We start from the raw sequence: 227,886 nt of genomic DNA on the forward strand, positions 1-227,886 counted from the left end.
GCTGTAGACAACATGGTTTATTCCTTAGAACAGAGGATTTTTCTGGTGTTGGAATTCCACCGCCTAGAACACAGTGTTGTTGCAACAAGACGAAGTTTTCAACGGAGGTTTAATGTAACCAAGGGACCGAAAAGCGATATAATAAAGGATCTGTTTGAAAAATTTCAACGGACTGGGAACGTGACGGATGAACGTGCTGGAAAGGTAGGGCGACCGCGTACGGCAACCACAGAGGGCAACGCGCAGCTAGTGCAGCAGGTGATCCAACAGCGGCCTCGGGTTTCCGTTCGCCGTGTTGCAGCTGCGGTCCAAATGACGCCAACGTCCACGTATCGTCTCATGCGTCAGAGTTTACACCTCTATCCATACAAAATTCAAACGCGGCAACCCCTCAGCGCCGCTACCATTGCTGCACGAGAGACATTCGCTAACGATATAGTGCACAGGATTGATGACGGCGATATGCATGTGGGCAGCATTTGGTTTACTGACGAAGCTTATTTTTACCTGGACGGCTTCGTCAATAAACAGAACTGGCGCATATGGGGAACCGAAAAGCCCCATGTTGCAGTCCCATCGTCCCTGCATCCTCAAAAAGTACTGGTCTGGGCCGCCATTGCTTCCAAAGGAATCATTGGCCCATTTTTCAGATCCGAAACGATTACTGCATCACGCTATCTGGACATTCTTCGTGAATTTGTGGCGGTACAAACTGCCTTAGACGACACTACGAACACCTCGTGGTTTATGCAAGATGGTGCCCGGCCACATCGCACGGCCGACGTCTTTAATTTCCTGAATGAATATTTCGATGATCGTGTGATTGCTTTGGGCTATCCGAAACATACAGGAGGCGGCGTGAATTGGCCTCCCTATTCGCCAGACATGAACCCCTGTGCCGTCTTTCTGTGGGGACACGTGAAAGACCAGGTGTACCGCCAGAATCCAGAAACAATTGAACAGCTGAAGCAGTACATCTCATCTGCATGTGAAGCCATTCCGCCAGACACGTTGTCAAAGGTTTCGGGTGATTTCATTCAGAGACTACGCCATATTATTGCTACGCATGGTGGATATGTGGAAAATATCGTACTATAGAGTTTCCCAGACTGTAAATTCGAAAGTTTGTCTGCCTGAAAATGTACTGTTGTCCCAAGCATATTGCAACAAACGGTGTATTTCTATCGCTGCTCGTTTAGTTTTTATTGCCGTTTCAAATATACCGGTCATTTTTGAAACACCCTGTACATTCTACACACCAACGTGAACTATCATTTTGTTACCACTTCCCATAATGATTTTATATACTCTGATGGAGTGTTATATAGCCTTTCTGCCTTATTTTCTGTAAGTCCTCCAAAACTCTTTTAAATTGTGATTCTAATGCTGGATCCCCTATTTCTCCTAAATCGATTCCTGTTTCTTCTTCTATCACATCAGACAATTCTTCCTCTTCCCACGTATCCGCTCACTCATCTGCATTTAACAGTGGAGTTCCTATTGCACTCTTAATGTTACCACCCTTGCTTCTAATTTCACCGAAGGCTGTTTTCACTTTACTGTATGCTGAGTCAGTCCTTCCGACAATCGTTTCTTTTTCGATTTCTTCACATTTTTCGTGCTACCATTTCGTCTTAGCTTCCCTGCACTTCCTATTTATTTCCTTCCTCAGCGAAACAAAAACTTACAAAAGATTAAACAACAAACACTATAGTTTCTTCTCACTGTCATCTTCCATAAGACATTGTTTATAAAACATTCACTCCACCTCATACATGAAGACACTTTTGAATGGGGTTAGGCATACCCTTATCAAGTAGTCCTAAAACAGTGTCGGATACTTCCCCATTCCTTCACCCAACAGCCTCTATAATGCTCTGTAAGGTCTCTGGTGGGAGAGGGCGGTTGCACACCACTTCTTTCAGTGTGGACCATGCATTGTCATTGCAGCTGAGATCTGGAGAATATGGACCTCTTTCCGTGAGACTGAGTGTGTGTTCCACTAGAAACGTATTTACAAGATTGTAACAATGGCGCCGTGCATTGTCGTCCACGGGCGTGAATGTTCTCCCGATACTTCTTCGCACCAGGCATTGTCATATATTAGCACAAGGGGTGATCTGCAGCCGTACATGATTCCACCCCAAAATATGACTGCACTACTTTCATAATTGTGACGGTGTACGGTACAACTAAGGTATAAGCGTTGTACTCGTTGCGTCCACACATGAATATGAGTATTTTCAGTGTGGATACAGACACAGACCTCATCAGAAAAGAGCGTAATCTCCCACTGCTCCTAATCCAAAGGGCTTTGTGTCTGTGCGACACAAACTCACTCGGATCCCAATCTAGAAGAGGAGCCTTGAGACGTCTTCTGGGGCCCTATTCTGTATCGTTCATACCGATCGGTGTAGTAGGTTAGTCTCGGTAGTGACGTCATTTTCGGATCTTTATCGAAATATCCTATTCAGTAAGCTTCTGAGACTTCTTACCGAACGGTCCTCCCACTGATTTTACGACAATTGTACCGAGAGGTCTGGCCCTGTCAATCGGTGAACTGTGGTTTATGTACACCTATAATTTGTTATTTTAAACATATTTAGCGGTTTTAGCTTTGGATTTAGTGATTGTGTTACTAAAGAATCACCAGAGGACGCATCCGGTTGGAAAGTGAGTTCGTAATAGGCTATTTTCCTTTGTTAGAAATGTGGTTAGGTTAGGTTGTTACTGTGAATGATTACATAAAAAAAAATACGTTTTCGGTCAATATTCTCCCAAAATACGTCTTATTTTAAGGCAAATAAGAGTTTAAACATAATTAAATATCAAGACATCGGCTCTGCTTACGTATATTAGTTGAGTGTGAACTGACGTTACTACTGCCTTTGTGTACTTTTTCCCACAAATGGGTTAGTTAGTAATTATCGAAATGTCTTTACAACTTTCAAGTAACAATGGAAAGCAATTATGTGAAGCTTGATATTGGAAACCTTCCAAACTATCACGCATCTATGACTTACGCAGCACCGTTCGGCAACAAAGTCAGCCTACGCTCCTCTACACTATACTACAAAAATTGAGCACTGCGTGTCTGTTGTTAGGCGTGCCCAAGTGGTTAGTGCGCGGGAATGTGATTCCATAGGTCATGGGTTTGCGCATGGGTGGTCACAACTTTCTTTTTCTCTTCATATATGCAACACGTTCTGAGACATTGTTATTCGTGTAAGTTAACACCCGAATGTGCCGACGAATCAGAAGTAAGTTTAGTACAATTAGCGGACTCTCCCCCAGGAATAGCACATACTGCACCATCTCGGCGCTTGTATCTCCCTCTACTATTGTACCACATGCTACTTCACGTGTATCACGCAACATCAAGGCAAGCTTCTAGCAAGATAAAATACTAGCGGCCACAGCCAGAAATATCACAACGTGCCACGTCAGTGCTCTTGGAAGAGAGCTGTGGCGGTGACTTGGCTCTATTGTTGTTCCCGCGTAGTGATTTGGGAAGATGGAAAAAAAATCGAGATTCGAGCAGTGATTAAGTACTTCGTCAAAGAAAGGTATGAAAGCAAAGGACACTCATGCCGATTTCTAGAATACACTGGGAGACTGTGCTCATTCATATTCAACTTTTGCCAAGTGGAGAAATAAATTTGAATTTGGTCGGGAGAGGTTAGATGATGGTCTGCGCAGTGGTTGACCAAGATGTGTCACTACTCCAGAAATCACTGCAAAAGCGCACAAAAAGATCATGGAGGAGCGCCGATTGAAAGTACGCGAAATTGCTCACGCTTTCCATATGTCATCTGAAAGGGTATATCACATTTTAACTGTACAATTCAAAATGAAAAAAGTTATCTGCAAGATGGATGCCGTGACTCTTGACGCTGGATCAAAAACGCATGAGAATGGACATATCGGAACAATGTTTGGCCCCTTTTAAGAGAAATGAACAAGATTTTTTTGCGCCAGTTTGTGACCACAGATGAAACTTGGGTGCACTGCAATACCCCAGGGACAAAACAGTCAAAGCTGATTCTGCTCCACCAAAGAAAGCAAAGACAGATCCTTCGGCGGGAAAGGTCATGGAATCAGTGTTCTGGGATGCGAAGGGGATTCTGTTCGTATATTTTCTCCCCACTGGGCTTGTACACGTATTTTGTGTGTACAAGTAGGATAACTTCAAATTTCTGTATCTAGGAAACTGATAAAGATACGAAGAAAGTTTTCAAGTCTGTTCAAGAGCGGGAACTTAGGACTACATCGTAAAAATTCCAGCCATTTGTTGTGCATGGTTATCTCGAAATCCTCGGCTCATTTTTGGTACCCAAAAACCACGTTTTTCGTGTTTTCTCGAGAACTGCCCAAGAGCACCATAAGCCCCTACTGCATACCACAGACCACATATAATGCAAAAAGTACCACCAGATTTGCTCCATTTGCCTAAGCGGAAGGAAGTGTGTAATGTGCAAACTTTGACCCTGTACTATAGGATGATTGCAGTAAGACGATCCTTCTGTTGGGTGTACAAATAGTCCCTAGTCTACGGGCTATCGAAAACACTGTACCTTTTTATTGTCAACAGGACCTGAGGTTGATCCCCAGAAATATACCCTTTCTAAGCGCGCCTTTTTGTAATGTATCAGGTAGTGTAGCGCATATTGACACATGCGTACCAATGCTTATACAATCCTCAGCATGTTTAATCCACACTTCAAAATGGTTCAAATGGCTCTTAGCACTATGGGACTTAACATCTGAGGTCATCAGTCCCCTAGGACTTAGAACTACTTAAACCTAAGGACATCACACACATACATGCCCGAGGCAGGATTCGTACCTGCGACCGTAGCAGCAGCGCGGTTCCGGACTGAAGCGCCTAGAACCGCTCGGCCACAGCGGCCGGCAATACATACTTCGGTTCTAATAATATTTAGTATGAAGGCAACTCCGTCGGTTACATTTTAACGACTAAACTGCTGAACCAATTTCGATGAAATCTGTTACGGAGATAGCTTGAATCCTGTGGAATAAAATAGGCTAACGACCCTTAAAAGGGTGAAGTAAAGAATGGAACATTTTTTTATACATCAGTGAATATAAACCATGTTAAGAATTATTAAATTTGCTGCATAATGTACACGTTGTACAATAATAGAACCCACACCCTTCCGTACGCATTACTCCAGAACGACGCTGCGCGTGCCACGTCGTCATGCATTGGGTCAATTGGGGTGCAGCACACATCACAGCCTACGCTTACCCAAACAGGCAGACGTATGACGGCAGCTGACATTATTGCACATACAACAGCTTACTTACTCGACCTCACTCATCCTAACGAAACTGCTAATATGCGAGTACAGCTGTGGAAAACAGCTAGTTGTACAATACAGTGAGGTGACAAAGGTAATGGGATACCTCCTCATATCGTGTCGGACCTCCTTTTGCCCGGGGTAAATAGCTGCTCGACGCGGCATGCACTCAAGTCGTTGAAAGTACCCCGCACAAATGTTGAGCTAAGCTGCCTCTACAGCCCTCCATAACTGCGAGAGTGTTGCCAGTGCGGGACTTCGTTCACGAACTGACCTACACTCCTGGAAATGGAAAAACGAACGAACACATTGACACCGGTGTGTCAGACCCTCCGGACACTGCGAGAGGGCTGTACAAGCAATGATCACACTCACGGCACAGCGGACACACCAGGACCCACGGTGTTGGCCGTCGAATGGCGCTAGCTGCGCAGCATTTGTGCACCGCCGCCGTCAGTGTCAGCCAGTTTGCCGTGGCATACGGAGCTCCATCGCAGTCTTTAACACTGGTAGCATGCCGCGACAGCGTGGACGTGAACCGTATGTGCAGTTGACGGACTTTGAGCGAGGGCGTATAGTGGGCATGCGGGAGGCCGGGTGGACGTACCGCCGAATTGCTCAACACGTGGGGCGTGAGGTCTCCACAGTACATCGATGTTGTCGCCAGTGGTCGGCGGAAGGTGCACGTGCCCGTCGACCTGGGACCGGACCGCAGCGACGCACGGATGCACGCCAAGACCGTAGGATCCTACGCAGTGTCGTAGGGGTCGCACCGCCACTTCCCAGCAAATTAGGGACACTGTTGCTCCTGGGGTATCGGCGAGGACCATTCGCAACCGTCTCCATGAAGCTGGGCTACGGTCCCGCACACCGTTAGGCCGTCTTCCGCTCACGCCCCAACATCGTGCAGCCCGCCTCCAGTGGTGTCGCGACAGGCGTGAATGGAGGGACGAATGGAGACGTGTCGTCTTCAGCGATGAGAGTCGCTTCTGCCTTGGTGCCAATGATGGTCGTATGCGTGTTTGGCGCCGTGCAGGTGAGCGCCACAATCAGGACTGCATACGACCGAGGCACACAGGGCCAACACCCGGCATCATGGTGTGGGGAGCGACCTCCTACACCGGCCGTACACCACTGGTGATCGTCGAGGGGACACTGAATAGTGCACGGTACATCCAAACCGTCATCGAACCCATCGTTCTACCATTCCTAGACCGGCAAGGGAACTTGCTGTTCCAACAGGACAATGCACGTCCGCATGTATCCCGTGCCACCCAACGTGCTCTAGAAGGTGTAAGTCAACTACCCTGGCCAGCAAGATCTCCGGATCTGTCCCCCATTGAGCATGTTTGGGACTGGATGAAGCGTCGTCAGCACGGACGCTGGTCCAACTGAGGCGCCAGGTGGAAATGGCATGGCAAGCCGTTCCACAGGACTACATCCAGCATCTCTACGATCGTCTCCATGGGAGAATAGCAGCCTGCATTGCTGCGAAAGGTGGATATACACTGTACTAGTGCCGACATTGTGCATGCTCTGTTGCCTGTGTCTATGTGCCTGTGGTTCTGTCAGTGTGATCATGTGATGTATCTGACCCCAGGAATGTGTCAATAAAGTTTCCCCTTCCCGGGACAATGAATTCACGGTGTTCTTATTTCAATTTCCAGGAGTGTATTAATGGGATACGGAATCACCTATCCCCGCAATGTTAATATATGCCTACTATAGGGAACATTTTCTCACAAACTACTGGAGACAGAGAGGTAAAAATTTTACTGTATGTGCATTCATATGTTACAACAATACTGAAACAACAGTTTATTGTCAAAGTATTTTCTTACAGAGATATTGTACATTTATTTTTAAGTAAATTTTTTCCATCGCTTTTTACTAGACTATCACCCCTAAGTCTTTTGTAAATCAAGTAATTAAAAAATCGTTGTTTCAGTATGTAATAGGGACCTATGTCACTACGTCATAAAAATTTCAGACTTCTAGGTTGACCAGTACCTGAGATAATGTTCCTAGATGAAGTAAAAAGTAAACTTACGGGAAACGGAGAAAGAAGATTAAAACATTCCTGATCCGTAGCTAATACCCCCTTCACAGTCTTCATAATCATCTTCAAGTCTTCTTTTGGCACCCCTCTGCACCTGTCTTGCTTTTTTCACTAATGTCTTGATTATATTATCAGCATGCCTTAGTCTGTGCTGATCTAAAAAGAACATAGCACGTACCGTACGGGAACCAACACACATACCCAACTTTTGAAGGACCTGGCATTTAGTTATATTTCCAAGATTGAAGGTTGCCACAGCATCATACACACCAAAATGTAGTGTATTAATTCCGACAAACACTGTTTTTGGGAGACGATGCCATATCACACTATTCAAGCACTCGTTGGGGTTCTGCGTTTTTCCGTGAAGACATTTCATCAGAAGACTTCTGTCAGCCAGATCTCTGAAAATGGGCTTTATTTCTGCCATGATGGCTGATGGTAGACTGTGGTGGTGAATGTATTTCTCTCCTGTTGTTAGTCCCCTATTGTATTTACACCAGCTGTTTTCACCTTTGGGGCACAAACCATGTTGTGGATGCTCATCCGTGGATGCGGTGTGGAAATATAAAGCCCATATAGCTCTCCTCATTTCTTCAAGATTGCCTGTATTTTGCCTGATTGCAAGGCCATAGCAGTTCTGAATGTGGTCTATTATGGAATCAGTCAATCTTCCTCTGCCATCCAAGGTTTTCCCATCATCTATTTTTTTCCCTTTCATAACTGATTTTAACCTTCTCAGCCTGGCACCCATTCTCTTCTGCACATGTCCTATACATTCAAGTTTGCTTATATTTACACTGTTCCCATATGGTTTGCTTTCCAAAACTTCTTTGAATGCTTTAGAGTCACCATCTCCCAGATATTTGACATAGCGAACATTATACCACTGTGAAGAGCGATGAAAAATTTTCTTCACCCCAGCAACCTCCATGCCACCACTACTACCATAATAATTAGCAATACAGTCATCACTGTGTTCATTTTTCAGCCTGCCTGTGCACCTACAGTATTTAGACATTATTGCAACATCAATAACCTTGCCAGTATCAACACTAGTTGCTGTTACAACACCATTGTTGGAGGTGTGGCCCCTTTTCTGCCACGTGCCATCAAACGCCACTGTGAGGTCACGACTGCCGTCATTTTCTTCCACTGCTTCTTCCACAGCAACCTGCATTGACTTCTGTGCTACATCTTCAACTGCAGATCCTAGTACATAATTGTAAGCTTCAAACTTGGAAGGTGCACTTGGAAGATTTAGAACACCACATAGCATATCACCAGCTGCTTTGCCCTTACCAATTGCTCGCAATCCATAAACTAACCTAATATTTACACTATAAAGTTCAGTTTTCTTGTATCCATTATTTACAGTTACTGAAACCGAACTTGGAAACTTACAGCTGTATTTACAAACACTGAATATTAAATTAAACTGGGCAGCCAGGCCAACATGGGATTCTACTTTCAGAGAAACGTTTCCATGACATTTTTCGCAGCACAAACTGTTTTCAAGAGCTTCACACAATATATTCGTATCAATGAGTTCAAAAACTTCATTCCCTCTATCAAGTAAATTATATTTCTCTTCCAAATCTCTTAGTTTTTTATGAGAAGCACTGTTTTCATTTGGTGTAAGTTCGTTCGGCAAATCAGTAATAAGTGGATTCACATTTTCCAACAGTGATGATGATGAACTGCTTTGCTTTGCTAATGAATCATTATTTCTTTTCTTTTGCCAGTTCACACGCTTTTTAAATACTTTTGCTTTAGCTCTAGGCATTTTCACTGCGAAAAATGAAGCACTAAATACGAAATAACTCAACAACAACTACTTTCTTATATCACACTGTTTACAAAACAGTCCCGCCACAAAGTCAAAGAGTAACTTGAGGAAACCAGAGAGAAACATTTTCGGGCAACTAGTGTATAAATAGTCGCTGGAAACCGGGATATTTGAATTCATGTCACTTTAAAGGTACTGCCAAAAAGTTCATGGTCAGCCACGAGAGACGTGTATAACTAAAGCGCAATACCCGATCTCACAAATATATAAAAATAAAATAGTTATAATTGTAGTAGAGCTATGTATGATACGTCATTTTAAAGAGGAAACATGGCAGAATATAATACGCCAATAAAAAAAAATTCGATTTTTTAACCCAAAATCCGATTCCGTATCCCCTTAAGCACCGTAAATGTTCGACAGGATTCATGTCGAGCGATCTGATAGTCAAATCATTCGCTCGAAATGTCCAGAAGGTTCTTCAGACATATCGCAAGTCGCATTGTCACCCACGAAAATTGCATCGTTGTTAGAGAACAAGAAGTCCATAAATGGCTCCAAATGATCTCCAAGTAGCCGAACATAACCAAGATCCAGTCCATTCCACGTAAACACAGCCCACATCATTATGGAGCCAACACCAATTTGCACTGTAGCTTGCTGGCAACTTGGATCCATGGTTTTGTGGATCTGAGCCACCCTCAAACCCTACCATCAGCTCTTACCAACTGAAATCGGGACTCGTCTGACCAGGTCACAATTTTCCAGTCGTCTAGGGCGGGGGTCTCCAAACGTTTTAGTCTGCGGGCCACATTGATTCCTCCACAAAGTCATAAGGGCCAAGATCTACCTAGTGGGATTAAAGAACCCTCTAGCACTCTGTGATCACCGTAATGTAAGGCTAAAGGAAGGATGAAATCGCAAAAATCTAAGGTTATGGGAATAGCTAGCACTGAAACGAACTACGATTTTTATTTAATTACATAATTTTGATTGGTGGACGTATCTGACCGAATTTCTGGCATATTTTATTCTGGCGAATTTCACCGACAAAAAAGTATGTCACTGCACATTCTTCACGAAAGCGTAACAGAGGTAGAGTATGTCAACGCATTGTTATTTCAAGCAGCACAACAATAAGTTCAGTTACGTAGTCTTGTAGCGAGTAGCAGACTGCCAGAGCATATATTTGATAGTTCTGTTCCGTGATTGTGTCAAGTTTGCTAGTGTCTCACGAGTTTTTTAGTGTTTTATGCGCTCTGGTAGTAGGTGCGTGACAATTCAAAGTTTGAATTCGAAGAGACAAGGAAAATCTGGAAATCGAAATACGTAAATAAAGTGAAACCTTGCTTAAGAAGCATCTTCCATAATGATTGATTACTAAGGCTAGTCGCCGAAGTGGCGTCCATTTGAAAGACTTGCAGCAGACTCGTGTGTAGAATAAAATGTAAAGAATTTTTTTACTTAAAATGTTTTCGCCAAACTAGTCTGTTAACCGTTTTCTTTCTTTTTTTTTCTTCACTGTCGCACGGAGAATGGTCTGTCTGTTTATTGTGGATAGCCACAAGTTTAACCATGACCTTCCGCTTTGTAAAGATAGAGCTCCGACAATGCCGCGGTGTATTGGTCACGATAAGCCTCGAAACTCAATTGCTGGCAGTATAGGCACCACCTCAAATATTTGGCGGGCCGGATACCAGGGATGTCCGGCCAACTAATGCGGGCCAGTTTGCCGGCCCTCGCGGGCCGGTTTCGGTCCGCGGGCCCTAGTTTGGAGACCCCTGCTCTAGGGTCCGGCCAATATGATCACGAGGGCGCAGCAGACGATGTCGTTCTGTTACCAATGGCACTCGCGTCGGTTGTCTGCTGCCTAGCCCATCAATGCCAAATTTCGCCACACTGTCCTAGCAGATGCGTTTGTTGTACGTCCCGAATTGATTTCTGTGGTTATTTCACGCAGTTTTGCTTGTCTTTTAGCACTGACAGTTCTACGCTAACGCCGCTGCTTTCGACCGTTGTCCGCCGTGGAATGTAATGCCTAAACTTTGGTGTTCTCGGCACGCTCTTGACGCCGTGGATCTCGGAATAAGGAATTCCCTAACGATTTCCGGAATCGGATGTCCCGTGCATCTAGCTCCACTCTGCGTTGAAAGTCTTAATTCCCGTCGTGCGGCCATAATCATGTCGAAATCCTTTTCATACGAATCGCCCGAGTACAAATCACAGCTCCACCAGTGCACCGCCGTCTATATATGTGCATATCACCTCAGCCTAAAGTCCTTATCACATGAAGTGTGGCAACTATTCCCAGCTTTATATAATCAAAGGGAACGGAGTGATCCTCTCTCGAATTCGGTCAGTACCGGACATCAGTTTCCTAAAGCAGTGTTACTAAGTTCTCCAAAAAGGTCTAAGAAATCGCTTTTGAAAATTTCCAACTGTTGTTAACTACATAAACACAATGCTATTAGTAATTAAATATGGAACAATGTTATTTTTATTAAAATTTATGATTCAATAATTGTTAACTAAAGTTTCCATTTGTTATTAAGTATGGTGTTAAAATAAAATTAAAAAAAAGTTGCTACCTATGAGATTCGAACCAATGACTTTATATTACACCTTCTCGCTACGGGATCAGCTAACGGCAGCTATGTTCATAACTTCGAAATGTTTTAACAGCAGTTGGAAATCCTGAAATTTTCAAAAGTAAATACACTGTGTCATACTGCTTGATGAAATTAATGTCCGATACGCAGAGCCATAATTGTGGGCGAGCGGAGCAAACTGCGTAACTGAACAGGGCGGCAGGTTTTAGGGGGGCGGCAGTAATGTCGAAAACAGTATAAAGAACATGGCCATCAACCATGTTCCTAAAATTTAAATCTCCCGCTCCCCGGGGAATATTATTTGATGCACACGCAGAAATGTATTACGTAGTGTTGTTTACCCTCGATACTATTAGCAAAGGTAAGAAATAGTTTCAAAAAATGGTTCAAATGGCTCTGAGCACTATGCGACTTAACTTCTGCGGTCATGAGTCGCCTAGAACTTAGAACTAATTAAACCTAACTAACCTAAGGACATCACACACATCCATGCCCGAGGCAGGATTCGAACCTGCGACCCTAGCGGCCGCACGGTTCTAGACTGTAGCGCCTTTAACCGCTTGGCCACCACGGCCGGCGAAATAGTTTCATATACTGATACTAATTAGTTCTTTTTATGTCACTAGTGAACCCCACACTGCTTCGCAATGGCGTAATCTGTACGAGAATATATATACGTCCTAATCCCTTCGTCTCTTTGTCCATCTCCTCCTTGCTCTGCTCCATGTACGTCCCCCCTTCTCTCCCTTGTCCATCTTCTCTTCCCCCGTCTTGCTAAGCCCTTGACCTTCATTTCTTGTTACTGTCAACGAATCGTTGATTTGGGATCGAATTAGCTTAAAATAAATGTTTAAATTGGTTGAGTTCATTGGTAAACGGTGTATGACCGATCTATCCTGCTGTTGTATCTGTGAGTGAAATGGCTCTGAGCACTATGCGACTTAACTTCCGAGGTCATCAGTCGCCTAGAACCGCACGGCCACACCGGCCGGCGTACCTGTGAGTAGAGTAGCTTCAGTACAGTATTATGCATAGTTTTAATTTGCAGACCAGTAGGATTACAAAGTTGCGGATGATTCAAGATTCTTTAGCATTATTCTAATTGTAAGCCAATAAGCCATAAATATAACTTTCCTGTAAAAAACGACTGGGAGGATGATAAAACAGCGTTGTTGTGTATACAACTTTTGCTTAAAAGTATAGATACTGTAATGAGAAAGAATATCCACAGAACAAACATTTTTTCTAATGGTTTAAATTCCTTATAATCGTAGTTAACACTACCTGAAAAAAAAAAAAAAAAAAATATGGAGCAGCATATTTTCACACCACAGCATTTTCTTTCTTGCAGTCACTTTTAACTGAAAAGCAGAGCACTGTTGTTCCTTTCCATTACATTGTTGTTTACAAAGATATATATCCCATATGCATCTAAATATTTATTAGAATACTGCGTAAAAATGGTCAAAAGCTTTGAGATTTTTCGTAACAACGTTAAAAAACTTGTCTTTTTATAGAAGCATAGAAATACATGAGAGAGCGTTATTGTGTGTTTCATTTTTGATTGATAAACGGCTTACAATGTGATTATGGCGTTAATATTCTCTTAACAAAAGATATTCAAACAGATTTATTGCTGTTCGTAAACAAAACAATGTATTTTTGAAACTTTGGGGCGTGTTTTATAAATGGTTTCTTTGAACTTCTGTGAGTCAAACGATGTATTAACTTATCATCTCGGGCACATCGAATGTAGAGTATGCTGTGATCACCAGTGACGTCAGGTGGCACCTACTGTATATTAGAGCCTACCAGCTGTTGTCCACTGGCAGTCATATCACTTGAGTGCGTTGTCTAAAGCTAATGCAATTTTAATCATTGATGAGGCTGGAAGTCCGAGAACATTTTATTCAGTGTTACTGCTGCAGGACTCTCCATTCTTACATAACATACCTCGACAGGAAGCAGATGTGGTACAGTGTTAAATGTTTGGGGAAGCTGTGTGTCAAGAAGGTTATTGCATATACTGGTAGCCTCGCACTATTACGAGAAAGTTTACACAAGACCAGAAAAGTACTGGCTGCAAATGAAAAGTGCTCTTATGGTCTTGCATCTGCAACTGTCAAGGGCACTTGCAGCTTAGTACTGGGATTGTGTCGACAGAGCTACAGTTTCCCACGAAAACAAACTACAGAGATGCAGAAAGGAAATATCAGCCGCCTTTCGCATGAACACGGTGTGGGCCACAGATCCTCAGAACACACAATCATGAACTTGATCATGAAGATATAGACAGGGATGCAGTGTTAGCACTTAAGACAGGACTTCCGCACATTCGGTGGACGAAATATGGCCTGAAACATGCTACATTTCCACAAAAGCACAGTTACCAGCGCACAACATGATCAGGCCCATCCACAATGGCCTGCAAATGATGAACACATTGTGGCCCTTGCTGCTGAGAGGGGCAATGCAGCCATAATTATGGAATACACGGACTATGATACGAGGATCTGCGCGTTGCTGGACAGAGATACTTGCCAAAAAGTCCCATACGACCCAACATCAATGGAAATAAGACAGACATCTGCATTCCTCAAGCACTCTTTGATGGAAGACAGTGTGGTCAAGAGTCTTCTCCTGGAAGCACCTAGATCACCTGCTGTTTATGCCTTACCAAAGATCCTCAAGAATAGGACACCACTCCACCTCATCATTTCCACAATAGTTCACCAACATACAAGCTGGCAAAGTACTTGGCCAATCTCCTCGCTCTGCGAACATCATATTGAAAACTCTGCGGATTTTACCAGTCGAATTAACTGTCCGTGATGTAATGAGGGAGACATTAGGGTTAGCTTTGATGTGCAGGTGGTTTTACAAATATGCCTCTCAATGACTCTTTGGATCTAGTATTCCAATTCTTTATAAGAGACATGGTCGACCCGTCTAAAGCCTGTTAGCTGCAGCTGTTGCACACCTCTTTGTAGAAAATTTTTAAGATACTGACTTAGAAACAGTGCCACTGAAGTCCAGTTGCTTCTTTCGATATGTTGACAACACATTTGTCATTTGGCCTCACGCATGTGAGACACTTGACAAGTTCTTCAAACACCTCAATGGCATTAACAGTAATATCTAGTTCACCACGCAGTTATGAAAAGACAATGCACTGCACTTCCTCGATGTTCTCACTTCTTGTAAATGAAATGGATGCCTTGTCCACAGCCTACTCACGTCAATCTGTACTCGAACATTCTCAGCCACCAACACCCAGCACAGAAGCGCACTGTGTTACAAACATTGTTGCATCAGGCAAGAATATCAGATGCTTATAACCTGTCCCATGAAACCACCTATGCGAGATCTTCATGAACAATGGCTATAATGTTCATCAAATACATGAAGTGATTTCAAGCTAATAACACAAAAAGATCACCAATGAGGATCGGGAAAAGAAACTTGCTTTCCTGCCTTTCTGTGGCTATGTGTTGGGCAAGATACACCGGGCGCTGAAACGACATACGATCAAATCGATCTTCCGACTTCCAACAAAAACTAGTCAGTTACTGATACCAGTTAAAAATGCAGCAGATCTAAGAACACCGTGACCTACAAGTTACCTTGCAAGTGTGGCCAGTCTTATTTCAGAGAAACAATATGTACTGTAGAACAATGGAGGAAGGACTGAGAGAGATTTTATCAGCTGTGCTACCCCGACAAATATGCTTAGCCACCGTATAAAATTTGATGAAACTTCCATCACGGCTCTGGGATCCAGCGATCGCACGGTTGAAGTGGGCACGTCAAATGCCAGGTCAACATATTCCTACACCTGGCTATGCTGCAGGCACCAGTGACATCAGAGTCACTGTACAGTGTATATAAGGGGCATATCAGCAGCCCACTGGCAGCCATACCACTTTACAATGGCCAAGGACTGCTTGGCTGAAAGCTCATGTTATTTTAATCACTTGACGCAACTGGAAACCTATTAACTTTTTTTTCAACTTATCATCAAGTTTTTGTTAAACTTTGTTTACATTGTGCATGCACTTATAACAGCAGAGCGCAAGAGATGATTTGCAAGCAGACGACGAAATAGTTTGCTTTGGTTTGTCAACTCAAATGGCAAATTGTGTCTAATGTGATTCCTACAATGCCGTTACTGGATGCTGCATTTTGTTATTTTGATGTTAACTGAAAGAAAGTGATTAAGTGGAGTTCAGTATCAATCCCTGGCAAAAGAAGAATAATTTAGGTAGAGAGGAAACACTCTCCCCAAACAAACTCAAGTGTGATGAAAAAACACTTCTACCAAATGAAAGTGAAAATGGTATACTCATCGTTGTTGAGAAACATTTCACATTAGTGTTGATCCCTTTTCTTGGGGGAAAAAAATGGTAAAAACTTGGACATCACAATGAAAAGGATAAAACAAAATAAAGAACATGACTTTTCCAAATGAGAACATCAGTTTAAAGATGGTACCACAAGAGACCGTACTAGAGCATTGTTCTGAAAAGTTGGCAAACAATGAAAATATTGATGAGAGATTATCTAGTGTATTCAGAAAGTCAGGAAATATTATTTTGTGGACCATGTACTATATTATGGAGAATGAAATACTTGGCTGGACCTCAAAACCAGAAAAAAATATGAATCTCTGTGATACTGCTCCAACTGAATCGGTTGGAGCTGAAAGACATTAAGTCCAGGAGAAGCAAAAACTGTAGAGATGTATCCAAACCTAATAAATATTAATACGACTTATTATCTATAAAATAATTTCTTAGAATGTAATTTTTGTTAGTAAAAATAGAATCTGAATGTTTAATCCGCATTTATTTTTGTATTTCAAAAACAGATTAATGCTTTTCAGCCTTTCAGTTACTAGTAAATTCACGACCTGTATTGATTAACAAATTTAATATGTTATATTAATCACATGTGCTTAATGAACACATATTAATGGACAACATTAATGTTAATTATGAAAAGTACTGCTACTATGACTGACTTTAAATTCATGAAGAAACAAACACACAACTCATTAGAGATGGAAAGATTCACTCAGAGTACCTGTTGTTGACCACTTCAGCATGTTCTCATAAAATTCCATTGCGTCCTGAGGAACATATTTCACTAACTTTCCAATGTCCTATATCTTTCTTAAGTTTATGGAAACGTTGTCCCTGTGTACCTTTTCAAGTGGCATGGTAAGATAAGGCAGCGACCTTGACTTTCTCAGAAAGAATCTGTGTGTGTAACCGCAGAGTTGATCTATACAGACTCTTCAACCTCTCCTACCTTGTTGTTGCAGTACAACTGCTTCTTATCTCTTGGGAATCCTTCAGTTTCCCTTGATGTAACAGTTTTCTTAAAGTAGAATGGCCACCATTTATCAATATAAATGATTTCATCAAACTCTGCAACATGAACCTCCACATTTTTTCTGCTGTTTGCTATTAATTCAACATTTTTTTTAATATCAACTCTATCGCAGATTTTTATTTTCTTTTTGAATACCACAAAATCACATGGTAGGTATGAATGACCACGTTCAGGAAACGTGGGTAATTGACTCAAACCTACCAACTGTAGTCAGCTCTATACACATTCTCACCATTGTGTGATTCCAGTTTTGTCCAGTACATCTGTTTAAGAACAAACTGAGGTGCTTCATTGTGTCTGGAACGTAGTTTTTAATGTAGTGGTGTAGAAAAGTGTGCACCTCATTCGCACCTTTTCTTCCCTCACCCTCATGATAAAGATATACCACAGTGTTGTCATCTTTTGAAATGTGGATATCAAATACAGTTACCCATAGCTGCCGCATGCAAAAACTTCTTGCACAGGAATTTCTGGTACGGGCAAATTCTGCATATAGTCACAGGCAATGGCACCTATTTCTTCATTTTGAAGACACTGAGACTTGGCTTCTCTCAGGGACTCATAAAACATTCAACTCCTTTGAAGATGAATCTGCAAATCTGCCTTGGCTGCAAGTTTTGAAGCTTCACAGAGATGAGGACTTTTTAACTTCGCATTAAGCTCCTAACAAGAGAACTGTGGTCTGCCAAACTAATAATCATAATTTTCGTGAAAATACTGTCTGTAGAAGTTGTATTTCAGAGCTGTGCCTAGATACATGGTACAGTACACCTGGTACATTGTTTTCACACACAGTCACAAATCTATGTACTGAATATCCTTCCCAGCATAATGTGTGGACTTCAGAGGAGAAGACTGTATATGTTTATCTACTGTTTTCAGGATACTTTCAGGAATTTTATTTCATTTCTCATTCGTCCAAAGTTTATCTTGTGGCAGTCTCCCGTTCATTAATATTTGAGTTATAGAGAACACCCGCTTCATTCCAATGGAGTGGAAACTGTGAAATGATTATTGACACACTTGCACTCTAAATGAGCCATACATTACAAAATACCGAAAACTGAAACAACGCTTGTTTTCCATCACCGTCTAATTTCCAAGGTTTGCACCTCGACATCAAAAACTTCAATAAGGCCCATTAGGTACAAATCTTGAGTATCTTTGTTTGGGAGGTCATGAAATTTCGAAATGGTATCAATTTTCTCATTGTCAGTGAATCTCTTGAAACAGTCTCTCCAGAACCTACAATCAATACGATTGTTTAACAATTTGTCATTTATGATAGATGTTGGAAAAAAAAATACAGGACACACCAGCATATCTACTTCGGCATCAAAAAAATATAAAGTGGAAATAAAGCTTATTATCGTCAATATTGGTGGAAAAGTTTGTCCTGACCTGGAGTCCTTTCCTGTTTTCTTTTCTGCAATGTGTTTTCCACCATAGTTAATATAAGCCTTTGGTAATGGCTTGTTTTATTATGTTTTTCTAATGAATGGAATCATTTCTCTTTCATTTGGGCGACATAGCATAGTACTGAGTTTGGCACGATAATCAAACAACAACTGAATGAATATGAAACCAGGCGGGAAGATTTGCGTGGGAAACAGCACTTAACAGCATTGCCAACAAGCACAATGGCACGGAGGTGAAAAGTAATAAGCCTGTGACTTAATGCTTTTCTGCTCTGCACACCTAACCTGCAGAACGAGTTTAACATAGAAGCAGAAGGCTAGCTTAATGCTTTTCAGTGCCGAATGAAGCGTCTTCGAATGAAGCGTCTTGTCCAAGTAATTCACGATATTCAACAAAACAAAATATGTAAGTTTGGACTTCATGCCTTTCAGTTCTACCGATGCAATTCAACAAGTCAAGTTCAGAATAAGAAATGCAATAAGAATAACAAAAGCTTCTTTGATGAATCTGATTCAGACATAGAAAAAATACACTTCAGGCTGCTGCTTCTGATTGCTCAATACAAAGGTCATTTTCTGCTGTCAGACACATAAGTAATTAGTAAGGACATCACATAACAGGACTGTCTTAGTTATCTTGGTGTCTGTGCTATTAATTAGACTTGATAGTGAAACTGAACTATGATGAAATCATAAAGTTGTTTGTAAATGACAGGGCAAGAAAAAAAACTCTTGCTATTTAAATAATCAGTGTTTTTTACCCTGGTACCTTAAAAGCACAATAACAGTATTTGCATTTATATTCATTGTCCAACACTTTATTACATTTTTTTACTTGTAACTTCAAAAAAGCACGGTTTTAAATTTGCAGCTCAAAGTATTACGCAGACAAAAAACATGCCCACGTTAGGCAGACTAATAAATATCTGTATTTCAAGTCCATGGGGCTGAGGGTTGAGGAGGGAGGGGGCGGGGGTGGGAGGGCGGGGGAGGGAGGGGGGGGGGGGCAAGCAGAGATCTATTTGCCCAGGGCCATCAAGGGTCCAAAATACAGACCTGCCTGTAAGTATGAAGACAATCTAAGAGCAACGTCACTCCATAACGTCCACTTTCAATATATTAATGACAAAAAAATGATCATATGGCCATACTTACAAAATTGAAACAAAGGCTAATAAGATGAAATATTTCTTTTGACTTCCCTTTTATAAGAGATGTCTTAAATATCCACCATTTGCTCCATTACTGCATCTGTGAATATTAACACATAAAGGCACTAGTAGTTTCAGATTTTAAAACAGACCACTCAACAAGATTTTAGAAGTTATGCGACCCTACACAAACCTGCGAACATGTCTCTTGAATTAGGAACTAAACTTTCATTCTCACAACTACTGTGCAGTTAAGGTAATTTCACAGCCTATTACAATCTGTTTTCCAAAATGTAATTTCACAACCTATTACAATTTGTTTTCCAATTAATACTGTAATCTGGACTGAGGTCAATAGCCTGGAAACAATATGTATAAGGTGAAATATTACACTTTTTATTTTTATATTCTTTCTGAAAATAGGTAGCACAGTCATCACACAACTGCAAACTTAACACTAATTATAAAAAGTGTTATCACTGTTGACATCTTATCACAAGTACTAAATCAAATACGAAATATGGTGAAACTTAGTGTGGAATTAACAGCCAATATTCCTCTTATTATAATCAGGTACAGATAAGTAGGAACTGTTTTCCTACCTAGAAAAATTATCCAGTACAGAGTACAAAGACCTCAGTCATCACTGACTTAGCAGAGCAGTTAGGGCTCTCTGGCTAAGTACAAAATTGCAGGGAACACAACGAAAGTAATGGTCTACTTACTGTATAAATATTCAAAGGTGACGTATGGATAACCACTATCTTCTGGTACACATTTAGTAAAAAATAATCCTCAGACAAAAACACTTACACAAACTCCCTCACAGAAAAATACAACAGTGACATATATACAAAGTGTCTTTGCATGAACACGTAGGACAGTGTGTTGTCTTATCAGTTGCACATTTTAGTAAAAATACATCAAGCAGATGAAAGATGAAACTATCCATCGAGGAACCCAGAGGTTGCATAAACATGTAACTCAAACTGCAACTGATACAATTACGTCTATTGTTTATCTGGAGAGCTGCTGGCTGACAGAAAAATGAAAAAGTGATTAATCTGGAGTTATGAAAAAAATAAAACTGACTTCTTTCACAAGTACTGCTACCTATCTCACTTATGAGAGGTAGACTGCTTCCAAATAATTATTAAAAATACCAGTGCAATGAGTATAAAGTGGCAAAAAATAACCATTATTGCACCGTATCATCTCAAATTATCAGCTGTGCACAGATAAGACTGCAACTAATTCCCAAATATGACATTATATATACATATATATACACATATTTAAATGCATATTTATTACTAATAAAGACTACACAAATAGTTCAGCTTTACTAGCTGGAGTTTGTATTTACACATTATAGAAATAATATCTTTGGACAGTACTGACTCACTGCAACTGTGATAGCTGCAAACCTGCATTTGCAATTTTGTTCCATGTGTAGGATACTGAAGGAGGGGAAAGCGGGGGAGGGGGGGGGGGGGGGAGAGAGAGAGAGAGAGAGAGAGAGAGAGAGAGAGAGAGAGAGAGAGAGAGAGAGAGTACATTTCATAACATTACTTTCACAAGGCAACAGCAAGGGAGAAAGGGGAGGAAATAGATAGTTGCTAGAGGGAAGAGTAGTTATACAGAGATCCTTGTAAGTACACATACAGAATACTTTTGTACCGGTGAAATACAATCATTTCAAGCCTATTCAGCTCTCAACAAACAAGCAATTAAGTTTCCCACTGCAGATTCTCAGCAGAACTTCAGGCGAGAATGGTTTTCTGGCAACACGGTTTATCACCAAATGCCAATGCCATTATTAACCAGTAATAGCGAAAAAGTTTTTAATCAGTCAGGCAAATCTAAAGTTGAGCGCACAAGTGAAATAAATTTTGACTTGTGATAGAGGCAAATGCATACCCCAGTTCATTAAATGCAACATGATCCAATGGTACATTTTTGTCCATAAGAAGAACATTTTTAATTTCTAAGCGGAATGATTTGCTTTAATTAGAAAAAGCTTCTAGCAGAAAAACAGTTGTGAAAAAGCACTTCATTCATTGTGACCATGCCGATCATGAAAAGAGTAGTAACAAACTGCACTCAAAGCATCCATGTCATACCTTTTAATTTTGGCAATATCGAAACTGTAGCATTTCATTGATTAGATATGTTTTAAATTAGTGCTGCTTGGAATTTATCAATAGAAGAATTGAAGTTGCTCGTAACATTGCACATAAGCCAGCTAAAAATATTTTGTTGTATTGAGCTGGATAACAGAAAGTCACTGCTAATCACAAATTCGTAGGTATCACATTTCATTTAGGGTCTCACACGTTAGGTACACGAACACAGTCCTTCGGAAGTAGCCCTCTTTTCTGGGGCATTACTCTCAGCTTCCGACAACTTCACCTCCACTTGCAGCAGAAGCCGGATGTGCCGAGGAACTCAGTTCTTCTCCCAGTGCATCTAGATCTATGTGATCTGCTAAATCCGGCAATGCTAGGAATGTGGGGGGTGGAGCCGTGGGAATGCCACTTCCACTTCCGGCACGGTGCGGCACCTGCAAGCTCGCGAACCCGGGGAGCTCGACCCGCCCAGACGGGTGCGGTGGCGGGATCACGTCGAGGAAGTCCACTAGACCCAGCCGCTCGCGAACTATGTCATCCACCGCCTGCAGGGCAGCCCGCCGGCCGGCATCCTCTTCTGAGCCCGCCACATCGGGATGACCTTCTGCCGAACAGCAGAGGCCGTCCAGCAAGTCCTCGTCCAGAGGGTGTGTGGTGCCGTGGTGGAGCTGTACCGCGGGCATCGGGGGCACCTCCCTCGGTACGGGTGGCGGTTCTGGGGGCGCGGAAGACAACTGCGTGGGGGTGTGAGGTAGATCTTCCGGCATGCGGGACACGGACAGCTCCGGCGGCGGCTGCGGCAGTGTGTCATCACGTGGTGGGTGGGGCACTGGCACCTCCGTTACTGTGCAAGGCACTGACAACTCTGTTGGCATCTGGGGCAGTTCCCCTGGTGTGCCAGGTGGCTCCACCTGCACATTCTGCAGTTCTGTCATCATGTGAGGCGCCTCTGCCTGTGTGTTCAGCAGTTCTGAAGATGTGGCGGGGAGTTCCACTATGACATGAGGCAGTTCCGTTGGTGTGTGGGGTGCCTCTGCTGAAGCTGGCGATGAGTCCTCTTTAGGGTTTGCCACACCACTGTCTGGAGTCTGTGAACAAAAAAACCTCTGTGTCAGAACATGAAACATCAAAATTCAATAAAACTCACTCGCCCCCCCCCCCCCCCCCCCTCTCTCTATCCATCTAACTAACTAAAGCATCTTTTACAGGAGTGACTTCGTGTCTCAATCATTGGCCAGCATCCACATAACTCCAATAATGTTCAAGCAGAACTGGAATCAAAACCAATCAGCAACAAGGTTCATGAGAGATTACTCTTTGCAAATCAGTCTACTGCCTCTGGCATATTATTCCTACACCAAGTCTCACCTCTCACGAGTCACTTTTGTTTAAACATCGGTACCAAACTTTCACGTGTTGCGAATGCAGTCTGCTGTGCAGTTTGGTAGTTGAACACTGAAAATCAGGTTATGAGGGCCCATCCTTCTACAAGAAAGGAATGGAATTAAGAAACTAGCAGTAACACAATTTATTAATGGCCAAAGCAAAATATGTGGTGCATGTTCACAACAAAGATCACATGATGAATTCTCCATATCACTAAGAACTGGAAGAATTGGGAAATTGTCGCCCAAACATTTCAAAACATTTTCGCTTCAAATGAAATTACAAGTTTACTGTTAACAGACACAATTTATTTTATTTCCACTATGAGTTTCAGAGGTTCAAACCTGCATCATCAGGTGGATTTATTTGGATTATGTGACAGAGTCAGGTGGGATAATTGTACTTGTTCTTCTACCACTCCTAGCATAAATGTTGTTTCTTTCTTTTTTCTGGTATTGTTTTGTTAATAATACATAAACAGCAATTACCAGAAATCTGTAATTATTTTATTTAAGCTCTGATTCTTGAATCTATATTATTCATTGCGCAACTTCCCTGTTACTGTTGACTAGAATATAGTTAGTTTACCCGAACCATTTTATTTATAATAATATATGTGATTTGCCATATATCTACAAACCTGTTGAAGCTGAAATTATCAGTGAACAAGTAGCTGTTTGTTTCTAAATTAGTACAGCTCATTTTTAAAATTCCTCAGCCCCCACTTTTCAACAATTTTTTTTTCACTTCCTCCGAAAACTATGTTTCAAAATTTATTAGTATTTAAAAATTTATTTTTCTGGAAAGTTCCAACCTTAAATTGTGATTATTTGTAAAAGCCAGTACCAAAACTTTGTAAGCTAGTTTTTTTTCTGATTCCAAAATGCTTACTTTCACTAGAATAACTTACAAGTCTGTTAATTATTCAATTCAGAAAGTTTAAATTTCTCGAAACTTTTGATGGGTTTTGGGAATCACCGAGAGCATAAAAATCAACCTTATGTAACAGTGGCTAAAATTTTTGTCATTTTCTATTTATACAGCTCATACTTTAAACTCCTCCTTTGCCAATTGTATCAGTGTACACTTTAATTTTTCCTTACTTTCTGTGTCATTATTTCATACATAACAGCTCTGCATTTCAACATTTTGTGGGACACACAACCACAGTCAGTTCCTATTTTGCTACTAGAACATGAACATTGAGTTACAAGTCCGGTCATGTTCTGCCATCAAAATGAAAGCTACTTTGTGAATGGAGAACAGCTTTCATTATGCTAACATAATTTAGTCAATCAAAATGTATATTTACTTCGAGGCAGTCTCTGCTCAGATACTGAAACACAAGTTGTGTGTTATTAGCCAGTCAGTGCCAGACTGTGAACAATGTGAACCCACTGAATTGTGACCAAGATTGTATTAGTCTACCACTAGAGAACTTTGCCATATGCTGCCTATTAATGCAGTTTGCCCATCTGGTTCAAATGTTTACTTCTGCCAAAGCTGAACAGCAGAAAAGAAACATGGAATACAAACATACATGCAGTCTGAAAACCAATTGCTGCAGTGTGTGTACACAAACCCTTCGCCAGTTGGATGACAATTATCACTTAACAACTACAAATCTACCAAAGAATGAATACCACATGGGCAAACTTATACTTTTGGAAGGAAGGAAGGAAGGAAGATCAGAGCTTAATGTACAGTCAACAGCACGGTCACTGGGAGATGGATGACAGGCTCGGGTTATGAAAGAAAGGAGAAGGAAATAGGCCATTCTGTTTTCCAAGGAACCATGCTGGCCTTTGCCAGGGGCAATTTAAGGGAATCATGGAAAATCTAAATATGGACAGCCGGATGGGGATTTGAAGAGTCATCCTAACGAATATAAATCCAGTTTGCTAAGCACTACACTACCTGACTTGGTTCACATTGTTTTCACGACTTTGGGGTAATGTGGCACTGATTCAAATAGTCAAATGCTCCTTTTCTGTCATGTTTACATAGCATATAACATTACTTACAGTCTGGCCAGTGATGCAATGTTAGGAGTAGTCCCCTGGGGCTGCAGCCCTGCCTTTTCAGACAGCACATGTGACAGCGACTGCAAAAGGCAGATACAGAACGCCAACCCTACCACTGTCAGGGCTGGTGACAGCATGGCACCTTCCTGCCAGTTTTCCATTATCAATGAAGTAATACTTCAAACTGGAAACAATGCCACAAGTTGCCCCAACATCATACACACAATGCATGCATGTCATATTAAATCTCTTTTAGCCACGAATTTTCAAACACCTGAAAACTAATAATGGATACAAAAGACCTATATCAGCAACTGGTTGCTGACTAGCTGGCAATGCAGCCCTACACACTGGGGCAACTAATAATTGATAAACTGCTGTTGCTGTATGCAAGTGAGGAGGAGAAAGGTTATTATTTGTCACACTTGAGCATCTTTAGGTTATACTCAGCATCTCATGCACAGATTCAAGCTCAGAGGAAGATGTGGCTTCTTGTTACTATTACTATTATTATTATTATTATTCACATATGGGCCCAATAGGATCACTTGGGGTACACTACATCAATGTCACTTCAGATGGTTGGCCTTCCTTTGTGTCAAAATTTGTTTCATCCTTTCATAATGAAGTCTCTTTCCTTCACCAGACCACAGTGTTCCAGTCCATTTTCTAATTTCCTTCTCAGCAATTTTCCAATCAAACATCTTTTGTCTGAATATTTTTCTATCTGTAACATCTGCCCGAGTTATACTGGCTACTTAACTGCAGAGATCCATTTAATTGGCTCAGTTTTGCCTTACTTCTGTTTTCACAGAATTCTATTGTTTGTTTTGTCAACTTAGTGAGTGCCATTCTTTTAATGTGCTCATAAAATATATAAGTTTCTATATCAGTAATTCTGAGGCCTAATTTTCCCAATAATCTTTCTTTCTTTCAAATTTCTTCAATATATCTCTTTCTATTTAAAATTAAAGTTTCCACTCCATAAAGACATTCAGGTTTGTTTGAAGTGCTGTAACGCCTAAGTTTACTGAATCTAAAAAGTGATTTTTTATAATATTTTTAGTTAATCTGAATGCAGATGCCATTTTTATAGCAATCTTTGTTTGCAGCTTTTCCAGAATGTTTTCTTCTATGGTTTCCCTCAAGTATTTAAACTGAGAAACCCTTTTTATTTTTCCATATTGTGTGTTCCAAAATTTTGATGCTTGTTTGTTGAATGTCATATATTCCATTTTTTCAAATGATACTTGTAGTCCTACTTTTTCCGCTACTTCTTTGAATTTCAATTAGTTTTTGAGCTGTGGCATTTTCCCTAGTTAAAAGTGCCAGATCATTTGCGAAGGTGAGGCAAACTTCTCTAACATTACTTCTACCTAACTTGATGGATTGATCTAATTTGACTTGACTTTGGCTCTCACCATTCAGTAAGTACCATTGCCAAAACACAGTTAAACAGTAATGGGGAGAGCCCATCTCGCTGTCCAACACCAGTCTTTATATCAAACGGTTCAGAAATTTCTCCCACGAATTTAACTTTAGAGCTAGTGGCAGTTTGTGTTTTCTTAATCAGTATTAAGAGTGTTTTTTTTATCTAGCCCTTGTTCCTTTAAAATTTGGAAAAGAGATTCACAATCAACTGAGTTGTAGGCCTTTTTAAAACCCACAAATATATATACAGTATTGTTACTTGAAATCCTTTGGTGCCTAAGGAATAGTTTTAAATTAACAATTTGTTACAGATGGGATCTATTTGGTCTAAAGTCTGCTTGGTATTCACCAATTTTAGGTTCTAACCATTCTTGGCCTTGATCAAGTAAACATTGCGAGAGAATTTTGTATGTGACTGGGAGAATAGAGATTCCTCGGTAACTATTAACATTGATTCTATCCCCTTTTCTATGCAATGGATGAATTAGGGCAGTTTTCCAGTCATCAGGTATTTTCTAAGTGTGCTACATATGTCCTATTAGTTGAGTGATCTCTCTTACAGAGTTAGGGCCAGCTGATTTTAGTAGGTCTGCAATTATACCATCTTCTCCAGATGCTTTGTTGTTTTTAAGTCTCTTAATTTGTTTAATTATTTAGATTTCATCAGGTTCTTTAGAGTCAGGGTTGGTATGATTAGTTTGATGTGGTTGGAAAGTATTCGCTGGTTCTGGACAGTTTAATAGTTTTTCAAAATAAGTAGCAAGTACCCTACAATTTTTCTGGTTGTTAAGAGCCAAACTGCCATTTTCATTTTTGAAGCAAAGACTTTGACCGGTTAGCTTTGTTTTGAATGTTTTATGAAAGTTTATTGTATTGTTGTTTTGGAAGTCTTTTTCAGTTTCTAACAGTTGGGCATTTTTGTAGTTTCTTTTAGTCTGTCAAATTAATTTAAATGTTTCGTTTCTTATAGTTAGAAAGGTGTTGTACGTATTTTCATTTTTGTTGCTATTCCTATTTTTGAATGCCTTATGCCTAGACTTAACTGCTGTTTCACAATCTGCGTCCCATGAAGGGTGTTTTGATTTTTTTAAAAAGCATAATTAAATTTTGTGCTGTTTTGATGAACTTTTCTTTTAGGCCTTGCCAATTGTTGGATTGTTTTTTGTCAAGTTTTGTTTTGTTAGAACTGGGGTTATTTTAGCAGTGTCAAATTTTGGGACAAAAGTTTTTGTTTTGAAGTTTTACTTTTATTTGCGTTAAATAATGGTGAGAATCAATATTAGCCCCTTTCATAACTCGGACATTTAAAATTTCTTTGTAGTTAGGGTATGAAATTGCTCCATGATTGATTTGAAATTCTCCAATAAATGTATTGGGTGTCTGTGATTTTTTTTGTTTAGAAGGTGTTTTTTTTTATGTTGACATGATTTTAAGGTTAAATTTTTTTGCACATTTCAACAAGTCTTTGGCCATTCTGGTTGGTCCATTTACACACAAGAAATCTACCCAATGTTTTCTTACATTTTTTCCTCTTTTCCTCTTTACCTAATGGAGCATTAATATCACCCATTAAAATTTTAACATGGTTCAAGTGTGATTTTTGAGATGATGCTTTCTAATGTTTCCCAAGCTCATTAACTGTTTCAGGTTTTTTTACAGTTATCCTCAATGACCGGTATATGGGCATTAATTAAAGTGTATGCTTTATTTCTGCATTTAAGAGAAATTGTCATTAGTCTATTATTTGTGGGTTGTACCTCTGTTATTCAATTTAAAATATTTTTGGAGACTGCAAAAGCAACTCCCAGATTTGGTGTATTATTAAGTATTCTTTTATCAATCTTACTTTTAAAAAGATGATAATTACTGAAATCCATGGTGTTATTGCCCATCGTTCAGGTTTCTTGAAGTGCCAAAATTTGGATCTTCTGTTCTTTTAATGTATCTCCCAATTTATGAAGTTTACTTGACTGCAAAAGTGTTTGTAAGTGTTGCAAAAAATGTATTTTGGTTTTAAGCTGGCCAGAGAACTCGAACTTCCTGTGCTGAATCACATTATATTTGAACCTGCCGCCCCAGAATCCGAAAGACCAGTTGTGCCAGTAATACTGGCAGTGGATTGACCATCTGGGATAATATTGTGATAATCAACATGCTCCATGATGATTGTATCTGGAAGCAAGTGAGGCTGAGTAGACTCACTGAATGAACTTCGACTGTTAAAACTGGAAGGATTAGTTCCAGAATATACATTTCAGTCGCACCACAGGTGAACAGACACTACCACTTGCAACAAGATAGATACAAAGTGGATTTGGTTTTATTTTGCCTCGGTCTGGGACTGCTTATTCTATATTCACAGCTGTCCATCGTATATGATAGAATGTTCACTATCCACCATTTGTGACCTGGCCAATACCCTAGGCAAGGTCGGCTTCTTAGATTTTTAGTTACAAAGTCCTGTAGAATTATTATTATTTTTATTATTATTATTACACACAAATAACAAAATGAAGAAAATTCTGTAACAGAAAGATAATTCATAGCTTTTCATAGAATGACTAAACAATGCAACAGTGATCTGGCGAAGCTGATATCTTTCACCATAAAACATTGTTACTTTTATTCTGAAAACCCAAATATCGAGATTTATACACCTCAAAATATGGTGATGATCAAACAATGGAAATTCCTGCTAGGACTATAAACAATGTAAAAAATGGCAGATTGCTGCTTACCATGAAGCAGGCACGTCAAGTTTCTTCATGGTAAGTAGCACAATTAGAAAGACGTTTCTCAACTTTCCATACAAAGCTAATATTCACGACCTGCTCATTCATCTTCAAACTGAACCACCACAGAGCTCTGTTCGAGGACATGATGCAACTCGGATCGCTTGGCAACATGGATGATGAGTAGCTGGTAACTGGCTGACAATGCATTGCAAGCAATTAACTGGGGAGTCACTCGGCAATCACGCCATCTGTGGACCCTTCTTAACTAAACACAAAGGGATTCGCTGCTGATCTGTTGCCATCTCATGCCGGCAATGAGTTGTTTGGGTTGTGCAGAGGGTCTTAATATCTTTTGGCCTGATGTGAGATGTTTGCTCTCTTGTGGGAGAACACTAGTAGAAAAATAGCAAGTCCTCAATCAACCTCAGCAATATGTCACGCAAAAAAAGGAAATAATGAAAATAATGACATAAAAATAGCAATATAATATGAATGGACAGACAAAAAGAAATCTACTCACCAAGGGGATGACACACATGCAAAAGGATTTAACTTTTACAAGCTTTCAGAGCCAGTGGCTCCTTCTGGCACAACAGTTGAAAAGGAAGGAAGAAGGGCAAAGGAAAAGGACTGGAGAGGTTTAGGGAATGGGGTACATTTTTCATCACTCAGAACCCTGAGTCAGGGAAGACTTACTGGACCAGAAAAGAAGGAAACACTGATTGTTGGGGACTGCACTGAATGAGACTTGAAAACCTGAGAGCTTAAAGGTGAACAACAGCATAATATGCAAGACAGACATTACTACTAACACATCGTGCACAGTTATTAAGAGTGAAAAGCTAGAGTTGGGAGGGGGGATGGTGAAAAATAGACGAGTCAGAAAATGAAAGATGTAGAAACCTAAAAAGTAGTAAAGAAAGGAGTACTTACTTTGAACAAATGCTGGGACAGAAGGAATTAATATAAATTAAGGCCAGGTGGGTGGCGAGACCCAAGGACATGTTGTAGTGTTACTTCCCACCTGTGGAGTTCTGAGACACTGGTGCCTGGGGGAAGAATCCAGATGGCATGTGTGGTGAAACATGCACCAAGGTCATGACTGTCATGTAATACAACACACTCTGCAACAGGATACTGTGTGCTCCTGCGTATCCCTGTGCTATGCCCAGCTATCCTGACTGATAACTGGTGGTAGTCATGCCGATGTAAAAGGCCAAACAGTATTTACGTATCAGCTAGTATATGACGTATGCCGTTTGACAGGTGGCTCTCCCTTTGATAGTGTATGTGGTGGTGGTGGTTAGGAGGGTGCATAGGGCAAGTCTTGCAGTGGGGATGGTCACAGGGGTAAGATCAGAGGGTAGGTAGATGGGCACAGAAGGAGCATAGGGTCTGACAAGGATATTGCGGGGATTGGCAAGGTGACAAAACGCTATTCTAAGTGCAGTGGGCAAAATCTCAAACAGGATGGATCTCATTTCAGGGCATGATTTTAGGAAGTCATGGCCTTATCGAAGTAGCTGATTATACATCTAAGACCAGGATAACACTGGGTGACAAGTGGTGTGCTGTACCCCTAATCTGTTTGTATGTCTGCCCATCAAAGATAAAGTAATTGTTGTTAAGTATAAAATTGATTAAGGTGAGCAAGAAGGATGTCATAGGCTTGGAATCAGATGGGCGTTGACAGAGGAAATTTTCAGCAGCAGACAAAACATGTCCGTGGGTGATGTTGGCATAGAGGGAGATGGCATCAATGGTGACAAGCAAGGTGTGTGGTGGGAGTGGGATGGGCACAAATTTCAGACAATCTTGTGGATCTTAGGAAGAAGGTAAAAGGTGGGGGTGCATGGTTTGATTGGGGTTAGGAGTTATATGGACTGCGGTGTGTCCTTGTGAGGGGCATGAGGTTTTTAGGAGGGACTGCAGGTTAGTTTGAATAATACGTGGGATCTTGATGGCAGATGCTGTATGTAACGGTGTCAGACAGCTAGCGTAGACCTTCACCCATATACTCCTGTCAGTCAAGTACCACAGTGGTAGATCCTTTGTCTGTTGGGAGGATAATGATGGAATCATCACCTTCCTCTACAGAACTCCAGGCTCTACGTAGAGTCTGGAGTTCTTCAGAGGACAGGTTAGAGTCATGTTGTAGGGAGGGACCTAAGGAAAGGTTGTGAAGTAATGCTGGATGTGAGGAATTCTTGGGAAGCTTGTAAGGAATGTTTCTGAGATAGTGGTGGTGGATCAAGTTGGGATCATGGTCAGAACTGTTCACGGCAGGCTTCAATGTCAGGTTTGGTGCTGGAAAGTTTTTGGGATTGGGTTGCAAAGTGATATTTCCAGTTGACATTATATGTAAAGGAAAGTAAGTCCTACACCAAAGCAGCACGGTTAAATGCACGTTTAGGGCTGAAAGTGAGGCCCTTGGATAATGCAGATAATTCCAAGGGGAGAGTGCTTTGGATGAGATGTTAAGAACACTGTGTTGTTGTGACTGGTTCTTGTGATTATGAGTTATTACAGGACTGGGAGGCAGTGGTGAAGGCTAATGGATGTTAAGGAGATTGGTCAAGCTCGGTTTGTAGGAGTCGAGTTGTGATTGATTGTGTGGATGTTTGGGGAGCTGCAGAGGAACAGGAAAGGAAACACTATTGTTGTGGTAGTTTAGGAGCAGGTGGGATAGCTTTTTGAGGTGAAGTCTGGCATGCTGTTGTAGTCTGATGTTGGCTTGGTAGATAACTGCAGGATATTGTAGAAGAAGAGACGTCTGGTGAAGTGGAAACTGGCTATTGAGGCCACAGGTCACAGATTAGTCGGGTAAGTGGAACAGATTGCTGTATTTGAACTGTAAAAGAGGCTGGTGCATAGTAAGATTACATCCAGAATAAGGAACTTTTCAACATTAGACCTTTGGGAGTAACTCCAATGGACAAGCAAGTTTCAAAAAACAGAAAGTGAGACCTTAATTTTGATAGTGCAAAAGCATGCTTTTGAAAAGAATGGATGTGATATATGATGGGATTTATCATGGCAAGCGAGGACAGTTTGGCCTGTTAGAAATGGTGGTAGTGCCCAAAACGATAGGTAGACAGTGGAAAAAGATAGAAAAATGGAAGAAAAGCAGGGAAAAAATTTGGAAAAATCAGAAAAATCTGCATAGAAATCCTGAGAACAGGCAATGGTCAACAACAGGCAATGAGTGTGCCAGAGCTTCTCGTCACAAGAGTGATCTATTTGATCTGAAAAAATAATGGGGGGAATAGGCAAAGTCACAAAAGGAGACGAAATTTTAAAAATGGCCAGACAGAAAGAAAAGGTCACAGGAGATAACTGAAACTATCTTCTACTTTGCTTGGCAATTAAGGTAATGCAGGAGGCAGCAGTAAACAAAAATGTGAAAAAATGGCTCTGAGCACTATGGGACTCAACTGCTGAGGTCATTAGTCCCCTAGAACTTAGAACTAGTTAAACCTAACTAACCTAAGGACATCACAAACATCCATGCCCGAGGCAGGATTCGAACCTGCGACCGTAGCGGTCTTGCGGTTCCAGACTGCAGCGCCTTTAACCGCACGGCCACTTCGGCCGGCCAAAAATGTGAAAGAACTGCATATAAACGGTGTAAGTGGAGGGTAGGAAAGAAAGTAGCTGTCAAATTTGAAAATAAATTGGTGGAAGAAAAATGGTTCAAATGGCTCTGAGCACTATGGGACTTAACATCTATGGTCATCAGTCCCCTAGAACTTAGAACTACTTAAACCTAACTAACCTAAGGACATCACACAACACCCAGTCATCACGAGGCAGAGAAAATCCCTGACCCTGCCAGTGGTGGAAGAAGATCAAGAGAATGCCCAGCAGTAGTGAACTATAAGCAAATGTGCAAACAACACTGGAATTCTTATATGCAAGTTCACAAATAAGAATGCATGCATGAAAACCGGAACAAGAAATGATGTAGGGGCAAAGTGTTGATTAATCTGGTTTGTACAGATAATAAACAATCAGAATACTAGCACTAAAGGTAGACAGCAGACGATAGTTTGGACACAACAGATGGCAACAAAGACTGACAAGAGGGTTACGTAAGAAGGAATGATGGCCATATGGGCTCTTTTAACAACGAAAATAATTGATTATTGATAATATAATGTAAATACATAGATTAAAAAGAAATCTACTCACCAAGTGGCGGCAGGGGGACACCCCCACAAAAGGATTTAACTTTTACAAGCTTTCGGAGCCAGTGGCTCCTACTTCTGGCTGAAGAGTTGAAGGGGAAGGAAGAGGGGTGAAGGAAAAGGACTGGAGATGTTAGGGAACAGGGTACAGTTTAGAAAAGTCACCCAGAACCCCAGGTCAGGGGAGACTTGCCAGATGGGATGGAAAGGAAGACTTGATTGTTGGGGACCACATTGGACAAGATTTGAAAACCTGAGATATTAAAGATGGAAGACTTGGTAATATCCAAGACAGAAATTCCTACTTAAAACATCGTGCACGAGTTAACAAGAGTGAAAAGCTAAGTGCATTGTATGGAACAGAAGCATTTATTCACAGTAAATACTCCTTTCTTCACTAAATTTTAGTTTTCTACATCTTTCATTTTCTGATTTGTCTATTTTTCGACCCCCCCCCCCCCCTCCACTCACATGCCCGTTACACACAATGCTCTTAGTTTTTCTCTCTTATTAACCCATGCACGATGTTTTATTAGCAATCTCTGTCTTGCGTATTACCCTGCCGTCTATCTTTAAGCTCTCAGGTTTTCAAATCTCGCCCAGTGCATTCGCCAACAATCAATCTTTCCTTCTGATCCAGTCTGGTAAGTTTCCCCTGACCAGGGGGTTCTGGGTGATCTTTCTAAACTGTACCCCTTTCCCTAAACATCTCCAGTCCTTTTCCTTCACCCCTCTTCCTACCCCTTCAATTGTGTGTGTGTGTGTGTGTGTGTGTGTGTGTGTGTGTGTGTGTGTGTGCGCACGCGCTACTGCTTGGTAAGTAGATTTTTTTTAATCAATCGATTTACATTATTAATAATTGATTATTTTTCTTGTTATAAGAAATAACAAGATACAAATGAACAAAATCCATTACTGTCACATGAATGAGTGTTGTGAGAACAGGTTAACTTCCAGTATTAGCAGTCAATGCCATGGCCCCTCTACCTGTGCAGGTACAGTCTTTGCACATTCATGGTTTTAGAACTCTACAGCCGTGTGGGGTAGCCATGCAGTCTTGTCACGGTTCGCGCAGCTCCCCCCGTTGGAGGTCCGAGTCCTCCCTTGGGCATGGATGTGTGTGTTGTCCTTAGTGTAAGTTAGTTTAAAATAGATTAAGTAGTGTGTACGCCTAGGGACTGATAACCTCAGCAGTTTGGTCCCATAGTCCTTACCCCAAATTTAGAACTCTACACACAGAGCACTCAACTGATCATAGACGACATGGAGTCAAATGCAAATGCAGGCTAGTGACATGCACTCATAATAAGTAGTTGCTTTGGAGAAAGCCATTCGGACACTGATTCAGGATGTTTTTACAGTTCACTCTATCATGTCCTCACCTTCTGCTTCTTCCTACTAGTCACAACCTCCTGAAAGCTATATCTGGTACACTTATGTGTCCATTATAAATAAACTCCGTTAATTTGCCATTTTAAAAACCTCTACTGCATTACTGCACAATATTCTAGTATATTCCTGTATGAGAGCCACATGACTTAAATGGTTCACTTACATTTTGTAAGCTGTAATACTAACATGTGAGCTAATTAAAAAATACTTTCACAAACACTGGAGAAAATTAGCTTCACAAAAACAATAAATAAAGTTCATATCAACATGTCAAAAAATCCTTAGTTTGTTAATGAAACAGTACAATCAACACATCAGTTAAATACAGTCAGTTTGATAGTGTCATCAACCCAGAAACTCACAGTAAATGTTCAAAATGTCCTCCACACATGCATAGTTTCTTGACACGTCAAAAAGTTTTTCTGCATTCAGGTAGTCTGAAATATGACACAAATGTTGAAAGATGGAAACCCAAGGACTAAAATTTTGAAATGCCACCCCATGCAACAGTGGAGAAATGTGTCCATTACCATTGCGTGGCCGTACGAAATTAATACCCTGCCATGCTTGAACAGTACACTTTCAGTTAACTCACTACATGTCCATAACCGAAATGTAGAAGGCAGACTGATGAGAAATGTAAACAAGTCTCCATGACATCGCTTTGCCATATAGAATACAATGTGTCAAACCTATCAACGAAGGAGTGCAACACACTGCCATCAAGGATATAATGAGGCAAAGCCTCCATCGAATGAATACATCTAAGTTGTTGACTTGTATCTAGAAAGCCACAAAATATAAAACTTTCATCAAGAATTTGAAAATGATGGATTTTTGGTTGTACCGATGTTGTGTTCAGGTCCATTGCTCTTGGTAACCAGTGATATTGAAATATCTGCAGTCTTGTGCACCTCCATCGTACACTGATTCGAAAGCATTATATCTGAACTTAACACAAACAGTTTTTACTATATTTAACAGATATATTATAAATGCTTTGCAACACTGTATTTTATGTCAAAGCTGGTTGTTGGCAGAGGCTTACATAGGCCGAATGGGCACATTTTTGGGCAGCCGCTCTAAAGAATATTGCAACATAATTGGTTCTTATTTTAAAATATACAGAAATAAAGTAGGATGCATAGATGAACATCTGGATATCTTTCATTAGATTTCTAAAGATTCCCAGTTGAATATAATGTAAGAGCTTGACATTTTTAGTAATTTAATACCCACAGTAGTAGTTAAATGAACAAAGCAATTTCTGCAACAGAGTCTTTTGAAAGTATTTTCCGAACTGTGATTGTATTCTCCCTGTTTCTGCCACTTTATCAGGGGTTCCTTCAGCTTCTATGCTTGCACTTGGCTAATAATAGCTCGATTTAAAAATTTTTTCCCTACAGGCTGTTTATGTGTCTTTGCAGCCACCAGCCATAAGTTTGCTACTTGCAGATTGCAGCTGTGGGTGGGTGTCATCTATTCTGCTTCTAGTACTGATTTAGTTTCTCTACAGTACTCAAGTAATTTCTTACTAGTTTTCACTTTGAGAAGCCTGTTCCTCACAATAAATATTACACATGTGGATATTTTTATCTAATTTTTGTGATTTAATACTCCAAACACAAAGATACAGCTGTCCCCAAACCAGTGTTTGGCGTGAAGACCACGGTGCTTTATTAGGCACAGTCTGTTGGAGGAGGTATACATTGCCTTTGACCAACTTTTAACTGACTTACCCAGCCAGTTATAGTGGGACATAAATTTAATGTGGATTCTGAAACATGAAGCAAGTTATCGCTTTTCACATGAACAAAATCATTTCCAGAAGTAAAATAAGGGATAAGTGGCATACCTTACAACCAACTGGGGACCCAAAATTGAACCACTAGCTATGTAGTCGTGCATGTACCCACTGAGCCACACATCCTAGACAAATACTTAATAACATATGAGGGTGGTCTGAATAGTTCTTGGACTCACCCATAGATCACAGCACGAGGCATGTGATTTTTCCCCAGACATTGGAATTACTTTCAACAGGTTCCATGTGAAACTACGAGCAATTCTGTCCAGCAATTGGCTGTAGGCAGCTGTCTGAACTAGTCACAGTGAGTGAATTCTTGAAAATTTAGGAAATCTAATACTCTCCAGTGATAATTTTTTTTTTTTTACTTTTTTTTTTAAGAATGTTTGATGCCAACCAGAATTAATTTGAGATTCATAAATGTCCATGGTAACTTTTCTATTGCAATTTCCACCGTGAAGAATTAGGCTGCGTAATTTAAATGTGGCCATCAAAGTGTCCAAGTTGTTTCCTGTAGAAAGATGTCAGGAAAGTGTAATCACACCAGAAATAGTCAATACTGAATTGGAATACTGACATACGAAGGTACATGAAATTGGCATCGTTGGCCACTCTTTGCATACAAAAGCTTTGTGGAAGATGAGTGGTGTACCTGCTTACATCAGATCAGATATGAATTCACATGAGAATTTGCAAACTGTGTTTGCCACTTTGGCAAAAATAAAGGTAATTTTCTACATCAGTTTGTAAGAATCGATGAAACATGAATTTATCACCACTCATGAAAAACAAAGCAACAATGAAAACAGTGGGCAGAAGACAATTCTTCAGCTCCAAAGAAGGCCTATCAGTGGGAAATGTCAGACATAAGTGGTTTGTAATGTGAAAGGAATTTTGCCTATTGTCTTCAAAAAGCTAAAAAAATAACTGCATCACCTTTCAAGAAAATGCACCCTCCCTCAAAACTGTCTGGCCAATAAGAAAACAGAGGAATCTGTAATGTGAAGTTCTGGAACATCCTCCCTCAGATTTCCATACCTCATGAAAACTCCACAAGACAAAAATCTTCTGCTGGTCAGAACCTTTTGTCCTATTAAGAAGTGATTCGCATCTGCATAGGAGCATTTTGCAGTGCTTCCACAGGTGTACTACAGAGAAGAATGTCGCTGGAAGATTGCTGGTTGAAGCATGGTAATGTCACAGGGTATTATGTTGGAAAACAGAAGTTTATTGAAAATAAAAATTCTTATTTTCATTATTGGCCCAAGAGCTTTCCAGACCACATCGTACACTACCTCAGTTCAGTCATCGAAACAATAGTAATGTAATATCACTCACTCTGACAGCTTCAAGTGTGTTGGTCTGTGCTTGCAGCCCGAGTGCCTCTAGTGGACAGAGCCGCAGTTCGTGCGTGTCATCATCCGCCACTTCCTTATCACCACGCAATTCACCAGGGTCGTCAACAACCATGGTCTCTGACGGAGTGCCGGCCATACTGCAGTCCATCCCAACACTGCTGCTCCCACTGTCTGGGGAGGTGGTTGCAGCCTCCAACTTCAGATCTTCTATTCTTGGCTTCTTCTCTCTGGGCTCTCCGGGTACGGCATCTTCCACTTCTGTTGCTGATTGCAGGTTTTCAGAAGCTCTGCTGGGTACATTGGACTCTGGAGCAGGATTGGATGGAGGTGGCTCTTCGGGATGCGGCGGAGGACGCAGCTTCGAAGTATCCACACGGTATCGTCCACATTCCAGACCCATTGCGACACACAACACATCACCACAAACCTGGAGGACAAGAATGCAACATTTTATACTAACTATTAGAGAGAGAGAGAGAGAGAGAGAGAGAGAGAGAGATATGGTCACACAAAATCAGCTCTCAGTGGGGTATACTATGAAGCAACCTCTGAAACTATGTTCTGCCCCACAGTTTTTACCCATGAGTTTAAGAGTAGTTCTGTTATGAAAAATATATGTGCATCTCCCTCGATCTTCTCAATGGCTGGATAAATAATAACTGCATTGGACAGTGTAATACAGTGCAACTGGAAAATGACAAACATGAAAACAAATGTGTTACATTACATTTATTCGATTAGCCACAGCAAGGTAGCACGACATGTCTTATCGGCAACAAAGATGCTAATGTAAAGGGTGCAGTTCATATGAAATCTGTAGTACTCATATGAAATATGTAGTACTGCATGGTTCGTTGCTTGCTGAACATACCATTTTCTCGTCAATCATATGCCTGTGTTGTAGATATATTTTCTGGAAATATCTACCTGCCACAATAACAATCAAAGCAACAATAATGGGATTAGCCACCTATTTCTGGGATTGTGGATAGGTTACAGACAAGAAGAGATCTGAGACACCGGCCATTTTGATTGCCGCAAAACTCAGACAGAAGTGAGGGTTGTGATACTGCATTTGTCTTCAAAAAGTTTAAGTAAACTGTGTCTCAAATATCAAAGTTCATACGATAGTGCTCAAAAAGCAATGCAGAAGGTAAAATTTTGTGCACATCATGTTTACAAATGGAGGAATGGGAGGCGCTGGATAAAGAAAAGCATACGGTACATGGTTTTGGTCATTAGTTAACATCCACAATTTTACCTTAGGCCATATCCTACATAAGCGACAGAAGCAACCGACAGTGCATGACATATGGATATGTAACACTCCAGCTACAAGTGATATGCTTAGATATCCACTACAAGATGGTTACTAGGTCAACCAGCTGTTTCCATAGAACCATGCCCAAGAACTATAAAATATTTTGGTAAAAATTAGCTTTACTTAGGAAAAGAAGGCCAAAAGGAGTGCTGTGCATGAAATTTACAAAGAGAGGGATGCTCATGGATAATTTTGTAATCTGTATCATCAGCTACAAAGATCGCCCGACAGATTCTTCAAATGTACAAGGATGAAAATAGATACATTTGGTTACCTCATCAATGAATTAAAGACGAGTGTTTCTTATGTGACAACAAAGTTTCAGCAGCCGATAAGTGCAGAAGAATGACTGATTAAGATAAACATGAAAAAAATGAGTGCAATGAGCAATGAGGTGTCCACAGTAGCATCTTTGTTTACTAAGCTGAGTTGTCATGGTTCGTGAGTTCAGACACAGTTACTTCTTATAATTTCACTGACTCAATACATTTATATGTACTACATTTTATATATATTCTTTACACTGCATCTCAAAGTACGAGGTCTGTTCAATAAAGAATGATCATAATTTTTTTATGGTCATAATTTCTAGCGCTAAAATTTAATCTTATGATATTCTGTTATCTTAATGTGCAACAAACACGCCGTACTAGTTTCATTGTTGGGATTCCTGGTTCCCGCCTGTGAGAGGCAGGCAAGGTAGACATGTTCAGTATGCCTACCACTGCAATGGAGGCAACACACGAGGAACAATATGTGGCTTTGAAATTCTGCTTTTCTCTCAACACATCTTCATATGAGGCCTATACAATGTTACAGGAGGCCTATGGAGAGTTTGTTCTTCCCCACAGCACAGCTCGAAGGTGCTCTAAAATGTTTAAAGAGGGGAAACAATCAATTTCAAAGGAAGGTGGACCCGGTGCTCCAGTTACTGCTTTTACGGAAGAAAACATCAACACTGCTACGGTCATTGTAGAGGACTGACAAATCACCTTAAGATCACTTTCTGAAATACTGAACATTTCATTAGGTGCCATTCACACAATGGTGACAGAAAAATTACACATGACACATGTTTGTGCACGATGGATTCCAAGACTGTTGATTCCCGAACAAAAGGACATTTGCGTGCAGGTCTGCATGCACTTAAAGTTGATGTTAGAGGAAGATCTGGAGTTTCTTTCAAATGTAATCACTCCTGATGAAACTTGGGTACATCATTTTGATCCTGAGAGCAAACAGCAAAGCTCAGTGTGGAAATCTCCTTTATCACCAACCCCCAAAAAACAAAAGTGGTTGCTTCTGCTGGGAAAGTTATGGTCATCTCATTCTTTGATATCATGGAATGGTTTATCAGCATGTTCTGCACACACATCAGTAACTGGACAATACTACAGGGATGTCCTGGAAACATTGCAAGTCCATATTAGGCCCAAAGACCACATTTCCGTGAAATAGACTGGATGCTGCACCACGATAATGCACGGCCGCATATTGCCAATGTTGTTGCCGAATATCTTGCAAAACTCAATATGAAGTGCATCCCTCACCCTCCCTACAGTCTGGATTTAGCCCCATATGACTTTTTTTCTATTCCCTAACATGAAGGGGATGCATTATCAATCATCAAAAGCAGTGGTGAAGGCTGCGGAGGCAATTTTGAAGGACCTCTCAAAAAATGGTGTCCAGCATGTATTTGACGACTGGCAGAAATGCTGGGACAAGTACATCGCATTCATGGGAGACTACTTTGAGAAGGACCATCAAAAATATGATGATGAGTAAAAGGTACGTTGTAAAAAAAAAAAAATATCCTTTACCGAACAGCCTTTGCATGTTTTTAAGGTCTTGTTAAAGTATCTTAAGTGCGTACATACCTATCCCAATATATCACACATCTTAAATTCCTAATAAAGCACATTAAACAACCAAGAAATTTAACTGACTTTAGTTGTGGATGTAATTCATCAGCAATCAATGTTACTGCCAAGTATTTCAATTAATAAATAAAACAAACAATATTTTTTGGAAAAAATGAAAAAGGGTCAAATGTTCTATGAAAACATGTTTCCAAAACAAGTAAAATAGATTAGAGAAAAATTTGATTCGAGCATCATTCAGAGGCACACCAAATGATTCTCTAATCCACTTTATTTCTTATAGACAAATCATTTCACACAACATTTGACTGATTTCTTTTCTATTTCCTTTCTTTCCAAGTTCTATTCAGAAAGCATGATCTTTTTGACACCTCAGCTGTCTTCCTAGTGTCTGATGTCCTCTATATGTCCTAAATTTTGCACTTGATTTGAAGGAAGCATTTTTGACAATTAAATATCACATTAATGCACCTTCTTATGGGCAAAATAGCTAGGCCTTGAAGAGATGAACTTTTTGACACTTCCTTTAGACAGCTAGCAGCAGCTGCGCACAACCCCATTTGTCCATTTCCCACTCTTAGTTTGGCTATGAAAATTCAGACAAATCTATATTGTGTGATTTATAGGGAGTCTTGTTTTCTCTCCATTCATACATTTGACCAAAACGTTTTAAGTGTAAATCATATGACAAGATATGTCATCTTTGGTTGCTGCCATTTGCAAAAAATCTCATTTCGATATACTGAACCATTTATGAAATGTGACAATTTTTACAATCATATGATCCTTGATGCACAGGGATGGAACTGGACACGCCAAACTCGTCTGCTAGATATAAAATCCAAAATCTCTGGGACTAAGAGATATCATTCTGATCTCAACTTTAGTTAAATTTAATATGCAACAAAGTACGACCTAAAATCAAACTACACACAAAATCCATGAAATGTGTTTTTATTTCTACAAACACTTTAAAAATTTAATGCAGTCTTTTGCTTGCTTTTGTACTGCACAGAAACTATGACAAACAATGAAAAATTTCAGTCCTACGTCAAGCGAAGATATCAAGCTGTGTCCTACGTCAAGCGAAGATATCAAACTGTAAGATGTGGAAGAATCAAAATTTTCCCGAAAAATAGTTTTCTTAAAATCAGATATGGATTTTATAGCAGCCAGCGCATCCGCTTCAGCACTTTTCTGAGAATACTCAGACTGTCACTGTCGCGTGAGCTGCAGCAACAAGACTCAAACATATTTGAATTGAAACATCGTAAGTCATAGGGGACAACCACCAGTGGCACGGACATCACCAACCTAGGACACTTCTGTAGCTGTACCTGCAGTCATGTTTTGTCATCTGAAGCTGTCACATGCTGCCAGTTGCTTCAGTCACTCACCTAGGACACGGCTTTAGTGGATACGTGAGTAGTAAGCATGTAGGAATTTTGTCAAACAAAAATTCTCATGACTTTCATGCAAACACCGCACACTGTCAGAAAATTGGAGTATGGTCTGCTGTATCACACTGTTTGACAGTGTGCCCTGTGAAACTACGGTGGACAGTGTCGTTTAGCAAAATATTATTACACAGTTCATTTCACTTCTTGAGGCACATGTTGGTTGTAGCAGGAGAGTGCCACTTATCACATGTCTATTGAAACATCTCATATCTTATGCAAATTTTTGGGTGTTGACTCATTCCTGAAGGATCACGGCGCCCATGTTCTCCTCATTTACTTTCTCCAGATTACTTCCTGTGGGGCTACGTTAACAGTGCAGTGAACGAAGGAAAATTAGGGGAAAAACTCACTTTGTGGTTTACGATATGAATGGATGTATGTTTGTGTCCCACTATATGTTAATATATATTTTTTTCCATCATAGCATCGTCAACACAGTCTGGAAGTTTTGTTATGAATTTAAAGCAAGTATTTGGAAGGAGGTAGGTGTGAATACTTCCAACACTGTCATCAATCATTGACCTTATAACTCGACCACTTTATACATTAAAATTAAAGGAAAACATCTGGAAGTGTAATACAAGTATGTTCTGCAATAAATGATGTTAACATTTCTGTCTGATTAAAGATCGAAAAATGAAATAAACATTTGGGTGTTTATTTCTGAATTAAGTGATGAATTCTGAACAGTTGGTGAGGCTGATATCTTACAGGACAGCATTAATTTCTGCGATGGAAATGAGCAGTTATAAAATTCATCTTTTTGGATTTGCAGCATGCTGGATTAATAACAGGACAGCTACATGAATTAAACAGTTTGATGTACAAAACAGCCAAAGTTGCAAAATCCAGTTACAAGGTTGCCACAAGTTTCCCCAGGCAGTTTTAGCATTTTTCCCTGATAAATTTTGAGATATCAAGGGTAAGTAAAGACATAAATTGACAAAAAAATGTAAGGACTTCTGTATTTCTCCCCCATGTCAGCAAAAATCTTAAGTACTAACATCAACATATTTTTTAATGAACTGTTTTTATACGGAGGAAGCAAGCCAAATGGTATGTGTGTTTCATTAAGACCACTGTTGTTATATTATTTCAATAAACAAAACACATTTGGGGACAAAAATACGCATTTCCTTGGAGTCGCAAGAAAAATTTAAAATACCATCATTGATTTCAGAAATAAACTTAGTAAAAAGTAGGCCTCTTGAAAGAAGTGTATAAGGTTGGTTGGTTGGTTGGAGAAGGGACCAACTTACACGGTCATCAGTCCCTCCGACCTTGGATTAACTAACACCCATAAAATCCCACATTAGAAGAGGGAACTACAATGTGCATAAAATGATAAACTATTGACAGGGAAGGAAGGAAAAGGGCGGAAGAAGAGGTGAGGTGAGGGAAAGAAAGTGGCTAATGATAGGGGCGGGAAGGAAGAAGTACAGGAGACAAGAGAGACGCTCAAGACATAACAGACCCCATAAGGAAAGGAGTGGGAAGACAGAGGGCCGGGGTGAACCACCAAGCCCAGTTGAAGCCAATCCAGTTGGGGCGAAGGGGGGAGCAAGAGGGCCTGCCATCCCCTACACCAACCGATAAGGTGGAAGGTCCCCCCCTTAAATAAAGTGATAAAAACCCGCATCACGAATAAAACGGAAAACGAGATCCGCTGCTGAGGCATTGTCAGCCAACACCAGGGTTAGCGAGTTTGGAAAGCTAAAAGTCCGTCGCAGGGTGGCTAAGTTGTGGCAGTCCAATAAGATGTGAGCCACAGTCAACATCAATCCACAACAACAGAGAGGGGGGTCTTCACGATGGAGGAGATAACTGTGAGTCAGCCAAGCATGGCTGATGCAGAGCCGGCATAGGATGACAGAGGACTTACGAGACGCCCTTAAGGCCTGGCCAGACAGAATGCAGCCTGGCCGTCCGGCCTGTGGCCTTGAACCGCAGCCGGCAGGCCGCACTGTTGAATCGCTCGTTATTGTATGGCGGCGGTCACACAGAGTGCGGCTCTGACGCACCGGCAGCCGGCCTGCCGCTATGGCCACCGCCGGATTACAGAGGATTACAGATTCGCCGCAAGCCGGAGCGGCTGCTTGCCTCAGTTGGCGCACTAAACTGCTCTGTGGTCACACTGGAAGCAGCGGCGTGAGGCGGTTTTTGTCTTGCAGCTCGTAGTGCATGCATCATGCCCACAGAAAGACTTATAGAGGAAGTGAGACAATACAAATTTTTGTATAACACACGCGATCCTGATTTCCAATATCAACTATTGTGAACTCATAGTATGGATCAACGATCGCCAGGAGAACCAGCGAAAAGAATTGTTTGTAACAGAAGAACTGGGATCCACTATCCTTCGGGCATTTTAACCATCTTTTCCATCTATGCTTCCAAGGCAGTTCGGAAACCCCCAAAGTTCTAGAAATCCTTCTTCAGATTTCTTCCACACCTGTGTTGTAGGAGTAGGTAAATACTTGGGCTGTAGAACAGTCCATATTGCCTGGCACACTTGTTTCACAATTTCAGAGACTGTTGAACATCCTAACCGAACAGAAAAAGCTATGCTCTGGTGACTGTCGCCTGTAGTCAAGTATCTGGATAGAACGAATAGATATGTTAACGACCAAAGATATGTTTGTTTAAATTCAATGACAATGTTTTGTTTCGTTGTATTCATAACAATCTATAAAATAGAAAGTTCTCTCTAGCAGGACATACGGAACTAGATGTTACTATCATTTGCTGTATTCGTAAACACTGCAGATAAATTTATCACTCCACTCGTAACTACGTTGTGGGATACCACTTTCTTCCGCCAAACCTTTCATATGATACAGCAAAACTGAAATGGAATAAATTATATGACTTCTGTTTGAAGCACAAAGAGGCCACAAATGGTAAAACTTACCTCAAACAAATGGCTAGTCTGTGCCTTGTATAAACTGGCTTTCTCCAGTTCGTTGTGCACTTCTCGGTGCTAGCTTTTTATCAGGCGATGCAGTTCCTCCAAACATTCTCAAAAATGATCAAATGTGTGTGAAATCTATGGGACTTAACTGCTAATGTCATCAGTCCCTGAGCTTACACACTACTTAACCTAAATTATCCTAAGGACAAACACACACACCCATGGCAGAGGGGGGACTCGAACCTCCGCCGGGACCAGCCGCACAGTCCATGACTGCAGCACCTTAGACTAGAAACATTCTCGCGACATATGAAAATATTTGAAGAACCTATCTTCGTCAGACTCTAGATCAATACACAGACAATGGTATTCTCCTAAGCTTTCTCTCTTGCTATTAATGTCGTGCACCCAACATCTCCTCTTCTTGGTGCCATTTCGTATCGCTAGTGCTAGTGCGGGCTACTCATTCCCTGTGTGAAGCTTCCAAATAGTCCAACGCCAAGACAATGGCGCTACACATGCAAGTTTAATAATGGGGTTCGGCCCTTTACACAGTGTAACAGCTGACGCATCAAGAGTCGCTGCGGCCAGCCGTTGGCTGTGTGGCGTCCCTGGCCGCTGACGTGCCCGGCCTCCCGCTGCGCCGTCCGCCTTAGCGGCAGGCCGGATTCTGTCCGGCCAGGCCTTTAAGGAGGACCGCCACGGAGTTGTAGAATCCTTAATCGCCCTGAGCTTGCTCGGCGAAGAAAGAGTGTGCCATTCTGCATCCCAAAGGCCCAAAACCTGACGACGTAATGCCGAGCGAAGGTCTATTTCCGGAATGCCAATAGCAAGAGATGGCCTGGTAGTAGCTAATTTAGCCACTCGATCGGCAAGTTCATTGCCAGGAATCCCAACATGGCCTGGGGTCCAAATGAAAACCTCCAAGCATCCACACTGAGCAAGGAGAGAAAGGGAGTCCTGGATAGCGATGACCAATGGGTGGCGATGGAAGCACTGGCCGATAGCGTGCAAAATGCTCAATGAGTCACTACAGATAGTGAAGGATAGTCCTGAGCAGGAGCAGATATGATCCAGTGCATGCAAGGTGGCTACCAATTCTGCAGTAAAAACACTACAGCCATCTGGCAAGGAACGAAGTTCCGGGTGTCGCGCATCGGTGTAAGCAAATCCAGTGCGGCCAGCAACCATGGAGCCATCAGTACAGATAACTTCTGAACTCTGAGAAGAACTGAGCAGATAGGAGAACTGGTGGCGATGAGCCATCAGAGGGACAGAATCCTTTGAGTTGATACAGAGATCAAGACAGAGCTGTGGCCAAGAGATGCACCACAGAAGGGTATGTGCGTGAGTGGAGAAGAGAGGCGGTAAAGGGAATTGCTGGAGCTCAGAAATGAGCGACTGAATGCGGACAGCCACGGTAAGCCCACATCGTGACTGCCGCTGCAGCACGGTGATCTCCGTGTCTGGATAAAGGAGACCATAATTAGGGTGCTTTGGGGTGCAGCCAATGCGGAGCGCATAAGAGATCAACTGTTGTTGGCACAAAACTCGCTGTGGTGGAATCTGTGCCTCTGCAAGAAGGCTAAGTACGGGGCTTGTCCGGAATGCACCAGTCGCAAGTCAGACCCCACAGTTGTGGATGGGCTCTAGCATCTGCATCGTTGAAGGTAACGCAGAACCATAGATAGGACTACCACAGTCTAAACGAGACTGGACCAACGCTGGATACAATCGCAGGAGAATAGAGCGGTCTGCATACCACGTGATATTGCACAGACACCTAAGACCATTGAGATGGGATCAGCACGTCCTCTTCAGCTGGTGAAGATGAGGAAGCCATGTCAACTGGGCATCGAAGACCAGACCCAAGAGCCCATTAGCGCGCCGAGCAGATTGTCCCCTGCAGACGGCGTTCTGCAGCACCCATTACGGAGGAAACGAGGTAGATACAAAACTCGTCAGCATACAAAGAGGGGGACACTGTCAGCCCAACAGCTATCACCAGACCATTAATGGCTACGAGAAAGAGAGGGACACTCAGCACGGAACCCTGTAGAACCCCATATTCTTGCCGATGGGGAGTGCTGTAGGAGGAGCCAACTTGGACCCGAAAAGAGCGACAAGAAATGAAGTTACGGATTAAAACAGGCAGAGTGCCACTTAGGCCCCATTTGTGAAGGGTAGTGAGGGTGTGGTGGCACCAGGTGGTGTCATAGGCTTTATGCAGATCAAAGAAGACTGCAAGGAGGTGTTGCCAATGGGCAAAAGCTGACCGAATAGCAGACTCCAGGTGGACCAAGTTATCCACCGTAGAGTGGCCACAGCGAAAACCACTTCAAGTCGATGACAAAAGGTCGTGGGATTCGAGGATCCGAAACAGCTGCCGCCTCACCGTGCGTTCCGGGAGCTTGCAGAGGGTGTTAGTAAGACTAATTGGACGGTAGCTATCCAACTGAAGAGGCAGCTTCCCTGGCTTCAATACCGGAACAACAATGCTTTCCTGCCACTGGGTAGGAAAAACTCCCTCACTCCACAGACGGTTGAAGAGGGTCAGTAGTTGATGGTGGCCAGCCACCGATAAGTATTGGAGCACTTGGTTATGTATCCGATCTGGTACAGGAGCCGTGTCAGGACAAAGGGTGAGGGCACTGGCAAATTCCCACTCGCTGAATGGGGCATTGTATGGCTCCGAGCAGCAAGAAACAAAAGACAAAGGCAGTCGTTCTGAGCTCTCTTTCAGGAGAAGGAACGTGGGCGGATACTGAGGCGATGCCGAAGCTTGAGCAAAGTGTTGAGTGAAATTTTCTGCTACAAAGTCCAGATTGGTAAGGACAACACCATGCACAGAAATTCCTGCAACCCCGGTGGGAGGCTGGTGGTCAAAAATTCGCCTGAGTTTCACCCAGACTTGTGAAGAGGGGGTGTGTGGTCTTATAGTAGCTACATATCGTTCCCAGCAAATCCGTTTCTGAAATTTGAGTAGGTAGCGGGTGCGGGCGAGGAGTCATTTAAAGATCAGAAGAAGAGCAGTAGAAGGGTGCCGCTTGAAGTGTTGAAGAGCACGGCGGCGGTCTTTTATGACTGCAGCAACTTCCGGAGACCACCGAGGGACCAACTTCCGGTGGGGGGAACCTGAGGAAGAAGGGAAGGGATTGCTGAAACAGCTGCTGAAAGGATGGCAGCAGTCAAATTCTGAGTAGATTCCTCAACACTGTCATGTGGCAATACAGGGGAGATGGGAGCAGAGGAGAAGGTACCCCAATCAGCCTTAGATATAGCCCACCTGGGAGGATGACGGAGCGAGACACTCTGAAGGAAGGTCAAAACAATAGGGTAATGTTCGCTGCCACATAGTCATCGTGGACTCCCCACTGAATGGAGGGAAGAGGCCCGGACTGCAGATGGAGAGGTCAGCGGTAGAGAAAGTGTCATGCGACACACTAAAGTGTGTGGGAGTACCTGTGTTTAGTAAAGAGAGGTCAAGCCCTGCCAGAACAGCTTCAACTGTCCTGCCCAGGGCAGTAGTTGTATGACTACCCCAAAGAGGGTCGTGGGGATTAAAGTCCCCTAATAACAGGAAGGGAGAAGGGAGTTGTTGAAGAAGGATGGTTACGGGAAGGGATGTGGGCGGCCTGTCAGGTAGGAGGTAGAGATTACAGATTGTGATTGGAGTGGCCAGATGGACCCGACAGCAATGGCTTCCAGAGTGGGATGGAGGGGAACCTATTTACTAACAATGTCCTAGCGGACCAAGGTGTAAACACCACCAGAAGCCCTCAAGGGGCCAATTCGGTTCCTACAGAAAGCGTGGAACCCACGAAGGGCGGTGGGTGAGTAAGAATTGACAAAATGGCTCTCCTGGAATGCAATACAAGCGGCAGAGTGGACAGAAAGAAGGAGCTGCAACCCTGGAAGGTGACACAAATCAATTACAATTCCATTGGAGGATTTTCAAGCCGGAGTCCAAAGGGGAAGCGAAGGGAATGGACTCTGTCATGCTGCCGAGTCGCCATCCGTCACCGATAAGGATGGGGTAATATCCATATAGGTGGGGTCAGACTCTGTTGGTTCATTGACTGGAGGAGGGGAAGGCTGCACCTCAGGGGGACCAGAGGGGCCTTGCCCTTGTTCTTGCTTTTCTGCTTCTTCTCTTGGGAAGGAAGAGAAGGGCAGACTTCAGCGAGAGCGGGCAAGGAATTACACCAGGCAATCTTGCCGCCCACCAACCGTGGATCACGCAGCCGATGTGGAGCAGTAGGTCGCCTTTCAGGGGGGTGCCCGGAAGAGGAGACCCGGGAGGGAGCTCCAGTACCGGCGGCCGCCGAAGAAGGGGAACACTTCTCCGGCGGGGGAGGGGAAGCAGCACCCGAAGGGGTGAGTATGGGTACTGATGGGGAGCGGCAGGGGGAGTGGTAGAGGAGGGAGGAGGATGCTGAAGGCATGGGGCGAATGGGGTGGTGGTGGGAGGAGCATAGGGGCAATGGAGGGGGAATGGACGTAAGTGAAGCAAGAGTAGAGGTCATAGACACGGGATGGAGCCAGTCATACTTATAACGAGCCTCAGTGTAGGTGAGGCGATCTAAGGTTCTGTACTCTCGAATCCTTCTTTCTTTCACAAACACCGGGCATGCAGGCGAGCATGGAGAATGCTGTCCACGACAATTTACACATACTGGTGGGGGGAGCACAGGCACTCCCCTCATGGAGGGGGCGCCCACAGTCACCGCAGAGGGGATCAGTGGTGACATGTCCAAACTGTAAGCATTTAAAGCATCTCATCAGTGGTAGAATATAAGGTTTTACATCACACCGATACACCACTACCTTGACCTTCTCTGGGAGGACATCCCCATTGAAGGCCAAGATAAGGGTGCCTGTAGCGGTGCGATTGTTTGGAGGGCCTCGCTGCACACGGCGGATAAAACGAACCCACACCACTAGAGGTTAGCACGGAGCTCCTCATCAGTTTGGAGAAGAAGATCTCGGTGGAAAATAATGCCCTGTACCGAGTTCAAAGATAGGTGGGGCGTGACGGAGACTGGGACGTCACCGAGACGGTCACAGGCACGCAGGGCTTCAGATTGGGCAGCAGAAGATGTCTTTATGAGCAAAGTACCGGACCACATTTTACTCATCGATTTCACTTCGCCATACTTATCTTTAATTGTCTCCATGAAACACAAAGGCTTGGTCGTGGCAAAACTTCCACCATCCGTCCTGGTACAAACCAGGTACCGAGGGAAAGGTTTCAACCCAAACCGGCGAGCTTGACCCTCCTCCCAGGGGATGACCACGGAGGGGAATGTTGAAGGATCAGAAGAAGGAGTGTCATGTCTGCTGCCAGGATGGTGAAGCTTTTGTCGCTTCATGTGCAAGGTGTCCAACCTAGTACCACCCACTCCGATCAGGGGCTCACCCCTTAGGCGCCACCCGGCCACAGCAAGGTCCGTCTGGCATGGCGGCAATTGCCAGGAATTCTGGTGCCCCAAAGTGATGAGCATCAACTCCTGGGCGTACACGAGGCGTTAACAGCTCAGGTACTAGCAGTGTGATCCCTGTGGTTTCAGGGGCTCAGCCAAGTGGGTACTTAACAGCCCCACGGCACGGACTGGCTACCGTGCTGGTGACCTAGCAGGAGGGGGGGGCCAATGTGCAAAGGGAAAGGGGATGGGAGGGGGAGAGGAACCTGCACCATGGAAGCTAGGTAGGTAGTTCATTCCTAAATGGCTCACATTGAACGGAAAATTTTGGAAATGGAGGTCAAACCCAAAGGGGACCAAAAACGCCGAAAAGGAGATGGAAAGAGCAAACTTAACAATAGCACAGACCAAAACAAAGCCAGGAGGATAGCCAGGTCGACATAAAGAAGTCCACTAAGAGGGAAAAGAGGGGGCAGGGACAAAGGAGCAAGGGAGGGAGAGGAACAGGTTGGTAATGCAGCCTTGAAAGGAAAGGGACCTGCAATAGCTCGGGGCCCCGAGTGTGCCACACACATACCCACAAAAGGACTGTGGGCCCCCTGGGGGGAAAGTGTGTAAGACAGGGAAGAGTTGTGTAAACCAACACCATTCGTGATCACCAATAAAATGTTAGTTCTTCTATGTTTGTTATTGTTAGTTATTACCCACTGTATTGTGTCTATTATTTTACGGGTATTGTGTGAATTTTCTTTTGAGAAATATGTGAGTAAATATGATGTACAAACTGCCAAAGATGGCCACAATTTTCTTCTTCTTATCGTCCATACTTCCTAATACATAAATTATTTTTGAAGTGCCAAAATGTACTAGAATGAATAAAATGTTTATAAAACACCACACTATACAAGGTCCTTGCAGTGAGACAGTCGCAATTCTTAAAAACAATCACCCGTGGCCTCTGGCCTGCGGAGGAGCAGAGCAGAGCAGTCCTGGGTCTGTGGATAAACCACGAAAATCCGTCGCATTATGCTACACACAAACAGACCTGGACTGTCGCCAGATCGGTGACACTAGATCTGACGGCCAGGGCCTGCACATTATGGCTTCAGATCGGATCTGTTAATAGATACCACAAGAAAGCGCCTGCGGTTCTGGCCCATTGAGGAAGTCCAGTCATGCAGCCGGCTATTCATACGTCATGGACACCATGCAGATGAAACGAGATTGCAGTGATCAAATCATACAACAGGTAACTTGCGCAAATACTCTGAGAATCAAAACTAGTGAGGATGGGTGGCAATTCACCATAAAGATGAACACCGAGATACAGACAGGCATATGAAAAAGAAAATCACACTCTCACAACTAAATTTTCAGCCATAGCTTTTGCCAAAAATGAGAGCGAGTGAGCGAGCGAGCGCGCGCATGTGCTGCCAGATTTGTGAATGCACGCATAGCTGTCCGAGTCAGAGTGGGGGTACACTTAACTTGACTCATGTTTTGTTTGTGGCGCGTTTTTAAATCGTTTCGAAATTGTTGCAGTTCCCACGTTCGGATACTCATTTTTATCATCCGCTCTTTTTTTCTTTTAACTCGGCGACAAACATGTGTTTTGTGAAAATGCCAAAGCCTACAGTAACCGCCGACAAAAGGGTGCAGGAATTTGAAATTGATGGTTTATATGCTCCTGATAAGTTAACAGTGTTTTGTAAATTCTGCAATATCAGAGATTCTATAGTGGAACATGTGCAGACCGAAAAACATAAGGACAACAAGTTGAAACAGACCAGTTTGCCAATAAAGCGGCACACTAAAATTAGCAGCAGCAGCTCTGAAGCTGCAAAAAAGAAGAACAAGTGTGAATATCTGGCTCAAAGAACTGTGGAAACATTTTTGGAGGTCAACATTCCACTCCACAAATAGGAGAACGAAGACTTTCGGCAGTGCATCAATGAGTTCATTAACAGTGAGCAGTGGTGTTACCTTTTCATTTATATTGTGGCTGCAGCCTGCCTCAAAATTATTTTGGTAAATCTTCACTTTACATGTACTTTCGGTCAGTTAACAATTGTGATGTCTGTACCTCTCATCTTTGAGAAAATAAAGGGTGGATTGGGGCAAATAGAGCAGAAATTAGTATGTATTTTTTAAATATTTGCAAAACTTCAAAACAAAGCAACCTAGATATTTCAATTAAAATTTATATTAATGCTCAGACTTTCCCAATTTTCTCATCTTTGTCTTATGTTAGGGGAAAACCATTAAAAGTTAAAATAATAATAATGTTAAGTCTGCAACTGTAAGTTCTAATTACCATATCTGGGGGTATTAGTGTGTCCCACTATGTACTGTAGGGCTGTTAGGAACATACCTAACCTCATCACTACATAACATGAAATTTTCACAAAAATCTAATTAGTGAACCTCAAACAATGGTATTCAATTGTGCATAAGAGCTGATTGTTACAAATCCACAACTTCTTGGTACCTTTAACTTGCTTGGTTTACTGTTTATAGACCATTGTTCTAATAACCTGGTGTTCCAATTGCCCCAGTACCCCCCCGCCCTTTTGCTCTTGTGCAGTATTATATTATTTTAAAAGTTCAGATAACTAACAGACTATTCTTTTTAGGTACTGGTAACACCCCATGTGTTAAAACAATGAAAGAGACTCTGTGCCTTCAATACAACATCAAAGGAAAACTGAGGTAATAGAAAAACTAACAGGGAAAGATGTTGCTATATTAGCTGAAAATACCACTGATAGAAGAGGCCGTTGTGTTTTTGCTGTTTTGTTGAGAACTATTGAAGCTTGGAATGAGCAGAAACTTTTTGTGGCAAGTGTGAAAGTTCTAGATGTAGCAAACTCGACACAATGTGCTCGTGCTATTTTTGGGGCTCTTCAAACATATAATGTACAGTATGATAATCTTAAAACAGTGACAGTGCTAGGTATATGAACAAATGTGTAGACTCCTTGAAAGCAATAATAAGTGATAGTTTAATCCATATTCAATGCTGGGCATATAAAATTAATGTAATTGCTAACATTTATTCCAAGGAACTTAGTAAGTTAAATACTGCAATCAGTTATTAAAAGAATGCTTTTTTAAACTCCAGGAAGAGGAAACATTTATATTTGCAGTTTCTTCAAGAGAAAAACAGAAATCCAAAGGTTTTTCCTCTGCCAGTTTTAACACGATGGAAGTCTTGCAGGGTGTATACGTGGCCGAGGAAAAAATTTCCCGGATTTCCCGGTTAAAAATACACTTTCTCCCGGATGAAAACACACTTTATCCGTGTAATTAAGTGACAGTATATTTTCCCTCAGAACTGTAAAACTTATCAAACCTTTGAATGGATATGTATTTATACACGGGCTTAGAATTTCCCGGCACTTTAGAAAATGAAACTTAGGGAAGAAAACTCCTTTTGGAAAGATTTTTGATGTGCAGCAACATGTACGCTGCATATTTTCGTATTACGAAAGTATAAATTCGAATTCCACTAAACACTGCATGTTCCTTTCCGAATCATTGTAACCGAGATTGCGATGTGCTTTTGTAAGCCAGTCATAGCTCTTGTCATGTGATCCTGCCAGCCGATGACAGCAGATATTCAGACCACAGGACACGTGATGTAGTCAGCTAATACAAACATCACTGTTAAGTAGTGCGGATACACAAACAGGAAAAGTTAATGTTTTAAATTAATATACATAGCATTGCTACAAGAAAAGCCAAGGTTTCACATATAATATTGGTCTCTAAAGTTAATAAGCTTCAAGAGAAGCTAAGTTTCCACATATAATGTTGATATTTTTTGAGCGTGTTACGCTTTAAGATATATCATTGCACATATGTGCCAGTACAATTTTTAGCCGAGTCCAGTGATTTGTCGTCAAAGTTTTCTACAAATAAATTAACTATCGCAGAGGAGAGAGAGCTCCCCGTAGCACTACATCAATTTGCTCATAATAACGACACGAATGTCTGATCTTCTGGGCTCGTCATCAAACGCTCTGTGGTTTAAGAAATTCATCGCACATTCTCGCACATAATTCAACTTGCGTAAAAGGAAATTTACTTTGAAAGTAACGTTTTTCAAATCACCATTCGCAATATTTTCCTGCGACCTGTTAGAAATGGGTTCGTTTCAGTAGTCGTCAGAGAGGGCCAGATAACGCGCCATCGCGCTTTGGCAGCTGCTATGGCGCAGGAAGCCCGTATGTTCGTATGTGTAAAACAGTAATAGATCTTACATTATGTCATACAAGAAGAAATCAGAGGACACTCCAAGAGCATCGGAATTTAGTGAACCATACTAAAATGGCACATTTAAAGTGCATACTTAAAGAGCACATTCGTATGTCCAGATTCCCAATAAAGTAGGCCTCGACCTGATATTAAGCTTTTCAGTGTGGGTTTCAGGAGTAACAGTACTGTATTAACTCATTTTTGATTCTTTACTATGGCATAATGCCCTACACTCTAGAAGATGAAAACGTGCACTTGAAATGCAGCTAGCAGTCGAAATTAGCCAATAGTGTGGAACTAAACACTTTGTTTCAAACACATTGACTGCCTCAGTGTAAAAGATTAATAAAAACCAAATTTCTTTAGCAAACCGACAAAAATAACTTCATTGTTGTACAAGGTGATTAATACATGCCTGTCAGAAAAGTGGAAATAAAATCAAATCTGAAGCTAATAACGTATATTAGCCTTCCGTAAATATGTGAATGTATTTTCATTCACTTGATAGCTCCCGGCCACAGAAATCCATTTTGTTTTCATTTGACGTGAGAGCAGTAAACGAAGAGGAAACAGCAAATCCATTAAATGTAAACACGGGTCACGTGGAGACTACACACTTCCCCACTATAACTCAGACTGCTCTGCACATCAGCCTCGGATCTACGATATTTCCGAACCGGAGAAATACTAAAAATTTAAAAAATCAAATTTTCAAAAATATGTTCATTTCCTAGCGCACATCTTTCTGAAGAGTCTGATACATAAAATATATATGATTGAGGAAATGTAAGGCATGTTATTTGGTTTTAAGTGTGTCAGGGTGCAGTGCCACCCCTCTTCACACAGCATTCTTCTATCGCACGTCACTGTATTTCGCTCCGTGGAACTGAAACGTGTATATTTTGTACTGGATGCCATCAGACTATATTCAGGACAGTGGAAATTAAAATGTCCTGTGGGGTGCCTCTCCTGCTCCCAGTCGCCCGGTTTGACATCCTGCCCCACTTAAAAAAGTAAAAATAAACCTCATAATTAATACTGGATGGGATTATTTGTAATCGGGAGGACAAGAACTCTTTATTGCCTGTTAGCTAATACCTTGCTGTTTTGTGTGACATAAAATTAAATAAAGGACAAGACAAGAGACAAGCAATACAGTACATATATCTTCAATCCTTAACTCCTAGCACTGTTTTCTCTCTAATCTTGATACAGCTTTACGTGGCGTGCTTTCCTTTCTGTGACAGAATCTATTACCTCATCAAAGTTCGTCAATCGTTTTCCTAAATGAAAAATCAAAATATCGTCGTCTGCTGTTAATACAAATAGTACCCAATATTGGTGTGGTTTCTCGATCTGATTACGTCTATTTTGTCGCTGCCTGCTAGATAAAACAAAATAGGTGTTTCTAACACTGCAGAAATTGTAACACGCACCAAATAAACGAGACTGTTTTGGCACAAATGGTCATTTTTATAACACGACAGAATATAATTCGCAAAGACCAACATAAAATGCCTATTAGGTCTACTACAAGGAAAAAGCTTTCTGTTAGAAAAAAGTTTCACATTTCATCCATACGCTCCAGTTTCTCGAGCATGAGATCGAAAGGTAGTAGTACGAGATTTTTACATAAATTTGGAATCGTCATATTCTTCCCTAATTTATGTTATGTCCCCGTTTCTTCTCCTTCCTCGTTCTATCAACAATCTTTTCATGACTAATTCTGGAACTATTCCTGTCTTTGTCAAAAATTATTCGCCGGTTAACTTCACTAATCCTGCCAGATTCACGGCTTTAGTTATCCCTGATTATTCTCCGGTTAGGCGTTGTTATGTTCGTACAAACCATTTTCCGCACTACTTCCAGAATAGAACTTAAGGGGCTGCTAGACGGGGATTGTACAACTGGCCCTTACTAGTGTAAGCAATCTGGCCAAAAATTTTCTGACAAAATTTCATTTTCCTGGATACACCGACAAGATAATACATAATCTTTCTTTCCTGTTATTCCTGTTAATCGTTTATTTCCACTCTGGTAGTCTGAATCTACGGATTTCCCTAGTAATTATAACAAAGCTGATCATTCGCAAAGCCAAGCAACAATATAATCAGACAGCTATTGGCATTCACTCGTTCGGCTTTACTCTTCTCAGCTTGTATAGCCCGGTCCCCTTTTGCCTGCAGGAAAGTTTATTTCTAGATGCGACGAGAATTCCCCCGACAGACACTTCACATACACTATGCACGCATTCAAAAATCAACTTATGATTTTTTTTTCCCCTGGGACCAAACTGCTGATGTCATTGGTCCTTAGGCTTATACACTACTTAATCTACCTTACACTAACTTACGCTAAGGACAACACATACACCCATGCCCGAGGGAGGATTCGAACCTCCGATGGAGGGAGCCGCATGAACCGTGACAAGTCGCTTCAGACCGAACAGCTACCCCGTGCGGCTTATGATTCATTCAAAAATCAACTTACAGAGTGTGTTCAAAAACCAACAGGGATGTGCATCAAAATCATATTAGTAATCGATAAACCAACATGCGCTGGATGCTAGGAGCTTTGTGAAACAAGATTTTCTCCCCTCAAGAACATGAATTTGGCACTCCTCCCCCACCCTCATGGATCAGGGCCTGCTGCGCATGCGTGAATCTGGCAGCTTGGGCGCGGCAGTAAAATTTTTCCCAGTTGCATCTAGCTGCTTGCTGTGACTGCTTACACAGCCAACAGCCCTGTTTCTGTAACCAGAAAATACGCAACTCAACTGCACATGTGCATGAGCCTGCTCGTAACTAAAACAAATCTAATGTAAACAGCTGTGACGTCACACTCATCGGAGGCAATTTGTTGTTATGAAGCATTGCATAGTCTTCCTAAAGCCTTTGACACATTTTGCTGTTGGCAAATGCTTGTATGAGCACTGTGTTTTGTTGTTGTATATGGCACATTTCCATTGCAATTTGTGTTTTATTTTCATTTTTTTCTCATTAACATTTCTTTGTTGCAGTATTATTCTGCAGTAGCGGGATTCAGTAATATCCTTTGTTAAGAGTATCGATTCTTACCAGTCAAAATTACAAAAATTTAACTGAAAACTAAAACAATGAAAAATTCCCGGAATTCTAAAAAATTCCCAGGTTTTCCCCGGTTTTCTCCCGGATGAAAAAATTCCCGGGTTTTTCCCGGATCTCCCGGGTCGTATACACCCTGTCTTGGCTCTCCACAGCCATTTATATAGCAGAATATTTTGAGGTAATGATTGAATTCTTCTGCAGTGATGGCTTGCAAGAGCTGTCCAATGCAGGCATTGAGTATATTATTTCACTGTCAGACGATGTAACTACGATTCTTGCAGAGCCCATGTTTGTTAAAGAACATGCCAGAGATTTGATGAACACGACTGTCTTCTTAGAGACTTCAAAGCATCCAACCTCACATGAACTTTATTCCAAGTTGAAGCATCTTTAAGTATGCTTCAGTATTGTGGGGAAAGGAATATTTGGCAAGCAAACCAGTGAGATTTTAAAAATGATAAAGAGGGAAGTGCATCATGCACAAAATTAAGGAGGGATTGAAGTGAACTGGACCGCACTTCCAAATGAGAAAGTCGACTCTCATGGTCACAGATCCAAAACAGTCAGTTTTCAACAACTTGGATTCTTGTTTCGATCCAAGGACAATAATTCTCAATTGTATTAATTCCGAAATGGCCAGGATCTTGCAATCTGTACCTGGGATGACTGTTCTTAGTACTGCAGATACTCTGAAGGGGTATCAATCTCTCCACAATTTTGTTTAAAACTAAATGTCAATGCAGTCGGGACATGTTGACATAGTGAAATGCTGCAGGCAACTGCAGTCAACAATCTGGAATTCACAGCTGCAGCATTGCAAGCTGTTTGGTTCCCGTGTTCCAATGTTGACAGCAAGAGACTGTTTTCAAACTGTAACGAAGTATTGACAGATAGGCGGCACAATCTCTCTGAAGGCAACATTGAAATATAATGACAATGCTGTCATTCAAAAAACTGTCCACAGAGTGCAAATGTACTTCCTTAGTGCTACTGTAGATCTATTTTCGTTAGCTCGTTGCTTGATTCTTCTTTTTTTAAAAAAGAAAACTACGCATATTCTCACTTTTTCAAATGTTTACTAGTTTTTACTTCTGTAATGTAAGGATGAACTATGCTTCTTTTGTTCGAGGATGGATTTTTATTTTGTCTGTTTTTACCCAATTTGTCCAGATCATGGTAAAAACAGCTGAAAATGCAGTACATAAATGAGCCTTACTACAAGTTGTATATATGCGTAAGAGAGAGAGAGAGAGAGAGAGAGAGAGAGAGAGAGATTACGTTAAAAGAAAGTATTTTTTGTATTAATGACTGTGTTACCGATGGAAAATAGAATTTAAAACCCAAAATTTTTACTGAAACATATTATAAACATTGTTTCTGAGCAACATGTGAGTAAACATTTAAAAAAAATTAATAAAATTAAATTTTGTCCTAATTTTAGCCCAAGTTAAATACCTTTTGTAAATGTTTATAAATATTTTGTTACGTGGGAATACTTAAAAAATAGCCTTCAAGCTTTCTTGGTGATATTCATAGAGAAAAGTCTCTTGGGGGTGCAGCCAAGACATTTTATTTAATAACAATAGCACTGCAAGGGCAAAAATTTTTCTTTACATTAAATATTTTCTTCTAAGTTTTATTATTGCTATTCCGTAAGAAATTTCAATTAATTAACATAAATATTTAAGTCAGTGAGAAAATTGGTTGAGTGTCAAAAATAGATTGTGGACCTGAAATAAGGGGAGTTCTGTATAATTTTTAATCTGCTGGATACATCATTGATAAATAATTTTTTTTCGCAGTATTTAAAATATATGTATAACTACAAACCATTCTGGCCAAGCACAGCAACAGTATAGAAATGTTAAAAATTGAAATAATAGTTTGTTACAAATACTTTATTCATTATGCATTTCATGCTAGTAGCGCATCTACAGATCATTCATGAGTCGCGGAGATTGGCTTCTGCGGTCTCCACAGCTCAACAACAATATGGAAGAAACACAAAACATATAATCAATAAAATATCTGGAACATACTGTTATTTTCATTTTTACCTTTGATATTTGTTATTAAATAATTATTTGTGTCAAAATTTTTTGTTAAAATAATTTTTCTCTATGCTTGTCTCATGTTTGGCCCACCCGAGGAATAGCATTTTCAACACAGCATTGAAAAATTGTTAAATACAACAAAAATAGATAACTGATAATAGTAAAAGATTGCCAGAAAATAACACTGATAAATAACACCAAAAACTACAAAAAATAACACCAATTTTAGATATAAAATAACACCAATTTTTTCCTGTCCCTACTTATGAGCTATGAGTACTTGTCAAGGAGAAGATGTGAAGTTTGAAGATGAACAAGTGCTCATAGCTCTTAAAGCAAGCATTTTAGGGCCCACGTTTACTAGTCTTTTTTACTTTGAACAATCATTCCTGTCATCTTTCTGAATACTGACCATTCCTCCTAGGACATCCTGTATATTCTCACATCACTTATCATATTTTCTTTTCTTTTCACTCTTTAGATTTGATTTCTTCCAATTCTCTCTTTTCAACAATGATCTTAATGGTGCATCAGTGCAAAAATGCTACACTTAGCTGATGAAGTAGTGTTACCCACCGTCAACAGGTGGCAAAGCATAGTTCTATCTGCAAGCAAGTACTCGGGTTTCCAGCTTGAGGGACAACATAAAGAAATATTAGGTTATGTTAATTTGCCATCAGCAGCTTATATCAATGTTCTTTTTTTTTTTTTTTTAAGTAAATCAATGCAACTGACAATGAACCTTTTGACAACATTTATTGGAATAAATATATCTAAAATATATTGGAATATATTTATTGGAATAAACTTTGAAATACTGAAGTTACCAGGGAAAAAATGCAGGTAGTGAAGGAGACCAGACTGGAGTTCTAGGAGTCAAATGACATTAAAGAGGCAGTATCAGTAGTTGATATGGAACAGACAGGCTGCAGCCTATCCAAAACATTATTCAGTCTGTATGCAGATGAAGTAATAAAGGAACTAAACTGGAAATTTGGAAAACAAATTGAAGTTCAAGTAGAGGAAATAACATCAAGGTCTCCCAATGACATTGCAACAAAACAACATTCTGGGCAAAGTGAAGAGGGTGTAAAATGCAGGCAGGCCATAGCAATGAAAGTATTTGTAAAAAAGGGAATTCTGTTAACATTGAATATAAATTCAAGTAATTATTGTCTGGAGTGTAGCCTTATTATGAAAACAAAAGTTAAATTATGATAAAACAATGGAAACTCCAACTTAGAATATCAACAATATAAGGAAAAGGTAGATTACTATTCACCATAAATATGACATGTTGAGTTGTAGACAAGCATAACAAAGGTACATATAATCTTTCAGCCAAAACCTTCTTCAGAAACACACACACACACACACACAAAATTCATTTACATGCGCAAGCACATACACATGATCATCATCTCTGGTAGCTCGGACTGGAATGCCATTGCTTGCTTGTGTGAATGAAAAAGAAAGAAGAGAGAGAGAGAGAGAGAGAGAGAGAGAGTTTTTATTTTCTGAAGAAACCTTTGGCCGAAAGCTTATGTGTACCTATCTTTTAAATGTGCCTATCTGCGATTCAACGAATCATTGTTACAGTGTGTAACAATAACAATCTATCATTTCCTTACATTTCTGAATGATAATAATACAGTAAAAAAGGAAACAAAAGATTGTGAAATGTGGTGTTGCAGGATTTCTGTACACAAAATGAGTGGATCGAGTAACTAATGAAAAGCCACTGAATCAAACTGAGGAGAAAAGTGAATAGTTAATTTCTTTGGTAAGATGAGGGAGAGAGGGGGGGGGGGAGTGAAAAAAGGGGGTGGGAGGCTCATGGGTGAAATTGCAGAGGAAGTGAGGCACAAACAGGAAGCATATTCAAATTGATACGGCTTGGAGTAGAGATGATGGGTCTTGAAAGGGATAGATTAGTGACAGAGCTACATCAAACTAGGCTCCAGAGTGAAGATGGCGATACTAACAACAACAATAATAATAATTTTTCATGAGAGGCAAAACATAAGGAGCATCACTCAGCAAAATTTTAGCTGTCGTATCAACATCGGCCTTCTCAAAGCTGTAAGATTTGTGAAAGCCAGGTTACAATGAGAGTTACAAAACAGTGGCTTAATGTAAACGAACAGATAAAAAATCTACTCACCAAGCAGCAGCAGTGTTCCCCTGCCACCACTTGCTGAGTAGATTTTTAATCTATCCATTTATATTATATTATCAAAAACAGTGGTTTAGCTTTACAGGTAAGAACTTTTGATGTCAACAGCAGATGTATGATAAACTTTTGTACCACATACGAAGCACATGGAGCACGCTGGAGACGGTCTGGATGAAAAGTGGCTGAATTTTACAACTGGTCTTTTTCTCTAGCCACAGGCACACTGCAGAAGCTATCTCACCTCCACATGCTCGTCGTCTAGACTGGATCCCATTTTGTCATCACTCTCGTCCTTGGTCAGGGCAGACCCGAGAAGGGTCCGTGCCTCTCCAACCAGTGCTGCAAGCTCCTCCAGCAGTCGGTTGGCATGAACGGCTTCCAGTCGCAACCACAGCAGCTCCAGTAGAGAAAGTGATCCACAAACAGTGCGACCACACACCTCTGCGACCTCTACTGGTTCACAAGTTACCAGCATCTGTCACGGAAAATGGTAAGTAAAAATTAATTGTCATGATTTTGAGAACATTAATTGCGAATTAAAAATCCAATACCACAGAAAGCTTGATTTTTAAATTCTTTGTAATTCACTTCAGAAGATATTGCCTGAAATATAAATAAAAACACAACATATTCAGTGGCTAAATGTAAAGTTTTCTATCCCTGACTTGTTTCATGGGCTTTGCACCAACACCAGATGGCAGTTCCAATGTTTAGTTCATGTACACTGCTCTGGCAGACCAACAGAGTTGAAACATCTAGAATGCAGTATGATTTTGGTGGATAAGTAAGAAGAAATATTTTGGAACTGATGTATACCTGCAGCTTTGTGCTGCTTCCTTGTGCACTTTTGTTAAGAGCTCTGCATTTGAACATAACACGCACACTGTTTAGAAACTTTATTATAGATACTGGTGAGTCAAAGATCTGTAGATATTTTTTACATTTTTCCATACAAAAAATAACTGTTTGTTTATTTTTCAAATATATCATCGACATACACAATTTTCTTAAATAGGGAGAAACTGCAGGAAAGTTGCGTAAGAGGATGATGAGCAGAAAAGGTCAAATGGACTTATGGCTGGAAATGAGTTCCAACTGAAGATTGAGATGAAAGATCTATGACAGTGTAGGACCACCAGGAAAGTGGGAATGTTCTGTCTGATCTAGAGTTTTAGTGGAATGGCATCAACAAACTGTCAGCACTGGTTCAGTCTCAATGTGTGGGTGGGGATTACTGGCAACTACCTCATGGGACCACTTAATCTTCTACAGTGCCTCAGAGGCGAGGTGTGTCTGCATTTCCTCTGAGTGATGCTGCCTCCCCCCCCCCCACACACAGAACTCTTAGCCTGTCAAAGGATGGACCACCTGTGAAAGCAGCCATGTGATCTACCCACTAATTTACAGCACTGTGCTGCACATTTTTTTATGGATGTGGCAACCAACAAGCTATCAGCCTCACGAATAGTCACTGCCAAACTGTGGCCAAGAAACAGCTGGACCACCTAGATGCTGTGCATGCCATCCAACACGATATGCTTCACTTTAACCACTGCTCACAGACAGTGTCATATGTATTCTTCCCTCTTCCCTGCTTTCCCTCACCTCATACTTCACTAATCCCTGTCCTCCATTGCCTCTTCCTGTTACCAATCCAGTACTATATTTGCCTTTGATCCCATCAATGCACGTACATCATCCTTTCTCCTTCTCTACCCCCCTTCCCCCTCCTCCCTGGACAGTCTCACGATGCTCCACCTAGCAGCTCTATCTTGTCCCCACCACATCTCTACATGCTTCCACAGGCACCCCCACTACCCACCCCAGGAAAGATTGTTTTGTTTCTCACCTAACGTGCAGTCATAGTCGGGTCTTAGGGCCAGGAGACGAGTGATTTGTGTGTGTGTGTGTGTGTGAGAGAGAGAGAGAGAGAGAGAGAGAGAGAGAGAGAGAGAGAGAGAGAGAGATGCCCAATGAAGAACTTAGTCTGAAAGCTGAATATTTCTAGCATTCTTTTTCATTGTGCCCATCTGAGACTAAACACCTTGTCTATGTGGTGAGTAGCAATCTATCCTTTCCTGTTGTCATATACTAGTGTCATTCAGAAAGTACAGAATGTTCTTTTTCTACAGAAAGTTTTGATATAAATAAACGATAATTGTATTTTGCATACCATTTGATACCCAAGCTACTTTTCTAAGTAGTCACCATTCAAAGTTAGGCACTTGTACCATTTTACCAGGTCTTCTATGCCTCTAAATACTCAGTTTCTGCCAAGGTGTTGATCCAATGATTAATGTTTTTTTTTTTTTTTTTTTTTTTTTTTTTTTTTTTTTTTTTTTTTTTTTTTGTTTAAGTTTTTAATCACTTCTGCAGTGTTGTCGTCTCAAAAAATCTGTCAATTTGGGGAATCACCGTACATCTCAGTTACCTGCCTGTAACTTCAGATGGGTCGGACTTCATGCCCATTTAAAATGCAGTTAACGCTGCACACCTTACCTCACATTTAGTGCGATCATCGATTTTGTCACACATATTCAAGACACACAGCTACACAGTATTCAACAGCATTGGATCATTCCTACTGCCAAACTGAGGTGGATGGGTTCCAAGGTTGGTGGTCAGTCAGCAGTGATGGCCTAACTATGTGGTCAAGTCTCAAAACAAAACATTCTTTACTTTCTGAATGACCCTCGCGTATACTAAACCTGATATCCGAGTTTCATTGTATAAATCAAATTGGATCATAATTTAGTCTGTTTCAAAAAAATAATGTATGGTACTGTGTAGACAAGAAGAGCACCTACAAGGAATAAACTTAAGACCCTATTCTTGTGTATCAGGTAGCACATAAAATACCTGGGACAGGTGGCACTAAATATTTGTAACCCCTCCAGCAATGTTAAAAAACAGTGAACGTGTAAGACTCAAATGAGTATCCAGAATGAAATTTTCACTCTGCAGCGGAGTGTGCGCTGATATGAAACTTCCTGGCAGATTAAAACTGTGTGCCCGACCGAGACTCGAACTCGGGACCTTTGCCTTTTGCGGGCAAGTGCTCTACCATCTGAGCTACCAAAGCACGACTCACGCCCGGTCCTCACAGCTTCACTTCTGCCAGTATCTCGTCTCCTACCTTCCAAACTTTACAGAAGCTCTCCTGTTTGGAAGGTAGGAGACGAGATACTGGCAGAAGTGAAGCTGTGAGGACCGGGCGTGAGTCGTGCTTCGGTAGCTCAGATGGTAGAGCACTTGCCCGCGAAAGGCAAAGGTCCCGAGTTCGAGTCTCGGTCGGGCACACAGTTTTAATCTGCCAGGAAGTTTCATATCAGCGCACACTCCGCTGCAGAGTGAAAATCTCATTCTGGAAACATCCCCCAGGCTGTGGCTAAGCCATGTCTCAGCAATATCCTTTCTTTCAGGAGTGCTAGTTCTGCAAGGTTCGCAGGAGAGCTTCTGTCAAGTTTGGAAGGTAGGAGACGAGATACTGGCAGAAGTGAAGCTATGAGGACCCCGGGCGTGAGTCGTGCTTCGGTAGCTCAGATGGTAGAGCACTTGCCCGCGAAAGGCAAAGGTCCCGAGTTCGAGTCTCGGTCGGGCACACAGTTTTAATCTGCCAGGAAGTTTCGTATCAGCGCACACTCCGCTGCAGAGTGAAAATCTCATTCTGGAAACATCCCCCAGGCTGTGGCTAAGCCATGTCTCCGCAATATCCTTTCTTTCAGGAGTGCTAGTTCTGCAGGGTTCGCAGGAGAGCTTCTGTAAAGTTTGGAAGGTAGGAGACGAGATACTGGCAGAAGTGAAGCTGTGAGGACCCCGGGCGTGAGTCGTGCTTCGGTAGCTCAGATGGTAGAGCACTTGCCCGCGAAAGGCAAAGGTCCCGAGTTCGAGTCTCAGTCGGGCACACAGTTTTAATCTGCCAGGAAGTTTCGTATCAGCACACACTCCGCTGCAGAGTGAAAATCTCATTCTGGAAACATCCCCCAGGCTGTGGCTAAGCCATGTCTCCGCAATATCCTTTCTTTCAAGAGTGCTAGTTCTGCAGGGTTCGCAGGAGAGCTTCTGTAAAGTTTGGAAGGTAGGAGACGAGATACTGGCAGAAGTGAAGCTGTGAGGACCGGGCGTGAGTCGTGCTTCGGTAGCTCAGATGGTAGAGCACTTGCCCGCGAAAGGCAAAGGTCCTGAGTTCGAGTCTAGGTCGGGCACTCAGTTTTAATCTGCCAGGAAGTTTCAAATGAGTATGTTCCAAACTATTAATTCTTCTGGCTAATCCATCAAAAGCATCCTGCAACCAAAGCTTTAAGCACAAAATATTGAAGCTATTTTATACACTGCTGGTTTTCAAGAAGCAATACGACTGTACCAAACACTGGAACTGTCATCTGATGATAAATCAAAGCCTCCTAAATGAATCCTATACAAAAATTATTAATTTAGTGACTGGTTACACAATGTTTTCATTTGTATTTCAAATTGTCACAAAAAATAGTCTAACAGACAGGTGTGTGTTCACTTCTTTGGCTGGGTCCTTCTTAACCCAGAGTACGGGTGTCTTGCTCCTCATTTCCTACCTTTCCCAACCAATCTGGTCTTTCTCCCAGAAGAAGAAACATTCAAGTTCTGAAAGTTAAGATTAGTATCTTTAACTTTTAAGAGTATGTACAGAAGTACCCATAAATTTTGCCTGCTGAATGTTACGTACTAACTAGTAATACTGCTATTCAACAATTTTCTCAATGGAATTTCCTCTTTGATGCAAACATTATATCATCAGTGAATAATCACTGCAGAGTAACTTATATTTTTCTTACCAGTTCCTGAAAGAACAGTGTACTTCCGATCATGCAGTATGCAGTTATGTCAAATGCTTATCTAAAAAAACTTCTGTTACATTATAACTATCACAAAATAAAGTTCCTTATACTGGAAGAAAAGTCACATTTTGCACTGGCTGAATTCCTACATTCGACACACAACTGTTTGGTATATTTCATTGATTGTTTGCAATCTGTGAACGTGAATGACAATATACTATAAAAATATTTGCTGTTAAGCAGATTATGCCAGCTAACAAGTCGTATATGAGGAATCTATAGAAATCATACAGAGTAATACACACTGAAAAAAGTGACTATGTGACACTGATAAGGATGAATCTGACTAGAATGCTGTCAACAGCAATGCTATCACAAAACAACAATTTAAATTTACAATGTAACTTAGTCATTACCCAAGAAACATGCAAACACACCTTTACCAGATATCCATTACATTTTACAAGCATAACTTTAAAGTGAACAACTTAAGAGGCAATGGTACTGATTAATTTTGTCTTATTTTGGACACTGAACACTTGAGACTGTGGTTAAACAGTAGATGATTTGTGTGCATACTACAACCAATTGCTTCATGATGTTTCTAAAAAATTTTACTGCCCCATTAGCAAGCATTTGAACTACTAAAGGCTCATTGTCAAGACAATGGATACTTACAAGAAATTTATATTTTGCACAACATGCAGTCAGTCATTAGGATTGTAGTGTAGGTGAAACTTTTACCTCTACAGATACTATCATGTTCTGCACATAAAGTGCAGCAACATAATCCCAGAGGTTACACCTGTAACAGTATGTGGCTGATGTAATATTAAGGCAATTACAGGGAATGGGAAAATGTGGTTGGTTGGTTGGTTTGGGGGATTCAAGGGACCAGACAGCGACAGCCACCGGTCCCTTTTTCCAAATACTAAAAATACCCACAGAGAATAAAAAATGTTCAACAGAATAGGAGACAGACGACACAGAACAAAAGAAACATAGACAAGGACCAGACAAAATGAAATAAAATCACACAGAGTGTGACGGTGGTTGGCCGACCATAGGAACAAAAAAAGGAAAAGCCAACCACCGAGAACACATCAAAAACTGAGTTTAAAACCGTAGGCCAAAGGCCAGAATCAGCACAAAACAATAAATTAAAACATAAACACTCAGATTAAATGATAAAAACCCCCTGCCCGAATAAAACGCAAAACTAAGCCGGCCATAGCAGGGTCATCTGTTAAAAGGGCAGGGAACGTGTCAGGCAGTGCGAACGTCTGCCTGAGCACAGCTAAAAGCGGACACTCCAATAAAATGTGGACCACAGATAAAACGGAGCCGCAGCGATATAGAGGTGGGTCCTCACGGCGCAATAAGTGGCCGTGGGTCATCCGTGTGTGCCCAATGCGCAGCTGGCAGAGGAAAGCAGACTCCTGGCGGGAGTCCCGAATGGACGACCACCACACAGTCGTCGTCGCCTTGATAGGGCGAAGTTTGTTGGGCATGGGCAGGTTGCGCCATTCAGTGTCCCATAAATCGAAAAGTTTTCGGCGTAAGATTGCCCGCAAATCAGTCACCGGGAGGCCAATCTCCAGAGGTGGTTTACTGGTGGCCTCTTTCGCCAGGCGGTCAACGGGTATCCCAACGTGGCCTGGGGTCCACACAAAGACCACAGAGCGGCCGCAATGTGCAAGAGTATGCAGGGACTCCTGGATAGCCATCACCAGACGGGAACGAGGGAAACACTGGTCGAGAGATTGTAAACCGCTCAGGGAATCGCTACAGATAACGAAGGACTCACCTGAGCAGGACCGGATATACTCTAGGGCTCGAAAGATAGCAACCAGCTCAGCAGTGTAAATGCTGCAGCCAACCAGCAAGGAATGTTGTTCGGAATGGACCCCTAGAGTTAGCGCATAACCGACACGACCAGCAACCATCGAGCCGTCAGTGTAAACAATGCCAGAGCCCTAATACGTTGCGAGGATGGAAAGAAAGCGGCGGCGGAAGGCCTCCAGAGGGACTGAGTCCTTCGGGCCCTGTGCCAATTCCAGCTGAAGGCGAGGGCGAGGCACACACCACGGGGGTGTACGCAGAGGTGCTCGGAAAGGAGGCGGAAGAGGTAAAGCTCCAAGCCCGGAGAGAAGCTCTCTGACGCGGACCGCAATCGTCCATCCGGCCCTGGGCCGACGTTCTGGAAGATGGACGTGCGACTGTGGGAATAGTAGCCGATAGTTAGGATGCCCGGGCAAGCCGGAAACATGGGCAGCATAAGCGGCCAGCAAACGTTGCCGCCATAACCGCAGTGGAGGGACAGCTGCCTCCACTAGTATGCTGTCCACAGGGCTGGTACGGAAAGCACCAGTGGCAAGGCGTATCCCCCTGCGGAGGATTGGGTCCAGCACCTGCAACGCAGATGGGGATGCTGAGCCATAAGCCAGGCTCCCATAATCCAGACGGGACTGGATTAACGCCTGGTAGACCTGTAACAGGGTAGATCGGTCGGCGCCCCAGCTGGTGTGGCTCAAGCATCGCAGAGCATTAAGATGCCGCCAACACTTCTGTTTAAGCTGCCGAATATGAGGCAGCCAAGTCAACCGGGCATCAAAAACTACACCCAAAAACCTGTGGGTCTCCACCACAGCAAGAAGTCCGCCGTCAAGATCAAGCCGCGGCTCCGGGTGAACAGTGCGTCGCCGGCAGAAATGCGTAACGCAGGTCTTGGCTGCCGAAAACTGGAACCCATGAGCTACAGCCCAAGACTGCGCCTTACGGATAGCGCCCTGTAGCTGACATTCAGCAGCTGCAATGCCAATAGAGCTGCAGTAAAGGCAGAAGTTGTCAGCATACAAGGACGCTGAGACAAGACGTTCCCACCGCCGCAGCGAGCCCGTTAATGGCTATTAAAAACAGGCAGACACTTAAAACAACTCCCTATGGCACACCGTTCTCCTAAACTCAGGAGGAACTATGGGAGCCCGCGACTTGCACGCGGAAGGTACGATACGACAGAAAATTTCGGATAAAGATCGGCAGAGGGCCCCGAAGACCCCATCCATGAAGCGTAAAAAGGATGTGATGGCGCCATGTCGTATCGTATGCCTTCCGCATGTCGAAAAAGACAGTGACCAGGTGCTGACGGCGGGCAAAGGCAGTACGGATGGCCGACTCCAGGCTCACCAGATTGTCGGCGGCAGAGCGGCCTTTACGGAACCCACCCTGAGATGGAGCCAGAAGGCCCCGAGACTCCAGTACCCAATTCAACCGCCGGCTCACCATCCATTCAAGCAACTTGCAAAGAATGTTGGTGAGGCTAATGGGACCGTATCTGCCCACCTCCAAAGGGTTCCTGCCAGGTTTCAGAATGGGGATAACAATACTTTCCCGCCATTGCGACGGAAACTCACCCTCGACCCAAATACGGTTGTAAAGGTTGAGGAGCCATTGCTGGCTGTCCACTGAAAGGCGTTTCAGCATCTGACAGTGGATGCGATCTGGCCCGGGAGCGGTATCAGGGCAAGCGGCTAGGGCACTGCGAAATTCCCACTCACTGAATGGAACATTGTATGGTTCTGGATGGTGGGTGCGAAACGAAAGGCTCCGACGTTCCATCCGCTCTTTAATGGAGCGGAAGGACGGGGTAATTCGCAGAAGCGGAACTCAGAGCAAAATGCTCTGCCAAGCTGTTTGCAATGACGTCGGAGTCAGTACAAACTGCTCCATTCAGTGAGAGCGCTGGGACGCTGACAGGGGTTCGATAGCCGTAGAGGCGGCGAATCTTGGCCCAGACCTGCGATGGAGAGACATGGAGGCTGCACCCAGCACTCCTGCTTGCGTTGGCGGATAAGGCAGCGGGCCCGCGCACGCAGCCGTTTGAAGGCAACGAGGTGTTCAATGGAGGGATGTCGCTTGTGACGCTGTAGTGCCCGCCGGCGATCTTTAATCGCCTCAGCGATCTCAGACGACCACCAAGGCACAGTCCTCCTCCGAGGGGACCCAAAAGAACGGGGAATGGAAGATTCGGTGGCAGTAACGATGCCGGTGGTGACCGATTGAACCACCGCATCAATGTCGTCATTAGAGAGAGGTTCAATAGCGGCAATGGAGGAGAACAAGTCCCAGTCAGCCTTATTCATAGCCCATCTGCTGGGGCACCCAGAAGAGTGACGCCGTCTCAGTGACAGAAAGATCGGAAAGTGGTCACTGCCACACAGGTCGTCATGCACACTCCATTGGACAGACGGTAAGAGGCTAGGGCTGCTGATCGAAAGGTCAATGGCGGAGTATGTGCCATGCGCCATACTGAAGTGTGTGAGGGCACCATCATTTAAAATTGAAAGATCGAGCTGCACCAATAAACGCTCAATGGTGGCGCCTCGACCTGTTGCTACTGACCCACCCCACAGGGGGTTATGGGCGTTGAAGTCGCCCAGTAACAAGAAAGGTGGCGGTAACTGGGCTATCAGCGCAGCCAGGACATGCTGCGCAACATCACCATCTGGTGGAAGGTAAAGACTGCAGACCATAACAGCCTGTGGCGTCCACACCTGAACAGCGACAGCCTCTAAGGCTGTTTGTAGAGGGACAGACTCACTGTGAAGAGAGTTAAGGACATACATGCAGACGCCACCAGACACCCTTTCATAAGCTGCCCGGTTCTTATAATAACCCCGATAGCCACGGAGGGCGGGGGTTCGCATTGCTGGAAACCAAGTTTCCTGAATAGCAATGCAGAAGAAAGGGTGAAGGCTGATAAGGTGTCGGAGCTCAGCTAGATGGTGGAAGAAACCACTGCAGTTCCACTGGAGGATGGTATTGTCCATGTCTGAGAAAGGCGTGACGGGACTGGGAAGGCAGATTACGCCGCTGGGTCACCTGCTGCCTCCAATTGAGCACCTGTGCTAGTACTATCCATGGTGTCTGAGGGACTGGCGAGATTGTGGTCCTCAGCGGACACCAGAATCTCCACCTTGTCCTCAGACGCAGAGCTTGTAGGAAGTGGTGGGACGGGTGCCACCGCAATGTCGTTACTCTTGGCGACTTTCTTCTTTTTCTGCTTCTCTCGCGGTGCCTTCGGTGGTTCAGGCTTGGAGGGCTTCACAGGGTCAGTCTCGGGACGGACGACGACCGTGAGGCCCTACGACCAGGGACTGGTGGTTGTTTCAGCCACTTGCGGGTGTCCGCTATTCCGCTGGTCGGGACTTGCGAAGGGAGGTCCCCAAGGGACCCCTTCCTGGCGAGAGTAGCCGAAGAAGTCTTACTCTTCTCCGGCTGGGAAGGGGGAACTGATGTCACCGATGGTTGGGGGGGGGGGTGTTGCTCCTGAAGTAGATGGAGCAGGAGCAAGAGGGTGTGAAGTGCCAGCCACAATCAAGGGGGCCGGTGGATTTTGACCAATCATAGATCCAACCGGACGGGACGGCACAGGAGATGGGATAACCGTCGTAGCAGCAGCGGCGTAGGTTGATGTCATTGGCACAGGATGGAGCCTCTCATATTTCTGCCTCGCCTCTGAGTAGATCAGGCGGTCTAGGGTCTTATATTCCATTATCTTCCGTTCTTTCTGGAATATCCCACAGTCCGGCGAGCAGGGGGGATGTTGTTCTCCACAGTTAACACAGGTGGGAGGTGGAGCACATGGAGTATTGGGATGCGAAGGACGTCCACAATCTCGACATGTGATGCCGGAAGTACAGCGGGATGAAATGTGCCCGAACTTCCAGCATTTAAAACACCGCATCGGAGGAGGGATATATGGTTTCACATCACATCGGTAAACCATCACCTTAACCTTTTCGGGTAAGACATCACCCTCAGAGGCCAAGATGAAGGCACCAGTGGCTACCTGATTATCCCTTGGACCCCGATGGACACACCGGACGAAGTGAACACCTCGTCGTTCTAGATTGGCGCGTAGTTCATCGTCGGACTGCAGAAGAAGATCCCTATGGAATATAATACCCTGGACCATGTTTAAGCTTTTATGGGGAGTGATGGTGACGGAAACATCCCCCAACTTGTCACAAGTGAGCAACCTCCGTGACTGGGCAGAGGATGCTGTTTTGATGAGAACTGACGCAGAGCGCATTTTGGACAAGCCCTCCACCTCTCCAAACTTGTCCTCTAAATGCTCTACAAGAAACTGGGGCTTGGTTGACATAAATGATTCCCCATCAACTCACGTACACACGAGGTACCGGGGAGGGGGGGGGAGGGGGGGGGGAAGGTATTCTCCACTGCCTTCTTTAGCCATACATTCCTCCCAGTGAGTGGCCAGGGAGGGAAACGATCTCTGATCATATTTCTTGCCATTGAGGTTAGACCTCAATCACTTAGAGACTGCTGGTGGAGGCCCACCAGCGAGAGATGATGTACCATGCTTCATTGCGGGTCATCTGCCCTGATGCCACCCACTCCCCACGGGCACCACCCAGCCACAGCAAAGACCACCTGGCAGGATGGCCTTTGCTGGGAGTCCCGATGCCCCAGAGGGACAGGCATTTACTCCTCGGCATACGTGGGGAGGTAGCAGCTCAGGCATCAGCAGTGCGATCCGTAGTCAGGGGGCTACCACCAAGAGGGTACATGACGACCCCACCACAACGGACTGGCTACCGTGCTGGTTGTCGGGTGTCGAATATCCATGAATAAAGGGAGCAAAGATGGAAGTGCACAATGGAGGGAATGTAGGCTACCCGGAACACACTGCAGCCGATGTGGCCGGAAGCTCAGTGTAAGTCCAAATCCATGACAAAAAATAAGATGCCAGATCGTAGGGCAAGATGGCTATAGAATGCACCACGTAAGGCGTCCTTCCCCAAATGGTACGCACTAACGGAAAAATTTAGAAATGGACCGAAACAGTTGAGACTGCTTTTAGTTGCCTCTTACGACAGGCAGGAATACCGCGGGCCTATTCTTACCCCCGAACCCACAGGGGGGGAAAATGTGGTAGACATAATATTACATCACAACAGCTAAAATAATTTTCCATGGTGTCTGACCTATATTAATAACTACTGTGAATGTCTGTGCAGTTTGCAGATTTTTACTGTGACCATTAGATATCATTAGTAGCTGGCATTGGTGTAAGAATTCGTTATTACTGAAATGTTTGTCACTGTCACTTCGTAGATATCAACTGGTGTGCAATTAACACTATATCGCACTAAAAACACTAAATTTCACTTTGGTCTTGTGTTTTGTGTGTTTGTCGTGAACAGTAAATCATGTGTTTACTTATGTATTTGAACACAATAATTATTTCCCAAATTTTTCAATTTTGCATTTGCAATAAAATAATACTGGACTGAAGTTTCTCATCTGTGCATCTAGTTTCAACACTACCAATACCAAACTGATGACTTTAAAGCAAATGTAAAAAAGATAAAATAAAAAAAAAGTTTCCAACTACATATTTTTTGTGCATAACTTTCACACTAGATACCCACTGAACATATCTTAAGATACTCCATCAATACGAGAAATCACAAAAAATGGGTATAAAGGAGATCCTGCGAATTTTTGTACTTCAGAAAGGGAGAAAAAATCCTTAAAGACAAGCTAGATAGTAAATTGATAAATTTCTTCAAATGTATATGTTGTATATGATAACTATAGTAATCCACAAATATACACATTCCTTCGCACATTCCAACCAATATTTGTAAAAAATAAAATTAAAAACATTTGTAAAAATTAAAGTAAATATGATAATAATAAAAACAAAACAGAATATGCAGCATAACTGATAATTTAAGTACTCCGTGGCGTTAAGGGTAGAAGTAAGTAAAAATTTAATTTAAAAATAACATAACCCTGAAAAATGAAACATGTCTGACTATATCCATACTCTTTTGGGAAACCATACTGATGTAATATCTTTGCATCGTATTTTCATTTCATGTAAACACACAGTGCGAGTGATCTTTCTAATGTTTGTAAATTTCTGCGCAATGAAAGAGGCACAATACCTGTAAGTAGATACACAAAATCACTATTTTGCAACGTTTCTATGGATCCATATTTTCCGACTGCAGTAAAATCATAAAAAGACCACTGCAGGGCAAGAGACGCAGAACAAGACACACACAAAATACCAATGTAAATATATGCACTCATAAATGGGAATAATTTTCTGAAATGTGCCTTGCTATGCACGAAAACATTCTCATCTTCCATCCCCTCTTCATTTACTTCCTCTTATCTTCCTGTATATTGTCCTCAAATTTCATGTAATAAATAATCTGCTACGTAACACAACTACCACGTGGGTGACTGGCCACGGAATGCACAATGAGTACCGACCTCCCTCAGCTTCTCTTTCCGCCTCTGCGATCGGGCCTCTGGTGTGATGTACGCCCACGGCCCACGCCGTTTCTTCTTCCGCGGGCCCGGGGGAGCGCCGACACGTCTGACCACTGTCGGTACTGCACCGTTAGGAACTGCAGGCACAGGTGTGGCTGCGGGTGTGGGTGCGGGCGCAGGCGCAGGTGCAGGCGCCGATGCTGGTGTCGGCGCAGTGGCCGCAGCAGCAGTGGGTGCAGCTGCAGATACACCTAAAAATTTCAGAGGTGCAAAAGTCACTGGCTCCTAATTTGTGTACACATTTGGATCACACTGTTATGACCAACATCTTATTTCTTGAAATAAAAATTGGATTAGAAAACAGAAGGTTTTTTAAGTTAACAAACTCCATCAGTGGTAATCAAGTTTTTGATCCTCTTCTTTCCAACAGAGCGTACATTATTCAGTTATATTTCATGAAATGAACAGTAATTAATTCGAGTCCATCTTCTTATGTAACTGTTTATTACACCAAGAATGTGTGGCATACAAAATAAGACGAGGTATCAGCTGGACGGTACAATACCTATGCTGTACGAAAGACTCACGAATTATGTCGAAAAAACAGCAAGGCACAGTGAAATAAAGGGTTAATATTGAAGTGTTAATTTCTATGATTGCATGGCCATATAATTCATAAGACAAGGGCCAAATAGTGGCAGAGTGTAAGTGTACTGCTGCTTGATGCATTGAATGTATACACTTTTGAGCAATTTTCATCCTTAGATGACTATAACATGTCCCTGAATGTAAAACACACTTTTTTTTTTAGATACGTTCTTTGAGAAATTTTTCTTTTAATGTATTGTGACCAATCAAATTTACAAACTGTTTTACTGATACATGTTAATATCTGCCTAAAGAAGTTAACATTATCTATTCTAGACAGCCGGTGTTTTCTTAGATAGATTATACTATACTGATACGCAAGTAATTTTTTTGTCAAATGTCACGTGAAGTCTGTGAGCTGTCTATCTCCACTGCATTCATTAAGATAATTTCTCGAGTAATTGGGAACTCTGAATCATATTTCTCTCAGATGTACTGAACAAACTGCTGCTCACAATTCATGAAACCTTCCCTGATTTTTCTCTCCTGAAAGATTGGCACCAAGAACTGGGAATCTTTAATTTACTCTTCATCTGATGGCACCTACAAACATTCACTGCTGTGACATCAAATTTTCTTCCTTCTGCACAATTGTTTGTGGCCTCTGCTTCAAGAATAACTATTAAGTTAAAATTAGTGTTTTTCGCATTTGTGAACCAACTGTGAAATGCAAACTCATAGATCCACATGTCTCAACAGTCACAACTGTGATGAGCATCAATTATCAATAGCAAAAATTTACTGGTCTTGCAGCTTCCTAGCGCTGGATTGGCAGAAATCTGAACACTTCAGGCTAACCAACATTTCATCATTTGTTGCTGACCTTGGAACTCAACAGTGCTGTTGAACAATACCTGCTTTAGCATCACTGCTGCATGTTTCATTAACTGTGCCACATTTTGAGTGTTCTGTGTGACATCTCTATGTTAATTTGTCTCGTGTAAAATCCTACAAAAAAGCATTACTACTCAAGAGGGACCAAGCAGCACTCAGTCAAAAGCTCATGGCTTTAAAACCACCTGATGTGGCTGGAAGCCCAACAATAATTTACCCAGTACAAACCAGACATTATGCATCAGAAAAAACTTTATATTTTAACATCGAGAGCACAGAAATCTTACTTCCTCTACAATATACTTTACATAATGACAATGACAGGAGAAGCATATCAATTGTGATTCTTATATACAGATAGTAGGTCTCCTCTACACTGCTCACAAACATAGCACGATGGAGTGGAAATGATACTGGTGTAACATGTACCCTTGAACCCACACACTGTATAGTGACTTGCAGCATAGAGATGCTGAGATAGATATAAAAATCTGTTGTTTTATTTGCTGTAAAGATGAAGCTTCAAACTGTAGAACCAGGCTGAACACTGCACAATAGCTGGCAATTCAGTTGCCCCTCGCTTCCATTTGATGATTTAGCAAAGTTCATTGTACTATAGCAACAATTACTCCACAGTACTTCCTGTAGCTGAAACAGACAGACACAAAGCCTCAGGAAGTATGAAACGCCAGCAAACTTCAATGGCCAGGGAGTTAAGTTTTCTGCCATTGGTGCACCTCACATTGTAAAATACCTGTCGCTAAATAATACCGATGTTTCTACTAGAGCAATGTGTTGTTGAAGGCCCACCTATGTTTTGTCATAACCACTACGTCAGGGATGGCTTTACATCACAACTTTGCTGCACTACCAGCATGAGACACGATTATTAGTAGTGAGAAACTGCCTCTGTCCTAGATATGGAAAACAGGAATCTATGCCCCATTCAACAATGACTGCCAACTGCAGTTCAAAATTAATAACAGCAGATAGCAGATCCCCACACTTCCACCACAGGAAGGCAATCCATTAATGTTTCCCATTCCTTCTGTCATTGTAAACCAATGGGTGAAACACTGCGAGGTGGAATACCTTCCACCAACTATAATCCCACTTCTAATATAAATACTCCTTTTTTTTCCTTTCCCCTATTTATTCAATACATAAGACACATACTAGGCATAAATGAAGTGTCCAAATTGTTGTTACCACTGCAATTTTCAAAACTTTATTATTTAGTTTATTAAAGTATTCCCATTGTCACCAAGAGCGTTTGTCTGCTTCCCAGTTCTTTTTCTTTATCTAATAAGGTCTGCAAAAAGGAAAAAAAAACCTCATTCTTATTTAATAGTTCACAGAAATCAATTCTTAAGATGGGAAAGACACATTTAGATACAGGTACTGGAGACTGAAATGAACTAAGTGAACTTACAGAATGGTTTCGGCCTGTCAATCCAAAGCAGTTTGTACAGTTTGGAACTGGAGATTGAACAGAACTAAGTGAACTTATGGACAGATTTGGTCTTCCATTTAGATGCAGTTCGCACTGGTTCACTGTTTGGAGTTCAGAACTAACGATGCTCAGGTCCTGGGAGTGGAGTGTGCTAAGTATCATGCAAGGGCAAATTCGTACATGCACACTTCAGCTTTCAATAGGTAGGGGAAGTGATGAATACAAACTCTGTAGTTCACTAAAGATAGACTGCTATAAACAGTTCCTTTCCCAGATTAATTCACTTGAACTAGTTTGTTCATGAACTACACATTCCTATTGTTAATGTTGTATACAGATTAAGTTTCTATCTTATCTCTGTCTTGTGTTAATATAGCTCTCACCTTGTTCCACACGCAAGAACATTCTTCTTGATGGGATCTACGAAACACAAGCGAATGAATGGACCTCGACAACATGGTACACCAGTAGACAAATGAACTCCACTGCAACCAGGGCCAAAAACTGTCTTACAACCTTATCAGGTCCACAGTAGCACCTGAGGAACTACTCAGAGAGACCAACCTTCCGAACAGGGGTGAAGATCCAGATGACGTCACCAGGCTGGTAGACAACAGGGTGGTGGCTCGCGTCGTACCTTCGCCCATCGTTTTCTTGAGCCTGCAGGGTGCAGAGTCAAGCTAACTGCCGAGCTACCTCAGCTCTGGTTAACACCTGGCCGATGTAGTCATCATCCACGTCATCAGGATGTAACGGAAACACAGTGTCCTTCATCGTAGTTGCCTCACGCCCATGCACCAGGAAAAAGGGCATAAATTCTGTGGTGTCTTGTTTGGCAGTGTTGTAGGCAAATGTCACGAAAGGTAGCACCTCATCCCAGTTGCTCTGCTCAACACTGATGAACACTGATAGCATGTCGGCCCAGGACTTATTAAGGCGTTCAGTAATCCAGTCAGTTTGCGGATGGCAGGCAGTCGTCATGTGATGAGTAATGTTGCACCGACGGTTTATATCTGTCACAAGATTTGATTGAAAAACTTTCCCTCGATCTATAATTAACGACCTTGGGGCACTGTGTTTTAATACAATGTCTTCTACGATGAATTTGACTACCTCGGATGCTTCGGTTGTTTTCACGGCTTTTGTAATGGCATAGCATGTCAGAAAATCAGTGCAAACAATAATCCATCTATTACCACTAGCAGACATTGGAAATCGTCCGAGGAGATCAATCCTAACATGCTGGAAAGGTGTTTCGGCTGGTGGAACTGGTATGACTCGGCCAGGGGATTTCTGAGGAACTGCCTTTCTCCTGTGGCACCCTTGACAGTGCAACACATAGTGACGGACACTCCTAAACAAACCTGGGCAGAAAAATCTCTTGCAGATTCTATCATATGTCTTAATACATCCTAAATGTCCAGCCTCAGGTGTGTCATGGAATTTCTGTAGAACGTCTAAGCGCATATGTTTAGGAATCACTGGTAGCCACCTCTTTCCAAACGGATCAAAGTTTTTCTTGCAAAGCAATCCATTAACTACCTTAAATTGTCCTTTCACATCCTCTGACCAATTTAAGGCTCTCTGCTCAGCAGAGAGATACTGGAGTGCAGCAAGACAGTCACTATCTTCATCAAAGTCTTGATGGTCTTGCATATGGTTTCTTGAGAGACAGTTGGCATTTTGGTGTTTTCTTCCATTTTTGTACACTATGGTAATGTCATACTCTTCAAGACATAGTGCCCACCTGGCGAGTCATCCTGTTGGATCCTTAAGACCTGTCAACCAACAAAGTGAATGATGGTCTGTAACAACTGTGAATGGCCTTCTGCACATGGTCCAGATCACAGCAAGACATTCTCTTTCTGAAGTTGAGTAGTTTCTCTCGGCTTTTGTAAGTGTCCTAGAAGCATACGCTATAACCTTCTCCTTTCCATCTGAAATTTACACCAGAACAGCACCGATCGCATACCCGCTGGTATCTGTGTATAGTTCTGTAGGTGCTCTCTCATCATACTGACCAAGTACAGGGTCAGTCGTCAAGAGCTTTTCGCAGCACATCGAAAGAATCTTGTTGAGCACCACCCCAGATAAATTTAGCATCAGCCTTTAACAGTTATTGGAGTGGCCTGGCTTTGATACAAAAGTCTTTGATAAAATGACAGTAATACGAACATAATCCGAGGAAGCTTCTCACATCTCTAATATGTTTAGGAATAGCAAATTTCATTAGAGCTCTCACCTTTTCTGGGTCTGGCCACACACCTTTGTTTGACACAAGGTGTTCAAGTATTTTGATTTCTTTTGCTCCAAAGAGTCCGCCTTGTTGGAGACCCTTAAGAACAGCCCACAGTCTTTTTATATGTCCATCAAATGTCTCTGAGAACACTATAATGTAATCTAAATAACAAAGACATATCGTCCACTTCAGGTGACGTAGAAGATTATCCATCACCCGTTCAAAAGTTGCTGGTGCATTACACAAACCAAATGGCATTACCTTAAACTCATACAGGCCCTCAGGGGTGATGAATGCAGTTTTCCCACGATCAGCCTCATCTACTTTGATTTACCAGTATCCTGAGTACATGTCCATGGTTGAGAAAAACTTAGCCCCCTTCAGACCATCTAGTGTATTGTCAATTTGTGGAAGAGGATAAACGTCCTTTTTAATTATCTTATTAAGCTTCCTGTAATCCGCCAACTGCCATCCTTCTTCCTGACGAGGACCACTGGTGACGACCATGGGGTCTGTGAAGACTGAATGATGTCATTTTCCATCATTTTCTCTACCTCATCGCAAATTATTCGATGTTCCACACTATTTTAGACAGCTCCAAGACATCTTGAATGTAGTTTCTCCTGGACGCTATGCCGTGCACTTTAATTTATCTTCAGCCTTGCACTTCTGTAGTTGTGTGTCGCAGAAATACTTGTGCAGTTCCGCCTGGAACAGTTCCCAGCTTCTCATTGTTCTTATACCATTGATTGGCAGTGCCGTCCAAGTAGAAAAATATGTTAGCCAAACACACAGTGTCATCCCATTTGTTAAATTTGGCTATACGTTCATATACCTTCAGCCTCTTGTTTGGATCTTGGCAATCGTCACCAGAGAACCCGGAAGGATGTCTCGTGTGGTGGCACACAGTTGCTGTCATCATAACGTCGTCACCTTCTTCTGCCTCCGGTAGATTGCGATTTGTTGAATATGGCTCGGACTCGGGTTTCTCGCCACGTAAACGGTGTGTCTGTCGTGGCCTGATGGGAGCCACTGTGTCGTCGATAACGTACGCTATCACAAGTTCCAATACCCAATGTCTCCACCAGAATAATGTCACGTAGAAGAAGGTATAAGTAGCTGAATGACGAACACTAACTTCAATTAACGAAGGTTTATTCAGCACTTGCACATACAAGAGCACGGAGCGAACTGCCTCTGGCCAGACCACATACAGTATATATACAGCTACAGAACATTCCAGTATAATGATTCTTTACATTTGTGGATACTTCTAGAATGTACTCGAAGTGAATATAGAAATTAAAATTCTACAGTCCAGGTGAGTTTTGAACTCACGACCTGCTGTGCAACCGTTTAGTATCATAACCACTTGACCACGGTTCTACTCAGCTTCTTCTGCGAATGGGAAAGATACGACACATCTACCATTTTGGCAATTGCCTGTGCTTTCTTGTTTTTATCCTTATACTCTTTTCAACTGTGGAACCTCACGACACAGTGAGAAAAACTCTTTCTCACTGAACACTCATGGTACAAAACAAACAAAAATGACCACTATATTCTTAAACTGGCCGTCCATCAAAATCTCTCTGAAACATGGTCTCCATTTGACAAACACATCAAACAAACTTGTGCAGTGCCAAAAAATTCGACAAACTAGTCAAGTTTGACAAATTCTTTGATCATTTACTGAGGTCATTAGTCTGTTGGTTGAGAGAGAGAGAGAGAGAGAGAGAGAGAGAGAGAGAGAGAGACAGAGGGGGCGGGGGGGAAGCGGGCTTGAGCAGTGGGGAAGGAAAAACAAGAAAAGTGAAGACTGTGAAACAGCTGAAAAGTGCTTGTACACTCATAAAAGTTTGATATGTAACAGTAAGTATAGAAATGAATTCCCAATGACAAATTCCCAAATCAGGGTATATACATGTACAAGGAAAAAAAAAATTCCTGGATTTTTCGAGGATTTCCCGGTAAAAAAATACAATTTCTCCCAGGCGAAAATACGCTTTTTCCGTGTTAAGTGGCAGTATACTTTCCCTCAGAATCAGAAAACTTATCATACTTTGAATGGTCAGGTTTTTATACATCGGCCTAGAACGTCCCGTCCCTTTAGGAAACAAACTCCCAGGAGAGAAAAAAGCATTTTCAAAAGATATTTGATGCAACATTTACGCTACATATTTTCGTATTACGAACATATATAATCAAATTCCACCAAACACAGAACATTAGTTTTAAGCATTGACATCAAGATCGTGATGCGCTTTTATAAGCCAATCATAGCTCATGTCACATGATCTCATCAGCCGATGGTACCAGATATTCACCACGTTTATATGGGACACCCAGAACTGGACTTCGTAAACCGATCCCCCAATACCGCTTCTGGGTGGTCATTGTAAACACTTCAAAAGCAATTCTGGAAATCCACTTCTGGTTCCAGTTTTCCAATTCCGCAATCAATTTTCACTCCCATGTAAATGCAGTTGGTATTGTAATGTGCTTGGGCTGTCAGGTTACATCTTGTTTTTAAAAATTTCGATTAATATTGATGGAGTGGCTTTTTGTACAGTGAAGGATAAGTAGAAATATTAGACTGAAGCTGTTTATACCTCGTTTAATTGAAGAAAAACAGTGATTGTGCTGACTAAATCATAAATTATATCTGCTGTTTTCCCAGCACCATAGTTATCTGGGCTAGCAAATCCGCTTCAGATTTTAAGACATAAGCACAACAGTGAAAAATGGTTTCCGAAATTCGATTTTCGTCTTTCAAAAGGTGTGTCGCCTGTAAACGTAGTGATTCAGAGCATAGGACACATTATGTAGTGGCCTATAGCAACATCTCCATTAAGTAGTGCGAACACACAAATAAGAAAAGTTAATGGTATAAATTAAGGTAAATAGTGTAGCTACAAGGAAAGCTAAGCTTTCGCATATAATATTTGTCTTTTTTGCGTGTGTTACACTTTGATACATCACACAAACGTGCCAGTAAAATTTCAAGTAACAACGTAAATGTCTGGTCTTCTGGACTTTAAATTCTGCGGCTGCCCCTCAAAGTGTTAAGCTTTAAATGAGAATCAAACGCTCTATGATTCAAGAAATTTAAAGCACATTCACAAACATAACATAACTCATATTGCGTAAAACGAAATGTACTTTAAAAGTAATGCTTTTCAAACCACCAATTGCAATATTTTGCCGTGATCTATTGAAATTCATTTCAGCAATTATCAGAGAGCACCACAAAATGGACTTAATGTGCCTGCGTAGCTATCACGATGTAGGTAGTCTGTATGTTTGTACATATACAGCATTAAGAGACCTTACATTACGTCATAAATGAAACAAGACATCAGAGGATACTCCAAGAGCATCAGAATTTCGTAAACTGTAATAAAATGCATAATTCAACTTAGAGAGCACCCTCATACACCCAGATTCACAAAGATGTAGGTCCCTAGCTGATATTAAAACTTTTCAGTGTGATTTTTGAGATGCAAATTTTCTTGGAGTACCAGTACTGTATTATCTCAAGTTTAGTTCTTTATTATGGCATAATGCAACATGTCCCAAAAGATAGCAACATGCACTTGAAATTCCGCAAACATTTGACAATAGTCAATAGTGTTTCCAATAAACTGACTGCCTCTGTGGAAAAGCATAATTAAAGCTAATTTTTTATCAAATTGACAAAAATAACTTCAGTGTTCTGCAAGGCAATTAAAGCCCGACTGCCAAAAACCTAGAAATAAAATAAAATCAGAAAACTGAAACTAATACCATATTTTAACGTTCCATAATTATGTGAGCATATTTTATAATTCACTTTATAGCTCCCAGCCACAGAAATCCATTTTGTTTTAATTTGACTTGAGAGCTATAAACCAAGAGGAAACAGCAAAATCACTGAACGTAAACACGGTTAATGTGGAGACTACCCCTCGTCCCACTACAATTCAGACTGCTCTGTGCACGTGCGAATCTTGCAGGTTGGGTGCACCAGAAAAATGTTCCCGGGTAGCATCTGGCTGTTTGTAGCTACTGCTGGAACAGTTTGTATCTAGATACCTCAGACAGAGCTAATAGCCGCACTTCAAGTAGCCAGAAGTGGGAGAAGGCAATGCTCATATGCAACTCAACTGCGAAATGTGCATAAGCCCGTTGGCAACTGTTGAAACGAACCCAATGAAACCATTATGACGTCATGTCCATCGGAAGCAGTTTGTTGTTATGAAGTACTGCATAGTCTTCGTCCTAAAGCCTTTGACACATGTTGCTGTTGGCGGACGCTTGTGTGTGCACTGCTTTACCCCCCCCCCCCCCTCCAGCAAATGGCACATTTCCTTTGCAACTTAGGTTTTCTTTATTAATTTTTTTATGTTTTATTGCTGCAGCATTATACTGCAATAACGGACTAAAGTAAAATTCTTTGTTAGAGCATCAGTTCTTACTAGTCAAAACCACAAAAATTTAACTGTAACCTAAAACAACAAAAAATTCCCACAATACTAAAAAAAATTCCGTGTTTTTCCCAGTTTTCTCCCGGATAAAAAAATTCCCAGGTTTTTCCTGGATTTCCTGGTTGTCCCGGAGCATATACACCCTGCAAATAGAAAGCCTCTCTTATCAGCTACTGAAGTTTTACTACTGACCTGTCTTGTCTTGCGCTCCTCCTCCATCATCAGTGGGTGGAGCTGGCGAAGTGGCTTCGTCCACCGGGACAGACTTCGCATGCTCAGGAAATGCCTGCAGGTGTCGTGCCATGCGACTGTGGCCCAGATATATCTTCTGGCAGGCTGGGCACCGGAAGTGCGGAGAAATCTTGCGCTTTGGAACTGTCACTGTGGAATCATTAAAACACTATCAAACTGTCAGTAGTATTTCACCATGGCATTTGTCACCCTAGAAAAGGCAAAGCAAATTTACTGTGAACCATGAAGAACTCAAAGACAACAACTTTCTAATAACAAACACCAAACCCTGAATGTTTACTATACTCATATAAATGAGGTTAATGGGAAACATTCTGAGAATGTTCATAGTAACAACAGTGAAAAATAACGTTCTTCTTGAGGTTACTGCTTCCTCACATTACCCATCCTGATTAATGAAATTAAATATTGTAAGACTGTGGAACAACTACAAGTAGGGAGCTTTATACCAATGAGGACAGTAATGAAATTCACACAGTGAGCATTTAGGTGGTGTGAAGGAATTAAAGGAGCACACAATACCATAGCTAAAGATGACACACACTACTCCACAGCAAATGATAATTACGAAATGGATACCCAATTCATTTAATCAACTGCTGCTGTCAAAAGCTTTACAAGTACAAACGTTTTAATAAACATGGTAGTTAATAAAACTCCGCTCAAACAGGCCATGAAAGCCCAATGGTACCAACCAGCTGCCGTGTCATCCTCAGTCCACTGGCGTCACTGGATAGTGGTAGTTCATAAAGCATGGTGAACAACAAATATGCAAATTGGGCAATTAAACTAACCATCATGAGCATCACCCAATAGACAAGATTATTGACATAAATGGTTGTAGCTCCATCGTAAGTTACATTGAGAAGTATCTTTTTTATTTCTTGATGGTGACTAGTTTCGAACACCTGTGTCCATTTTCAAACCATCCCTCGTGTACGTGTGACAAATACAGGTGACAGACTATGTTCACAAACTGTCCCTGCAGTGATGATCAAAGCAGCGCTATGGCTGACTCAACAACAGTAAATTGAAATCAAGGAAGTTTACAAAAGTGCCCAGCTGCTATTACAAAAATCACATTGTGCACGCATACCAATGAATCGCCCCGTTCCTGTGCTCAAGTATCAGTCACTTTATTATTTCGATCGAAGTATAGATCGTTGGTTATGAACAACTGCAGTGTTCAAAAATTTGGGGCTGTAGTGCTGACGGGAGGTATCCCATGCCCATGGAGAGAAAGAGTTAATGACATGTTTGGACAGCTCATGCCATCTGATAACAACTGTCTAAGTCTCTAGTGAATGGTATGTGATACATCTGATCTGCCATTTATATAAGAGCTAGCCAGAAAGTAGTACTTGGTTGGCTTAACACAGTGGTAACATCCTTATCAGTTTTTTGTGCACTTTTACTATTAGCTTAGGCAGTCTGTCAAGTAAAATAAATACACCACACAGAAAATCAATGCAAGCAATAAAAACAAATCACAAGAATTACGTTAAAAGCCGCAAGTGTCATCTGCATTTGTCTGTGGCATCTGGCGCACATGAGACGGCAGAGTGACACGGTAATAGTGAGCACAATAAATGGCATAACCAAACTCATTCTCTGATTGGTTGTTGCTATGGTAGCTGTTGAAAGGGTCCTGTAGTCCCCTTTCATTATCATTTTATTTACTTTCCAGTGATACAAAACTCTCTGGCAGGCATGAGTGAATGAATGTGGTGTGTTTCATGTTGCTATATGGTGGTTTAGTCTGCTGCAGAGAATCAGCGGTAGTTGTGCAGAATGGCCAACCCCAGTAGTTTTCAGGTAGGCAAAGAGGTTTGCTCTCCTTGCAGGAAAGTTACAGGTGTTAGATTGGTGGCAGAAGCCATATCTCTGGGTTTTCCTGGCCGTGGAATCGCGTGTGTGAGACAGTCAGTCTGCTTCCAGTGCGCTGAGAGTCTGCAGCCGAGCTCTCTTCAAAGGACAGTGAGTTGGTTTAACTGCATGTTGTCTCGTAGCGAGAGGGGAGCTTTTAGCTTTTGGTCTCGCATCTCACCTTATAAAGATTGTTTAACCTTGTCGGAGTAAGGAATGCAAGGCTTCTGCAGACCTTCAGTTTAATTCCTAATGCAGACCTTGATTCTTAAGAAGAAGGTAACACAAAGGTGTTACATATGTAAGAAGTGCGCCCTCGGTTCAGTGTGAATGTTTGTCTGCCTGCAACTGCGTCTGTAAACGTTCTAATCTTTCCTGCACCTTAATAATTTTGCCTCTTTGTGAATTTTCTTTGTCTCATTTACCTTACGTCCATTGGAAGCCATTCACGTGGTTTAATATCAGAGTTTGTTGGCCCACTGCCATCACCCTTTGTTCATTTAAATGCACCTTCTGAAAAATGTTAATTGTTCACGGCTGCGCAGTTTAATGTGGTTAAAACTTGGCCACGGTATGTAGAAATTGTGTCTCCACAAACCACGTGGGCATACAAGTGTGTCATGAATTGTGTGCCGTTCACAAGAAATTTTACTTAGTTACCAGGCAACAGCAGTTGTGTAGATGCATTACATCAATGTTTTAAGGAATAAATAATTTTGCCACCAATCTTATCCTGTGTACTGATGTTATGTCTTTATTACCTACGCTATTTACCTTGTAGTTTCCTTGTTAGCCCATCCATAGCATTTCCACGCACACAGGCCCAATAAGTAGTGTTACCTTTTTATTTAAAACAAATTCTTTAGAATACATGTTGTTTTCAGGACTGCAAGCTGCTCTTATGCACAGTGTTCACGCATTATTAACTTTATTTTAATATTTGATTCACGTGAACAATGCCTGGACCAAGCTAGTAATTACATCCCATTCTTTATGAGTGATACTACGATGAATGTTCTTCTACGAGTTTTTTCTTCTTCTTAGGATTAAATTAATTAATTTTCCAATTCAGTTGAACCCTTAATTTGTCATGTGGCTAGAGTCGGTGACAACCCAATCTTTTACGTTGATTTCTATGTCAGATAGCATTTTCTTATGCAAAGTGAGGGTCACACAACTTACACATAACACCATTTTTTTTCCCCCGCAACTTATAAATAGTGACCATGACGCAAGCTAAGTTACACTGTACACTATTGTAAACAACTAGCTGTCAATGACTCTATTCTGATCCAGGTACATCTAACAAATTCAGTTGAGAGAGCACTGCTTTAGTCTGTCCACTCCTGTAATATGATTCTGTACTATGAGGAAATGATGCGGTTTCTCATTTAACCTCTTCAGCCCTTACATAGCACACATGTTACATCCAAATTTTAATTTTTTCTGAATCAGGCAACAAACAAATTTCACTGTGCCACCTTGTAGTATATACTTTACAACATATATGCTCTTACTGAATCAACTGTTTTCGTTTGTGTATGTTACCAGAACTCGTAAGTGACAGCACCTGCTTAAAGAAAGCTCTTTATCATATTTTCAGCATGTCTTCAAGAAATAAAAGTAATTTCTGTTTGTTTTTAGTAATTTTGGACTGGAATGTGATTAGAGTATGTTGTAATACACTAATACACCCTGCACTATCGAATAAGTAATTACTTATTTCATCACAACGATATTTTCTTTTCAGGAATGATCTATACTTTCACATTCCACTGATGCTCTTTTTCATAACTTTTAAGTGTTTCGTACTGAGTTTTTGTACTGCACTTTTTCAATTATTTTCTAACATAAATAGTATTCACTTTGAATATATTCTAAAATTTTGGCCAATGACATCAATTTTTTAAATTTAATGTATTAATGTTATTCTGTTGTAGAATAAAGCACTAACCACCGATCAAAATTTTTCATTCATAAAATCTACGCTCAGAACTGAGGAGGACAATCAGGCTACAGTGAGTACAAAACTGGGCCTTGATCTTCATCTTTCATCTACAACAAGATTTCCCATTAAGATACATTTGAAATTACTGGAGATCCATCACTTCACCAATGATACCAACAGACTGCACTCATATTTTACAGGAGAGTGAGGCAGTGAGATAACAGACTAATCTGTATGGTGGGTGGTGAGATTCATCACATGGCCTGGCCTACTACGCACAAGCTAACTGCAATGAAAGTGGATAAATTAAAATAGCCCTAAGGAGGTAAACTACGCTTATAGACATCTGGAGGAAAATCCCAAACGGTTGGTGAACTCCGATATTCCAACAGGTGAGAGGTCCTGTGATCCGAGGAAGTGGTGAGCACTGCTACGTTTCGACTGACCTGTAGGAGCACCTGCAGGCAGCGCTGGATCTGGTACCTCTGTGCCCCCTTTCGCCAGAGCCCCGGCACCTTCCCCCTCCTTTCCATCCTCGTGGTCACTCGTCTGGTAATCTGAGTAGCCACCATCTGAATCGTCAAGATCAGCATCTGCGAAGTCCAGCCTGTGCAGTCGCTTGTAGTCTTTCACCATGTGCCGCGGTGGACGAGATAGTCTTCCAGAGCGGGTGCGCGATAACAACTGCTTCTTGCGCTCGGACTGTGGGCAAAACGTATTAATCGTCGAGCAGGCGTGTCAATTTTCATAACACGAGCAGGTGCTTAGTGTACTTTTTACACATGTGAAAGATAGCTGTTTTCATGTTACCAAGGTAAACATGTACAAGTAAAATCTCAGTTTAATCTTAGTTTAATTACAAAATGATAAAATAAACTTCAAACAATGGAAAATCCACAATGCAAACAATGGAAAATCCAGAATGGAGTACGAGTTGCGCACACGCGCATTTGTTTGTTTGTTTGTGTGTGTGTGTGTGTGTGTGTGTGTGTGTGTGTGTGTGTGTAATTCTGATAAAGGCATGTTTGGTCAAAAGCTTTGTTTGACAGTCTTTTTGTTGTGCCTATCTGTAACTCAGCATCTCTGCTATATGGTAAGCACCAACTATCCTTTTCATAATATTGATAAAATAACCTTATATTATATAAGTTAAATCACTGTTTAGATAAACAATAATAAAATATACTTTCATGGTATCACTCTGCTGCTGTGTTCAAGTGTTACTGTGCAATAATGACCCCACTGGAAACATTAAACACTGCAGTTACATCAGATCCCCACCAAACACTTACTGGACTACTAATTATCTTGTAGGCAACTGCCTCATTAGGAAGCTGTGCTGCAAGCTCGGAATCTGGGCCATTTTCTTGCGTGGATCGTACATTTTTGCTCACATGGCTATATAACAACATAGCTTATCACTGTGTTAGCTGAAGCAACAATGAAGGCATAGAAGTGGCTTCACAGTAGTAAAACAATGGAATGGTACAAAACAATATTATTTACAGTTGGTGCACTTTATACATAGGTATGCACATCCGAGAGTCAAATAAACTATAAAGATAAAATAAAAATATTGAAATAAATAATAAACCATGCCTTAGGCAAGGTGATGAGCTAGCTCCAACCTTTTTTAACAGTGACTTTGAAAAATTGATCAGAGAATGGAGGAACAAATTGTCAGAATCTAACATCCAACATACAATAAAAATTTCCTTGGAAATCACAAAACTGATTGTTTAGCATTTGCAGAATGATTTAATAATACTGGCACACAAAGCAGAGGTAGCACGAGAATAGACAGAAATGCAGAAAGGGCAGGAAAGGAGGGGGGGTGAGGGGGGGGGGGTGAGAGGAAGAGGAAGAGGAGGGAGGGAGAGAGGGAGAGAGACAAAACAAGACTGCACAATCAAATTTAAGCACAAAATATAGAAATATCACAAGAACAAACAAATTTAAGTAAGAAACAATGGAAGCTCCAGGTTGGAATAACAATGATATTAGGAACAGGACAGACTGCACCTCCCATAAAGACACATTGAGTTGCAGACTGGCACAACAAAAAGTCTGTTACACATGTAGCTGTCGGCCAAAGCCTTCCTCACCAAATGACACACACACACACACACACACACACACACACAAGCAAGAACATCTCACGCACAACTGACCGCCAACCAGAATTGTCGGTGATGGCAGTCGAGAGTGCGCGAGGTGTGCTGTTTTCTGAGGAAGGATTTGGCCGATAGCTACGTGTGTGTTTTCTGAGGAAGGATTTGGCCGATAGCTATGTGGTGTGTGTGTGTGTGTGTGTTTTCTGAGGAAGAATTTGGCCGATAGCTACATGTAACAGTCTTTATGTTGTGCCTGTCTGCAACTCAATGCCCATCTTTACGGTGAGTAGCAATCTATCAGTATCCTTTTCCTAATATTATTGTTAAATTTAAGCATCCAGAAGCCATACACACTAATTGGGGAGAAACAGCTCAGTTATGAGAAACTGATTTACCATTTCACTTAACAAAATACATTAATTATACAAAAACTATTCTCTATAAATGCAAAAATTCACATTACAAGACAGTAAGTTGGCCAGTATCTTCATATGCATCAAGAAACAATAGTTTTAGATCCAAAAAAAGAAAATAAAACCAGGAAAAAGATAAGAAAGATTGCATTTTTTTTTATCACAGTTAGAGATTAAGATAGCGACCATCTTCAGACCTAACAAACACAGGTACATCTTGTTTAACAAAATATAGCAAAATTACGAAACAAGACATAAGAAATCTATTCAAGTATAAACGAAACACACACATACCTGAGTATACACAGGTTGGTAATCATTGTTCAGTCAGTGAAGGAGAATCGAGGAGATAACATTGTGTAGCCACAGTACAGTGATAAGGACCAAGTGTAATGAACAACATACTAAATGTCCTCACTTGTGGGGTGCGAGCATGGGAGGTGGGGGCAGGGGCATTTAAAGATTACTTTTTATGTTTTTCTTGAATAAAATGGAAACCCTGGCATCTAGCAAAAATGTTTCTCTGTACAAAATTAAACTACATTGAGTTTCTTACAAAAAGGTCATATTCCTTTATTTCTAGGACTAATAGATTCGCATTTCACAGAATGAAAAAAAAATCACAGGTTATTAAAAATAGTGTTTTTAATTGTATAAAACTGAGGGAAGGTACGTTGCTGGGTTGTGGTCATGGCATTCCCTCTTCAAAGCTCTGCAAACTATAGAGTTAGCAGGTGATTCCCTACTCTGATCTACCCCACTTTCTCACAAGGGGTCACTACAGAGTGTTTCACAAATTATACTGAGTTGCTGCAGAGCCTCTTACGAACCACTGGTGACGCAGCTCGTACACATGCCCAGGGGGTTGTTTATTTACCATAAAGTGCATTAACACTACACGGTGTGCAGATATGAGTTACTAATACCACTCACACGCAAAGCACATATGGGCTGAATCCACGTAAATCTCTATACACTGTTCTACACTGAAAACTGATCATTAGTTATCCTGTGCAGCAGCTGTAGCTTTCTACTGGGTAAGGAAACTTCCCCCACTGCTGTTTGCTTTTCAGAATTTCCTGTGGTGTTCTCTTTACGTGAGCAGATAAGATAATTTTGCTGAGCTCATGGTTATAAAGGGGAGTTATTTGTGATTTATTAAAGGAGTACGTATTTGCAGTTGTTATATGAGCTTTTATGTAAAATAAATTCTCTCAAATAAAGGCTGAGAAGTGTATTTTTTTTTTTTAAGCATGGTGATGTCTGTGATCTTCGTAGTGTTGGTGGGAAAGGGACTGGATTGGTAAATGTGGCATCTTGCTGCAGTCTGTAGTGACAGTGTATTGTAGAGTTGTGTAATTGTGTTGTTGTCAGTTGGTGGTGAATTAATGAATGACCAGAACGTAACTTCATTTCTCTCTCAATTAACTGTGTTACTGGTAGTCTGCAGTACTACCAGTGACACAGTAACTGGTAGTCTGGATATCAAATGTAGACTGGCAATGGCAAGGAAAGCATTTCTGAAGAAGAGAAATTTGTTAACATGGAGTATTGATTTAAGTGTCAGGAAGTCGTTTCTGAAAGTATTTGTATGGAGCGTAGCCATGTATGGAAGTGAAACATGGATGATAACTAGTTTGGGCAAGAAGAGAATAGAAGCTTTCGAAATGTGGTGCTACAGAAGAATGCTGAAGATAAGGTGGGTAGATCACGTAACTAATGTGGAGGTATTGAATAGGATTGGGGAGAAGAGGAGTTTGTGGCACAACTTGACTAGAAGAAGGGATCGGTTGGTAGGACATGTTCTGAGGCATCAAGGGATCACCAATTAAGTACTGGAGGGCAGTGTGGAGGGTAAAAATCGTAGAGGGAGACCAAGAGATGAATACACTAAACAGATTCAGAAGGATGTAGGTTGCAGTAGGTACTGGGAGATGAAGAAGCTTGCACAGGATAGAGTAGCATGGAGAGCTGCATCAAACCAGTCTCAGGACTGAAGACGACGACAACAACAACAACAACAACAACAACAACAACAACTGGTAGCCTGGATTAATCTCTTCCATCCACAAATTTCTTGCACTTGTAGAATCAATCTTTTCATCATCTGTGGAGCTAGTTGGCATATAAACTTGTACTTAAGATTATTATCATATGTTATCATGAGTGAATGCCTGTGTCAACAACTTCTTTGAACAAAAATTATGTATATAGTTAAACTGATCAAATCTAACTCTCAAATGGTAAGTAAATAAGTTCTACTAAACTGATAATAATAATTACAAAAAAATCTTAGATTGCTACTGCTGTCAGGGTCAATGTAATATCTCATACACCTCCCCACTCAGCAGCAGGAATCACTGAGTGTTAGGTTTGATTGTTCATTCATATGCATATTTTTCATCAGAGAAAAAGTCACTGCTTTCTATGACAAAAATAAATTATATAAATTTGAATGAAGGACTTTTTCTGCATCTCTGAGTGAAGCAGACATATTCACAGATATGGAGCATATGATGCTATAAAGAAAATAAAAATGAGCAGGTTCAATAAAGAAAAAAGGCATCTCAGCTAAATTGTTCACTGTTAACACATGAGTGGCTCCACCTGCCTAGTATCAATGATGTAACACGTTTAGGAGGAAGTTGAGAAACGTTCAAGCAGAAATAAAAGTAAAATTAAAACACAACTCATGAATTAAATCTTAGGCCTGGCCAACTGCTGCCTACAAGGAGATAGTCGTCATGTATGTGTGAGGTGTGCCTGCTTGTGCTAGTATGTGTGTGTGCGTGCGTGTGCGTGTGTGTGTGTGTGTGTGTTTTTCCTTTCTGTTCTGAAGAAGGCTTTGGTCAAAAGCTTAGTATGTAACAGCCTTTTCGTCTGTGCCTATCTGCAATTCAATGTATCATCTTTATGGTGACTAGCAATCTATCCTTATCACAACTGTTGATATTCCAACCTGGAGTTTTCATTGTTTAGTTAGAGCCTTGAGCAGCCGCTGGTGAAATATCAGTGCAGCAGCAGTGCAGTAGCGAGTCGCATATTTAGCTTTCATATTTGTTTTGTAGTTTGATTCTTAATTTCTTTCCAAGTGTTTAGAGTATAAATTCGAGGAGTCGTTAGATATTAGTAATAGGATGGATAGGGTTTGTGTGTGCCGTGTACAAGCACAGGAGGAACTGGCCGCGGTTTGCGAGCAGCTGAGCATGCTGTCGGCCACGGTCAGTCGCCTTCAGGCTGCTGCCTCGAGGTGCAGCGACGGAGGAGGGTCTGGCGTGTCGCTTGAGACACCCCAGGTGTCGCTTGCTGCGTCCGCTGACTCAGCCGCCGAGGCATCTTCTAGTGTACCCGGCGCGTTGGGGCCGCCCTCACCTCAGGGTGAGTGGCAGATCGCAACGCGTTCGCGTTGCTCGAGGCTGCCCGGCTGGCCTCGCCCGTTCGTCCTGTCAGTGGGCAGGTGGCCGCTCCTTCAGCAGGGCCCGAGCAGGCACACGGGGGCAAAGGCTTGCTGGTTATTGGGAACTCCAACGTTAGGCGGGTGATGGAGCCCCTTAGGGAAATAGCGTACAGGGCTGGAAAGAAATACAACGTGCACTCGGTTTGTCTGCCGGAGGACCTCATCCGAGATGTGGAGGCGGCCTTGCCTGTGGCTATCAAGCGTACGGGGTGCAGTTGTCTGCAAGTAGTTGCTCACGTCGGCACCAATGATGCCTGTCGCTCGGGTCCTGAGGCGATCCTCAGTTCGTACGGGCGGCTGGCAGATTTGGTGAAGACCGCTGGCCTCGCACGCGGGGTGCGAGCAGAGCTCTCTATTTTCAGCATCGTTCCCAGAGTGGATCGGGGTCCTTTGGTTTGGAGCCGAGTGGAGGGTCTCAACCAGAGACTTTGTCGACTCTGTGACGGTCTTGGCTGCAGATTTCTAGACTTGCACTATTGGATGGGGAATTGTAGGACGCCCCTAGATAGGTCAGGGGTGCACTAGACAAAGAAAGTGGCTACTAGGGTAGCAGAGTACTTGTGGCGTGCACATGGTTTTTTTTTTTTTTTTTAAGGCTAGGTAGGAGTGCGAGGTGCCCTGATGAACACTCACCAGTCGACGTGCAGGCAGGGAAATCAGGACGCACTCAGTGTAAAGACACTTCAGCTATCAAGATATTAGCAGTAAATTTTCAGAGTGTTCGGAATAAAGTTCCTGAATTTACTGCCCTCCAGGAAGCGTGTGGCGCGCAAATTATTCTCGGGACTGAGACCTGGCTGAACCCTGAGATAGGAAGTTCTGAAATATTTAGTGAAGGTTGGAATGGGTATCGGAAAGACAGATTAGACACCGTAGGTGGTGGTGGTGTCTTCATTGCAGTTGACAAATATATTGTGTCTACTGAGGTCGAAGTAGAGTGTGATTGCGAAGTTATCTGGACACGTTTAACAGGGCTAGGGGATACAAAGTTAATTGTGGAGTGTTATTACCAGCTACCAGGTTCCACCGTGACAGTTCTAGAATCACTCAAAGGGAGTCTATAACTGGATCATGCTAGAGGCGACTTCAACCTACCTAGTATAGACTGAGATGTCTATGGATTCATTACAGGTGGTACAGACAAGCCGTCATGTGAATTACTTTTGAACACATTATCCGAAAACTTTCTTGAGCAGCTAAATCGACACCCAAAGCTAATGGAAATATTTTAGATCTGGTAGCCACGAACAGACCAGACCTCATCGACGGTGTCAGTGTTGAGACAGGGATTAGTGATCATGATGTTGTCATTACGACTATGGTTACGAACGTCAAAAAGTCGGTCAAGAAGGCTAGGAGAGTATTCTTACTAGAAACAGCAGATAAGCAGTTGTTAGTATCCCACTTAGAAAATGAATCAACTTCATTTACTTCCGGTATGGTGGATGTGGAAGAATTATGATCAAATTTTAAACACATTGTAAATCACGCATTGGACAAGTGTGTGCCGAAAAAGTGGGTTACGGACGGAAAAGACCCACGGTGGTTTAAGAGTGCAATTCGGAGAATGCTCAGGAAGCAAGGGCAGTTGCACTCGCGGTACAAGAAAGATCGGGAGAATGAGGACAGGCAAAAGTTAGTAGAGATTCATGCTGCTGTAAAAAGAGCAATGCGTGAAGCATTCAACCACTACCACCGTCATATCTTAGCAAAAGATCTCGCTGAAAACCCAAGGAAATTCTGGTCTTACGTAAAATCGGTAAGCGGGTCAAAGGCTTCCATCCAGTCACTCACTGATCAGTCTGGCCTGGCAACAGAAGACAGCGAAACGAAAGCTGAAATTTTAAATTTAGCATTTGAGAAATCTTTCACGCAGGAGGATTGTACAAACATACTGCCGTCCGAGTCACGTACAGATTCCTGTATGGAGGACATAGTGATAGACATCCCTGGGGTTGTGAAGCAGCTGAATGGGTTGAAAATAAATAAATTGCCAGGTCCTGATGGGATTCCAATTTGGTTTTACAGAGAGTACTCTATTGCATTGGCTCCTTACTTAGCTTGCATTTATCACGAACCTCTTGCCCAACGTAAAGTCCCAAGTGACTAGTAAAAAGTGCAGGTGACGCCTGTATATAAGAAGGGTAGAAGGACGGATCCTCAAAATTACAGACCAATATCCTTAACATCGATTTGTTGCAGGATTCTCGAACATATTCTCAGTTCAAATATAATGAATTTCCTCGAGACAGAGAAATTGCTGTCCATGCATCAGCACGGCTTTAGAAATCATCGCTCCTGCGAAACGCAACTTGCCCTTTTTTCACATGATATCTTGCGAACCATGGATGAAGGGTATCAGACGAATGCCATATTCCTTGACTTCCGGAAAGCGTTTGACTCGGTGCCCCACTGCAGACTCCTAACTAAGGTACTAGCATATGGGATTGGTTCCCAAGTATGTGAGTGGCTCGAATACTTCTTAAGTAATAGAACCCAGTACGTTGTCCCCGATGGTGAGTGTTCATCGCAGGTGAGGGTATCATCTGGAGTGCCCCAGGGAAGTGTGGTAGGTCCGCTGTTGTTTTCTATCAAAATAAATTATCTTTTGCATAGGGTGGATAGCAATGTGCGGCTGTTTGCTGATGATGCTGTGGTGTACGGGAAGGTGTCGTTGATGAGTGACTGTAGGAAGATACAAGATGACTTGGACATGATTTGTGATTGGTGTAAAGAATGGCAGCTAACTCTAAATATAGATAAATGTAAATTAATGCAGATGAATAGGAAAAAGAATCCTGTAATGTTTTAATACTCCATTAGTAGTGTAGGGCTTGACACAGTCACATCGATTAAGTATTTGGGCGTAACATTGCAGAGCGATATGAAGTGGGACAAGCATGTAATGGCAGTTGTGGGGAAGGCGGATAGTCGTCTTCGGTTCATTGGTAGAATTTTGGAAAGATGTGGTTCATCTGTAAAGGAGGCCACTTATAAAACACTAATATGACCTATTCTTGAGTACTGCTCGAGCGTTTGGGATCCCTATCAGGTCGGATTGAGGGAGGACATAGAAGCAATTCAGAGGCGGGCTGCTAGATTTGTTACTGGTAGGTTTGATCATCACGCGAGTGTTACAGAAATGCTTCAGGAACTCGAGTGGGAGTCTCTAGAGGAAAGGAGGCGTTCTTTTCGTGAATCGCTACTGAGGAAATTTAGAGAACCAGCTTTTGAGGCTGACTACAGTACAATTTTACTGCCGCCAACTTACATTTCGCGGAAAGACCACAAAGATAAGATAAGAGAGATTAGGGCTCGTACAGAGGCATATAGGCAATCATTTTTCCCTCGTTCTGTTTGGAAGTGGAACAGGGAGAGAAGAGGCTAGTTGTGGTACAAGGTACTCTCCGCCACGCACCGTATGGTGGATTGCGGATTATGTATGTAGATGTAGATATCATTCTATTCATAGCTGTTCTTTCCTCAGAAACTGTGGTATATTTTTTCAGAATAAAATTCAGATTGCAGGTGTAGAGTTAGGGAATTTTTTTCATTTTACCTGTTTCAATAGCTTGATCTGTCATCTTCATTAGTCTACAAAATTTGGGGTATGGAAATCATTACAACTTGACTACACATGTATGTAAATAATAATTAGTTTGTAACAAAAATTTACTTAATATTGGTTTAGTATATATCAATGTCTTGATCAAAGAAGCATAATCCTGTGACATGTCATAAAGTGCACGCTTTACATCACAAATGTAAACACAAACTGATAATTTACAGCAACTGAATAACATTTATGTACCTAGTCAATATTTTATGTGACAACTGTAAACAAGAGTGTTAATTAACAGTGAATGAATCACATTTCTGCACACAGTTAATTTCCCTTGCTGCTATCCCAACTTAACTGTGTACATAAATGTTATCCATTCACTCTACTCTAAGTTATCAATCTCTGTTTACAATTATCACGTACAATATGCACACTTTTTCTTGGCATAATGCTTCTGTGATGAAGATACTGACATAAACTATAACATAATATTAAGTAAGCTTTTGTTATACACTTCTTATACTTTACATGAGTAGTGTGGAGAGCTGCATCAAACCAGTCTCAGGACTGAAGACCACAACAACAACAACAACAACAACAACATACTTTACATACATGCATGGCCAAGTTCTAGTGATATAATATCCCAAATTTTGTAGGTTTCTGAAGATGACAATTCAATCTGTTGATATCTATAAGGATAAATAAATTTCTTAAATTGTGCAACTGATGAATGACTTTTATTCTGAAATAATTAGGTATAGTTGTGGTGCACATTCAGAATAGTTAAATCCATAAATTGCCCACTTCCTCAAACAGCATCCCATAAAGTCTGAAATTTACTATTTCGGTAACTGATTGAATGTAATTTTATTGCCAGCTTGCAGGTCTTTCTACAAGAAATGAAGGACAGCAAAATGAGCTGTTAGGTGAAAGAAAATGTGTTTTCCAGGGCTGCAGTACCCACACTACTTCCGCAGTCTAAAGCACTTTGGGTCCGTGTTCTGCCAACCTAGGAAGAAGCTCAGTGTTGTTGTATGCCAAGGGCAGCTTCTGCTGTTGGATTGGTAGACAGTGTCAGGTGGCGGGAGAGCCACACAATGCCATATTTCAAACTGATTGGCTACATATTTGACAATGAACAGTTGTTCATTCTCATTCAATAACATGCAGAAACCAAAAACAACTTGAAAACAATGTTGTGTGAATGACATCACCACTGTGAAGATAAGCTCAACTCGTTATTAAATTTGACCCAAAACATACTCTGCCATCTAAGCTACGCTGTTCCAGCTGCAATGACCACCAGGGGGCAAACAGCTTACGCACATGCAGTCGAGACATCTGTCCTGAAGTCTATGCGATTATACTGCCCTGGTCGAGATACTGCTAGCAAAGGTAGCCGAGTGGTTCATATATGTGCGGAATGCACATAATATAGCTCGACGAGCCTGGGAACACCCTTGCCCCGTAGCATAAAGTTGGAAGAGCTCATTTTCTGAGATGATGATGGGCTCCCTTAGAGAGAGCCTCAGTGAAATAGGAATCAGGATAAGTATTTGGACTGTTTAAGCACTTCTGAGAAGACTATGAACTATTAAATGAAGTTTTATTTTGGTTTCTTAATAACATGTGAAATTTTCAATATCTTACACACGACAGAAACAGCTGTAGTGCAGTTCTTAGTCGATGGTTTTACCTCAATTATGAGAGTTTTTGTTTCAAATGGAATATGGGAAGATTAGCTTAGTGCATTAATTCACAGCATTTTGTTTTGCATGTTGGTATTCTAGTTCCTATGGGTTTGTTTACTGATGGTCATTTTTTATTTGAGTTGTCATTTTGTCATCTGAGGATAGTGAGGGGAGCTGCAGATGCTAGAAAATGGAGCACCCAAGTGGAGAAATCTTAATATTTCTAACGCATTCTTCTGTCCGAGTTCAACAGAAGCAGCCAGACAAATTTGCGCCATATGTGGGGATAATGCCACTGAACAGAACACAGCCATTAGTGACTTTCCACACTCAGGAAGACCTTTGCGGTTTGATGAAGATCGTTTAAGTGCATTAACCCACAATGATTCACATCGTTGTACTCTAGAACGGGCAGAACTGTGATCATTTCACCATCGTGCGACATTTGTGTGCGATGGGGAAGGCTCGAAAACCAGATGTATGAGTGCTATGTGCTCCAAGCAAAAATCACAAAAATCAGTGGGTGGTCCTATGTACCGCTCTGTTTGCTTTTCATCAATTGGCTTGTGAACAACATTGACCGTACCCATCCTGTATCATTACTGGTGGCGAGAAATGGTGCCTTTATGCAAACATACAGAAAAGAAAGGATTGATCGGGCCCAAACAAAGCAGAAGCAGCAACTCCACGTACAAAGACCTGCACTCATCCACAAGAATAATGTTATACAACTGGTGGAACAGCAACAGCGTGGTGTACTACGAATTGTTTCCCTGAGGTTTAACCATCACTGCTGACATTTACTATCACCAACTGAAATGTCTTGCAGACACAGTCCTAGAAGAATGACCAGGAAGATTGTCTGAAGTAATCCTACTCCATGATAATGCCTGCCTGCATTCTGGTAGACTGACAAAAATCACTATACAGCAGTTGGGTTGGGAAGTCTTTCTGCAGCCACCCTACTCAACTGATCTTGTGCCCTCCGATTTCACGCATTCTGCTCTCTATTGAACAGCCTTCGAGGAACTTCCTTTCCAAATGAAAATGCACTCTGAACATCGCTTGACAAATTCTTCGTCTCAAAACAATGTGATTTTTACAGTCACAGATCCAAAAAGTCACCCCAGCACAGGCAGACTGTTTTAAATAGCGAAGGAGATTATATTACTGATGACTGATGTGTCTGTTATATGTATCTGTTGTGTTTAACAAACTTGTGGAAAAACGCTATGAACTTATACACCAATCTAGAAACTAATGTGTACAATAATAATTGCAGCAGCTGGTTCTGTAATATTCCTGCAGCCAAACCTTGCTGAATTCTCTAGGATTTGTACTTAATGACGGTAATCCAGCTCATAATTCTTGTATGGTCTCCTGACTGTTTTGAGTAGAATACCACTTGTATTGACATTCTCTGAGGGACACATCAATAGAAATCAAATAAATACCATTTGAAGAGTGCATGCTGGTAATGACTGTTTAAAGAAATTTCAGGGCACCTAGTTACATTTCTCACAACTGTAAAATTTTGATAATTGTATTATTAACAAGGTATTTTGGGCCTATTCAAGAAACCAAGTTTGAGTATTTCTTTTCCCGAACCTGACCCCCACCCCCTTAAAAAAAAAGAGAGAGAGAGAGAGAGAGAGAGAGAGAGAGAGAGAGAGAGAGAGAGAAGAAAAGAAAAGAAAAAGATGTTATGGAAGTGATTCTTCTTAACTTCGTTCCCAGGAACACGTGTGTAATTGTAGCTTGCTTTTTGTGTATGAGTATTCACTTTTGTGTGATGTAATTAGGGTTGGTTGTTACTGTATGAAATTCTGAATTAGATACCACATGCTGTTTACATAAGGGAGAGCAGATATCTGTCTGTAAATAGCTACCAGATATTGGCAAGGGAGGCTGAGGCAAGTTCTGTCGTAAAATTCAACTGAACAGTACTCTGGTATTCTCTTACAACATGTAACCATGCCTGCAAATAGGAGATACAGTTTTGATACTCGTATAAGTAGAGTATGAAAAGCTTTGAGAGTAATCTTATAATGTCTTGATTTAAAAGAAAAGCACAAATATGTACTCACACGGGCTGCCTCCTCGGCCTCATCATGAATCACCCTGATTTCTCCCAGTCCAGTTGAGTCGGCAGGACGTTTGTTGCGGCTGCCCGGGAGCCGGCCTCTGCGTCCACTACCACGACCTCGCAGTGCTGTCACCTGCTGCAGCCTCCCATTGTCAACAATGGCCTTCGATAGAGTAATGTTTCCCTGCACTGAATGTGACACACCAATGCCTTGCAAGCGGCGCGGAGCAGTATCTCCTGAAGGTGGAGAGTTGGGTTCGCACAAGTCCAGGTCCTCCGGATACACCACCCTATAAAAGTCAAAGAAGGCTTGAGAAAGCTTCCAGGCAATGAACCTACATCATTGAACTAACAGAATTTTTGAACAGAATATTTAAAGAATCAAATTACCTGTAGATGATACGAGTATTGGTCTCTGCATCGTAAACAACATTTTTGGTGCGAGGTGCCGAATCCAGGTGCTGCTGTTGTAAAACTGTTGCAATTTGCTTTAGCTGCTCTTGGGTCAATGCCTGCACACTGAAAAATAAAAGATATTTATATATTTCTCTACACAACAAATCATCAGGAAAACAAAGCAAAAGTTACATTAAAAAAAAAAAAAAAAAAAAAAAAAAAAAACAGAAAATTTAAGAATATTGCTCAGTGTAAGACATAGCTTCCACATATACCTAACTGAACAATGACAGTGCTATATGCATCAAAGATTTTGGGTAGCTATGAATACATGGAAATGAATGAAAAAGCAAAAATAAATAAATAAATAAAATTAGTAAATTTAAAAAATAAATAGTATAAATGAATGTGAAGACCTTTTTTACTTTTGAGTAATCAGTCTTCTGATTGGCTTCATACACCCTACCACAACTTTCATCTACATTTACATGCATACTCCACAAGCCACCGTCAAGTGTATGGCAGATGGTAGCTTTCTACTCATTTCCTTTCCTGCTCCACTCGCAAATGGACTGAGGAAAAAACACTGACTGTCTATATGCCTCCATACAAGACATAATTTCTCACCTTGTCTTTGCAGTCCATATGCTACATTCACGAAATTGTCCGGCAGTCAGCTGAAAATACTAATTTTTCTATATTCTCTCAGCAGGTACTCATATATCATAAAATCAGATAATCAATCACTTCAGCTGTAAATACTCCATACCTTAGCTTCATGTGCAGCTGTTACCTGATTGAGTATTCGCACTGTACAGTGGCCATGTGCCCCACAGTTCTTGTACACCTCAGGGATGGGCTGGTAATTGCCCAAAACCGGTCTTGGTTTTGAACTAATAAAAATATTTACAACTGAAGCAGTTAATTATCTGATTCTACTATGCAACTCAGTTTAGATGTCTTTCTTAATAAAACTTTTGTATCAATTGAGCTTACCAGTAACAAATCAAGCAGGACACTTATGAAATGCCTTGATGTCTTTCCCTGCCTAGTGATTCCTAACACTCCAGCAGTATTCAAGTATGGATTACACTAGTGTTCCATGTGTCGTCTCCTTTATACATGAGCTACACATTTGTAAAATTCTCTCAATAAATCAAAATCAATCACTCCCCTTTCCTACTACTGTCTTTATGGGTTTGGTCACTTCATACTGTTTTGGAATATTACGATGGAAAATCCGTAACTCTCCTGGCCTCAGCCTTCGTTAGTCACTGTCCTTACCCAACTAGCCCCTTCTCTGTTCCCATTTCAGCACGACCTCAGTCATCAACTCCACCAACACACCCACAGTCTTTTTACTTTTCTCCTTTTCTGCTAACCCCTCCCGCCCTCTGTCTAACCTCCTGACTACACCTGGCTGCCTACCCTCTCTCCACCTCCTCCCTGTATGCTGCCACAAGCAGCACTTTACCGTCCCCCACCCCTACACTGCCATCCCTACCCCTCTCCGCCCCAGCCTCCACCTTTCCCCCACCACCTGGTTGCTTCTCCCATCATGCGCCACTGCTCACAGTCTGGTTTCAGCAGCCAGAGACTGTTGTCAAGTGAGTGCGAGTTGCACTTGTGAGTGTGTTGTCCATTTCCAACAAAGGCCTTGTTGGCCAAAAGCTCACTCTCCTTTTGTGGTGCCTATCTGCAATTCAGCATCACCAGTATATGGTGATTTGCAACATTATACTTAGATTTTTAATTGACATGACTATGTCAAACGACACATAACTAATGCTGTATTTGAACATTACAGGATTGTTTTTCAAACTCATCTCCATTAACTTATTTCCTCTCTTGTGGCAACCTCTTCATCTCGCAATAGCACTTGCAACTAAACCCTTCTATCATTTGCTGGACACATTACAACCTCTGACTTGTACTACAGTTTTTGGTCTCTTCAGCTCTCTCAAGCCCTATAGTTCACAATTCGCTTCCATACAACGCACCGAATGTACACTATCAGAAATTTTTCTGAAATTAAAAACAATGTTTGATGAAAGTAAACTTCTTTTGGCCAGAATGGTTTTCTGGTTGTGGTGGTCTGCTTTTGGTATTTTCTTTGCTTCATCCATCACGTGTTATTCTGCATCATAGGTAACACAATTCCTTAACTTCATCTACTTTGTGGTCCCCAGTTTTGATGCTGCCCTCATTTCTGTTACTTCTTAATACTGTTGTCTTTCTTTGGTTTACTCCAATCCATTGATTGTGCTCATTAGACAATTCATTTCATTCAGCTAGTTCTCTTCTTCACTTTCAATGAGAATGGTAATGTCATCAGCGAATCTTATCTTGAATTTTAACCCTTCTTCTCAACCTTTCTTTCATGACAGTACCTGCTTCTTCAAAGTATAGATCAAACTGCAGCTGGACGAAAGAGTGCAGCCCCATCTTATGCCCTTTCTAATGCAATCACTTTTACTCAATCTTCCACTCTTTTTTTTTCCCCCCTTCTTGGTTCTTATACATTTTGTATATTACCCATTTCTCCCCACAGCTTACATCTGTTTTGCTGAGAATTTGTAACATATTGTTCTCTTGAGAATTTTTAACACTCACACCACTTTACAATGTCTAACACTTTTATGTGTCTTGATTTTTTTTTAATACCTCACTTCCACTAACACACACACAAAGTCAGAATTGCCTTTCTGGTCCTTTTACCTTTCCTCAAGCCAAACTGATCATCATATAACCATTTTCTTTTCCATTCTCCATATCTAAGGGCCTGGCTGGCTCAAATTCTGTTTTATCTCTCTTTCTAAACAAAATACAAAATTATTATATTATTAAGAAATTTTACACAATGTTCCTTTGTACACACACACTTGTCCGAAGGGACACCGCACAGAACTTCTTAATAACACAGGCACTGCTATTTCGTATTTATCTGACAATAACAGGCCCTCGACTCTATATTAATATGTTCTTCTCAGATGGGATAATACGTAATGTACACGTGCAGGTTGTGACACACGGACAATGACATATGGAAGTTTGGGTCTGGCTGTGACTTGTGCTCAGATGGCTGTAGCGGATAAGGTGACCGCTCGCATAAAGCGGGAAATCCCAAATTCGAGTCACAGTCCAGCACAAATTTTCATTGTCATCATTCCAACATACAGCTTTTGGTAGTCATATTCACAACTGCAAATACATTACCCGTATTTCTTTCTAGAACCTACAGCCTCCAATGATAGCATAAACCTGATTGCTCTAAGTAACTGCAGTGACTGATGGAGATGATGTACCTAAGAGCACTATGTTTTGTTCTGCCAGTCTATCAATTGCTGCTAATGTTTGACAGCTGCTCCCTCTGATGTGGTTACGGCTGTCTCCTTTGTATCTATAATACTTTCCTGTTAATAAAATTGATCTAAGAGTTCGTGCTCCCACCTCTCATCATATGAAGGAACGTAAAGCACCCGGGAACACTGTCCAACGTGATTGTCTTGGCTGTCCATGTGTTATGGCGTGGGAGGTAGAATGCTGCATGGCTGTACAGAACTCAAAATCGTCTAACACAGTAAACTCACTAATCGCCCTTACTGTGACACTCTAGAGTCAGTCAAAAGTCGCAGTACACCTGTTATGTCAGAAACTCTGCGGGAATGGTGAAACCTGAATATTCCAGTAAACTATGGGTGAGGTAGTCCACGTTTTCCAGCATGTACCGAACATGGGCGCCATCTTCAAATAGGCCATCTTGCATCTGAATCAAATTTTTTAAATGGAATGGGGGTTGTGCGATATATTAAATTACATCAGCATTTTCTGACAAGTTCAGTCCTGTAAATAGAGTCAAAGTAGCTGTTATGGTTCAAAAGTTACAGCACTGTTTTTGCTGCAAGTAACTGAAGATGGCTTTGACCAACGAGGAGAGAATTGAGGTCATTTTCAGGTCTAGAGAATATTTTTTCCCAGTCATAGCGGCAGATTTTAACAACTGGCACCCAGAAAGACCTCCAATTTCACACAACACTGTCAGTTTGCATTTGCAACATCCATCTATTTGACCATGACAGTGCTTCATTTGTCCAGTTAGGACGGTTTTAGACAGACAACTTACTCTACCACCTTACACCATGTGTACTTCCTCGGCTCCTCAGTGTGTATCATGAACTCAGTATCTGTCATCTCTTCATATCCATGACACGAGATCCTCCAGATCTAGTGTCCTAACACAAATACAGTCACAAACTAAACATCTGTTGCTGCTGTGTGCATTCGGAACAAGCTGCCCAGGACTCTTACATCCCAAAAACTTAATGTACAAGGAACCTCAAAAAATAAAAGCTGCATAATTAGTTTTTTGATTCTTTGAATGCACATGTCTGAATTAAAGTAAGGGTACTTATATTTTCACACTGCTGTAAGTGTTCACATATGGCTCCTATCTTCATCTGCACACATACCCTGCAAGCCACCATGTGGTGTATGGAGGAGTATATCATATACCACTATTAATAACCATTTTCTTTTTGTTTCACCCACATACGGAGCAAAGGTGACATAACTGTCCATATACCTCTGTAAGAGCCCTAATTTCTCTTATCTTCATGGTCCTTACGCAAAATGCACATTGATGGTATTAGAATTGTTCTGCAGTTTTTTAAATGCTGGTTCTCTACTTTTCTCAAAAGTGTTTCCCTCCAGGGACAAACACTTGAGACCATGACGCATCTCCACAGCTATTGCATGCTGACTGAACCTAATGGTAACAAATTTAGCAGCATACTTCTGAATTGTTTTGATGCCTTCCTTTAATGACCTACCGGGGATCCCAAACACTCAAATAGAATTTAAGAATGGGTTGCACAAGTGTTCTATACATAGTCTCCTTTATAGCTGAGATAGACTTTGCAACAATTCGCCCAATAAACCAAAGTCGACTATTCGCCTTCCCTACTACTGTCCTTAAATGCTCGTTCCATTCTGTATCGCTTTGTAGCATTATGCCAAAATAATTAATTGATGTGACTTTCAAACAGCACACCACTAATACTGCATTCAAACACTACACAATTCTTGTCATTTAGGACAAGCTGCCACTCATCATATCAAATAGAAATTCTGTCCAATTCATCCTATGTCCTATGGTCACTCTACGATGATACTTTCCAATACACTACAGCGCCATCAGCAATTAGTCACAGATCACTGCTCACCCTGTCCATCAGAACATTTGTAGAGGTGAAATTAATAACGAGTTACATACCAAAAAACTGATTCCGAGTTACTCAGATTTTTTTTTACAAAAATATTTTAATGAAACAACCTCAACAATATTTTTTATTTATTGCTTATAGTAAGAGTTACACAACTATTGCAAATTTGTTCAAGTCCCCCCCCTTTTATCAGTGAAAATAAATATTTTATTCTGAAAAATGCAAAACATGCTAATGCCCTACAGCTATTGGCAAAAGAGAAACAAGTGCCAATGAAAGAAATCTCAAGCATTTATCAGCTTTTTTGTTATAAACATTTTACAGATACACTATCCTGTGATTAAATTATTTTTAATCTTTCATTTAGTTTTGTAGACCACAAAATAATTTTAACTGATTAACTGTTCGAAAAATGTTCTATTCGCTACTTTCAAATACGGCAACATCTGTTGCAGATCTTTTTTTTTTCTTTTCAGCTGACAAGTTGTTTATATGTTGTTGTGACTGTAAAACAAAGTTCTTTATAGTGTCAGTGGTATCCCCTTCCTTGACGATCTTGCAGGCGCTCCAGTCTTTTTCTTGAACATTGTTTTCATCTCAATGACACCGGGTGTGATTTTTTTCAAAGGAATCCCACTACATTTGGAAATCTTTATTACTATTGCATTAATATGGGTATTGACTGTGTTTTTAAAATAACAAAGTCCTAAGGATGGAGTATAGTAACCACATAGTAACTACAAATGGACTGTTAGGTGTCCACAAGTTTTGCAAGGTCCTTATGTACTGTGTGTTCTTCCAACCTCTTACATTTTTCAATCTGGGCAAAACCTACATCACACGCTGCAAACAACTGCAAATCTTTGTGGCACTTGGCCCACTTTATCCTCACCAGTGGGCTGACACAGCTGTCTTTCTGGCCTTATATGCACTACTACAAATGATAGTGCTTAGAGGATTTTACATTATTATAATCCTTTTTAAACCACTGTATTAACCTTTGTGTAACTAATCGAAATGGTCTAATGTAGGTCATAAATTTAATAATGATAACCGTTTCCACTATTTATGCCACAGTAATTTCTAAAAGTTGGATTCTATATTATGCTTGCCATAATTAATGTAATGTAAAATATTTAGAGTGGCAGGTTCAGTCGGTGTGGACCTACTGGTCCTAATCTTACCAGGATAAATAAATCAATAAATATTTCTATCTCTCAACTGTTGTTTACAACAGCATCTCAAAGGCACGCAACCACAAGTAGTTAACTATTTATACAAGATATACGACCTGCTTTGAACACACATTCCACTATCACATGTACCACATGTACCTGTAATATCAGTAACACCTACAGTGAGTAAATGAAATACAAGTGACAGTCAAATGAAAATGTGACAGTAGAAAACACTTCCACATCCTCCGTAGTCCCAGTCTCTGCTCGTGTGATTTCCCTACTTTTGGTGCTCTGAAGGAAGTCATTGATGACAATTTGCTTTGTAGAGGTGCATGCAATACATGCAGTACAATTGTGGTTCCGCAGGCAACCGCAAACATTTTCCCACGAAGGCATTGACTGTCTTGTCTCACACTGGGACAATGTGTTAATAGTAAAGGTGATTACACACGGTTCACTTACTTTTCCCACCTGCCTCATGTTCACTTGACTGGCCCTTACACATCCACACAGAGATAACAGGAAATAACCAGTACCCTGCCATACCACTTGGCTATGAAGATAAAACCTCACAATGCTGTAAAAACTTTGTGCTAGTGTTCTGAAATTGACCACGAATGTTATACGAATAACCAATATTGCTTCAGTGCAGCCTGAGGATGTCTGTAATCTTTCACTAACCTTATGCAACATATTTCCTACATCCAAATTTTCCTTTTTTATTCTAACAAGGGGAGGACACCAGCAGTGGGACTGACTTTTTGAAACTGTCTAAACGATTATACAGAAAATAATTTTGGAATTTTGCACGATGCTCAGTAGCATCGAATAGTAGTGTCATATCGCCTGGTTGTGTGGCGTAAAGGGCAGGGTAAGACCTTGACACGAGAAGGTCATGGGTTCGAATCTTGTCAGATACTTTTTTTTTGTTTAATTTTTATCGAAATTTCTTTGATCATTATTTTTAGTAAGTTAACTGGTTTAAATGTAATTTTTTTTATTTATATTCATTTGTCACACCATTTTAATCGTAGTATCAGCTTCTTCATTTGCTCTCATTTTTCTTCCTCTTATTCTTTTTCTACTAGAAATCTTTGTTCACATGATTTTAATAAAGTTTACGAATTAATTTCTTCCGTTTTGTCACCCTATCTTCTTTGTCCATACCCTTCTTTCATTTAAATCTTCATCATTGTTATTTTGTCCATAGTGCATTAGAAATATAGGGTATGTTTTAAATGTTTGTATGAAAAATACCATGAAAAAAGTACATCTTGTAATGAAAAATACATTTTTGACACGGCTGCACAGTCAATGTAAACAGATTATTTTGTCTTTTGATTTTTTAACTGACAGATTGTCATTTTCAAATATTTAAGTATTATATATCTAAAAACAAAGATGATGTGACTTACCAAATGAAAGCGCTGGCAGGTCGATAGACACACAAACAAACACAAACATACACACAAAAGTCAAGCTTTCGCAACAAACTGTTGCCTCATCAGGAAAGAGGGAAGGAGAGGGAAAGACGAAAGGATGTGGGTTTTAAGGGAGAGGGTAAGGAGTCATTTCAATCCCAGGAGCGGAAAAACTCTTTGTCTTTAAATATGTCTGCTTGTGTCTGTATATCTGTGTGTGTGTGTGTGTGTGTGTGTGTGTGTGTGCGCGCGCGCGAGTGTATACCCGTCCTTTTTTCCCCCCTAAGGTAAGTCTTTCCGCTCCCGGGATTGGAATGACTCCTTACCCTCTCCCTTAAAACCCACATCCTTTCGTCTTTCCCTCTCCTTCCCTCTTTCCTGACGAGGCAACAGTTTGTTGCGAAAGCTTGAATTTTGTGTGTATGTTTGTGTTCGTTTGTGTGTCTGTCGACCTGCCAGCACTTTCATTTGGTAAGTCACATCATCTTTGTTTTTAGATATATTTTCCCACGTGGAATGTTTCCCTCTATTATATTAATATATTAAAGTATTATAATAGATAAATATAATTAAAATCACATTCACAAAAATTCCAAGCGGAAAAAGAATGACAAAGAAAAAATGAGAAAAAATGAAACAAATCATACGATGATTAAAATGTGACAAAGGAATAGAAATTTAAAAAAATTACATTTTAACCAATTAACTGAATAAAAATAACAATCAAATTCATTTTGATGAAGATTTAAAATTAATAAATTTAAGGGCACTTGATGATATTCAAACCCACAGCCTTCGGTATATGAAGGCCTTACCCTAGCCATTACAACACTCAACCACCCTACGTAACTCTTCTCTTTAAACACTATTGTGTATCACATAAAATTTCGATTTTTTTTTTTTTTTTTTTTTTTTTTTTTTTGTCGATTGCTCGCGAATAAGGGCCCACTAGTGTAAATGGCTGCAGGTTATGATACCTGAGAACTTAACCTATATGACCAAACAGATGATTTCACAACGTCAGTCCCACTGTTGGAGACCTCTCCTTGCAAGGGAGCAAACTAAACTTGCTTTGCACGACTGTAGCATACGCTACAGTCACGCACAGCGAGTTTAGTTTATTCCCTGAGATGGAAACAAAAAAAAGCTGCTTATTGCAGTGTCAGCCTGTCTTGAAGAAATAAAGACAACATCTGTTTGTTTTTAGTAATTTTGGACTATAACTTACTGAAAGAGCTGAAAACAAATAGCTTGCCATGTTCGGATGGAATCCCAATTCGGTTTTACAAACAGCATTCTATGGCATTTGCCGTTTACTTGCATTTATCGCATGTCTCTCACCCAGGTGGCTCTTGCATATAAGAAGGGTAAAAGAACTGACTCACAAAAGTACAGACCAATATCCTGTACAGACCAATATCCGTAACTTCGGTTGGCTGCAGAATTCCTGCAAACTATGGATGGTGGGCAACAGGTAGATACCATATTCCAGATTTCCAGAAAGCATTTGACACGGTGACCTAGTGCAGACTGTTAACAAAGGTACAAGCATACGAAATACATTCCCAGATAAGTAAGTGGCTCATAGACTTCTTAAGTAATAGGAACCAGTACACTGTCCTCGACAGTGGGTGTTTGTCAGAGGCGAGGGTATAGTCGAGAGTGCCCCGGGACTGCTATTATATTCCATATGCATAAATGGTGTGACGGACAGGGTGACCAGCAACACGTGGTGAGTGCAGTGCCCCGGCCAGCTTTACTCCCCAGGAAAGATCTCCGGTACCCATTTGATAGCAGTCTGAGTGGACCCAGGGCCACCACAGAAGTGATGGAATGAGGAAACATTCCTGTCCATAACCAGGATTGAATCTGCAACCTACTGCTATGCCCGCTAGACCGTCACGGCCACAGAACGTGCTGCAATATACAAATATACCCTATGCTATCGAATAAGTGGTTGTTCACTGTATCACAACAATACAGCAATATATTTTTTTCTTTGTAGCACTGGGACTACATTTGGTAACGGCCTTAATTTTCACATTCAATTGGCATTGTTCTCATAATTTTTAACTGTTTAATATTTAGTTTCATGAGTACTGCACACATTTCAGTTATTTTTTAATAAATATTACCCACGTTGAACATTTTCTAAAATCTTGGTGAATCGCATCAATTTAAAATTTATTTAACTGGATGGATAAAAAAAATCTACTCACCAAGCAGCTACAGATAACACACACAAAAGTCGCTTGTAATTGCCAAGCTTTCGGAGCCAGTTGCTCCTTCTTCAGGCAGAAGGGTTGAAGGGGAAGGAAGAGGGATGAAGGAAAAGGACCACTAAGGTCTAGCAAAATGGGTAGATTTTGGGAAAGTCATCCAGAACCATTGGGGCAGACTTACTGTACGTGATGAGAAGGTAAGACTGATTGTCAGGGACTGCATCGGACGAGATTTGAAAACCTTTCCCTTCGACCGTTCTGCCTCAAGAAAGAGCCACTGGCTCTGAAAGCTTGCTAATTACAACTGCCTTTTATGTGTGTGTTCTGCCGCCACTTGGTGAGTACATTTTTTATCTATCCAATTAAATAATTTTGTCAATAACTGATTGTTTTCATTGCTATATTAGCCCCTGTGGCCATCATTCCTTCATATGTAACCCTCTTGTCAGTTTTTATTGTCATCTGTCTTGTTCAAACTGTCATCTATTTTCTACCTCATGTGCTAATCCATTCGTTTATTTATCTGTGTCACCAAGATTGATCAACACTTTCCCCTACTCCTCTCCTAGCACTGATTTCCGTGCTCGTAGATGGGTCCATTTTTATTTGCATACAACAATTCCATTGTTATTTAGGAATTTGCATACAACAATTTATGGTTCACTGCACTGCACGGCCTTCTCCTGATCGTGTTTCACCGATTTATTCACAAATTTGACAGCTGTTTCTTTCCCACCATCCACTTATATGTAATTCTTTCCCATTTCTGTGCGTTTATTTTTTACCAAACCACTCGGATTGACTTTTATTGCCGTCTCTTATGTCACTTTAATTGCCAAGCTAAGTAGTTTACATTTTCTCCCATGACATCTGCATTCTGCTTACTCAGTTTTTAAAATTTTGTCTGTGTTCACGACTTTCCCAATGGATTTTTTTCGTTTTTCTTTCCCTTTTTTTCCATGTCATATATATCTCCCACTCATTACCTCTTATTATCGATTTTTGTATGAAATTTTCTAATTTTCCAAATTTTTTCCTTGCTTTTCTTCCATTTTTCTATCTTTTCCAACCCTCAGCTTATTTATTTATTTGCCACTCCCACGATTTCTAACTCTCCGAACGGTCCTCTCTTACCCTGATGCATCCTATTTCAAATAACATCTGTTCTTTTCAATAACATGCTTTCGCACTATCAATACTAAGGTCCCACATTCTGTTTCTTGAAACCCGCTTGTCCCTTGGAATTACTTCAAAAGTCTTAACACTGGAAGTCCCTCTTTCTGGATGCAATCGTACCCTACACGAGACTCTTTTACAGTTTCAAATACAGTAATCTCTTGCTGTTACCTGGCTAATCTGTGGCCTATATACCTCATCAGCCAATTTCCACTCTTCCAGACTTCTCTCCTCCTTCAAAATCCTGCAGTTATCTGCCCCACATGTTTCCTTGAATGGTATCATCTGCCAATTCAACTTCAAACTGCAACAAGATGCCAGACTTCACCTCAAAAATCCCACCTTTTCCTAAACTACCCCTACAGTGGTGTTTCCCTTCCTTTCCCTCTGCAGCTCCCCACACAGCCAAACCATCAACCATCATTCCTCTTCTACAAACCAAGCTTGGCCAACTACCTTAACATCCCACAGCCTTCACCACCGCCTTCCAGACCTGTAATAATTCATAATCACAAGAATCAGTCACAACAGTACAGTGTTCTCAACATCTTGTCCAAAGCACCCTACCTCCTTGAATTATCTGTATTATCCAAGGGTCTCACTTTTAGCCCTAAATCTGCATTTAACTGTGCTGTTTTGGCAGAGGACCTACTTTCCTTTACACTTAGTGTCAATTGGAAATAACACTTTGCAACCCAATCCCAAAACCTTTCCAACACCAAACCTGACATTTAACCCAGCCTTGAACAATTCTGACCACAATCCCAATTTGATCCACCACCACCACCACCTCAGAATCATCCCTTACAAGCCGTCCAAGAATTCCTCACATCCAGCTCTGCTTCACAACCCTCCTCAAGTTCCTACGACATGACCTTAACCTGTCCTCTGCAGAATTCCAGGCTCTACATTCCCTAAAAGCTGATGACTCCATCATCATCATCCCAGCAGACAAAGGAACTATCACTATAGTACTTAACTGACAAGAGTACGATAGTGAAGGTCTATGTCAGCTGCCTGAGATCTCTACATACAGCGTCTGCCATCAAGATCCAGTCCCTGTTATTCAAACTGACATGCAGTACCTCCTTAAAACCTCAGGCCCCTCACAAGGACTAACACCTCAATCCATGCAACTTCTCATCCCACCCAAACCATGCACCCCCACCTTTTACCTTCTTCCTAAGATCCACAAAACCCTAGTCATTCTCACCATACTATAGTTGCTGTCTTCAAAGCACCCACCAAACGTATATCTGCATACGTTGATCAACACCCGCAAACCCATAGTGTTAAAGACTCTCCTCCTACATCAAATATACCAACCATTTCCTAGATCGTCTGAAATCAATGCCCGTTGCACTCCCAGCACACACCTTGCTTGTCACCATTGATGCCACTTCCCTCTATATCAACATCTCCCAAGTACCTGGTCTGCCTGCTGCTGAACATTTCCTCAGTCAGCACCTACATGATCCCAAACCTATGAGATCCTTTCTACTCACTTCAATCAACTTTATACTTACCAACAACTACTTCATCTTTGAGGGGCAGACAATCTAACAGATCAAGGGTCACGTGTGTGTGTGTGTGTGTGTGTGTGTGTGTGTGTGTGTGTGGAGGGGGGGGGGGCTTTCCTAGGATCCATAAGTCTTCAGCCCCTAATTTGGTTTAGATACAGTGATGACATCTTTACCGTATGGACTCATGATGTGGCTCATCTGCTGAAATTCCTGGAATCTCTGAATACCTTCTCCCAATTAAATTTCACATGGTCTCATTCCAAATCTCATGCCACTTTCCTTGATGTTGATCTCATTCTCAGCGAAGGCCAGCTACACACTTCCATTCACATTAAATCTACCAACAAACAATACTACTTACATTTTGACAGTTGCTATAATTTCCATGTCAAACGTTCCCTCCCACATAGTTTTGGCATCAGTGGCAAACATATTTGTTCGGATGAAGACTCTTTACAGCAACACACCACCATTCTAACCTCAGCCTTCACTGCACATAATTACCCCACCAGCCTAGTTAAAAAGCAGTTTTCCCGGGCCATCACATCCAATCTTGGTACTGCTGATCTCGCCAAAACACAACTTTGGGGCCAAGACTTCCTAAAATCATGATCTCAAATGAGTTCCATTCTGTCTGAAATTTTGCTCACTACACCCAGAATAGCTTTCGGTCACTCTCCCAACCTCTGCAATATTCTTGTCATACCCTATGCTGCTCCTGCATCCATCTCCCTGCCCTATGGCTCCTACCCCTGTGACCATCCCCACTACAAGACTTGCCCTATGCAATCTCCTACTACAACCTATAACAGCCCTGTCATTGGCAAAACGTATACTATCAAAGAGAGAGCCACCTGCGAAATGATACATCATATACCAGCTGTTATGTAAACACTGTTTGGCCTTCTACATTCACAAGACTACCACCAAATTATCAATTAGGATGAATGGGCATAGGCAAAGAGTGTATACTGGTAACTAGCAATATCCTGTCGCAGAGCATGTGTGACCTCAGTGCCTGTTTCACCACACGCGCCATCTGGATTCTTCCCCCAGACACCAGTTTCTTCAGAACTCTGCGGGTGGAACTAGCACTACAACGTTCTTGGTTCTCGCCACCCACCTGGCCTTAATTCATGTTAATTCCTTCCGTCTCATAATTCCTCTTTCATCACCTTACCCGTCTATTTTTCACCGCCTCCCCTCCCACCTCTGTTCCATACAATGCACTTAGCTTTTCACTCTTATTAACTCATGCATGGTATTCGAGCAGTAATTTCTGTCTGCATGTTACCCTGCCTTCCACCTTTAAACTCTCAGGTTTTCAAATCTCATCCAATGTGGTCCCCAGCAAACTGTCTTTCCTTCTCATCCCATATGGTAAGTCTCCCCTGACCTGTGGTTCTGGGTGACATTCCTACACCTCTCCAGTCATTTTCCTTCACCTCTCTTCCTTCCCCTTCAACCCTTCTGCCTGAAGTCTATAACTGACAGTTTTAAATTTAGTATGTCAAACTTATTTTATCACAGGAAAATGCAGTGACCACAACTATAAACTTTTCATTCATAAAATCTAAGCAAAGAGAGATGTCTAACAGGATGACCTCTTCCATGTCATTCTGAACACATCGATCATACAAAACTCGACTCTCACTTTTTCTCACATGACTTACTGAAAGCTTTGGATCAACACAGTCAAGTAGATGCAGTACTTCTTTACTTAGGGAAAGCGTTTGACTCAGTAACACATCTACGCTTATTGTCACATGACATGCGGTATCAAGTGAAATTTGTGACTGAGGTTTCCTTGGTAGGGAGGATGCAGCATGTTATCATTGTGCCCCAAGGAAGTGTGCTGGGTTCCTTGCCGTTCATCTCGTACATCAATGCTGTTGCGGGCAATATTAATAGTAACCTCAGGCTTTTCACAGATGACATTTATCTATAGTAAAGTACTGTCTGAAAGAAGCTGCATAAATATTTCGTCAGATCTTGATAAGATTTCAAAGTGGTGTAAAGAGTGGTATCTTGCTTTAAATGAACAGAAATATAAAACTGTGCACTTCACAAAATGAAGAAACAGTATCCTATAACTGTAATATCTATGAGTCACAGTTGGAACAGGCTAGCTCCTACAAGTACCTGGGTGTAGCACGTAGCAGACTATGAAATGATCACGTACGCTCAGTCATGGGTAAAGCAGGTAGCAGACTTCAGTTAACTGTTTGAATACTGGGAAGTGCAATTACTCTGCAAAGGAGATTACTTACAAATCACTTGTGTGACACATTCTAGAATACTGCTCAAGTGTATGGGACCCACACCAAATATGACTAACACGGGATACTGAATGTATACAAAGAAGGGCAGAATGAATAGTCACATACAGAGAAAGGAACATGAATAGTCACAGTTTTGTTTGACCTGTGGGAGAAGTGTCACTGGGGAGTTTAAAGGACTGAACTGGCAGACTCCCAGAATACTACTTGAAAAGTTTCAAGAACTGGCTTTAAATGGTGACTCTAGGAATATACTTCAACCCCTTGCATATTGCTCCCATAGGGATCGCGAGAAGAAGAGTAAAATAGTTACTGCATGCACAGAGGCATTTAAACAATCATTCTTTCTGTGTTCCATATGCGAATGGAACAGGAATAAGCCCTAATAACTGGTACACTGGGACCTACTCTCTCCCATGCACTTCACAGTGGTTTGCACAGATGTAAAAATAAATACAACTAAATTTAATTGTCGTATCTCGCTTCAGGGTGAATATCAATGAATCTCAAATGAATCGTGAGACAAACAGTAAAGTTTTTGAAACAAAACAGAAATAACTAGCTGCTTACCTGTGGAATGTCTGCCCGTGCTGTACAAGTTGTATGGGATTTTCACTGGAGCCGAGTGGTTTGGCCGAATCAAAGTTGTTGGCAGCTATGCGAGCTACGTTTGGCGCAGTCCTGGTGACGAGCTGCTGTGCTTCAGGCTCTGTCACCACCTTGCCACCGACAACGTGTACCTTTATACGATTGGGCCCAGATCCTGGTGTACTCTGAGCTGGCACTATCTTTCTCGCAGGTACATGTGGCCTAGAGGTGACCTAAAAAATAGGAGTAACACAAAAATTATAAAAAGGAGGACTATGAGCACAATCAAAATTTGGAAGTGGCTATTAACTGCCAAAGATGTTCAGGCAGACAACTGGTTCATTGCCACTGTCTTGTTCCTACTCACAGCTGACTTGCATTTTACTGACAGCGCAAGTGAAAATATATTTCAACAGTGTTGTGTAAAGTTATTTAAAGTTCATTTAAAGCTCCTAACAACTTTAGAGCTCCTAACAATCAATAAAAGGATTTACAAGTAACGTGACTGACGGATGAGTACACTTACAGCCTACATTGCACGACACACACAAGTAAGCATCTCCTACAGATATGTCAGAGGGCTGTTGGTGTATCTGACCCTTAATTTGAAGTTCCTGTAATCACCATTACACACAACAAGAGAAAATCTGCACTATCATTACAACATACTGAGTGCTTTCTTTTCTGATCAGTCGTCATTTCCAATGCTGTGATTAGGCACAAGCACTAGTGCTTGTCAAGACAACACCTCAATAGGGCTGGCATAGGTCACATTCTATTCAAAGTCTTCCTTAGGTGTTGAACATCCTGTTGTGCAGCTTTGGAAGAAGAGCTGCAGTCATTTCCTTTGTATACACCACTGTTAACTACATCTCACACTGCTGTATTACAGGTCCAGGTTGCGACCCTTTCAGTTGAGATTACTTGTGTTTTACTATAACAGGGTATATACGCGGACAAGGAAAAAAAAAATCCCAGATTTTTCCCGGTTAGAAATACACATTTTTCCCGGTTAGAAATACACTATCTCCCGGGTGAAATCATACTTTTTCCGTGTTAAGTGACAGTATATTTTCCCTCGGAACTGCAAAACTTATCAATCCTTTGAATGGTTATGGTTTTATACACGGGCGTAGAATTTTCCAGCACTTTAGAAAACGAAACTCAGGGGGGGAAAAAAAAACACCTTTTGGAAATATCTTTGATGTACGCTGCATATTTTTGTATTACGAAAGTATACATTGGAATTCCACCAAACACCGCATGTTACTTTCCGAATCATTGAAATCGAGATTGCGATGCACTTTTGTACGCGTCATAGCTCATGTCATGTGGTCTCGCCAGCCAATGACAGCAAATATTCAGAGCACTGGATCAGCCAAAACCGACATCACTGTTAAGTAGCACGAACACACAAACAGGGAAAGTTAATAGTTTAAATTAATATATGTAGTATTGCTACAAGAGAAGCTAAGCTTTCGCATATAACGTTGATCTTTTTTGCACGTGTTACACTTCAAGATATATCACACAAATGTGCCAGTAAAATTTTTAACAATGACATAAATGTCTGATCTTCAGGGTTCAAAATTCTTCTAAAATGGCTCGTCATCAAAGAGCTGATTTTTCAATGAGAGTCAAACGCACTGTGATTTAAGAAATTCATGGTACATTCTCGCACGCAGTTCAACTTGCGTAAAAGGATATTTACTTTGAAAGTAACGTTTTTCAAACCACCATTCGCAATATTTTCCCGCGACCTGTTAGAAATAGGTTCGTTTCAGCAGTTGCCAGAGAGTGCAGATAACAGGGGACATGGCGCTTGCGCAGCTACCATGAAGTAGGGAGCCCGTACGTATGTACGTTTAAGACATTGAAAGATCATAAATTACGTCATCAAAGAAACAATACATCAGAGGATACCCCAAGAGCATCGGAATTTCGTGAACCACGCTAAAATGTGCACATTTAAAGTGTATACTTAAAGCCACATTCGTATGTCCAAATTCCCAATGAAGTAGACCTCGACCAGACATTAAGCTTTTCAGTGTGGTTTTCGGGATGTAAATTTTCTTGGAGCACCAGTGCTGTATTATATCATGTTTGGTTCTTTATTATGGCATAATGTCATACGTGCTAGAAGATGAAAACGTGCACTTGAAATTCAGCGAACAGCTGAAGACAGCCAGTACTGTGGAATTAAACATTTCGTTTCAAATACATTGACTGCCTCTGCTGAAAAGGTTAATAAAAGTCAAATTTCTTTAGCAAACAGACTAAAATAACTTCATTGTTCTGCAAGGCAATTAATGTTTGACTGCCAGAAAGGTGGAAATAAAATAAAATCTAAAACTAATAACATATTTTAGCATTCTGTAATTATGTGAATGTATTTTAATTCACTTGATATCTCCTGGCCACAGATACCTGTTTCGTTTGCATTTGATGTGAGGGTAAACGAAGGGGAAACAGCAAAATCACAAAATGTAAACACGGGTCATGTGGAGACTACCCACTATAACTCAAGACTGCTCTGCGCATCGGCCGCCGATCTACGGTATTTGCTAACTGGACCAACACTTAAAAAAAAATAAATAAATAAATAAAAAATAAAAAAATAATAAATAATAATAATAAAAAAAACGAACTTTCAAAAATATGTTCATCTTGTAGCGCACATCTTTCTGAAAAGCCTGAAACATAAAACATAAGTGTTAGAGGAAATTTAAGACATGTTATTTGGTCTTAAGTGTGCGAAAGTGCAGTGCCACGCCTCTTCATACAGCATCTTTCTATTGTACGTCACAGTATTTCGCTCTGTGGAATTCAAACAAGTATATTTTGTAATGGATGCCATCAAACTATATTCAGGACAGTGGAAATTGGGAAACTGAAATGTCCTGTGGTGCCTCTACTGCTCCCAGTCGGCCGGTTTGACAGCCTGTAAACCCACATATTATCACACATTCCAGTAGTTGTGCACCATTGCACCACTGCTTTGGTTCAAAACTCAACAATTTTGGAACAAATTTTGCTGTCATGACAAAAACATCCAAAAAAATTTCAGGCAATGAGCCAACCGATATCCAAATATCGTCTTAATTTCTTTCACTGTTTCCACAATTCCATCGATTGATGATGCACTGGGGCATCTCTGACACTTGTCATCTTCACAGTCTTCTTCAAAGTGCTTATAACAATCGGAAACCCTTCTTTCAAACATAGAAAGCTTCCAAAAGCAATATTAAACATTTTTCAAACTCTGTTGCACTTTACCTGTATGACTTAACATTGTACAGATACTTTCAAGACATCTTTACAAACACAACAACAAATACAATGCACATATTGGACAAATACAAAATGTGAAATTATAAACATCTTCCTTTTTTTTGGACAGATCTCATACATCTACCATGTGTACTCCATGAATCACTGTAAAGTATGAGGCAGAGAGTACCATATACTTATGTTTCTCCCAGTTTCATCTGTAAGCAGACCCTGAGAAGGATGATAGTAAATACAACTCTTGCAAGCTGTTATTCATTTAACTTCATCCACGCAACCTCTACACAATAGGGATGCAGGGAGCTGAATAATATTCACAGTCTCTTCCCAAAAGACAGTTCTTAATATTTTCTAGGCAGTGAGTTGAGGGGTATGTTCTTTCCTTTCGAATGTCTGCCAGTAAGTGTTTCAGCATTTCTGTCATTCTCTCACCAGTTAAACAATCCTGTGACTATTTGCACCATTCTGTTTTGTATACGCCAAATATCCTCCAATATATGACCAACGAATCCTAGGCTGCCATTTGCTTTATCTAAATCTGAGCTTATTTGGTCATTCCTTTTCACATCTCTACACAAAACTAGTCTTAGGTATTTGTACAAAATAACTGCCTGTAGCAGTGATTTGTTGCTTCTATGGCCACAGGGTATCAATACTTTTACTTTTCCTGACAAACACAACTTTTCCTTTCAAATATGTTACTAGTAAGGACATACGAGGGTGGTTTGAAAAATTCTCTGAATCACCACGAGAGGTCAGTGCTCGGGCAACAAGTTGTTCACGTGATATTCATTGGACTTTTGCCTGTAAACATATGCCACGTCAGTGCTCTCTGAAGAGAGCTGTGGCGGTGACGTGGCTCTGTTGTTCTTCCCAAGTAGTGATTTGCGAAGATGGAAAAAATAGAGGTTCAAGGAGTGATTAGGTACTCCATAAAGAAAGGTATGAAAGCAAAGGACATTCATGCCAATTTCCAGAACACACTGGGGCACTCTGCTCTTTGATATTCAACTGCTGCTGAGAGGATAAATGAATTTAAATTTGGTCGGGAGAGCTTAAATGATGATCCGCGCAGTGGTTGGCCAAAATGTGTCACTGCTCCAGAAATCATTGCAAAAGTACACAAAATGAACATGGAGGATCACCGATTGAAAGTGTGTGAAATTGCTCATGCTTGCCAGATGTCATCTGAAAGGGTGTATCACATTTTAACTGAAGAATTGGAAATGAAAAAAATTATCTGCACAATGGGTGCTGTGACTCTTGACACTGGATCAAAAATGCTCCCGCACACATGTGCCGTCACCGTGGCAAAACTACACGAACTACGGTACGAATTGTTGCCACACCCGCCTTATTCACCTAATATGGTTCCATCAGACTTCCACCTCTTCGCAAAATTGTAAATTTTTCTTGGTGGACGAAGATTCACTTCAAACGAAGAATTGATAGCCGGAGTTGACAACTATTTTGCAGGCCTGGGGGAAACTCATTTTCGAGGTGAGATCAAGGCACTGGAACATCATTGGGTCAAGTGCATTAATCTATAAGTGAAAAATAAAAAAATAGCTTCAGTAATGTAAGTACTTTTCCTCTATTCCATTCTGAGAACTTTTCAAACTAGCCTCGTACGTTCTCTGTTTGCAACTGTGTTATCTTCTATTGCTGCACCATCTAATATATGCTTTACCTACAGCTATTTTTAGCACACAACTTGCTCTTATTTTTATTTTTAACTTATTCATTGAAATCAAAGTAATTCTGCATACTGCACATTGAAATTTTCCAAAGGTATGAGAATTTATTTCAAATATCCACACTTCTAATTATTACTGTTAACAGGCACATAATGTACAATTTGATTGTATTGCTGTCAATGAGATAAGGCGATTCACTACTGATTGCAGTTATGCGATTGTTGTTATGTGGTGGCCTTTACCTGAGTCTTAGCCGCGATTGGTAAGGACTTGTGTTCCCGTACACAAGAAAGTACAGGAAGTGGTGGCAGTTGTTCCTGATTAGTTTCGGGTGCCGTTGTCACTGACACGGCAAATTCTGTGGGTGAAGAGAAGGCACACGAAGTTTCCATTGTCGCCTCCTGCTGCTCAGTACTGCCGACATCTGCAGATTCATCCTCTCCGTTAGCAAACTGCACGGCATATGACACACACCCATCTATTAACTGCGGCACTAGTGTAACTGGGTGGTCCATCGACACCGTTTCTCCAGCAGTTGTTGCACCAACAAGGGCTCCCAGCGCATCAGCGGCAGACTGCAACAAACAGGTCATATGAAGAAAGTTTAAATGAATGTCTCTCTCTCTCTCTCTCTCATAAAAATACACAACGAAAATCACTCTCTTAAACAATTTAGCTCATAATTTTGCCTCTTGATATCTGATGTTGAAATAAAAGCTACCAGAACCAAAATAATACATGAAAAGAAACACTTATCTATGTTTAATATCACAGATGTTACTTTCATTGGTGGGGTCTCTTGCTGGATTATCAAAGTCAGGATAATATGAATGTGGAAGTATTGACAGGAAAGTTCTGTAGCAACAAGACAAGAATTAATGTACCCAGTAATTACATCAATTTCTCCATACAGCTGAACTAAACAATTTATTTTAATGTTCAATTAATGTACAAATGATTTCAAGACTGTACAGGTTTGTCATCACATTAAAGAGAGAGAGAGAGAGAGAGAGAGAGAGAGAGAGAGAGAGAGAGAGAGAGAATATAACATAATTGGATTGATAAAAAAAATCACCTCACCAAGTGGAGGCAGAAGGGATGAAGGGCACAGAAGAGTTACGAAGGAAAAGACTGGAGAGCTTTAGGAAATGGGGGAGTTATGGAAAAGTTGCCCAGCACCCCATGTCAGGGGAGACTTACCAGATGAGGTGAGAAGGAAAATCTGATAGTTGGGAACTGCACTGGATAAGATTTGAAAATGTGAGAGCTTAAAGGCGGTGGATATAGCAGGGATTACTGTGAAAACATGTTACAAGAGTTAATAAGAACAGAAATCTAAATACATTACTGTGGTAGACAGGTGAAGTGAAGGACGGTGGGAAAAAAAGGACAGGTCAGAAAATAAAAGATAAAGAAAACTACACCACCACATGTTTGTTGTCTCCTTGATAAGACAAGGGTATGTTTTGGGTACTGAGGGTGCGCCATTCAGTATCCCAGATCGCGAAAGCTTTGCGGTGGAAAACCGATTGAAGATCAGTCCCCAGCAAGCTGATTTCCCGAGTCGGTTTACCAATAGCCTATTTGGCCAGGCTGTCAGGAAAGTTCACTGCCCGGTATCCCGACATGTCCAAATGAAGGTCACTGAGGGCATAAAGAGACTCTTGGATAGTCATTACCGAAGGATGTCGATGGAAGCACTGGTCGAGAGCTTGTAGGCTGCTTAAGGAGTCACTATAAATGACAAAGGACTCACCGGCACAGCAGCGGATACGCTCAAGGGCACGGTAGATGGCTACCAACTCTGCAGTGAAAACACTGTAGCCATCCGTCAAGGAGCGCTGTTCAGTATGGCCAATGTGAGTGTAAGCATAGCCACAAGACTGTCTACCACTGATCCACCAGTGTAAACTATTTCTCAGCCCTGGAACTCGCTGAGAAGAGAGAGAAACTGCCAGCAGAGGGCCTCAGGTGGAACAGAGCCTTTTGGGCCTTGCGATAGGTCCAGTCAAAGCCATGGCCAAGGTATGGACCGTGGAGGTGTACAGAAGTAGATCCGCAGAAAAGGTGGTAGGGAGAAAGTGTCGAGTTCATTAAGAAACGAGTGAACACGGACGGCGAGGGGATTCCCAGTTCTGGGCCACCGTTGCGGGAGTCACATCACCGTGTTAAGGAAAAGGAGATGGTAATTTGGATAGCAAGGCAAACTACGAATGTGGGCAGTATAGTTTGCAAGCAATAGTTGCTGCTGGAGCTGCAATGGAGGAATGCCAGTTTCCACAAGGAGGCTCTTCATGGGGCTCGTTCGGAAGGTTCTACTCACGAACCGAACTCCACAGTGGTGCATAGTGTCCAGCAGACGCAGTTCAGAGAGCGATGCTGAACCATACACCACGCTCTCACGGTCAATACAGGACTGTACGAGGGCTTTGTATAGTTGCAGCAGTGTAAGACGATAAGCACCCCAGTCGGTATGACTCGGGCATCTAATAATATTAAAGTGCCACCATCACTTGTCCTTAAGCTGACGAAGATAGGGAAGCAAAGTTATGTGGGTGTCGAAGACCAATCCCAGAAAGTGGTAAGTCTCCACTACATCTAGTAGTCGGTCATCGAGGTAAAGTTCTGGGTGGGGACGGACAGTACGATGACGACAGAAGTGCATGACCGAAAACTGAAAGCTGTGCCCACAATCGTGCCTTCCATACAGCTCCCTGCAGCCTGCATTCAACCACAAAAATAGAAGAGGAGCAGATGGAAATACAGAAATCGTCAGCATATAGGAGGGGAGATACTGAAAATCCTACTGCTACTGCGAGACCATTGAAGGCAATTAAAAACAGTGGGACACTCAGGACAGAGCCCTGTGGGACCCCCATTCTCTCGTATATGGAGTTCACTGTGGGAAGCACTGATGCGAACTTTGAAAGTGCAGAGTGATAAAAAGTTCTGTATAAAAATCGGGAGTGCAGAGTAGTGAGGATGCGGTGTCGCCAAGTGGTATTGCAGGCCTTCGTCAGGTCGAAAAAGACGGAAATAAGGTGTTGTTGCCAGGAATAGACCGATCAAATGGAAGACTCCAGGTGCCCAAGTTGTCGACGGTAGAGCGTCCTTAGCAAAAACCACCTGGGACAGAGCCAGAAGGCCCCAAGACTCAAGGAGCCAACACAACCGCCGGCTGACCATACGTTCGAGTAGTTTGCACAGAACATTAGTGTAGCTGATAGGACGATAGCTATCAACATCCACTGGGTTCTTACCAGGCTTTAGCACTGGGATTATGTTACTTTCCTGCCACTGCGATGGGAATTCACCATTGCTCCAGACGCATTTGAAGACGGCAAGGAGGTGGCTCTGAGAATCCACTGACACATGTTTCAGCATTTGCAAATGCCTGGGCCAGGGGACGTGTCAGGATGGTCGGCACGGGCACTGAGAAATTCCCACACACTGAACGGAGCATTATAGACTCAGGGTGTCGTGGAGCAAAAGAAAGGTGTTGTCGTTCTACCCTCTGTTTGAGAAAACAGAAGTGGAGTGGCAATTCTCAGACGCAGAGATGCAAGCATAATGCTGTGAAAGATGCTCTGTGATTACATCTGGCTCTGCAGATACAGCTCCATTTGTGGAAATTCCAGGTACACCTGCAGGGGTCCGATAGCCATAAACTCGGCGGAGGTTTGTCAAACCGGGGAGGTGGGAGTTCATGTTCCTATGGTAGATACATAGCATTTCCAACACTGCTGCTTCCTCCGTCTGATAAGGGGGTGAAAGAGCCATTTGAAGGCAATCAGGTTCTCCAGGGAGGGGTGGCACTTATGACGTTGGAGGGCCCGCCTATAGTTTCTAATGGCCGCAGTGATTTCTGGCAACACCAAGGCACTGACTTCCGCAGGGGGCAACAGGAAGAACAAGGGATAGCCGATTCAGCTGCGGCAATAATGGTATTAGTAATGGTGAGAATCATGTCACTGATGGTGGCACGCAACAGAGATTCAATGACGGTAGCGGATGTGAAAGCTTCAAAGTCAGCCTTGGGAAGAGTCCAGCTGGGGGAGGGACAGGAGGAGTGGAAAATGGTCACTACCATACAAGTCATCGTCGTGCTCTCCAATGGATAAATGGGAGAAGGCCAGGACTGCAAACCGAGATCAATGGCCGAATATGTGCCATGTGCCACACTGAAATGTGTGTGTGCAAGTGCATTTAGGAGGAAAAGGTCGAGTTGAGTTAGCAGGTCCTCAACATCATTGCTACGGCCAGTAAACTTAGTTCCACCCCACAAAGGGTAATGGGCATTAAAATCATCCAGAAGGAGGAAAGGTGGGAGGAGTTGTGAAATAAGCGTAACCAATACTTGGGGGTGCTCGTCACCATTTGGAGGGAGGTAAATGTTAGAGACAGTAATTTCCTGCGTTGTCCTCACCCTGACAGCCACAGCTTCTAAAGGTGTTTGAAGGGGCACAGGTTCACTACAGGCAGAGGTAAGGACAAAGATGCAAACTTCACCTGACAGTCTGCCACAGGCAGGACAATTTCCGCAGTAACCCCAACAGCCACAAAGGGTGGGGGTCCACAATGCGGGACACCAGGTTTCCTGAAGGACAATGCAAAATGCAGATGTAAAGCATAAAAGCTGATGTAATTCAGCCAGGTGGGAGAAAAACACACCACAGCTCCACTGGAGAATGACACTTTCTGTTGCCTGGGAAGGCATGAAGTGACCAAGGAGGCAAATTATGCCTCAGCATCACCTGCCACCATCGGTTGAGTGTTGGCATCCAGTGACATTGCATCCAAGCAGTTAGTGAGATCTGGGTCCTCAGGGGATGCCTGAATCTCTACCTCGTCCTTGGAAGCAGAGCAGTGTGGGAGTGCTCGTACAGGTGTTGCTGGAGGCTCCTGTTTCTTAGTGGACTTCTTCTTTGAAGTTTTGTCCTTTCGCTGTTCCTTAGGGCCTTGCTGGAAGGGCTTCTCTGAACTAGCTTCAGGAACAGAGGAAGACTGTGAAGCCTTTCGACTAACAGCCAGTAGCTCTTTCAGCCACTGGCTGGTGTCTGCTTGACCACTGTGAAGGGGGTGTGGATGGGAAGGGGCGGGGGGGGGGGGGGGCAACTGTGGAAGGTAAGACTCCCAAGAGGAGGTGGTTGTTTCTCCAGCTGGGGGGAAGCGGACCAATGTCCCTGGCATTTGGAGAGAAGGCGGGGGAGGGGGGGGGGCAATGCTACCAAAGTAGAAGCTTTGGGAGCAACAGAAGAAGATGTGCCCCCAGCCAGATGGAGGGGGGAGGAAGATGGGCAGCCCTGAGGGCCCACTGTAGTAAGCTTAGATGGTGGGTGTAATGGTGTCATCGATAGTGATGCTGTTGTGACGGCAGCACAGCCAGCATTTGAATAGGATTTAAGGACAGCCAGTATTCGAAGAGGGTTTTACCGTTCAGATTTGAGTTTAGCCTCATGGTAAGACAGCCGGTCCAGGGTCTTGTACTCCATGATTTTCCGCTCCTTTTGGAGTACAGGGCAGTTCAGTGAGCAGGGGGGGAGGTGTCCTTCACCATTCACAAAGGTGGGAGAAGATGCACACGGAGTATCCTGATGCAGTGAACATCCACAGTCTCTACATGTGGTGCAATTCCAGCACCACACGTAGAGACTGCTGGAATTGCATCGGAATGATATGTGCCTGAATTTCCAGCACTTAGAGCACCACCATGGGGGGAGGCATGTAAGGTTTGATGTCATGTCGGTATACCATCACCTTGACCTTTTCAGGTAATGAATCACCCTCAAAGGCCTTGTCTTTGGGTCTCCTGAAAACATGCTGGATGAAATGAACAACCTGCCATTCTAAACTGGCGCATAGCTCGTCATTGGACTGGAACAAGAGGTTGCAATGAAAAATAATTCCCTGGATCATGTTGAGGCTTTCATGGGAAGTGACAAAAACTGGAATATCACCCAACTGGTCACAGGCACGCAACACCTGCAACTGGGTTTGCGATACTATCTGAATCAAAACTGAACCACTGCACATTTTTGGACAGTGCTGTCACTTTCCCACAGTTATCCTCCAGGTGCTCAACAAACAACAGATGCTTCGTATCCAGAAAGATCCCATCAGTACTGCTGCACACTACGTAATGAGGAGAATATGGATCTCGTCAATCTGTAGCCCTAGTTCCTTCCTTGGTTTTGCTAGGGAGGGGAACAATTTAGGGTCATACCTATTGGCATTATTATCAAGCTTCCCTTTCTTAGAGACTGCAGGGGCTATTCGGTTCCCAACAAAAGATGACTTGGTCCACTTCATTGTGGGTCATCCGCCCCGAAGGGTGCACAACTACAGTGGTCATTAGCGCTCAGACTAAATTATGAATGCACCGCGAGGCACAATGTGAAAACAGCAACTAAAAGGACAACACTATAAAAAGCACGTTAACAGGCAAGGGATTAAAAGAAAACAGCGTAATCAAATGTCCTTGGACAGGTTTGTCAAGTGGATAAAACAAAGAACGCGAGCAGCTGCTCATGGGTCATCCGCTAAACTTTCATCCAGAGTACATGGCAGGCCAAGATCAACGCACAGTGTATTAAAATTCGGACAGGACGTTAAAATGTGGCGTACTGTCAGCAATTGCCCACATTGGCAGAGCAGCGCCGGTGCAGCCATCAGCAGATGGCGGTGGCTGAACCAGCAGTGTCCAATCCGTAACCGGGCCAAAACGACCTCCTCCCGTGGAGAAGGGCATGAAGAGGTTGTCCAGGCCGTGGGGAGAGGTTTCAAGGCCCGAAGCTTGTTTTCCGTAAGTGTAGATCAATCAGCATGCCACAGCGATAAAATGCGCCGACAAATTACCCTGCTAAAATCAGATGAAGGGTCACAACAAGCTGTCTGAGGCTGGAGGACCGCAGCCTTGGCTGCGGCATCTGCAGCTTCGTTCCCTGGGATTCCGACATGGCCAGGAACCCACACAAAGGTAACCGGAGAACAGTCATCTGCCAGCTGCTGAAGAGAGCGTTGGAGCCAGTGCATGAAAGGGTGAACCGGATACGGATCACTGAGGCTCTGGATGGCGCTCAGGGAATCGGAGCAGATGACATAAGCAGAATGTCGGTGGCGGCGGATGTAAAGAATAGCTTGATAGAGGGCAAATAGCTCAGCTGTGAAGACCGAACAATGGCCATGGAGCCAGTATTTGAAACTGTGTGCCCCGACAATAAAAGAACACCCGACAACGTCATTGGTCTTAAGAGCCATCTGTATAAATGAAGATCGTATTAATGAACTTCGAACGAAGTTTGACAAACCGTGAGCGGTATACCGAAGCTGAGGTAATCTGCTTTGGAAGCGAGCTGAGGTCAAGGTGAACACGAACCTGAGCCTGGAGCCAAGGTGGCGTTTGGCTCTCGCCCACTCTAAAGGTTGTAGGGAGTGGAAAATCAAGTTGCTGAATGAGGCGGCAAAAGCGAACTCCAGGGGGTAACAGGGCAGGTACATACAACCCGTACTGATGGTCGAGAGAGTCGTCAAAAAAGGGACGATAAGACGGGTGGTCGGGCATTGATAATAGCCGACAGGCATACCGACAAAGCAGTATATCGTGCCGGTAGGTTAGTGGCAATTCACTGGCTTCAGCATGAAGACTCTCAACGGGACTAGTATAGCATGCTTGGATCGCAAGACGTAACCCCCGATGTTGTATAGAGTTGAGGCGACGTAAGATGGACAGCCGTGCAGAGGAGTATACAAAGCTCCCATAATCCAGCTTTGAGCAGACGATCGACCGATTTAGGCGAAGTAGGACAGTACGACCTGCTCCCTACGACGTACCACTGGGAACACGGAGGACATTTAGGGAACAGGTACAATGGGCAGCCAAATATGACCAGCTAAGTTTTCTGTCAAATGTAAGACCTAAAAATATTGTCGTCTCCATGAATGGGAGAGCAACGGGACCGAGATGTAAGGACGGTGGGAGAAACTCTTTGTAGTGCCAGAAGTTAATACAGACCGTCCTCTCGGCAGAAAAACGGAAGCCATTGGCAACACGCCAGGAGTAAAGACGGTCAAGACAACGCTGAAGACAGCGCTACAGGAAACATGTACGCTGTGCGCTGCAGTAGATGGTAAAATCGTCCACAAAAAGGGAGCCTGATACATCAGCTGGGAGGCAATCTATTATTGGATTGATTGCTATGGCGAAGAGAGTGACGCTCAAAACTGAGCCCTGTGGCACCCCATTCTCCTGGCAAAAGGTGTCGGACAGGACAGAACCCACACGTACCCTGAACTTTCGATCCATTAAAAATGCACGAATAAAAAGAGGAAGGCGACCGCGAAGGTCCCATGTATGCATGGTGCGGAGAATGCCCGCCCTCCATCAGGTGTCGTAAGCCTTCTCCAAATCAATGAACACAGCCACTGTCTGGCATTTCCGCAAGAAGTTATTCATAATGAAGGTCGACAAGGTAACCAGATGGTCAACAGCAGAGCGGCGCCTACGAAATCCACATTGTACATTGGTAAGTAGGCGTCAAGATTCGAGCAGCCAAACCAAACGAGAGTTAACCATTCGTTCCATCACCTTACAGACACAGCTGGTAAGGGAAATGGGTCGATAACTGGAAGGCAAGTGCTTGTCCTTCCCCGTCTTAGGAATCGGGACAACAATAGATTCGCGCCAGCATGTGGGAACATGACCCTCAATCCAGATGCGTTTATAAGTACAAAGAAGAAAACCTTTACCCGCAGGAGAAAGCTTCTTCAGAATCTGAATATGAATAGAATCAGGCTCTGGAGCGGAGGACCGTGACCGGGCAAGTGCATTTTCGAGTTCCCACATGGTGAACGAGGCATTATAACTTTCATGATTCGAGGAGCGGAAGTTAGGTGGCCTTGCCTCCTCTGCCTGTTGTCGGGGAAGGAAGGTAGGGTGGTAGTGAGAGGAGCTCGAAACCTCTACGAAAAATAGGCCGAAGGCATTGGAGACATCCTCAGGGGCCACAAGGACATCATTCGTGACCGTCAAGCCAGTAACTAGTGAGTGGACCTTAGTGCCAGATAGCCGGCGCAGACTACCCCAGACAACAGAAGAAGGAGTAAAACTGTTGAAGGTGCTTGTGAAAGCAGCCCAGCTGGCTTTCTTGCTTTCTTTAATAATACGACGACACTGTGCACGTAATCGTTTATAATTGATACAATTCGCCACTGTAGGGTGGCGTTTAAAGGTGCGTAAAGCACGTCGACAAGCACGTATAGCTTCTCTACATGCTGCGGTCTACCAGACCAGTACACGATGTGGAGAAGAAGTAGTATGAGGGATGGAATATTCAGCAGCAGTGAGAATGACTTCTGTGAGGTGTGCGACCTGACTATCGCAGCTTGCGAAGTTTTGATCCTGAAATGTCGCCCTGGAAGAGAAGAACCCCCAGTCTGCTTTGGAGATGTTCCAACTAGTTGAGCATGGAGATGGGGTATGATGCAGGAGATGGATAACACAAGGGAAGTGGTCGCTCAAATACGTATCAGGAAGAGCGTACCACTCAAACCAACGTGCAAGTTGGGTAGTACAGACAGAGGTCAAAATGGTAATAGGTGTGAGATGTGTCCGAAAAAAAAGTAGGGGCGCCAGTATAGAAACAGACAAGATTGAGGCGGTTGAAAAGGTCTGCTGACAGGGAGCCTCTCGGGCAGGATGCTGGAGAGACCCAAGGGGATGGTGGGCATTGAAGTCTCCAGTCAACAAAAATGGTGCAGGTAGCTGAGCAATAATTTGCATCATGTCTGCCCTAGTAACAGCAGACGACAATGGAGTGTAAACAGTACAAATGGAAAATGTGAAAGTGGGGAGAGTAATTCGGATGGGAACTGCCTGCAGATCGGCGTGCAATGTGATGGGATCGTAGTAGATATCATCCCGGAACAGCAACGTAACCCCTCCATGAGCCGGAATACCTGCCACAGGGGTAGGTCAAAACGCACAGAGGTGTAGTGTGCCAAGTCAATACAATCGCATGGGTGTAAGTCCTCTCGGTTGGAGCGAATGCCGCAAATATTCCAATGAAGAAGTGCCATCGTGAGAAGAAAAAGGAGAAGCAAGAAGGGGTCACCTTGAAAGCCGCTGAGGGTCTGGCTTCGAGCGAGCACTGCTGCCACTATCAATAGGCGCAGAGTCATCATCCATTTTTTCAATAGGTTCGTCGGTCAGGATGTTAAGAGGGTCGGGAGGCGGAGCTTCCTCCGCCGGTGAACGGCCAAATGTTCAGCTACCAGCGGTGCGGCCAGGCGAAACGGATGACGGCCTGAGGCGGCAACCGCTGGGTGGCGCAGGAGAAGAAACGTGCCGTGGCGGAGAAGGAGAACTTTTCTTCCTATGAGCCTTATTGGAAGGTCATTTAGTCGAAGTACTGGTCAATGGCTGGGAGTTCGGGGTATGCAAGAAGTCTTCACGGGATGGTTCCTTCTTGAAGGCCTGTGCATCTGACTTCTGGGTCTTAGTCTTGGCAGAAGCTGATGAAGGTGCTTGTGTCTTAGGGGTGACGGGAGGAAGAGGAGACGTTGACCGGGCAATCTTAGCACTGGCCGAACGGACGACCATAGCGCTAAAGGTCAGATCGCATGTCTGTGTCTGATACCTCCCTGGTAGGCCAAGGAGAGGCGACGACGGTACTGTATTTGCCCGCTGGGAGCAGCATGGGCTTCTGAATAGCAAAAAGCTTGAGAGCAGCCGAGGTGGACACTGTCTCTATGACCCGAATTTCCTGTGTACAGCGTTCATCCTAGTAGATGGGACAGTCACGAGAGGATGCTGCATGGTCACCCTGACAGTTCACGCAACGAGAAGACGGAGGTGGACAGTCACCCTCATGGGCGGCCCTGCCACAAGTGGCGCATTTAGCCGCATTAGAACAAGACTGGTGGGTGTGGTTAAAATGCTGACACTGGTAGCAGCGCGTAGGGGTCAGGACATAGGGGCGAACAGAAATAATCTCATAGCCCGCTTTGATGCGCGACAACAGCTGAACACTATCAAAGGTCAAGAAAAGTGTCCGGGTCGGAACAAGGTCATTGTCGACCTTTTTCATGAAACTATGGACAGCCGTCACGCCCTGCTCAGCGAAGAAAGACTGAATCTCCTCGTCAGTCAATCCGTCGAGTGATCTAGTCTATACCACGCCACACGACGAATTCAAAGTGCGGTGAGCTTCCACCTGGACAGGGAACGTGTACAGGAGTGTGGCACGTAGGAGTTTTTGTGCCTGAAAGGCGCTCTCAGTTTCCAACAACAAGGTACCGTTACGCATCCTGGTACAAGACTTGACAGGTCCAGCTATGGCATCTACGCCCTTCTGAATAACGAAAGGGTTGACAGATGAAAAATCCTTTCCATCCTCAGATCTAGAAACAACGAGGAACTTTGGGGCAGGTGGTAGTACTTTTGTCACTGGTGGCTGGTCAAGTTTCCGTTTTTGGGCAGAAGAAAATTCATTGCGGATGAATCCCCATGATTGCCAGCGTCTCCAATGGTGTGCTCCTTCCTTGTGGGGACCCTCTCAGAGGGCGCTCCCGCCTTAGGTGAATGTTTACACCTCAGGTCACACCTCCTAAGAAACGGACGGAGGGACCAATTGGCATGGTCAGAAGGTGTCAGCTCGGGCAATCACCCCTCCCCGGGCCTGGCCTTTACCACGGGGTACGCACGGGCCCTCCTTGTCTGCTCAGGGTGGTGAATTACGCTTTACCCTGTCACCAGCTACACGTGCGAATGCATGGATCGGCCTTCAGGCACGCACAGGGAGGAAAGAATACGAAAAAAAAGGGAGAGAGGGAGAGAAAGGACAGACTGTCTCAAACGCCGAGGCGGGGACAATAGGGTGGACAAGAAGGCAAGGTAAAAAGTAAGGAAGACAGTGAGAGAGGGAGAAGGACAAAGAAAGGAAACAAACAAAGGAAGGAAGAAACCAGAATAAGCGAAAAACCAAAATGACCACAAATGTAAGTCGTTGAACCGTCCGTCTCCGGACGCAGGTGCAAACTACCCCCTTGAGGGGGAGGGACTCCTTTTCGTCACCTCTTAAGACAGGCAGGCATACCTCGGGACTATTCGTACCCCGGACCCGCAGGGGGGACACTCCGCATGGACGCCACCCAGTCACAGCAAGGGCCACCTGGCACGATGGCCATTGCTGGGAGTCCCGATGCCCCCCAGAAGATGGGGATCTACTCCTTGGCATCCGTGGGGAGGTTGCCACTCTAGCATCAGCAGTGCAGTCCCTGTGTTGTCAGGGGGCTACCACCAAATGGGTACATGATGGGCTCACCACAATGAACTGTCTACCATGCTGGATGTTAGGTGCTGAGAAATCCAATATTGTCTTAGGCGAAACAGGGCAGCGGACTATGGAAGTAGATGATGTACCCTGTAATGCATTGTTGCCCATATAAATGGATTGCAGGTGGGGGTGCAGATCCAGGACAATATGAGATGCAAAAGGTCTAACTGCACGCTGGTTATATGGTGGACCACATAAGGCGTCCATCCCCAAATAGAACGTACTTCTGTAGAGATTGGAATGTGGGAGGTCAAACCATAAAATAGGACCTGAACTTATATGGCCGAAAAGTAGGAGACTCCTTTTAGTCACCTCTTATGACAGGCACGAATTCCTCGGGCTTATTCTCACCCCTGGACCCGCAGGAGGGAGTGAGTGAGCTGTTCACTATGACATCTCACACACCACCGAAGTTGACATTTATCTCTGAGAATGGAAGCCAATCTACTGTTCAAAAAGGTAATGGGCTATCAACAGACTAGTTTATGGGTAAATGACCTCCTTCAGTGTTAAAAGAGACTAATAAAGATACACATATACACAAAAAACAGCTATACTGTCTCAGCCAATTACACTGCCCACTCAATTAAGTGGTGGTGTTGTGTTGGGTGGAGTTGGTGAAAGGAACATGGGAACATGGAGGGGAGGGAAAAGGAGAAGGGAAGGGAGAGAATGGGATGCAAGGGGATGTGGATGGGGAGGAGGGGAAGTGGAGAGGACGGGAGGGATCTGGTAGTAGCCGGATCCATTTGCTATACCTAGATCCTACATATGGTTATATGGCGCATTAAGCAAAATTTGTGATTGGATTGAATGTTGGACACAGAAATTTATTCCAGATAGGGAATCATCACGAGATAAATAAGAAACTTTAAGTGTACCTCAAGGAAGTGTATTGGGACCTCTGCCTTTCACGTTTTATATAAGTAACCTCCCAGACAATTATAATAATCTCACACTTTCCGCAGACAATACAATTATCAATAATGAAGTAGTGTCACAAAAAATCTGCACAAATATTCAGTGAGATCTTGCAAAGACTGGTAATATTCACAAATTTAAGATTTTTCATTTCAAAAAATGCAAAAATGTTGTTATCTATGACAACAATATCAATGAGTGACAATGGGAATAACTCAACTCAAAGGGATACCTGGATGTACCTATCTGCAAGGATAGCTTTACCCTTCTGTAAGGATACAAATCAGGTGGCAAACTTTGGTTCATTGGCAGAATTCTATGGAAATGCAATAAGTCTATAAAGTCACTAAACAACTGTGTGACCCAACCTGGAGTATTTCTTAACGGTCTGAGTACCGGTGATTTCTGCCTAAAATCAACATTTTATTATTATTAATTTCTTCTTCTTCTTGGTACCAGTGCCTTTTGTATTAAACCACAATTGCTATTTAACAGAGAGACATCTAGTGGCAGCAGCAGCCGGGTGTCATGCACTTAGCATACAGTGAATATTGCACTACAATTAGGCCATTTCCCTTTGAATTTGTGTTGGTATGCAATTAAATTAAACAGTTCAAGTTATATATGTAAAATTAATATAGCCAATTTATTTAAGATTACTACTCTTTTCAGTCAAAAGACTACTGGCCAACACATTGTAGAACATTGGTAAAATTTGCACAAGCCACCATTATCTAGTGGTACACTGAGGTACTTCTAAGAATATAGGGCACTGTAGCAGTCATTTATAGCATTCAAATGAATAGTCAATAAGAGATTGTACTACATGATTGTAGGAGATTGTGACATGGCTTCTTTTTATAGTGATCATACTGCGGAGATCATTGACAATGAAAGCAGGTATATTTAAACTTATTTTAAGGTAAATTTTAAGTTTGAACTAATGCTGTTATGACTGGTTTCTAAATGAAACCACTCCACAGTGATCCATATGTACTTGAGATATAACAAGGGTGTGCTGAAAAGTAATTCCTCCCATTCTTTGTGTGAAAACTCTTACAGCTTTTTAAATAAAACTAACTTTATTAACACTCTACACCATTATTCTTCTACACCATTATTCTTCATGCCTACATATTTATTTCTCAGCGTAGTCACCCTGGCGACGAACACGTTTCTCTGAGAAGAGACCAGTTTGCCAATACTGTCACTGCAGATTGTTTTACATTGTCAACTGAGCCACAAGCTCACTTCTGCTTGCACAGCTTCATCACTGTCAACATGAAGTCCTCGAAGTTGTTCTTCGGGACTGGATGGAACATCAATGATGACAGTGAATCCAAGGTTCTGAGCCCTCTAGTGGCAGATGGTTGCAACTTACATAAGTGAATTGGGCAAATCAAACGAGAAAGACGCACAACATGTAATACCTCTACCGAAATTGAGAAAGAATAAAAACATTCAGACATATTAGTTTCGAACATGGCCTTGACATTTATTAAATTTTAGATTCATTTTTGCTCGTTATTTAGGGCTATAATTTGTTTTAGGCATTATCAGTTCACGGAAGTTTCGAGATGTCGGGCTGTGTCAAAGACAAACATGAAATTGCTTTCAAATCTCGGGTTTGAATTATGGGTAGTTCAATTCACGTAATACTTTCTGTCCATGAAAAGCATTTTTAAAAATGTCTCATCAGTGTGTACTTTCTGACGGAGAAATGTTACCTCTTTTAGTGGTTTCCAACAGAGAACTGCTAATTGATTTCACTGATACAGTTGAGAATTTTGTACCGAAGTGAAGATGAAGACATTGTGAATGAAGAGGGATTAGTGAAGGTGGATGCAGGTGCAGCTGCTGATCTACATCAATCTTCACCTCACCCATCACAGCATGCACACTTAAATGCCTCTACAAAGATTATCGGGTCAATGGAGGCGTCTGATCCCACTCGTTGGCTTTGACCCGTGATATAAGGGTGTTGTGGTGTGTGACATGACGGTGCAGGGTTTAGCTTGTGAGTGTGTTGTGTTTGTAGATGTCGTCTTGTTACAGTTGGTGGTGTGTGTATGGTCTGCGTATTATGTAGTGCATTGGGTTCATTTGGATGTCAGTGCTTGAAGTGTGCATTTTTCGGTCGTGACTGTTATAGAAGAACAGAAATTAGTTTCAGTGAGCTAAGAATTAAGTTTCCATTGTGTTTATGTTCGGTGTCATTTGATGTTATTGGTTTTCTGTCTGTCGGGCAGTAAGTCGTTTAATTCTTTAATTCAATTTGTGGCTTCTTCTGGTAGGTATGGATATGACTTCTAAGTTTACTAGTGCGCATCTGCAGGCAGAAATGGGGGACGACATGTAGTTCGTCATTAAGTTTCTGCAACTTTTTGGGCTTGTGGCGGAGATAGTGAAATGCAGCGTATGCAAGCAGAATATGCGAGTTGGGGGTTTGTTTGTTTTGTTTTTGTTTGTGTGTGTGTGTGTGTGTGTGTGTGTGTGTGTGTGTGAGAGAGAGATTGAGGTAGATGACCTAGTGTGCAGCACCGGAACTTTTCTGTGGTAAGTAGTCGTTTTTCTGGGTCTATTGTTTGCGTGTTATGATGTTCGGTGGGGTTTTTATGTGTTGTTAGGTCGGTGTTATTTACTGCATGTGTTGGTGGTTGGTATATGTATCTTAGGGGAAGTACTCGAATTCAATTTTTTTGGTATCGTCAGTTGTATTTGAGCTATATACGTCAAGGGAAGTGTCTGATTCCAATGTGTCGTAGCTATGTGTGTTTTGGTATTGTGAGTTGCTGTGTCAGATTCCAATTTTTGTTGTTTTAGGTGTTGGTTTCGTGGTATCAATAGTTGCGGTGTGATTATAATTTTTGGAGTAGTTGGTTTTTATTTTGTGGTAACAACAATTGCGGTTGAGCTATATAGGTGGAGGGAAATGACTGATTCCTGTCGATATTGTAAGTGTAGCAGAATTTGGGAATTTTATGGTGTTTTTATATCGTCGTTTTGTGTGGTTTGGGATAGTGGTGTGTGTCTGTACGTGTTTATATTTAGTTTGTTCCATGCAAAAAACCCCAATTTCCCACACTGGTCCCGTTAGTTTGATTATATTTTTGGAGGGAGATGTGTTTGTTGGTTTTATACGTATTTTTGTGTTTGTTGTTGTGTTTATGTAATGACGCCATAGGTGGCATACCGGAAATGTTGAGAATGGTCATTTCTGCCATATTGGTGACGTAATGGGTCAAAGCAGATGGGTGGAATCGGATGCTTCTGTAATCCCAGATTATCACTAGGGATGGAATGTAGTGGGAGATTTCGAATCTGTCATCTTCTAGGAGGAGGTCAGCTCCGTACTTTCTAAAGGAGAGAGGAGGTCCCACTACTTATGCGTCAACAAGTGGACGACTCCATCTCCAGCGTGTTCCACCTTATTTTTGATGAAGCAATGCTATGCTCATGAAGAAACAAGATACAACCAAATGTTCAGGGGGGAGGGGGGGTGGTAATAAAAAATAAACACACACGATTTGACCACGTCACTGGAAAAATCAATAGCTGTCACCCATATGCTCAGGGTGTCATTTGTACAAAATGTATGTCCGAAGATGGTTTTTGGTCCAACTCTTCAGGGCTTCCTTTCACCACAAAGGGGCAGGTTTCAGGAGCTTCTCCAATTTCTCTCCATTTTGATGATCAAGCTGAGCTGAGTGAAAACCCAGCTAACAAATTTCCTTTCATACCTGAAATTTGGGAAAGTTCATGGAAAACAGTATTTGCCCTACTGCCCTGGAGAAAATATAATCATTGATGAGCCACAGTTACCAACCAAAACAAGATGGAGGTTCACTCCAACCATGCCCAACAAACCTGACAAATGTGGTCTCGAATTCTGGATTGCTTCCGATGTAGCAAAAAAGCATATATGTAATACTTTCTCATATGACAGAAAAAAGAACACACATAGAGACAAGTAACCACCCAAATAGTATGTGGTTCTGTGTTTCATGGACCCATTTCTAAATCAAAGAGGAAACATGATGATTGACAACTTTTTCATGTTCTATAAGTTTGCTAAAAAGCTCAAAGGGACAAAAACTTCATTATTTGATATAATGAAAAGAGTTGTTGTGAAATTTCTCATGAGGTAAAGAAGCCAGATGCTGAAAAACAATCCACTACCAACTTGCACCAGACTGCCAATACAGACTGCACCTCAACCGTATGCAAAGTAGTAATAAGCAGAGAAGGAGAGAAGGAAAGAAGAAACCTGAAACTGTAACATTTCACAATGCAAGAAAATATGGGGTGGACACAGCTGATCATATGCCTCATAAATATACTACAAAGTCCGCGTGTAGGAGATGACCAATTCACATACCACAAGGGAACGAAAGGACAGAAAGAAAAATCGAAGGACACTGGACCAAAATTATCTCAAAAGTGGAAGAAGTGTGAAATCAGCCTCTGCAAAGGCACATGATAACTGACAACTGTCTTACAGTGCCACACAGGCGTATGAGGAAAATGTGCATGTAAAAAAGAAATAATATCAGTGCTAAATGAGTAAATGAGTCTAGAAAATCCCAGTGAACTGAGTAACAAGAACAACACATGTTAATATAATATGAATGATATACACAAAGGGTGCCTAGAAGATTCTACAATTAGTATCATACGAAAGCCTGCAGTATAGGAAGGTTGTTAACATGAGCAACAATTGGTCAGTAAGATATTTTTATTGTTGACATAAGTAAGTAATATTAAATAATCATTGTATCTCACAATCAATTAGGGATTAACCTACAGTAAAATAAAGTATTTGTTCAAGTCAAATATGGAAATAATTTATGGGTCAAAATGACCCCTTTCAGGCATTTTAGTAATGTCAAAAACTCTGCCATTCTAGTGTTCAGCAGTCATCCTTCCAGCCCCCCATACACGAATGAATGGAAAGAAACTAACTAACAAACAGGTATAATGGGAAAGACCTTTTGCCATGCACTTCACATTAGTTTGTGTATTATTAATGTGGAATTAGATGTAAGGAAAATATGCTGATGGATGGGTAGCAACAATTTCTATCTTTCTTATAAGCCTGTCTACCTCTTAACTATAAGATTAATGGTTATGTTTATTTTTTCCATTACTTGTATCCCATCTAGACCATATCAGTATCATTTTGTTAATTCTTCCTGTTTGCAATTTCAATGAATCATTTCCTTTGGATCTGAGAACAGAGAAGGGATATACTCATAGGAAGCATGTGCAATCTTTTTTCTAGCACAACAATGTTTGATAATTTTAGAAAACCTGTATCTGAATAAAACTTCCTCCAGATGAGTGGGTGGTGGTATGTCATCTTTATCATCATCATCATTCATCCCCATTATGGTCAGAGGAAGGCAATGGCAAAACACCTCTGCTAGGACCTTGCCTAGTCGGCGGTGTGGGTCTCCCGCATCGTCCCCTACACTCCTCGGAGTATGGGACATCATCATCATCATCATCATCATCATCATCATCATCATCATCATCAGGCATCATAAGAGGGTTGGGTTGTTTGGGGAAGGAGACCAGATAGCAAGGTCATCGGTCTCATCGGATTAGGAAAGGACGGGGAAGGAAGTCGGCCGTGCCCTTTGAAAGGAACCATCCCAGCATTTGCCTGGAGCGATTTAGGGAAATCACAGAAAACCTAAATCAGGATGGCTGGACGCAGGATTGAACCGTCGTCCTCCCCCAGGTATCATAAGAAAAGCTAACAGTCACCTGAGCGCAAACAGAAGTATTTGCTATATTTGTGAATAGAATAGGAAAGAAAATTGATAATACTGGTACAATGCCGCATTCACCATGCGCTTTACTGTGACTTGTGAAATGTATATCTGGATGGACATACTTTGCCACTGCACCTCACAAGGCAATGAAAGTATATAAATAACAAGAAGCACTTGTTACATTAATATATTTACAAATAAAGTGGCTATGTTATCCTTCCGGTGTCAAATATACAGGCAATAGATGTCACAACACAAGGAACTGATCATAATGACACGATTTGATGGTGTAAGTAGCTGGGAGACTGCAGTGAGAAGACAAATGTGCTTTTCAGCGTTGCTGCATCCCTGGATTAGGTAATGCTTTAGGATAAAATTACCGAATTTGAAAATAGAGATACAATTTGTCGAACAATATGTGAGGAAGACTTTTATTGTGAGGAATCCCTCGAATGTGTCATTTCATGTTCCACAATGCTTTCAACTATGAAAGGTGGAATCAGGTACAATAGATTTTTGCTCATTTGAGAGGAATGTGGTAAATGAGATGCAAGACCACATTTACATCACAAGTAGACTCTAAGAGACACCACTTTCGATTACATCATTTGATGGTTTTTATATTGTAGCTTATACTGTAATAATATACAGCTTCAATGCACTGGCACATTGAAGATGTCTTGAAAACACATTATATTTTGTATGACTTGTTATAATAAAATGACACAAAACAACATACTGATGTTAAAGGCTTTACTGTATTTCGAGATTATATTGTAGCTTCTGTACTATGTCCGAAAGAACAGACACCATATCCATATAAGTATATAGTTCTGGCAATACCGGCCATGACCTCCTCCTCCTGTGCAGATGCACACTATAAGGTGAGAATGTGGGTCTAAAGGGAGGCGTGCCTGAGATAGTCCCTGCAGTCGCAGTATCGTCTGTGCCCTCAGTGGCTCAGATGGATACAGCGTCTGCCATGTAAGCAGAAGATCCCGGGTTCAAGTCCCGGCCAGGGCACACATTTTCACCTGTCCCCGTTGATACATATCAACGCCCATCAGCAGCTGAAGGTATTAATATATAATTCTAATTTCATATAGGATTGTGTCCCCCTCTGGCTAAGTCTATCTTTTGGTATCATACTGTTCAACATTCTCAGTAATTTGCTTTTCACATGTGTGGATACACGCTACATCAGTGCCAAGCATCATTAATAAAACAAAAATTCTGTAACTGCAAAAAATCTACATCTGTTGTTTCTGGATCTAGGTAAGACAGAGAGTTCTTGCTACCGTAAATGTAATTGCCAAATTGAAACTCACAAGTCAAGCAAGGCCGAATGACTAATCTGATGCCTAAATAAGTGTTAAAATTTACTGAGGTTACCTTTGTGAGATCAACACAACTTGCCTCACGCAGTAGCTTGTCACTGGCAAAATGATAAGGAGCAAGACAGCAGGTCTCACCATTTCTGAGATGTTGTACTCCTAAACAGTCCCATTATCAGTAGAAGGTTTATAGGTTCATCAATGTCTACAGCATTACTCTGCAGTGCTCACTTAGCTGTTTGACAAACAGTTCACTGAACCATTTTCAAAGCATTTCTCAACTGCTCCAGCCTCACAAAGCATGCGGAAAAAAATGTCCACTTAAATCTCTTTGTGCGAGCTCCCATTTTTCTTATTTTAATATGATCATCATTTCTATCCATGTAGGCGGATGTCATCAAAATATTTTGAAAATCTTGAGGAGAAAGTTGGTGATCTAAATCTTTGAAAGTAACTTGGCACAACGAAAATCACTTTAGTTTTAATGAGTGCCATACCAACTTGCTAACCTACATCTAGATACATAATCCGCAAGCTCCTGCTGGTACCATGCACCACTACCAGTCATTTCCCATACAATACGAGTTGCCCTTCTTTGAAAATTTTTGATGTCCTCCATTAATCCTATCAGGTAAAGGTCCCATACTGTACAACAGCACTTCAGAAAAGGAGGAACAAGCACAGTGTAGGCAGTCTATTTAGTAACTTCTTGCACCTTTTAAGTGTTCTGCCAATGAAATGTAGTCTTTGGTTTGTCTTCGATATAATGTCTTCTCTGTGATGGTTCCAGTTTAACTTGTTCATAATTGTAATCCGTGGATACTGAATTGGTTAGAAAGACTTCAAATTTATGTAACAACATTTAGTAGATCGTTTTAGACCTCTTGTGGATGACTTCACATTTTTCAATGTTTAGGATGCACCGTAAATTTTTGCAGCATCTTGTCTAAACCATTTTGCAATTCTTTAGTAGGCAGTGAACAGTATCCTCTGCTAACAGTCTAAAGAGGGCTTCTCAGATCTCCTGCTAAATCATTTATATGAATGATGTCTGACTATTACAGACACAAAATGATGTCTGACTATGGGTCGACCGAAGCGTCTGATCCCACCCGTCGGCTTTGACTCGTGACATAAGGCTGTCGTTGTGTGTGATGTCACGACAGCGCGGAGTTTAGTTTGTGAGTGTAGCGCGTTTGTAGGTGTCGTGTTGCTGTTCGTGGTGCCCTCTGGTGGTGTGTTTAGGGGTTTCGTGTTGTGTGGTGTATTGGGTTCAGTTTGGTGTTACTGCTTGTTCTGGCTGGTTCTCATTTTGGCTGTGTGTGGACAGGAACTGTTTTCAGTGAGTTAACGATTTAATATTTTTGTGTGAAAGTTCGCTGTAGGTTGTGTGTTAATTTGAGTAAATTAATTTTTTGCTGCTCTTATTAGGTATCGATATGACAGATAAAATTAATAGTGTACGTTTGCATGCTATGATGGGGGCGAGTCGGTTGGATTTGATAAAATTTCTGCAGCTGTTTGGGTTGTTGGTGGAGGTGGTGAAGTGCACTGTTTGTGAGCATGATATCACATTGGCAAAAGTTCCGGCATCTCGGAGCAGGGACGGTTATATGTGGCTGTGCCGTAGGGATATTCGAGGTGCCTGGTTCGGGAAGTCTATGTTGGGCATGCGCGAGACTCTGTTGTTGGCATACTACTTTTGTTATAAATCCTCTCAGTTTTTGCGTGGGGTTATGGTGGAGGTGGACGAGTCGCAGTTTGGGAAAAGGAAGTATCGGAGGGGTACGTCTGTGGTTGGTCTCTGGGTGTGGGGGGCTGCTGTACCGGGGAGGGGAGGGGAGGGGGGGATGTTCAGAATGTGTTTTTAGGGTTGTGGAGGGACGGTCTAAGAGGGAATTGGTGGGGTTAATTAAGGAGTTTATAGAATCGGGTTCTACTGTATGTAGTTTCTGATGCTTTTTCTTCTTATAGGGGGTTGGGTGAGAGGGGGTACAATCATTTAGTGGTTAACCATAGTTTAGAGTTTAAAAATTATGAGACGGGGGCTTGTACGAATACCATAGAAGGGATTTTTTGTTTTGTTTTGGTTTTAGGGCGCAAAACTGCTATGGTCATTAGCGCCCGGTCCGTGGCTTAGGAAACAGTAAAAAACCGAAATTGAAAACCAGCAGCAATGGGAACGAAAGTCATAAAACTGGAGAAACTAAAAGCAGAAGGAAGGCTTAAAAATCCACTACAGAAAGGGGTTGGTTGTCCCCAAAAAAAGCTTCATATGACTGACGTCATTTCACTGGCACTAATAAACTTGAGAACGCGGTCGGCTGAGCGTGTGTCATCTGCTAAAATCGACGATATATCAGGCGATAGCTGTAGACGGGAGCGTAACGGGTTAATATAGGGGCACTCAATTAAAAGGTGTCTTACCGTCCACAGCTGAGAGCAGTGGGGACAGAGTGGGGGAGGATCACCGCTTAAAAGATGTCGATGGCTAAAAAGACAGTGCCCTATCCGGAGTCTAGTTAAAATTACCTCCTCCCGACGACGCGTTCGGGAGGAAGAGGTCCAAGCACAAGGAAGAGCTTTCACGTCCCGCAATTTATTATGGGGAAGTGTCGACCAATGCGCGTGCCGTAAATGAACAACACGACGACATAAAACGCTCCATAGATCGGCGAAGGGAATCGATTGAATAGCTGGCCGAAGAAGAGAGACTGCAGCCTTGGCTGCAATATCTGCCGCCTCATTTCCACAGATACCAACGTGTCCCAGGAGCCAGAGGAACGCCACCGAGACGCCCCCCAGGTGGAACAAGTGCAGACAGTCCTGAATCCGGTGGACCAGAGGGTGCACAGGATAAAGAGCTTGGAGACTGAGGAGAGAGCTGAGAGAATCTGAGCAGATAACGTACTGTATCCGCTGATGGCGGCGGATGTAGTGGACAGCCTGGAGAACAGCGTAAAGCTCCGCAGTATAAACCGAACACTGGTCGGGAAGCCGAAAGTGAGTTGGGGTGTCGCCAACGATATAGGCACTCCCTACACCTAACGATGTTTTCGAGCCGTTGGTGTAAATAAATGTGGCGTCCGTCATTTGTGCACAGAGAGCAGCAAATGCCCGACGATAAACAAGTGAAGGGGTACCATCCTTGGGAAATCGACAAAGGTCACGGAGCAGGCAGATCCGGGGACGGAGCCAAGGCGGTGCTGTACCCCAAGTTGTCAAGAAGGTTTTAGGAAAGCGGAAGGAAAGAGAATGGAGCAGTTGACAGAAGCGGACTCCCGGTGGTAGTAGGGAGGAGGGGCGGCCTGCATACCCTACATCAAAGGAGGTGTCGAAAAAAAGGTTATGGGCTGGATTAGCAGGCATGGAAGACAGATGGCTAGCATAACGGCTCAGAAGGACTGCTCGCCGATTGGACAGCGGAGGTTCAGCAGTCTCAGCATAAAGGCTTTCCACAGGGCTGGTGTAAAAAGCTCCAGACACTAAACGTAATCCACGGTGGTGGATAGAGTCGAGACGCCGAAGAATAGACGGCCGAGCAGAGGAGTAGACTATGCTTCCATAGTCCAATTTCGAGCGCACTAAGGCGTGATAGAGGCGGAGAAGGACCACTCGGTCCGCTCCCCAGGAGGTACCATTCAGGACACGGAGGGTGTTGAGGGATCGCAGACAGCGAGCCGAAAGATAGGAAACGTGGGAGGACCAGCACAGTTTTCTGTCAAACATAAGACCCAAGAATTTAGCGACGTCTGAAAACGGAAGGTTGACAGGACCTAGATGTAAGGAGGGCGGAAGAAACTCATTACGTCGCCAAAAATTAACACAAACGGTCTTACTGGGAGAAAAACGGAAGCCGGTTTCGATGCTCCAAGAGTGGAGGCGATTGAGACATCCTTGAAGACGTCGTTCAAGAATGCTGGTCCGTTGAGAGCTGTAGTAGATCGCGAAATCGTCCACAAAGAGGGAGCCCGAGACATCAGGAAGGAGACAATCCATAATTGGATTTATGGCGATGGCAAACAGTACAACACTCAGCACGGAGCCCTGGGGTACCCCGTTTTCTTGGGAGAAAGTACGGGAGAGAGTAGTGTTCACCCGCACCCTAAATGTGCGCTCTGCCATAAATTCGCGAAGAAAAAGGGGCAGCCGGCCTCGAAAGCCCCAAGAGAACAGTGTGCGGAGGATGCCTGTCCTCCAACAGGTATCGTATGCTCTCTCCAGATCAAAAAATATTGCTACTGTTTGGCGTTTCCGGAGAAAATTGTTCATGATATAAGTGGAGAGAGCAACAAGATGGTCAACTGCAGAACGATGCTTTTGGAATCCGCATTGGGCAGGTGTTAAAACACTGCGGGATTCCAGCCACCACGCTAAACGGTAATTCACCATACGCTCCAAAACTTTACAGACACTACTCGTGAGAGAAATGGGGCGATAGCTAGAGGGGAGATGTTTGTCCTTTCCAGGTTTCGGAACAGGAACGACGATAGCTTCCCGCCATCGTCTGGGAAAAGTACTGCCGGTCCAAATTCGTTATAAAGGCTAAGTAGGTAACGCAGACTATGGGTTGATAAATGCAGCAACATTTGGACGTGGATACCATCCGGTCCTGGGGCGGAGGAGCGAGAAGAAGAGAGTGCATGTTGGAGTTCCCGCATGGAGAAAACAGTATTGTAGCTTTCGCAATTTTGAGAGGAGAAAGCAAGAGGTCGCACTTCCGCTGCACGTTTCTTCGGGAGAAACGCTGGCGGGTAATTTGAAGAGCTCGAAATCTCAGCAAAGTGCTGACCCAACGAGTTAGAAATTGCGACGGGGTCCACTAATGTATCATGCGAGACAGTGAGCCCAGAGACCGGGGAGAAACTAGGCCCGCCTGAGAACCGTCGAAGCCGACTCCAAACCTCCGAGGGGGGAGTGAAGGTGTTCAATGAGCTAATAAAGAATTTCCAGCTTGCCTTCTTGCTATCGCGGATGACACGACGGCATCGCGCACGAAACTGCTTATAGCGGATACAGTTGGCCAAAGTAGGATGGTGGCGGAAAACGCGGAGAGCACGTCGCCGCTCACGTATTGCATCACGGCATGCCTCGTCCCACCAAGGAACTGGGGGGCGCCGCGGCAATTCGGAGGTGCGTGGTATTGAATGTTCTGCAGCTGCAAGAATAACGTCGGTAATATGTGTGACCTCATTGTCAACGCTGGGAAAGGGACGGTCATCGAATGTCGCTAGAGACGAAAAAAGTGTCCAATCAGCTTGGGCAAACTTCCAGCATCGCGGGCGCATATATGGCAGTTGAGGCTGCAGTCTAAGGACACATGGGAAGTGGTCACTCGAGTGTGTATCAAAGGGCGAACCATTCGAAGCGCCGAGCTAGCGGAACAGTACCGACCGCAAGGTCCAAATGAGATAAATTTGTCGTGGAGGCAGACAAAAATGTAGGGACCCCAGTGTTGAGGCAAACTAGATCCGCTTGGTGGAAGACGTCTAGCAATAGTGAGCCACGTGGACAAGGATGTGGAGATCCCCAAAGCGGGTGGTGGGCATTGAAGTCCCCAACCAGCAAATAGGGGGGTGGAAGCTGACCAAGAAGATGAACGAGATCAGCTCGTGCCAATGGTGTGGACGATGGAATGTATACAGTACAAAGAGAGAACGTGTATCCGGAAAGGGAAAGACGGACGGCGACAGCTTGGAAGGAAGTGTTTAAGTGGATTGGGTGATAAAGGAAAGTTTCATGGAGAAGAAGCATGAGTCCTCCATGTGCTGGAGTGCTTGCAACAGAGGGGAGATCATATCGGACGGACTGAAAAAGAGGGAGAACAAAGCGGTCATGGGGACGCAGCTTTGTTTCCTGAAGACAGAAGATGACCGGCGAGTAGGAACGTAAGAGGATCGACAATTCATCCCGATTGGCTCGAATACCGCGGATATTCCAGTGGATAATGGACATAGGGTGAACAGAAAATGGAGGAATGTGACCAAGGTTGCTGTCAACTCAACGACTGCTCAGAGCTTGCGACCGACAACATGGAATGGCATTCAGCCGAAAGCAGAAGATCCTGATCCATAGGTTGTTCAGGAGCAGCTCCTGCCACCAGCGATCGGCCGCCTCGGCGACACAGAAGACTGCCGAGGGCGATTTCCGCCAGGTGGTGCTGTAGATGGGACACGCCTTGGCGGAGAAGGAGAGGAACTGGGTTTCTTTGTAGCCTTCTTGGAAGTATGATGTTTAGATGAAGGAGGAACTGATGGTTGGGAGTTGCGGTACGTAAAAACTCTTCACGAGTATGCTCTTTTTTCGAAGTCTTGGTGTCTGACTTTTGGGCTCGAGATTTAGCAGAACCCGACGAAGGGTGAGCCAGAGAGTGGGCAAGCGAAAGTGGTGAGGTTGAACAGGCGATCTTTGCACTGGCCGATCTGACGACCGTGGCACTAAAGGAGAGGTCGCAAGTCTGCGTGGCCGCCTCCTTTGTTGGCCGAGGAGAAGCAAGGACAGTGCTGTATTTTCCTGTCTGAGGCACGGTGGGCTGTCAACTGGCGAATAATTTTCGAGCAGCAAAGGTCGACACCTTTTCCTTCACTCTAATTTCCTGGATGAGCTTTTCGTCCTTAAAAACGGGGCATTCTCGACAGGAAGCAGCGTGGTCACCCATACAGTTGATGCAGCGAGGGGATGGAGGCACCCTCATGGGCATCCTTGCCACACGCAACACATTTGGCCGGATTGGAACAGGACTGGCTGGTGTGACTGAACCGCTGACACCGATAGCAACGCGTAGGGTTTGGGACGTAAGGGCGAACGGAAATTATCTCAAAGCCTGCTTTGATTTTCGATGGGAGTTGAACTTTGTCAAATGTCAAGAAGACAGTGCGGGTTGGAATGATGTTCGTGTCAACCCTTTTCATAACTCTATGAACAGCCGTTACGCCCTGGTCAGACAGGTAGCGCTGAATTTCTTCGTCAGACGCGAGGAATTTAAAGTACGGTGCGGTTCCACCCGGACAGGGAAGGTGTGTAGTAGTGAGGTACGAAGCAATTTTTGTGCCTGGAGGGCACTGACTGTTTCTAACAACAGGGTGCCATTCCGTAATCTGGAACAAGACTTTACAGGACCTGCAACTGCGTCGACACCTTTCTGAATAATGAAAGGGTTGACCGTGGAGAAGTCGTGACCTTCGTCAGACCGAGTAACAACAAGGAACTGTGGCGACGATGGAAGAACTGTCTGTGGCTGAGACTCAGTGAACTTACGCTTGTGAGCAGACATAGTGGAAGGTGAGGAAACCATTGCGGAAGAATCCCCCATGATTACCAGCGTCTCCGATGGCACGCTCCTCCCTTGTGGGGGCCCTCTCTGAGGGCACTCCCGACTTAGGTGATTGTTCACACCTCCCGACAAACGGACGGAGGGACCAATCGGCACTTTCGGAAGGTATCAGCTCGGGTAATCACCCCTCCCTGGGCCTGGCCGTTACCAGGGAGTATGTACGTGTCCTACCTGTCTACCCGGGGCGGGGAATTACACGTTACCCCGTCACCGGCTACGCATGGAAGTGCGTGGGTCGGCCTTCAGACACGCACAGGGAGGAAAAAGGAGAAAGGGAAAGGAAAGAAGAGGGGTCTCAAACGCCGTAGCGGAGAAAAGGGCAAAGAGAAGAGGGAAGGAAAAGAGAAGGACAGAGGAAGGACAAAGACTTGCAAGTGTAGAAAGCAAGGAATTTGTAACAGTTTCGAGTGTCTGTCTCCGGACGTAGGCACAAACCATACTCCCAGAGGAGGAGAAAGGGAAGGAAAGAGCCAGAGGTGAGGGGGGGGGGGCGAAGATGGGGGACGGGGAAGGATGTGGAAACGGAAGGTATGCAGCCCGGAAAGGAAGGAGGGCCACATTAGCTCGGGGTCCCGTGCTCGCTACGCACGTATCCACAAAAGAGTTGTGGACCCCCTGTGGGGACCATAGAAGGGATGTTGGGGGCCTTTAAGTCAGTTCTTGGGAGGGGATAGAGGTGCTCTTCTAACCTTCAGCCTCATTTAGATGAGTACTGTTGACGGAAGGGTGTCCCTGAGGGCTATATTTTAAGGGCTATCAATAAGATGTACAGGCTGAAGGTGGTTAGTTAGGGTGGTTTGTGTGGGTGGGTGGCTGTGGCACAGTGGGGGGTTAGTTGTTGGTAGTGTTTGTGAGGGGGGGGGGGAGTGTGTTGGTTTGTTATTTAGTTGTGGAGGATCTATATTGTAGCAATTTTTGTTGAGTTGTCGTGTGTGATTGAGATTTGTGTATTTTGTGATTGTTTATGGATATTTTATTTTGGGGTGATGGGGGGGGGGGGGGAGGTTGGATTGGGGTGTGGGTGGGTTGAGTCTTTGTTTCTGTTGTGTGTTTTTTCGTTGTGTGTGTGTGTGTGTGTGTGTGTGTGTGTGTGTGTGTGTGTGTGCGCGCGACTGCGTGTGATTGTGGTGGCTGACCTAGGTTGTGGTGCCAGAACTTTGTTGTGGTAAGTTTTCATTTTTCTTGTTTTTAGTGTATTTGTTGGTTGGTTTTTGGGGGAAGAGACCAAACAGCGAGGTCATCGGTCTCATCGGATTAGGGAAGGAAGTCGGCCGTGCCCTTTCAGAGGAACCATCCCGGCATTTGCCTGGAGCGATTTAGGGAAATCACGGAAAACCTAAATCAGGATGGCCGGACGCGGGATTGAACCGTCGTCCTCCCGAATGCGAGTCCAGTGTGCTAACCACTGCGCCACCTCGCTCGGTCAGTGTATTTGTTGTGTGGTGTTGTGGCTGGTGGGGTGGTTCTGAGCTGTGTGGTTTGTTGTATTGGTGATTTGGTATCGTGTGTTGGATTGCAGGTATGTAGCTGAAGGGAAGTTTTAGATTCCAATTTGTGGTCGTATCTGTGGGTTTTTTGGTAGCGGGAGTCGCTGTTGATCTATGTGGGTGAAGGCAACTGATCCCAATGGGTGGTTGTGGCTGTGGGTGTTCCAGTATCGGGAGTTGCTGTTGAGCTATATGATTCAAGGGAAGTGTTCGGTTCCAATTTGTGGGATCTGGAGCTGCTGTTGAGCTATGTAGGTCAAGGGAAGTGTCCAATGACAAAGGATATTGTGTTTAGTGGAATTTGGGGAGTTTTGTATTGTAGATTTCTTTCATTGTTTTGTGTGGTTTGCTATGGTGGTGTGTGTCTAAATTTGTTTATATTTACTTTGTCCACAACCAAAAACAACCTACTTCCCACACTTATCCTGTTAAGTTTCGTTACATTTTTTGTGGAAGTTGCATGTGTTGGTTTTTCAATGTATTTTCGTATTTGTTGTCGTGTTTACGCAATGGCGTCATATTGGAGTCATAGTGTGCAGTCGTTTCCGTCATATTTGTGATGTCATGGGTCAATGCTGATCGGTGGAATCGGACGCTTCCGTATTTCCCAGACTATTACAGATACAAACAAAATGGGCAAATACAGGACAATGAAACAAGCAAATAATCCTAGTAAACATAGGTCCACAAACCAACAGTTTCCCTGATATGACGCACATACAAATTGCTCATGCCAATGTTACAACACTTTTAATGTCCAATGCTACATTTATTTTGAAAAACTGCAAGTGACGTGTGAATGACAAAGTAATATATCAGCCACGTTTGATTTTATCATTTGTTTCGGTCACTCTCAATCATCTTCAGACCAAAGAAATTTCATCAGCAACCCATCTTGTCTACTCAGAACAACAGATCATGGTACTGAGAGTACTCTGATGCAATTCCTTAGATCTGAAGATAACCCAGAGTGACTGAAACCTGTTATCAAATAAAAACTGTGAGCAACTGAGATGGAACAACAATAAATGAGAACACCTTAAATATCTACTTGTACACAGTTGTTGAACTCTCTCACGATAATAACGTCGAATATAGCGACAAAGGGTATCAGTTATGGCTCGACAATACCGTTGCGACCCTGATCCCCTGACTTGAACTCGTTGGTCTTTTTAACCAATGGGATTTTTGGATGCTTAATAGGAGATGTGCTGAAGACTGCCTTTACATGAACAGTGACCATGAGGAACACTCGCTGCCTTTAAGAAATATGATAGGAGAGATGTCAAAAACAATTGGCCACTTTCCCTACTGACATTTTCCAAAATTTTCGAAAAGGTGGTTTATTCTGGAATAGTATCTCATCTCAGCAACAATAATATCTTGCACAAATCTCAGTTTGGATTTCACAAGAGTTGCTCTACTGATAATGCCATTTAGGTTGACTCACAAAAAAAGGTGCCGGCTGGTATTTTCTGTGACCTATGTAGGCCTAAATCATTTGGCTGTGTGAATCACAATATTCTCCTACATAAACTGAAGTTTTATGGGATTGACGGTACAACCAACCAATGGATTATGTCATAGTAAACCAAAAGAACACAGAAAGTTCTACTTAACAATTCAATGAATTTAGTCTGAGGACATTGTTCTGACACGAGAAATTGTGTATGGGAATCCCCAAGGCTTAACCTTAGGTCAGCTATTGTTCCTCACATATGTAAATGTTTTTCCATCTGGTACACAACAAGCAGAATTAGTTATTTTGTAGATGACACTAGTATTGTAATCAATCAAAGCATACATAAAGAAACAGAAGAAATGGTAAACAAAATTTGTAAAAGTATCATTGACTTGTTTTCTGCAAATGGTCTCTACCTCAATTTTAAAAAGACACAACATATTCAGTTCTGCTCATTAGGGATACTACAGCAATGGCAAGTGTAACACTTGCTGAGGAAATATGAAGGTGGAAATTTCAGAATTCTTAGGTGCCTATATTGATGAGAATTTAATCTGGAAATGACTCATTCGAGAACAGTTAAAACAATTTAGATCAGCTATATTTGCACTTAGAATGATTTCGAATCTTAGAGAGAGAGTCAAATCAGTAAGTTGGCATATTTTCATTTGATAATGTCATAAGGAATAACGTCCCGGGGCAACACATCTGTAAGAAAAAGTCCTGACTGCTCAAAAACATCCTATAAGAATATGCCTACCCACTATCATCTTTTGGACATCTCTTTAAGGAGTTAGGCATTCTAACTACTGCTTCACAGTTTGTTGCAAATAATCCACATTGCAGAAACAATGCTGCAGGAAGTTACAATACCAGAAGGAAAAACGACATTCATCCTGCACATAAAGGTTGTCTTTAGTAAAAACAGGAGGTGCATAATGTTGCAACTAAAATTTGTACACATGCCGTGTTTTGCCATTCCCTTTTGTTTCCAAATAAAGTACATATAGGGTACAACAAGTAGCCACACTCAGGAAGACATTCTTTCTGTTTCCTTAAGGCTTATTACCTAAAACACAAAATAACAATTCTGTTTCTGAAATTTTGAATCTTATCATACTACAAATATTCTAGTAGGCCAGCTTTATCTTCAAGAAAGTATGCATATATGAGAGCAGTTCTTCAACAAAATGAGAATGCATTCCTGTTTCAATTTCCTATGGGCCTACCACAAATTTCAATTGTGCAGCACATCATCAAGTACAATTCTTTTCTTAATAATATACTCATCTTGAACATTAACACATGCATCAGAGGTTCAATGGTAACATAGCAATGCTGAAGAGTATCTGTTAAAGGTATCACCATGGCTTTCATCCCGATATTTGACGTGAATTGAACCACAGTAAATCCACTCACGCTTTAAAACCTGATAATCTTGAATCTGTGTTAAAGAAATACCAACAATAGGCACCATTGCTTTTACAATCAAAAACCAGAGAGGGATGCCAAGGTATCTTCAATTTCTCTACAACAATGAAATGAGAGCGCTACAACCATGTAGTATCACTGCATATATAACCACTTTGAAAACACTGTGTGCTCAATTACACTAGTATGGACAAAATTCGTGGAAAGAAGCTTATCAGTAGTTGATTGAAAAGACAAAGTGTCATACCACAGATTGCTTCGGTACACATACTAAAAAACAGCACTCAGGAGTATATAACGAGTAGGGCATAATAATGGGGAAACCAGCCTACAAATCAATAACCTTCAAACCACTAAACAACAATGCGAGGGATGTGAAAACTCTTGAGATACCGGACACATCTTATTTCAGAGGAAATAATACTGAATAAGCATGGATCCAGACTACTGAATTTCTATGAGTAAAAGCCAAAAGTTTCAAACATAAAACACAATTACAGAACATCAACTGGCACATATTATGTGCAAGACAATAAGCGAAACGAAACAGCAATAAATTTTGTACCTGGAATTGAGTAGTCGTTCCATCATCTTCTTTGACTTCGCAACCTTCAAACGAAGGCACTACAGCAGCAACTTCACCAGACGGGGTAGTGAACACCACCTGTTGCTGCTCATGCTCTGAGTGTTGTTCCTGATTCTCACTCACTGTCAAACTGTTTGTCTGCACATCTTGTTGAGCGTGTTGATGTTGCTCTTGTTTCACTTCACTTCCATCGACAAATATTTTAAGGCCCAAAGCTTCAGCATCTTCGGTCATGAATCGCACAGCTCCCTGGGATTCCTCATCGTTCTGGAAAATCAGCCTGAAATTACTGGCACCGCCTGCTTCCAGAGTGGTAGGAAGTGCTTCCGCCACCTCCACCGCTGTTGTCTCATTCGTTGGAACAACAAAGCTAGCATCCGCGGCTACCGCGGTGTCAGCGCCACCGTCATCGACGGACTGTGTTACACCGACACTTTGTAAAGCCTGTTGCAACAGTTCGGCGTTTAGGTCGCCGAAGGCATTGTCTCCTGCTTCGTTTTGCAATATTATTGCCTGTCCATCGAGAAACAAGACTCGCGTCGCTTGCGCCTGAAGATTTGCCATCGTATGTGGTGGTATTACACATTGCCGTCCACGGTAGTTGCCAACCAGAACCACCCACTCATTCACTTGCCAAAAATGGACTCAGTAATTGACTAGTTGACCCCTCACACAATCCGTAAAACATAAACTATTGTCTCCCAAACACACCGCTCAGGCCCACAACATCCATTTTCTAATCCATAGACTCGCTGACCAAAGATCTCGGGAAATAGTTCAAAGAGCTTCAGAATCAGAGACTATAAAACAAATACTTATTTGCAGCGCAGGTACCACAGGCATGAATTTCTTGCTCGTGCATCCTCTCACCTCCTACTAACTACTCGTGTAAGTTAACGTACATCTGGAAACACTCTACTTGCACACTGTCGTGCCAGCTTACGTGAAAGTTACGAAAGCTGAAAGGTGTTCTACTTTCTTGCACAATGTCACCATCACCTACGAGCTAAGCAATTACCGATAGATGGATCTACTCTCTGCTCTGATTCATTCGAGAGCACAGATCCAAAGTCGTTAGTTCAAGCGCGTGAAAAGTTAGCGTCGTACCAAAACATTACGCTTAGTCTTCAACTATTTAGATAAATGGACACACTTCGTGTGCCATGATCGCAATGTAGATATCTTTTAGTGTTCGAATATGACCGGTTACAATGAAAAAGCGTCTACACTGATCGCGGTATACGAAATGATTTTCAACCATACCGATCGACCCACTGTACAGCATGTGTACCTTACAGAGTAAGTAAATACTTTGTAAAGTGACAAGATTTTCTTAAACAGCGCGATATAAATATCACTGTAGCATTCAGAGACTCCGTATAATCACATATTTGTAACAAATATCAGTTGAACTGACTAAGTGGATTAAAAAAAATATTGAAACTGAGAGTGTGATGTTGCTGACAGACATATTACTGCAGAACTGTCATCCGTTTTATATGAGAAAATAAAGAAAATTCTCACTGAAAAAAACAATTACGATTCACTGTTAATTTTCCCTATCTATTAAAAAACGAAACATTTTCTTGCACAACTAGAACAAAAAATCTTTAAAGGCCAATTCATACTAAACGTCAAAGGACCGTCATGTTGCATCACGTCACATCACCGTCTTGCCAAGGTATATCCATGCTGGACCTCATATCGAGTCCTGTAAATTCGCTTAAGCCAAAGCCCCAACAGAGATAGCGAGGCAACGAGATACCATCCATGATACAAAACGTCGGAGTAGAGTAGAGCATCAGAAGTGAGGAAGGTAATGACGATAAAGGTAATTTATCCCCAGAATAAACTTCATGCCATGTACTCTTGACCACTTTTGTGTTGTAGTGTGCTGAGAAGTAAAACAGCATTTCAAAACATCGACATATGTTTGCTAAGGAAAAAACTTTTAAGAGACAGTTAAATGAAAACGAGAGAGGTAGAAAAAAGTAAGTGAACTGTTTTCTAATCTCAAAAGTGATCACCATAACTGTTAACACATCTATCATGCTTTCAGGCAAGACAGTCAACACCTGCATGGAAAAATGTTTGCAATTGCCTATGGATCCATGTTTGTACTTTGGACTGCACCACCTCATCTGAAGAAAATTGACGGCCATAACTGTCGTTCTTCTAGCATTCAAAAACATCGAAATTGCATGGGAGGGTTCAGGTTTATGGATAATGACTAAGGGCTTCCCAGTGAAACTTTCCCAGTATACTAGACACAACCTTGTTAACATGTGGCCCCACATATGAGTAGGCTGCAGAAGTTGTGTTGCGAAGCCCTTACACAGTCTCGATCACTCCCCAGACTTCGATGTTAGAACCCAGAAGAACAATAGTCATGGCCATCAATACACTTCAGACAGGTGGGATGGGGGGGGGGGGGTTGCACTCCTGAATACAATCATAGATCCATAGGCAACCACACAGATTTCTCTGTGAAGCTATTAACGTTTTTGACCTACAGTGGGCTAAATGTCATAGTTTCTGATGATTATTTCAAGAATAATCATCAGTTTACTTACTATTTCCCATGTGTATAGTTCTTATTTGACTGCCCTGTTCATATATAACGAAATCCAACAATATTTATAAAGAAAACTGATTTACTTTATCTACTGTTTTTGGTTTTTCCATAACTAATAAACTATTAAAGAACTGTATTTCTATCCTCCATCAGAACTGATTTTTCACTTGACATATGATTTAATTAGAACTGCTACTTCAACTTATGTTCTTCTTTATATACAATGTGGGCATTAGCTCTGTTCTCTTATTGTAAAACATAACTAATTTTTCGCCTGCAGATATCTGACCTAGCTTTTGGAAGAGCACGCAATGGAACAAAATATCGAAGTCATCATGGAACAGTTGCAATTTGGCACAAAGCAAAGCACATAAAGAAGACACAAAATACACAATCCAATACTATAACATGTATGAGTGTGACGAAAATAGGTTACATTCCGATGTTAGCAGACGACGAGACCGTCAAAACTTTCTTCCTGAGAAGTCTTGACGTGACGGTCCGTTGATGGCTTGTGTGAATGGCACCATTTGAAATTCATTGTGGAATCATCTGACGTGATGTGACATGACAGCCAGTGAGAATTGGTCTCTAGAGGTAAATTATTCACTTAAAATGTTATTTCATGAAAACTGCTTCATCAACTTACGTTCTTAAGACTAGCTCATTCTTGCCATCATCTTGCGTCACGTCAAAACATTCAAAAACGTTTTTCAAATGGTGGCGTTCACACAGGCGACCAAAGGATCTTCACGTCATTTCATCTCACGTCAACGTTAAGATTTCTGAGGAACGAAGTGTTGAGCCGGTTGTTGTTTGCTAACACAAAAAATTCACTTATCTTTCTGCATTCATTCATGTTATAGACGTGGATTTCGTGCTTTTGTTTCATCTTAGTATTATTATTTTGCTTTGTTTCGTAGCAAATTTCAAATGTTCCACGATGACTCATATTTTCTTCCACTGAGTATTCTCCCATAAGCGAGGTCGGTAGGGTTAACAGACACTCCATTTGCAAGTTGGGGAGGGGTAAGTAGGCGGCGGGGAGAGAGGGGCAGGTAATTTTGAATAACTCCAACACATACTACAGATAGTCCGTATTTTACTTTCGGTGCAGAAAATTGAGCCCATCTACCTCGACAGGGTTCTTCAAGTCAATCTCCTTCGCTCTGTGAGACTACATACTGGTTCAGTTGATGAAAATCACCGTTGAAGAAACACCAACTAGTACCTAGCTCATGGAGGCCACATTACTCAAACTTAGAAATAGTGTCTGCATGTTCCTAAGAAAATATCAGGCGGTTGGGATTCTATCCACTTGTGTAAAAATTTTAAAGTTCATTTAATTCTGACATGTTGCCACTGAAACAAATTTAAGATGACTACCATGACCACAATTATTGCCATAAAACGTTTATCATTGCAAGTGTACTTTTGTTCTGCTACACGCCTTCACACGCAAAGCAGCCAAAATTTACACGTCCACCCCGAATAAATTCCCTAACTAAACAGTCACTGACCCACAGCTAGTAATGAGTTACTACATCAGCTCGTTGAATACCCTTCTTTAAAGGAAGTGATCGCCTAATGCTCTGTAAGGTTCACGAAACACCCTACATGTCATCGTTCACCGACCAAAATTTTCGCCTACAAAGAACTTCCAAACTAATTCATACAAAAATCTCAAAATTTAACTGCAAGGTGTAAAACTGTAGTCACTTCACATTTGCGGTGAAGGGATAAAAAGAATGAATTATTTGTTTCATCTTGGACGAAATTTGAGTGGCACAATTCCACATGTTCTGTTCAATAAGACAGCTAACGAACGACTCCTAGATTAAACTGCAGCACAAATTTATAATTCTCATTGGCTAATGATCTGAACAGCCTGTCAGAAATGCTCTTGTCCTCAAATGCCTACATGTAGTCAGGTAAATTCATTATAAAAAGTAAATATAATGAGTTTCTAAATTTACTAAACCACATTTAAAAGCAAAACCAAGTCCAAATTATTCCCAGAAATAAAATATTAATTCATTTGACTCAAACTTTTATTCTGGCTGCTTTCATACTAAAGCACGCACATTGGATTCCGTCACATGAGTCACAATTGCACAAGATTTACCCATGCATGCTTTTACATAGTTTTCCATAAAACAAAACATCCTTTCTTCACATATGTCCTCGCACACACTCTGTCACTCATTCTAAAACATCTGCACGAGAAAACATAATTTAATAACATTTGAGATACTTACTTTTATATCAGCAGATCATTGTAGCCAAAAGAAAGAAAAAGGAATTTCCCTTAACTGATATTTCAGTCCTAGTTCTTCAGGAGATCATAAGCAAATATATTAAAACATCTAACACTCTTTCATAGTATGAGTAAATTTATTACCGCTTTTAGGTAAAATTTTATATCTTGTGAAGTACGGTGCATAGTGCCTGCCTGGCTAACCATGTGGTCTAATGCACTGCTTTCCGGATGGGAAGGCATGCTGGTCCCCGGCTGGCCAGTCTGTGGATGGTTTTTAACGCGGTTTTCCATCTGCCTTGGCGAATGCACACTGGTTCCCGTTATTCAACCTCAGTTACAATATATATGCAACTGCTGCACAAACACTTTCTCCACGTTCCTGTACACCATAATTACTCTACCATGCAAACATTTGGGTTACACTCGTCTCGTATGAGACATTCCCAGGAGGTCTTCTGGTGGCCAAACTGCACAAGAATCCTGGGTTTGGTGTGGGGCGGCGGTGAGGTGAGTGGACTGCTGTAGTCTGTTATGGGGTTGTGTAACACCGAGGGCTACGGTGGGGACAAAGAATCTCCATCGACTCTAGGTCCCCAGTGCCATACAATACAATACAATGGTGCATAGTAGTTTAAGATTTTAACAGCAGAATTTTTTAGCAACATAAGACTGTATACAAAGTATGAAGTAAATTGGAGCAAAATTAATAATATTTCCTTCAGAGTCACAGGAAGTGTGAATATTGATTTTAATTGTACGCCAGTATGGTTCAGAGCCCAAGTGCACAGCATAAGCTGCACTTACACCTGGGCAACAAAAAAAGCGAATATCCTACCTGGTTACAGGACAAGACACAGTCTACGATCATGTTCTTCACTGCTAAGAATAATAACTCAGAATAGTATTCTGTTTCACATAGCGTTAAAAGATTCTTTCGTTTTATTGTCCATTTTTTTATTTTAAGCTATTGCGAATTATATTTCTTGGAATAGATATAATCTTAAAAATTATCTTCTTGAAAAATGACTTTGTTGTAGTTTCTTTGGTTATATTGAAGTTCGTGAATTTTGGCAATGCTTGACCTTCCAAACCAAGTCAACAATCAAAGATACAAACTGACATCACTATCTCCAGCGTCACCACTCTGATTCATACATGATTTGTAGTGTGTTAGTACTCTATTACTATTAATAAGTCAATATCATCCACCGACCATGGCCAGACTGATTGTGTCACATCTTAGTTACTAGGAATTAAAACCACTGATAAAACTAAGATAACAGACAAGAACCATTACACAGCATTTTACAGCTCTTAAAGTTTTTCAGTTTGTGACTTCACGTGTGGTGGCATCATGTTGACCAGTCTGCAGTTCCACTTATGAAGCAAAATTCATTTATGGAATATAGTGGCTTTTGCTTGGGCACACACATTGGTCTAGCTTTTAACATCCTCAGTGGCAGTGTATGAACATCCGATGGTGGGTATTCGAATACCTTCAGGGGGAGTAGTGTCCAGTCTCTTACTTAGACAACAGCTGGAATGTCAATGTCGTTCTCATTTGATGTGTGCTAGTTTTGAATCTGTTGTCGTTTGCAGAAGGGTCCTTGATTTTCTTTTTTATAGGCAAGAGGTTGAAAACATACTGCCTAAATATTGTCCCAACTGCTTGAAAATTGATTTAGAGTCGTTAAATTTCTTTTTGGAAGATATTATTCTTAAAATTCATATTACACATATGCAATTTTAGGCCTGCTGTTTTGGGTATACAGGTTTTGAGTTTTAACGTTATTATAAGTGTATTACGTTACATATTAATAGCGTACATATATACTAGTGTCGTACATAAATTTAGTAGCTCTTGTGAGCTGTAGGTAATAGAATATTACTGCTATTGCCTGGATCAATTTTGTAAAAAAATTGTAAACAACAGTGAGCGAGAAGTGTTTGAGCTGCTGTAGGAATGTAAGTTCTGGGGCTCTATGCAGCTGTTGTGACAGATGGTTACATTGTGGGGAATGTAGTGGCATGGGAATTGCGGAAATAAAGGGGTCTCTTCCATGGTATTGGAAAGTATTTTCAAGGGACAGGTAAATAGCTGAACAGCTGTGGACGATTAGAACCATTGTAAGGCGTATGCTTCGCCAGCGATGGGCAAAGCATGACAGAATCTCTGACCAGAGATTAGTTTATTGTTAGTTGTTGCTTGTCGCATGTCTGCACTTGTCTGCGCAAGTCGACAGTAGCGAGTCAGTCTGTAGTAATCAGTCGACAGTAGTAGTCGGTCGGCTTTAGTAGCGAGTGGAGGGTTGTAGTCTGCGAGAGTCGGCATGCGTCGGCGGTGTGCTCTGCTCGCGACTCTGGTCAGGATTCTGGACGATGAGTATTATTGTAGAAGGTAAAGATGCAGCATTGCGCATATTTAATAATGTATGTTAATTGTAATTAATTTGTTAAAAAAATGCCCCAATAATAATTTTTTTAATAAGTAACTCTTTTAAAGAAAAACATTCATTTCAATTTAAAGAACATTTCCAATGGATCATCACTCCTTTCAATAATCCAAACACTATATATATATATATATATATATACACTCCTGGAAATTGAAATAAGAACACCGTGAATTTATTGTCCCAGGAAGGGGAAACTTTATTGACACATTCCTGGGGTCATGTACATCACATGATCACACTGACAGAACCACATGCACATAGACACAGGCAACAGAGCATGCACAATGTCGGCACTAGTACAGTGTATATCCACCTTTCGCAGCAATGCAGGCTGCTATTCTCCCATGGAGACGATCGTAGAGATGCTGGATGTAGTCCTGTGGAACGGCTTGCCATGCCATTTCCACCTGGCGCCTCAGTTGGACCAGCGTTCATGCTGGACGTGCAGACCGCGTGAGACGACGCTTCATCCAGTCCCAAACATGCTCAACGGGGGTCAGATCCGGAGATCTTGCTGGCCAGGGTAGTTGACTTACACCTTCTAGAGCACGTTGGGTGGCACGGGATACATGCGGACGTGCACTGTCCTGTTGGAACAGCAAGTTCCCTTGCCGGTCTAGGAATGGTAGAACGATGGGTTCGATGACGGTTTGGATGTACCGTGCACTATTCAGTGTCCCCTCGACGATCACCAGTGGTGTACGGCCAGTGTAGGAGATCGCTCCCCACACCATGATGCCGGGTGTTGGCCCTGTGTGCCTCGGTCGTATGCAGTCCTGATTGTGGCGCTCACCTGCACGGCGCCAAACACGCATACGACTATCATTGGCACCAAGGCAGAAGCGACTCTCATCGCTGAAGACGACACGTCTCCATTCGTCCCTCCATTCACGCCTGTCGGGACACCACTGGAGGCGGGCTGCAAGATGTTGGGGCGTGAGCGGAAGACGGCCTAACGGTGTGCGGGACCGTAGCCCAGCTTCATGGAGACGGTTGCGAATGGTCCTCGCCGATACCCCAGGAGCAACAGTGTCCCTAATTTGCTGGGAAGTGGCGGTGCGGTCCCTTACGGCACTGCGTAGGATCCTACAGTCTTGGCATGCATCCGTGCGTCGCTGCGGTCCGGTCCCAGGTCGACGGGCACGTGCACCTTCCGCCGACCACTGGCGACAACATCGATGTACTGTGGAGACCTCACGCCCCACGTGTTGAGCAATTCGGCGGTACGTCCACCCGGCCTCCCGCCTGCCCACTATACGCCCTCGCTCAAAGTCCGTCAACTGCACATACGGTTCACGTCCACGCTGTCGCAGCATGCTACCAGTGTTAAAGACTGCGATGGAGCTCTGTATGCCACGGCAAACTGGCTGACACTGACGGCGGCGGTGCACAAATGCTGCACAGCTAGCGCCATTCGACGGCCAACACCGCGGTTCCTGGTGTGTCCGCTGTGCCGTGCGTGTGATCATTGCTTGTACAGCCCTCTCGCAGTGTCCGGAGCAAGTATGGTGGGTCTGACACACCGGTGTCAATGTGTTCTTTTTTCCATTTCCAGGAGTATATATATATATATATATATATATATATATATATATATATATATATATATATATATATACGCCAGCATTGCACGAAGCTGTGTCGAAGAATGTATAATTAAGAGCAGATATAAGTGCAGTTTTATTGAGGTAAGAATTTTTGCTTGTTTTATTCAGAATGCTGTCCTTATAAAATTTACCAGACATTATTATTTCTGTTAGGAGGTTACATTTCCTACATGGTTCATGATTTAATCAATATTATTGTGTGGGCTTATGGTCAATTTTCATTCCTTAATGTTTGTGGGGAGGTTACGCATGGCACCATTTCCATTATTTATTTAACATATTTTGTGGGGAGGTTACACTTTAACTTATATTTTGCGGGGAGGTTACACTTGACTCCATTCTCATTTTTCATGTAACATTTCTGCGGGGAGGTTACACTTGGCGACATCCGGCCAGGATCGTATTTCTTTGGGAATCTTCTAATAAGTAGTCATATATCTGCTCTTAATTACTTAAATGTAACTGGCATTTGGCGCAACGCATTTACTAATTTGTCACTCTTTCTTCCACAGATCATTGGCAATTTGTTGCTCTTTGTTATAATTGTGTTTGTTGCATTTTGCATTGTCTTTGTTTCATTTGTGAATAATCTTGATTTGTGTAAAAATGCCACGAAAAACTGTTAATAGTACATCGCGATGTATAATGAGTGAAATAGCCGATTCTAATAATTTGACCGATAGTATTTGCGACACTCAGTGTAATGATGACAATACTCCATTTACAGACAATCAGTGCGTACCGACCACTAATATTGATTTTGATCTTAGTGATGAACAAACAAATTCGATTGTGTCCTCTGTTAATTTAACGACAATTGATGATGTGGGACGTTCTGTTACAATGAACGCTGCTCAGCTTGAAACAGCCGGTTTACAAAATTTACGTAATGAACAGACAAATTTGTCTAATGAAAATGAACAGTACACTCAAAGTAGGACAGATTTATTTGATTCCAAGGTAGTGACTAACGGTGCACATCCGATTAGCAAACATTTTCAAGAATCACAGAATATCCAAATGGATACACAAAACGTGACAATAGCGGATACACCAACACACAGCACAGAGAATAGAGTTGCTAATTTTTGCTGGGATCAAGTTATGGCATTATTACTACAAATCAATGAAAATCTCAAACAACGTAATGAAAGTTACGACAAACTTATCGAATCGTACAAACAACGTAATGAAAGTTTCAAACTGACGAACGAAAAACAAGACAACCTTAAGGAACAGAACAAACAAGTTAGTGAACAGATTGCAGCTGTTACCGTGCAACGTCACAACACGAAAGAACAATTATGTGAGGAAAGTAAGGCTCATGCTAGGAACAGTAATGAAGAAATTACGTCTGCTGCACAAGAACTAAATAATACACATGCAGCCACAACAGAATCATTTAGAGATGAAATTAATACAGTCACTGAACAATGTTCAGAAAACGCAACACAGATACGCGACGAGTTTAATTTAAAGTCACCAGAACTTTCACACACTCTGGATATGGAAGTCGATAAGAAATGTGAACAACAGAACAAACAACTTAGTGAACAGATTACAGCTGTTACCGTGCAACATCATGATACTAAAGAACAATTACGTGACGAAATTAAGGCTTGTGCTAGTAACAGTAGTGAAGAAATTAGATCTGTTGCACAAGAATTAAGTAATACAGATGCAGCCACAACAGAATCAGTTAGAGATGAATTTAGTGCAGTCGCTGAACAATGTGCTAAAAACGCAACACAGTTACGCGACGAGTTTAATTTAATGTCACCAGAACTTTCACACACTGTGGATACGGAAGTCGATAAGAAATGTGAACAACAGAACAAGCAAATTGACGAACGTATTAAAGTGACAGAAATAAAAAATATTTCAGTTAATAACACGTCACAGCACACGGCACATTCCGATCATTTGTCACACTCACACAGCCAGTATAACTTAAGTAATTTACAGAGACTACGCGACTTAAAATCCGAAAACCTATGCGACTCAAAATCCGAAATGACACAGACAAATAGATTCTCATACAATCGTGAACCTGTTCAGACGCACAGAGACGATAATTTTGATTATAAGCATTTTGTATCTGTAAAAAAATTTAAGGTATTTGAAAATGACAGAGCACAGGTACACGCTTTGAACTGGATACGTCGATTTATTTTTGAATTTTCACCGGCATTGGCTGTAATGCAGAAATTAGAATTAGCATGGATATAGCGATTTGCTTCTGAATTTTCACCGGCATTGCCTGTAGCGCAGAAGCTGAAATGTATTTGCAGTGCGTAATTGACCTCAGGGGATTCATTACGCTTTAATGAATATGTGCCATAGCGTGCACAGGGCCCCGAGCCGTAGTAGTGCTGTTTCATCTTTAGTTTTCTGCACTGCTACCTTTTCTTCTACTATCCTTTATATCTATCAAAACTGCTCTTCAACTATCGCTCTACCTAGAATTAAGAAAAGTGTAAAGAAAACCCGATGTGACAAGTTTTTACCAAAAGTGACAGTTCTCTTTAGACACTCCCGAAATGACAACTATCGCCGTAATCTTAATAACAGACAAAATTTTAATCATCAGCGTGTGCAAAATTTTCAGCAATCGCAAACACATTCTGGTAATAATAGACGTTTTTCACCGCAGCAGCAACAAAACCAACCGGTTAGCATACCTAACCAACAATGTAATGCACAAGGTCAACCGAGCTTTAATGTTTCGCCGCGTACACGTTTAGCGTCAGGTCCAACAAATAGTAACTCACAGCAACATGGAAATCAGTACGTACAGAAAACACACTATTTCAATTCCTATCGCAATACACCGTATAGAAATGTCTACCATGACAGACGTAAAAATAATGAGTACAATTTTCAGCGTACATTTAATAACAGTAGATCTTATCAGCAGCAAGAACATCAGCAACAATATATTATCATGAATGAACCAGACAGTAGGTATCATACAGAATGTCAGGAAGAAATAACAGAACAGTTCAAATAGTCGAAATGACACAGCATCCTCCTGAAAATAATAACACGTCAGATAGAATTTGACTAGATACAGTACAGGTTGCATATGCCAGTAACGCAAGCAATACTTTTGACACGCAGAATCTTGTTCACGAGAATGTAATTTGAAACATGCTTTGTTGAATGCACCACTTTTATCGCACCCAGATCTTACCAGAAATTTTTCCATTGCCACTGACACTTCTAACACCGCTTTGGGCGTACATATTTCTCAGGAAATTGAAGAAGATGGTTGTACAGTGATACAGTACAGGTTGCATATGCCAGTAACGCAAGCAATACTTTTGACACGCAGAATCTTGTTCACAAGAATGTTATTTGAAACATGCTTTGTTGAATGCACCACTTTTATCGCACCCAGATCTTACCAGAAATTTTTCCATTGCCACCGACACTTCTAACACCGCTTTGGGCGTACATATTTCTCAGGAAATTGAAGAAGATGGTTGTACAGTGATACAGTACAGGTTGCATATGCCAGTAACGCAAGCAATACTTTTGACACGCAGAATCTTGTTCACAAGAATGTTATTTGAAACATGCTTTGTTGAATGCACCACTTTTATCGCACCCAGATCTTACCAGAAATTTTTCCATTGCCACCGACACTTCTAACACCGCTTTGGGCGTACATATTTTTCAGGAAATTGAAGAAGATGGTTGTACAGTGATACAGTACAGGTTGCATACGCCAGTAACGCAAGCAATACTTTTGACACGCAGAATCTTGTTCACAAGAATGTTATTTGAAACATGCTTTGTTGAATGCACCACTTTTATTGCACCCAGATCTTACCAGAAATTTTTCCATTGCCACCGACACTTCTAACACCGCTTTGGGCGTACATATTTCTCAGGAAATTGAAGAAGATGGTTGTACAGTGATACAGTACAGGTTGCATATGCCAGTAACGCAAGCAATACTTTTGACACGCAGAATCTTGTTCACGAGAATGTTATTTGAAACATGCTTTGTTGAATGCACCACTTTTATCGCACCCAGATCTTACCAGAAATTTTTCCATTGCCACCGACACTTCTAACACCGCTTTGGGCGTACATATTTCTCAGGAAATTGAAGAAGATGGTTGTACAGTGATACAGTACAGGTTGCATATGCCAGTAACGCAAGCAATACTTTTGACACGCAGAATCTTGTTCACGAGAATGTTATTTGAAACATGCTTTGTTGAATGCACCACTTTTATCGCACCCAGATCTTACCAGAAATTTTTCCATTGCCACCGACTTTTCTAACACCGCTTTGGGCGTACATATTTCTCAGGAAATTGAAGAAGATGGTTGTACAGTGATACAGTACAGGTTGCATATGCCAGTAACGCAAGCAATACTTTTGACACGCAGAATCTTGTTCACAAGAATGTTATTTGAAACATGCTTTGTTGAATGCACCACTTTTATCGCACCCAGATCTTACCAGAAATTTTTCCATTGCCACCGACACTTCTAACACCGCTTTGGGCGTACATATTTCTCAGGAAATTGAAGAAGATGGTTGTACAGTGATACAGTACAGGTTGCATATGCCAGTAACGCAAGCAATACTTTTGACACGCAGAATCTTGTTCACGAGAATGTTATTTGAAACATGCTTTGTTGAATGCACCACTTTTATCGCACCCAGATCTTACCAGAAATTTTTCCATTGCCACCGACACTTCTAACACCGCTTTGGGCGTACATATTTCTCAGGAAATTGAAGAAGATGGTTGTACAGTGATACAGTACAGGTTGCATATGCCAGTAACGCAAGCAATACTTTTGACACGCAGAATCTTGTTCACGAGAATGTTATTTGAAACATGCTTTGTTGAATGCACCACTTTTATCGCACCCAGATCTTACCAGAAATTTTTCCATTGCCACCGACACTTCTAACACCGCTTTGGGCGTACATATTTCTCAGAAAATTGAAGAAGATGGTTGTACAGTGATACAGTACAGGTTGCATATGCCAGTAACGCAAGCAATACTTTTGACACGCAGAATCTTGTTCACGAGAATGTTATTTGAAACATGCTTTGTTGAATGCACCACTTTTATCGCACCCAGATCTTACCAGAAATTTTTCCATTGCCACCGACACTTCTAACACCGCTTTGGGCGTACATATTTCTCAGGAAATTGAAGAAGATGGTTGTACAGTGATACAGTACAGGTTGCATATGCCAGTAACGCAAGCAATACTTTTGACACGCAGAATCTTGTTCACGAGAATGTTATTTGAAACATGCTTTGTTGAATGCACCACTTTTATCGCACCCAGATCTTACCAGAAATTTTTCCATTGCCACCGACACTTCTAACACCGCTTTGGGCGTACATATTTCTCAGGAAATTGAAGAAGATGGTTGTACAGTGATACAGTACAGGTTGCATATGCCAGTAACGCAAGCAATACTTTTGACACGCAGAATCTTGTTCACAAGAATGTTATTTGAAACATGCTTTGTTGAATGCACCACTTTTATTGCACCCAGATCTTACCAGAAATTTTTCCATTGCCACCGACACTTCTAACACCGCTTTGGGCGTACATATTTTTCAGGAAATTGAAGAAGATGGTTGTACAGTGATACAGTACAGGTTGCATATGCCAGTAACGCAAGCAATACTTTTGACACGCAGAATCTTGTTCACAAGAATGTTATTTGAAACATGCTTTGTTGAATGCACCACTTTTATCGCACCCAGATCTTACCAGAAATTTTTCCATTGCCACCGACACTTCTAACACCGCTTTGGGCGTACATATTTCTCAGGAAATTGAAGAAGATGGTTGTACAGTGATACAGTACAGGTTGCATATGCCAGTAACGCAAGCAATACTTTTGACACGCAGAATCTTGTTCACGAGAATGTTATTTGAAACATGCTTTGTTGAATGCACCACTTTTATCGCACCCAGATCTTACCAGAAATTTTTCCATTGCCACCGACACTTCTAACACCGCTTTGGGCGTACATATTTCTCAGGAAATTGAAGAAGATGGTTGTACAGTGATACAGTACAGGTTGCATATGCCAGTAACGCAAGCAATACTTTTGACACGCAGAATCTTGTTCACGAGAATGTTATTTGAAACATGCTTTGTTGAATGCACCACTTTTATCGCACCCAGATCTTACCAGAAATTTTTCCATTGCCACCGACACTTCTAACACCGCTTTGGGCGTACATATTTCTCAGGAAATTGAAGAAGATGGTTGTACAGTGATACAGTACAGGTTGCATATGCCAGTAACTCAAGCAATACTTTTGACACGCAGAATCTTGTTCACGAGAATGTTATTTGAAACATGCTTTGTTGAATGCACCACTTTTATCGCACCCAGATCTTACCAGAAATTTTTCCATTGCCACCGACACTTCTAACACCGCTTTGGGCGTACATATTTTTCAGGAAATTGAAGAAGATGGTTGTACAGTGATACAGTACAGGTTGCATATGCCAGTAACGCAAGCAATACTTTTGACACGCAGAATCTTGTTCACAAGAATGTTATTTGAAACATGCTTTGTTGAATGCACCACTTTTATCGCACCCAGATCTTACCAGAAATTTTTCCATTGCCACCGACACTTCTAACACCGCTTTGGGCGTACATATTTCTCAGGAAATTGAAGAAGATGGTTGTACAGTGATACAGTACAGGTTGCATATGCCAGTAATGCAAGCAATACTTTTGACACGCAGAATCTTGTTCACGAGAATGTTATTTGAAACATGCTTTGTTGAATGCACCACTTTTATCGCACCCAGATCTTACCAGAAATTTTTCCATTGCCACCGACTTTTCTAACACCGCTTTGGGCGTACATATTTCTCAGGAAATTGAAGAAGATGGTTGTACAGTGATACAGTACAGGTTGCATATGCCAGTAACGCAAGCAATACTTTTGACACGCAGAATCTTGTTCACAAGAATGTTATTTGAAACATGCTTTGTTGAATGCACCACTTTTATCGCACCCAGATCTTACCAGAAATTTTTCCATTGCCACCGACACTTCTAACACCGCTTTGGGCGTACATATTTCTCAGGAAATTGAAGAAGATGGTTGTACAGTGATACAGTACAGGTTGCATATGCCAGTAACGCAAGCAATACTTTTGACACGCAGAATCTTGTTCACGAGAATGTTATTTGAAACATGCTTTGTTGAATGCACCACTTTTATCGCACCCAGATCTTACCAGAAATTTTTCCATTGCCACCGACACTTCTAACACCGCTTTGGGCGTACATATTTCTCAGGAAATTGAAGAAGATGGTTGTACAGTGATACAGTACAGGTTGCATATGCCAGTAACGCAAGCAATACTTTTGACACGCAGAATCTTGTTCACGAGAATGTTATTTGAAACATGCTTTGTTGAATGCACCACTTTTATCGCACCCAGATCTTACCAGAAATTTTTCCATTGCCACCGACACTTCTAACACCGCTTTGGGCGTACATATTTCTCAGGAAATTGAAGAAGATGGTTGTACAGTGATTAAAAACATCGCTTTTGCGAGTCGCATTCTGTCACCTGCTGAACGAAATTATTCTGTTACAGAACTTGAAACATTATGTTTTGTATGGGCTTTTACGAGATTTCGACATTTTCTTTATGGAAGACATACCACCGTTTACACAGACCATAGTGCTATACAGTTTTTACTTTCCGCTAAATTTACACACGACAGATTAAGCAGATGGAAACTTTATCTACAGGAATTTAATTTTACAATTGTTCACATTCCCGGACACAAAATATTGTAGCAGATGCACTATCCCGTTCTGTCAGCAACAATCAGCAAGACATCGCAACCAACTTCTGCAAAGCAAATTTCAGCATCATGTACATTCAACAAGTTGCATTTGAAAATTTCATTTCGTCGTCATTACAAGACATAGCACAAGAGCAGAGTAAAGACAACGTGTGGAAAGAAATCAAACACCTTTGGCAAGATAGGAATAATGTTACCATTAGAAACCATTACACTGTACGCAATGACATTCTGTTTCGCCGCTCTCATCCTGACAGCAACAATTGGTTATTATGCATTCCTGACGAACTTGTTAACAAATTAATCTGGTATATTCATTTAAGTTATGCATATTTCGGAGCTAGAAAATGTTTTCTTATACTGAGACAGAACTGTTATTTTACCAACATGGAGAAACGTGTACGACGAGTTTTAGCGTCATGTAAAATCTGCCAGAAAGCTAAATCAGACACGACTTCACATATTCCTCCATTACATCCCATTGTACCTGTTAAATTAAGACACATGGCCGCTGTAGACACTTTGGTCCGATTCCCAGAACTAATAGAGGTTTTTGCTACATCTTTGTCGCTGTTGAACTCACTTCAAAATTTGCTACCTTCACTCCGTTATGCAAAGCTACTGCTAAAACTGTTTCGAAAGCATTTGTAAAGCATTTTCTATTTCATGTAGGGCATGTATTGAAAGTAATTTCCGACAATGGACCACAGTTTCGATCTGCTATATGGACACGTATGTTACGAGCTAGAAACATTTCTCCGATCTATATATCCAGGTACCATGCTTCTTCGAACCCTTGTGAACGATTAATGAAAGAAATTGGTAAACTGTGTAGAATATACTGCCATAAAAGACATGTTGATTGGGAAACACATACTCTCATTCCAAGATGTAATTAATTCCATACCAAATGAATCTACTATGCTATCTCCGTCTGTTATACTGAAAAATGCTGAACCACCTAACAAAATTAAAGAATTAGTAACCTTTCCTACATCTCTTCGACTACGACACCATGAAATAATTGACATTGCGCTGAACAACATCAAACGTGCCGCAGAGCGCCGGAGAAGACAGCAAAAACAGGTTTGTATATGCCGTGACTTTCACATTGGACAGAAGATATTAGTACATACACACTATTTAGGTGTAGTAAATTTGAACTTCTATACGCAGGTCCATATCGGATTCGCAACATTCCTCACACCAATGTAGTACACGTCGAAACTTTGAGAACCGGAAAAGCCAAAGGGAATCACCACATATCGAACATCAAACCTTTTATTGAATGAACATACTTTATGATTTATCACACTGTAATGCCATTTCCTAATTTTTTATGACCACTTATGCAATTATATTCACATGAACACTTACTGATGATTATCGTATTTTTTCTTGGCAAGTGCCCGGCAAGGTAAGGTTAGCAGGTCGCTCTTCTTGTCGTTACACATCAGACCGTGCATATTTTCCATTTTTTATGTATGTATGATTGTTTTCCTGTTTTGTTTATATGTACTATGAAATATTTGAGATATAACAAACACCAGTTGACTTTAACATTTTGCCTTATGATAGCTAAACATTGTGACTATTTTACATCTTTTTTTGCTGCTACATTGTGATACACTGTGTACATTTTTGCTTCTGAACACTGTCGATGTTTTTGACATATTATGTTTTCTGTCATGCTATGCTGTATGCTCAATTATGTTACTATAAACCAGTTTTTATCTAATGGGTATATGAATAAAATGCAAGACATTGATCTTTGTTCATCATTTTCAGAAAGAAATAACGTGTAAACGAAATAAATTAAACAGAAATGGGAATTTCACCTTCGGAATGAACGAAAGAGGATGCAATACCTCGTGATGAAGAGTAAATGGATCAGAATTAACAAGCATTAACAAGAATATACTATACACATCGTAGAATAGCAGTCTTAACTAATTTTTTCTTTCACAACACGAGGCGATTGATGCAGGCTGTCAGACAGAACTACACATCTTAGTTTTAGTGATGAAATATGCTAGAAATAATAATGAATAATGAAGTGACTTTTTTGCAGATGATAATGAATGGTGATGAATAATGATGAAGAATATGCTACTATGGATAATGAAGTTTTTCTTTACAGGTGATGATAATAATGGAGTTATGATGATATGGATAATGAAGTTTTTTCTTTGCAGATGAGGATAATGTTGAAGTTTATGTATTTATGCTATGTAGTTATTTAAGTATTTGTTGCAGTTCGTTTTGACAGTATGTCTTATGTTGCATGGTATGATGACTGAAGGTGTTGGAAAGGACAGCTAGAGAACATATATATTTTGTATAGACATTTCACTACCTGTTAATTCGAAGTTCACTACTTTTCAGCGTAATATGCGTTTCTTCTTTCAGTTTAATAATCCATTTTGTATATTTTGCAGGAGAAATTATTCATGAAATTAATGTGGTATAAGCAGTTGTTTATTAAATCTATGTCGTTTATGAATGTGATCACATATACTCTACTTGTTTCATAACCTTGCTACAGCTGACTCATGACAAATGACGTTACACATCTTCATTTACAGCAATAACTCAAAAGCAAACAAAGGAATTACCAGTCCCAAGTAATGCTACTAGTTTAAGAGAGATCTGAGTAATACTGATCAGCTCTGAATAGTATGTCACTTTAATAATAACTTCTGAATAATGCATAAAAAAATGCTTTGTAGCTGGCCAATGAATGCCACTGATTACTGTAATAAGATGACCTATGATGCCAATGATTGCTATAATTAAGTGAATTATGTTAATACTATGCCATTCATTAGCTTCTGTTTTCAATGATGACTTCTGATGGTTTGTAACTGGGCAATGAGTGCCAAATAAGATAACCTATGATGCCAAGGATACTATAATTAAGTGAATTATGTTAATACTATGCCGTTCATTAGCTTCTGTTTTGAATGATGACTTCTGATGGTTTGTAACTGGGCAATGAGTGCCAATAATTACTATATTCAGATAATTTATGAACATTATTCTGTAATACTACATACATGGTACAGAAATGTTCAGTAACTGGGCGATGAGTGCCACCAATTACTCAAATCAGTTGTTAGACTAGTGTAATTCTGAATGAAGACTACTATGTGACTTAATGTCCTTCACCTTCTGGCCTAATTACCAGAAATTACTGCAATATCCGTTTGTCCTGTCTATCCTCATGATCATGGAGCACTATATTTGGTTTTTGCACTAATTCTACGTTGGTGTACGTTATAAAAACATGGTGTTGACACGACATGCTGTCCACCACCTTGAGTGATGAAGATGTTATTATGGTCCCACTGTTTGGTGTACCTAATGTACTACCAAAATGATAACATGGAATAGTACTACAACATTTCAGTGTCTTGGCTACACTGATTAATACTTCAAAGGAAAAGAACTTCAGATTGTCTCACTTGGTGTTGTGCTTCTGTAGAAAGATATGGACTTTCAGTGCAGCTACGTGCAAACTAAAGTGCTACAACCATGACGCAATCCTTCCCATTCCTTTCCTAATTCTTGTGAAATGATAAAGACATATACAGTGCGTGTGCACTTCATTTCATTTGTTAACAAGATCAGTTGTCCTAAAAATACTAAAGACTTCTATAGTGCGTGTGCACTTTATTTCACTCCTTGATATGTTTGTTTGTTGTAAAAATATTAGCGAGTTTTACAGTGCGTGTGCACTTTATGCTATTTGTACTCATTTTGTATACATTTTGTGATTCCCAGATATGTTTTGTACTACAGTGTGTGTGCGCTTTTGTCATTTTGTTAACATGATTTGTATTCATTGTATATACATTTTTGTGATTTGCTGATATGTTCTGTACTACAGTGCGTGTGCACTTTTGTCATTTCTCAATATGATTTGTACTTGTTGCCTATACATTTGTGATTTCCTGATATGTTCTGTACTCAGTGCATGTGCACTACATTTTATTTCATGTTCTGCACTTATATATATATATATATATATATATATATATATATATATATATATATATATATATATATATATATAAATATTTTGTGATTGTAAAGTTAATTAATTATGAAAAATTTGTTGCTCATGGCAAGTCCAATTGACTCACCATCGCTGCCAAATTTTTGCCCCCCCCCCCCAGTGGAGGGTTATGTAAGGCATATGCTTCGCCGGCGATGGACGAAGCATGACAGAATCTCTGACCAGAGAGTAGTTTATTGTTAGTTGTTGCTTGTCGCGTGTCTGCGCTTGTCTGTGTGAGTCGACAGTAGCGAGTCAACAGTAGTAGTCGGTCGGTTTTAGTAGCGAGTGGAGGGTTGTAGTCTGCGGGAGTTGGCATGTGTCGGCGGTGTGCTCTGCTCGCGACTCTGGTCAGGATTCTGGATGATGAGTATTGTTGTAGAAGGTAAAGATGAAGCATTGCGCATATTTAATAATGTATGTTAATTGTAATTAATTTGTTCAAAAAAAATGCCCCAATAATAATTTTTTATAAAGTAATTCTTTTAAAGAAAAACATTCATTTCAATTTAAAGAACATTTCCAATGGATCATCACTCCTTTCAATAACCCAAAAAAAAAAAAATATACGCCATCATTGCACGAAGCTGTGTCGAAGAATGTATAATTAAGAGCAGATATAAGTGCAGTTTTATTGAGGTAAGAATTTACCAGACATTATTATTTCTGTTAGGAGGTTACATTTCCTACATGGTTCATGATTTAATCAATATTATTGTGTGGGTTTATGGTCAATTTTCATTCCTTAATTTTTGTGGGGAGGTTACGCATGGCACCATTTCCATTATTTATTTAACATATTTTGCGGGGAGGTTACACTTTAACATATTTTGCGGGAAGGTTACACCATTAAGGCTGAACTGGAGGAACTGATGAGGTTAAGGGGGGAGAAAGGTGAAGACAGGTGGGAAGTGGTAGCAAGGAAGATGGACCACAGAAAGAGAACAGTATCTGAAATTTCATCATTGGCACAAATAATACATTTGCCTTGCTACTTCAGTTAACTAATGAAGAGGGTCAGGTAGATGAACGAGTTGTTGATACTCACCAGACATTCACCAGGGAACCAATTGTTTAAAAAAGGTGGAGACTAGGAGGAAATTTCTCATGTTAGACAGTAGCCATGGAAGAAGTCTTTTTGAACCCAGTTCATGCTTTAACCATGTGATGGAGAAGGTAGGATTATTGTGCAAGGGTTTTACAAAGAAGGATCATGTTGTGATGTGGGTGGAGCAGGAAAAAGTATCAATAGATATCAGGGCTACAGTGTTGAGTGTGACCTGCTAAAAATAGCATCTGCAATGAACCTTAAAAATATTGGATTGGTTCTTGCTTTCATGTGGTATGATCAGCCCCAACTGAACAACTCTGTCAGGATGGTCAATATGGAGTTACATCAGCTGTTTTGTGTGGGTACTTCGTCAGGCATAACCTGCATCTCAGTAGGAAAGTGAGGGGTAAATTGGCTGGAATGATAGCAAAATCTTTGAGGAGGGGCACTAAAACTCATAGGAGTACCTCTTTTTTGGGCTAACGTAAATGTCCAACGATTCAACATTAAACAGAATTAAGTGTAATGAGAATCTCAGACAGGGAGGTACTAGAGAAGTTAAAATATCACAAGATTCTCATAAAAGTACAGTGGAAAATAATATTAGTATATTGCACCAGAACATCAGGGGATTAAAAAAAAGTAGATGAGCTTCCTGTCTATTTAGAAGATTTAGAGACTGAGGGTGGAATAGATGTACTATGCCTGTCTGAACACCATAAGTCACAGATATGGAAAAGATAAATTTTGGTGGATATAGGCTTTCAGCACATGTAAGTAGAGACATTATGGAGAGAGGAGTAGTTACCATATATGTTAAATTTTTGATAATGTGAAAAATTTAGAAACTAAAAAATTTTGTAAGGAGCATGTGCCTGTGAGCTTAAATTAAATAACGGCAATTTTATGACTGTAGCTGTGAATAGGACGCAATTGGGAAATATTTAGCTATTTCTGAAAAGAAACTTCCTGGCAGATTAAAACTGTGTGCCCGACCGAGACTCAAACTCAGGACCTTTGCCTTTCGTGAGAGGCAAATGTCCCGAGTTCGAGTCTCGGTGGGGCACACAGTTTTAATCTGCCAGGAAGTTTCATATCAGCGCACACTCCGCTGCAGAGTGAAAATCTCATTCTCTATTTCTGAAAAATTTGGATTCTTTGTTGTGCCATCTGTCAGACAGAGCAAAGAGAATTATTTTTTGTGAAAATTTAAATGTAGGTTTTCTCAAAGAGTCTGATAGAAAGCATGAACTCGAAGTATTACTTTGTTCTTTCAATTTGACATCAGTTATTGGTTTTCCTACTAGGGCACTACAGGAAAGCAGCATACTAATAGACACTGTTTTTACAAACCAAGAAAAATTTAATCAAACAAAAACTTTTCCTGTTAAGAATGGTCTGTTGCACAGCTAGTTACAGTATATAGCATAGTCCCATACAGTAATCCAAAACAGTCCTCCAAAGTAGTGTGTTGAATTGACGATAATACATTCAAATTTTTGGGAAAGTTCGTGTCTAGGAGCCCAACATTCATTTAAAATGTGACCTATTGCGTGATACCGTTCACAATATATTTGAAAAGAGTTTCCCTAAGAAAACAGTGAAACATAATTGTAAAAACCATCTAAAAAGCCATGGCTTACTAAAGGGATAAATACATCTTGTAAACAGAAAATGGAAATGTATCTTATAGCCAGAATGAGTAATGACACAAAACTGTGTAACATTATAAAAACTGTTGCACTATATTAAGAACAGTTATTAAAAAGTCCATAAGTATGTGCCTTATGTCTGAGGTTATCAGCTCTGATAATAAAATTTAAATACAATTTGTAATATTGTTAAAATGGAATAAAACGGAAATAGGGCAACTGAGAGCACAGAAAGACTGTATATCAAACTCAATTAAAAGTTTGTTAACAAAAAGTCAAAAGTAGAAAATATTTTCAGTAATAATTTTTTATGTGTTGTAGGGAAAATAGGATTCAACTGTTTATTAGAAAATACAAGCCTGTGTGTGGAAGAAGTAACACCTATACAATTTGATAAAACTGGAATGCAACCCACCTCTCGTACTGAAAGTAGGAAAATAAAAAAATCACTCAAAAGTAAAAGTGAACAAGCAATTCATGACATTTGCAACAAGTACTAAAAGCTTGTTCCCAACAGATAAGTAGGATTCTCAGTCACATATATAGTAGCTCCCTGAAACAAGGCATTTTTCCAGATGGTGTAAAATATTATGGTGTTAAACCATAGCCTGAAAAAGGTGATAGACTCGATACTAACAACTACCACCCAATTTCACTTCTGACAGCCCCATCTAAAAATCTTGAAAAAGTAATGTATTCAAGAGTAGCTTCACACATCTGTGAAAATGAAGTATTAACAAAATGTCAATTTTGTTTTCACAAAGGCTTTTCAACAGAAAATTCTATACATGCTTTCACTGATCAAATATTAAATACTCTGAATAACTGAGCATCACCCGTTGGAGTTTTTGTGATCACTCAATGGCTTTTGACGGTGTGAATCATGAAATTCTTTTAGAGAAGGTCTTAAGGTATAAGTGGGACAGTGTACAAATGGTTTAATTCATATTTAACCGGAAGAATGGTGAAGATTTAAGTAACAGTACAGACAATTTGTAAAAATCAGCAGAGTCTTCTGATTTGGGAGGTATCTAGAATGGTGTTCCACAGGGTTCAGTCTTGGGTCACATATTGTTCTTAATATATATTAATTATGTGCCAGTCTATATTCATGAAGATGCAAAGCTATTTCTTTTTGATGATGATACATTTCTAGTAATCACACCCAACAAACAAGAATTAGCTGAAGAAATTGTAAGTAATAACTTCCATAAAATAATTTCATGGTTCTATGCTAATGGACTCTCACCAAATTTTGAAAAAAACACAGTATGTACAGCTCGTACATTAAGTAGCATAACACCATTGATAAATATAGGCTCTGAACAGAAGTCTGTGGTTAAGGAAGAATATTCAAAATTTCTGGGTTTGTGCATTGATGAGAAATTGAATTGAAAGAAAAACATTGCTGATCGGCTGAAACGCTTGGGTTCAGTTACTTATGCTGTTATGGCAAATTTTGGTGATAAACATGTCAGTTAATTAGCCTACTATGCCTATTTTCATTCACTACTTTCACACAGCATCACATTTTGAGGTAATTCATTGTTAAGAGAAAAAGTATTCATTGCCAAAAAGTGTGTAATCAGAATAATAGCTGGAACCCACCCAAGACCACCTTGCAGAAATTTATTTATGGAACTCAGGATATTCACAGTACCCTCACAATACATATATTCACTTATGAAATTTGTTATTAATAACCCATATCAATGCAAAAACAATAGCAAAGTGCACAGCTACAACACCAAAAGAGAGGATGATCTTCACTATTCTTGGTTAAATCTGTTTGGCCATTTACCAACTAGCATTAAAAGTCTGACAAAAAGCCTACCAGCATTTAAAAACAAATTAAAAGAATATCTGAATGAAAACTCCTTCTACTCAATAGCCGAATTTGGAGATATGAAGTAGTAATTGTTGAAAAATACTGTGTAAAGAAAACTTGTGTTTAACTGACAAATTCGATGTAATTACAAAATGTTATATTCACGACCTATGGAACAAGCATTAATGCAATGTAACAGCCTTCTTTTGTAGGAGCAATATATTGTTACTTACGCTAGGGTCCCCACAGCAGCAGTCTATATGTGATATGACTGTAGAACAGTGCATACTATATTGTGATTAAGTACTCATATGTTGTATCAACTGTTATGTTATTTCAAAGACAACCTTACCCTGGACGACCACCATGGATTTAGAAGAAGGAAATCTACATTTACTGCAATACTTGACATAATGAAAAAAGTAATGGAGGCATTTAGAGAAAAGAATTGCTTGGCGTTAAGTCCTTACACCTTCCCCCCATGAACCATGGACCTTGCAGTTGGTGGGGAGGCTTGTGGGCCTCAGCGATACAGACAGACGTACCATAGGTGCAACCACAATGGAGGGGTATCTGTTGAGAGGCCAGGCAAACATGTGGTTCCTGAAGAGGAGCAGCAGCCTTTTCAGTAGTTGCAGGGGCAACAGTCTGGATGATTGACTGATCTGGCCTTGTAACACTAACCAAAATGTGCTGGTACTGAGAACGGCTGAAAGCAAGGGGAAACTACAGCTGTAATTTTTCCTGAGGGCATGCAGCTTCCTGAGAAGATAACTCTTGAGAGCTTAGAACATGCAGGTGCAGTATTTTCGATCCATATCAACTTATCGTCAGTTGTGATTCCCAGGAGTTGGACACTATTGACATTGCTATGGTTCCACAATCACCAAGGTTGTATAATATTTTCTAGATTTTATTTTCATTTAATTTCATTTTGTTTGTTTGTACCACTTTTTGACTACTGGATCTTCCAACAAATATCAATGTCTTTTAATTCATCAGCCGAATTTACACCATTAGTCATTAATGTTGTATCATCTGCAATGAGCAGAGTATGATAATCATAACTTATGTCACTGATAAATATTAAAAAGGAGCAGAGGTACAAGTACAGATCGTTGTGGTATGCGGTGTTCATGTCCCATTTCACAATACTTCAGTTCCTGGATAGAAACACACTGCCACCTGTCTCTTACGTAAGATGACATAATCTCAAAAACGACCATTTTATACCATAAGATTTTCATTTTTCCAGCAATATCTTATGAGAGATGCAATTGAACGTCTTGCTTCGTTGTAAGGACTTGTTTTTGTTGTGGTCTTCAGTCCAGAGACTGGTTTGATGCAGCTCTCCATGCTACTCCATCCTGTGCAAGCTACTTCATCACCCAGTACCTACTGAAACCTACATCCTTCTGAATCTGTTTAGTGTATTCATCTCTTGGTCTCCCTCTACGATTTTACCCTCCACGCTTCCCTCCAATATTAAATTGGTGATCCCTTGATGTCTCAGAATATGCGCTACTAACCAATCCCTTCTTCTAGTAACTTTGTGCCGCAAATTTCTCTTCTCTCCAATTCTATTCAATATGTCCTCATTAGTTATGTGATCTACCCACCTAACCTTCCATACATGGCTACACTATACACAAATACTTTCAGAAACGACTTCCTGACACTTAAATCTATTATCGATATTAACAAATGTCTCTTCTTCAGAAACGCTTTCCTTGTCATTGCCAGTCTACATTTTATATACTCTCTATTTCTGCCATCATCAGTTATTTTGCTCCCCAAATAGCAAAACTCCTTTACTACTTTAAGCGTCTCATTTCCTAATCTAATTCCCTCAGCATCGCCCGATTTAATTCGACTACGTTCCATTATCCTCGTTTTGCTTTTGTTCATGTTCATCTTATATCCCGCTTTCAAGAGACTGTCCATTCCGTTAAGGAGATCTTCCAGGTCCTTTGCTGTCTCTGACAGAAATACAACGTCACCGGCGAACCTCAAATTTTTTATTTATTCTCCATGAATTTTAATTCCTACTCCGAATTTTTCTTTTGTTTCCTTTACTGCGTGCTCAATATACAGATTGAATAGCACCGGGGAGAAGCTACAACCCTGTCTCACTCCCTTCCCAACCACTGCTTCCCTTTATGCCCCTCGACTCTTATAACTGCCATCTGGTTTCTGTACAAATTGTAAATAGCCTTTCGCTCCCTGTATTTTACCCCTGCCACCTTTATAATTTGAAAGAGAGTATTCCAGTCAACATTGTCAAAAGCTTTCTCTAAGTCTACAAATGCTAGAAACGTAGGTTTGCCTTTCCTTAATCTTTCTTCTAAGATAAGGCGTAAGGTCAGTATTGCCTCACGTGTTCCAACATTTCTACGGATTCCAAACTGATCTTCCCCGAGGTCGACTTCTACCAGTTTTTCCATTCGTCTGTGAAGAATTCGCGTTAATATTTTGCAGCTGTGACTTATTAAACTGATAGTTCGGTAATTTTCACATCTGTCAACACCTGCTTTCTTTGGGTTTGGAATTATTATATTCTTCTTGAAGTCTGAGGGTATTTCGCCTGTCTCATACATTTTGCTCATCAGATGGTAGAGTTTTGTCATGACTGGCTCTCCCAAGGCCGTTAGTAGTTCTAATGGAATAATTGTCTACTCCCGGGGCCTTGTTTCGACTCAGGTCTCTCAGTGCTCTGTCAAACTCTTCTCGCAGTATTATATCTCCCGTTTCATCTTCATCTACATCTTCTTCCATTTCCATAATATTGTCCTGAAGTACATCACCCTTGGATAGACCATCTATATACTCCTTCCACCTTTCCGCTTTCCCTTCTTTGCTTAGAACTGGGTTTCCATCTGAGCTCTTGATATTCATACAAGTGGTTCTTTTTTCTCTGAAGGTATCTTTAATTTTCCTGTAGGCTGTATCTATCTTAACCCTAGTGAGATAAGCCTCTACATCCTTACTTCCCTGCTTAGCAATTTTGCACTTCCTGTCGATCTCATTTTTGAGACGTTTGTATTCCTTTTTGCCTGCTTCATTTACTGCATTTTTATATTTTCTCCTTTCATCAATTCAATATTTCTTCTGTTACCCAAGGATTTCTACTAGCCCTCGTCTTTTTAACTACTTGATCCTCTGCTGCCTTCGCTACTTCATCCCTCAAAGCTACCCATTCTTCTTCTACTGTAGTTCTTTCCCCCATTCCTGTCAATTGTTCCCTTATGCTCTCCCTGAAACTCTGTACAACCTCTGGTTCTTTCAGTTTATCCAGGTCCCATCTCCTTAAATTCCCACCTTTTTGCAGTTTCTTCAGTTTTAATCTACAGGTCATAACCAATAGATTGTGGTCAGAGTCCACATCTGCCCCTGGAAATGTCTTACAATTTAAAACCTGGTTCCTAAATCTCTTTCTTACCATTATATAATCTATCTGATACCTTTTAGTATCTCCAGGGTTCTTCCATGTATACAACCTTATTTCATGATTCTTAAACCAAGTGTTAGCTATGATTATGTTGTGCTCTGTGCAAAATTCTACCAGGCGGCTTCCTCTTTCATTTCTTAGCCCCAGTCCATATTCACCTACTATGTTTCCTTCTCTCCCTTTTCCTACACTCGAATTCCAGTCACCCATGACTATTAAGTTTTCGTCTCCCTTCACAATCTGAATAATTTCTTTTATTTCATCATACATTTCTTCAATTTCTTCGTCATCTGCAGAGCTAGTTGGCATATAAATTTGTAATACTGTAGTTGGTGTGGGCTTCGTATCTATCTTGGTCACAATAATGCATTCACTATGCTGTTTGTAGTAGCTTACCCGCATTCCTATTTTCCTATTCATTATTAAACCTACTCCTGCATTACCCCTATTTGATTTTGTGTTTATAACCCTGTAGTCACCTGACCAAAAGTCTTGTTCCTCCTTCCACCGAAATTCACTAATTCCCACTATATCGAACTTTAACCTATTCATTTCCCTTTTTAAATTTTCTAACCTACCTGCCCGATTAGGGATCTGACATTCCACGCTCCGATCTGTAGAACGCCAGTTTTCTTTCTCCTGATAACAACATCCTCCTGAGATCTGAATGGGCGACTAATTTACTTCCGAAATATTTTACCCAAGAGGACGCCATCATCATTTAACCATACAGTAAAGCTGCATGCCCTCAGGAAAAATTACAGCTGTAGTTTCCCCTTGCTTTCAGCCGTTCTCAGTACCAGCACATTTTGGTTAGTGTTACAAGGCCAGATCTGTCAATCATCCAGACTGTTGCCCCTGCAACTACTGAAAAGGCTGCTGCTCCTCTTCAGGAGCCACATGTTTGTCTGGCCTCTCAACAGATACCCCTCCATTGTGGTTGCACCTACGGTACGTCTGTCTGTATCGCTGAGGCCCACAAGCCTTCCCACCAATGGCAAGGTCCATGGTTCATGGGGGGAAGGTGTAAGGACTTACAGCCAAGCAATTCTTTTCTCTAAATGCCTCCATTACTTTTTTCATTATGTCAAGTATTGCAGTAAATGTAGATTTCCTTCTTCTAAATCCATGGTGGTCGTCCAGGGTAAGGTTGTCTTTGAAATAACATGACAGTTGATTCTTCATTACAGTTTCAGTCACTTTTGCTAGTTTAGATCCTATCGAAACTGGTCTGTAGCTGGAGTTACTGTAAGGCTCATCTTTTTTATATACTGGTACTATCCTACCCAGGTTTAAAAAGTCTGGAGAAATATCGATCTCTAGGCTTTGGTTAATGACAGCAGCCAGAGGTTCAGCAGTATCAGATGCAGTATCCTTCAGAACAATATATGACATACCATAAGGGGACTGATGACCACAGCAGTTAAGTCCCATAGTGCTCATAGCCATTTTGACATACCATATATATCTGTGAGCACAGAGTGTTTATAACGTTTCACAGTTTTCACAATATCATATGGAAGAACTTTCCTCCACGTGGTCATGGTGCAACTATTTTTAATACTTATATTGCTTGCAATGTCAGTTTTTAAATCTAGTACTTCAGTTACTTAATTCCCAACTATGTCAATAAAATATTTGTCAAAATCATCAGGCTGTGGATCTTTTTCTGTGTTCGTTAACCAGTCCCAGGCTGGTATGCATGGGTTGTGTGCTTTATAAATGAACCTAACATTGTATGGCTTTTTGGTTGCTTCTGCTTCCTTTCTGTAGATTCTTTCAGCTTCCAGGTAATAACAATGAAACATATCTTTGGCCCTGGCATCGGTTGCTGTTTTAACTCGGCCATTTAGTAACTAAACAACACACTTTACGTTTTACAGCTTCGTTTCTGACTAATTTTCTTATATTCTGAAGTTTTTCAAAGAGATTGTTTAGGGTTACTGATGGGAAAAAGTTGTCAAAATTTATCTTGAGTAGTGCTGCACTTCCTCCATAATAAAAAAAGACACACTTTTAACTACATTTTTAGACCACATAGAAGAATCCATCAATTTATAGGCAACATCTAGTTTAAAGCTGCAAATAAATCCCATCATTCATAGTTTCTGAATTATGGTTCAAAGTTCCTGCGGTCTGGGAAACAATTCCTTGCGAAAGTTTTCTAAGAAAGTGTTTCCCAATCCGTGCTAGAAAATTAGTTTCAAATTAAAAATGTTTGAGGGTTAACAAGATCCATTAAAAGACTCCTCCACGAAAATGTTTGAATCTCAAGGCAAACATAATGAAATATATCTCAAGAAATGGGAAGATATATTTTCTTATGTTAAACCAGTACCAGACGAGAACCCATTGTTTTGTCCTTTGTGTAGGAAGCATTTTAGTATTTTGCATTGTGGATAAACCGATCTGAAACAATGTGCTCAACGCACAGAGCAGAAAATTGGAGAAAGGTTTGATTATAGAAGGTCAAATAAGCAAATTAGCTATTATGTTACTTAAACACTAAGGAGCAGTGTGATAAAAGGACTGTGTTTGAACTTGTATTTTTTTGTATCATATAGTGTATGATCTTAGAAAAAACACAATTTGGGTGTGAAGTCAACACTGGTCTATATGTGGATGCAGCAATGTGATGTATTTTCTCCTGTTTGATTAATAAATTCCGTATTGTAGAGCGAAATCGTGCTCCATTATCTGACAGAATACTTTGTGGTCAAACGATATTCTGAAAGTAGTCTTCCTTTAATTTTTTTAACGATGACCTTACTGTTAGCTTTCCTCAGAGGAAAGAAGCAGACAAACTCTGAAAATAACCCCACTACTACCAAAATTTGAATGAAGTTTTCAAAAGACTTTGGGAGTGTGCCAAAAACATCCAAACCAATGATTGCACCTTCTGATGAGAAATAATGTTATACGTTAATTCTTTATGTTGTGTTGTAAACCCTTTGGTACATTGACGTAGGTCACACTATTTAAGAAAACTTCATACTTTCCAAGACATTTTATGAATGATCATTTGTTTCTGAAATACTAGTAAACGTTTCCTAGGGTCAAAATGAGCAAAGCCGTTATGACTATACTTAGTCAGATAATCTACTATGTGCTTCGGTATGCAAAGACTCCATGCTTCTGAATTTAAGTCTGTTCTGTGCTACAGGACATCATTATCAATTAAGTAATACTGTCGAATTATCACCTCTCTTCATTTTGATTCATCTGCCTTCTTCTCTGGTTTGATATTACGAAGAACTTTCGAATTTGCGATTGTCCCTCTATTCTATTCATGAAGTTAACTTTGATCTCCTTTACACGTGGCGTCTCAGTGCAAACATTTTTCAAATTTTGCCGGAAATGTAACAAGGCTTCAGGTACTACATTTCTTTAGCCTGAAATGTATTGTATCTGGAAGGTAAATTGTTGGAGAGTGAGTGCCCATCTGGAAAGACGGTTGTGCCGCAGTAAGAGAGGAAAGATAATGTTCTGTGATCAATCTGTACGATAGTGTGTCATCTGAGCAGAAAGTAGAGGAATCGTGAAAACCGCAAAATAACCGCAAGTGTCTCGTGCTCGATCACAGTGTACTCCTTGTCCCAAGCTGACAAAACGCGACTGTCGAACGCAATTGAACTATATTGTTCTTGGCCATTTTCATTAACTATTTGACACAAATAAGCTCCCAGCCTGAATTACTGGAGACTGTCCCTTGATAAAAGGGTTTGTTAAGATTCTAGGGATGCAACAGTTGATTCTTGATTTCATCAAAAGCTTCTTGCTCTGTTCCCCATGTCCAGACTAAGTTCTCCTTGACTGATATCCACAATGCAGGTGATGACAAGTAATATCCTTTAAGAACAGACTGATAGTATCTGCAGAATTCAAGTTGGCACAGGAAAGTTGCGAATTACATTTAGTTTTTTGGATCTGACTCGGTCCCAGTTGATGATATGACATGTCCTAAGAATAGTATCTTGTTCCTCGAAAATTCCAATTTTTTTTAGACTGAGTATGACTCCCACCGGTTTGAATGTACCAAAAACTTTATTCAACAATCCATGTGCTGTTTCTACGACGCAGCCACAATCATCATAGACGTGCACAATTACATTCTGAAAAAGCTGCTCCCCAAGAATTTCATCCAACACTCTCACAAATGCCGCTGAACAAATATTTAAACCGAACAGCCTCCTCTTGAAATGGTTGCAACATCTGTTGCATAAAAATGCAGTGAATTTTCGACTTCCCCTCTCCAATTCTAACTGCGAAAAGCTGCTTATTACGTTCGAACTTCTAAGGTAAAACATACCAGTGAACATCTGAAAAATGTCTTCTATATTCTCGGGCTGATCCCGCTAAGGCAAAACGATGTAACTGGTAGCTCGAGCATCAGAAGCAAGTTAAACAGATCTGCCCTCTTAATTACTGGATGAATCAGGTTGCAATATTCGCTATCTTATCTCTCAATTATGTCGTTTTATATCGTTCATTTGATTTCATTACTTGCAGCTTCTCTTCTAGATAGTGGTACTAAATACAATTTCATTTTTAACAGTCATGCGACCACACTTTAGTTCGATGTTTACATTCCTTTCTTAGTTCAGGTGTACTTGAAAAGACTCTGTGTGCACATGTAAGACATTCTGCAGTTCTTCTAAAGCATGGGGACAAATAACTTCCCATTTTCTTCCTGTCTACCTGTGGGCACACTATCTTTCATGTACAAATATGATATCATTCAGTTTCAAAGTCTATCTTCTTTGGGATAATTCTATCTCTGATCACAGTAGGCACTTCTCCTTTTTCTCTGAGAAATAGTACGAAATTAATTACCAGTTCTTCATTCTTATCACAAATAACTATACACCTCTTTCTAAAAGCAGTTATACACCTTCTTTCTGTGAGCCAGTCATTACCAAAAATCAAACCCACCATTCCAAAAGCAATTCTACACGTTCTTTCAGTAAGCCAGTCATAACCAAAAAAATCCAACGCACCACCAAAGAATCAATAGTTATACCACCACATCAAGATATCTTTCCAAAACCTTGCACCTACAAAGTGCCTACCCAATAACAACATGACTTCTGCATCCATTTGTAATAACTATTTGCTCACAATTGACAGGAAAAAAAGGTTTCCATTTCATACAGCTGCTTATAGAACTTCTTGGAGACAGCTGTAGCATCACTTCCTGACTCGAGAGCTGCTGTAATTTTCTGACCATTTACATTACATTAACACTTGTTCCAAATATCATTAATATGGCACTTTGTAGTGATGTGGAATATATCAGTTTAACATAAGTTTTCTTTACACAGAATAATGCTTTTTTTCTTTTCTTTTTTACAATTACTACTTCATATCTGTTTTTAAATGCTGGTACACGTTCTGACAGACTTTTAATGTTATTTGGTAACCAACCAAAGATTTTTGTGGTAGCATTATTCACCCTTTTCTTTGCCAAAGACAGATTTAACCCAGAATAATGAAGACCATCCTTTCTTCTAGAGCTGTAGCTATGCTATTTTTTTGAATCAAGGTGGGTTATTAATAACAAATTTCGTAAGTGAATATATGTATTGCAAAGGTACAATGAATAACCCGAATTCCTTAAATAAGTGGCTGCAAAGTGATCTTGGGTGGGCTCCCCCTATTATTCTGGTTACACACTTTTGTGCAATGATTACTTTTTCTCTTAATGATGAAATACCCAAAAATATGATGCCATTTGGAAACAGTGAAATGAAAATAGACATAGTAGGCTAATTTACTGATATGTTTATCATCAAAATTCGCAATAACCCTAATAGCATATGTAGATGAACCGAAACATTTCTAGTTCTGAGCCCAGCTCAGGCGTCACTTACATTTTTATGTCTTTTCTCAGTATTTCAGGCTTGATGTTTTCATTATCACATTTAATCATTTTTGTTCTCACTTCTGCCCCATTAAACTGTTTGTCTGTCCTGGAACGGTTCTCTTCCAAAACCAGTATTAGCTTATCAGTGATTACTGATTATGTCAGTATCTGTTATCCTTATTTCAGAAGTATGAACACTCTCGAAATATTCGATCATGTATTTCCTACTGATTCCACCTATCAAAATCATTTTCCCTTCTCTCATCATGTCGAAGTGATTCATCATTATGCACATAACTATTCATCTCTTCTCGTTTTGTTGTGTTGTGATCGATTGTCACTTTGCTGATTCCATGGCAGATGTTCAAAATTATCTTGTCATGATTTATCACATCACTGAGAATCATGACTGTGGTGTGTCATATTTTGTTCAAATCACCAAGTGTTCCTTCATTATTGATCCCTTCTAAATGACCAACAAGCTGCAACTGCTCATCAGAATCCTAAATTGTGTATGATGCTAATTGCTTTCTCACTGTCCACAGTAAATCCATTATTAGTATTATAAGCAAATCATCATAACTAATGGGGGTCATCTAAATAGCTATTTGGCTTCCAGTGTTTCTGAAGAAAGTAATGCATTTATCCTTCCTTGTAGTGATAATTGCACATTGCAAATAATTTTTCTTTAATACCTCTCTGTTTATCTCGTGACTAATACTTGTATTTCAAAATCTGCATAAGTCGTGTGCTGATCTGAAACCCCATTCCCCTATGTTATTGCACCTGCACTCATGTGTCTTATGCAAGAAACAATCTGTTCTGATTCATTTCAAATTCATTCAGACACTACTTTAAATTGCTTACGAAGTCCAGCAGATGTAATTATTTTAGTGGATCAAATTCCTTAAACTGTCCTGTCCTATGACATCTGGATAACGACCAGAAGTACAGTTCTCTTGAATTACCGTTTCTATTTCGTCTCAAATTATATTTGTATCAGTTGACGTCTTATCTATCTTTACATTTGTTAGAGATTCTTCCAAGTGCCCCACTTCCGATCTCAAGTCGAAGCATTGTTCTTGTACATCTGATACTGTTTTCATAACCAAATTTCTGTTTTTCTTGCATCTATCTTTAGCACAAACAACTTTGTTAATTGTAATTGCGCAGTCTAAAAGTGCTTGTTTCACAATCACCTAATGCGGGTTTACTGTATTTTGGTTATTTCAGTTCCTATCTGCTGACAATATGCCTTGACTTTGTGCATGAACTCAGACTGTTGTCCGTTCGAAGACTTGCTACACTCCTTCATGAATTCAGTAAACTGGCCCTGCAGCTCATTAGAAATTTCCACTACCATTTGTTCAAACATATCGTTCAATTATTGAATATGTTATTGAGTTTTTTGTTCAGATTATCTCTCAGTTTTTGATTCTCTGGACTTAAATCCCACTTAGTATTGTCTAGCTTTTTGGTAGTATTGTCGAGGTTTTTATTGAAGCTTTTCTCCTGATCGTCAAACTTTTTATTTCAATTCTGCTCCTGATCATCAAACCTTTTATTCAAATCTTGAATTTATTTTGTAAGAACTGCATTAACGCTGCCTCCATTTATACAGCACCAGTTCAGTTAAAAATCAAATAAAAACAGTATCAATTGCGCTTTCAGATTTTTTATTTGTTAGCAGCCAGTTTCAGTCCTTTCCTCAGACCATATTCAGGCTTTTCACCATCATTATGACTACTGGTGGCAGCAGACAGAGATCCCTGGATGTACAGTTGCCACTGTGCTTCTACAGATCTTTCTACATCTTCAGTCATACTGGCGGTGAAAAGTCTGAAGATGATCTGAGGAAAGGGCTGAAACCTGTTGCTAACAAATAAAAGATCTGGAAACATGATCAAGACTTTTTTATTTGATTTTCAGCATTTTACACTCATCGCTGTGCTCCAACCACAAAATACTTTCTAAAATTTTTAATACTAGTTGAGTTGTTGTCTATCATGGCCTCACTTTATTCAACATTTACATACAAATTAGAATTTTCATTTTCCCCTACTACATTTGTACTTTGAATCCTATTACTTATTCCCAATTAATTAATGAGATATATAACAAAACACTCCTAATCAACACTGTCCTCTCCGTTAATTATGTCACTATTCTCAGTTTGACTAGCCATTGCTGTTCCTATCTATAATGCCCTTTGAAAACTATCCTCAATTGTTCACTGCTAATAATCCTTTCCCTATCCAACTTTGGCTGAAAAATCGAGGCATCACTGAAAACAGCAGCTGCATGCACCATATGTTGAAGCTGACCACCAGACTCTGGATACAACGACTGTTGAAGGCTTCAATGTCATTGTCACTGATGTCCATATATAACAAGTCTGGGCCGTTATATTACGACAATTTTTTGTTCCCCTTTCTCCATGAATTTAATAATTCTTTGGTTACAAGTGCTGATTGTTTAGGGAAGCAGATAATGACGGAATTGATTGAGAGCAGTGACTGGTAAGAGATTATGAACTGTATGTTTTATTATAGATACTCAAGTATTATGAACACTTTAAATTACACACAATTAAGCCACATTCCACATGCCACCATATGTTACTAATTGGTCCCGTTGGGCCACTTGTGGCCTATAGACGGAGTGGTTTTGTTTTATAGGATACTGTGAATGGAGTAATAGCACAAAAAAATCTCCCCTATTTTAACCACTTTTAGCTTGGAACAATTAAAGAGATTGTCACCTGGCTAGAAGCCCTGTGAAAACCAACCCTTATCATGTGGTAAGGAAACCCACCTGCAGTTGTTGTTGCGTAGCTCCAGACGTGGCCCCCATCTTGATGATGATGTTGGTTTTCTCACTTTAAAAGAACAGCAATGGTTAAGCCAACATGGAACGTAGCAGTACATTTATACAATTTTTCATCAGTACACTTACGTTTCAGATAACGCCTACTACACGTACAGAAAATATGCTACACTTCCGACTGGAATTAAACTACCACATCAGTTGAAGCACAAAATAAAAAGACATGTTCAGAATTCTCATTAACACGAATCCATTTCCAAAACTGTCACACGGACTGCTATGAACTTCACCAAAATTATCACATCCGTCAATCGTATAAAATCTGAAGGCAGTTTATAGAATGTGTGTTGCAGTTGTTCATCGACAATTTTGTTACTATGTGTCCACTGCTTTGGTAATGCACTGTTATATTTTGAAGTTTGTAACTAGTTTGGTTTCGTAGTTATCACAGCAGAAAAAACTGGATGAAATACGTCACTACGATTCGCGACAGTAGACGCCCTTCTTTTCTGTACTTTTCCAAGTTCTAGATCACCTACGCAACCAAAACGGAATATGTGCATTAAAAAATTACATTTATTCTTCGAAACTCTTCACGTCTGTTCCCCCTCTTTCGACATCCCCGCGTCTACATTTCTTGACTCTTCGCTCATGACTAAATCCTCCATGCGATCATCAGGCTTGGCATGCACGAGCTCTGTCACACGCTTCATGTCTGCCTTACCTCGACTCTAGCTCCTAGCTAACATTCACACTAAATCTCTTAATTCGCCACCGAAACTTGTCTAGCTCTTCGTACACTCTAACTCCATTGTGCACAAAACGCATAAAGTAACAACAAGGTGGATCTAGCTCATGGACACAAGGATTAGTGCAAGCAATACTAAAATGTACAATTAATATTTTAAGATATCTCCCAAATTGAAATTTTACATTTGTCTCGATTTTAACTAATTTAGAGATGAACGTCAAATTCCCCATCAATTTGAGACACCGACGAGGAAAAAAAATCCTCCGACCGTTTCCCACAAGATTCTACAGTTCGAAATGCCTAGAAACGGCAAATTCCTGGAAGGCACAAGCCATTTATGAGAGAAGCTAGAATGTGTGTGTGCAAAAGAATGTTGAAACTGTGGCCATTGCTGGCTGAGACTTATCACATCAGCTTCCCTACGATGTAACTTGTGCTATTCTCTGTTGCTCCAGGTCTAGTGGTCCGCATCTCATGATCTAGTGGCTAGTGTTGCTGCCTCTGCACCAGGGGATCATGGGTTCGATTCCCAGTCGGTTTGGGGATTTTCTCTGCCCAGGGACTGGGTGTCTGTGTTGTCCTTATCATTTCATCATCATCCTCATCATTTATGACAGTGGCTAGATTGGACTGTGTAAACAAATTGGACTGTGACAAAATTGGTAGTTTGTACGGGCGCCGATGACTGTGCAGTTGAGCGCCCCACAAACCAAACATCATCATCATCATCATCCAGGTCTAGTCAAACAGGGCGTCCCCACGAAATTGATGACTGCTGCGCTATTGCTCACTGTTTGCACATTGGACAACACCCCGTTACACCACTGTGGCCAAAACACATCAGCTTATAGCTGAAATAACCTGTTACTGATATCTGCGAAGGTGAAACCTCTAGATACTAAATGATATAGGCTGATCTGGCAAAAATATTATTCATTAACGCTAATCCAAGACAAATGATCATTGAAAACGCATTTGACATGGACTGATCTTAAAACTGTATAACAGGAGAAATAAAGAATAAAAATGATAACAAGAATAACATTTAGGTCCCTACCAGGGAGATATCGCTGGGAAATTCCATCATTTCACTGAAGGTGACTGAAGTAACGTAAAATTCCACTTGAATTTATAAAAGTGGACAATTAGAATTTTATAAAATAAAACGGAAAACAGGGTAAAATCGGAAAGAAAACTGGGATAAGATCAGAGATAAATCTAAACGAGTTAGATTCGACAGACTGAAAGGTTGTTGCGAAACATGGGGAAGAGGTAGAGAGTTGCATTCAGTTACTTGACAGTGTGAATGACCACCTGAATAATTGCACAATGGAAGAAGACTGTGGGAGGATGTGTGAGAGATCCCGCTGCCTCTGCACATTTCGGTTGATCCGGCATGTAAAATTTGTCTACTTGTCCTGTCAGGTTCTCATATGTAAATACTTGATCTTTACCGTACTGGGACGAGGATGAATGAGCCCACTGCATGAATAGTAAATAAAATCCTTGAATCTGTGTAAAGTTTTATGTGTGGTTGACTTGCTAATTAGTCAGTTGTGCAGTGGTGGGGCATTCTTATTTGAGGCATAGTAGCGAGCACCTGAGTTTTTCAGGGAATTAGATCTGTTTTCTGTGAATTTCAGAGACTCTGCCTGGAATACTTTACTATGGAGATGAAAACTGATTTATAATACTTTCTCGTTCTTAATACTGATGGTGAAGATTTTGTAAGATTTTAAAAGGTAATGAAGGCATGTGCAACAATGAAATGTTTATCAGAGCTGTTAATTGAAGGAAATGTTTGTTCCTCAGCTAGCTAAAAACTTTCATGTTAATTTGATCTCTTTTTTTCTCATTATGTTTCAATTTACGCAATTGGTTATGAAGTCTGTAATTTTTGTAAGGGGAGAATTTTGTAACTGTTAGAGTCTTCTTATGTTGCGCAGTCTTTTTGTCTTTAATCAGAATTTGATTTCTCAAGAACGAGTTTCTTTAGAGTAAAACCAACCTCCATGGTTCATAGTAAACAGTTTATGACTCGAAGTCATTTAAACTGTTACTGACAATCAAATTTAGATTATTTATCTTTAAGCGCTGCATCTGCTGAATTACATTGGTTTTCGATGACGTCAGTATTCCAGACTCAAAAATAGCATGCTGAGTAAGAAGGTAAGACACTTTTATTTCAGGGTAAATCTCTTCTTGCATTCTTGTTGCAAACAGTGTTATCAGGTGTCGTGCTAGTTAGTATATTAATTTTCAGTGAATAGTGTCGGAAATTTCAAACAGTTATTTTCTTCCGAGTGGAGCAGAAATTTATTTTTATGGGTATTCCAAGTCAAACATCATATCACGTAACATTCATAATGTACCTTCGTACTGAGTTTTAGTTACATAGTTTATACAAGGGCGATGTACTTGAGGACAATATTATGGAAATGGAAGAGGATGTAGATGAAGATGAAATGGGAGATAAGATACTGCGTGAAGAGTTTGACAGAGCACTGAAAGAACTGAGTCGAAACAAGAACCCGGGAGTAGACAACATTCCATTACAACTACTGATGGCCTTGGGAGAACCAGTCATGACAAAACTCTACCATCTGATGAGCAAGATGTATGAGACAGGCGAAATACCCACAGACTTCAAGAAGAATATAATAATTCCAATTCCAAAGAAAGCAGGTGTTGACAGATGTGAAAATTACCGAACTATCAGTTTAATAAGTCACAGCTGCAAAATACTAACGCGAATTCTTTACAGACGAATGGAAAAACTGGTAGTAGCGGACCTCGGGGAAGATCAGTTTGGATTCCGTAGAAACGTTGGAACACGTGAGGCAATACTAACCTTACGACTTATCTTAGAAGAAAGATTAAGGAAAGGCAAACCTACGTTTCTAGCATTTGTAGATTTAGAGAAAGCTTTTGACAACGCTAACTGGAATACTCTCTTTCAAATTTTGAAGGTGGCAGGGGTAAAATACAGGGAGCGAAAGGCTATTTACAATTTGTACAGAAACCAGATGGCAGTTATAAGAGTCGAGGGGCATGAAAGGGAAGCAGTGGTTGGGAAAGGAGTAAGACAGGGTTGTAGCTCTCCCCGATGTTATTCAATCTGTATATTGAACAAGCAGTAAAGGAAACAAAAGAAAAATTCGGAATAGGTATTAAAATTAATGGAGAAGAAATAAAAACTTTCAGGTTCGCCGATGACATTGTAATTCTGTCAGAGACAGCAAAGGACTTGGAAGAGCAGTTGAACGGAATGGACAGTGTCTTGAAAGGAGGATATAAGATGAACATCAACAAAAGCAAAACGAGGATAATGGGATGTAGTCGATTTAAGTCGGGTGATGCTGAGGGAATTAGATTAGAAAACGAGACACCTAAAGTAGTAAAGGAGTTTTGCTATTTGGGGAGCAAAATAACTGATGATGGTCGAAGTAGAGAGGATATAAAATGTAGACTGGAAATGGCAAGGAAATCGTTTCTGAAGAAGAGAAATTTGTTAACATCGAGTATAGATTTAAGTGTCAGGAAGTCGTTTCTGAAAGTATTTGTATGGAGTGTAGCCATGTATGGAAGTGAAACATGGACGATAACCAGTTTGGACAAGAAGAGAATAGAAGCTTTCGAAATGTGGTGCTACAGAAGAATGCTGAAGATAAGGTGGGTAGATCACGTAACTAATGAGGAGGTATTGAATAGGATTGGGGAGAAGAGAAGTTTGTGGCACAACTTGACTAGAAGAAGGGATCGGTTGGTAGGACATGTTTTGAGGCATCAAGAGATCACAAATTTAGCATTGGAGGGCAGCGTGGAGGGTAAAAATCGTAGAGGGAGACAAAGAGATGAATACACTAAGCAGATTCAGAAGGATGTAGGTTGCAGAAGCTTGCACAGGATAGAGTAGCATGGAGAGCTGCATCAAACCAGTCTCAGGACTGAAGACCACAACAACAACAACAGTTGTCTTTGAGCGCAATTAATTTCTTTTTGCTTTCAATCAGTTTTATTGTCTTTATTTCAAATTCTGCATTTCATGAAGTTTAAAGATTTATTCCACGACACTGTTGACGTGTGCAACAAAGGGCCAGCCAACAGTCAGTTTCACTCAGGAACTGAACACGATACTTAAACTATACGTTGCATGAGGAGAAAGTTTTTGAAAGAGATGTATATACAGTTTTCTGAGATGCAGACAATTTTTTACAGACAGCTTACAGTTCTAGTCGAACTGTCAGATAGTTCTCCAACATTGCTACGATTGCTTGCAGCTTTGCCAGATACTCGCGTCATGTAGGCGATGTACAGCATGCATCACGAATCAGCAGCGAATATTGGCCAAGTCGCAGAATTCAGAAAACCATCGTAAGTGCGGCGCCGGCTCCAGACCAAGCGTAGAATAGCCGCGCGTTAACTGAACGGAGACTGAACCAAGCGTGTCCTCTCCAATTTCTCTTAACTTCCCTCCTAAACTTTGTCAAGGCGGCCTCTCCCTGCTGCTACGGTCAATCGCAGGACGTGGTTCAAACGCCAATTCCAGTGACAGAATTATAACAGTATCTTTTGCTCCCACCAAGTTTGTAAAATCTGGGCCGAGCAATCCACAGACTAGCGCTGATGGGAAGAGCCCTGAAACTTTGTTCTTACGCGCTGTGGAATTGCCCGAGAGCGCCAGACAGGTGATTAAGAAGTTTAAGGAAAATTTGGGCTGTGGTTCCGAAGAATGTTTGGGAAGATGTTATCGCATCGTCCAGAAACCCACTTCCCAGTCCTCCAGAAACAGTTCCTGCCTAACGGAACGTCCAGCCGTAAAGCTCTGTCATTCATAAGCCGTACCGTACCCTGCTGGACTCCATACCGGGCTGACTGTTGTGAGACGATTAGTGTTGAGCTCCACAAAGGGTTGCTGTAGTCCTCGGCTTAGCAGTGGGCATTCGAGGACCTCCCAAGATGCTTGCATCCAGAACCCCATAGCGTATTTATCTCCCCAAATCAGAGTTAAGGTTGAAACGTCCCCTTAGAAAAATTTATGAATTACTGTGATGGTAATGCCCTTACGTTATTTGATTTTCAAACAGCTGAGCAAAACTGAACGTGGTCAGACATTTCTCTCTACTTATTCTGATCATCAATAAAATGACACACAATATTTTTAGCACAACGCAATCTGACTTTCAATAATCCCTACAAAAGAATGGCCCTGACTAACAACCCTAACTACCGTACCCTGCTGGACTCCATACCGGGCTGACTGTTGTGAGACGATTGGTGTTGAGCTCCACAAAGGGTTGCTGTAGTCCTCGGCTTAGCAGTGGGCATTCGAGGACCTCCCAAGATGCTTGCATCCAGAACCCCATAGCGTATTTATCTCCCCAAATCAGAGTTAAGGTTGACTATGATTGACACACGTCCAGATCATCCGCTCTCAAAACTCCGCCATCTCACTCCCCACATACACCACTGCTGACGGCTCACCTCCAACCAGGCCCCCACAACCGCACGAGTGGTCGACTGTGAAGAGCGGACAAATTGAATAGCTGGGCGGCGGCCATTAGAGTGGTAAACTGACGCGCGGAGTTCGAATGTTTATACATCGCTTTTAGTTATAAAATGCCTTCCCTTGAGTTAGGTCGCAAAAATAATGCCTCACTTAAATGCTTTACTACAATATACTTTTTAATTTATGAACAAACAGCAACTAGTCACTGTTAATGAATTTATCTTACGTACTACATGGAATCAGCCGTAGCTAAAACTTATGTACTGGACCCCTAGCATTTTTCGTAATTCATTTACGATAGACGTACGCAAAATGCATCAAAATACTCAAAGATTTGCCCACTATATTAATAGATATTTTCTGATGCTACCTTGCTTTAGATTTTATGACGAGAAGTGCGTTACATATGGCATAGTGCTTTGGCAACACACGACCAAATCATCAAGTTTCAACCTAACCTAGACCATGAAAACACTACCGATCAGCTAACTTTCTTCAAAATGATCAGAACATATAAAATGGTATTCTGTCGGTCGGAAATCTTGCCTCCTGACAGCGTGTAACCATTTTTGTAACAGCTGTGGTTTTGAGAAAGGAAACCTGCAAATAGATGCACAGACATTATGCTAATACCGTGTTAGAAAAACATTTATTAAGCAAGTGCACTGACATACGAAACAACTTAAAATATTCACACACCTGTGAAATGTATTATTCGTTCCTTTCTCGAATTTATTTGTACAATTAATCGCTGCGTAACTCTTCACCATTGTACTTCTTTTGATTGGAATGTACAGACAGTAGAATTACGAGTAACAAATACTGTATGTACGCCCCAACAAATATACAACATTGAATCAGGATCTTCATAAACAACAATACTACACAACACATCAGACTACAACCACTATAATGGCGTCCAGCCGAAGGTTCAAATTGTCCCGCGACTGCAGCGCCATCAGTGAGTCTAGTTATTTTTTACAAGGTCTTTGCCTCCAACTGCGCAACGCTACGCGCCGTTCACATCCAACTGCCCAACACCACAATAGCAAATATTCCAACAATGCAAACCAGCCACAGACTTCACACAGCACAGTCATTGTGATTTTCATATAGGGCTCTACGTGGCATCACCAACATAAAAACCTATACAGCCTACTTACAAGGTGTAAATAATATGAAGATAATAACTGAAGTGAGTTTAATTGTATAGCGATGTAAACAAGTAAGGATGAAATTACAGTGAAATCCAGACCATTAGCTACTTACAGGCGTTGGTAACTATCAATAGGGACATGTCCGAAAGAACAGATCCCATCTTCATACAGAAAAGTAAGGAGTCGTTAATGAAAATGCCCCCTATGTTCATCCTGTGGTCATTCACGATGATGTATCTAATAAAGTACAAAGTAAAACAAAAATTAGCCTGTACGATAATCATGTGAGTAAAAGTAAAATGAGAGATGGCTGGCGAGATTGGCTTGCCACCTCTCAGTATATGTGTGTATCTTCCACAACTCCTCTTAGACCACTGGACGGATTTCAGCCAAAGCCTAGTATACATATCCCTTACTGCCAGTCAACTGTCACTGCGAGGTTAAGAACCACTTACCTATCACAGCTCAGGAGATATGACGACATAAGCAATTAGATGTGTGAAAAACTGCTGCATCATAAGTGGCGTTAAGAACGTATTTTTTTCTGTCCTACTAAGTCTCGCAGACACTATCCATTGTTGTTGTTGTTGTGGTCTTCAGTCCTGAGACTGGTTTGATGCAACTCTCCATGCTACTCTATCCTGTGCAAGCTCCTTCATCTCCCAGTACCTACTGCAACCTACATCCTTCTGAATCTGTTTAGTGTATTCATATCTTGGGTAGTTCTCTACAATTTTTACCCTCCACGCTGCCCTACAATACTGAATTGGTGATCCCTTGATGTCTCAGAACATGTCCTACCAACCGATCCCTTCTTCTAGTCAAGTTGTGCCACAAACTTCTCCCCAATCCTATTCAATACCTCCTCATTAGGTATATGATCTACCCATCTAATCTTCAGCATTCTTCTGTAGCACCACATTTCGAAAGCTTCTAGTCTCTTCTTGTCTAAACTATTTATCGTCCACGTTTCACTTCCATACATGGCTACACTCCATACAAATACTTTCAGAAACGACTTTCTGACACTTAAATCTATACTCGATGTTAACAAATTTCTCTTCTTCAGAAACGCTTTCCTTCCCATTGCCAGTCTACGTTTTATATCCTCTCTACTTCGACCATCATCAGTTATTTTGCTCCCCAAATAGCAAAACTACTTTACTACATTAAGTGTCTCATTTCCTAATCTAATTCCCTCAGCATCACCTGACTTAAATCGACTACATTCCATTATCCTCGTTTTGCTTTTGTTGATGTTCATCTTATATCCTCCTTTCAAGACACTGTCCATTCCGTTCAACTGCTCTTCCAAGTCCTTTGCTGTCTCTGACAGAATTACAATGTCATCGGCGAACCTAAAAGTTTTTATTTCTTCTCCATGGATTTTAAGTCCTACTCCGAATTTTTCTTTTGTTTCCTTTACTGCTTGCTCAATATACAGATTGAATAACATCGGAGATAGGCTACAACCCTGTCTCACTCCCTTCCCAACCACTGCTTCCCTTTCATGCACCTCGATTCTTATAACTGCCATCTGGTTTCTGTACAAATTGTAAATAGCCATTCGCTCCCTGTAATTTACCCCTGCCACCTTTAGAATTTGAGAGAGTATTCCAGTCAACATTATCAAAAGCTTTCTCTAAGTCTACAAATGCTAGAAACGTGGGTTTGCCTTTCCTTAATCTTTCTTCTAAGATAAGTCGTAAGGTCAGTATTGCCTCACGTGTTCCAGCATTTTTTAATTGTATAGCGATGTAGAAAAGTAAGGACGAAATTACAGTGAAATCCAGACCATTAGCTGCTTACAGGCGTTGATAACTATCAATAGGGACAGTTGAAAATGTGTTCCCCAACCGGGAATCGAACCCGGGATCTTCGGTGTACAGGGCACACACTCTATCTTACTGAGCCATCTTCATATAGATAAGGCTTACTGGTCATTGATCTTCAGTACGGATGCACTCACATTGCTCAAAGTCGGTGGAGTGCCTGTCGCGAATAATTAGTGGGCAGGGTCACTACAAATGTAGTGTGTGGACAATAAGTTGGAAATGTAGGCTTCATGGGGAGTGTGCCACAGATGAGTCCCTGCAGTCGCATTACCTTCTGTTTCATCGATGGTTTAGTCGGATAGAACGTCTGCCATGTAAGCAGGAGATCCTGGGTTCTAGTCCCGCTCGGGCTACACATTTTCAATTGTCCCCGTTGATATTTATCAAACTCTGTAAGCAGATAATGGTCTGGGTTTCATTATAATTTCATTCTTCGAGAGCTGCAAGATCACCAATGTTATCAGTTCTTTCGGACATGTCCGAAAGAACAGATCCCATCTTCATATAGAAAAGTAAGGAGTCGTTAATCAAAATGCCCCCTATGTTCATCCTATGGTCATTCACGTTGATGTACCTAATAAAGTAGAAAATAAAACAAAAATTAGCCTGTACGATAATCATGTGAGTAAAAGTAAAATGAGAGATGGCTGGCGAGATTGGCTTGCCACCTCTCAGTATATGTGTGTATCTTCCACATCTCCTCTTACAAGGGAACCTCCCCATCGCACCCCCCTCAGATTCAGTTGTAAGTTGGCACAGGGGATAGGCCTTGAAAAACTGAACACAGATCAATCGAGAAAACAGGAAGAAGTTGTGTGTAACTATGAAAAAAATAAGCAAAAAGTACAAACTGAGTAGTCCATGCGAAAGATAGGTGACATCACAGGAAGTTGTAAGACTAGGAACGCCATGGTCCCGTGGTTAGCGTGAGCAACTGCGGAAGGAGAGGTCCTTGGTTCAAGTCTTCCCTCGCGTGAGAATTTTAATTTTTTATTTTCAGACAATTATCAGGCACTCATACATAATCAACTTCGCTCTCCAAAATTCCAGGACATGTTCAGATTTGCTCGGACATATGCTGGATTTGACGGTCTACGCACGGAAAAATTTGAAAACGTTGAAAAGGTATGTTTTTACAGAACACAGGGAAAACTGTGCGACTGTGAAACTGTTGCATTCATTTGTTGCAGTTTATGTGACAAACTCTTATGTTTTCATCACTTTTTTGGAAGTGATTATCACATCCACAAGAAAACCTAAATCGGGCAAGGTAGAAGAATCTTTTTACCCATTCGCCAAGTGTACAAGTTAGGTGGGTCGACAACATATTACTGTCATGCCGTCACCAGTGTCATATAGAATATATCAGACGTGTTGTCCTATGGAGGAATCGGTTGACCTATGACCTTGCGATCAAATGTTTTCGGTTCCCATTGGAGAGGCACGTCCTTTCGTCTACTAATCGCACGGTTTTGCGGTGCGGTCGCAAAACACAGACACTAAACTTATTACAGTGAACAGAGACGTCAATGAACGAACGGACAGATCATAACTTTGCGAAAATAAACAAAGAAAAATTTTTGAGGTAAGGGAAGACTTGAACCAAGGACCTCTCATACCGCAGTTGCTCATGCTATCCACGGGACCTCGGCGCTTCTGAGGTCGCGATTCCCTGTGATGTTGCATATGTTACCAATGTGCTACTCAGTTTGTATATTTTGCTTATTTTTTTCATAGTTCCACACAACTTCTTCCTGTTTTCTCGATTGATCTGTGTTCAGTTTTTCAAGGCCTATCCACTGTGCCAACTTATAACTAAATCTGAGGGGGGTGCGATGGGGAGGTTCCCTTGTTAGACCACTGGACGGATTTCAACCAAAGCCTAGTATACATATCCCTTACTGCCAGTCAACTATCACTGCGAGGTTAGGAAGCACTTACCTATCACAGCTCAGGAGATATGACGACATAAGCAATTAGATGTGTGAAAAGCTGCTGCATCATAAGTGGCGTTAAAAACTTATTTTTTCTGTGCTACTGACTTATTCGCAGTAAGTCTCGCAGACACTATCCATATATACCGCTAAATGCACCTACATAATTATATCATGCTACACATGTACTTTAGGAGATATGGCGTCATAAACACTGAGATGCGTGAAAAAATGCCCCTCTGTGCATGACGTTTCAATTTATTACTACTTTCATACTAACTCTATTTGCAACACATTTTGCAGACAGTATCTACATATGCCGATGAATGTACCTACAAAATTATATCATGGTGCCGCAAATAGTTCAGGAGGTATGACAAAATAAACACTGAGATTTACGAAAAAATGCGTCTTCCTGCATGAAGTTTTAACACATTTATTCTTTACCACCAAGCCGTTCCTTCAGTCGAGCCAGCTTAACGAAATCCCTTACACATGGCAGCGCTTTAAACAACTTTCATCTGCGAAACGCAAATGTCAGTAGGCGAAAACCATAGCCGTCTATAAAGCTATGATGTGTTGCCATAGACACGTATATAAAATCGTTTGGCAGACACGCGAAGTAGTTGCGCCTAGCATACAGAAACTGTTCCATAAAATCAAAGATGTTTTCACGAATACATGGAAATGAGTTTTTCCGATATTACACTACACACATAGTTAATTTTTTATTTTCGTTTCTAATATAAAGGCGGCAAAATGAACACCTGGGCAATGCCGAGTTTGTCAGCTATTATGACTATAAATATTAAAAGTATTATTACCTGCATTTTCCTCCAGTCTTTTTGGCTGGAATGATTTTTCCTTTCCAGTCAACATACTCTTCCTTTTTAATTCTGGATTCTTTAATTCTGTTCCTGGTTCACACGTCTTTACTCTCTTTCGGTATTTAATTTTCCTTCCATCACGTTTTATTTGTCGTTTTATACAAACAATGTAATATATGCAGCAAGAAATAGGTTTTAGAATAAATTACTCCTCACCAGATAAACCACGTCAGCATGTTTGCGAAAGTACCAAAATAAAAACAGAGGTGCACCGACCCACACATTCTACACACATCAAAAAAAAGTTTTACATCACCTCGGTTCCGAGACTTCCGGAACTTGTACAGAAAATTGGATTAGAGATCAACATAAACATCATTTCCGCCCTTTTTATTGTTCATGAAAAACCACACGTTGCATGTTGTACCACCATACAGCGAGACCTTCAGATGTGGCAGTCCAGATTAGTGTATTCACCGGCATCTCTAATGCCCAGAAGCACGTCATCTTGCATTGATGCATGCCTGTATTGGTCTGACATACTATCCACAAGTTCACCAAGGCACTGTTGGTCCATATTGTCCCACTCCTCGGCGTAGATTCCTCAGAGTGGTTGGTGGGTCACGTCGTCCATAAACAGCCCTTTTCAATCTATCCCAAGTATGTTCGATAGGGTTCATGTCTGGAGAACATGCTAGCCACTCTAGTCGAGCGACGTCGTTATCCTGAAGGAAGTCATTCACAAGATGTGCACAATGAGGGCGCGAATTGTCGTCCATGAAGACGAATGCCTCACCAATATGCTGCCGGTATGGTTGCACTATCGGTCGGAAGACGGCATTCACGTATCGTACAGCCGTTACGGCGCCTTCCATGACCACCAGCGGCGTACGTTGGCCCCACATAATGTCACCCCAAAACAGCAGGCAACCTCCGCCTTGCTGAACTCGCTGGAAAGTGTGTCTAAGGCGCTTAGCCTGAGCGGGTTGCCTCCAAACACTTCTCCGACGATTGTCTGGTTGAAGGCATGTGCGACACTCATCGATGAAGAGAATGTGATGCCAATCCTGAGCGGTCCATTCGGCATGTTGTTGCGCTCATCTGTACCGCGCTGCGTGGTGTCGTGGTTGCAAAGATGGACCTCGCCATGGACGTCGGGAGTGAAGTTGCGCTTCATGCAGCCTACTGCGCACAGTTTGAGTCGTAACATGACGTCCTGTGGCTGCACCAAAAGCATTATTCAACATGGTGGCGTTGCTGTCAGGGTTTCTCCGAGCCATAATCTGTAGGTAGCTTTCATCCACTACAGTAGCAGCCCTTGGGCGGCCTGAGCGAGGCATGTCATCAACAGTTCCTGTCTCTCTGTATATCCTCCATGACCGAACAACATCTCTTTGCTTCACTTGTTGAGAGCCCTTCCTGGCACTAAGTAACAATGTGGACGCGATCGAACAGCGGTACTGACCGTCTAGGCATGGTTGAACTACAGATAACACGAGCCATATACGTCCTTCCTGGTGGAACGACTGGAACTGATCGGTTGTCGGACCCCCTCCGTGTAATAGGCGCTGCTCATGCACGGTTGTTTACATCTTTGGGCAGGTTTAGTGACATCTCTGAACAGTCAGAGGGACTGTGTGTATCATACAATATCCACAGTCAACGCCTATCTTCAGGAGTTCTGGGAACTGGGGTGATACAAAACATTTTTTGTGTGTGTAGAGGAGCTATAGCGAGCGACTGAAGACCTTATAGCATATAGTACGATTTCTGTAGCATCTTTCTTACCATACCCAAGAATACGGCTGCGTCCTTCTAGCATTAAAAGATGCGTCTCCTCTACAGCAACACTCCATTTTGGACATTGCCCGACAAGGAAACACTTGAGGGCCAGGTCTCAAGTTCAATTATTGGTAAGGCTCATTTGAAAATGTTGTGATAACTACACTACTGGCCATTAAAATTGCTACACCACGAAGATGACGTGCTACAGACGCGAAATTTAACCGACAGGAAGAAGATGCTGTGATATCCAAATGATTAGCTTTTCAGAGCATTCACACAAGGTTGGCGCCGGTGGCGACACCTTCAACGTGCTGACACGAGGAAAGTTTCCAACCGATTTCTCATACACAAACAGCAGTTGACCGGTGTTGCCTGGTGAAACGTTGCTGTGATGCCTCGTGTAAGGAGGAGAAATGCGTACCATCACGTTTTCGACTTTGATAAAGGTCGGATTGTAGCCCATCGAGATTGCGGTTTATCGTATCGCGACATTTCTGTTCGGGTTGGTCGAGATCCAATGACTGTTACCAGAATATGGAATCGGTGGGTTCAGGAGGGTAATACGGAACGCCGTGCTGGATCCCAACGGCCTCGTATCACTAGTAGTCGAGATGACAGGCATCTTATCCGCATAGCTGTCACGGATCGTGCAGCCACGTCTCGATCTCTGAGTCAACAGATGGGTACGTTTGCAAGACATCAACCATGTGCACGAACAGTTCGACGACGTTTGCAGCAGCATGGACTATCAGGTCGGAGACTATGGCTGCGGTTACCGTTGACGCTGCATCACAGACAGGAGCGCCTGCGATGGTGTACTCAACGACGAACCTGGGTGCACGAATGGCAAAACGTCATATTTTCGGATGAATCCAGGTTCTGTTTACAGCATCATGATGGTCGCATCCGTGTTTGGCGACATCGCGGTGGACGCACATTGGAAGCGTGTATTCGTCATCGCCACACTGGCGTATCACCCGGCGTGATGGTGTGCGGTACCATTGGTTACACATCTCGGTCACCTCTTGTTCGCATTGACGGCACTTTGAACAGTGGACGTTACATTTCAGATGAGTTACGACCCGTGGCTCTACTCTTCATTCGATCCCTGAGAAACCCTACATTTCAGCGGGATAATGCATGCCGGCATGTTGCAGGTCCTGTACGGGCCTTTCTGGATACAGAAAATGTTCGAGTACTGCCCTGGCCAGCACATTCTCCAGATCCCTCACCAATTGAAAACGTCTGGTCAATGGTGGCCGAGCAACTGGCTCGTCACAATACGCCAGTCACTGATGAACTGTGGTATCGTGTTGAAGCTGCATGGGCAGCTGTACCTGTACACGCCATCCAAAATCTGTTTCACTCAATGCCCAGGCGTATCAAGGCCGTTATTACGGCCAGAGGTGGTTGTTCTGGGTACTGATTTTTCAGGATCTATGCATCCAAATTGCGTGAAAATGTAATCAGATGTCAGTTCTAGTATAATATATTTGTCCAATGATTACCCGTTTATCATCTGCATTTCTTGTTGGTGTAGCAATTTTAATGGCCAGTAGTGTATTATGAAAGGAAAAAATCAGCTGCTAATGACTCTCCACGTGGATCAGGAGGGAGACTGAAAATGAGTGTCCGGGAACTGCCTAGATCAACCTTCTATTGGATGTACGTATTACACTTCACGAAATCGAATGGTCGAAATTCGAGAAATGTTCGAAACAAGCCAATAGCTTGCGCCATGAACACCGAATGAAAAACGGCGCACGACAGTGATCACAGAGATTCACTCCATCGTGATCGAAGGCGAGCTCCTTTGGAGTTACAAACTGTGCGGAACATTCAGCTATGTATCCACTCTTTAAAGAATGCATAAAGGAGCATATTGGTATAACGGAGTGACGAGGACTGATGGAATGTGATGGTATGCAACCGAATGCGAAACAGTCTGACAAGGAGCTTTTTGTGAAACTGACTGTTATTTAACGTGTAGCTGTAGGTTGGGGGCTTTCAAACAACTAATGAATGAAATGAGCTGGCCCTCAAGTACGCATCCACAAACTCAGAGTTGCAATATTAAAAGTTTCGGCTGGTTTCGTTGTCTAGGGGCTGGGATACGTAGTTGCCGTATTACAGGCCAAATACTGCAGAGTCTACAGCATACGATTAAGAATACACACATGAATCGAATGGTCGAAGGTTTCTATCACTCGGCAGTTGCGAATTATTGAAGTACCATATGAATTTATAAATGAAAGATTGTAATTAAATAAAATCTGCAGGTACTATCTCAACGACTTTAAATGATGAGTAAGATAGTAGAAGTACAGGGTGGCGCACAAAATGTGTTACCAATTGTTTCTTTCACAATTTAAGACGCACATTAGATATCCCGCTGGGATCTCTACAGCAGTACCAGCAGAGCTTGGAAAAACAAATGAGTTACGAAATGACGTGTAATTCACGATACTGCCTCTAGGAGACTAGTAACCAGCAATGGCTGACAATGGAAGACTGGCGACACAGCAACGATCGGCAATTGTGTTACTTTTTCATTAAATGAAAAGCCTTGTTGTGACTCAGAGGCGTTTTCGACAACAGTTTAATACACGATGGATCGCTTGCAAGAAGACCATCCACAGGACGTACGATAAATTTGTACAGGAAGGAACAGTACTGGAAGCGAAGCGACCTCGGCCTAAGCCTGTTTGTTCGCCGGAGAATATTAAAGTGGTACGAGTTGCTGTACAGAGAAGTCCCGGGAAATCGTGTAGAAAGGTAGCAGTGCAACCGGGAATACCAGACGCTCCGTTCAACGCATTCTTAAAAGTGACCTCCATATGTACCCATACAAGATGACCTGTGCACAGAAGCTCGCTGAAGAACACAAGCAGCAGAGACTACTGTTTGCTCAGTGGGCGGAGGATAGGGAAGAAACTCTCAACAGCGTTTGGTTTTCAGACGAGGCGCATTTTCATTTAGATGGTGTGGTTAAAAAACAAAATGTACGCTTTTGGGCCACTGAAAACCCACAAGTGCTTCATGAACGACAACATTATGCTCTGAGGATTACAGCGTGGGAGCAATTTCCAGTCACGGACTTATTGGACCCTTTTTCTTTGAAGAAACTGTGAACAGCGAGCGTTATTTGAGTATGCTTCGCAATAGCTTCATTCCACAGCTTCTCGCTACTGCCTTTCCCTTCAACACATGCAAGATGGAGCAAGGCCACATACTGCAAACACTGTGTTGGAGTTTTTACACGAGCATTTCGACATGCGGATCATTTCACTCAGGTTTCCACGTCACTTCAATGACGGACAAAATTGACCCCCCAATAGTCCAGACCTCAATCCACGTGACTTTTTTCTTTGGGGGTACCTACAGGAAAAAATTTTCCCGAAACGTCCACGTGATTTAATGGAGCTCAGAAGACTTATTCTTCATGCTTACAGTGAAATTACGGAAGACATGTGCCGTAGGGTAATCACTAACCTCAGTGTTCGTTTGAAGGAAGTTAGGAAACGAAATGGTGGACATATGGAAACGAAATGGTGGACATATTGAGCATGTACCCATACAAGATGACCTGTGCACAGAAGCTCACTGAAGAACGCAAGCAGCAGAGACTACTGTTTGCTCAGTGGGCGGAGGATAGGGAAGAAACTCTCAACAACGAAATAGACGACAGAGGGATAGAGAAACAATTAAAAAACAATTAAAATCGCTCAAAAGAGGAAAGGCCGCTGGACCTGATCTGATACCAGTTCGATTTTACACAGAGTACACGAAGGAACTTACCCCCCTTCTTGCAGCGGTGTACCGTAGGTCTCTAGAAGAGCGTAGCGTTCCAAAGGATTGGAAAAGGGCACAGGTCATCCCCGTTTTCAGGAAGGGACGTTGAACAGATGTGCAGAACTATAGACCTATATCTCTAACGGCGATCAGTTGTAGAATTTTGGAACGCGTATTATGTTCGAGTATAATGACTTTTCTGGAAACTAGAAATCTACTCTGTAGGACTCAGCATGGGTTTCGAAAAAGACGATCGTGTGAAACCCAGCTCGCGCTATTCGTCCACGAGACTCAGAGGGCCAAAGACACGGGTTCCCAGGTAGATGCCGTGTTTCTTCCGCAAGGCGTTCGATACAGTCGTTTAATGAACAAAGTAAGAGCATATGGACTGTCAGACCAATTGTGTGATTGGATTGAAGAGTTCCTAGATAACAGAACGCAGCATGTCATTCTCAATGGAGAGTAAGTAAGGGTGATTTCAGGTGTGCCGCAGGGGAGTGTCGTAGGACCGTTGCTATTCACAATATATATAAATGATCTTGTGGATGACATTGGAAGTTCACTGAGGCTTTTTGCGGATGATGCTGTGGTATATCTAGAGGTTGTAACAATGGAAAATTGTACTGAAATGCAGGAGGATCTGCAGCGAATTGACACATGGTGCAGGGAATGGCAATTGAATCTCAATGTAGACAGGTGTAATGTGCTGCGAATACATAGAAAGAAAGATCCTTTATCATTTAGCTACTGTATAGCAGGTCAGCAAGTGGAAGCAGTTAATTCCATAAATTATCTGGGAGTGCGCATTAGGAGTGATTTAAAATGAAATGATCATATAAAGTTGATCGTCGGTAAAACAGATGCTAGACTGAGATTCATTGGAAGAATCCTGAGGAAATGCAATCCGAAAACAAAGGAGGTGGGTTACAGTACGCTTGTTCGCCCACTGCTTGAATACTGCTCTGTCAGCAGTGTGGGACCCGTACCAGATAGGGTTGATAGAAGAGATAGAGAAGATCCAACGGAGAGCAGAGCGCTTCGTTACAGGATCGTTTAGTAATCGCGAAAGCGTTACGGAGATGATAGATAAACTCCAGTGGAAGACTCTGCAGGAGAGACGCTCAGTAGCTCGGTACGGGCTTTTGTTGAAGTTTCGAGAACATACCTTCACCGAGGAGTCAAGCAGTATATTGCTACCTCCTACGTATATCTCGCGAAGAGACCATGAGGATAAAATCAGAGAGATTAGAGCCCACACAGAGGCATACCGACAATCCTTTCCACGAACAATACGAGACTGGAATAGAAGGGAGAACCGATAGAGGTACTCAAGGTACCCTCCGCCGCACACCGTCAGGTGGCTTGCGGAATATGGATGAAGATGAAGATGTAGATGTAGATGTGCTGAGTTAGAACAAATCTCCATAGACCTCTTCATTGTAGTATATGTTCCTTCAGATTGTATTGACAATAAAGTTTATATTCAAAAACAAAATGGTAACAAATTTCGTGCGCCAACCTGTACTTTTGAGAATGCGGTATATTTCTGCAAAACACTTATTGGTGTCGATGGGCCAGCAATTAAATAAAATATAAGTTGAATAACAGGGAAACAATACATTCCTACTGCATGTAATTAGTTATGAACAACAACATAGCTCGCGAGATATTCACTTCTAGACGCACACTACGTCTTCACTGTAGGAGCCACGGAAATCTCACAAGTGCACAAGTCGGCACTACGAAATATTTCTATCTGCCGCGACCTCGCGTAAACCGCTCCACACTCTCCAAGTCTCTGCCGCGACTTCGCGTCCGTCGCGGCCAGCACTTCCCGTCCTGTCCGAATTGTCCAGAACTGCCGCACTACACCGAACTCGCTTCCATCCAGTCTCCCCATTCACGAGCACTGTGATCGGCTAGTGCGCTCGCGCTATGTCTTCAAGCCAACGCACCCACACAACATAATGAAACACATTCGAAATACTGGATTTACATCTAAATAACTTGAAATTAAACAAAAATTCCTGGAGCATAAACACGCTCTAACCTACATTATTAAATACACTACTGGTCATTAAAATTGCTACACCAACAAGAAATGCAGATAATAAAAAAATGGTTCAAACGGCTCTGAGCACTATGGGACTCAACTGCTGAGGTCATTAGTCCCCTAGAACTTAGAACTAGTTAAACGTAACTAACCTAAGGACATCACAAACATCCATGCCCGAGGCAGGATTCGAACCTGCGACCGTAGTGGTCTTGCGGTTCCAGACTGCAGCGCCTTTAACCGCACGGCCACTTCGGCCGGCTGCAGATAATAAACGGGTATTCATTGGACAAATATATTATACTAGAACTGACATGTGATTACATTTTCACGCAATTTGGGTGCATAGATCCTGAGAAATCAGTACCCAGAACAACCACCTCTGGCTGTAATAACAGCCTTGATATGCCTGGGCATTGAGTGAAACAGATTTTGGATGGCGTATACAGGTACAGCTGACCATGGAGCTTCAACACGATACCACAGTTCATCAAGAGTAGTGACTGGCGTATCGTGACGAGACAGTTGCTCGGCCACCACTGACCAGACGCTTTCAACTGGCGAGGGATCTGGAGAATGTGCTGGCCAGGGCAGCAGTCGAACATTTTCTGTAACCAGAAAGGCCCGTACACGACTTGCAACATGCGGTCGTGCATTATCCTGCTGAAATGTAGGGTTTCGCAGGGGTCGTAACACATCTGAAATGTAACGTCCACTGTTCAAAGTGCCGTCAATGCGAACAAAAGGTGACCGAGACGTGTAACCAATGCCACCCCGTACCATCACGCCGGGTGATACGCCAGTATCGCGATGACGAATACACGCCTCCAATGTGCGTTCACCGCGATGTCGCCAAACACGAATGCGACCATCATGATGCTGTAAACAGGACCTGGATTCATACGAAAAATATGACGTTTTGCCATTCGTGCTCCCAGGTTCGTCATTGAGTACACCATCGCAGGCGCTCCTGTCTGTGATGCAGCGTCAACGGTAACCGCAGCCATAGTCTCCGACCTGATAGTCCATGCTATTGCAAACGTCGTCGAACTGTTCGTGCACATGGTTGATGTCTTGCAAACGTCCCCATCTGTTGACACAGAGATCGAGACGTGGCTGCACGATCCGTTACAGCCATGCGGATAAGATGCCAGTCATCTCGACTGCTAGTGATACGAGGCCGTTGGGATCCAGCACGGCGTTCCGTATTACCCCCCTGAACCCACCGATTCCATATTGTGCTAACAGTCATTGAATCTCGACCAACCCGAGCAGAAATGTCGCGATACGATAAACCGCAATCGCGATAGGCTACAATCTGACCTATATCAAAGTCGGAAACGTGATGGTACGCATTTCTCCTCCTTACACGAGGCATCACAACAACGTTTCACCAGGCAACGCCGGTCAAGTGCTGTTTGTGTATGAGAAATCGGTTGGAAACTTTCCTCATGTCAGCACGTTGAAGGTGTCGCCACCGGCGCCAACCTTGTGTGAATGCTCTGAAAAGCTAATCATTTGCATATCACAGCATCTTCTTCCTGTCGGCTAAATTTCGCGTCTGTAGCACGTCATCTTCGTGGTGTAGCAGTTTTAATGGCCAGTAGTGTACGTAAACAAATTAAATAAATATATATCAAAGGAACAGCAATAAAAAGTAGGCCAGTAGCCTAATGTCTCTGTGCTCTCTAAAACACAGTAAATATTTGACCAATTTCTTCATGAATAGTATACATCGGTCATGGTGTAGAGGAATAAATGCATTTATAAGCATGCTGCTACCGTTTCTTCGTGTCATTGTGGAGTACTTATGGCTTCACACGATCGATTGTAATCGGTCACTTTGACCTCCAATAACGCATATACTATTACAGTTACATGCCTGTAATTTATACCAATTTAGATTTACACTAACAGCTTTCTAAAGACACGCCGATCGACGAAATCGGATGAAGCGTTTAAATTTTGGAAATTCGTTGCTGGGTGTTACTTGTATAATTTACCGTCAGATACTAAACTTTAAACTAATAAAGATACTTAATATCTGATTACACCATCAGAATCGTCGTGCAAATAATAGTAATGTACATGTTTATTTTTGAGGTATCATGATTCATCTGGCTACTGTTATTTCTATACGAACTGTGAAAATGGTTCAAATGGCTCTGAGCACTATGGGACTCAACTGCTGTGGTCATAAGTCCCCTAGAACTTAGAACTACTTAAACCTAACTAACCTAAGGACATCACACACATCCATGCCCGAGGCAGGATTCGAACCTGCGACCGTAGCAGTCGCACGGTTCCGGACTGCGCGCCTAGAACCGCGAGACCACCGCGGCCGGCTGCGAACTGTGAAATGTCTGCCATTAAGGTTTCTCGAAGTCCGCCATCTTTGGCACGGAAATCTCCTTCATCGACACGACGCACCGGCCTCGTCACAGCGTCAACATGGAATTCCCAGCCACTTGGCTGGACCCCTCTTGCTTCGGCCAACATCCGGCACCACGTGTTCGGCCTGCCGAGCGGCCCGCGCCCGCCGAGCGTCCTGTGCAGCCGCCCCAACTCTGAACATACAATATTTTAACCCTCTGCTACACGCGCGATTTTTTTACCTCCGCTACACGCGCGCGGACTGAGAGTCTGCATTGCGTTTTATACCATTTTCATGAACAAACCTGACATTAAAATTGGCAAATATAATGTATTCGAGTCTGTATAATATCAATAAAACAATGAATTCGTAAACACAATGTATTTCAGCATTAGTAGTGTACATAAAATATTTTAACTCATAATTTACCCGTAAACCAATGAGAACATTTATTGTACTCGCTGAAATTTACGTTCATTCTGTTTTTTCACTGTTTTTTCAAATGAATATTAGCCAACACTTATCTTAACCCTTTATTTGGCAGTGTTGCTCTCAAGCAACATCAAATTTACGTTGGCCTTATGGGACAACAAACACTCCCCAGTGCCTTTTACTGGCATTGTTGCCTCCTGGCAACGTTCCTTTACACACTGTGAATGCCAGTTGTTGTAATAGTTCAAGGTTTTCCACACGAGATGGCAGTTTGTGCAGTGGTGTTACAGAGATCTCCCCGTGTGAGCAACAGGGGTGTCTTATTTTGGTTCCGAAAGAGTGGATTTCAATAAATTGGAAGTAATCTTAGCAGATTTTCTTCAAGAAATACCCAGGGGTGAGTTTACAGCAGAAATATTTCAATCTAATATTGTTTTTGTGGTGTCACCGCCAGACACCACACTTGCTAGGTGGTAGCCTTTAAATCGGCCGCGGTCCATTAGTATACGTCGGACCCGCGTGTCGCCACTGTCAGTGATTGTAGACCGAGCGCCACCACACGGCAGGTCTAGAGAGACGTACTAGCACTCGCCCCAGTTGTACAGCCGACTTTGCTAGCGAAGCTACACTGACCAATACGCTCTCATTTGCCGAGACGATAGTTAGCTTAGCCTTCAGCTACGTCATTTGCTACGACCTAGCAAGACGCCATTACCAGTTTATATTCAGTGTAATAATGTCTAAACAAGAGCGATGTTCTCCAATTGTGGATTAAAGTTAAGTATTCCAAGAACTACGTTCTTTTCTTTATAGCATAATTACTTTACGTTGTTCCAGACCTCACGCTAATCTGCGTGAGCTTAACGCGTGCCTTTCGGCTACCTCCGAGTGGCTTGGCTGTCTTGCTACGCCACTACAGTTTTGAATTACGTAAATAGTATAAAACTTTTATGTTGCCTGTGAGCAACATTGCCGATAGTTGGGACATGTGCCATTAGTATATTACATATGATTACGACGGATATTCAAAACAGTAAAATCGTGTCACTTGCAAGCTCATTTTGTGGTGTCCAGCCACTCTCAACAGTAAAATGATGGGACAGCAATGAAAAAAGAAGGATTGGTGTGCCCTGTCCCAGTATTGTACGTGAGTACAACAAGCATATGGGAGGAGTTGATCTTGCTGGTATGCTGATAGAGCTCTACAGACTGCCAATGACAACTAGGTGTTGGTACAAGAGATTGTTTGGATTTATGCTAGATCTGAGTGCTGTAAATGCCTGGCTGGTATTTCGAAGAGAATCTCTGGACAAGAAGAGCTCACTGGAGTCATTCAGGGCAGATATTGCCAATGGTTTGATGTTTTCAGGGAAAAGGAAAGTAGGAAGGCCCTCAATAGACATAACACCACCACAAAGAAGAGGAGGAAGCCAACAGCTCCGACTGTTACACAAGACGTCCGATTTGATAATATGGAGCATTGGCCTGTATACGGTCCCAAAGGTCGTTGTCGTTATTGTCCATCTGCATTTTCTACAGTCATGTGTTCAAAATGCAATCTAGTATTGTGCTTCGTTCCAAAGAGGAACTGTTTCCAAAAATTCCATTGCAAGAAGAACTAGATGGGAAAATGAAACAGTTCTATTACACAGCAGGAATGCATAAATGTGTTTATAAATTAAATTATTCACGTACAGGAAACCTTTTGCTTGAGGTTATTGGCAAACACTTTTTTTCTATAATATGTATAATTGCTGGCAATGTTGCTTGTAAGCAACATTTGATAATTTTTATAATTTTTGTCAAAAATTTCTAAAACTGACTGAATTGTATTTCTTTAAGCATAATAAATAAATATAAGCACTGAAAATTTTTTTTTGTTTTTATTTTCACCATTTGCCAAATAAAGGGTTAAGTAAATTAGTTCAGAAAATTTTTCAGAACACTATAGTTTACAGCCTCACTGTCAATTCGAATAAATTACTCGTGGTGGTTGCCATTTTCACTGCACTCACTGCACAGATATGCACTGACATGTTCCAGGCATACAAATTTATTGCGCACATTGCAGGAAAATCTCGTTTTTTTTTCCTATCACAGAAGTTGCATCTTCCTCGAGCTGTTGCTTGTGGAGGTCTAGGAAGAGCTTCAGCTGTTGGTAATCCCAAAATTTCCTTGATGCGATTCTTGATGTTCACCAGTGTACCTAGATGATTGACCATCATTGTCGTATAACCATGCAACAGTTCTTTGGCAAGAACTTTTAGATAGTCTTTCCTGGGAATTGTTGAATACGAATTGCTGTTGTAAATTATGTATCAATTGATTTCAGCAATATTTAGAAGAGAGGAAAAAATTATAAATGGCCATCTTCTGGTCATTCTTGTCACAGAGTATGTACATTTCGTCTCATCAACTTTATCCACACCAGATTTAGTCTCGTTGTAAAATGTTATTATTTCCGGCTTGCACTTTTCCGAATCACTGTCAATACTGTCATCATCATGTAACGTAGACAGTACCAGAACAACCTTGTCTTTCTTAGGTTTATATGAAAGCAGTGTCATATTCTTCCTAAATGCAAAAATGCTGGAGTCCACAGGACGATCTTTTGCTACTGTCTTAAATGGAGAAATTTCACGTTTATGTTTTCGAATTGTTCCAACCATTGTCAGCTTGTCATTTTCCAACAAGTCAGCCGCAAGTGGAATTGATGTGAACCAATTATCGCATGTTACATTTATGCCAGATTTGGATATGCATTTCACCATTCTTTTGACAATAGCATGAGGTGTGTTATCACAGAGATAAGGCCCATCCACTTGCTTTCTACAGTATATTTCTAAATGGCTGGTATAGAACATCCTTGCATCTGTAAGTGCAAACATTTTTATACCATATTTTGCCGGTTTTGATGGAATGTATTGTATAAATCCACATCTGCCCCTGAATGCATCCAGCATTTCATCTACTGTAACTAGTGCTGATAAACCATAATGTTTCTTGCAGTTTTCATTGAACTGATCTATCAAGAATCGGGCAGCAGCTAATTTGTCTGTTTCCTTCCGACGAGCTCTGTTTCTGACGTCATCAAATCTCAGACATGTCAGCAAGAAACGAAAACGGTTTATGCCCATTGAAAGTCTGAAGTACTCCTCCCCAGTACCATCTGCAGCCCAGAGATCTAGTAAATTTGTGCGTGATGTTCGTAGCACACCCACCAAGAAAAGGAGTCCTAAACAAGCTTTGATTTCAGTAATGTTAGTGCCTGCAGCATCTCTCTCTCTGGAATATTTAGAAAGGATGGTAGCAATGTAAATATTAGTGCAGCGAACAATTTCTTCTAAAATGTCATCTGTGAAGAAAAGTTGTAAACAATCAATTGGACACTTGGCATTTTTTGCTTCGCCTATGACTCCCAGTAAATGGTTGACAGTATTATGTTGAGGTCTTCTTACTCATCTGTTGTGGATTAGAGGTCGATGGCTCCATTGCATACCGTCTTTCCCAAAATACAAGTCAAATTTTTCGATAGAATCACTTTCGTCCAGCGACTGTTCACCATCTGAATAGTGATCACTTCCGAATATTGACTTCAGATCACTACATTATTCATTACCAAGCTCTTCGTCCAACCACTGCAAAACCTGATCGTCATCCACCGTTCTTCTGAAAAAAAAAAAAAAGTGTGTATTTCACTAATCGGTGTTGGTCAATGAAAAGGCTCATAATTGTATGACAGTTTGAATAATAAATAAATAAAAAAAGTTTCTTAGCGTAACTGTCTATGTTTTGTAATATTATAAAGGAAGAAATCTCCTTACCTGCAATAAATCGTAAAATAACTGATGATAGAACCGCGCCACACGAATGCACACACGCGGACTGACACTCCGCACCTCACGAGACTGCTGCTTCTGGCAATAATGACTAATTTCAATTGTTGCCAGTAATTCGTTACGGAAGGAGGGGAAGGTAGAAAAAGCCGCTAATGGAAATCTTGAATTTATAAGTGATTGTTGATGGAAAGATAAAACTACGGACTCACAGTCCGCGATGCGTGTAACGGAGGGTCAAGGGCGCGATGACCCGCCCGTTACCTCACAAGCTAGTGCAATAATATGTTTCAAAGGCACGGTGGATTTCAATTTTCAGAAAGGACAGTTTGTTAGAACAGTTCTCGGGTATCCGACCGGGTAGCGTCGTAATTTGTCCACAATATTTCGTCAGACGTACACGCTACCATCTTCAGGTGGTTCCTGACGAATGCTGTGCTGTTCCTCTCTGCGCCCTATACAGCGTGTTACAAAAAGGTACGGCCAAACTCTCAGGAAACATTCCTCACACACAAAGAAACAAAATTTGTTATGTGGACATGCGTCCGGAAACGCTTACTTTCCATGTTAGAGCTCATTTTATTACTTCTCTTCAAATCACATTAATCATGGAATGGAAACACACAGCAACAGAACGTACCAGCGTGACTCCAAACACTTTGTTACAGGAAATGTTCAAAATGTCCTCGGTTAGCGAGGATACATGCATCCACCCTCCGTCGCATGGAATCCCTGATGCGCTGATGCAGCCGTGGAGAATGGCGTATTGTATCACAGCCGTCCACAATACGAGCACGAAGAGTCTCTACATTTGGTACTGGGATTGCGTAGACAAGAGCTTTCAAATGGTCCAATAAATGAAAGTCAAGAGGGTTGAGGTCAGGAGAGCGTGGAGGCCACGGAATTGGTCCGCCTCTACCAATCCATCGGTCACCGAATCTGTTGTTGAGAAGCGTACGAACACTTCGACTGAAATGTGCAGGAGCTCCATCGTGCATGAACCACATGTTGTGTCGTACTTGTAAAGGCACATGTTCTAGCAGCACAGGTAGAGTATCCCGTATGAAATCATGATAACGTGCTCCATTGAGCGTAGGTGGAAGAACATGGGGCCCAATCAAGACATCACCAACAATGCCTGCCTAAACGTTCACAGAAAATCTGTGTTGATGACGTGATTGCACAATTGCGTGCGGATTCTCGTCAGCCCACACATGTTGATCGTGAAAATTTACAATTTGATCACGTTGGAATGAAGCCTCATCCGTAAAGAGAACATTTGCACTGAAATGAGGATTGACACATTGTTGGATGAACCATTCGCAGAAGTGTACCCGTGGAGGCCAATCAGCTGCTGATAGTGCCTGCACACGCTGTACGTGGTACGGAAACAATCGGCTCTCCCGTAGCACTCTCCATACAGTGACGTGGTCAACGTTACCTTGTACTGCAGCAACTTCTCTGACGCTGACATTAGGGTTATCGTCAACTGCACGAAGAATTGCCTCGTCCGTTGCAGGTGTCCTCGTCGTTCTAGGTATTCTCCAGTCGCGAGTCATAGGCTGGAATGTTCCGTGCTCCCTAACACGCCGATCAATTGCTTCGAACGTCTTCTTATCGGGACACCTTCGTTCTGGAAATCTGTCTCGATACAAACGTACCGCGCCACGGCTATTGCCCCGTACTAATCCATACATCAAATGGGCATCCGCCAACTCCGCATTTGTAAACATTGCACTGACTGCAAAACCACGTCCGTGATGAACACTAACCTGTTGATGCTACGTACTGATGTGCTTGATGCTAGTACTGTAGAGCAATGAGTCTCATGTCAACACAAGCACCGAAGTCAACATTACCTTCCTTCAATTGGGCCAACTGGCGGTGAATCGAGGAAGTACAGTACATACTGACGAAACTAAAATGAGCTCTAACATGGAAATTAAGCGTTTCCGGACACATGTCCACATAACATCTTTTCTTTATTTGTGTGTGAGGAATGTTTCCTGAAAGTTTGGCCGTACCTTTTTGTAACACCCTGTATATACTAGCCGTCACCCCCTCCACCGTGCCTCTCCTGGTGTCTTCGGTGCGGCCGGCGGAGGAGAAGCGGCGCCTGCGTCTGAACTGGGGTCTGCCGTCTCCCTGTTGCCGCCGACGGGGGCGGTCCTCGATCTCTGGGACCGCACCTTCCTCTCCAAGCTGAGTGCAGGGTTCCAAGCCTGACTAAGTTGAAGGCCGCTGTCTTTATTAATTAGAGCGTCTTGTAGTCGGATTTCAATGGCCTCTTTAGTAACGCAGTCCCAGAAGTAGGAGGATTGACAGAGTATTTTTTGTTTTTTTGTAGTCCATAATATGGCCAGTCTTTATACAATAGTCGGCCACGGCTGATTTAGTGGCCTGGCGTAATTCGGTATGGCGCTTGTGTTCGCGGCACCTCTCTTCTACAGTGCGGACTGTCTCCCCAATTTTCCGCACTGTCAGGGAATTTGATAAACGTCTGGTTTTCCAAGGCCTAGGTCATCTTTCACGGAACCCAGCAGAGTCAAGGTTTTTGCAGGGGGTCGGAATACACATTTCACATTGTGTTTCACCAGGATTCTACCGATTTTTCTTGAGGTGTTTCCGACAAACGGAATGCACGCCAATGACTTGTGTTCTTCTGTTTCTTCTTCTTGTTCTCTTGGCGCAGTCTGTCCGAGTGCGTGTCTTATTTGCTTCTGGCTAAACCTACTTTTCCGAAATGTTGTCTCGAGGTGCTGCAGTTCTGCTGGAAGGCTCTCCTGATCGCAGATCGATCGTGCCCTGTGAACAAGTGTGCGCATAATGCCTTCACGCTGGGAGTTGTGGTGGCAACTGAAGGCAGTTAGGTACAAATCGGTGTGTGTAGGTTTTCTGTAGACACTGTGTCCCAGCTTGCCGTCAGGTTTCCCTTTCACCAGGACGTCAAGAAACGGTAGGGCACCATCCTGGTGCACCTCCATCGTGAACTGTATGTTGGGGTGCAGCGAGTTGAGGTGTTCGAGAAATTCATTTAAGCTGTCCCGTCAATGTGGCCAAACATCGAACGTGTCATTCACGTAGCGGAAGAAACAAGTTCGTTTTTGTTTGGCTTGCTCTTGTGCCTTCTCCTCGAAATTCTCTATAAAAAAGTTGGCTGCAACCGGTGAAATCAGGCATCCCATGCGACGCCATCTGTCTGTTCATAATAATTTCCGTAGAACAGGAAGTATGCTGAGGTGAGAATGAACTCAAAGAGCCTTGTTAGGTTTGTCACCTCCCCCCAGTTTCGCACCGAACTATATTATTCCAATACGCAGTAGGTGAAGTTATATTTTAATTATTTTAGTATAATGTATATCTTTCCTTCGTGTCATGAGACTCATTGTTGTCCACTTCCGTTATTGTGAAAACTACTAAATGATAACATCTCCTTTCTTAAATGCTGGAATTTGTTAATTAAATCACTCAATTTATAAACATTTATGAACATCAAACACTGTGTGCCATTCTGCGACTCATCTCCGACCTCGCTACCGAGCAACCTCTCTCTCTAGCCTCTCACACCCGACTTCCTCCCACGGACTCCAACACTCGACTACTGCTTACCCACTCGCACTCTTAAATCAATACTCGTTGTTAACAAATTTCTCTTCTTCAGAAACGATTTCCTTGCCGTTGCCAGTCTACACTTTATATCTTCTCTACTTCGACCATCATCAGTTATTTTGCTCCCCAAATAGTAAAACTGCTTTACTACTTTAAGTGTCTCATTTCCTAATCTAATTCCCTCAGCATCACCCGACTTAATTCGACTACATTCCAGTACCCTCGTTTTCCTTTTGTTGATGTTCATCTTATATCCTCCTTTCAAGACACTATCCATTCCGTTCAACTGTTCTTCCAAGTGCTTTGCTCTCTCTGACAGAATTACAATGTCATCGGCGAACTTCAAAGTTTTTATTTCTTCTCCATGGATTTTAAAACCTACTCCGAATTTTTCTTTTGTTTCCTTCACTGCTTGCTCAATATAAAGATTGAATAACATCGGGGAGCTTCAGCCCATTTGATCAGGTGCAGCCAGGCACGACACTTCGCTTCAGCATCGCATCTACGTACAAAGTTATGTAATCTTTTATCACCTTGTTTTTGCACCATTAAACCACGTTCTTGCAGTGCCGACTTCATTTACTTCCGGTACGATGGACGTGGGAGAATTATGGGCAAATTTTAAACACATTGTAAATCACGCATTGGACAAGTATGTGCCGAAAAAGTCGGTTACGGACGGAAAAGACCCACCGAGTTTTAACAGCGCAATTCGGAGAATGCTCAAGAAGCAAAGGCAGTTGCACTCGCGGTACAAGGGAGATCGGGAGAACGAGGACAGGCAAAAGTTAGTAGAGATTCGTGCTGCTGTAAAAATAGCGATGCGTGAAGCATTCAACCACTACCACCGTCATACCTTAGCAAAAGATCTTGCTGAAAACCCAAGGAAATTCTGGTCTTACGTAAAATCGGTAAGCGGGTCGAAGGCTTCCATCCAGTCATTCACTGATCAGTCTGGCCTGTCAACGGAAGACAGCAAAACGAAAGCTGAAATTTTAAATTTAGCATTTGAGAAATCTTTCACGTAGGAGGATAGTACAAACATACCGCCGTTTGAGTATCGTACAGATTCCCGTATGGAGGACATAGTGATAGACATCCCTGGGGTTGTGAAGCAGCTGAATGGGTTGAAAATAAATAAATCGTCAGGTCTTGATGGGATTCCAATTCGGTTTTACAGAGAGTCCCAAGATCTCGCCACGATAGCTGACAGTAGCAGTTAGCGATTCACTCGTATGATTTTATGAAGAGATGTTCAAGTGGTTAACATAATCCAGGCCCACACCATTAGAGGTTCTCAGCAATATCGATCTCTTTTCACAGTTGTTGTTGTTATTGTGGTCTTCAGTCCTGAGACTGGTTTGATGCAGCTCTCCATGCTACTCTATCCTGTGCAAGCTTCTTCATCTCCCAGTACTTACTGCAACCTACATCCTTCTGAATCTGTTTAGTGTATTCATCTGTTGGTCTCCCTCTACGATTTTTACCCTCCACGCTTCCCTCCAATACTAAATTGATGATCCCTTGATGCCTCAAAACATGTCCTACCAACCGATCCCTTCTTCTAGTCAAGTTGTGCCACAAACTTCTCTTCTCCCCAATCCTATTCAATACCTCCTCATTAGTTATATCATCTACCCATCTAATCTTCAGCATTCTACTGTAGCACCACATTTCGAAAGCTTCTATTCTCTTCTTGTCCAAACTAGTTATCGTCCATGTTTCACTTCCATACATGGCTACGCTCCATACAAATACTTTCAGAAACGCCTTCCTGACTCTTAAATCTATACTCGATGTTAACAAATTTCTCTTCTTCAGAAACGCTTTCCTTGCCATTGCCAGTCTACATTTTATATCCTCTCTACTTCGACCATCATCAGTTATTTTGCTCCCCAAATAGCAAAACTGCTTTACTACTTTACGTGTCTCATTTCCTAATCTAATTCCCTCAGCATCACCCGACTTAATTCGACTACATTCCATTATCCTCGTTTTGCTTTTGTTGATGTTCATCTTATATCCTCCTTTCAAGAGACTATCCATTCCGTTCAACTGCTCTTCCAAGTGCTTTGCTCTCTCTGACAGAATTACAATGTCATCGGCGAACTTCAAAGTTTTTATTTCTTCTCCATGGATTTTAAAACCTACTACGAATTTTTCTTTTGTTTCCTTCACTGAATGCTCAATATACAGATTGAATGACATTGGGGAGAGGCTACAACCCTGTCTCACTCCCTTCCTGGCCACTGCTTCCCGTTCATGTCCCTCGACTCTTATAACTGCCATCTGGTTTCTGTACAAATTGTTTTCACAGTATGAGATTTTAACTCCGCAGCGGATTGTGCGCTGATATGAAACTTCCTGGTAGATTAAAACTGCGTGCCGGACGAAGACTCGGGACCTTTGCCTTTCCCGGGCAAGTGCGCTACCAACTGAGCTACCCAAGCACGACTCACGCCCCGTCCTCACAGCTTTACTTCTGCCAGTACCTCGCCTCCTACCTTGCAAACTTCAGGAGAGGTTCTGTAAAGTTTGGAAGATAGGAGACGAGGTACTGGCGGAAGTAACGCTGTGAGGACGGTGCGTGAGTCGTGCTTGGGTAGTTCAGATATAGAGCACTTGCCCGCGAAAGGCAGAGGTCCCGAGTTGGAGTCTTGGTCCGGCACGCAGTTTTAATCTACCAGGAAGTTTCTTTTCACAGTATTTGGGTCCCGAAACCGTGTTCCAAGTTCTCTCCAGATGCGAATCCGTCGAGAATCGCTCTCCAGTCCAAATCTGGACTCATCTGTGGGAAGAACATTGGCCCACTGTTAAAACTTCCACGTTCGACCTTGATGACTCCACTCTAGACGTTCCCTACTGTGAAGACGCGTCAGAGGTACGCATACAGCAGGTCTCTGACAATAAAGGCCAAGCTGCCGAAGCCTTCCGTACACCGTTTGCCTTGATACAGCACGCTTAATGGATGCTGCGCGGTCGAATACCAGTTGCTGCGCACTACTAATGCGGTACCTCAGTGCCAAATGTTCAAATGTGTGTGAATTCCTAAGGAACCAAACTACTTAGGTCATCGGTCCGTAGACTTACACACTACTTAAACTAATTTATGCGAAGAAGAACACACACACCTGAGCGGGCAATTCGGATGGGATTCGGTTAATGAAAAGGGGACATACAATTCAAGGTTTATTTCCCCAAAACAATTAATTAATTGTAATAAATTAAACTGTGGCTTACAAATTACGGTGACACAAACAAATCAAGCTGATTACAATAAGAAGTAATAAAAATGTTATATGCCACAGGTGAACAGAGACACTTCAAAACTGTTTACAATTTGATACATTAACAAATAATCATTGTGCATTAAACTACATACTTTAACCTAATGCAGTTAAATTTTATAATGTGAAGGACAAATGTATAATTTACAATTAAATTTTCAGTCGAAGTTATTCCTTCCTGTACCTTCTTTAAAAGAGTGATAAAGTTTCCAAAAGGTATCTCACTTAAAAATGCCCTAAAACCCTTAACACAACAACACGTACATGACTAGCTCAAATAATAAATATATGTACGGCAAAGCCCAACATCAGCAGCGCAGACCACATTCAAACTCTAGCCAACATGGGCCGCTTGCCGGTCAAAACATGTTACGACTGCGGCAGCGGGCAAATTTACATAGGTAATAAAAGAACACAGGCCACCTAGAAATCTTACCAAAATCAGTTTACACGAAGGAGGAAGAAGGGAGGGGGGAAACATAATAAATACCATACGTAAGTGCACTTGCCAAACCTACTACTAATTATACAGTATAAAAAGGTTTCAATTAATGACAAATCCGGGATGGGCCCGGCAATATTGCACCTGAGCGCTAGTAGCCAAAATAATGTTGACAGATACCAAGGTCTGACATCATCTTAGGGCTAACTGGCACAACAAATAAATAAGAGT

General features: G+C 41.7%; 1 protein-coding gene across 1 annotated transcript; it reads right to left on the minus strand.

The window, feature by feature from the left end:
• Window positions 1–19,801: 19,801 nt before the first annotated feature.
• On the minus strand, window positions 19,802–157,302 carry LOC126210250 (uncharacterized). The gene is made up of 11 exons (XM_049939441.1): window positions 156,550–157,302; window positions 124,150–124,482; window positions 118,905–119,155; window positions 103,308–103,436; window positions 102,919–103,207; window positions 90,038–90,293; window positions 85,718–85,906; window positions 75,886–76,136; window positions 63,000–63,233; window positions 38,171–38,617; window positions 19,802–22,958 (listed from the first exon to the last, which is right to left on the minus strand). Exons 1-11 carry the CDS (start codon window positions 157,132–157,134, stop codon window positions 22,134–22,136), a joined length of 3,789 nt encoding a protein of 1,262 aa, XP_049795398.1. The 5' UTR covers window positions 157,135–157,302; the 3' UTR covers window positions 19,802–22,133.
• Window positions 157,303–227,886: the final 70,584 nt, after the last annotated feature.

The sequence above is a fragment of the Schistocerca nitens genome, chromosome 10, assembly GCF_023898315.1.
Source record: "Schistocerca nitens isolate TAMUIC-IGC-003100 chromosome 10, iqSchNite1.1, whole genome shotgun sequence".
NCBI classification, from domain to species: domain Eukaryota; kingdom Metazoa; phylum Arthropoda; class Insecta; order Orthoptera; family Acrididae; genus Schistocerca; species Schistocerca nitens.

Excerpts from the sequence above, each read along its gene's own strand:
- LOC126210250 (XM_049939441.1), bottom strand. The coding sequence starts at position 157,134 with ATGGCAAATCTTCAGGCGCAAGCGACGCGAGTCTTGTTTCTCGATGGA. Across the intron at positions 124,483-156,549 it reads GAACGACTACTCAATTCCAG|TCTGCCGCTGATGCGCTGGG; the intron begins GTACAAAATTTA and ends TGTTTGTTGCAG. Across the intron at positions 103,208-103,307 it reads AATACTCGTATCATCTACAG|GGTGGTGTATCCGGAGGACC; the intron begins GTAATTTGATTC and ends TGACTTTTATAG.